The 288,209-nt window shown below is 37.3% G+C and overlaps 4 protein-coding genes, 1 non-coding gene and 1 pseudogene across 11 annotated transcripts; all 6 read right to left on the bottom strand.

Moving 5' to 3' along the window:
* Window positions 1–47,211: 47,211 nt before the first annotated feature.
* Window positions 47,212–101,715, bottom strand: LOC138319422 (protein phosphatase 1 regulatory subunit 36-like). Of its 5 annotated transcripts, none has more exons than XM_069262567.1 (19): window positions 101,406–101,715; window positions 101,164–101,231; window positions 100,688–100,756; window positions 98,675–98,802; window positions 97,291–97,360; window positions 96,716–96,817; window positions 96,357–96,497; window positions 95,484–95,526; window positions 90,088–90,170; window positions 89,761–89,825; window positions 89,367–89,393; window positions 89,007–89,157; window positions 62,965–62,994; window positions 62,595–62,684; window positions 59,690–59,791; window positions 58,620–58,727; window positions 57,817–57,839; window positions 54,190–54,210; window positions 47,212–47,330 (listed from the first exon to the last, which is right to left on the bottom strand). In XM_069262567.1, the coding sequence occupies exons 1-19, from the start codon at window positions 101,433–101,435 to the stop codon at window positions 47,254–47,256; spliced, it is 1,428 nt and encodes a 475-aa protein (XP_069118668.1). In that variant the 5' UTR covers window positions 101,436–101,715; the 3' UTR covers window positions 47,212–47,253. The 5 variants fall into 5 exon arrangements, with proteins under 5 accessions (XP_069118668.1, XP_069118669.1, XP_069118670.1 ...); XM_069262568.1 differs by lacking the exon at window positions 57,817–57,839 and adding an exon at window positions 57,233–57,255; XM_069262569.1 differs by lacking the exon at window positions 57,817–57,839 and adding an exon at window positions 56,941–56,963.
* Window positions 79,524–83,881, bottom strand: LOC138320164 (uncharacterized; annotated as a pseudogene).
* Window positions 101,040–101,112, bottom strand: Trnav-uac (transfer RNA valine (anticodon UAC)). Its single transcript has one exon. It is a non-coding gene; the product is annotated as a tRNA-Val (tRNA).
* An 11,885-nt stretch (window positions 101,716–113,600) lies between the features above and the next one.
* On the bottom strand, window positions 113,601–196,515 carry LOC138319420 (isoleucine--tRNA ligase, mitochondrial-like). 2 transcript variants are annotated; one of them, XM_069262562.1, is made up of 15 exons: window positions 196,455–196,515; window positions 193,831–193,997; window positions 187,857–187,947; window positions 154,646–154,747; window positions 144,489–144,579; window positions 143,789–143,897; window positions 136,010–136,112; window positions 124,151–124,276; window positions 122,747–122,875; window positions 121,292–121,398; window positions 120,253–120,395; window positions 118,951–119,138; window positions 116,157–116,301; window positions 114,424–115,517; window positions 113,601–114,055 (listed from the first exon to the last, which is right to left on the bottom strand). In XM_069262562.1, exons 4-14 carry the CDS (start codon window positions 154,655–154,657, stop codon window positions 115,372–115,374), a joined length of 1,299 nt encoding a protein of 432 aa, XP_069118663.1. In that variant the 5' UTR covers window positions 154,658–154,747; window positions 187,857–187,947; window positions 193,831–193,997; window positions 196,455–196,515; the 3' UTR covers window positions 113,601–114,055; window positions 114,424–115,371. The 2 variants fall into 2 exon arrangements, with proteins under 2 accessions (XP_069118663.1, XP_069118664.1); XM_069262563.1 differs by lacking the exons at window positions 113,601–114,055; window positions 154,646–154,747; window positions 187,857–187,947; window positions 193,831–193,997; window positions 196,455–196,515 and adding an exon at window positions 149,166–149,219 and having other exon boundaries at window positions 114,861–115,517.
* Window positions 196,516–196,519: 4 nt separating this feature from the next.
* Window positions 196,520–215,085, bottom strand: LOC138319421 (uncharacterized). Its single transcript, XM_069262564.1, has 4 exons — window positions 214,937–215,085; window positions 213,178–214,799; window positions 212,764–212,848; window positions 196,520–196,571 (listed from the first exon to the last, which is right to left on the bottom strand). The coding sequence occupies exons 1-2, from the start codon at window positions 215,012–215,014 to the stop codon at window positions 214,548–214,550; spliced, it is 330 nt and encodes a 109-aa protein (XP_069118665.1). The 5' UTR covers window positions 215,015–215,085; the 3' UTR covers window positions 196,520–196,571; window positions 212,764–212,848; window positions 213,178–214,547.
* A 2,243-nt stretch (window positions 215,086–217,328) lies between these two features.
* Window positions 217,329–224,662, bottom strand: LOC138319418 (uncharacterized). Of its 2 annotated transcripts, XM_069262561.1 has the most exons (3): window positions 224,070–224,662; window positions 222,302–222,593; window positions 217,329–220,051 (listed from the first exon to the last, which is right to left on the bottom strand). In XM_069262561.1, the coding sequence occupies exons 2-3, from the start codon at window positions 222,582–222,584 to the stop codon at window positions 219,066–219,068; spliced, it is 1,269 nt and encodes a 422-aa protein (XP_069118662.1). In that variant the 5' UTR covers window positions 222,585–222,593; window positions 224,070–224,662; the 3' UTR covers window positions 217,329–219,065. The 2 variants fall into 2 exon arrangements, with proteins under 2 accessions (XP_069118662.1, XP_069118661.1); XM_069262560.1 differs by lacking the exon at window positions 224,070–224,662 and having other exon boundaries at window positions 222,302–223,276.
* Between the last annotated feature and the right edge of the window lie 63,547 nt (window positions 224,663–288,209).

Raw genomic sequence — 288,209 nt, 5'->3', positions numbered from 1 at the left:
TTCCACCTTGATTTATATTAGAAGAAAGTGCATTAGAGTGCAAACTTTTATCCAATTACAAATATCAGGACCAAATTAAAACAAGAGGCCAGAGGGCCTGTATCGCTCACCTGGTTTGTAAAATGCCAAGTTAATGTTCTGATTACAGGTTCAGTGTTTACTTTTCTGAAGGAATTTGAATATTTACCTCTAATCCATATTGGGCCCCACCCCTCCTGCCCCCAGGGGATCAGAGCAATATATCTATACAAGAGTTCTGTTCCGTACTTTCCTCCAATGGATGTTTGTGGTCAAAATTGGTCACAATCAATGCAGAACTCTAGGACAAGTAGCGATTTTATAGGGATTAACCTCTATTTTCTCCCTTTCCTTCCCCAAAGGACGTTTGTTAGCTAAATTTGGTTACAATCCATGCAGAACTCTATGACTAGTAGCGATTTAAAGGATTAACCTCTATTTCCCCTATTGGGCCCCACCCATCCTGCCCCTACGGTCAAGCCTAAATTTATACAATCTGTTCCCTTCCCCCAAGGATGTGTTTGGCCAAATTTGGTTATAATTTCTTTGCAGGAACTCTATATGTCAAGTAGCGTATTTATAGGATTTTACCTTTAATTTCCCCTATTGAGGCCCAGCCCCTCCTGCCCCCCCGGGGGGGGATGATGACCAAAATTTATACAAGTTCTGTTCATACCTCTATCCGCACAAGATGTTAGTGTGCCATATTTGGGTAGCATCTAGGCACAAACTCTATGACCTAGTGAGCGGATTTAAAGAATTTAACACTCTATTTCCCTATTGGGCCCCGCCCCTCCTGCCCCTGGTGGGTTCAGAGACCCTAAATTTTTTACAAAGTACTGTTTCCCCTTCACCCAAAGAATGTTTGTTGGAGCAAATTTTGGTTTACAATCCCATGCCAAATTCCTAGGACTAGTAGCCGAGTTTTAAAGATTTACCTTTTTTTCCCCTATTGGGCCCACCACCTCCTGCACCAAGGGGGGTCAAAGCCAAATATGGTATTCAAGTTCTCGTCCCCCATTCTCACCATGGATCGTTCTTGTGCCAATATTTTGTTGTCACATTGTCCCTGCAGAACTCTGAGGACAAGTAGCCGTATTCTATAGGATGTACCCTGTTTTTCCCCTATTGGGGGCAGCTCCCCCTCCTGCCCTTCGGTGGGGGTCAGAGCCAAAATTTTTTGCAACAGTTCTGTTCCCGCCTTTCCCCGCTAAAGAATACGTTTGTGGCCAAATTTGGTTACAATCCATGCAAGAACTCTTCATGACAAGTAGCCGATTTGATAGGATTTACCTCTATTTCCCATTATTGGGCCCCGCCCCTCCTGCTCCCCGGGGCGGTCAGAGCCAAAATTTATATACAAGTTCTGTTCTCCCTTCCCCCTAGAATGTTTGTGGCGCTAAATTTGGTGTAGACATTCCATGCAGAACTCTATGACAAGTAGCGATTTAAAGGATTTTACCTTCTATTTCCCCTACTTGGGCCCCCTGGCCCTCCTGCCCCCGGGGGTGTCAGTAGCCAAAATTTATCACAAGTTTCTGTTCCCCTTTTCCCCCAAATGATTTTTGTGGCCAAATTTGGTGTACAATCATGCAGAACTCTAGGACAATGAGTAAGTTGATTTATAAGGATTTACCTTCTATTTTCCCCTATTGGGCCCGCGCCCCTCCTGCCCCCGGGGGAACAGAACCAAAATTTATACAAGTTTTGTTCCCCTTCCCCCAAGGATGTTTTGTGGCCTAATTTGTGGTTCTCAATGATATGATGAACTTCTATGACTAGCAGTACTGCGCCTTTATAGGATTTGTTGACCTTTTCAAATTGTTTATATGTGCCCTCCCTTGCGCTCTCCTTGTCCCTGTAGGGGGGGGTCCCGGAGCCTCAAAAGTTTACTACAAGTTCTGTGTCCCGCTTTCTCCGCTAAGGATGTTGTAGTGGCCATTGCAAATTTTGTCACAACCCATGCAGGAACTCCTAGGACACAGTGTAGGCGAATTAGTAGGGATTATTACCTTATAATTCTTTGCCCATATTAGGCGCCCCCCCCTCCTGCCCCCGGGGGAGGGTCAGAAGCCTCAAAAAATTTGTATACAAGTTTTCTGTTTCCCCTTCCCGCAAGGATGTTTGTGGACCTAGAAATTTGGTTTAACATAATCCATGCAGAACTCTCAGAGTATGGACTAGTAGCGATTTATATGCTAGTCAAGAAGAGATTTACCTCTTCTATTTCCCTGTATTGGGCTCTGGCGCCATCCTGCCTGCCCCCGGGACAGGATCATAGAGCTCAAATATTTTTTACTCAGTTCATTTCAGCCTTCTCCAAAGGATGTTTGCGATAGGCCAAATTTGGTTCCCAAGTAATCCCTGCATAACTGTGCTAGGACAAGTAAGTAGCGATTTATAGGATTTTTACTCTCTATTTCCCCTATTGGGCCCCGCCACCCTCCTGCCCCCCCGGGTAGGTTTGTCAGAGCCAAAATTTATAACAGAGTTTCTTGTTTCCCCTTCCCCAAAGGATGTTTGTGGCCAAATTTGGTTACAATCAATGGGTCCCAGAACTCTTAGATAGACATAGTAGCGGATTTTATAGGGATTTACCTCTATTTCCCATATTGGGCCCGCCCACCCTCCTGCCCCCGGGGGGTCAGAGCCAAAAATTTATACAAGTTCTCGTTCCCCCCTTCCCCCAAGGATGTTTTGTGGCCAAATTTGGTTACAATCCATGCAGAACTCTATGACTGGAGTAGCGATTATGTATAGGATTTTACCTCTGATTTCCCCTATTGGGCCCCGCCCCCTCCTGCCCTGCCCCCGGCGCGGGTCAGAGCCAATAAAATTTATTACAAAGTTCTGTTTTCCCCTTCCTCCCACCCCAAGGATGTTTGTGGGCCAAAATTTGGTTCTTTACATATCCATCCAGAACTCTAGGACAAATGTAGCGATTTATAGGATTTTTACCTTCCTATTTCCCCATTTCTTTTAGGGCCCGCACTCTCCTGCCCCCGCGTGGTGGTTACAGAGCCACCATTATACGATCAGTGCCATATATTAGTATACTAGTTCTGGTTGATTGCGTATCTTGTCCCACAACGGTAGCTTTGTGGCAACAAAAAATTTGGTTTCCAAACCAGTTTTTTGCAGAACTCTATGACTAGTAGCGATCTTTAAGGATTTACCGCTTTATTTCCTCCTATGGGGCCCTCACGCCCCTCGCCATGCTCACGAGGGAGCGGTACAGGGGGTGTGTGCAGAGTCAAATTATTTATACAAAGCTCTATTCCCACTCTTCCCCCCAAGGATGTTGTGGCTGATTTTTGGGTTACAATCTCCATTACCCAAAGCTCTAGGACAAAGTAGCGATTTAAAGGATTTAACCTCTATTTCCCTTATTGTGCCCCTCCCCTCCTGCCCCCAGGGAGTCAGAGCCAAAATTTTATACAAGTTCTGTTCTCTTTCCCCCAAGTATGTTTGTGGCTAAAATTGGTTACATTCTATGAAGAACTCAGGACAAGTAGCGATTTTTATAGGATTAACCTCTATTTCCCCTATTGGGCCCCGCCCCTCCTGTGTCCCCGAGGGTCAGAGCCAAAATTTATACAAGTTCTGTTCCCTTCCCCCAAGGATATTTGTGGCCAAATTTGGTTACATTCCATGCAGAACTCTAGGAAAAGTAGCGATTTATAGGATTAACCTTTATTTCCCCTATTGGGCCTGCCCCTCTCTGCCCTTGGGGGTCAGAGCCAAAATTTAATACAAGTTCTGTTCCCCTTCCCCAAGGATGTTTGTGGCCAAATTTGGTTACAATCCATGCAGAACTCTAAGACAATTAGCGATTTAAAGGATTTAACCTCTATTTCCCTTATTGGGCCCACCCTCCTGTACCCCCAGGGAGTCAGAGCCAAAATTTATACAAGTTCTGTTCCCCTTCCCCCCCAAGGATGTTTGTGGCCAAATTTGGTTACATTCCATGCAGAACTCTAGGACATGTCATGTAGCGATTTATAGGATTAACCTCTATTTCCCCTATTGGGCCCGCCCCTCCTGCCCCCGGGGGTCAGAGCCAAAATTACAGAGCCAAAATTAATACTAGTTCTGTTCCCCTTCCCCCAAGGATGTTTGTGGCCAAATTTGGTTACAATCCATGCAGAACTCTAAGACAAGTAGCGATTTATAGGATTTACCTCTATTTCCCTTATTATTGTGCCCCCCCTCCCCCAAGGGAGTCAGAGCCAAAATTTATACATAGTTCTGTTCTCTTTCCCCCAAGTATATTTGTGGCTAAAATTGGTTACATTCTATACAGAACTCTATGACTAGTAGCGATTTAAAGGATTTTACCTCTATTTCCCTTATTGGGCCCCTCCCCTGCCCCCAGGGAGTCAGAGCCAAAATTTATACAAGTTCTGTTCTCTTTCCCCCAAGTATGTTTGTGGCTAAAATTGTGGTTTCAAATTCTATTTCGAGAACTACTTAGGACAAGTAGCGATTTATAGGATTAACCTTATTTCCCCTATTGGGCCCCGCCCCTCCTGTCCCCGGGGGGGTCAGAGCCAAAATTTATACAAGTTCTGTTCCCTTCCCCAAAGGATGTTTGTAGCTAATTTGGTTACAATCCATGCAGAACTCTATGACTAGTAGTTCCGGAGCGATTTAAAGGATTTAACCTCTATTTCCCAGCGTTTTTGGGCCCCACCCTCCTGCCCCTAGGGGGTCATAGCCAAATTTATACAAGTTCTGTTCAACTACGTAAACTTTCCCCCCAGGTAAGTGCATTTGTGTGGCTAAAATTGGTTACATTCTATGAAAAAAGAACTCTAGGACAAGTAGCGATTTATAGGATTAACCTCTATTTCCCCTATTGGGCCCCGCCCCTCCTGTCCCCGGGGAGTCAGAGCCAAAATTTATACAAGTTCTGTTCCCCTTCCCCAAGGATGTTTGTGGCCAAATTTGGTTAGAATCCATGTAGAACTCTCTCATGACTAGTAGCGATTTAAAGATTAACCTCTATTTCCCCTATTGGGCCCCGCCCCTCCTGCCCCCGGGGGGTCAGAGCCAAAATTTTTATACAAGTTCTTGTCTGCTTCCCCCAAGGATATTTGTGGCCAAATTTGGTTACAATCCATGCATGACAACTTTATGACTAGTAGCGATTTAAAGGAAATGTTGACGGACAGACGGACGGACGGACGGACAACGGACGCCGCGCCATGACACAAGCTCACCGGCCCTTTGGGCCAGGTGAGCTAAAAAGAGAGATTTCCAACTAACAGAATCAAAAGCCTTTTCAAAATCTATAATAAAAAGCATACCAGGTATATTAATACCTTCTGCAAATTCCATAATGTCATAGATCAATCTAGTATTTTCACATATATACCTACCTGCAATAAAACCTGTCTGATCTCTACTTATCAATTTGTTTACAAAAAATTTCAACCTACATGCAATTGAGCCAGATGCAATTTTATACACAATATTAAGCATTGAGATTGGTCTCCAGGTTTTTTAAAAACTGTCTAGGTTTATCCCCCTTTGGTATACATGTTACAATTCCCTGAAAACCATAATTAATAGACCTAACAATGAAGTGTCCTAATTTTCCCCAAAAAAACATTTATTCCCAAAAAACATAAAAATTCTGCAGTGAAGCCATCGGAACCAGGACTTTTGTCATTCTTCATTTTCTTTAAAGTATTAGCAGCTTCATCAATAGAAATAGTTCCCTCTAACAACACAGATTCTGTCTGATTTAGTTTTGGAACATCATTATCATTATTTAAAAAAAGTATCCAGATCAATATCTTCAGTATCACTGTTACAGGCATATAAATTCTCATAAAATAATCTTACTTCATCTGAAATGTCTTCTTGTTTTGAAACAATTTCTCCATTATATTTCTCTATAACTGGAATTATTTTTGAAATATAGTTCCGATTTTCTAGGTTAAAAGAATACTTGGTAGGTTTTTCACCTTCCTCAATCCATTTGGCTTTGGAACGTATGATATTACCCTTCAGTTTATGTTGCCTTATTATTTCTAACTCTTTCTTTTTTTTCCATCTAATTCTTCAAAATCATTATTGTCCTCACTTGCCTCTAAATATCTAATAGACTCTATAAGAGTATCTTCTTCAATATTTTGGGGTTTTTTTTCTTGAAGAATGAAAAAGATATTGTTTTCCCTCTAATTTCAAGTAGGAGTGTTTCTAAAAAAAGTTGTTCATTAATTTGAAACTGAATATCACTATCATTATGTTCTCAAGAGAATCAATGTTATATGCTGGAATAGCATATTGTATTTTTACTTCTAAAATAAGCTTATTTATTGTGTCTAAGTATTCTATATCATGCAAAAGCGAATTATTAAACTTCCATAAACTTTTACTCATTAAATCTAACTGATATATTTGGTGATGAATGACTGTACGGTATCCGGTTATCTATATTAGAATCTATAGTATATTGCCCCCTGTTTCTGATACCTTAAAAAAAAGTCAAGGACGTGCTTTTGTTTAAACGGGTTAGTTCTTCCTCCATGTGTATCGTTCTAGTGTCCAGGATGTTGCTGTCGGTATATAGCAATTAATCCCAGTTCTTCAAATAAGCTCAATAATTTTATCTCTAGGTACTTTTGGGTTGTTTTTGTCGTGTTTATAAACTTTGATCACTAGTCCCTAGGTCTGGGTCTAAGACTAGATTGTAGTCTCCACAAATAATATGAAACTCCCTATCTAAATTGTAAAATTACAGCATCTAAAATGTTTGTTGGTTAAAGAATCTCAGGTCAGTGTCCTGTTTTCGGCCCATAAACTGTAATTAAAGTTATTCTTTTCCCCACTAATAGTATAAGTCTGAGAGCTATGAAAATTCGCCATTCAGTATCCTTCTTTCCTTGACAACTTTAAATTCAAAATTATTATTGAATAAGATTGCTACCCCTCTCGAGTTTGACATAAAACTAAAGTGACATGTGTATCCCCATTCTGCTCTGACAAGATTTTCTATTTCTGGTGTGAAATGTGTATCTTGAATACAATAGATGTTAAACTTCTTTTTTCTTAGGAATAAAAATACATCTTTTCTTTTGTTTTTATCGCCTAGCCCCTGACAATTAGCTGATAAAATTCTTATATCTTCCATGATATCTGTATTTATTATGTGTTATCCATTTGAATAATTCGCCCTGTCAGACCAAAGTTCCATAGCCAAGAAAATAATAAGCAGAAAGAGTAGTCAGGAGAGATGAGGGAGAAAAAAGAAAGAATATAGTGTTTAGCAGAAAACAGAACTTCAAAAGTAGGAGTAAAACAAAAAATAAAAAACGCAGAGACAGAGAGAGAAAAAAACATAACATGTTTCTAGACAAAAAGTAGAAAGATGTTTTACAATATTACCCAGGTACATGTAGTTATATATATAGCAGAGCCCGACGCCCCGCCAACAATGCATTGCAAAAATATTCAAAAATTACCCTCTTAAAGTATAAATAACATCTCTATAACACAGGAGTATCAATTTAAGCTTAACTGTTATGTTACACACTCACATGCACTGTATTGTTGACAGAACGTCAAGCTCATGTAATGCACTCGTGAATTTAGGTAATATTTGCATTCATTATATCCGATTGTAACTAAAACCAGTGTTTAAACTTACATAATATCATCATGGGTATCTGTTACATTCCAGACATCCAGAAATACCAGGTATTACATAACCATCAAACCAAAGTAACGGCTAATCATATATCTATATCAGTGTGTCTTTTTTCAGATTCAGATTCTTTATTTTACAACTTATCACATCATATAACCAAATACATACATAATAATACATAAGGACATTGTTCACATTACAAAACCATATACACTTTCAATTTTTCAATTTGTTTATTTCCGTAAGCCTTGCGGCTTATAAGACACAAAGTACAATTTTAATACATATTGAATAATTTAAACATGTACAGGAGAGTGATTGTATACAATAAAACACAAACATTAGCACACAATTTACACAAGATATTTTTCAATTTGTTTTATTTCCGTATTAGCCGGTGTATTAAGCGGCTTATTGTATACAATAAAACACAAACATTAGCATATTGACAATTTTAATATACATATTACAGAGATGATTGTATACAATAAAACACAAACATTAGCTCACAATTATTATACATCAGATACTATACAGTTACGGCGTATTAAGTACAGGAGAGTGATTGTATACAATAAAACACAAACATTAGCACACAATTATTATACATCATATACTATACAGTTACGGTGTATTAAGTACAGGAGAGTGATTGTATACAATAAAACACAAACATTAGTACACAATTATTATACATCATATACTATACAGTTACGGTGTATTAAGTACAGGAGAGTGATTGTATACAATAAAACACAAACATTAGCGCACACCAATTATTATATATCAGTACTATACAGTCTTACGGCCGTATTATAGTACAGGAGGAGTGATTGTATTACAATAAAACACAAATCCATTAGTTACACAATTTATTATACATCAGATTCATACAGTTACGGTGTATTATGTAACAGGAGAGTGATTGTATTACAATAAAACACAAACATTAGCAACACAATTATTATAAATCTATTTACTATACAGTTACGGTGTATTATGTACAGGAGAGTGATTGTATACAATAAAACACAAACATTAGCACACTAATTATTTTACCATCAGATAATATTACAGTTACGGGCGTTTTAAAGTACAGGAGAGTGAATTGTATAACAATAAAACACAAACATTAGCACATCAATTATTTTTACATCATATACTGATTCAGTTTACGGTGTATTAAGTACAGGAGAGTGATTGTATATCAATAAAACACAAAAAGCATTAGCTACACAATTATTTTACATCATATACTGTTACAGGTTACGGTGTAATTAAGTACAGGAGAGTGATGTGTACACAATAAACACAAACATTAGTACACAATTAATTATACATCAGAGTGCTATACAGTTACGGTGTATTAAGTACAGGAGTGTGATTGTATACAATAAAAACACAAAAATTTAGCACACATATTATTACAATCATATACTTTACAGTTACGGTGTAGTAAGTACAGGAGAGGTGTTATGTATACTATAAAACTCAAACATTAGCAACACAATTTTTTTATTACATCAGTTGTATACAGTTACGGCGTATTAAGTACAGGAGAGTGATTGTATACAATTAAACACACTAAACATTAGCCACACCAGATTAGTTTATAATCAGATGCTATACAGTTACGGCGTATTAAGTAGAGGAGAGTGATTGTATTCAATAAAACACAAAAACATTAGTAACACCAATTATTATTACATCAGTACTTACAGTTACGGCGTATTAAGTACAGGAGGAGTGATTGTATACAATAAAAAACACAAACTTTAGTACACAATTATTTCCAATCAGATGCATACAGTTACGGTGTATTAAGTACAGGAGAGTGATTGGATCATTAAAACACAAAACATTTGCACATACCATTATTATAATTAGATTGCTATACTGTTACGGTGTATTAAGTACAGGAGTAGTGATTTGTAACAATAAAACACCAAACATTAGTACACTATTATTATAATAAGATGCTATACAGTTACAGGGGTATTAAGTTCAGGGAGAGTGATTGTATACAATAAATACACAAACGTAACAAACCAATTATTATACATTTCAGATACTATACAGGTACGGTGTAATTAGAGTACAGGAGAGTGTTTGTATACAATAAACACACAATCATTAGTACAAATTATTATACATCAGATGCTATACAGTTTACGGCGTATTAAGTTACGGAGAGTGATTGTATACAATAAAACACAAACATTTGCACACATTTATTATAACATTCATATACTATACAGTTACGGCTGTATATGTATCAGGAGAGTGATTGTATACAATAAAACACAACATTAGCACACAATTATTATTACATCATATTTTTACAGTTACGGGTGTGTATTAAGTACAGGAGAGTAGATTGTATACAATAAATAACACAACATTAGCACACAATTATTTATACCTCAGATCCTCGTACAGTTACGGCGTTATTATTTAGTACAGGCGGGAGTGATAGTAATTACAATAAACACAAACATTTGCAACACTCAATTATTATACTCAGAAGCTATTACAGTTTCGGCGTATTAAGTACAGGGAGAGTGATTGTATACAATAAAAACAGACAAATCATTAGCACTACAATTATTATACTTCATATAACTTATACAGTTACGGTGTATTAAGTACAGAGAGTGATTGTGAGTGTAACATAAAACACATACATTAGTTACACCAATTATTTATACATCAGATACTATCAGTTACGGTTGGCCGTATTAAGTACTGGAGGAGTGACATTGTATACAATAAAACACAAACATATAGCACACAATTATTGCATACATCAGATACTATGACTGTTTTCGGCCGGAGCGTATTTAAGTATTATTAAGCTACAGGGCAGTGATGGTATACTTTACAAAAACACAAAACTTTTATGCACACAATTATTATACAATCAGATATACTATACAGTTTACGGTTGGTAATTAAGTACAGGAGAGTGATTGTATAAAATAATTACATACAAAACACTTAGCACATCAATTTATTAGACATCAGATACTATACAGTTACGGCGTATCTAAGTACAGTGAGAGACTGATTGTTGTACATAAAACACAAACATTAGTACACAATTATTATAATCAGATTACTTACAGTTACGGTATGTTATTTAGTACAGGAGAGTGATTGTATACAATAAAAAACACAAACATTAGTACACAATATTATACATCATATTACTATACAGTTACGGTGTATTAAGTACAGGAGAGTGATTGTATACAATAAAACACAAAACATTAGTACAACAATTATTATACTCAGTTACTATTACAGTTACGGCCGTATTATGTACAGGAGAGTGATTGTATACAATAAAACTCAAACCATTAGTACACAATTTTATACATCATGATTATATACAGTTACGGCGTATTTAAGTACAGGAGAGTGATTGTATACAATAAAAACACAAACATTAGTACACAATTATTATACAACATCAGATACTATACGTTACGGGTATTATTGTACAGGAGAGTGATTGTATACAATATAAACACAAACATTTAGTACCACAATTATTTATACATCAGATACTATACAGTTACGGTGTATTATCGTACTAGGAGAGTGATTGTATACAATAATAACACAAACATTAGTACACAAATTATTTATACATCAGATACTATACTTGTTACGGTCGTTATTAAGTACAGGAGAGTGATTGTATACAATAAAACACAAACATTAGCACACAATTATTTATAATCAGAGGCTACTATACAGTTACGGTGTATTAAGTACAGGATGAGTGATTGTATACAATAAAACACAAACATTAGTACACAATTATTATACATCAGATACTATACAGTTACGGTGTATTAAGTACAGGAGAGTGATTGTATACAATAAAACACACAACATTAGTACACAATTATTATACATCATCGATACTATACAGTTACGGTGTATTAAGTACAGGAGAGTGATTGTATACAATAAAACACAAACATTAGTACACAATTATTATACATCATATACTATACAGTTACGGTGTATTAAGTACAGGAGAGTGATTGTATACAATAAAACACAAACATTAGCTCACAATTATTATACATCATATACTATACAGTTACGGTGTATTAAGAGACAGAGAATTGTTACAATAATCTTTAACATTTTTTACATCAGAATTTTAATCCCGAGTTTATAATTTTAACGTTTTATACATTATTTACACTGAGTAATTGAACAAGTTTGAACACACTTGGATGATAAAAATAATAAGGTTTTAGATATCTAAGTCGTAGTTGGGTATAAAAAGGACATTTAAGGATGAAGTGAATCATTGGTATTACAAACTGTACAGATTCACCTACCACTTTCTATATTTAACTTATGACTACTTAATCGTATACTTGTAATACTGTTGTTTTTTTTATACTTTTGATCAATGGGGTTCTTTAAATAATATTGTAAACCAAAATTGTCTACTAGATATTGATATAAAATTCCTTTTGAGGAATTCTGTATTCTGTATAAAATTTCTTGAGTACATACATCATAAATTTTTTGTTCAATTAGTTAATATACAATATTACTCTCATACGTACTATTCCACGAATACCCCAATCCTAGCTTATTCAATTCGGCTGGTACATTCACGATCCAATCATCAATATCTAATATTCTTTGCTCATAACATGCTTTTGATATACAATTATCGGTTTCTTTAAGTTTTACCCAGTATTTTCCGGATAATATGCATAGGCAATCTACCTAACTCATAGTATACAAGATCGTTTCAAGTGTTTTTACCGACGCCTAGAATTTTTTTACAAAAACTAACATGTACTTTTTCAACCTCAGGTGCTCTATGAAAACCCCATACTTCACATGCATAACCTAATACATTATTTACGTAAGTGTCAAATACTGAACATAATGTTTCGGTGTTAAAACTATGACTTGAAAGGGCTTTATATAAGTTGGAAAAACTTGTGCCCAATCCTATTGTACATATTTGATACAATAAAATATGTTAAACTAACTAAAAAAACTATGACTTTTTAATTTATTTGATAATGCAAAATATGCTTTTCTGCCGTTTCCAGCTACATGTTGTTGAGTTTTGTTAAATTTACCATTATTATTATAAAACATACCTAGATGCTAATTTTTTTATCTATACCAATGCATCATCCCAAGTCCCTTTCAGTCCCTACCCCCACTCCCCTACGTATACCCATTTGTGCCTTTCTCTCTTTTTCCTCCTCTCATTCTCTCATCTCCCTACTTGTATGTATGTGGGGATGATGTGTGTATGTATGTGAGGATGATGTGTGTATATAGTGAGGATGATGTGTGTATGTATGTGAGGATGATGTGTGTATGTACGTGAGGATGATGTGTGTATGAATGTGAGGATGATGTGTGTATGTATGTGAGGATGATGTGTGTATGTAGTGAGGATGATGTGTGTATGTATGTGAGGATGATGTGTGTATGTATGTGAGGATGATGTGTGTATGTACGTGAGGATGATGTGTGTATGTATGTGAGGATGATGTGTGTATGTATGTGAGGATGATGTGTGTATATAGTAAGGATGATGTGTGTATGTATGTGAGGATGATGTGTGTATTTATGTGAGGATGATGTGTGTATGTAGTGAGGATGATGTGTGTATGTATGTGAGGATGATGTGTGTATGTAGTGAGGATGATGTGTGTATGTATGTGAGGATGATGTGTGTATGTACGTGAGGATGATGTGTGTATGTATATGAGGATGATGTGTGTATGCATATGAGGATGATGTGTGTATATAGTAAGAATGATGTGTGTATGTATGTGAGGATGATGTGTGTATGTATGTGAGGATGATGTGTGTATGTGAGGATGATGTGTGTATGTATGTGAGGATGATGTGTGTATGTATGTGAGGATGATGTGTGTATGTAGTGAGGATGATGTGTGTATGTATGTGAGGATGATGTGTGTATGTATGTGAGGATGTGATGTGTGTATATATGTGAGGATGATGTGTGTATGTAAGTGAGGATGATGTGTGTATGTATGTGAGGATGATGTGTGTATGTATGTGAGGATGATGTGTGTATGTATGTGATGTGTGTAGGATGTGATGTGTGTGTATGTATGTGAGGAATGTGTGTGTGTATGTAGTGAGGGATGATGTGTGTGTATGTATGTGAGGATTGATGTGTGTATGTATGTGAGGATGATGTGTGTATGTATGTGAGGATGATGTGTGTATGTATGTGAGGATGATGTGTGTATGTATGTGAAGATGATGTGTGTATGTAGTGAGGATGATGGGTGTATGTATTGAGGATGATGTGTGTATGTATGTGAGGATGATGTGTGTATGTATGTGAGGATGATGTGTGTATGTATGTGAGGATGATGTGTGTATGTAGTGAGGATGATGTATGTATGTACGTGAGGATGATGTGTGTATGTATGTGAGGATGATGTGTGTATGTACGTGAGGATGATGTGTGTATGTATGTGAGGATGATGTGTGTATGTATGTGAGGATGATGTGTGTATGTATGTGAAGATGATGTGTGTATGTACGTGAGGATGATGTGTGTATGTATGTGAGGGTGATGTGTGTATGTATGTGAGGATGATGTGTGTATGTATTTGTAGGAAAGTTAGTTCTCATCCTATATAATGAGAATGTTAACATTAAAGTGAATAGTCGGGCAAAGAAAACCAGTCTAAATGCGTTCACTGGCCTTCCAAAAGTTCTCACATATTAATACGACGGCCAGGTTCTGCTTACGTTTCCCAATTCTGACTTTTAAAGTAAAGAAAAGTTGAAAGCATTGAAAGCGAGGCTGCGTGTAAATGTAACCACGGACATAGTCAGCCGGGAGGACGTTTTAGGATTCCTATACTTTAAATTCATTTCTTCGTACGCAGACAGATTTTGGCGAGAGATTTTATTTTTCTATTTCATAAGAAATTATACTGGATACATTCACACCATTTTTACCGACTTTAGCCATCCTTGCCCGACTGTTCACTTTAATATAATATTAAAAGAAGACACATTTAACTATAATAATAAGTGTGACACAATTATGACGGTGAGGGTGATTATGTGAGGTCATTTGTGTTTGATAATAAAGATGATAATGTTACATGATAGCATGCATGCATGAGATAATGTGTGTAAGCTATGGATGAAAGCGTATGTATTGTTCTTTATATAACTGTTTTATAAAATCATAAGCGATACAATTTTTTCTATACTTCCATAACTTTCAGACTGTTTGAGGTAACAGGGAAAATCAATATAACTATAGCATTAGGAAGAGGAAAGCAATAGGTTAGGTGAGGCACCCTCGTCAGCCAATAAATTGTCATAACTCTACACTGTATTCACTCACATCATAGCAGCATAATATACGGTGTATTTGAAAACTCAGAATTAAGATTTTAACAGCAAATTCCTGGTATGAATGAAGTGTGTCGAATGGATCCCCTCCTGTGAGAGGGCAAAGTTGTGTAAGCCCTATTTTGGTTTTTGGAATAAAAAAAAATAAAAAAAACATACCTAGATACATGTAGTTAAAATCATCTACCACTTCTACTTCTTTGTGGTCGTAAAACCATTTTTCTTCTTGTCTTACAATACCACCATTTCTAAAAACTACAATTTTAGTTTTTTTCTACATTAAGTGTAAGCTTCCATTTATTGTTATACAAAAGCATTGCATCCAACAAAGTTTGTAAAGCATGCGGACTTTCTGCAATAAGCACTGTATCGTCCGCGTACATAAGTAAAAACAGGGATATCATACCAATTTCAACCGGTTGACAACTTTCTTTTATAAAATTCATTTCACAATCATTCACAAAAAGACTGTATGAAATTAGTGAGAGAACTTCGCCTTGGAAGAGACCGATTTTGTTATCAAAATATTCTGATATATGACAATTGTATTTCACACATGATTTTACATTTTCATATAGAGACTTAATAATTTTTAAAAATTTTCCTTGAACTCCGTGTTTTATAAGTTTACATCAAAGTTTCCCTCTATCAATAAGATCAAATGCCTTTTTACAATCAATGAAACAACAGTGAAACAACAGTACAAACGATTCTTTTTATTAAGAGTTCTATTAATTAGTGATTGAAGGACGAATATTGCATCTACTGTTGAGTGACCAGCTTTAAAACCAAATTGAGCATCAGTTATATTTTCCTTATCCCACTTAATCAGCCTTCTGTTTAACACTGCGGTAAATAGCTTTCCCATACAGCTGACTAAAGTTATACCTCTATAATTATTGATATTATTTATATCACCTTTTTTTGTGTGTACTGGTACAATGGAGCCACGTTACCACACTTCTGGAAAGAACCCGGATTCAAAAATTCTTCTAAAGAGTTTTGATATACAAGGTATCAAAATATCTTCACAATCTAAGAAAAATTCGTTTAAAATTAGATCAGATTACGAATTGCAAAATGTATCTCCTCTTCAGAAAATGGTTCATCTAATTCATTAAAAATTGTTGAATATATAGAGGTTACACAATGAGTGGTTGTTGAATATTGAATTTATTCCACACGAGTGAGTTATTTTTTAAAAGTTACAAAAGACACGAGCTTTAGTGAGTGTCTTTTGTAACTTTTAAAAAATAACTTACGAGTGTGGAATAAATTCAATATTCAACAACCACGAGTAGTGTGACCTGTTTCTACCACAATAATGTTCGGTTTTAGCCGATAGAAATACGGCAGGGATACGGTAACATGTATTTACCGAAATATGCAAATAAGGTGTAGTAATATTTTCATCAGCAAAAAGACTCTAATTAGTATTCAAAAGTCATCGTTTGATAAAGAATCCGTCGATATCAAATTCTTCTAATTGGGAACATCTTTAGGGTCAAAAAATACTCATTTAACGTCTTATTGAGTTCAAATCTTCAAAATTGCTTCCAGAAAATAAAACTCAATGTCGGACTACATGTATACATGTAAAAGTATTCGCACGACATGGCATCGTCTATTTCCCGCCAGATAATCATCAAGCCATTACCGTCAAGATAAACGATCATAAACGTTAAACATCAGTAAAATTCTTGCCCGGCAAGATCTATAATTAGTAATAAAGGTCAATTTAACATGTATGAAAACGTCACGTATTATGACACAATGACCACGGCGCATACGCTTTCCAACAGCAGTTTTGGACGTCAAGCGGCCATCACAACATAGAATGACGTCAATTGATTATTGATGACGTTGACAATGATGACGTGACACTGGGAAAGAAGTAGTTCGGTCAAAGTTCACCGTGTCAGCCAATCAGAATGCGTACAGAGTTTATACCACGTGTGGTATAAACAAATTGTTAATCAACAGCTGCAGTGTTTATTCAATGTCATGAGAGTTGAATAACACCCCCTATTGTGGTAGAAATATCGTTATGCGACAATTCGTCACTAGTGTCATCTGTATTAATGTCACTACTAATAATACTAAAATAGTCTAAAAATTCATCCATACTAATACATTTCCATTCTACTTTCAGTTTCCCGTTTAATCTATGTTAAATCAGATGGGCAATATCTGGCTATGAACTCCAATCTGGTCAAGCGTATGAATATCTAACGTTTCCGCCGCGTCACTGACAATGTATTCAATGTATACTTACGCCTATACATAACGGTCAAATAATTTCAAAAGTGGTTTTAAAGTTGTATAATTCAATTTTGCTCGTTACGAGCATTTTCATTGGCTTAAAAATTTACTGTATCAGCCCATAAAGTAAAAAATGGCGTCGCCGTTTGTAACGTTGCTTCTGATTGGCTGAGATGACGGCGTAATGATTTCATAGACAAAAGAGTATAAAAATGAATTTTGAATATTGAAGAGATTATCTTTAGTAAATTGAATTATAAGGATTAATTTGAATAGATTTTTAATGTTATGGAGATATAACACAAAAATCTGAGTGTACTCTCATCATAAACCGCTTCGCGGTTTATTTAGAGTACACTCAGATTTTTGTGTTATATCTCCATAACATAAAAAATCTATTCAAGTTAATCCTTAAGTAGTCTATGAAATCTAATAGTATTATCGTGTTGACAAAATCACTTGTATCAAAAAAAAACCTCATCGCATAATTTTCATTTGTTCGCTTGTTTCAAACCGTTTTGTGTTGAACTATATTCAGAAGTTGATGCTATTGCTGTTCCGTCTATTGAACTTGGCGACGTCAACACTAGTGCAAGCGGGAAATTTAAAGGACATACGTGTGTAGTTTTGAATTCGAAGGATCGTAATGGAAATATAATGTTAGATAAAAACTGTTACCAGATTGGACATACAGTTGATTGAAGCCCATCCGTCCGAAAGATAAATATTCATGGCGCGTAGGGCCGCCATTCTATTTATCTTCCTTCCGGATTGGGCTTCATTCTATGATTTGTCAATCTGGTATCATTTATTGTTACTGTATGTTGGGAGCATGACCTATGTTGGAATTGATTTTTAACAATCAAGTATTTATAGATTTTCTTGTGGGTTAATTCGCTTACCTGAGAAACTATTACTTCCTCTACCATATCACCTTCTTGGTCGGTTCGGTGTCAGTTTGACTCGCCTCCATACATGTCTTATATTTTCCAAATTTTGTAGTAAGAGGTTTTGTATTTTTTATCTTATAAGTACCGCCGCGATGGATCGTCTTAGCCAAAGCGCCCGGAGTGTGCTGGTGTTACCATTATAAATTAAATATATTGCCACTCGTATCATACTCAATTTATATCTATTTTTACCATTACATCACGTAATAACCATGGTTGGTGTTGGTCATCCGCTCTTTATTCACCCGTTTTGATACTGTTGAGGATATTGACTTTCTTAGATTTCGCTCGGGTGATTTTAAGCTATTACAGTGTGGGCGGCCTTAAGGAACAATCGCAAGATGAATTTATATTGACACATGAATTTGGTTACCAATCATCCAATTTTCTTTTCTTGAGAATTTAACGAGCATCATATCACCCATTGTTTTTAAATTAAGAGGCTGTCATGAACAATTGGTTGCAGAGGCGTCCATTGCATTTATGATTTGTCTGGTCTACTTTCGTGGTCGTTGGTTTCCATCCTCTACAGTTTTTTTTTTAGTTGTTCTTGATCTGACTGCTCTACTACCACTACATCGGAAAGACATTATTGCGGTCATCTAATATTCATTCAGTGTTTACACGATGATGAAAGGGAAAAAAAGAATAACAAAACACTAACGGTGATGTGTGTGTTGGCTCAGAACAAGTAATTTTTGTCTCAGTGTTAGTATTGGAACGCTCGCGCAGTCGTAGCCTCAATTTAAAACATATTGAAATATAATATAATCACAGATCAATAATAGAGATAACATCATTGTAGGTCTCCCACTGACCGTGGTTTAGTTTTTTTTGTTTTATTAACAAACAAGGTATAAGTCGTATTTTCTTCGTCATCTATGGATCGTCCATTGTTGAACTATTCGCATACTTGTTAGATTTACACAATGTAAGTAATTTTCTACCTTATTGTATTTACCTAATGTTGTAGTCCATATTACTACGGAGGGCACGACACGCTAGGTTGTATCGTTATTTTTATAAAACATATCATCAAGACAATTCGATCATGCAAGCCCAGTTCATTTTACAATTACTAATCTGGCTTCATAGTTCCTGTTCAAGCCATTTATTATTAGTAAACGTCACGCGGCTACCTAACAAGAATCACATTTTCAGATTTGTTTTGTGTAACGGCGCTTATTTGTATTGATCTCCTTCTAGATCTCATGAGATATTATCATCATTATCTCACCAAGCTAATTATAAAAGATACTATTTTCCGAGAGGAAAGGAAAATACCAAAACACAAAAACACTAACTAATTGACTCGATTACCAGAGTAAAATTCCCTTACCCAGAAAATATACAATCATCTACAATATTTTCAAACTATGACGAAAAACATATTTTTTAAATTGTTTTTTTCTACTGCAGAAAGCACTAACTCACACCCCACTTTTCCAGTAGGTTTGGGGTAAAAAATCTACTACATATGTACAAAAGCCAGATTCAATACTCAACTACGTGTCTATTACTCTCGTTTTATCCAAGCATTACAGTCTGACATATGACATTCATATTAATATAATATTTGCTCAAAAAAATCTCTGCATGTCGGTGAGTTTACATACGTGAGCCCTTTACCAATTTTCCATGACAAGGACCCGAACAAGGTCACTCGCTCCTCCCGGTGGTACTCTGCTACCTCTGTTCCCCTACTGACTGGGAGCGTGGGGGTGTCAAGGGTATTAGACTCACGAGAGCTCATCATGATCCTCCGTTCCTCAACACGGGTTGCCCACGAGTACTAGGAGGCCACACGTTGCGCCCGGTGACTGTCCTGGCTGGGTCCGTGGGTGACTCGGACGGTTACCCCCTCGCTTACACCACTTCCCGTTCCTCAACTGGTGGCCCACGAGGGCGGGTATCTAGGAGGGCACACGTGACTCCGCGTCCTGGCTGGGCCTGGGACGTAGGTTACCCTCGCTAACCCTCCGTTTTCTCAACTGGTTGCACACACGTAGTACTACGGAGGCCACACGTGGACTGTCCCGACTGGACCTGGATCACCGAGAGTTACCCTCGCTAACCCTTCCGTTCCTTCACATCTGGTTTGCCACCAATAGTATTAGGAGGCCTACGCTGGATGTCCTGTACTCGGACCTCTGGGGACCGAGGTTACCCGCGAGCTAACCCTCCGTTCTGCAACACTGGGTTGCCCACCGCAAGTGAGTACTAGGCCTAGGACACTTGGAACAGTCCTCCTGATCTGGACCTGGACGAGGGGTTACCCTGCGATATCCCTCCGTTCCTCAAGCTGGTTGCCCACGAGTACTGAGGAGGCTCACGTGACAGTTCTGTGACTGGACCTGTAAGAGGTTATTACCGCTCTCACTAACCCTCCGGTTCACTCAAACTGGTCTGCCCACAGAGTAATTGGGGAATAGGAAAGGCCACACAGGGGACTGTCCTGCTTGCCCTGTGGACCCTGGACGTGGTAACCCTCGCTAACCCTCCGTTTCCTCAATTGGTATCTGCCCTTGAGGACTAGGAGGCAGCACGTGACTGACCTGGACATGGGACCTGGAAGAGGGTTACCCTCGCTAACTCCCTTCCGTTCCTCCATATAAAACTGGTTTTGCCCCACATAGTTATTAGGAGGCTAAACGTGTGGTCGGTTTGTTGACTGTTCCTGGAATCTGTGTCATCGGACGAGGTTTACCATCACTTTAACCCATCCGTTCCTGTCAACTGGTTGCCCACAAGTAATAGGCAGTGTCCACATGGACTGTCCCTGCCTGGGACCTGGACGAGGGGTTACCACCCTCCGCTAAACCCTCCGTTTCTCAATTGGGTTGCCCATGGACTTTTACTAGGGAGGCACATCGAGGGACTGTCCTGAGCTGGACCTGGACAAGGTTATCCCTCGCCTAACCCTACCGTTCCTAAGTACTGGTTGCCCACAAGTGAAAGAAGATAGGCACAGCGTGTACCATGTTCCTGGACTGGACTTGGACGAATGGTTACCTCTCGCCTATCCCGTCCGTTCCTCAACCCTGGTTGCCCTCAAGTACATAGTAATAGGAGGGCACTACATGGACGTGTCCTGCCTGGACCTGGTCGAGGTTTACCCTCGCTAACCATCCGTTCCTCAATTGGTTGCCAATGAGTTCTAGGGAGGGACACAAGACATTCACAACCCACCCTTATCAAGTTGGTTAAAAAAAAAACCCAAAAAAAAACCTTATATTCTATATCTATTGTAATTTCTATTAGACAGAATGAGAGATAGCCGTAGAGGAGAGGGGAAGGGAGGACGAGGCTTTTGCAGTTCTGCCAGTAAAATAACTTTTGGTTCTTATCCTGACAGCATCAGCATTTTTTTCCTTCTTTTTTTTACAGCATAAATATATATGTATTTATATTTTTTATACCGCTCACATTATTTTTAATTCCTCTTTACATTTAGTGTATTTCAATAATTGAGGTTTAACTTAAACATGCTAGGACTTTTTGACATTAATCATGGTTTTATAAATTTTAATATTAAATATTCATACACCTTACATGTTATAACGAAATGGAATTCATCTTCAATATCATCATTACAAAATGAACATATTCTCTGACTACTAGGTATATTCCTGTATCTCTTTTATTTAAATAAATCTTTACTTTAATGTCTAAAGATTTATTTAAATAAGGTTGACAAAAATAAGTTGTTTAAGGATTAACTTGAATAGATTTTTTATTTTACAAAGCGGTTTATGATGAGAGTACACTCAGATTTTTGTGTTATATCTCCATAACATAAAAAATCTATTCAAGTTAATCCTTATAATTCAATTTACTATAGATAATCTCTTCAATATTCAAAATTCATTTTCGGACTCTTTTGTCTATGAAATCATTAAGCCGTCATCTCAGCCAATCAGAAGCAACGTTACAAACGGCGACGCCATTTTTTCCTTTATGGGCTGATAAAGTAAATTTTTAAGCCAATGAAAATGCTCGTAACAAGGAAAATTGAATTATATATAATCACATTATCTCAAATGCCATTCATTACAGAAAAAATAGTAATAATTGAGCCAGTTTATCTTAATTCTGAATATATGCTATAACAATGAAGATTCAATTCGCTGTTTGACCGTCTGGCACAGTGATAGTCAACTAACGCTCGGTAATTAGGGCGACGGCGGGAAACATAATACGACTCGCGTTATGAAATCAACATTTAATTTGTTTAAACTGAATTGTTCAGACGGTAATTGACAGGTGTAGTTTTATGGGTAAGCTAATAACTTTTGCGACTCCACAGAATTATCAATCTCGTTTTACATTCAAATTAAACCTTTTCAAAAAGGTAGTGGGCCTTCAAACCAATTACATTGTACATCGCCACTCGCCTGCCAATTTCTAATTATCCAATGGAGACAATTAATACATCATCACTCACCTGTCAATCTCTTATTGGTTAATAGAGACACTTTATACATTACCTCTTGTCTGTCAATCTCTAGTTATCCAATTAACACCCTTTACAAATTGTCACTAGCCTGCCAATCTCTCATCGGTCAATAAAGACACTTTGTACATCGCCACTCGCTTGCCAATCTTTCATTATACAATTTTTTACATTTTCACTGCAGTCTCACTATGTAACCTTTCCAAGCGCAGTTGGCAGTCATATAGACTATGAACTTCAATCGCTTAACATGACGTTATTATCATTGTGACGTCACAATTGTCTGCCAAAACGGAAAACGGCTGTTCAAATGATTGTTTCATCTTTGACGATAGCGAATGATTGATTTATTATAGATGCAAAATCCCATGGTATTTCAACACAAAATTGTTGCCAAACGTAAATATAAGCATTGAACGTCTTTCAGTTGGCATTCATATAATGGAGACACTTTATACATCTTTGTACATCACCACTCGCCATTCAATCTCTCATTATCTAATGGAGACACTTTATACATCACCACTCGCCATTCAATCTCCCATTATCCAATGGAGACACTTTATACATCACCACTCGCCATTCAATCTCTCATTATCCAATGGAGACACATTGTACATCACAACTCGCCTGTCAATCTCCCATTATCTAATGGAGACACTTTGTACATCACCACTCGCCATTCAATCTCTCATTATCCAATGGAGACACATTGTACATCATCACTCGCCATTCAATCTCTCATTATCTAATGGAGACACTTTATACATCACCACTCGCCATTCAATCTCTCATTATCCAATGGAGACACATTGTACATCACCACTCGCCATTCAATCTCTCATTATCCAATGGAGACACTTTATACATCACCACTCGCCATTCAATCTCTCATTATCTAATGGAGACACTTTATACATCACCACTCGCCATTCAATCTCTCATTATCTAATGGAGACACTTTATACATCACCACTCGCCATTCAATCTCTCATTATCTAATGGAGACACTTTATACATCACCACTCGCCATTCAATCTCCCATTATCTAATGGAGACACTTTGTACATCACCACTCGCCATTCAATCTCTCATTATCTAATGGAGACACTTTATACATCACCACTCGCCATTCAATCTCTCATTATCTAATGGAGACACTTTATACATCACCACTCGCCATTCAATCTCTCATTATCTAATGGAGACACTTTATACATCACCACTCGCCATTCAATCTCCCATTATCTAATGGAGACACTTTGTACATCACAACTCGCCTGTCAATCTCCCATTATCTAATGGAGACACTTTATACATCACCACTCGCCATTCAATCTCCCATTATCTAATGGAGACACTTTGTACATCACCACTCGCCATTCAATCTCTCATTATCTAATGGAGACACTTTATACATCACCACTCGCCATTCAATCTCTCATTATCTAATGGAGACACTTTATACATCACCACTCGCCTGTCAATCTCCCATTATCTAATGGAGACACTTTATACATCACCACTCGCCATTCAATCTCTCATTATCTAATGGAGACACTTTATACATCACCACTCGCCATTCAATCTCTCATTATCTAATGGAGACACTTTATACATCACCACTCGCCATTCAATCTCTCATTATCTAATGGAGACACTTTATACATCACACTCGCCATTCAATCTCCTCATTATCTAATGGAGACACTTTTACATCACCACTCGCCATTCAATCTCTCATTATCTAATGGAGACACTTTTACATCACCACTCGCCATTCAATCTCTCATTATCTAATGGAGACACTTTATACATCACCACTCGCCATTCAATCTCTCATTATCTAATGGAGACACTTTATACATCACCACTCGCCATTCAATCTCTCATTATCTAATGGAGACACTTTATACATCACCACTCGCCATTCAATCTCTCATTATCTAATGGAGACACTTTATACATCACCACTCGCCTGTCAATCTCCCATTATCTAATGGAGACACTTTATACATCACCACTCGCCTGTCAATCTCCCATTATCTAATGGAGACACTTTATACATCACCACTCGCCATTCAATCTCTCATTATCTAATGGAGACACTTTATACATCACCACTCGCCTGTCAATCTCCCATTATCTAATGGAGACACTTTATACATCACCACTCGCCATTCAATCTCTCATTATCTAATGGAGACACTTTATACATCACCACTCGCCATTCAATCTCTCATTATCTAATGGAGACACTTTATACATCACCACTCGCCATTCAATCTCTCATTATCTAATGGAGACACTTTATACATCACCACTCGCCATTCAATCTCTCATTATCTAATGGAGACACTTTGTACATCACCACTCGCCATTCAATCTCTCATTATCTAATGGAGACACTTTAACATCATCACTCGCCATTCAATCTCTCATTATCCAATGGAGACACATTGTACATCATCACTCGCCATTCAATCTCTCATTATCTAATGGAGACACTTTATACATCACCACTCGCCATTCAATCTCTCATTATCTAATGGAGACACTTTTTACATCACCACTCGCCATTCAATCTCTCATTATCTAATGGAGACACTTTATACATCATCACTCGCCATTCAATCTCTCATTATCCAATGGAGACACATTGTACATCATCACTCGCCATTCAATCTATCATTATCTAATGGAGACACTTTATACATCACCACTCGCCATTCAATCTCTCATTATCCAATGGAGACACTTTATACATCACCACTCGCCATTCAATCTCTCATTATCTAATGGAGACACTTTGTACATCACAACTCGCCTGTCAATCTCTCATTATCCAATGGAGACACTTTATACATCACCACTCGCCATTCAATCTCTCATTATCTAATGGAGACACTTTATACATCACCACTCGCCATTCAATCTCTCATTATCTAATGGAGACACTTTATACATCACCACTCGCCTGTCAATCTCCCATTATCTAATGGAGACACTTTGTACATCACCACTCGCCATTCAATCTCTCATTATCTAATGGAGACACTATGTACATCACCACTCGCCATTCAATCTCTCATTATCTAATGGAGACACTTTATACATCACCACTCGCCTGTCAATCTCCCATTATCTAATGGAGACACTTTATACATCACCACTCGCCATTCAATCTCTCATTATCTAATGGAGACACTTTATACATCACCACTCGCCATTCAATCTCTCATTATCTAATGGAGACACTTTATACATCACCACTCGCCATTCAATCTCTCATTATCTAATGGAGACACTTTGTACATCACCACTCGCCATTCAATCTCTCATTATCTAATGGAGACACTTTATACATCACCACTCGCCATTCAATCTCTCATTATCTAATGGAGACACTTTATACATCACCACTCGCCATTCAATCTCTCATTATCTAATGGAGACACTTTATACATCACCACTCGCCATTCAATCTCTCATTATCTAATGGAGACACTTTATACATCACCACTCGCCATTCAATCTCTCATTATCTAATGGAGACACTTTTATACATCACCACTCGCCATTCAATCTCCCATTATCTAATGGAGACACTTTATACATCACCACTCGCCATTCAATCTCTCATTATCTAATGGAGACACTTTATACATCACCACCATCGCCATTCAATCTCCATTATCTAATGGAGACACTTTATACATCACCACTCGCCATTCAATCTCTCATTATCTAATGGAGACACTTTATACATCACCACTCGCCATTCAATCTCTCATTATCTAATGGAGACACTTTATACATCACCACTCGCCATTCAATCTCTCATTATCTAATGGAGACACTTTATACATCACCACTCGCCATTCAATCTCTCTCATTATCTAATGGAGACACTTTATACATCACCACTCGCCATTCAATCTCTCATTATCCAATGGAGACACATTGTACATCACAACTCGCCATTCAATCTCTCATTATCAATGGAGACACTTTATACATCACACTCGCCATTCAATCTCTCATTATCTAATGGAGACACTTTATACATCACCACTCGCCATTCAATCTCTCATTATCTAATGGAGACACTTTATACATCACCACTCGCCATTCAATCTCTCATTATCTAATGGAGACACTTTATACATCACCACTCGCCATTCAATCTCTCATTATCTAATGGAGACACTTTATACATCACACACCGCCATTCAATCTCTCATTATCCAATGGAGACACTTTATACATCACCACTCGCCATTCAATCTCTCATTATCTAATGGAGACACTTTATACATCACCACTCGCCATTCAATCTCTCATTATCTAATGGAGACACTTTATACATCACCACTCGCCATTCAATCTCTCATTATCTAATGGAGACACTTTATACATCACCACTCGCCATTCAATCTCTCATTATCTAATGGAGACACTTTTATACATCACCACTCGCCATTCAATCTCTCATTATCTAATGGAGACACTTTATACATCACCACTCGCCATTCAATCTCTCATTATCTAATGGAGACACTTTATACATCACCACTCGCCATTCAATCTCTCATTATCTAATGGAGACACTTTATACATCACCACTCGCCATTCAATCTCCCATTATCTAATGGAGACACTTTATACATCACCACTCGCCTGTCAATCTCCCATTATCTAATGGAGACACTTTATACATCACCACTCGCCATTCAATCTCTCATTATCTAATGGAGACACTTTATACATCACCACTCGCCATTCAATCTCTCATTATCTAATGGAGACACTTTATACATCACCACTCGCCATTCAATCTCTCATTATCTAATGGAGACACTTTATACATCACCACTCGCCATTCAATCTCTCATTATCTAATGGAGACACTTTATACATCACCACTCGCCATTCAATCTCTCATTATCTAATGGAGACACTTTATACATCACCACTCGCCATTCAATCTCTCATTATCTAATGGAGACACTTTATACATCACCACTCGCCATTCAATCTCTCATTATCTAATGGAGACACTTTATACATCACCACTCGCCATTCAATCTCTCATTATCTAATGGAGACACTTTATACATCACCACTCGCCATTCAATCTCTCATTATCTAATGGAGACACTTTATACATCACCACTCGCCATTCAATCTCTCATTATCTAATGGAGACACTTTATACATCACCACTCGCCATTCAATCTCTCATTATCTAATGGAGACACTTTATACATCACCACTCGCCATTCAATCCTCCATTATCTAATGGAGACACTTTACATCACCACTCGCCATTCAATCTCCATTATCTAATGGAGACACTTTACATCACATCGCCTTCAATCTCCATTATCTAATGGAGACACTTTATACATCACCACTCGCCATTCAATCTCTCATTATCTAATGGAGACACTTTATACATCACCACTCGCCATTCAATCTCTCATTATCTAATGGAGACACTTTATACATCACCACTCGCCATTCAATCTCTCATTATCTAATGGAGACACTTTTACATCACCACTCGCCATTCAATCTCTCATTATCTAATGGAGACACTTTATACATCACCACTCGCCATTCAATCTCTCATTATCTAATGGAGACACTTTACATCACCACTCGCCATTCAATCTCTCATTATCTAATGGAGACACTTTATACATCACCACTCGCCATTCAATCTCTCATTATCTAATGGAGACACTTTATACATCACCACTCGCCATTCAATCTCTCATTATCTAATGGAGACACTTTATACATCACCACTCGCCATTCAATCTCTCATTATCTAATGGAGACACTTTATACATCACCACTCGCCATTCAATCTCTCATTATCTAATGGAGACACTTTATACATCACCACTCGCCATTCAATCTCTCATTATCTAATGGAGACACTTTATACATCACCACTCGCCATTCAATCTCTCATTATCTAATGGAGACACTTTATACATCACCACTCGCCATTCAATCTCTCATTATCTAATGGAGACACTTTATACATCACCACTCGCCATTCAATCTCTCATTATCTAATGGAGACACTTTATACATCACCACTCGCCTGTCAATCTCCCATTATCTAATGGAGACACTTTATACATCACCACTCGCCATTCAATCTCCCATTATCTAATGGAGACACTTTGTACATCATCACTCGCCATTCAATCTCTCATTATCTAATGGAGACACTTTGTACATCACCAATCGCCATTCAATCTCTCATTATCTAATGGAGACACTTTATACATCACCACTCACCATTCAATCTCTCATTATCTAATGCAGACACTTTGTACATCACCACTCGCCATTCAATCTCTCATTATCTAATGGAGACACTTTATACATCACCACTCGCCATTCAATCTCTCATTATCTAATGGAGACACTTTATACATCACCACTCGCCATTCAATCTCTCATTATCTAATGGAGACACTTTATACATCACCACTCGCCATTCAATCTCTCATTATCTAATGGAGACACTTTATACATCACCACTCGCCATTCAATCTCTCATTATCTAATGGAGACACTTTATACATCACCACTCGCCATTCAATCTCTCATTATCTAATGGAGACACTTTATACATCACCACTCGCCATTCAATCTCTCATTATCTAATGGAGACACTTTATACATCACCACTCGCCATTCAATCTCTCATTATCTAATGGAGACACTTTATACATCACCACTCGCCATTCAATCTCTCATTATCTAATGGAGACACTTTATACATCACCACTCGCCATTCAATCTCTCATTATCTAATGGAGACACTTTATACATCACACACTCGCCATTCAATCTCTCATTATCTAATGGAGACACTTTATACATCACCACTCGCCATTCAATCTCTCATTATCTAATGGAGACACTTTATACATCACCACTCGCCATTCAATCTCTCATTATCTAATGGAGACACTTTATACATCACCACTCGCCATTCAATCTCCCATTATCTAATGGAGACACTTTGTACATCACCACTCGCCATTCAATCTCTCATTATCTAATGGAGACACTTTGTACATCACCACTCGCCATTCAATCTCATTATCTAATGGAGACACTTTATACATCACCACTCGCCATTCAATCTCTCATTATCTAATGGAGACACTTTATACATCACCACTCGCCATTCAATCTCTCATTATCTAATGGAGACACTTTATACATCACCACTCGCCATTCAATCTCTCATTATCTAATGGAGACACTTTTACATCACCACTCGCCATTCAATCTCTCATTATCTAATGGAGACACTTTATACATCACCACTCGCCATTCAATCTCTCATTATCTAATGGAGACACTTTATACATCACCACTCGCCATTCAATCTCTCATTATCTAATGGAGACACTTTATACATCACCACTCGCCATTCAATCTCTCATTATCCAATGGAGACACTTTATACATAACCACTCGCCATTCAATCTCTCATTATCTAATGGAGACACTTTATACATCACCACTCGCCATTCAATCTCTCATTATCTAATGGAGACACTTTATACATCACCACTCGCGCCATTCAATCTCTCATTATCTAATGGAGACACTTTATACATCACCACTCGCCATTCAATCTCTCATTATCTAATGGAGACACTTTGTACATCACCACTCGCCATTCAATCTCTCATTATCTAATGGAGACACTTTTACATCACCACTCGCCATTCAATCTCTCATTATCTAATGGAGACACTTTTACATCACCACTCGCCATTCAATCTCTCATTATCTAATGGAGACACTTTATACATCACCACTCGCCATTCAATCTCTCATTATCTAATGGAGACACTTTATACATCACCACTCGCCATTCAATCTCTCATTATCTAATGGAGACACTTTATACATCACCACTCGCCATTCAATCTCTCATTATCTAATGGAGACACTTTATACATCACCACTCGCCATTCAATCTCTCATTATCTAATGGAGACACTTTATACATCACCACTCGCCATTCAATCTCTCATTATCTAATGGAGACACTTTATACATCACCACTCGCCATTCAATCTCCCATTATCTAATGGAGACACTTTATACATCACCACTCGCCATTCAATCTCTCATTATCTAATGGAGACACTTTATACATCACCACTCGCCATTCAATCTCTCATTATCTAATGGAGACACTTTATACATCACCACTCGCCATTCAATCTCCCATTATCTAATGGAGACACTTTATACATCACCACTCGCCATTCAATCTCTCATTATCTAATGGAGACACTTTATACATCACCACTCGCCATTCAATCTCTCATTATCTAATGGAGACACTTTTACATCACCACTCGCCATTCAATCTCTCATTATCTAATGGAGACACTTTATACATCACCACTCGCCATTCAATCTCCCATTATCTAATGGAGACACATTATACATCACCACTCGCCTGTCAATCTCCCATTATCTAATGGAGACACTTTATACATCACCACTCGCCATTCAATCTCTCATTATCTAATGGAGACACTTTATACATCACCACTCGCCATTCAATCTCTCATTATCTAATGGAGACACTTTATACATCACCACTCGCCATTCAATCTCTCATTATCTAATGGAGACACTTTATACATCACCACTCGCCATTCAATCTCTCATTATCTAATGGAGACACTTTATACATCACCACTCGCCATTCAATCTCTCATTATCTAATGGAGACACTTTATACATCACCACTCGCCATTCAATCTCCATTATCTAATGGAGACACTTTATACATCACCACTCGCCATTCAATCTCTCATTATCTAATGGAGACACTTTATACATCACCACTCGCCATTCAATCTCTCATTATCTAATGGAGACACTTTATACATCACCACTCGCCATTCAATCTCTCATTATCTAATGGAGACACTTTATACATCACCACTCGCCATTCAATCTCTCATTATCTAATGGAGACACTTTATACATCACCACTCGCCATTCAATCTCTCATTATCTAATGGAGACACTTTATACATCACCACTCGCCATTCAATCTCTCATTATCTAATGGAGACACTTTATACATCACCACTCGCCATTCAATCTCTCATTATCTAATGGAGACACTTTATACATCACCACTCGCCATTCAATCTCTCATTATCTAATGGAGACACTTTATACATCACCACTCGCCATTCAATCTCTCATTATCTAATGGAGACATTTACTCACACTCACACTCGCCTTCAATCTCTCATTATCTAATGGAGACACTTTATACATCACCACTCGCCATTCAATCTCTCATTATCTAATGGAGACACTTTATACATCACCACTCGCCATTCAATCTCTCATTATCTAATGGAGACACTTTATACATCACCACTCGCCATTCAATCTCTCCATTATCTAATGGAGACACTTTATACATCACCACTCTCGCCATTCAATCTCTCATTATCTAATGGAGACACTTTATACATCACCACTCGCCTGTCAATCTCCCATTATCTAATGGAGACACTTTATACATCACCACTCGCCATTCAATCTCTCATTATCTAATGGAGACACTTTATACATCACCACTCGCCATTCAATCTCTCATTATCTAATGGAGACACTTTATACATCACCACTCGCCATTCAATCTCTCATTATCTAATGGAGACACTTTATACATCACCACTCGCCATTCAATCTCTCATTATCTAATGGAGACACTTTATCATCACCACTCGCCATTCAATCTCTCATTATCTAATGGAGACACTTTATACATCACCACTCGCCATTCAATCTCTCATTATCTAATGGAGACACTTTTACATCACCACTCGCCATTCAATCTCTCATTATCTAATGGAGACACTTTATACATCACCACTCGCCATTCAATCTCTCATTATCTAATGGAGACACTTTATACATCACCACTCGCCATTCAATCTCTCATTATCTAATGGAGACACTTTATACATCACCACTCGCCATTCAATCTCTCATTATCTAATGGAGACACTTTATACATCACCACTCGCCATTCAATCTCTCATTATCTAATGGAGACACTTTATACATCACCACTCGCCATTCAATCTCTCATTATCTAATGGAGACACTTTTATACATCACCACTCGCCATTCAATCTCTCATTATCTAATGGAGACACTTTATACATCACCACTCGCCATTCAATCTCTCATTATCTAATGGAGACACTTTATACATCACCACTCGCCATTCAATCTCTCATTATCTAATGGAGACACTTTATACATCACCACTCGCCATTCAATCTCTCATTATCTAATGGAGACACTTTATACATCACCACTCGCCATTCAATCTCTCATTATCTAATGGAGACACTTTATACATCACCACTCGCCATTCAATCTCTCATTATCTAATGGAGACACTTTATACATCACCACTCGCCATTCAATCTCTCATTATCTAATGGAGACACTTTATACATCACCACTCGCCATTCAATCTCTCATTATCTAATGGAGACACTTTATACATCACCACTCGCCATTCAATCTCCATTATCTAATGGAGACACTTTATACATCACCACTCGCCATTCAATCTCCCATTATCTAATGGAGACACTTTATACATCACCACTCGCCATTCAATCTCTCATTATCTAATGGAGACACTTTATACATCACCACTCGCCATTCAATCTCCATTATCAATGGAGACACTTTATACATCACCACTCGCCATTCAATCTCTCATTATCTAATGGAGACACTTTATACATCACCACTCGCCATTCAATCTCCCATTATCTAATGGAGACACTTTTTACATCACCACTCGCCATTCAATCTCTCATTATCTAATGGAGACACTTTATACATCACCACTCGCCATTCAATCTCTCATTATCTAATGGAGACACTTTATACATCACCACTCGCCATTCAATCTCTCATTATCTAATGGAGACACTTTATACATCACCACTCGCCATTCAATCTCTCATTATCAAATGGAGACACTTTGTACATCACCACTCGCCATTCAATCTCTCATTATCTAATGGAGACACTTTATACATCACCACTCGCCATTCAATCTCTCATTATCTAATGGAGACACTTTATACATCACCACTCGCCATTCAATCTCTCATTATCTAATGGAGACACTTTATACATCACCACTCGCCATTCAATCTCTCATTATCTAATGGAGACACTTTATACATCACCACTCGCCATTCAATCTCTCATTATCTAATGGAGACACTTTATACATCACCACTCGCCATTCAATCTCTCATTATCTAATGGAGACACTTTATACATCACCACTCGCCATTCAATCTCTCATTATCTAATGGAGACACTTTATACATCACCACTCGCCATTCAATCTCTCATTATCCAATGGAGACACTTTATACATCACCACTCGCCATTCAATCTCTCATTATCTAATGGAGACACTTTATACATCACCACTCGCCATTCAATCTCTCTCATTATCTAATGGAGACACTTTATACATCACCACTCGCCATTCAATCTCTCATTATCTAATGGAGACACTTTATACATCACCACTCGCCATTCAATCTCTCATTATCTAATGGAGACACTTTGTACATCACCACTCGCCATTCAATCTCTCATTATCTAATGGAGACACTTTATACATCACCACTCGCCATTCAATCTCTCATTATCTAATGGAGACACTTTATACATCACCACTCGCCATTCAATCTCTCATTATCTAATGGAGACACTTTATACATCACCACTCGCCATTCAATCTCTCATTATCTAATGGAGACACTTTATACATCACCACTCGCCATTCAATCTCTCATTATCTAATGGAGACACTTTATACATCACCACTCGCCATTCAATCTCTCATTATCTAATGGAGACACTTTATACATCACCACTCGCCATTCAATCTCTCATTATCTAATGGAGACACTTTATACATCACCACTCGCCATTCAATCTCTCATTATCTAATGGAGACACTTTATACATCACCACTCGCCATTCAATCTCTCATTATCTAATGGAGACACTTTATACATCACCACTCGCCATTCAATCTCTCATTATCTAATGGAGACACTTTATACATCACCACTCGCCATTCAATCTCTCATTATCTAATGGAGACACTTTATACATCACCACTCGCCATTCAATCTCTCATTATCTAATGGAGACACTTTATACATCACCACTCGCCTCAATCTCTCATTATCTAATGGAGACACTTTATACATCACCACTCGCCATTCAATCTCTCATTATCTAATGGAGACACTTTATACATCACCACTCGCCATTCAATCTCTCATTATCTAATGGAGACACTTTATACATCACCACTCGCCATTCAATCTCTCATTATCTAATGGAGACACTTTATACATCACCACTCGCCATTCAATCTCTCATTATCTAATGGAGACACTTTATACATCACCACTCGCCATTCAATCTCTCATTATCTAATGGAGACACTTTATACATCACCACTCGCCATTCAATCTCTCATTATCTAATGGAGACACTTTATACATCACCACTCGCCATTCAATCTCTCATTATCTAATGGAGACACTTTATACATCACCACTCGCCATTCAATCTCTCATTATCTAATGGAGACACTTTATACATCACCACTCGCCATTCAATCTCTCATTATCTAATGGAGACACTTTATACATCACCACTCGCCATTCAATCTCTCATTATCTAATGGAGACACTTTATACATCACCACTCGCCATTCAATCTCTCATTATCTAATGGAGACACTTTATACATCACCACTCGCCATTCAATCTCTCATTATCTAATGGAGACACTTTATACATCACCACTCGCATTCAATCTCTCATTATCAATGGAGACACTTTATACATCACCACTCGCCATTCAATCTCTCATTATCTAATGGAGACACTTTATACATCACCACTCGCCATTCAATCTCTCATTATCTAATGGAGACACTTTATACATCACCACTCGCCTTCAATCTCTCATTATCTAATGGAGACACTTTATACATCACCACTCGCCATTCAATCTCTCATTATCTAATGGAGACACTTTATACATCACCACTCGCCATTCAATCTCTCATTATCTAATGGAGACACTTTATACATCACCACTCGCCATTCAATCTCTCATTATCTAATGGAGACACTTTGTAACATCACCACTCGCCATTCAATCTCTCATTATCTAATGGAGACACTTTATACATCACCACTCGCCATTCAATCTCTCATTATCTAATGGAGACACTTTATACATCACCACTCGCCATTCAATCTCTCATTATCTAATGGAGACACTTTATACATCACCACTCGCCATTCAATCTCTCATTATCTAATGGAGACACTTTATACATCACCACTCGCCATTCAATCTCTCATTATCTAATGGAGACACTTTATACATCACCACTCGCCATTCAATCTCTCATTATCTAATGGAGACACTTTATACATCACCACTCGCCATTCAATCTCTCATTATCTAATGGAGACACTTTATACATCACCACTCGCCATTCAATCTCTCATTATCTAATGGAGACACTTTATACATCACCACTCGCCCATTCAATCTCTCATTATCTAATGGAGACACTTTATACATCACACACTCGCCATTCAATCTCTCATTATCTAATGGAGACACTTTATACATCACCACTCGCCTGTCAATCTCCCATTATCTAATGGAGACACTTTATACATCACCACTCGCCATTCAATCTCTCATTATCTAATGGAGACACTTTATACATCACCACTCGCCATTCAATCTCTCATTATCTAATGGAGACACTTTATACATCACCACTCGCCATTCAATCTCTCATTATCTAATGGAGACACTTTATACATCACCACTCGCCATTCAATCTCTCATTATCTAATGGAGACACTTTATACATCACCACTCGCCATTCAATCTCTCATTATCTAATGGAGACACTTTATACATCACCACTCTCGCCATTCAATCTCCATTATCTAATGGAGACACTTTATACATCACCACTCGCCATTCAATCTCTCATTATCTAATCAATGGAGACACTTTATACATCACCACTCGCCATTCAATCTCTCATTATCTAATGGAGACACTTTATACATCACCACTCGCCATTCAATCTCTCATTATCTAATGGAGACACTTTATACATCACCACTCGCCATTCAATCTCTCATTATCTAATGGAGACACTTATACATCACCACTCGCCATTCAATCTCTCATTATCTAATGGAGACACTTTATACATCACCACTCGCCATTCAATCTCTCATTATCTAATGGAGACACTTTATACATCACCACTCGCCATTCAATCTCTCATTATCTAATGGAGACACTTTATACATCACCACTCGCCATTCAATCTCTCATTATCTAATGGAGACACTTTATACATCACCACTCGCCATTCAATCTCTCATTATCTAATGGAGACACTTTATACATCACCACTCGCCATTCAATCTCTCATTATCTAATGGAGACACTTTATACATCACCACTCGCCATTCAATCTCTCATTATCTAATGGAGACACTTTATACATCACCACTCGCCATTCAATCTCTCATTATCTAATGGAGACACTTTGTACATCACCACTCGCCATTCAATCTCTCATTATCTAATGGAGACACTTTATACATCACACACTCGCCATTCAATCTCTCATTATCTAATGGAGACACTTTATACATCACCACTCGCCATTCAATCTCTCATTATCTAATGGAGACACTTTATACATCACCACTCGCCATTCAATCTCTCATTATCCAATGGAGACACTTTATACATCACCACTCGCCATTCAATCTCTCATTATCTAATGGAGACACTTTATACATCACCACTCGCCATTCAATCTCTCATTATCTAATGGAGACACTTTATACATCACCACTCGCCATTCAATCTCTCATTATCTAATGGAGACACTTTATACATCACCACTCGCCATTCAATCTCTCATTATCTAATGGAGACACTTTATACATCACCACTCGCCATTCAATCTCTCATTATCTAATGGAGACACTTTATACATCACCACTCGCCATTCAATCTCTCATTATCTAATGGAGACACTTTATACATCACCACTCGCCTTCAATCTCCATTATAATGGAGACACTTTTACATCACATCTTCAATCTCATTATCTAATGGAGACACTTTATACATCACCACTCGCCATTCAATCTCTCATTATCTAATGGAGACACTTTATACATCACCACTCGCCATTCAATCTCTCATTATCTAATGGAGACACTTTATACATCACCACTCGCCATTCAATCTCTCATTATCTAATGGAGACACTTTATACATCACCACTCGCCATTCAATCTCTCATTATCTAATGGAGACACTTTATACATCACCACTCGCCATTCAATCTCTCATTATCCAATGGAGACACTTTGTACATCACCACTCGCCATTCAATCTCTCATTATCTAATGGAGACACTTTGTACATCACCACTCGCCATTCAATCTCTCATTATCTAATGGAGACACTTTATACATCACCACTCGCCATTCAATCTCTCATTATCTAATGGAGACACTTTATACATCACCACTCGCATTCAATCTCTCATTATCTAATGGAGACACTTTGTACATCACCACTCGCCATTCAATCTCTCATTATCTAATGGAGACACTTTGTACATCACCACTCGCCATTCAATCTCTCATTATCTAATGGAGACACTTTATACATCACCACTCGCCATTCAATCTCTCATTATCTAATGGAGACACTTTATACATCACCACTCGCCATTCAATCTCTCATTATCAATGGAACACTTTATACATCATCACACTCGCCATTCAATCTCTCATTATCTAATGGAGACACTTTATACATCACCACTCGCCATTCAATCTCTCATTATCTAATGGAGACACTTTATACATCACCACTCGCCATTCAATCTCTCATTATCTAATGGAGACACTTTATACATCACCACTCGCCATTCAATCTCTCATTATCTAATGGAGACACTTTATACATCACCACTCGCCATTCAATCTCTCATTATCTAATGGAGACACTTTATACATCACCACTCGCCATTCAATCTCTCATTATCTAATGGAGACACTTTATACATCACCACTCGCCATTCAATCTCCCATTATCTAATGGAGACACTTTATACATCACCACTCGCCATTCAATCTCTCATTATCTAATGGAGACACTTTATACATCACCACTCGCCATTCAATCTCTCATTATCTAATGGAGACACTTTATACATCACCACTCGCCATTCAATCTCTCATTATCTAATGGAGACACTTTATACATCACCACTCGCCATTCAATCTCTCATTATCTAATGGAGACACTTTATACATCACCACTCGCCATTCAATCTCTCATTATCTAATGGAGACACTTTATACATCACCACTCGCCATTCAATCTCTCATTATCTAATGGAGACACTTTATACATCACCACTCGCCATTCAATCTCTCATTATCTAATGGAGACACTTTATACATCACCACTCGCCATTCAATCTCTCATTATCAATGGAGACACTTTATACATCACCACTCGCCATTCAATCTCTCATTATCTAATGGAGACACTTTATACATCACCACTCCCGCCATTCAATCTCTCATTATCTAATGGAGACACTTTATACATCACCACTCGCCTGTCAATCTCTCATTATCTAATGGAGACACTTTGTACATCACCACTCGCCATTCAATCTCTCATTATCTAATGGAGACACTTTGTACATCACCACTCGCCATTCAATCTCCCATTATCTAATGGAGACACTTTGTACATCACCACTCGCCATTCAATCTCTCATTATCTAATGGAGACACTTTATACATCACCACTCGCCATTCAATCTCTCATTATCCAATGGAGACACATTGTACATCACCACTCGCCATTCAATCTCTCATTATCAATGGAGACACTTTATACATCACCACTCGCCATTCAATCTCTCATTATCTAATGGAGACACTTTATACATCACCACTCGCCATTCAATCTCTCATTATCTAATGGAGACACTTTATACATCACCACTCGCCATTCAATCTCTCATTATCTAATGGAGACACTTTATACATCACCACTCGCCATTCAATCTCTCATTATCTAATGGAGACATTTACACATCACCACTCGCCATTCAATCTCTCATTATCTAATGGAGACACTTTATACATCACCACTCGCCATTCAATCTCCCATTATCTAATGGAGACCTTTATACATCACCACTCGCCATTCAATCTCTCATTATCTAATGGAGACACTTTATACATCACCACTCGCCATTCAATCTCTCATTATCTAATGGAGACACTTTATACATCACCACTCGCCATTCAATCTCTCATTATCTAATGGAGACACTTTATACATCACCACTCGCCATTCAATCTCTCATTATCTAATGGAGACACTTTATACATCACCACTCGCCATTCAATCTCTCATTATCTAATGGAGACACTTTATACATCACCACTCGCCATTCAATCTCTCATTATCTAATGGAGACACTTTATACATCACCACTCGCCATTCAATCTCTCATTATCTAATGGAGACACTTTATACATCACCACTCGCCATTCAATCTCCATTATCTAATGGAGACACTTTATACATCACCACTCGCCATTCAATCTCTCATTATCTAATGGAGACACTTTATACATCACCACTCGCCATTCAATCTCTCATTATCTAATGGAGACACTTTATACATCACCACTCGCCATTCAATCTCCCATTATCTAATGGAGACACTTTGTACATCCACCACTCGCCATTCAATCTCTCATTATCTAATGGAGACACTTTATACATCACCACTCGCCATTCAATCTCTCATTATCTAATGGAGACACTTTATACATCACCACTCGCCATTCAATCTCTCATTATCTAATGGAGACACTTTATACATCACCACTCGCCATTCAATCTCTCATTATCTAATGGAGACACTTTGTACATCACCACTCGCCATTCAATCTCTCATTATCTAATGGAGACACTTTATTACATCACCACTCGCCATTCAATCTCTCATTATCTAATGGAGACACTTTATACATCACCACTCGCCATTCAATCTCTCATTATCTAATGGAGACACTTTATACATCACCACTCGCCATTCAATCTCTCATTATCTAATGGAGACACTTTATACATCACCACTCGCCATTCAATCTCTCATTATCTAATGGAGACACTTTATACATCACCACTCGCCATTCAATCTCTCATTATCTAATGGAGACACTTTGTACATCACCACTCGCCATTCAATCTCTCATTATCTAATGGAGACACTTTATACATCACCACTCGCCATTCAATCTCTCATTATCTAATGGAGACACTTTATACATCACCACTCGCCTTCAATCTCTCCATTATCTAATGGAGACACTTTTACATCACCACTCGCCATTCAATCATTCTCACCTTTCATCATCTCCTCATTATCTAATGGAGACACTTTATACATCACCACTCGCCATTCAATCTCTCATTATCTAATGGAGACACTTTATACATCACCACTCGCCATTCAATCTCTCATTATCTAATGGAGACACTTTATACATCACCACTCGCCATTCAATCTCTCATTATCTAATGGAGACACTTTGTACATCACCACTCGCCTGTCAATCTCTCATTATCTAATGGAGACACTTTGTACATCACCACTCGCCATTCAATCTCTCATTATCTAATGGAGACACTTTATACATCACCACTCGCCATTCAATCTCTCATTATCTAATGGAGACACTTTATACATCACCACTCGCCATTCAATCTCTCATTATCTAATGGAGACACTTTTACATCACACACTCCGCCATTCAATCTCTCATTATCTAATGGAGACACTTTATTGACATCACCACTCGCCATTCAATCTCTCATTATCTAATGGAGACACTTTATACATCACCACTCGCCATTCAATCTCTCATTATCTAATGGAGACACTTTGTACATCACCACTCGCCATTCAATCTCTCATTATCTAATGGAGACACTTTATACATCACCACTCGCCATTCAATCTCTCATTATCTAATGGAGACACTTTATACATCACCACTCGCCATTCAATCTCTCATTATCTAATGGAGACACTTTATACATCACCACTCGCCATTCAATCTCTCATTATCTAATGGAGACACTTTATACATCACCACTCGCCTCAATCTCCATTATCTAATGGAGACACTTTGTACATCACCACTCGCCATTCAATCTCTCATTATCTAATGGAGACACTTTATACATCACCACTCGCCATTCAATCTCTCATTATCTAATGGAGACACTTTATACATCACCACTCGCCATTCAATCTCTCATTATCTAATGGAGACACTTTATACATCACCACTCGCCATTCAATCTCTCATTATCTAATGGAGACACTTTATACATCACCACTCGCCATTCAATCTCTCATTATCTAATGGAGACACTTTATACATCACCACTCGCCATTCAATCTCTCATTATCTAATGGAGACACTTTATACATCACCACTCGCCATTCAATCTCCCATTATCTAATGGAGACACTTTATACATCACCACTCGCCATTCAATCTCTCATTATCTAATGGAGACACTTTATACATCACCACTCGCCATTCAATCTCTCATTATCTAATGGAGACACTTTATACATCACCACTCGCCATTCAATCTCTCATTATCTAATGGAGACACTTTATACATCACCACTCGCCATTCAATCTCTCATTATCTAATGCAGACACTTTATACATCACCACTCGCCATTCAATCTCTCATTATCTAATGGAGACACTTTATACATCACCACTCGCCATTCAATCTCTCATTATCTAATGGAGACACTTTATACATCACCACTCGCCATTCAATCTCTCATTATCTAATGGAGACACTTTATACATCACCACTCGCCATTCAATCTCTCATTATCTAATGGAGACACTTTATACATCACACTCACTCGCCATTCAATCTCTCATTATCTAATGGAGACACTTTATACATCACCACTCGCCATTCAATCTCTCATTATCTAATGGAGACACTTTATACATCACCACTCGCCATTCAATCTCTCATTATCTAATGGAGACACTTTATACATCACCACTCGCCATTCAATCTCTCATTATCTAATGGAGACACTTTATACATCACCACTCGCCATTCAATCTCTCATTATCTAATGGAGACACTTTGTACATCACCACTCGCCATTCAATCTCTCATTATCTAATGGAGACACTTTATACATCACCACTCGCCATTCAATCTCTCATTATCTAATGGAGACACTTTATACATCACCACTCGCCATTCAATCTCTCATTATCTAATGGAGACACTTTGTACATCACAACTCGCCATTCAATCTCTCATTATCCAATGGAGACACTTTATACATCACCACTCGCCATTCAATCTCTCATTATCTAATGGAGACACTTTATACATCACCACTCGCCATTCAATCTCTCATTATCTAATGGAGACACTTTATACATCACCACTCGCCATTCAATCTCTCATTATCTAATGGAGACACTTTATACATCACCACTCGCCATTCAATCTCTCATTATCTAATGGAGACACTTTATACATCACCACTCGCCATTCAATCTCTCATTATCTAATGGAGACACTTTATACATCACCACTCGCCATTCAATCTCTCATTATCTAATGGAGACACTTTATACATCACCACTCGCCATTCAATCTCTCATTATCATGGAGACACTTTATACATCACCACTCGCCATTCAATCTCTCATTATCTAATGGAGACACTTTATACATCACCACTCGCCTTCAATCTGACATCATCCATTATCTAATGGAGACACTTTATACATCACCACTCGCCATTCAATCTCTCATTATCTAATGGAGACACTTTATACATCACCACTCGCCATTCAATCTCCCATTATCTAATGGAGACACTTTATACATCACCACTCGCCTGTCAATCTCCCATTATCTAATGGAGACACTTTATACATCACCACTCGCCATTCAATCTCTCATTATCTAATGGAGACACTTTATACATCACCACTCGCCATTCAATCTCTCATTATCTAATGGAGACACTTTATACATCACCACTCGCCATTCAATCTCTCATTATCTAATGGAGACACTTTATACATCACCACTCGCCATTCAATCTCTCATTATCTAATGGAGACACTTTATACATCACCACTCGCCATTCAATCTCTCATTATCTAATGGAGACACTTTATACATCACCACTCGCCATTCAATCTCTCATTATCTAATGGAGACACTTTATACATCACCACTCGCCATTCAATCTCTCATTATCTAATGGAGACACTTTATACATCACCACTCGCCATTCAATCTCTCATTATCTAATGGAGACACTTTATACATCACCACTCGCCATTCAATCTCTCATTATCTAATGGAGACACTTTATACATCACCACTCGCCATTCAATCTCTCATTATCTAATGGAGACACTTTATACATCACCACTCGCCATTCAATCTCTCATTATCTAATGGAGACACTTTATACATCACCACTCGCCATTCAATCTCTCATTATCTAATGGAGACACTTTATACATCACCACTCGCCATTCAATCTCTCATTATCTAATGGAGACACTTTATACATCACCACTCGCCATTCAATCTCTCATTATCCAATGGAGACACTTTGTACATCACCACTCGCCATTCAATCTCTCATTATCTAATGGAGACACTTTGTACATCATCACTCGCCATTCAATCTCCCATTATCTAATGGAGACACTTTGTACATCACCACTCGCCATTCAATCTCTCATTATCTAATGGAGACACTTTATACATCACCACTCGCCATTCAATCTCTCATTATCTAATGGAGACACTTTATACATCACCACTCGCCATTCAATCTCTCATTATCCAATGGAGACACTTTATACATCACCACTCGCCATTCAATCTCCATTATTATCTAATGGAGACACTTTATACATCACCACTCGCCATTCAATCTCTCATTATCCAATGGAGACACTTTATACATCACCACTCGCCATTCAATCTCTCATTATCTAATGGAGACACTTTATACATCACCACTCGCCATTCAATCTCTCATTATCTAATGGAGACACTTTATACATCACCACTCGCCATTCAATCTCTCATTATCTAATGGAGACACTTTATACATCACCACTCGCCATTCAATCTCTCATTATCTAATGGAGACACTTTATACATCACCACTCGCCATTCAATCTCTCATTATCTAATGGAGACACTTTATACATCACCACTCGCCATTCAATCTCTCATTATCTAATGGAGACACTTTGTACATCACCACTCGCCATTCAATCTCTCATTATCTAATGGAGACACTTTGTACATCACAACTCGCCATTCAATCTCTCATTATCTAATGGAGACACTTTATACATCACCACTCGCCATTCAATCTCTCATTATCTAATGGAGACACTTTATACATCACCACTCGCCATTCAATCTCTCATTATCTAATGGAGACACTTTATACATCACCACTCGCCATTCAATCTCTCATTATCTAATGGAGACACTTTATACATCACCACTCGCCATTCAATCTCTCATTATCTAATGGAGACACTTTATACATCACCACTCGCCATTCAATCTCTCATTATCTAATGGAGACACTTTATACATCACCACTCGCCATTCAATCTCTCATTATCTAATGGAGACACTTTATACATCACCACTCGCCATTCAATCTCTCATTATCTAATGGAGACACTTTATACATCACCACTCGCCATTCAATCTCTCATTATCTAATGGAGACACTTTATACATCACCACTCGCCATTCAATCTCTCATTATCTAATGGAGACACTTTATACATCACCACTCGCCATTCAATCTCTCATTATCTAATGGAGACACTTTATACATCACCACTCGCCATTCAATCTCTCATTATCTAATGGAGACACTTTATACATCACCACTCGCCATTCAATCTCTCATTATCTAATGGAGACACTTTATACATCACCACTCGCCATTCAATCTCCCATTATCCAATGGAGACACTTTGTACATCACCACTCGCCATTCAATCTCTCATTATCCAATGGAGACACTTTGTACATCACCACTCGCCATTCAATCTCTCATTATCTAATGGAGACACTTTATACATCACCACTCGCCATTCAATCTCTCATTATCTAATGGAGACACTTTATACATCACCACTCGCCATTCAATCTCTCATTATCTAATGGAGACACTTTGTACATCACCACTCGCCATTCAATCTCTCATTATCTAATGGAGACACTTTATACATCACCACTCGCCATTCAATCTCTCATTATCTAATGGAGACACTTTATACATCACCACTCGCCATTCAATCTCTCATTATCTAATGGAGACACTTTATACATCACCACTCGCCATGTCAATCTCTCATTATCTAATGGAGACACTTTATACATCACCACTCGCCATTCAATCTCTCATTATCTAATGGAGACACTTTATACATCACCACTCGCCATTCAATCTCCCATTATCTAATGGAGACACTTTTATACATCACCACTCGCCTGTCAATCTCCCATTATCTAATGGAGACACTTTATACATCACCACTCGCCATTCAATCTCCCATTATCTAATGGAGACACTTTATACATCACCACTCGCCATTCAATCTCTCATTATCTAATGGAGACACTTTGTACATCACCACTCGCCATTCAATCTCTCATTATCTAATGGAGACACTTTATACATCACCACTCGCCATTCAATCTCTCATTATCTAATGGAGACACTTTATACATCACCACTCGCCATTCAATCTCTCATTATCTAATGGAGACACTTTATACATCACCACTCGCCATTCAATCTCTCATTATCTAATGGAGACACTTTATACATCACCACTCGCCATTCAATCTCTCATTATCTAATGGAGACACTTTATACATCACCACTCGCCATTCAATCTCTCATTATCTAATGGAGACACTTTATACATCACCACTCGCCATTCAATCTCTCATTATCTAATGGAGACACTTTATACATCACCACTCGCCATTCAATCTCTCATTATCTAATGGAGACACTTTATACATCACCACTCGCCATTCAATCTCTCATTATCTAATGGTACGTTTAAAGCTAATAACGTCAAGCCTCCTAAGGTGTTACAAGTTCAATCCTCTTCATCAACAAATGCAGCATCAGTTGTTCCAGTGGATATGGCCGTCTGCTGGCGACTCAATCTTTGTTCTACAAAACATCACACAGATACCATAATACTGTGGCGACTCAATCATTGTTTTTCTGACCTCCCCCCTTTTTTTTCCAGTCCTGACTACTTTTTTTAATTAAGAAGTTATCATAATAATCTGTCTCTTTTACTGAAAATAGAAATCAAATTCAAATCAAAAGATCAAGGCTCGATTTCTCGAAACAAACATAAGTTATAAATGTAATATAAGTTACATAAGTAGAAAAACTAAAGTTTTGATTAAGTCTGCACTTTTGTTTCAAGAAATCTGGGCCAGGTTAACAGGTGCAATCTCTACACAACTAATCAAATCTGCATGCTCCTCATTTTTTAAGAAATGTTGGTTGTTTACATTGATCATGATTAATCTACACACTTTTTAACACACTTAAAATATCAGGCTTTATGTTTAACACAAGCAAATCAAATTGTTTTTGAGTTCAACGCCATGCATCGTTAGGTGACAGCTCAGCAACATTCAGCAAAACAGCTTTCTTCACAATAGTAACCTAACTATTAACGTAAATAAGCTGATCTTGTCCCCACAACATTAACTTGAGTATTCATATAAATAAGCTGATCTTGTCCCCACAACATTAACTTGAGTATTACATAAATAAGCTGATCTTGTCCCCACAACATTAACTTGAGTATTAATGTAAATAAGCTATTTTTGTCCCCACAACATTAACTTGAGTATTAATATAAATAAGCTGATCTTGTCCCCACAACATTAACTTGAGTATTACATAAATAAGCTGATCTTGTCCCCACAACATTAACTTGAGTATTACATAAATAAGCTGTTCTTGTCCCCACAACATTAACTTGAGTATTACATAAATAAGCTGATCTTGTCCCCACAACATTAACTTGAGTATTACATAAATAAGCTGTTCTTGTCCCCACAACATTAACTTGAGTATTAATATAAATAAGCTGTTCTTGTCCCCACAACATTAACTTGAGTATTACATAAATAAGCTGATCTTGTCCCCACAACATTAACTTGAGTATTACATAAATAAGCTGATCTTGTCCCCACAACATTAACCTGAGTATTAATGTAAATAAGCTGATCTTGTCCCCACAACATTAACTTGAGTATTACATAAATAACCGGATCTTTTCCCCACAACATTAACTTGAGTATTACATAAATAAGCTGATCTTGTCCCCACAACATTAACTTGAGTATTAATGTAAATCAGCTATTTTTGTCCCCACAACATTAACTTGAGTATTACATAAATAAGCTGATCTTGTCCCCACAACATTAACTTGAGTATTACATAAATAAGCTGATCTTGTCCCCACAACATTAACTTGAGTATTAATATAAATAAGCTGATATTGTCCCCACATCATTAACTTGAGTATTAATATAAATAAGCTGATCTTGTCCCCACAACATTAACTTGAGTATTAATGTAAATAAGCTGTTCTTGTCCCCACAACATTAACTTGAGTATTAATATAAATAAGCTGATCTTGTCCCCACAACATTAACTTGAGTATTACATAAATAAGCTGATCTTGTCCCCACAACATTAACTTGAGTATTAATGTAAATAAGCTATTTTTGTCCCCACAACATTAACTTGAGTATTACATAAATAAGCTGATATTGTCTCCACAACATTAACCTGAGTATTAACGTAAATAAGCTGATCTTGTCCCCACAACATTAACTTGAGTATTAATGTAAATAAGCTGATCTTGTCCCCACAACATTAACCTGAGTATTAATGTAAATAAGCTGTTCTTGTCCCCACATCATTAACTTGAATATTAATATAAATAAGCTGATCTTGTCCCCACAACATTAACTTGAGTATTAATATAAATAAGCTGTTCTTGTCCCCACAACATTAACTTGAGTATTAATGTAAATAAGCTGTTCTTGTCCCCACAACATTAACCTGAGTATTAATGTAAATAAGCTGTTCTTGTCCCCACAACATTAACTTGAGTATTAATATAAATAAGCTGATCTTGTCCCCACAACATTAACCTGAGTTTTAATGTAAATAAGCTGATCTTGTCCCCACAACATTAACTTGAGTATTAATATAAATAAGCTGTTCTTGTCCCCACAACATTAACTTGAGTATTAACGTAAATAAGCTGATCTTGTCCCCACAACATTAACTTGAGTATTACATAAATAAGCTGATCTTGTCCCCACAACATTAACTTGAGTATTACATAAATAAGCTGATCTTGTCCCCACAACATTAACCTGAGTATTACATAAATAAGCTGATCTTGTCCCCACAACATTAACCTGAGTATTAACGTAAATAAGCTGATCTTGTCCCCACAACATTAACTTGAGTATTACATAAATAAGCTGATCTTGTCCCCACAACATTAACTTGAGTATTACATAAATAAGCTGATCTTGTCCCCACAACAATAACCTGAGTATTAACGTAAATAAGCTGATCTTGTCCCCACAACATTAACTTGAGTATTAACGTAAATAAGCTGTTCTTGTCCCCACAACATTAACTTGAGTATTAATATAAATAAGCTGATCTTGTCCCCACAACATTAACCTGAGTATTAACGTAAATATGCTGATCTTGTTCCCACATCATTAACTTGAGTATTAATATAAATAAGCTGATCTTGTCCCCACAACATTAACTTGAGTATTAACGTAAATAAGCTGATCTTGTCCCCACATCATAAACTTGAGTATTAATGTAAATAAGATGATATTGTCCCCACAACATTAACTTGAGTATTAATATAAATAAGCTGATCTTGTCCCCACAACATTAACTTGAGTATTAATATAAATAAGCTGATCTTGTCCCCACAACATTAACCTGAGTATTAATGTAAATAAGCTGATCTTGTCCCCACATCATTAACCTGAGTATTAATATAAATAAGCTGATCTTGTCCCCACAACATTAACCTGAGTATTAATGTAAATAAGCTGATCTTGTCCCCACAATATTAACCTGAGTATTAATGTAAATAAGCTGTTCTTGTCCCCACATCATTAACCTAAGTATTAATATAAATAAGCTGATCTTGTCCCCACAACATTAACTTGAGTATTACATAAATAAGCTGATCTTGTCCCCACAACATTAACCTGAGTATTACATAAATAAGCTGATATTGTCCCCACAGCATTTACTTGAGTATTAATGTAAATAAGCTGATCTTGATCCCACAACATTAACTTGAGTATTACATAAATAAGCTGTTCTTGTCCCCACAACATTAACCTGAGTATTAACGTAAATAACCGGATCTTGTCCCCACAACATTAACCTGAGTATTAACGTAAATAACCGGATCTTTTCCCCACAACATTAACTTGAGTATTACATAAATAAGCTGATCTTGTCCCCACAACATTAACTTGAGTATTAATGTAAATAAGCTGATCTTGTCCCCACAGCATTAACTTGAGTATTAACGTAAATAAGCTGATATTGTCCCCACAACATTAACTTGAGTATTAATGTAAATAAGCTGATCTTGTCCCCACAACATTAACTTGAGTATTACATAAATAAGCTGTTCTTGTCCCCCACAACATTAACTTGAGTATTAATATAAATAAGCTGATCTTGTCCCCACAACATTAACTTGAGTATTAACGTAAATAAGCTGATCTTGTCCCCACAACATTAACTTGAGCATTAATATAAATAAGCTGATCTTGTCCCCACAACATTAACCTGAGTATTAATGTAAATAAGCTGTTTTTGTCCCCACAACATTAACTTGAGTATTAATATAAATAAGCTGATCTTGTCCCCACAACATTAACCTGAGTATTAACGTAAATAAGCTGATCTTGTCCCCACAACATTAACTTGAGTATTACATAAATAAGCTCTTCTTGTCCCCACAACATTAACCTGAGTATTAATGTAAATAAGCTGTTCTTGTCCCCACAACATTAACTTGAGTATTAATGTAAATACGCTATTTTTGTCCCCACATCATAAACTTGAGTATTAATATAAATAAGCTGATCTTGTCCCCACAATATTAACCTGAGTATTAACGTAAATAAGCTGATCTTGTTCCCACAACATTAACCTGAGTATTACATAAATAAGCTGATATTGTCCCCACAACATTAACCTGAGTATTACATAAATAAGCTGTTCTTGTCCCCACAACATTAACTTGAGTATTAATGTAAATAAGCTGATCTTGTCCCCACAACATTAACTTGAGTATTACATAAATAAGCTGATCTTGTCCCCACAACATTAACTTGAGTATTACATAAATAAGCTGTTCTTGTCCCCACAACATTAACTTGAGTATTAACGTAAATAAGCTGATATTGTCCCCACAACATTAACCTGAGTATTAATGTAAATAAGCTGTTCTTGTCCCCACAACATTAACCTGAGTATTAATGTAAATAAGCTGTTCTTGTCCCCACAACATTAACTTGAGTATTAATATAAATAAGCTGATCTTGTCCCCACAACATTAACTTGAGTATTAATATAAATAAGCTGATCTTGTCCCCACAACATTAACTTGAGTATTAATGTAAATAAGGTGATCTTGTCCACACAACATTTACCTGAGTATTATCGTAAATAAGCTGATCTTGTCCCCACAACATTAACCTGAGTATTAACGTAAATAAGCTGTTCTTGTCCCCACAACATTAACTTGAGTATTAATATAAATAAGCTGATCTTGTCCCCACAACATTAACTTGAGTATTAATGTAAATAAGCTGATCTTGTCCCCACAACATTAACTTGAGTATTAACGTAAATAACCGGATCTTGTCCCCACATCATTAACTTGAGTATTAATGTAAATAAGCTGATCTTGTCCCCACAACATTAACTTGAGCATTAATATAAATAAGCTGATCTTGTCCCCACAACATTAACTTGAGTATTAATGTAAATAAGCTGTTCTTGTCCCCACAACATTAACTTGAGTATTAATGTAAATAAGCTGTTCTTGTCCCCACAACATTAACCTGAGTATTCATGTAAATAAGCTGTTCTTGTCCCCACATCATTAACTTGAGTATTAATGTAAATAAGCTATTTTTATCCCCACAACATTAACTTGAGTATTAATATAAATAAGCTGATCTTGTCCCCACAATATTAACTTGAGTATTAATGTAAATAAGCTGATCTTGTCCCCACAATATTAACTTGAGTATTAATATAAATAAGCTGATCTCACATTACAGATTCTAGTCTTAAAATGATCTTGTCAGTAAATAAGCTGGTCGTATCTGCTATTAATTTTATCTCTTGGTCAATAAGCTGGACACACTGCTTATTCTAGTCTATGACTAGATTGCGTTGGAACAGAAATCTCAGGAAGCATGTTAGTCTGTCAGAACCCTTATCAGCGGTCTTCTCACAACATTTTCTGGTATATAAAGAAATGAAGGGATTTCCAAAATACATGCAGAGTTTTTAAAAAGTGTTTAGATATTGATTGTGTAGACCACATGACAGCTAATGACTTCACACTTCCTATCACACAGAGTCAAACTACTTACTATTCATCTGGAAGACACAAATAAAACAGGGAGTATAATTTCATACTATATTGAGGAAAATAACCCAAGAAAATTAAAAGTATCAATCGTAACATATTGACATGTATTGCTTAAAGATCTGCAACAACTGTTCAAGTAAGACAGGTTTTAATGTGTTCCTCAAACTGTTGATCTGGTCCTCTACTGTTTGAGTTAGAGGGGTTTTAATGTATTCCTCAAACTGTTGATCTGGTCCTCTACTGTTTGAGTTAGAGGGGTTTTAATGTATTCCTCAAACTGTTGATCTGGTCCCCTGCTGTTGAGTTATGGGGGTTTTACTGTATTCCTAGAACTATTGATCTGGTCCTCTACTGTTTGAGTTAGAGGGGTTTTAATGTATTCCTCAAACTGTTGATCTGGTGCCCTGCTGTTTGAGTTATGGGGGTTTTACTGTATTCCTAGAACTATTGATCTGGTCCCCTGCTGTTTGAGTTATGGGGGTTTTAATGTATTCCTAGAACTATTGATCTGGTCCCCTACTGTTTGAGTTATTGGGGTTTTACTGTATTCCTAGAACTATTGATCTGGTCCCCTACTGTTTGAGTTATGGGGGTTTTACTGTATTCCTAGAACTATTGATCTGCTCCCCTGCTGTTGAGTTATGGGGGTTTTACTGTATTCCTAGAACTATTGATCTGGTCCTCTACTGTTTGAGTTATGGGGGTTTTAATGTATTCCTCAAACTGTTGATCTGGTTCTCTACTGTTTGATTAGAGGGGTTTTAATGTATTCCTCAAACTGTTGATCTGGTCCTCTACTGTTTGAGTTAGAGGGGTTTTAATGTATTCCTCAAACTGTTGATCTGGTTCTCTACTGTTTGAGTAAGAGGGGTTTTAATGTATTCCTCAAACTGTTGATCTGGTTCTCTACTGTTTGAGTTAGAGGGGTTTTAATGTATTCCTCAAACTGTTGATCTGGTCCTCTACTGTTTGAGTTAAAGGGGTTTTAATGTATTCCTCAAACTGTTGATCTGGTCCCCTGCTGTTGAGTTATGGGGGTTTTAATGTATTCCTCAAACTGTTGATCTGGTCCTCTACTGTTTGAGTTAGAGGGGTTTTAATGTATTCCTCAAACTGTTGATCTGGTCCTCTACTGTTTGAGTAAGAGGGGTTTTAATGTATTCCTCGAACTGTTGATCTGGTCCTCTACTGTTTGAGTTAGAGGGGTTTTAATGTATTCCTCAAACTGTTGATCTGGTCCTCTACTGTTTGAGTTAGAGGGGTCAAACTGTATTTCCATGATTCAAATTTATACTTTTATTGAGATATCAAATGAAATATTGTCCATACCTGGAGGTGGAGTTTTATCCTTGTGTGTTCCTTCCTCCGGAGGGGCTCTACAAGGTAGAAAGTACATATAAAATTATAAACCATTACAATGTAATAGGTGTTCCGTCCTCCGAAGGGGCTCTACAAGGTTGAAAGTACATATAAAATTATAAACTATTACAATGTAATAGGTGTTCTGTCCTCCAGAGGGGCTCTACAAGGTAGAAAGTACATACAAGAGGCCCATGGGCCTTAACAGTCATCTGACTCATGGCACAAAACAACAAAGTCACAGTATAAAGTATTGGTTAACGATTAATATAAACAATACAAGGAACTCCTTAGTTGAATATGTAAGTTTCTGAAAAAGGTAAATGTCATTTGTTGAACAAACTTGGTAGCCCTTCATCCAAATATGGTCGAAACCAATTCAAGGATTAATATGAGGAGTCAGATTTTAAAGCAAAATTTCAGCAAAGCTATTTTGGACCGCGGTCATACTATCCCCATGGGTCTTACCTCGGTCCTTTATAAAATATGATTGTCCTTACCTAAAGTTCCCCCTTCTGAATGAATTAAAACCACTATAGACCAATTTTCATTGAGATCGGAGACTGAAACCTTAAAACAGGAAGTGGCACAACGGCCATCTTGGAATACCAAAATCTTTACAAAAATGTTTGCATGTTGTTCGGCATCAATTAAAACCCCTATAGACCAATTTTCATCGAGATCGGAGACTGAAACCTTAAAACAGGATGTGGGCCAGCGGCCATCTTGGACTACCAAAATCTTTACGAAAATGTTTGCATGTTGTTCGGCGTCAATTAAAACCCCTATAGACCAATTTTCATTGAGATCGGAGACTGAAACCTTAAAACAGGAAGTGAGCCAACGGCCATCTTGGAATACCAAAATCTTTACGAATATGTTTGCATGTTGTTCGGCATCAATTAAATCCCCTATAGACCAATTTTCATTGAGATCGGAGACTGAAACCTTAAAACAGGAAGTGGGCCAGCTAAAATTAAGAAAATTTGCCCTTTTGGGGCCCCACCCCTCAGTTCCTAGGGTTCAGACCAGACTCATTTATATAAAATATAATTATCCTTTCCCCAATGATGTTTCACACCAAATATGGATAAAATTCATCTAAGGATAATGGAGGAGTAGGATTTTAAAGCTAAAATTAAGAAAATTTACCCATTTGGGGCCCCACCCCTCAGCCCCTAGGGGTCGGACCAGGCTCATTTATAATATAATTGTCCTTCCCCAATAATGTTTCACACCAAATATGGATGAAATCCATCCAAGGATGAAGGAGGAGAAGGATTTTAAAGCTAAAATTAAGAAAATTTCCCCATTTGGGGCCCCACCTCTCAGCCCCGAGGGGTTGGACCAGGCTCGTTTATATAAAATATGATTGTCCGTCCCCAATGATGTTTCACATCAAATATGGATGAAATCCATCCAAGGATGAAGGAGGAGTTGGATTTTAAAGCTAAAATTAAGAAAATTTGCACATTTGGGGCCCCACCCCTCAGCCCCTAGGGGTTGGATCACGCTCATTTACTTCAAATATGATTATCCTTCCCCAATAATGTTTTACACTAAATATAGATGAAATCCATCCAAGGATGAAGGAGGAGTAGGATTTTAAAGCTAAAATTAAGAAAATTTGCCCTTTCGGGGGCCCATACTCCTCAGCCCCTAGGGGTTGGACCACGCTCATTTATATATAATATGATTGTCCGTCCCCAATAATGTTTCACACCAAATATGGATGAAATCCATCCAAGGATGAAGGAGGAGTAGGTTTTAAAAGCTAAAATTAAGAAAATTTGCCCTTTTGGGCCCCACCCCTCAGCCCCTAGGGGTTGGACCACGCTAATTTATATAAAATATGATTGTCCGTCCCCAATGATGTTTCACACCAAATATGGATGAAATCCATCCAAGGATGAAGGAGGAGTAAGTTTTTAAAGCTAAAATTAAGAAAATTTGCCCTTTTGGGGCCCCACCCCTCAGCCCCTAGGGGTCGTACCAAGCTCATTTATAAAAATATGGTTGCCCGTCCCCAATGATGTTTCACACCAAATATGGATGAAATCCATCTAAGGATGAAGGAGGAGTAAGTTTTTAAAGCTAAAATTAAAAAAATTTGCCCTTTTGGGGCCCCACCCTTCAGCCCCTAGGGATCGTACCAAGCTCATTTATATAAAATATGATTGTCCCTCCCCAATAATGTTTCACACCAAATATGGATGAAATCCATCTAAGGATGAAGGAGGAGTAAGTTTTTAAAGCTAAAAATTAAGAAAATTTGCCCTTTTGGGGCCCCACCCCTCAGCCCCTAGGGGTCGTACCAAGCTCATTTATATAAAATATGATTGTCCCTCCCCAATAATGTTTCACACCAAATATGGATGAAATCCATCCAAGGATGAAGGAGGAGTAGGATTTTAAAGCTTAAAATAAGAAAATTTGCCCTTTTGGGGTCCCACCCCTCAACCCCTAGGGGTCGGACCAAGCTCATTTATATAAAATATGATTTTGCTTCCCCAATAATGTTTCACACCAAATATGGATGAGACATCCGCCTAGCAGTTAAGGAGGAGTAGCGTTTTAAAGGAAAAAGTTTACGCACGACGGACGGCGGACAGCGGAACGGCGGATGGCCGACGACGACGGACAAATCACAATGACTATAGGTCATCCTGACCCTTCGTGTCAGATGACCTAATAAAAATATAAACCATTACAATATAATAGGTGTTCCTTCCTCTGGAGGGGCTCTACAAGGTAGAAAATACATATAAAATTATAAACCATTACAATGTAATAGGTGTTCCTTCCTCTGGAGGGGCTCTACAAGGTAGAAAATACATATAAAATTATAAACCATTACAATGTTATAGGTGTTCCTTCCTCCGGAGGGGCTCTACAAGGTAGAAAATACATATAAAATTATAAACCATTACAATGTAATAGGTGTTCCTTCCTCCGGAGGGGCTCTACAAGGTAGAAAGTACATATAATAGTTTAAACCATTACAATGTAATATGTGTTCCTTCCTCCGGAGGGGCTCTACAAGGTAGAAAATACATATAAAATTATAAACCATTACAATGTAATAGGTGTTCCTTCCTCCAGAGGGGCTCTACAAGGTATAAAGTACATATAATATTATAAACCATTACAATGTAATATGTGTTCCTTCCTCCGGAGAGGCTCTACAAGGTAGAAAGTACATATAAAATTATAAACCATTACAATGTAATAGGTGTTCCTTCCTCCGGAAGGGCTCTACAAGGTAGAAAGTACATATAAAATTATAAACCATTACAATGTAATAGGTGTTCCTTCCTCCGGAGGGGCTCTACAAGGTAGAAAGTACATATAAAATTATAAACCATTACAATGTAATAGGTGTTCCTTCCTCCGGAGGGGCTCTACAAGGTAGAAAGTACATATAAAATTATAAACCATTACAATGTAATAGGTGTTCCTTCCTCCGGAGGGGCTCTACAAGGTAGAAAGTACATATAAAATTATAAACCATTACAATGTAATAGGTGTTCCTTCCTCCGGAGGGGCTCTACAATGTAGAAAATACATATAAAATTATAAACCATTACAATGTAATAGGTGTTCCTTCCTCCGGAGGGGCTCTACAAGGTAGAAAATACAAAAAATATAACTGGTATTGAATTACAATGTAATATGTTCTCTGCTCCTAATTGTCAACCAATTTAGTAATTGATACTGAAGGCGAAATAAAAGTGATCTTTCCAAATAATTTCATATGTTCTTTTGTGGCTTTTGACTGAACTGACCTCAACGTAAAAATGTTCAATTTCTCTGAGCCAAGAAATACAAGTCTGTTATAGAAAAGGACTTAATACCCAGTGCAGATTTTTCTATTAAAGCCAGATATTGCTGAAAATTGATTAAATTGCTATGTTAAATGGTATGGTATTACCCAGGTACTCCCATTTCTATATATCAGAGGTGGCTTAGCTCTTAGACTTTGTCACAATCAAATGTAGCATTGACATTGTTGCCACTATTGCCTTCAGAAAAAAACCAATTGCTACCTCAAAAACTACTGTTTACAGTTTGACTTGACACATGATATAATTAAACTTTATTTATTTTACATTGATTATGAAACAAGTTATACAACTTATATAAATCACTCTCGATGACTCTGATGTAAGCGTGCGAGGGATCTTAGTGTGGAAGGAAACCGGAGTGTCCGAAGAAAACCCACGTGATTGGGCAGGTGACCCCTAACCTTTTCACGTCTGTGCCGGGGATCGAACCATGGCTGGCTAGGTGAAAGGCGAGTGGCTTAACCACTACACCACCCAATCACCCGGGTGATCACATAATAATGATATACATTAATATGTAAACATTTAGGAAACTGCCTGAAGTATTGTACTCACTGTTTCTTCCCCTCTTCTGCTTCCTCCCCCTCCTCCTCATCGTTTGCCCCTAAGGGGGTTAGAGTCTTCTCATTAAACAGGTTCAGTGCTTCACCAATGATTCCAATTCTGTAAAATATCAGCAGGGATTTAAGCTTTTAAATATAAACCAAAAGATATATTCTCACAATCTGATAAACCAAAAGATACATTCTCACTATCTGATAAACCAAAAGATACATTCTCACAATCTGATAAACCAAAAGATACATTTTCACAATCTGATAAACCAAAAAATACATTCTCACAATCTGATAAACCAAAAAATACATTCTCACAATCTGATAAATCAAAAGATACATTCTCACAATCTGATAAACCAAAAAATACATTCTCACAATCTGATAAATCAAAAGATACATTTTCACAATCTGATAAACCAAAAGATACATTTTCACAATCTGATAAATCAAAAGATACATTTTCACAATCTGATAAACCAAAAGATACATTCTCACAATCTGATAAATCAAAAGATACATTCTCACAATCTGATAAACCAAAAAATACATTCTCACAATCTGATAAATCAAAAGATACATTCTCACAATCTGATAAACCAAAAAATACATTCTCACAATCTGATAAATCAAAAGATACATTTTCACAATCTGATAAACCAAAAGATACATTCTCACTATCTGATAAACCAAAAGATACATTCTCACAATCTGATAAACCAAAAGATACATTTTCACAATCTGATAAACCAAAAGATACATTCTCACAATCTGATAAACCAAAAAATACATTCTCACAATCTGATAAATCAAAAGATACATTCTCACAATCTGATAAACCAAAAAATACATTCTCACAATCTGATAAACCAAAAGAAACAATTCAATAACAATCTTATTACCACAATCTAATGGAATCTCACTTTACTTTAAAAACACATTTTGTACATCATCACATTTATCATACAACTTATCTTTTTGATGTGATACTTGTATATAACTCTCCAGTATTTAATTATCAGCATCACAGTAATTAATGTCATTAAATAATGCTATGATAAGAGTTCTTACTTGAAAGTTTTTTTGTCTAAGAAGAATTCATCTTCCAACAATTGGCCGTCCTCCTCCTCAGCTTCCTCCGTGTCAGGCTCGCGACCCATCTTAGCCAAGGAGCTACAACAAAGTAAGGATGATGTATCAATAACAGTAAAAAACCAAATTTATCACAGGAATTACTACAGATCTACTATCAAATTAATCTTAACCTAGGACAATCTTTATAAAATAATTAGGCAGTATGACAAAAAAAATTGCAATTATTTCCATTTTAATGTCAGAGTCTAATTTTTGCTTTTTTGTTCAAAGAGAATTTGACAGTTTAAAGTGAACAGTCGGGCAAGGATGGCTAAAGTCGGTAAAAATGGTGTGAATGTATCCAGTATAATTTCTTATGAAATGGAAAAATAAAACTCTTGTCAAAATCTGTCTGCGTACGAAGAAATTAATCTAAAGTATGGAAATTCTAAAACGTCCTCCCGGCTCACTATGTCCTTGGTTACATTTCCACACAGCCTCGCTTTCGATGCTTTCAACTATTCTTTACTTAAATGATCAGAACTGGGAAATTAAGCAGAACTTGACCGTTGTATTAATATGTGAGAACTTTTGGAAGGCCAATGAACGCATTTAGACTGGTTTTCTTTGCCCGACTATTCACTTGAAGTTTACCTAATAAACATATACATATATATGTATATCTGATCATCAGACAATAAACATTTACATATATATGTAGATCTAATCATCAGACAATAAACATTTACATATATATGTAGATCTGATCATCAGACATATATATGTAGATCTGATCATCAGACAATAAACATTTACATATATATGTAGATCTGATCATCAGACAATAAACATTTACATATATATGTAGATCTGATCATCAGACAATAAACATTTACATATATATGTAGATCTGATCATCAGACAATAAACATTTACATATATATGTAGATCTGATCATCAGACAATAAACATTTACATATATATGTAGATCTGATCATCAGACAATAAACATTTACATATATATGTAGATCTGATCATCAGACAATAAACATTTACATATATATGTAGATCTGATCATCAGACAATAAACATTTACATATATATGTAGATCTGATCATCAGACAATAAACATTTACATATATATGTAGATCTGATCATCAGGCAATAAACATTTACATATATATGTAGATCTGATCATCAGGCAATAAACATTTACATATATATGTAGATCTGATCATCAGACATTAAACATTTACATATATATGTAGATCTGATCATCAGACAATAAACATTTACATATATATGTAGATCTGATCATCAGGCAATAAACATTTACATATATATGTAGATCTGATCATCAGGCAATAAACATTTACATATATATGTAGATCTGATCATCAGACATTAAACATTTACATATATATGTAGATCTGATCATCAGACAATAAACATTTACATATATATGTAGATCTGATCATCAGGCAATAAACATTTACATATATATGTAGATCTGATCATCAGACAATAAACATTTATATATATATGTAGATCTGATCATCAGGCATATTGAAAGGAAGAATTATTTACTTTTTGTGTTGTTTTACATACAGTAAAACCCCTATAACTCGAACAGCAGGGGACAAGATCAATAATTCGAAGAATACAGGGTATTCGACTCATCCGAGGTTGGTCATGATCGATCGTTGACAGTCAAAATGTCTGGTTTCTCTACGACAAACAATGCATTGCAATTACATTTTAATTACCCTAATTTCAGCATTTTGGATTTTTTATGAAAGTGTTTTTTGATAGCAATATGAAGTTGAAAAAAATATGTATTACATAAAATGAGGGTTTGAAAATACTGACGGCAAAGTAAATCAAATGTAAACGATCGTCAAACGTGGTACAAAATACCATACTGGTTCAAACAGACAATGTGTACAATTTCGATGATTTAATTATCAAAAATCATTTAACACATTTACAAAATAAATACACACTATAAAGTTATTAACCAGCATAGTTACGAACAAACAACGATACCTATGTCTACCTTGTAAAAGCGTTAGGTTACACGTGTTCACGAGGAAAGTTACGAAAATACAATATGCGGGAAAAGATACGGAACACACTGATAAAAACGAACATGGGTCAATGTGATTTGTACTTAGCACTATCAAATTTTGGTATCGTTTATATCTTTTGAAAAAAACCAACAACACTGAATTAAAAAAAATTGAACTTATATAGGAGTCGGACGTCAGCGATTTCTTCCGACTCTTTTGTTATTTCACAATGCGTACTTTCTATTAACACGAATCAACATCTTCCGTATTTTCGTATTTAAGCGATTACGAGAGAGACATCGATTATTTAATGCCTTTTCTTAAATAAAGTTTGCATCAAACAACGACTGGCGATCGTGTACGTAGGTAATACTGACACCGTTAATCCCTTAATTACCGAAAGGCTTCATACGACACCTGTATAAGCACAGGTCGTGAGCTATTATCCGTGACGGTCAGTGCAGTCAGGTGTGACACAGGTAAAAAAATATCAAGGGCCGAACACCTGTTCGACGAATACATGGGTAGATACTATGTATTTGCTGAAACGGGGATATATTTCTGTTCGAGGAATAAGGGGTATTCGAGGAATAGCTATTCGAGCTATCCGGGTTTTGTTACATAGATTATATAGGGACACGGTCGGGACCGTATGACCAGTTCGACGAATAAGGGGTATTCGAGGAATCCGGGTTCGAGTTAGAGGGGTTTTACTGTAATTTGGTGACAGAGTGGTCAGTGTTGATCAATGTCAAATTTCCTATTTACGGATACAAATGGTAAAATTAGCGAGTGTCCAAAACCCCGTTATATGGGATTTCTGATATACTGACTTAGGTGATAGGGCTCCTCTCCGTCTAAACAGCCAGTTGGCCTCCTCTTTAGGGGACGGCAAAATGGCGACTATGGCAGGAGATCTCTGACTGTACATAAAAATGACACACTGTAAATATCAAATCCATGACTTGTGGAGATCACTGTTCAATAAGCAACAATTCCCTGACTTGTGGAGATCAATGTTCAATATGGTAAGTTTGTAGCAACAATATGGATTCATTAGAGAATACTGTTTGAGAGTGATAAAGATAGAATTACATAGCCTGATTTATAGAGAAACTCTTTTGTGTTTAACAAACTTAACCGATTTGTACTTTGATTTACCTTCTTAAAATTGCACTGAGAGAGTACAATAATATCACTTACTTGATGATTGTTTTGATGGCTGGTCTTTTCCTACAAAAGAAATCACACCATTCAATGTTTTAATGTCTTCAACTTCAATCTGCCATGCTTGATTGTAGTGTTTGGAAAATAAAGGTTTAGATTCGTAATCAAAGTACTGAAAGTACTGAGAGCTTAAGGCGTGTGATAAAAGTTAATTTCAGGCATTCAGACAGTAAGTCATAATATAAACAATGAAATTCACTGACACCTACAACTTGAAAAATGTTTTCCTAGATCCAAAAAGTCTCCCCAGAGAGAAGTAAAAGTGAAGTTATCATTATTTGATAATAGATCTTGCAACAAAGGGAACAAACTAACATTTCCTTAAAGCGACATGAACTCAAAATAAGTTGTTTTGTATGTTAAATATGACTTTCAGATGTTTTTTTGGTGTTTTTAATACAAAAATTGGTTATCTATACCAACCGGAAATTTAAAAAACAAGAGGCCCAAAGGGCCTTAATGGTCATCTGACTACCTTGGCAATAGTAAAATTAATTTCATATGGTGTCACTTTGTCAGGACCATGTCAGGATCATTTTCCATTTCCTTCAATAAATTTTATTTCAAACCAGAGGCCCAAGGGCCTTAACATGTAGAAAATTAATTAGATATAGTGTCATAGTAGCCTTCTTCAATTTGGGATCAACCAGAGATGTAACAATACTTTGGCGAACCATGTCAGGATCATCTCATGCAAGTTTCAGCCAAATCACATAGGTAGAACTTGAGAAGAAGTTCAAAATGTGTTTTCAAGATGGCGGCTGTGGCGGCCATCTTGGATTTCGGATCGACCCGAAAAATAACAACACTTTGTCGGGACCCTGTCAGTATCATTTCATGCAAGTTTCAGCCAAATCGCACTGGTAGATCTTGAGAAGAAGTTCAAAATGTGTTTTCAAGATGGCGGCTGTGGCGGCCATCTTGGATTTCGGATTGACCCGAAAAATAACAAAAATTTGTCCAGACCATGTCAGGATCATTTCAAGCAAGTTTCAGCCAAAATGCACTGGAAGAACTTGAGAAGAAGTTCAAAATGTGTTTTCAAAATGGCAGCTGTGGTGGCCATCTTGGATTTCGGATGGACCCGAAAAATAACAACACTCATCGTGTCATCGTGAAAAATAACAACACTTTGTCGGGACCATGTCAGGATCATTTCATGCAAGTTTCAGCCAAATTGCACCGGTAGAACTTGAGAAGAAGTTCAAAATGTGTCTTCAAGATGGCGGCTGTGGCGGCCATCTTGGATTTTGGATCAACCCGAAAAATAACAACACTTTGTCAGGACCATCTCAGGATCATTTCAGGTAAGTTTCAGCCAAATCGCACTGGTAGAACTTGAGAAGAAGTTCAAAATGTGTTTTCAAGATGGCAGCTGTGGCGGCCATCTTGGATTTTGGATCGACCCGAAAAATAACAACACTTTGTCGGGACCATCTCAGGATCATTTCAGGTAAGTTTCAGCTCAATCCCACTGGTCAAACTTGAGAAGAAGTTCAAAATGTGAAAAAGTTAACGCACGACGACGGACGAAACATGATGACTATCATAGGTCATAGACTGACCCTTCGGGGTCAGATGACCTAAAAAATACACAAAAAACTGTAAAGGTTTGCAATAACTTCGTCTTATTAGCACCTTTTCATTTTTTTAAACGCCCTGGGCGTTTATTGGGTCGAATACGGTATTTTGTCATATTTTCCCAATCTTACGCAACATGTGGCACATCATTAATATGTATTTTATTCAAACTTACTCAATTTTAATGGGGTTTACTTAAGTTCATGTCCCTTTAGGGCTTATATTACTGATAGATCTAAATAAATAATCATGGGTCAGACTGTGGTACTATAGACTTACGGCTGAAGTCTGTGGTACTCCGATGGTAGACTTACGGCTGAAGTCTGCGGTACTCCGATAGAGTTATCTTACTGATAGATCTAAATACATTATCATGGGTCAGACTGTGGTACTATAGACTTACGGCTGAAGTCTGTGGTACTCCGATGGTAGACTTACGGCTGAAGTCTGCGGTACTCCGCTGGAGTTATCTTACTGATAGATCTAAATACATTATCATGGCTGAGACTGTGGTACTATAGACTTACGGCTGAAGTCTGCGGTACTCCGATGGAGTCATCTTACTGATAGATCTAAATACATTATCATGGCTGAGACTGTGGTACTATAGACTTACGGCTGAAGTCTGTGGTACTCCGATGGTAGACTTACGGCTGAAGTCTGTGGTACTCCGCTGGAGTTATCTTACTGATAGATCTAAATACATTATCATGGCTGAGACTGTGGTACTATAGACTTACGGCTGAAGTCTGTGGTACTCGTGGAGACTTACGGAAATGAAGTACAGTGGTACTCCGATGGAGTTACCTTACTGATAGATCTAAATACATTATCTGGCTGAGACTGTGGTACTTATAGACTTACGGCTGAAGTCTGCGGTACTCCGATAGAGTCATCTTACTGATAGATCTAAATACATTATCATGGCTGAGACTGTGGTACTATAGACTTACGGCTGAAGTCTGTGGTACTCCGATGGTAGACTTACGGCTGAAGTCTGCGGTACTCCGATAGAGTTATCTTACTGATAGATCTAAATACATTATCATGGCTGAGACTGTGGTACTATATTAGACTGTGCGGTACGGCTGAAGTCTGCGGTACTTACGGCTGAAGTCTGCGGTACTCTGCTGGAGTTATCTTACTGATAGATCTAAATAAATTATCATGGCTGAGACTGTGGTACTATAGACTTACGGCTGAAGTCTGTGGTACTCCGATGGTAGACTTACGGCTGAAGACTGTGGTACTCCGATGCTGAAGTCTGCTTACTGATAGGAGTCTAACTTGATCCATGGCTGAGACTGAGTCTGTGGTACTCCGATGGTAGACTTACGGCTGAAGTCTGCGGTACTCCGCTGGAGTTATCTTACTGATAGATCTAAATACATTATCATGGCTGAGACTGTGGTATCTATAGACTTACGGCTGAAGTCTGCGGTACTCCGATAGAGTCATCTTACTGATAGATCTAAATACATTATCATGGCTGAGACTGTGGTACTATAGACTTACGGCTGAAGTCTGTGGTACTCCGATGGTAGACTTACGGCTGAAGTCTGTGGTACTCCGCTAGAGTCATCTTACTGATAGATCTAAATACATTATCATGGCTGAGACTGTGGTACTATAGACTTACGGCTGAAGTCTGTGGTACTCCGATGGTAGACTTACGGCTGAAGTCTGTGGTACTCCGCTGGAGTCATCTTACTGATAGATCTAAATACATTATCATGGCTGAGACTGTGGTACTATAGACTTACGGCTGAAGTCTGCGGTACTCCGCTGGAGTCATCTTACTGATAGATCTAAATACATTATCATGGCTGAGACTGTGGTACTATAGACTTACGGCTGAAGTCTGTGGTACTCCGCTGGAGTCATCTTACTGATAGATCTAAATACATTATCATGGCTGAGACTGTGGTACTATAGACTTACGGCTGAAGTCTGTGGTACTCCGATGGTAGACTTACGGCTGAAGTCTGAGGTACTCCGATGGAGTCATCTTACTGATAGATCTAAATACATTATCATGGCTGAGACTGTGGTACTATAGACTTACGGCTGAAGTCTGTGGTACTCCGATGGTAGACTTACGGCTGAAGTCTGTGGTACTCCGCTGGAGTCATCTTACTGATAGATCTAAATACATTATCATGGCTGAGACTGTGGTACTATAGACTTACGGCTGAAGTCTGTGGTACTCCGATGGTAGACTTACGGCTGAAGTCTGCGGTACTCCTCGCTGGAGTTATCTTACTGATAGATCTAAATAAATTATCATGGCTGAGACTGTGGTACTATAGACTTACGGCTGAAGTCTGTGGTACTCCGATGGTAGACTTACGGCTGAAGTCTGTGGTACTCGCTGGAGTTATACTTACTGATAGATCTAAATACATTTATCATGGCTGAGACTGTGGTACTATAGACTTACGGCTGAAGTCTGCGGTACTCCGATGGAGTCATCTTACTGATAGATCTAAATACATTATCATGGCTGAGACTGTGGTACTATAGACTTACGGCTGAAGTCTGTGGTACTCCGATGGTAGACTTACGGCTGAAGTCTGCGGTACTCTGCTGGAGTTATCTTACTGATAGATCTAAATAAATTATCATTGGCTGAGACTGTGGTACTATAGACTTACGGCTGAAGTCTGTGGTACTCCGATGGTAGACTTACGGCTGAAGTCTGCGGTACTCCGATAGAGTTATCTTACTGATAGATCTAAATACATTATCATGGCTGAGACTGTGGTACTATAGACTTACGGCTGAAGTCTGCGGTACTCCGGAGTCATCTTACTGATAGATCTAAATACTTATCTGCTGTACTGTTACTATAGACTTACGGCTGAAGTCTGTGGTACTCGATGGTAGACTTACGGCTGAAGTCTGGGTACTCCGTGGTAGACTTACGGCTGAAGTCTGTGGTACTCCGATGGTAGACTTACGGCTGAAGTCTGTGGTACTCCGATAGAGTCATCTTACTGATAGATCTAAATACATTATCATGGCTGAGACTGTGGTACTATAGACTTACGGCTGAAGTCTGCGGTACTCCGATAGAGTCATCTTACTGATAGATCTAAATACATTATCATGGCTGAGACTGTGGTACTATAGACTTACGGCTGAAGTCTGTGGTACTCCGATGGTAGACTTAACGGCTGAAGTCTGTGGTACTCCGATGGTAGACTTACTGCTGAAGTCTGTGGTACTCCGATGGTAGACTTACGTGGTACTCCGATGAGAGTCTGTGGTACTCCGATGGTAGACTTACGGCTGAAGTCTGTGGTACTCCGCTGGAGTCATCTTACTGATAGATCTAAATACATTATCATGGCTGAGACTGTGGTACTATAGACTTACGGCTGAAGTCTGTGGTACTCCGATGGTAGACTTACGGCTGAAGTCTGCGGTACTCCGCTGGAGTCATCTTACTGATAGATCTAAATACATTATCATGGCTGAGACTGTGGTACTATAGACTTACGGCTGAAGTCTGTGGTACTCCGATGGTAGACTTACGGCTGAAGTCTGCGGTACTCCGATAGAGTTATCTTACTGATAGATCTAAATACATTATCATGGCTGAGACTGTGGTACTATAGACTTACGGCTGAAGTCTGTGGTACTCTGATGGTAGACTTACGGCTGAAGTCTGCGGTACTCTGCTGGAGTTATCTTACTGATAGATCTAAATACTTATCATGGCTGAGACTGTGGTACTATAGACTTACGGCTGAAGTCTGTGGTCTCCGATGCGGTACTCCGCTGGAGTCATCTTACTGATAGATCTAAATACATTATCATGGCTGAGACTGTGGTACTATAGACTTACGGCTGAAGTCTGTGGTACTCCGCTGGAGTCATCTTACTGATAGATCTAAATACATTATCATGGCTGAGACTGTGGTACTATAGACTTACGGCTGAAGTCTGTGGTACTCCGATGGTAGACTTACGGCTGAAGTCTGCGGTACTCCGCTGGAGTTATCTTACTGATAGATCTAAATACATTATCATGGCTGAGACTGTGGTACTATAGACTTACGGCTGAAGTCTGCGGTACTCCGCTGGAGTCATCTTACTGATAGATCTAAATACATTATCATGGCTGAGACTGTGGTACTATAGACTTACGGCTGAAGTCTGTGGTACTCCGATGGTAGACTTACGGCTGAAGTCTGCGGTACTCCGATGGACTTACATTACGGCTGAAGGTTACTCCGTGGGTAGACTTACGGCTGAGACTGTGGTACTATAGACTTACGGCTGAAGTCTGTGGTACTCCGATAGAGTCATCTTACTGATAGATCTAAATACATTATCATGGCTGAGACTGGGTACTATAGACTTACGGCTGAAGTCTGCGGTACTCCGATAGAGTCATCTTACTGATAGATCTAAATACATTATCATGGGTCAGACTGTGGTACTATAGACTTACGCTGAAGTCTGTGGTACTCCGATGGTAGACTTACGGCTGAAGTCTGTGGTACTCCGATGGTAGACTTACGGCTGAAGTCTGTGGTACTCCGATGGTAGACTTACGGCTGAAGTCTGTGGTACTCCGATGGTAGACTTACGGCTGAAGTCTGCGGTACTCTGCTGGAGTTATCTTACTGATAGATCTAAATAAATTATCATGGCTGAGACTGTGGTACTATAGACTTACGGCTGAAGTCTGTGGTACTCCGATGGTAGACTTACGGCTGAAGTCTGTGGTACTCCGCTGGAGTCATCTTACTGATAGATCTAAATACATTATCATGGCTGAGACTGTGGTACTATAGACTTACGGCTGAAGTCTGCGGTACTCCGCTGGAGTTCATCTTACTGATAGATCTAAATACATTATCATGGGTCAGACTGTGGTACTATAGACTTACGGCTGAAGTCTGTGGTACTTCCGCTGGAGTCATCTTACTGATAGATCTAAATACATTATCATGGCTGAGACTGTGGTACTATAGACTTACGGCTGAAGTCTGTGGTACTCCGATGGTAGACTTACGGCTGAAGTCTGCGGTACTCCGATAGAGTTATCTTACTGATAGATCTAAATACATTATCATGGCTGAGACTGTGGTACTATAGACTTACGGCTGAAGTCTGCGGTACTCCACTGGAGTCATCTTACTGATAGATCTAAATACATTATCATGGCTGAGACTGTGGTACTATAGACTTACGGCTGAAGTCTGTGGTACTCCGATGGTAGACTTACGGCTGAAGTCTGTGGTACTCCGCTGGAGTCATCTTACTGATAGATCTAAATACATTATCATGGCTGAGACTGTGGTACTATAGACTTACGGCTGAAGTCTGCGGTACTCCGATGGAGTCATCTTACTGATAGATCTAAATACATTATCATGGCTGAGACTGTGGTACTATAGACTTACGGCTGAAGTCTGTGGTACTCCGATGGTAGACTTACGGCTGAAGTCTGCGGTACTCCGCTGGAGTCATCTTACTGATAGATCTAAATACATTATCATGGCTGAGACTGTGGTACTATAGACTTACGGCTGAAGTCTGTGGTACTCCGATGGTTAGACTTACGGCTGAAGTCTGTGGTACTCCGCTGGAGTCATCTTACTGATAGATCTAAATACATTATCATGGCTGAGACTGTGGTACTACAGACTTACGGCTGAAGTCTGTGGTACTCCGATGGTAGACTTACGGCTGAAGTCTGCGGTACTCTCTGCTGGAGTTATCTTACTGATAGATCTAAATAAATTATCATGGCTGAGACTGTGGTACTATAGACTTACGGCTGAAGTCTGTGGTACTCCGATGGTAGACTTACGGCTGAAGTCTGTGGTACTCCGCTGGAGTCATCTTACTGATAGATCTAAATACATTATCATGGCTGAGACTGTGGTACTATAGACTTACGGCTGAAGTCTGCGGTACTCCGCTGGAGGAGTCATCTTACTGATAGATCTAAATACATTATCATGGGTCAGACTGTGGTACTATAGACTTACGGCTGAAGTCTGTGGTATTCCGCTGGAGTCATCTTACTGATAGATATAAATACATTATCATGGCTGAGACTGTGGTACTATAGACTTACGGCTGAAGTCTGTGGTACTCCCGATGGTAGACTTACGGCTGAAGTCTGCGGTACTCCGATAGATTATCTTACTGATAGATCTAAATACATTATCATGGCTGAGACTGTGGTACTATAGACTTACGGCTGAAGTCTGTGGTACTCCGATGGTAGACTTACGGCTGAAGTCTGCGGTACTCCGATGGAGTTATCTTACTGATAGATCTAAATACATTATCATGGCTGAGACTGTGGTACTATAGACTTACGGCTGAAGTCTGTGGTACTCCGATGGTAGACTTACTTGAAGGTCACTGATAATCTAAATACATTTATCATGGCTGAGACTGTGGTACTATAGACTTACGGCTGAAGTCGATGGGTAGACTTACGGCTGAAGTCTGCGGTACTCGATGGTAGACTTACGGCTGAAGTCTGTGGTACTCCGATGGTAGACTTACGGCTGAAGTCTGTGGTACTCCGCTGGAGTTATCTTACTGATAGATCTAAATACATTATCATGGCTGAGACTGGGTACTATAGACTTACGGCTGAAGTCTGCGGTACTCCGATAGAGTCATCTTACTGATAGATCTAAATACATTATCATGGGTCAGACTGTGGTACTATAGACTTACGGCTGAAGTCTGTGGTACTCCGATGGTAGACTTACGGCTGAAGTCTGTGGTACTCCGATGGTAGACTTACGGCTGAAGTCTGTGGTACTCCGATGGTAGACTTACGGCTGAAGTCTGTGGTACTCCGATGGTAGACTTACGGCTGAAGTCTGTGGTACTCCGATGGTAGACTTACTGCTGAAGTCTGCGGTACTCCGATAGAGTCATCTTACTGATAGATCTAAATACATTATCATGGCTGAGACTGTGGTACTATAGACTTACGGCTGAAGTCTGTGGTACTCCGATGGTAGACTTACGGCTGAAGTCTGCGGTACTCCACTGGAGTCATCTTACTGATAGATCTAAATACATTATCATGGCTGAGACTGTGGTACTATAGACTTACGGCTGAAGTCTGCGGTACTCCGATAGAGTTATCTTACTGATAGATCTAAATACATTATCATGGCTGAGACTGTGGTACTATAGACTTACGGCTGAAGTCTGTGGTACTCCGATGGTAGACTTACGGCTGAAGTCTGCGGTACTCCGCTGGAGTTATCTTACTGATAGATCTAAATACATTATCATGGCTGAGACTGTGGTACTATAGACTTACGGCTGAAGTCTGTGGTACTCCGATAGAGTCATCTTACTGATAGATCTAAATACATTATCATGGCTGAGACTGTGGTACTATAGACTTACGGCTGAAGTCTGCGGTACTCCGATAGAGTCATCTTACTGATAGATCTAAATACATTATCATGGCTGAGACTGTGGTACTATAGACTTACGGCTGAAGTCTGTGGTACTCCGATGGTAGACTTACGGCTGAAGTCTGCGGTACTCCGCTGGAGTCATCTTACTGATAGATCTAAATACATTATCATGGCTGAGACTGTGGTACTATAGACTTACGGCTGAAGTCTGTGGTACTCCGATGGTAGACTTACGGCTGAAGTCTGTGGTACTCCGCTGGAGTCATCTTACTGATAGATCTAAATACATTATCATGGCTGAGACTGTGGTACTACAGACTTACGGCTGAAGTCTGTGGTACTCCGATGGTAGACTTACGGCTGAAGTCTGTGGTACTCCGCTGGAGTCATCTTACTGATAGATCTAAATAAATTATCATGGGTCAGACTGTGGTACTATAGACTTACGGCTGAAGTCTGTGGTACTCCGATGGTAGACTTACGGCTGAAGTCTGTGGTACTCCGATGGTAGACTTACGGCTGAAGTCTGCGGTACTCCGATAGAGTTATCTTACTGATAGATCTAAATACATTATCATGGCTGAGACTGTGGTACTATAGACTTACGGCTGAAGTCTGTGGTACTCCGATGGTAGACTTACGGCTGAAGTCTGCGGTACTCCGATGGTAGACTTACGGCTGAAGTCTGTGGTACTCCGATGGTAGACTTACGGCTGAAGTCTGTGGTACTCCGCTGGAGTTATCTTACTGATAGATCTAAATACATTATCATGGCTGAGACTGGGTACTATAGACTTACGGCTGAAGTCTGCGGTACTCCGATAGAGTCATCTTACTGATAGATCTAAATACATTATCATGGGTCAGACTGTGGTACTATAGACTTACGGCTGAAGTCTGTGGTACTCCGATGGTAGACTTACGGCTGAAGTCTGTGGTACTCCGATGGTAGACTTACGGCTGAAGTCTGTGGTACTCCGATGGTAGACTTACGGCTGAAGTCTGTGGTACTCCGATGGTAGACTTACGGCTGAAGTCTGTGGTACTCCGATGGTAGACTTACGGCTGAAGTCTGTGGTACTCCGATGGTAGACTTACGGCTGAAGTCTGCGGTACTCCGCTGGAGTCATCTTACTGATAGATCTAAATACATTATCATGGCTGAGACTGTGGTACTATAGACTTACGGCTGAAGTCTGCGGTACTCCGATAGAGTCATCTTACTGATAGATCTAAATACATTATCATGGGTCAGACTGTGGTACTATAGACTTACGGCTGAAGTCTGTGGTACTCCGATGGTAGACTTACGGCTGAAGTCTGCGGTACTCCGCTGGAGTTATCTTACTGATAGATCTAAATACATTATCATGGCTGAGACTGTGGTACTATAGACTTACGGCTGAAGTCTGTGGTACTCCGATAGAGTCATCTTACTGATAGATCTAAATACATTATCATGGCTGAGACTGTGGTACTATAGACTTACGGCTGAAGTCTGCGGTACTCCGATAGAGTCATCTTACTGATAGATCTAAATACATTATCATGGCTGAGACTGTGGTACTATAGACTTACGGCTGAAGTCTGTGGTACTCCGATGGTAGACTTACGGCTGAAGTCTGCGGTACTCCGCTGGAGTCATCTTACTGATAGATCTAAATACATTATCATGGCTGAGACTGTGGTACTATAGACTTACGGCTGAAGTCTGTGGTACTCCGATGGTAGACTTACGGCTGAAGTCTGTGGTACTCCGCTGGAGTCATCTTACTGATAGATCTAAATAAATTATCATGGGTCAGACTGTGGTACTATAGACTTACGGCTGAAGTCTGTGGTACTCCGATGGTAGACTTACGGCTGAAGTCTGTGGTACTCCGATGGTAGACTTACGGCTGAAGTCTGCGGTACTCCGATAGAGTTATCTTACTGATAGATCTAAAGACATTATCATGGCTGAGACTGTGGTACTATAGACTTACGGCTGAAGTCTGCGGTACTCCGATGGTAGACTTACGGCTGAAGTCTGCGGTACTCTGCTGGAGTTATCTTACTGATAGATCTAAATAAATTATCATGGCTGAGACTGTGGTACTATAGACTTACGGCTGAAGTCTGCGGTACTCCGATGGAGTCATCTTACTGATAGATCTAAATACATTATCATGGCTGAGACTGTGGTACTATAGACTTACGGCTGAAGTCTGCGGTACTCCGATGGTAGACTTACGGCTGAAGTCTGCGGTACTCTGCTTGAGTTATCTTACTGATAGATCTAAATAAATTATCATGGCTGAGACTGTGGTACTATAGACTTACGGCTGAAGTCTGTGGTACTCCGATGGTAGACTTACGGCTGAAGTCTGCGGTACTCCGCTAGAGTTATCTTACTGATAGATCTAAATACATTATCATGGCTGAGACTGTGGTACTATAGACTTACGGCTGAAGTCTGCGGTACTCCGATGGAAGAGTCTTATCTTACTGAAGTCTGTGGTACATAATCATCGATGGTCAGACTTACGGTACTATAGACTTACGACTGAAGTCTGTGGTATTCCGCTGGAGTCATCTTACTGATAGATCTAAATACATTATCATGGCTGAGACTGTGGTACTATAGACTTACGGCTGAAGTCTGTGGTACTCCGATGGTAGACTTACGGCTGAAGTCTGCGGTACTCCGATAGAGTTATCTTACTGATAGATCTAAATACATTATCATGGCTGAGACTGTGGTACTATAGACTTACGGCTGAAGTCTGCGGTACTCCACTGGAGTCATCTTACTGATAGATCTAAATACATTATCATGGCTGAGACTGTGGTACTATAGACTTACGGCTGAAGTCTGTGGTACTCCGATGGTAGACTTACGGCTGAAGTCTGCGGTACTCCGATGGTAGACTTACGGCTGAAGTCTGTGGTACTCCGATGGTAGACTTACGGCTGAAGTCTGTGGTACTCTGCTGGAGTTATCTTACTGATAGATCTAAATACATTATCATGGCTGAGACTGTGGTACTATAGACTTACGGCTGAAGTCTGTGGTACTCCGATGGTAGACTTACGGCTGAAGTCTGTGGTACTCCGATGGTAGACTTACGGCTGAAGTCTGTGGTACTCCGATGGTAGACTTACGGCTGAAGTCTGTGGTACTCCGATGGTAGACTTACGGCTGAAGTCTGCGGTACTCCGATAGAGTCATCTTACTGATAGATCTAAATACATTATCATGGGTCAGACTGTGGTACTATAGACTTACGGCTGAAGTCTGTGGTACTCCGATGGTAGACTTACGGCTGAAGTCTGCGGTACTCCGCTGGAGTTATCTTACTGATAGATCTAAATACATTATCATGGCTGAGACTGTGGTACTATAGACTTACGGCCTGAAGTCTGCGGTACTCCACTGGAGTCATCTTACTGATAGATCTAAATACATTATCATGGGTCAGACTGTGGTACTATAGACTTACGGCTGAAGTCTGTGGTACTCCGATGGTAGACTTACGGCTGAAGTGTGCGGTACTCCGATGGTAGACTTACGGCTGAAGTCTGCGGTACTCCACTGGAGTCATCTTACTGATAGATCTAAATACATAAGGATTGAAAAGCGTTTTTATTGTTTTTACGGTGGTATGAATGCAATGTGGATACAGTCATATTTAATGTAGCGCGTTAGCACTACATGTATAATATGACTGTATCCACATTGCATTCATACCACCGTAAACACAATTAAAACGCTTTTCAATCCTTATATTTACATTTTTTGCCCTCTAAAGTAGCTATTTTAATGGTTTTGAAACAATATATTGATTGCTAAGTTGAGTAGCTACGGTAGTCTATGCAGCTACTGGAACTAGGTAAATATAATCCCTGGGTTTTTGTTACGATTTACGTAAAATTTTTATTTCATTCGAGTTTTAAATAATAACAAGAGGCCCATGGGCCTTAACTGTCACCTGAGTTAGAATATATAATGAAACAAATAATGAAACAAATTAAAGACATAAAAACACCATATGCTGGGCCTTGAAGTTGGTCAGTGATTTATAAATTTGACTTTTTAGACTATGAAGAGTATTTGCTTCCATCAAACCTGTGAATTTAGAGGTATTTTTTGAAATTTTAATCATTTTGACCCTGTTTGGTCCTGCCCCTCTGGTCCCCCAGGGGGTCATCGAGGACGGATATGGATGTTAAAATGCTATATCTTAGGCTAATAATTCTAATCAAGTATGACTCATTTCCTACAAAAATTGGGCAAATAATGTTCACAAATATGTTTTTCCTATATAAACTATGTAAACTTGACCGCTCTCCAGGGGGTAAAGTGAGACCCCAAGGTCATATAATTCACAATTTTTATAAAACATCTTCTATAATTATTTGATTCTACTATATCCAGAATTTTAGAAGATTTTTGAAGTTTTAGCCTATTTGACCCTTTTTTAGCCTCGCCCCTCTGCCCCCAGGGGGTCGGCCAGGGGGAAACTAGAGACCCCAGGGTCATATAATTTACAATTTTTATAAACAAACTTTAAGACCTTTTCATCTATAAAGTGTATTTGTTTATACCATTTCCAGAATTTTATAAGAATATTTTTGAAGTTTTAGCCTATTTGACATTTTTTGGCCCCGCCTCTCTGCCCCCAGGGGGCCTGGACAAATATGGATATGATATTAAATTGCTATCTCAGGCTAATAATTCTAACCAAGTTTGACTCGTTTCCAATGAAAATTGAGTAAAATATGCTCATAAATGTGTTTTCCCTATATAAACTATAGTAAACTTGACCCCCTCCCCAGGGAGGAAACGTGAGACCCCAGGGTCATATAATTCACAATTTTTGTAAAAGACCTTAAGACCTTTCGATTTATGAAGAGTATTTGATTCTACCATTTCCAGAATTTCAGAAGAAGATTTTTGAAGTTTTAGCCTATTTGACCCATTTTGACCCCGCCCCTAAGGCCCCTGGGGGTCAGTCATTGAAAATTTGTTATACTGATAATTCTGACAACATTTGACTCATTTCCTATTACAAATGACCAAATAATGCGCAAAAATGTGTTTTCCCAATATAAACTATAGTAAACTTAACCCCCTACCCAGGGGGAAACTAGAGACCCCAGGGTCATATAATTCACAATTTTTGTAAAGGACCTTAAGACCTTTCTATCTATGAAGAGTATTTGATTCTACCACATCTGTGAGTAGAGAAGAAGATTTTTGAAATTTTACTCAATTTTACCCCTTTTGGCCCCTCCCACAGCCCCCTGTGGGCTGGGGACCATATAATTCACAATTTTGATTCGCCTTATACCTTAGAAGGTTTGTGCAAAATTTCATTGAAATTGCTTCAGCAGTTTTGGAGAAAGTGGAAAACGTAAATTGTTCATGGACATACGACGCACGAAGGACGACGCACGACGACGGATAAAAGGCGATTAGAATAGGTCACTTGAGACTTTGTCTCAGGTGACCTAAAATTTCGACACAATTTGTTTTTCTTCAAACATTTAATCGTTTCCAAAAGTGAATTAAAAGCCTTTTAATACGTCGCTGTGTTATCATTTTCAAACCTGTCTGCAAGTCCGCGCATTGATAACACTGTTACTGTGAAGCGGCGTCAGACACTGCAGACACGCCATTTGTAAAACGAGCTGGATTCGTCAGTTGGAAAAGTTAAATGTGCATCGGTGGAGTACGGAGTTAGTTAGCATCCCCGTGGAAGTATAATTAGACATAACGGACGAGGTTTTTTTTTCATCCAAGGCACCGACATTCGGCATCAGGTTAATACTAGACCTAACTTCGTCAAGATTAGGTGTGACTGTGTGGGAAGGTTGTAACACACGTGGTCGTGGGACGATTTTCAAATTTGAAACTGAATTTTGTGGAGTTTCGCCAGATGCCAAGCAAGACAGTGTATTTGACAACGACTTATTTTGTTGATCAGAACATGTTCGATTGTAGGATCGTATAGCAGCTTCTGACCTGTGTCCAGACATGAACATGATACAAGATACTACTTCCGGTGTCAAGGGAGACGGACATAATTGTCTGACGCTCCCGCGATGTGCACATTAAAGTGATAATTTATCGATGTCTGAAGCAAAAGTTTCGGCAAAAATTGTATGTACATATCGGTAAGACACATTTGGACACAAAGAAAAAGTTTTTTCCAACATAATCAACCGTTGGTATCAACGGCGAAGAAGATAAGGACATGGCTGGTAAAACAAAGGGAAACAAAGATGGCGGCGGCGTCCTTGACGATGCGTCAAAGAAGCCGAGGAAATCGAGGTCAAAATCTCAACAGAAGAGCGTCTTGAAAACGGATCCCAACTTCGTGCTAAATTTCGATATACCAGGAGATTCAAATGAAGAGGACGAAGCATGGAAATGCATTGAATGCAATTTCGTTTTCGCTGGCGATAAACAATAAAGTCCTGGAGTGTGAACGATGTCAGTCACACCATTGCATAAAATGCCTCGGGAAATCAGATAAGGAGTATAAATGGCTGCAAGAGTCGGACTCTATATGGTTCTGCTCAAACTGCAGACTGATAGTGAAGAAGCACATCATTACAGATCTGAAGATTGAGGAGAAATGCCGAGCGATAATGGAGAAGTGTGAAGTGTCACTGCGGGTGATTCAGGAGAAGAGACTAAACAAACAAAAACTCCTCCATGTGTTACAGCCAACATTATGTCGGAAATTAAAGACAGGAAGGCCAGGGAATGCAATATAGTGATATACCGGATCGGAGAATCCAACTCCGAAATAAAGGATGACAGAATGGCACATGATTATGTTCAAAAGTCAGTGAGTTGGTACTATTATGCAAGGCAGTTTCTGAAGCAGATCAGGGTTTTACTAAACCTGTAAGGTTGAGTAAATTCCAGAAAGATCTTCCAGAGGAAGAAAGAAAGAACAGGCCACTTTTGGTACCACTGACAGATCTAGATGTAAAGAAAGCCTTATTTAGGAACATAAAGAATACGGGACAGAGTGAGGATTATCAAAAGATATCAATATGTAATGACCTAACAAAGGCCGAGAGAAACCCAGAAAAGCTTCTAAGGAAAGAAGCAGCTAAGAAAAAGCAGGAAAATTCATCGGGGGGAATACACCTACAAAGTCAGAGGACCGCCGTGGGCTAGAAAAGTAATGAAGATTCGGACAACGAAAACAGGAAACTAATCAGCCAAAGATATAGTTCAAAAACTGGGAATATAAGAAACAATTCAGCAAATTCAAACACACAAACGAGGAAAACGGATATTCATTGCATATATACTGATGCAGACAGTCCTCTGAATAAACATGATGAACTGAAGGCACGAGTATTTCAATCCAGCACGGAAATCGACATCATCGGGGTAACTGATGTATATCCAAAAAATAAACGATTTCTGCCAAACAAGGCAGAGCTTGGTATTGAAGGGTATGATATCTTTATTAATGAAAATAATCATCACAGAGGAGTAGCAATTTATGTTAAAAAAAATCTTAAAGCTGTGGAGGTGTAACTGGATCTTCATTTAAAGAAAGTATTTGGGTCAAAATTAAACTCACAGAATATGATTCATTATTAATTGGTTGTATATATAAGAGTCCAAATACGGACACAAGAAATATGGAGGAACTATATGATTTACTGAATTCAGTCACAGCAACGAACGAATATTTTCACATACTTATAATGGGAGACTTCAATTTCCCAAAGATTAATTGGGACCGTTCAACCTCCGTAAATGACCAAAATGGAGAGCAGTTCATAGAATGTTTGAGAGATAATTACCTAACTCAACACGTCAGGCAGTATACAAGAGGAAGAATTGGGAGCGAACCAAGCATACTTGATCTGGTGATGACCAACAAAGAAGAAATGATCAGGGAAATCATCCATGAAAGTCCCATTGGGCACAGCGACCGCTTGGTACTAAAGTTCAAATTTACATGCTTCCGTCAACAGTCCAATGTAACTCTTAGCCGCGGAAACTATAATAAGGGGAATTATGCTGGCATGCGCACAGATCTAGACATATCATGGGAGGAAATATTAAAAGGAGATGCGGACAGTATGTACGAACAATTCATCGAAATATTGAATAGATGTATAGACAAACATATCCCTATGATAAAAGGCAACAAGCACAACGCAAATAATAAACCATACCTTCCACTGAACGAGAACATTAGAAAGAAAATCAACAAAAAACATAGGGCATGGCAGCGATATTTAGAAGTGAGAACAGAGTCGAAATACAGAGAATATACTAAAATCAGAAATCATGTAAAGGGTGCATTGAGGAAGGCGAGACAAGATATGGAGAAAGACATTGCAGGAAATGTCAAAAGGAACCCGAAACGTTTCTGGAAATACATCAACTCGAAAAGAAAGGTAAAAACAGGGATTTCAGAACTGAAGGGTCTAGACGGAGATGATTCAAAAATTGCTGTGTTAGATGGGGACAAAGCAGAAGTACTTGCACAATTTTTCAGTGGTGTTTATACAGAGGAACCTAGAGGAGATATGCCAACTTTGGATAATAAACCAATCATACATGACTCTAATGAACTTTTATGTACCGAGGAATTAATAATGAAATTGCTGGGGAACTTAGACAGCAACAAATCACAGGGTCATGTCATTTTCAGGTATTACTTCTGGTCCAGACCAGATACACCCAAGATTACTAAAGGAACTAAAATTAATTCTATGTAAACCACTTCGTATAATTTTCAACAAATCATTACATGGAGGTATAGTACCTAAGGCGTGGAAGAAAGCCAGCATAACGGCTATATTCAAAAAGGGTGCAAAATCAGATGCAGGAAATTACAGACCGGTGAGCCTAACAAGTGTAGTTGGAAAGACCATGGAGAAGATAATCAGAGATGCAATAGTCAACCACATGGACCTAAATAATCTATTCAGTGCTAAACAGTTTGGATTCATAGCAAAAAGGTCAACAGTTCTACAACTACTTATGGTACTAGGAGATTGGACTGATATTCTGGACCATGGAGGAGAAATAGACGTTGTCTACATGGACTTTATGAAGGCTTTTGACAAAGTGCCTCATAAGAGATTAATCACCAAACTCCGAAGTTATAGAATAAACGCGAAAATAGTTAAGTGGGTGGAAAACTTTCTTAGTCAACGAAAGCAACGCGTAATAGTGAATGGGAAATCATCAAAGGACTATCCAGTATTCCCCAAGGCAGTGTCTTGGGACCGATCTTATTTGTGATTTATATAAATGATTTACCGGAACATACCACATCAAATACTTTCCTATTCGCCGATGACACCAAAATCTACAGGGAAATTAGAATTGAAGATGATAAAAAGGCTTTACAATCGGATTTGGACAAACTGCAAGAATGGTCAAATACATGGCTACTGAAATTCCACCCGCTGAAATGTAAGGTTCTAACCATAAAAGGAAAAAGCAATGAAAGACGGAAGTACAACATGACAGATGCAGGAGGTAATAAAATTAATGTTGAGAACATATCATCGGAAAAAGACATAGGAGTTCATGTGGACAATGATCTAAATTTCTCTATACACATTCAACAAGCAGTCAATAAAGCCAATAGTATTCTTGGACTAATAAGAAGATCATTTGTATACACAGATGAAATATCATTTAAACAACTTTTCAAAGCATTAGTAAGACCACATTTAGAATACGCTGCAAGCGTCTGGAATCCATACAGAACAAAGGACATCGAATCCATAGAAAAAGTACAGCGGAGGGCAACTAAACTAATCCCAGGGCTTAGAGATCTACCCTACAGCGAGAGATTAAAGCAACTAGGTTTACCTTCACTATCCTACCGGAGACTGAGGGGAGACATCATAAATGTATACAAGATAATGAACAATTTCCATGACGAAAGGGCTACCATTGGAATATTTGAGCATGATACCGCATCCCGGACGAGAGGTCATTCGCAAAAATTAAAGAAAAAACATTGCAAGTTAGATATACGGAAATATTCCTTTGGATTTAGAACTATCGATATATGGAACAGTTTACCAGAAAATATCATAAACTCAACAACAATAAGAGATTTCGAGATAAGTCTAGACAAGCACTGGGCTAATTTGGAACTTAAATATAACCACTTGGGGAGCTATAAAATGGATTACGGACGTGCCAATTAACTAACTTCATTTAATAATTGATATCACTTAATTACTAATTGTACATCATGGATATTATTTCATTGTATTTCATTGTATGAGATATGGACATAGAGGCATGTTACTTGCCCGCGTCCATAAAATATCTTATTAAATCTTATTAAATCTTATTAAATGATATGCCGAGCTTCAAAGCCCGAGTCGTTCATGGCTGTAATAGCTGTCGCGCGGAGGCAGTATGCAGTCTATTTCTTTACACCGCTGTGTTTGCAAATTTCTGGCATGAAACCGACGAATGTTCTTGGAGCAAGTGGTTTCTTAGTGTACCAAATTGCATTTGGAAGAGCATTCTTAAGAAATTGACTGAACAACATTTATGCTGATGGGTCAGTTTTATCTATCAGTAATTTCAACAATGACACGGGACAAAACTGGCCAGCAGACGGGACAGCATACATTTTTTGTGTGTTTTCATCCTCAGATTTTGAAATACCTCCAGTGTGATTTTTTTGGTGAGTTAAGTGCCTGAGGGTCACAAAATTACGTTTTCGTCCTCGGAAAACGCAAATGAATCTAACCGCAGTTGCTTGTGGAATTCAAGCCCACGAGAAACGAAATGTAACGCCAAATTAAACCAAACCACCTGTCGGAGGATGTAAGGAGAATTAAGGGACCCTTGCAGGTAAGTGCTGGTTTTTTTCATGTCATTTTCAGGTATTACTTCTGTGTTTTGTTGCTCTGGATGCCCCTGTTGTCATTCGGACTTTTAATAGGCCATCAAGGGTTTTATTTGCGGGTTTAAACTGTTTGTCTCTAACAATATCAATATCTCTTTTCAAGTCTTGTAAATGACGGTTGATGGCGGCTCTAATGTTTATCATGGTGTTCTTATGGTAGACTTCTTCAGCTTGTTTTTCTGTCAAATTTTGGTTTCGTTTTTGTACATTTCTAGGCGTAGCTTCACAGCAGATTTTTTTTTAGTTTGGTTGCCAGGTTTTCTGCAGTGATGTCATGCATATCTGTGGTATGCCTATATACCTCGTTACTCCAGTCTGCAGGGAAAAAAAACAAAAAACAAAGTTTATATTACTTTTCTCCTGTGTAATCGGTATTACTTGATGATTGCGATATAATTGAAGATGCAATTACTTGTAATTTCCGAAGCTGTTCCGGCGTTTTACACGGGTTAAATTTTAACAACACCGAGAGAGAACTATCAGCTGGATACCAGGTTTCTGCGATTTTTTTTTTTAATTTTATAACTCCTTATTTATTTATTGCAGATTTTACACCTTTGATCAAAGCTAACCTTGGAATATTTTCATTCCCCACAAAGTGTTATTTTGAGTACTTTTCGCTTGAGCGGATATGGTAAACTCTTCAATTTCTTCTTCTGAGAAACTTTTAAATCTTAGCTTAGGCACCGGCATAGCAGGTAATCCTGGCTGGGGAATCTGGATGTATTCACTCTGTCTCAAATCTCTCAACATTTTCTCAATTTCTATGTTCGAAGCATTATCGGATGCCTCAATAACAATGTTACTTGAAAACAACTCATCAAAGGAATCTTCATCACTAAAACTGAGCCCATCCGGCAAAGGGACATTGAACTGACCAATGTCCATGTCTTTAAGACTCTCATCAGTGTCCGACATATTTTGCTCCATGATCATCGTGATTGTTGAGCAGACGATTCTTTTTATGTTGATGATGGGCATGTGTCGGAAAAATGTTATTTTTTTTTAAAGGTTTATATTATTTATAGAACCTTTTGTGTGTTGTGGTACATATGGTTTGTGTTTGTTATGAAAGGGGAGCTCATAGTACATGTGTTTTTGTTTTGATGAAATCTCGGAGTGTGAAGTAAACAAAGAAGTAGCCAGGGGCCATTTTGATTGTAATATTCATCCGCCTAACTATGCTTGTCATTGCTATGTTACCTGACCCGACTTACAGTGATATGAATACAGACTCGTTTTACTATGCCAAAGAAGACCACTATAGACTTACGGCTGAAGTCTGCGGTACTCCGATAGAGTCATCTTACTGATAGATCTAAATACATTATCATGGCTGAGACTGTGGTACTATAGACTTACGGCTGAAGTCTGTGGTACTCCGATAGAGTCATCTTACTGATAGATCTAAATACATTATCATGGCTGAGACTGTGGTACTATAAACTTACGTCTGAAGTCTGCGGTACTCCGATGGTAGACTTACGGCTGAAGTCTGCGGTACTCCGATAGAGTCATCTTACTGATAGATCTAAATACATTATCATGGCTGAGACTGTGGTACTATAGACTTACGGCTGAAGTCTGCGGTACTCCGATGGTAGACTTACGGCTGAAGTCTGCGGTACTCCGCTGGAGTCATCTTACTGATAGATCTAAATACATTATCATGGCTGAGACTGTGGTACTATAGACTTAGGCTGAAGTCTGCGGTACTCCGATGGTAGACTTACGGCTGAAGTCTGCGGTACTCCGCTGGAGTCATCTTACTGATAGATCTAAATACATTATCATGGGTCAGACTGTGGTACTATAGACTTACGGCTGAAGTCTGTGGTACTCCGATGGTAGACTTACGGCTGAAGTCTGCGGTACTCCGATAGAGTTATCTTACTGATAGATCTAAATACATTATCATGGCTGAGACTGTGGTACTATAGACTTACGGCTGAAGTCTGTGGTACTCCGATGGTAGACTTACGGCTGAAGTCTGTGGTACTCCGCTGGAGTTATCTTACTCATAGATCTAAATACATTATCATGGCTGGGACTGTGGTACTATAGACTTACGGCTGAAGTCTGCGGTACTCCGCTGGAGTTATCTTACAGATAGATCTAAATACATTATCATGGGTCAGACTGTGGTACTATAGACTTACGGCTGAAGTCTGTGGTACTCCGATGGTAGACTTACGGCTGAAGTCTGCGGTACTCCGATGGTAGACTTACGGCTGAAGTCTGCGGTACTCTGCTGGAGTCATCTTACTGATAGATCTAAATAAATTATCATGGCTGAGACTGTGGTACTATAGACTTACGGCTGAAGTCTGTGGTACTCCGATGGTAGACTTACGGCTGAAGTCTGCGGTACTCCGATAGAGTTATCTTACTGATAGATCTAAATACATTATCATGGCTGAGACTGTGGTACTATAGACTTACAGCTGAAGTCTGCGGTACTCCGATGGTAGACTTACGGCTGAAGTCTGCGGTACTCCGATAGAGTTATCTTACTGATAGATCTAAATACATTATCATGGCTGAGACTGTGGTACTATAGACTTACGGCTGAAGTCTGTGGTACTCCGATGGTAGACTTACGGCTGAAGTCTGCGGTACTCCGATGGTAGACTTACGGCTGAAGTCTGTGGTACTCCGATAGAGTCATCTTACTGATAGATCTAAATACATTATCATGGCTGAGACTGTGGTACTATAGACTTACGGCTGAAGTCTGCGGTACTCCGCTGGAGTCATCTTACTGATAGATCTAAATACATTATCATGGGTCAGACTGTGGTACTATAGACTTACGGCTGAAGTCTGTGGTACTCCGATGGTAGACTTACGGCTGAAGTCTGTGGTACTCCGATGGTAGACTTACGGCTGAAGTCTGCGGTACTCCACTGGAGTCATCTTACTGATAGATCTAAATACATTATCATGGCTGAGACTGTGGTACTATAGACTTACGGCTGAAGTCTGTGGTACTCCGATGGTAGACTTACGGCTGAAGTCTGTGGTACTCCGATAGAGTTATCTTACTGACAGATCTAAATACATTATCATGGCTGAGACTGTGGTACTATAGACTTACGGCTGAAGTCTGTGGTACTCCGATGGTAGACTTACGGCTGAAGTCTGCGGTACTCTGATAGAGTTATCTTACTGATAGATCTAAATACATTATCATGGCTGAGACTGTGGTACTATAGACTTACGGCTGAAGTCTGTGGTACTCCGATGGTAGACTTACGGCTGAAGTCTGCGGTACTCCGATAGAGTTATCTTACTGATAGATCTAAATACATTATCATGGCTGAGACTGTGGTACTATAGACTTACGGCTGAAGTCTGTGGTACTCCGATGGTAGACTTACGGCTGAAGTCTGTGGTACTCCGATGGTAGACTTACGGCTGAAGTCTGTGGTATTCCGCTGGAGTCATCTTACTGATAGATCTAAATACATTATCATGGCTGAGACTGTGGTACTATAGACTTACAGCTGAAGTCTGCGGTACTCCACTGGAGTCATCTTACTGATAGATCTAAATACATTATCATGGCTGAGACTGTGGTACTATAGACTTACGGCTGAAGTCTGCGGTACTCCGCTGGAGTCATCTTACTGATAGATCTAAATACATTATCATGGCTGAGACTGTGGTACTATAGACTTACAGCTGAAGTCTGTGGTACTCCGATGGTAGACTTACGGCTGAAGTCTGCGGTACTCCGATAGAGTTATCTTACTGATAGATCTAAATACATTATCATGGCTGAGACTGTGGTACTATAGACTTACGGCTGAAGTCTGTGGTACTCCGATGGTAGACTTACGGCTGAAGTCTGCGGTACTCCGATAGAGTTATCTTACTGATAGATCTAAATACATTATCATGGCTGAGACTGTGGTACTATAGACTTACGGCTGAAGTCTGTGGTACTCCGATGGTAGACTTACGGCTGAAGTCTGTGGTACTCCGATGGTAGACTTACGGCTGAAGTCTGTGGTACTCCGCTGGAGTTATCTTACTGATAGATCTAAATACATTATCATGGCTGAGACTGTGGTACTATAGACTTACGGCTGAAGTCTGTGGTATCCGATGGTAGACTTACGGCTGAAGTCTGCGGTACTCCGATGGTAGACTTACGGCTGAAGTCTGTGGTACTCCGATGGTAGACTTACGGCTGAAGTCTGTGGTACTCCGATGGTAGACTTACGGCTGAAGTCTGTGGTACTCCGATGGTAGACTTACGGCTGAAGTCTGCGGTACTCCGCTGGAGTTATCTTACTGATAGATCTAAATACATTATCATGGCTGAGACTGTGGTACTATAGACTTACGGCTGAAGTCTGCGGTACTCCGCTGGAGTCATCTTACTGATAGATCTAAATACATTATCATGGCTGAGACTGTGGTACTATAGACTTACGGCTGAAGTCTGTGGTACTCCGATGGTAGACTTACGGCTGAAGTCTGCGGTACTCCGCTGGAGTTATCTTACTGATAGATCTAAATACATTATCATGGCTGAGACTGTGGTACTATAGACTTACGGCTGAAGTCTGCGGTACTCCGATGGTAGACTTACGGCTGAAGTCTGCGGTACTCCGCTGGAGTCATCTTACTGATAGATCTAAATACATTATCATGGCTGAGACTGTGGTACTATAGACTTACGGCTGAAGTCTGTGGTACTCCGCTGGAGTTATCTTACTGATAGATCTAAATACATTATCATGGCTGAGACTGTGGTACTATAGACTTACGGCTGAAGTCTGCGGTACTCCGATGGTAGACTTACGGCTGAGTCTGCGGTACTCCGCTGGAGTTATCTTACTGATAGATCTAAATACATTATCATGGCTGAGACTGTGGTACTATAGACTTACAGCTGAAGTCTGCGGTACTCTGATGGTAGACTTATGGCTGAAGTCTGTGGTACTCCGATGGTAGACTTACGGCTGAAGTCTGCGGTACTCCGCTGGAGTTATCTTACTGATAGATCTAAATACATTATCATGGCTGAGACTGTGGTACTATATACTTACGGCTGAAGTCTGCGGTACTCCGATGGTAGACTTACGGCTGAAGTCTGCGGTACTCCACTGGAGTCATCTTACTGATAGATCTAAATACATTATCATGGCTGAGACTGTGGTACTATAGACTTACGGCTGAAGTCTGTGGTACTCCGATGGTAGACTTACGGCTGAAGTCTGCGGTACTCCGATGGTAGACTTACGGCTGAAGTCTGTGGTACTCCGCTGGAGTTATCTTACTGATAGATCTAAATACATTATCATGGCTGAGACTGTGGTACTATAGACTTACGGCTGAAGTCTGTGGTACTCCGATGGTAGACTTACGGCTGAAGTCTGTGGTACTCCGCTGGAGTCATCTTACTGATAGATCTAAATACATTATCATGGCTGAGACTGTGGTACTATAGACTTACGGCTGAAGTCTGCGGTACTCCGCTGGAGTCATCTTACTGATAGATCTAAATACATTATCATGGCTGAGACTGTGGTACTATAGACTTACGGCTGAAGTCTGTGGTACTCCGATGGAGTCATCTTACTGATAGATCTAAATAAATTATCATGGCTGAGACTGTGGTACTATAGACTTACGGCTGAAGTCTGCGGTACTCCGATGGTAGACTTACGGCTGAAGTCTGCGGTACTCTGCTCGAGTTATCTTACTGATAGATCTAAATAAATTATCATGGCTGAGACTGTGGTACTATAGACTTACGGCTGAAGTCTGTGGTACTCCGATGGTAGACTTACGGCTGAAGTCTGCGGTACTCCGCTGGAGTCATCTTACTGATAGATCTAAATACATTATCATGGCTGAGACTGTGGTACTATAGACTTACGGCTGAAGTCTGTGGTACTCCGATGGTAGACTTACGGCTGAAGTCTGCGGTACTCTGCTGGAGTTATCTTACTGATAGATCTAAATAAATTATCATGGCTGAGACTGTGGTACTATAGACTTACGGCTGAAGTCTGCGGTACTCCGATGGAGTCATCTTACTGATAGATCTAAATACATTATCATGGCTGAGACTGTGGTACTATAGACTTACGGCTGAAGTCTGCGGTACTCCGCTGGAGTCATCTTACTGATAGATCCTGTCGGCTGTTCTTCCTTTGTTTCAGTACTTTCATCTTTCTCATCTCTGTTTATAAACTGCTTTCTGAACCTTCTAAACTTCTTATTCTTAGCATCACGTAAAGCTACAATAAAAGTATTGGTTTTTAGTGTAAATGTCTGAAAGCTGAAAAATATATATTTTAATATAATGAAGTGTTTCAAATGTGGATGGAAAAGAAAGCTCTACTCAACGGAAAGTGGTATTGAAGTGTATCTTTAATATTAAATTTAAAAATCGTATAACACCAAGAAAATGTAGCCAATTGTCCAGACTAAACAAAGGAACACTCACCTGCAGCGATTTTATGGTAACTGACAGCTGAAAGAGAGAATCATTGGAGAGTGAAATAAGACTTAAAATCTTTAATGATAGGGAATGACCTGCGGCTGACCAAATGATAGGGAATGACCTGTGGCTGACCAAATGATAGGGAATGACCTGTGGCTGACCAAATGATAGGGAATGACCTGTGGCTCACCAAATGATAGGGAATGACCTGTGGCTCACCAAATAAATACAGATGATCCAGTACAATGCCATTTTGCTGTATTACATCACTGATTATTGATGATAATGTTATGTATTTTACTGACACCTTATTTAACAAGTGTTTGAAGATGGTAGTCTGATGAAGGTAAACAATGTGACCAAGGTCCTAGATCTAACAAACATATTGTGGTCATACCTTGTCTTCCTTCAGGTAACTTCTTTACTTGCTTTGCAGGATTGAAAGTGTCAGACCGCAAGATTCTAAAAATGAAATACAAGTGTACTCAATACTTATAATACAAATGTAGGTTTCCAATTCAAAATGAATACATTGTACTAGACAAGATTAATAACATTCACAAGTGTTTGTGATTTTGTATAACTCTACATATGGAGGAGGATATTAAATCAATTTATATCTCTGATAGACATTCTATAAAAGTTGAGGAACGTTGTAGATAAGTCAGCACCTACTGAACTACTGAAGATTTCTACCAATAAATCTGCATAGGATGACACTCACCGTCCAATCTCCTTTTTGATAACTGTGAAGTCTTTCCTCCTAAATGATATGTGGACAGCATAGGCGCAGAAAGAGTAAAGGGTCTAAAATATAATCAATAAAATATATAATACATAATGTATACAACCAATAAAATGTATAATGTATACAACCAATAAAATACATAATGTATACAACCAATAAAATGTATAATGTGTAAAACCAATAAAATACATAATGTATACAACCAATAAAATGTATAATGTATACAACCAATAAAATGTATAATGTATACAACCAATAAAATACATAATGTATACAACCAATAAAATGTATAATGTGTAAAACCAATAAAATACATAATGTATACAACCAATAAAATATATAATGTATACAACCAATAAAATGTATAATGTATACATCCAATAAAATACATAAGGCCAAAAAAAATTAATTAGTTGGTTCTCAGGCCCGCGCGCATATCATTTTTAAGCCCCGCATTGCCGATTTTATTGTAAAAGTAAAAAAAAAAAAAAAAGATTGTATGCGTGGACCAAAATTCCGGAAAAAAATGTCCGCATCCGTGTTTTTATACGATTTTAGACATCACATCTTAAAAACGCTTGTCTGCATTCACACTACGAGTATTCCAAGCGCCAACGTGATTTTGATTGGCAAACGCACGAGGTTGCTCTCGTAAAAAAGTGTCCGTCTCCGGCAGTTTTAGCGGCACATCTCTTAAACGTTTGTCTGCAATACTAGTGAATGAATGTTCCAAGCGCCAAAGTGATATGCAAAACGTAATGTCGCTGGTATCTGTCCACATTCAGCACGGTTCCACGGTCGTACTGCCATGGAACATTATCGGTGGATTCTCCGATGCTTGTACTTTGACCGAACTCTTCAAATCATTGAAGGAGGGCACATAAGGACCCTAAGATTGGACTTTTCCCGAGAAACTGATGCTGAACAAAATGACGGCGTCAATCGGTCAGAGCAAAGTGTCTGGATTCGATCAAGTAATGATGAAGGTTGGGGAGACTGTCACAGCATTCCGCCGTTACATCCGATATGACATTATTGATGGTGCATGCACCCTAACAAAACCTGAATACCGTGATCATGACGAAACGGGTGATAGTGGGAACCGTAAACGAAATGCTTTTGATGTGCTTTTCGCGGCCGCTCGGAAACTGTCATTACCGGAGCCCTACCCCGAGGATACCACCGTTGTCAACAACAAACGTGTTGTATTTAACAAGGTATTGATAATTTGCTGTTACAAAATCCTTTTGAATTGAAACTTTCGTGAATTTTACCTCCTATTGTGTTGGGAAATTAAAAAAAAAAAAAAAAAAAATCCCTCGTCTCTTTTTTCTACAATAAAAAAGAAAAAAAAAAAGCCCTCCCTCCCTCATCTAATTTGAAAAAAAGTGGCCTGAGAACCAACTAATTAATTTTGTTTGGCCTAATGTATACAACCAATAAAATGTATAATGTGTAAAACCAATAAAATACATAGTGTATACAACCAATATAATATATAATGTAAACAACCAATAAAATACATAATGTATACAACTAATAAAATATATAATGTACACAACCAATAAAATGTATAATGTATACAACCAATAAAATACATAATGTATACAACCAATAAAATGTATAATGTATACAACCAATAAAATATATAATGTATACAACCAATAAAATACATAATGTACACAACCAATAAAATATATAATGTATACAACCAATAAAATGTATAATGTATACAACCAATAAAATATATAATGTATACAACCAATAAAATACATAATGTATACAACCAATAAAATATATAATGTACACAACCAATAAAATATATAATGTATACAACCAATAAAATACATAATGTATACAACCAACAAGAGGCCCAGGGGCCTTAACGGTCATCTGATTACCTTGGCAATAATCATATAGGAAATTAATTAGATATCGTGAAATGGTAACCATCTTCGATTTGGGATCAACCAGAGATGTAACAACACTTTGTCAGGACCATGTCAGGATCATTTCATGCGAGTTTCAGCCAAATCGCACCTGTATATCTTGAGAAGAAGTTCAAGATATGTTTTCAAGATGGCGGCTGTGGTGGCCATCTTTGATTTTAATTCAACCTGAAAAATAACAACACTTTGTCCGAACCATGTCAGGATCATTTCATGCAAGTTTCAGCCAAATCGCACCGTTAGAACTTGAGAAGAAGTTCAAAATGTGTTTTCAAGATGGCGGCTGTGGCGGCCATCTTGGATTTTGGATCGACCCGAAAAATAACAACACTTTTTCAGGACCATGTCAGGATCATTTCATGCAAGTTTCAGCCAAATCACACAGGTAGAACTTGAGAAGAAGTTCAAAATGTGTTTTCAAGATGGCGGCTGGGCGGCGATCTTGGATTTCGGATGGACCCGAAAAATAACAACACTTTTTCAGGACCATGTCAGGATCATTTCATGCAAGTTTCAGCCAAATCGCACCGGTAGAACTTGAGAAGAAGTTCAAAATATGTTTTCAAGATGGCGGCTGTGGTGGCCATCTTGGATTTTGGATCGATCTAAAAAATAAGAACACTTTGTCGGGACCATGTCAGGATCATTTCATGCAAGTTTCAGCCAAATCGCACCTGTAGAACTTGAGAAGAAGTTCAAAATGTGTTTTCAAGATGGCGGCCATCTTGGATTTCAGATCGACCCGAAAAATAACAACACTTTGTCAGGACCATGTCAGGATCATTTTATGCAAGTTTCAGCCAAATCGCACCTGTAGAACTTGAGAAGAAGTTAAAATTGTGAAAAGTTAAAGCACACCGCACGGCGGACGACGACGGACGAAACATGATGACTATAGGTCATCCTGACCCTAATAAAATATATAATGTAAACAACCAATAAAATACATAGTGTATACAACCAATAAAATACATAATGTATACAACCAATAAAATACATAAAGTACACAACCAATAAAATATATTATAATGTACACAACCAATAAAATGTATAATGTATACAACCAATAAAATACATAATGTATACAACCAATAAAATACATAATGTATACAACCAATTAAATACATAATGTATACAACCAATAAAATACATAATGTATACAACCAATAAAATATATAATGTACACAACCAATAAAATGTATAAGGTATACAGCCAATAAAATATATAATGTATACAACCAATAAAATATATAATGTGTACAACCATATTAGGATAGCATAGGTGCAGAAGAGCAAAGGGTCTACAATGTAACCAATAAATATTTCATTGAATTGAAATTGAGTCAAAGGTCAAAATATAGGTCCCAGTGACCTGGTTTTGGTTTGTGACATACCGTCTCATCTAAGTTGACCAACATACCAAGTATAAAGACTGGACAAGCTTTTTGTTGAACTGAGGTCAAAAGTCAGGTCCTGGTTTTGGTATACTGTAAATTGGGATATTTTGGCATCTGGAAATTTGGCGTTTTAGTATCAAAATAGGGTGGTTGAATTTTGGTGTGTTTAAATTTGGCGTTTTCCCATGTTCTGTAATTGGAGCAAAACTCTTATCTGAATGAAAGATAAAAATCTGTGAAGATTTACTTGTTTCATCGGTCCTTTTGTCACATGTTGACAGAACACACCTTTAAAGTATGCTTACATCATGTGATTGAGTAACTTACCCGTGGCTACTTGTTCACATAAGTGATAAATAGCATGTAGATGTATTGATCTTAATTGATATACAAATAAACAAGAGGCCCAAGGGCCTTAACGGTCATCTGACTCATGGCACAAAACAACAGTCACAGTATAATGGAGTGGTTAACAATTAATATAAGCAATACAAGGAACTTTTTTTTGAATATGTAAGTTTCTGAAATAGGTAAAGGTCATTTGTTGAACAAACTTGGTAGCCCTTCATCCATATATGGTATTAACCCATTCAAGGATGAAGGAGGATTCGGATTTCAAAGCTTAAATTAAGAAAATTTGCTCTTTTGGGGCCCTGCCCCTCTGACCCTAGGGGTCGGACCAAGCTCATTTATATACAATATGACTGTCCTTCCCTAATGATGTTTCACACTAAATATGGATGAAATCAACCCAAGGATGAAGGAGGAGTAGGATTTTATAGCTTAAAATAAGAAAATTTGCCCTTTTGGGGCCCCACCACTCAGCCCCTAGGGGTCGGACCAAGCTCATTTATAAAAAAATATGATTGTCTTTTCCCAATAATGTTTCACACCAAATATGGATGAAATCCATCCAAGGATGAAAGAGGAGTAGGATTTTAAAGCTAAAATTAAGAAAATTTGCCCTTTTTGGGGCCCCACCCCTCAGCCCCTAGGGGTCGGACCAGGCTCATTTATATAAAATATGACTCCTAGGGGTCGGACCAGGCTCATTTATATAAAATATGACTATCCTTCCCTAATGATGTTTCACACCAAATATGGATGAAATCAACCCAAGGATGAAGGAGGAGTAGGATTTTAAAGCTTAAAATAAGAAAATTTGCCCTTTTGGGGCCCCACCCCTCAGCCCCTAGGGGTCGGACCAAGCTCATTTATATAAAATATGATTGTCTTTCCCCAATAATGTTTCACACCAAATATGGATGAAATCCATCCAAGGATGAAGGAGGAGTAGGATTTTAAAGCTAAAATTAAGAAAATTTGCCCTTTTTGGGGCCCCACCCCTCAGCCCCTCGGGGTCGGACCAGGCTCATTTATATAAAATATGACTATCCTTCCCTAATGATGTTTCACACCAAATATGGATGAAATCAACCCAAGGATGAAGGAAGAGTAGGATTTTAAAGCTTAAAATAAGAAAATTTGCCCTTTTGGGGCCCCACCCCTCAGCCCCTAGGGGTTGGACCAAGCTCATTTATATAGAATATGATTGTCCTTCCCCAATAATGCTTCACACCAAATATAGATGAAATCCCCTAAGTGGTTAAGGAGGAGTAGCGTTTTAAAGGAAAAAGTTTACACACGACGGACGGCGCATGGCTCACGGCGGACGACGACGGACGAATCACGATGACTTTATTATATGACCTAATAAATAAATACTAAGTAATTGTGGTGTGTTAAATTTTAGCACTTTCATACCCAAGCCAAAGAAGCCAAAATATGACACCATCCAAAATATCCAAATTTACGGTATGGCACACAGTGTTTCCTAGCTGGACCACACACCATGTTTACCATTAGATTATAGTATAGGAAATAGAGCCCAGACAAGGTCAGATGGATGGACAGACGGACACAGTGCAAACTATTTTCCGGAAGGAGATGAATAACTGCTATTTCTCAAAGGCAGATAACTATAATCAATGTCTAGGGATACCGATAGTCAGCTACACTAACTTACCTCAAACATCCCTCTGTCTTTTAGGGTAGAAGACACTCGAGATCTTAAAACAAAACCAATAAAAAAACAGTTATTTCATATTGATTTCTTAACCAACAGACATATTGAGTGTGAAATCATTTAAATTGGGGACAAACATATTGAGTGTGTGTTTACTTATCAACCAGACACTTGTGCACTTATGGTACATTGACCCAGTAATGAGCCCATTTTGATATTTTCATTTTTAGATACAACAACATGAATGTCAGTCTATAGATAGCTGCTTGTTGATTATTGTAAATTATTTGATAAAACTTGTTACTGAGTTTGAGAAACAAATCTGCTCACATTTGTTGCAGTTATTGCATGGATAATGGCACTGAATGTGTGACAGACAGACACAAGGCTATAAATCTAGAGATGTCAATCTTACTTACTTACTTTCCACAGGTGATATTTCTGTGAAAGTTAGAGATGTCAATCTTACGTACTTTCCACAGGCAATATTTATGTGAAAGTTAGAGATGTCAATCTTACTTACTTTCCACAGGCAATATTTATGTGAAAGTTAGAGATGTCAATCTTACGTACTTTCCACAGGCAATATTTATGTGAAAGTTAGAGATGTCAATCCTACTTACTTTCCACAGGCAATATTTATGTGAAAGTTAGAGATGTCAATCCTACTTACTTTCCACAGGCAATATTTATGTGAAAGTTAGAGATGTCAATCCTACTTACTTTCCACAGGCAATATTTCTGTTAAAGTTAGAGATGTCAATCCTACTTACTTTCCACAGGCAATATTTCTGTTAAAGTTAGAGATGTCAATCCTACTTACTTTCCACAGGCAATATTTCTGTTAAAGTTAGAGGTGTCAATCCTACTTACTTTCCACAGGCCATGTGGTGGTGATCCTCCAAACCTAAGCCTAACTCCAGCACACAATAGGCCTGGCCCAGTAATTTCTCAGTTTTCTCTATCTTCACAAGCGATTCCTCAAACGCTTTCTTCTCGGACAAGCTAGGTTCACTGAATTACAGATTGTCAAACACAATATATTGTATTGTAGTAAACATCGATTATACAAGATTTTTAATATAAGTCTTCAGAAGTTTAGGAATTGCACCATTTTATTTCTATCAAAATTGAAATGTAAAATATAAAGATCTGTTCTGATGTAAAGTGTGTATTGGTAAAAGAACTGTTTTAATGAGTAGTTACAGAAGTTAAATATAAGTGTATCTTACATGTAGGTTGTGGTGTTGATTTTGTGTTCCTGCAGCAACTTGTCAAAAAAGCAGTGGAAGTAGTTGAGTAAATGCATCAGGAACAGGTCAAATTCATCAGTACTGAAAAACACAAAGGTCAAATTCATCAGTACTGAAAAACACAAAGGTGAAATTCATCAGTACTGAAAAACACAAAGGTCAAATTCATCAGTACTGAAAAACATTACAGGTCACATTAATTGAAATTAATAAATTCAAAGGTAAATTTAATACATTGTTACAAGTAAACATAAATGACAACTTAATTGAATACTGGAAAGACAAAGGTCAAGGTCATTGGTACTGGAAACAAGTAGATCAAGTTAATTCAAATTGAATGCTGATTAACACATTGGTTAAAACGATTGGTATTGATAGACACAAAGGTCAAGGTCATTAGTACTGATAAACACGAAGGTCAATGTTGTACTAAAATACATTAGAATTTAATTTCATTGCTTGACAAACATAGATTTTCAAACTCATCTGTGTATTATGATTAGAGTTGATAATTTCTAACAACATTTTGTTAAAATGTTACGGCTAATACTTACTTGAGTATACCTTCAAATGTTTCAGGAATACCTTCACTGGCTTGAACAGACAACATACCAAGGGCTACAGCTGAAAAAAAATATAATTATACTATATTGGTTAAAAAAGGTGTTTCTTAAGCCATTATATGTTGTCATTTCTTTACAAAATAACCATGACCAGATAATTTGGTGTACCAATTAAACAGTGATTATTTGATAAGGATGACAGTCAATAGGTCTTTTATACCATTCTGTGGCTAGAGCAAGATTAGCTGTGCTTAAACATATATTTGACCTACTTTTGACATAGTTCAATGAAACTTGTTTGACTTACTTTTGACATAGTCCATTGTAACTGTTGTTTGACTTACTTTTGACATAGTCCATTGTAACTGTTGTTTGACTTACTTTTGACATAGACCATTGTAACTTTGACGTACCTTTCACAAAGTCTAGAACGAATATACGTACCCGGCCTACTATATCTTACGGCCGGGTACGAATTGGTCCCTATGTGTCGTAGTGGAGCACTGCCTCCGAAAATCACTCGGGCACAGTTTTCTATACTTTTTTGTAGATTTCCAATTATATTAAGCGTATACATGCATTTACATATTATTTCTGTCTAAAACAAACATAACTACCATTCTTAATATATACCGTACCGCTCACAAGACGTCAAATTCACAACTTGTGGACTTGCCGTATAAATTTCCGTCAGAAAGACCTTCATATGTTTTATGTAAAAACAATAATGAATGATAAGAATTGGATATTTTATATAGTTCAGTTTTATTCCCTAGTAGGTAAGCGATATAAAAAAAAGTATGTTAAAATGCAAAGAAACGTTTTATAATGGTTTGTATAATCATTATTTTGCTCCATTAGCAGTAATAGGCACCAATTGTAGCTCTAAAGACGACACCATTTTCTGTCTAAAAGTCTTTTGAGCTACAATATTGCAGCTAACAAAGTCCAATGTAACTGTTGTTTGGATTACTTTTGACATAGTCCATTGTAACTGTTGATTGACTTGCTTTTGACATAGTCCATTGTAACTATTGTTTGACCTACTTTTGACAAAGTCCATTGTAACTTTGAACTGCTTTTGACAAAGTCCATTGTAACTGTGTTTTGATTTACTTTTGACATAGTCCATTGTAACTGTTGATTGACTTACTTTTGACATAGTCCATTGTAACTGTTGTTTGACCTACTTTTGACAAGGTCCATTGTAACTGTTGTTTGGATTACTTTTGACATAGTCCATTGTAACTGTTGTTTGACCTACTTTTGACAAAGTCCAATGTAACTGTTGTTTGACCTACTTTTGACAAAGTCCATTGTAACTGTGTTTTGACTTACTTTTTACATAGTCCAATGTAACTGTCGTTTGACTTACTTTTGACATAGTCCATTGTAACTGTTGTTTGATTGTTTTTCTGTTTTAAAGCTGGGTGAGGAGATTTAGCCTGGTTGCCTTTCTGGTTGCGACCTCTCATTCCTGGTTTACCAACACTTGAAGCCACTCTGGTTCAGATAAGAAATTGTTAGTATAACACTATAACAGTATCAATACATATTACAGTCCTTTAACAGGAGAAGACAACTGTTACAGTTGTCACAATGTTTTACCATTCCATGACATTTCTACTTATTTGCCATCAAGGATATATGAGTGAGAAGGATTTGTCACTGTATCTTTACACTACTTAACACCACCCGAGACGCCTATGAACCAGAAATAAAAAAAACATTTTTCTTAACAAATACTTGTCTTATCGTGTCAAAATAAACACCAATGTAAAGTTTATTAAATTTCATATTGTTTAGAACTTGCTTTAAGAATGGAAGATTTAGAAGATTTAGATTTTAAATGTCTTAAATTTCCATTTAAAATAATATGACAGCTCATGAATTGACAGCCCGCTTCTGAAAGTAAGACGGTAAGTCTGGCACCCGCAAGCTACATTAAAGGTTCCCCCAGCGGATATCAAAGGAAAATCAGTCGTCACCCAGTGTCATGTTCAGTGCACAAACACAAAAGCTCTTGCGACATATTCGTCCAAAACCCAGAGTGATAAATCCTTCTCACTTATAAATCCTTGTTTGCAGCATTCAAAATTAATGCCTGTCCGTCTGCCCGTGACCGGCAACTTTATATCTTTATCTTTATAATTTTTGCCATGCAACTGGTCCTTTGACCGGTAACTTTTTGGTCCAGTTCTGATAGACTACTAAAGATAAAACAAAAATAACAGTAGCATTTTGGAAAGGTTGAAGATCAAACTGTACAAAACAAATTATTTGTGATATTCTGGTTTTCAGTCAACTTTATTGAGAGCGCACGATGCTAAAACAGATATGTGGATATTTTTGTTAGTAAAACTGTATTCCAAATTTGCATATTACAAATATTATTTTGAGTTATCTGCACTTGCAGGTAGGTATTGATTGTGACGTCATGTGTTTGCGAGTCTAACATCATACGTTTCAGAGAAAACACGTGAATCTTGGCTTGTGGTGTCACTTTCACTCACGTCTGTGTATTACGTAAACTGAAGTCAAGCAGCCGATTGGCCGCCTAGAAAACAATCAGCTGGCCTTTCAATAATTTTTATGACTACAGCTAGTGAGCATTACAACAAAACAAATACTGCTTACAACTGTGAATGATTTACTCACGTTTTTAATGTTAAATAGGCCTATCTGTATTTGATGGATGTCACAAACTTTGCAATCGTAATGGCCGCCATTTTGGGTAATTGTAATAGATGATCCGGATTTTATAGAATTTCCGGATTTCCTAATAACCACGTTTTTAAAAATGGAAAAAGTATTATTTTTTTAGAATTTCTGTGTGAATTTATTTTTAGAAAAAAATATATTAATAATAAAAAATAATCAGTAGTAACTGAATTTAAATGAATAAAATTAAAAAGAAATTTACTTTTTTTTCTCTCTCAGATTAAATTACATTTTGAATACTACTGTAACGATTCTGGTTTTTTTCCAGTAAAATTCAATATGAATGCAGAATTTCATCATAAAAAAGTAGATATTTAATTTATTCATATATGTCGCGCGTATACCTCCCTCTTTTGAGACCAAAATCCCTTAAAATGGTCAACAATCTCCCTCTCCACCCCTAGAAAAATATGGCATGTATGTGAATGGCTCTCACAAAATAATGATATAACAATAACTCTGTAATATGCAAAGACGGAATATTTTTTTTAATTTGCTAGTATATAAAACTACAAGGATGAATTGTAACTTTTGTAAGGACCAGTAACTTTCAGTCGATCAGGACCAGTAACTTTTAGGGTCAGCCAGTCCTTAGGACCAGCTGGAAAATATCCTTTAGGGAGAACACTGCTTGTTTGCCATTAAGCATTTATCCACAGTTCCTTACCTGTCCATCTTTTTATTTCCCTCTTTTGCTCGCCGCCGTTTATCTTGTCTGTCAGCATTAGGATTATTACTGCAAAATATGTAAAGGTCACAAATCACCTAAACCATTTACACATAAAATCAAAGCAAGAAAGGTACACAATTATAAAATAAATTTTTAACAAAGAAAATGATTTTAATGAATTCAGAATCTAGTTTGGTTAAGATTTCTTTGATTTTATCCATTTCATGAATGCCTTTTTCATTTTCTATTTGAAACTTCTATTTGGAAAAGAATGTTTAACTTCTTTTTATTATTTCAATGTACTATTTTTTTCACCAAATCGTACTTAAAATTACTAAAACATAAGCCAAGGTTCTGGCGAGGTTCGAACTCGCGACCTTCTGCGTGTAAAGCAGACGTGATAACCACTACACCACAGAACCTCAGATGCCAGCAAAATGATTAAATAATGAGAATATGATTTAGTCCATTACCTAATGAATTCCAAAGAGTTAGTGTCATCTTTCCAGGTCCAAGTTCCCGATGAAGGAATACTTTTTACCTACAATATAAAAATTGTATTACAAAAAAGTAATTATAAACAAAAGATAAACGTGCGCAAATTGGTCTAACGTCATAAATGAAAACTGTCAACTGACGTCTTTCCCATACAGGTACTAGTTTGTAACGATCAGGGTCATATTAATGAACAAGACGCATTATTCTTAACACTTACAGAATCCATTGCCATCGTTACTTTCGCCATCTTTAGTGATCGAACGGTGAAAACAATGAAACGTACTCAAGGAAAATCCACTTCCGGTTGATATTATCGTCGCAAAATAGAAAATAAATTCACTTTTTGCAACGACGATAATGTTAAAAAAGCATGCATACACAATATTATTCTAAGGAAACACAATAAGTATGTTATATTGAGTTTAAATATATCACAACATCCCTCAACATGTCTGAAGTGATCGAGAGAACGAAGACTAGGACGCCATTTCTAAATTCCATGCCATAGCAACATCAAGCAAAGGGGAGGTAATTCTAGTTAGAACATCCCTATGGCTTTTAAGGTGGCAGTGTACACAATCTGATTAAAACCAGCTCTTCAGTAGATTTGAAAAATTCACCAAATTAAGTGCAGGCTTTAATTATGTACACACAGCTTTTTAACCTTAAATGACATCTATATCAAAGTATATATATTTTTAATCTACACAACATTTGCAATTGTTATGCAGAGTTCATTTTTGGACAAGTCTGCTTTTTGTGGTGTTGTGAGCCTGTAAAAACCATGGTAACCAAATTTGTTTTTTTTTTTGAAAAATGCTAAAAATAGGGATTTTCAACCCAAAATTACACCCCCTCTGGGAGATTTTATTTTCTTGAACACAGTTTAAAACCAAGCATCACTGCCGTGATAGCGGAACTGAGCCTATTTCGACATAGGTATATCATTTAGCCCGAGATACTCTGGTCCTGACACCAGACTTAGACATTATAACAGATAGATGTCTGGCGTAGGGCCAGAGCGCAGTAGTACTCGAAAACCTAGAATAAGCCGATACCGTTTTGTATCGGGCCAGGTCATCTCCGATTCAGACTTCTTACAGAATATTACCACCGAGAATCGCCATTTACCTTGGTCTTTTCAACAAATGAATAATTTATCTACTCATAGTCATCAATTTCATCACATATGCACGTTCTATAGTGTCAACACAGTAGTTTCTTTTCCGCAACTTTAAATTTCCCTCGTCGTCATCGCCATTTTCTTGAAGTATGCAAATCACCTTTAATCTCGACGAATTGCTTTATTGGGGTAGATATAATATTCATTTGTTTAATAGACTAAGGTTAGTGATGCTTCTCGGTGGTCAGTCTGAATCGGAGATGACCTGACCCGATACCAAACGGTGTCGGCTTATTCCAGGTTTTCGAGTACTACTGCGCTCTGGCCCTACGCCAGACATCTATCTGTTATGATGTCTAAGTCTGGTGTCAGGGCCAGAGTATCTCGGGCTAGTATATCATTAAACTTTTGTGCAATCTTACCTCGTACCCTGGCTATCAATTTCTGCTGCTACAGTATTGAGTTTTTCCATCTTAGACGCACATTGGGATATCCTCTAAACCATTAATCTCGAACCCATTTTGGGGAATTTCTTTATGCAAATGTGAAGCTTGCATATAATTCTCTAGATTGAATTCACCAATTTTAGGACATATACATTTTTGAATTTTTTATGCATATAATAAAACAGGGGCTTTCTGCTTAATAAAAATGGCCATTCGGTCTTACTGTACACTGCTACCTTTAAATATTAAGTGGTTCGACCCTCACCTCGTTCAGTAAAAAAATAAAGTTGTAACTATTAATTGTATACTTTATTATTATAAGGTACATATTTTGTTTTGGCATTTGAAATTTATTATAATAAATAAAACACAATTAAGTTACATATTTTTGTTAAGACAATAGATTTGAAAAATTCAGCAAAATAATGTGCAGGCTTTAATTATGTACCCACAGCTTTTTAACCTTAAATAACACCTATATAAAAGTACATATGTTTTCAATATACATATTTGCAATTGTTATTCAAATTTCAATTTTGGACAGGTGTGATTTTTTAAAACTTAAACATCACTGCTGTGATAGCCGAAATGAGCCTATTTGGACATAGGTATAACATTAAACTATTGAGCAATCTAACCTGGTACCGCAGCTATCAATTTCTGCTGCTACAGTATTGATCGAGTTTTTCCATTTTATACGCACATTGCGATACCCTCTAAACCATTAATCTCGAACCCATTTTCTTGAATTTCTTTATGTTAATGGGAAGCCTGCATACAAGTCTCTAGATTAAATTCACCAATTTTCACACATATACATTTTTTTTATGCATATAATAAAACAGGGGCTTTCTACTTAATAAAAATCTCACCCATAGTAATTCGGTCTAACTGGTTACTGCTACCTTAAACAGTGATTTTCTTTTTTTTTCTTTTCGGAATTTAAGTGTTTTCCATTGTTTGACTCTTGAAAAGCACTGCACCATAAGGGTATAGAATTAGAGTTTTTAAATATAGCGACAAGAACTTGATTGTTTATACATGTATTATATGTAGGTTTTCACACCTCTTGGACTACATGTATTATACTGTATGTACATGTATTATAATGTATTATACTGTATGTACATGCATTATACTGTATGTACATGTATTATACTGTATGTACATGTATTATACTGTATGTACATGCATTATACTGTATGTATATATGCTGATTATAGCACCTAAATAATAATGAATGTGACTTGTACACAGAATTAAATATGCCCTGTCACTTGATTCCTGGCTGAGGCGCTCCACAGGAATGTGTATGTGACTGGTACACAGAATTAAATACGCCCTGTCACTTGATTCCTGGCTGAGGAGCTCCACAGGAATGTGTATGTGACTGGTACACAGAATTAAATAAGCACTGTCACTTGATTCCTGGCTGAGGCACTCCTGAAGAATGTGTATTTTCTCCTGTTCTTCTACATTGGTGCCCAACTATCAACTATAATCCATGGAAGGTGGTTTGAGAGTCTCGGGTTGATATTTAGGAATTCTCAAGAAACAAGGGGAGTAGAATAAAAGGAGCAGTTCGGTGTAGTTTGAACATAGTACGGTCTCTGTCATGTCAGCTGACAGAGCATGCTTCTTTGGTTTAGATGGTACAGCCTTTTTATCAAATCAAAGACCTGGGTTTGATTTCAGGTTGAAGCACTCAACAGGAATTAATATATAAATACTACCTGCATTAGAGGGTGACAGTGCCTAGTGTCAACCCCAGGATATTACTGTCACCCTCGACTTCGCCTTGGGTGACAGTGATAATCCGAGGTGTGACACTAGGCACTGTCACCTTCTAATGCAGATAAAATTTATTTTATCATACCAAAAGTCTAGACACAAAATTAGTTTCAAGTATTTGCAATCTATTGAAACATTTTAATTTATTGATATTTTAGCAAGAGTCGAACACTCACCGTTGGTAGTAAAATAGCATATCAGCTTCTACTCAGTAGCGCTTATTATCATTGCATTATAAAAAGAATACTCATAATAAACATTCAGTGAAATATTCTTCTTGTCTTGTCTTCTGCATTTGTTAAAATCTTCACGTTTTTATAAATCTCAATGAAATTTGGTTTCGTCCCATCGTCTTTTTACAACATAAGCAACGTCACAAAGACGCTTGAAATCACATGTCTCCTGTTCACCTAATTACCAACGACTTGATAATAACCAACATATAACGCTTGGATGGTAAGCGAAAAGGCGTAAACGGAAAGCTCCGTCCTTAATTAAAAAAAATAAAAATTGTTAAACAGACTTATTTGGCAAAACTATTACTAATCAGCTCCAGATAAATTTTGAAGCGTTGCTTCAAAAAACAAAGATGGCATCAAAAAAGAAACGAGTGCTCATCTTTTTTGGTTTTTGGGCGGTTAATATTTTGTACTGTCAAAGATACACTATCACCCATTGCTAGGGGGTTGCTACGAACATGACTATTGTCTCCTATTGTTCTAATGCTAACTGCTGTGTGATAGTGTAAACTACTGTCACGAGAGTGATAGTATGTGGGTTGGTTCACGAATATATAAATATAATCCAACAGCTATAAACAGTTGAAAGTTTATTTACACAAAAACGGAGACAGATAACCCTGAAATAAAAAGAACAATACCTGACAATATATAGGGACACATAAATGAACCGACTACTATATCTTCTATATTTATACTGTAAGGTATAAAATATAAACAGGTATCTATTTAATATATTATAATATTAAATTGTATTTTAATTTCCGAGTTACATATATTTACAAATAACATTTAATTTACAGTCACTTGACTCTATGCATTGCCCTAACCTCACCGACCACGTGCGGTCCTTTGTTATACATAATATAAAGCTTTATGGACAAGTTATTTAAAGAAGTTTTGATTATATAAAGTATATTAATTATATTGCATAGTGAAGAATAAGTTAATTACTTTATTTCTAGTTATACATTAAATAAACATACCTTTTAGTACTGTGGCCGTAAAGCACACATGTACAGTCCAGTGTCTATTTCCACGTAATGTGCGGACACGCTTCCTCAAGGGTGGGCGTGCACGTGCAAGGACAGGGTCATGCAGGGTCAATGTGACACACTCAACCAATCCATTCACTCGCCTCTCATACGTCATCATAACAACTTACACACACAGATTTACATGTACAGGACATTACATGACACAGGGACATGTAAATTCAGACAGACACAGGGACATGTAAATTAAGACAATACACAGCGCATGTAGTTAAAACACCATATATAATACATATTATATATATATGGTGAATTTAAACACCGCGACATTCTCCCCTGCAAAGGAAAATGACTCCTGGCATTTAAATCACCAAATGGTAAACATCACAGTTAAAATATTCATAGGAAAATCAATGAGCAGTACAGTATCCAGTATCCAAGTGATTGGGGCAATCCCTACCTACAAGGATTAAAGGATCACTGCTCACTGAACAGAATTTTTTTTTACCAATATTAGAAATCAATATTTACAAAATTTATCACCTTGGCCAGTGTCCCAAGGTAATATCCAGCATCTATAGCTTAATTCGAATTTCTCCTCTGCCAAGTGAAACAAAACATTCCTGATGCGAATATAATCTAACATTTATTATAATTGAATGTAAATTGCAATTATGCTACAATTCTACTTAATAAATGGTAAACCATAAGGTAATACACATTAGTAGCTGTAGAGATTAAATATAATTTTCACAATCAGGAGTGGTCTTGCTCACTATGACATTCTCCCACTGCTCTAAATGTCTAAACGTAGACCTCAGACCCAGAATTTGATGGCACCAAGGTTTCCATGAGCCATTCTCCATACAACTTAGGAGGTTTACAGGCTCGTCTGGACCTTGTAGCTGGAACTGAGTCTTGTGTCTGACCAACACTGCGCATGCCTGCAGCGTTAGAATTTCGACACACACCCCTGGTACCCTGTTTCGGAGAATTCCCTGTACCAAAGGTATTTGGTTGCACTGGTCGTTGCGCGCCAGCGACAGTGCGCCTGGGTCTCCTCGCAGGAATGACGTACCTGGGTGATTGACTTCCATCATCATCTGAGCTATCAGAGTCAGTAGTGGAGGAGGAACTCTCGTCAAACTGTATCCCGGGATTCTGATTCCGAGTTGTCTCCCTTGGTTCATCAGCACCCTGTGTTCTAGGTAGCCACATGAAAGGGAGGAGCAGGTTCCTATGCACAGTTTTAATAGGTCCCTGTCCTGACTCTTTCCGGATCTTATATACGGGCATATCAGCATTAGGTATACTAAGGATAATGTAGGGATCCTTAGCCCATTTATCAGCTAATTTCTGTTTGCCACATATACCTACGTTCCTCATCAGAACCCGGTCACCTACTTCTAGAGTAGCTTCCCTAACTCCCCTATCATACCTATCTTTGTACCTCTTACCCTTCCTATCGCTTTCAGCTGAGGCAGCTTTGTAGGCAAAGTCTAACCGACGCTTAAGCTTTTGGGCATAATTCTGGCGACTCCCTACAGTCTCAGAATCTGTATCGATGCCTAAAAATGCATCTACACTAAGTCTTGGGTGCCAACCAAACATTAGGTAATGAGGGGAATATCCAGTGGTCTCATGTTTTGTAGCATTATATGCGTGAACAAGAGGAGCCACGTAAGATTTCCAATTGGATTTTTGTTCTTCCTCCATTGTACCTAACATTTTTAGCAAAGTTTGGTTGAACCGTTCGACCATGCCATTGCCCATAGGATGGTAAGGGGTAGTTCTCGTTTTATCCACTCCAGCTATCTTGCAAAGTTCCTTAATAACTTTGCTTTCAAAATTCCTACCCTGGTCACTGTGGATTCGGGCAGGAAAGCTGTAGTGGACAATGAACTGTTCGTACAACACCCTGGCGGTGGTACTCGCTAATTGGTTCCTGGTTGGAATTGCCTGGGCATAGCGGGTGAAATGGTCAGTGATAACCAGCACATTTTCGTAGCCCCCCTTTGACCTTTCCAAGGTCAAATAGTCAATGCAGAGTAGTTCCATTGGTCGAGAACTTTGGATGTTAACCAACTCTGCTTTTGGGACAGTAGGGGTTTTTCTACGAATACACCTACCACAGCTTTCGACCCATCTATTTACCTCGGCATCAAAGCCAGGCCAAAAAAACCGACGCTTTGCCAACCAATTTGTACGGTCACGTCCCTGATGACCGACATCTTCATGCACTCCCCTGAGGACCTTCTCTCTATATGCCTCAGGAATGACTAGCTGCTGAATAGGGTCATTTTCAATGGTGGTGTTTCTATACAACACGCCCTTTCGCAGTTCAAACAGCCGCCACTCCCGCATATACTGCCGCACTTCCTCAGGTTCGTGTCTCAGAACACTCTTATCAGGTCGAACCCCCTCCCTGACAAAATGTATAACCCTCCTGAGATGTTTATCTAAGGACTGTTGTTTTTCCCAATCCACACCAGAGAGTTTTACATTACCCATATCTAGAGTGTCATTCTCTGTATCATTCTCTGGTTCTAGGGATGATGTGTTTGAGAGTACCACAGTTTCAGCTAATGGCAATTCCTCTCTCGTAGTCAAACAAGCACAGGAAACTGCTCTCACAACATCTGGGAAAACTTCCTCTAGCTGATATGGTCGCCTTGATAACCCATCAGCGTCCCCATTAAGACGGCCCGCTCTATAGACTAATTTAAAGTTATAGTTTGAGAGTGAGGCTAACCACCTATGGCTTGCTGCGTCCAGCTTTGCAGTGGTCGTCACATAGGTTAGAGGGTTGTTATCTGTACGTACCTCAAAAGTGTTGCCATATAGGTAATCATGGAACTTGTCAGTGAGGGCCCATTTGAGACAAAGAAATTCCAACTTATGAGCTGGGTAGTTCCTCTCGCTGGGACGTAATCCTCGACTAGCATACGCTATTACCCGTTCATGGCCCCCTTGATTCTGGTACAGTACAGCACCTAAACCTTCTATTGAGGCATCCGTGTTAACAATGAAAGGCTTAGTAAAGTCTGCATATGCTAACACTGGTGGAGATGATAAAAGACCAACAATGGTATCAAAAGCCTTCTGTTGACAACCCCCCCATACCCAGGGAATCTTTTTCTTTGGCCCCTTAACATTTTTGTGGGTACAGTGTCCAACAAGGAGATCGTTTAAAGGTTTTATGACTTTAGCATAATCCTTAATGAACCTCCTGTAGTACCCTGTAAAACCTAGAAAAGAACGCAAGGTTTTGACATTGACTGGTTCCGGCCATGTCTTTAATGCTGAAAGTTTCTCTGGGTCAGTTTGAATTCCTTTCTCAGAAACTATGTGGCCCAGGTAGCGCACATGAGTTTTAAAGAACTCGCACTTAGACCCTTTCAGCTTTAAGCCGTGTTTCTCAAGCCTTTCAAACACACCTTCCAGTCTTTTGAGGTGTTCCTCAAAGGTGTCTGAAAATATGAGAATATCATCTAAGAAAATTAAACATTCCTTAAGATGACTCTCACCCATACAGGCTTGCATTAATCTCTGAAATGTCGCAGGCGCATTAGTTAGACCAAACGCCATGCGGTTACATTCAAAGAAACCGAGTGGTCCGACAGAAAAAGCTGTCTTAGCCTTGTCCTCCTCTTTGATTTCGACCTGCCAGTAACCAGATCTCAAGTCCAGTTTACTGAAGTATCGCGAACCAATAAGGGAGTCCATGGTTTCCTCCACCCTAGGTAGGGTGTAAGCATCCTTAATGGTTTTCCCATTGAGTTTACGCAAATCAATGCAAAATCTCAGGGACCCATCTTTCTTTCGAACGAGGACCACATTCGAACAGTAGGGACTGTGAGACTCTCTGATAGCGTCAGAATCTAACATCTCTTTAAGATGTTGTCTCACTTCCTCATACATTCCTGGTGGAATACGACGATACGGTTCCTTAAATGGAACATCGTCTGAGAGTTTAATCTCGTGCTGCACCAGGTCTGTCTTCCCTAAATCCTTTGGGGATGTGGAGAAAATATGTTGCCACTTACCCAGTACCTGATATGCTCTCTCCAACTGCTCAGGAGTGAGATTATCCCTATTAATAGAGACCCCCAGTTTGTCCCACCATTCCCCCTCAGTCTTAGAGGATTCAGTATCCTTACTAGAGGGTTCTGGGGACCACCTGTCCATTACCTTCACATCTGTGAGATTACAGAGAGGCGATTTTGGTGATATAGTAATCGACTCCGTAGACAGATTACAGATCCGGACTGGTACTCGTTTAAGTCTTCCAGGTGCACATTCAAGTGACACTACCCTTGGACATACAACAAGGTTTCCGGATTGCAGAGAACTGCCCTGTTCTGTTACAGCCGTACGAAAATCACCATGCTTACGTACCAAGCCATGGACAGTCTTTACCTGGTTTGGACCTATGGACACTGGGTATGTATTGGCAGATTTCACCACCATGGGATTGTTAACACACACAAACTATCAACAGCAGACTGCCAGGCATCTGGAAATGTAGAATCAGAGCCAGTCTGTTGTATATCCCTACACATACGAATTATATTTGTGCCAACAATCACAGGAACTTGTCTGTTATAGTTGGTCATTGGTGTTACCAGAATAGGTACACAAAATTCACAATCAGACAGAAATGGAATAGTGATATCTGCCTAATATATCCTAAGTATGGTAACTTAGACCCACCTGCTCCAAATACTTTAAGATCAAAATCTTTGATATCCATCAGAACAGGCTTAGGATTCAGAGATTTGTAACATTTCTCTGAGACACAAGTGATCATAGAGCCACTATCAATGAGAGCAGAATATTTCTTCCCCCCTAGTATGATATGGTCAACATTAGAACCACCAACCATTCTATCATACAGAGTACTGTCTGTACTATTAGTGTTATCCGGGCTTGTCCTAACTACACCATCCCCCCATCTGCCCTACAACAGGGGAGGTTACTCTTTTGGCTCAGACTTTCCTGCTGAGGGTTTCTGGGCATTACCTTTATTCTGTTTCTGGTACCCATCGCTGCGTCCAGCCTTCCCTTTATTTTGGTTTGCCCCAGACTTACCATTACCCTCAAGCTTCTTTTCGAGGACCTTGATTTTGCTCATTAAGGCACTTACCTGGTTAGTGAGCTTGTCAAGTTTCGTGTCACTCTCTGAAACTTGTACAGGGTTATGCTGAGCTTTAGCCTTTTTTAGACTTATTGGTTGCCTTCTGAGCTGGGTTAAGCTCCAGGTCTACCGCTCTGACTTCCCTTAACAGCAAGTCATATGACTTAATGGAGTCATACTTGTGACGCGTCTGGCCTTTCAATTTGTCACAGCGTAAGCCAGTCCAAAATTTGGATCGGAGCATGTCGTCTCTGGCTGCAGAGTTTACATGTCCACTGTTAATGGCGAGCTGTAACAGTGCCTCGAGTCTGCACCCATAAGCGGTGACAGACTCCCCTTCTTTCTGTGTAGCAGAGTAAAACTGCTGTAACACAACTTCATTAGAAGCTACGTTTCCAAAGAAGGTGTCTAGTTTCCTTAAAATCTCAGACAAAGTTGCCCTAGGACCTAATGGTATAAGTGTCTGACGAGCAATACCCCTGAGTGACTTCCTGATGGCTTGGAGAATCAACTCTTCTGACAGGGTGCTGTCAGATGCTAAACACCTTACCTCATACCGCCAACCCTCATATGTGGTTTCACCACGCTGAGGTGATTCATCTCCAGAGAATGTGGAGATTTTCGGAACTTGAGGTAAAAGGTGTGTATCCCTTCTTTGAGGTGGTGGAGTGAGTGGAACTCCATATCCTCCCCCCAGCCCTGAAAATGGAGAATCACTAGAGTCATTACCCTTTGGAGGTAAAGGAGTACTAGTATTCACTCCCTCCCCACGTCCTACAAAATCAAATTTATAACCTGGGGAACCTACCATACCTTTGTCACTATTTGACTTTACCTGTGCAGGCAATACTGAGGCTGCAGGAGTCTTGACAGAACCAGGATCGTTTTGGCTCAACATACTGTCATACTCCACCTTGGTAAACAGGACATAGTCGTCATTCTGGCGCAAAAGGCTAGCCATGAGATCATAGTCTGCCTGATCCAAGTTGGATGATCCTGCGTTTGGCTTTGACATTGCCATGTTGTACAAAATACAAATTGAAATACAAAGTAAAAGTTAATAAGACAATGAATATAAACGATGAAATAAGTAGTACAATATCTAGTATCCAAGTGATTGGGGCAATCCCTACCTACGAGGAATACAAGATAACCACTTAATCATACAAATACAAACTTAAGGCAGAAATTTAAACACAATATGTACAAATAGAAACAACAAGTCTTTTCATCCAACACCTAGCTAGTAGTGGAGTAGGGTGGATTCCGTCCTTATACAAACTAAAATTCAGTGAAACCCTGGATTTATCCTGGTGTTTCGCCTTCCTGTACCTTACCAAGTCCAACCTGAGATGAGGTGAGCTGACACAAAGTTTATTATTGACTTGCGTAAGGAAACTATTCAATTCCAACACCCTGTCATTAAGGATGTCATCTTGATGTTGGAATGAATCAGGATTTGGATGTCCCTTGGATTTGTTCCACTCTTGAATAGAGTATGAAGGGATCTCCAAAAATACAAGTTGTACAGTAGGGAAATTGGAAACAATGGAAACAAACTTGTTGATAATAGAATGCAAATCAGAATTTGCAAATTCAGAAGTCTGGTGTCTTAGACTAATAAATTTCCCTTGTTTGACAGTAAGGTCGCATGTACCTAGCCAAACATATAACACAATATGTGGATAAGAAATGACTTTGACTGGAAGTTCAGTCTCTAGCCAACGAAGAAAATGTGTAAAACGACCACCTGGTTGACAATTAAATTCAATATTACAACATAAATTTTGCAATAAATCCAAATGACGTTTCAGGTAAAATCCCTTACTACTTGTAAGAACAATAGGTTTCTTCCTTATCACCACATGTGGTATAGGTTTATCAATAAATTTTTGTAGTTTACTACAACTCATAACCTACAGAGTATTGAAATGGGTATATGATATATACTAATAATATAGATTTAAACCTGTATACTCTAAGATAATATACAAAATGTACCCAGCAAAGTATATTACCTATACATAAACAGATTCAACAGAATATGTAGAAGTATCGATTACATATATATATATATATATATATCATACAATGCGCTGACATAAAACACATAGGACAAATACAACATTTACAAACCAATCTTCAGCAGCAGTTTCACTCAGCTCTTGATCTTCTGACACAATCCTCAAATTCCGCTACAGTGCAGTGCAGTGTGTGCAGTGTTAGTAGGTTGGGATTGTTAGCTGGGAAGCAAGCATGCAATATATGTAAATATAAGATAGTTTGAAATGTAAAGAAATATAAAAGTTTATCACATTTTACAGATTTAAATTTGTAGATGAATATCTATAAATTTTATAAAATGTTTACGATAATGTTGTTATTTATCTATTTATATAGTTAATTTAGTAATATTAGATATGATTTAGAGTATTTTATGTAGTATAATTAGATTCAAATGTAACCTACACTAGCATTTATATGTTTAAATCTAAGTGAACATTTGAAATTTAGTTATGTTTACTACGCTATGAGAATATGAGAATAGCCTACAGCATAAATACACATGAAACATCAAACAAATCAATAACAAATGCAATGAATAATATCAATAGTGAATACAATTGACAATGAAAACAAAAATATGTAAATATTTAAAGTCAAAGATAAACACGCGAACGATAAATGTCAACACTTGGAACGGCTCTCCACTGGACGATACAGAATGACAATCAGTTACAATCCAACGACGACAGCAGGAACTCCAAAGTAAACAGGATGACGACGACACAATCACGAATCCATGATGACAAGACGAAAATAAAGACGATGACAATCACAGGTAAACAGAAGACATCACAACCGGAAGCACATGTTGAATCGATGAGGTATCAAGTATAGAGTGATCTCCCCCTGACCATGCTTTCCGGTCCTCTAGGCTCGTATCACGTGATCACCCACGTGGTAAACTATGGGTGTTACGTTGTACGCCGGGCACTGCCTCCGTCGAACTATTACGTTGGGCGCCAATGTCACGAGAGTGATAGTATGTGGGTTGGTTCACGAATATATAAATATAATCCAACAGCTATAAACAGTTGAAAGTTTATTTACACAAAAACGGAGACAGATAACCCTGAAATAAAAAGAACAATACCTGACAATATATAGGGACACATAAATGAACCGACTACTATATCTTCTATATTTATACTGTAAGGTATAAAATATAAACAGGTATCTATTTAATATATTATAATATTAAATTGTATTTTAATTTCCGAGTTACATATATTTACAAATAACATTTAATTTACAGTCACTTGACTCTATGCATTGCCCTAACCTCACCGACCACGTGCGGTCCTTTGTTATACATAATATAAAGCTTTATGGACAAGTTATATTTAAAGAAGTTTTGATTATATAAAGTATATTAATTATATTGCATAGTGAAGAATAAGTTAATTACTTTATTTCTAGTTATACATTAAATAAACATACCTTTTAGTACTGTGGCCGTAAAGCACACATGTACAGTCCAGTGTCTATTTCCACGTAATGTGCGGACACGCTTCCTCAAGGGTGGGCGTGCACGTGCAAGGACAGGGTCATGCAGGGTCAATGTGACACCCTCAACCAATCCATTCACTCGCCTCTCATACGTCATCATAACAACTTACACACACAGATTTACATGTACAGGACATTACATGACACAGGGACATGTAAATTCAGACAGACACAGGGACATGTAAATTAAGACAATACACAGCGCATGTAGTTAAAACACCATATATAATACATATTATATATATGGTGAATTTAAACACCGCGACACTACCAAATATCTCTCGACCAATCAGAATGCAGGATTCTCACTTGAGGTATAATAATGTGTATTATCCCTTATATCTACAAATATATGGCAGTGGTTAGATTAAATAGTGGGTATAGCAGTATATCTGATTCAAGATAAAAGTACTGACAGAATGTTTAAGGCTAATATTGTTGTCTCATTTCTTTATTGCAATAAATTTTCCTGTCTAGGACAAGAGGAAGACATTTTCCTGTCTGGGACAGAAAGAAGATGTCATTTTCTTATCACACCCGTAAGTATCCATCCAGTTATACAGTCATCCTTCAGATCTGTAGCAGACACATCCTTCAGATCTGTTACAGACACATCCTTCAGATCTGACACATCCTTCAGATCTGTAGCAGACACATCCTTCAGATCTGTTACAGACACATCCTTCAGATCTGACACATCCTTCAGATCTGTAGCAGACACATCCTTCAGATCTGTTACAGACACATCCTTCAGATCTGTAGCAGACACATCCTTCAGATCTGTTACAGACACATCCTTCAGATCTGTAGCAGACACATCCTTCAGATCTGTTACAGACACATCCTTCAGATCTGTAGCAGACACATCCTTCAGTAGTTTCACTCCCAACCATTAGATAACACTGACAAGCACCGTTCACAAGGTGATCTCCGTTTGTCGGCAGTAAAACGACGACATCGATCACAGATATATTTCCTGGCTGGAGTCAGCAAAAGTACATATTCCTCTGGCATCTTTACTCCTTCTGGTAAAACAACAGTAACACAAAACAGCCAATCAGAATTACATCAGTAACACAAAACAGCCAATCAGAATTACATCAGTAACACAAAACAGCCAATCAGAATTACATCAGTAACACAAAACAGCCAATCAGAATTACATCAGTAACACAAAACAGCCAATCAGAATTACATCAGTAACACAAAACAGCCAATCAGAATTACATCAGAATTACATCAGTAACACAAAACAGCCAATCAGAATTACATCAGTAACACAAAACAGCCAATCAGAATTACATCAGTAACACAAAACAGCCAATCAGAATTACATCAGTAACACAAAACAGCCAATCAGAATTACATCAGTAACACAAAACAGCCAATCAGAATTACATCAGTAACACAAAACAGCCAATCAGAATTACATCAGTAACACAAAACAGCCAATCAGAATTACATCAGTAACACAACATAAATCAGAGTTTTATCCCTTACACAAAATAATGAATCAGAGATTCGGCATTATAAAACATATAGAGTCCAAGAACTAGTTTTCTCACTCAAATATTTTACAGTAACAGTTTTAAGATGACACATCTAAACGTAAAAATGTCAAAAAAACAACGTTGGTTAAGAGGGAATATGCTTCAGGTACTCACCTATAACAGAAACTTTACTGGCTCCATTGAGAACAATACAATCATCAGGGACAGTGTCAGGGGCGACCGTTGTTAGGTGTGTGTACGATGTCTGTAAAATTTCTGTCAGCGAGGAAGTAGCAGACGACACTTCAGATTGGAATTCCTACAGATATACAGAGTTACTGACAATATTTCAGTGAGGAAGCAGCTAACTTCAAACAAGAACTCTTACAGAAACAAAAAGATTTACAGTGAAAATTTTAGCAGAGAATTGGCAGACAACACTTCAGACAAGATTAACCGAAACAATTTAGTAGAGGATGACACCTTCCTGCAACAAGAGGCCCATGGGCCTAAACGGTCATCTGACTCATGGCACAAAACAACAAAGTCACAGTATAAAGTAATGGTTAAAGATTAATATTAACAATACAAGGAACTCCTTAATTGAATATGTAAGTTTCTGAAATAGGTAAATGTCATTTGTTGAACAAACTTTGTAGCCCTTCATCCATATATGGTTGTAACCCATTCAAGGATTAATATGAGGAGTCGTCAGATTTTAAAGCCAAATTTCAACAAAGCTCCCATTTTGGACCTCCGCCGTACTATCCCCATGGGTCTTAGCTCGGTCCTTTATAAAATATGATTGTCCTCACCTAAAGTTCCCCCTTCTGAATCAATTAAAACCCCTATAGACCAATTTTCATTGAGATCAGAGACTGAAACCTGAAAACAGGAAGTGGGCCAGTGGCCATCTTGGAATACCAAAATCTTTACGAAAATGTTTTCATGTTGTTCGGCATCAATTAAAACCCCTATAGACCAATTTTAATTGAGATCGGAGACTGAAACCTTAAAACAGGAAGTAGGCCAGCGGCCATCTTGGAATACCAAAATCCTATAAGAAAATGTTGTATGTTGTTCGGCATCAATTAAAACCCCTATAGACAAATTTTTCATTGAGATCGGAGACCGAAACCTGAAAACAGGAATTGGGACAGCTAAAATTAAGAAAATTTGCCATTTTGGGGCCCCACCCCTCAGCCCCTAGGGGTCAGACCAGACTCATTTATATAAAATATGATTGTCCTTCCCCAATGATGTTTCACACCAAATATGGATGAAATTCATCCAAGGATGAAGGAGGAGTAGGATTTTAAATCTAAAATTAAGAAAATTTGCCCTTTTGGGGCCCCATCCCTAAGCCCCTAGGGCTCAACAAGGCTCATTTATATAAAATATGATTGTCCTTCCCCAATGACGTTTCACACCAAATATGGATGAAATCCATCCAAGGATGAAGGAGGAGTAGGATTTTAAAGCTAAAATTAAGAAAATTTGCCCTTTTGGGGCCCCACCCCTCAGCCCCTAGGAGTCGGACCAGGCTCATTTAAACAAAATCTGATTGTCCATCCACAATGATGTTTCACAACAAATATGGATGAAATCCTTCAAAGGATGAAGGAGGAGTAGGATTTTAAAGCTAAAATTAAGAAAATTTGCCCTTTTGGGGCCCCATCCCTCAGCCCCTAGCCCTAGGGGTTGGACCAGGCTCATTTATACAAAATATGATTGTCCGTCCCCAATGATGTTTCACACCAAATATGGATGAAATCCATCCAAGGATGAAGGAGGAGTAGGATTTAAAAGCTAAAATTAAGAAAATTTGCCCTTTTGGGGCCCCACCCCTCAGCCCCTAGGTGTCGGACCAAGCTCATTTATATAAAATATGATTGTCCTTCCCCAATGACGTTTCACACCAAATATGGATGAAATCCATCCAAGGATGAAGGAGGAGTAGGATTTTAAAGCTAAAATTAAAAAAATTTGCCCTTTTGGGGCCCCACCCCTTAGCCCCTAGGAGTCGGACCAGGCTCATTTAAACAAAATCTGATTGTCCATCCACAATAATGTTTCACAACAAATATGGATGAAATCCATCCAAGGATGAAGGAGGAGTAGGATTTAAAAGCTAAAATTAAGAAAATTTGCCCTTTTGGGGCCCCACCCCTCAGCCCCTAGGTGTCGGACTAAGCTCATTTATATAAAATATGATTGTCCTTCCCCAATGATGTTTCACACCAAATATGGATGAAATCCATTCAAGGATGAAGGAGGAGTAGGATTTTAAAGCTAAAATTAAGAAAATTTGTCCTTTTTGGGCCCCACCCCTCAGCCCCTAGGGGTTGGACCAGGCTCATTTATATAAAATATGATTGTCCGTCCCAAATGATGTTTCACACCAAATATGGATGAAATCAATCCAAGGATGAAGGAGGAGTAGGATTTAAAAGCTAAAATTAAGAAAATTTGCCCTTTTGGGGCCCGCCCCTCTGCCCCTAGGGGTCGGACCAGGCTCATTTATATAAAATATGACTATCCTTCCCTAATGATGTTCACACCAAATATGGATGAAATCCATCCAAGGATGAAGGAGGAGTAGGATTTTAAAGCTAAAATTAAGAAAATTTGCCCTTTTTGGGGCCCCACCCCTCAGCCCCTCGGGGTCGGACCTATCTCATTTATATAAAATATGATTGTCCTTCCCCAAGGATGTTTCACACCAAATATGGATGTAATTCACTCAAGGGTTTAGGAGGAGTAGGCTTTTGTATAAATAGTTTTACTCACGGCGCACGACGACGGACGAAACACGATGACAATAGGTCATCCTGACCTTCGGTCAGATGACCTAAAAATGTAAATAGTGTTCTCAGTGAGATTGTGTACTACCATATATACATTAACTAAACTGGAGGTAGAGAATCCATATTATAGAGGATTTGTACACAGACACCGCTCCACTCACCTGAAGTATATTATGGAGGTTATGACTACAGTACAGGGTAAGGTCATATTTCACAGGTCTATCTATATCTGTACATCCATCTATGTCCTCCTTTATACTTAGAGCTGGCTGCATGAAGTTCAGAATGGCATGGTTGTCCCAGGCCGGGTCTATGGTGAACCAGCCTGACTTGAACACACTGGACTCCTCTGGAAAAAGGAAATGTTACAGGCTACAGACAGCTTACAATCAAATGGATTTATAAAATACAAGTAATTTCAAGAGAATTACTCAGTGAAGTTGAGCATATCCATTAATTTGATCTGTAGATGTAGGTTTTATCTCCTGGTCCATCAGCCTTCAGCTAGACAACAAACTAAGGTTACATGGATACCAACCTGATGTTATCTCCTGGTCCATCAGCCTTCCGCTAGACAACAAACTAGGGTTACATGGATACCAACCTGATGTTATCTCCTGGTCCATCAGCCTTCAGCTAGACAACAAACTAGGGTTACATGGATACCAACCTGATGTTATCTCCTGGTCCATCAGCCTTCAGCTAGACAACAAACTAGGGTTACATGGATACCAACCTGATGTTATCTCCTGGTCCATCAGCCTTCCGCTAGACAACAAACTAGGGTTACATGGATACCAACCTGATGTTATCTCCTGGTCCATCAGCCTTCCGCTAGACAACAAACTAGGGTTACATGGATACCAACCTGATGTTATCTCCTGGTCCATCAGCCTTCAGCTAGACAACAAACTAGGGTTACATGGATACCAACCTGATGTTATCTCCTGGTCCATCAGCCTTCCGCTAGACAACAAACTAGGGTTACATGGATACCAACCTGATGTTATTCTCCTGGTCCATCAGCCTTCCGCTAGACAACAAACTAGGGTTACATGGATACCAACCTGATGTTATCTCCTGGTCCATCAGCCTTCCGCTAGACAACAAACTAGGGTTACATGGATACCAACCTGATGTTATCTCCTGGTCCATCAGCCTTCAGCTAGACAACAAAATAGGGTTACATGGATACCAACCTGATGTTATCTCCTGGTCCATCAGCCTTCCGCTAGACAACAAACTAGGGTTACATGGATACCAACCTGATGTTATCTCCTGGTCCATCAGCCTTCAGCTAGACAACAAACTAGGGTTACATGGATACCAACCTGATGTTATCTCCTGGTCCATCAGCCTTCAGCTAGACAACAAACTAGGGTTACATGGATACCAACCTGATGTTATCTCCTGGTCCATCAGCCTTCCGCTAGACAACAAACTAGGGTTACATGGATACCAACCTGATGAAGACACATGCTGATGTATCTCCTCGGCGAAGTGTGGAATTATTGGAGCGAGGGACTTCATAAAGACATTGGTCACATGATAAAGTACTGTCTGGGCTGCCCTACGGGTCCTGTCCTTAGCTGATGTGCAGTAGAGTCTGTGGTAAAGACACACAAGTAAATATATATAAACCAAGACAAACAATTCAGTATCAGCTGGTTCCAGGTCATTATGCTAGTCAAATCTTTTTCCAACTTTAGTTAGAATCAGGCAAAAATATGTATCATATACTTGTTCCTGAAATCAAGCCAATGATACAACAAGAGGCCCAAAGGGCCTTAACAGTCATCTGAAGGGTCAGATGACATAACAAGAGGCCCATGGGCCTTAACAGTCATCTGAAGGGTCAGATGACATAACAAGAGGCCCATGGGCCTTAACAGTCATCTGAAGGGTCAGATGACATAACAAGAGGCCCAAAGGGCCTTAACAGTCATCTGAAGGGTCAGATGACATAACAAGAGGCCCAAAGGGCCTTAACAGTCATCTGAAGGGTCAGATGACATAACAAGAGGCCCATGGGCCTTAACAGTCATCTGAAGGGTCAGATGACATAACAAGAGGCCCATGGGCCTTAACAGTCATCTGAAGGGTCAGATGACATAACAAGAGGCCCATGGGCCTTAACAGTCATCTGAAGGGTCAGATGACATAACAAGAGGCCCATGGGCCTTAACAGTCATCTGAAGGGTCAGATGACATAACAAGAGGCCCATGGGCCTTAACAGTCATCTGAAGGGTCAGATGACATAACAAGAGGCCCATTGGCCTTAACAGTCATCTGAAGGGTCAGATGACATAACAAGAGGCCCATTGGCCTTAACAGTCATCTGAAGGGTCAGATGACATAAAAATGTAGTTGTTTTGTAATACTGTTTATTCATTACCTTTATATATTGTAAAAGTAAATAAATACTTGTCCTTGATGTTACTTCAGTATAGAGAAATATCTAATACCTGTCCTTGATGTCAGTATAGAGAAATATTGCATACCTGTCCTTGATAACACTACAGTAGAAACTTGACAGATCTGCAGTAGTGAATTTTTCCAAACGACCCAGAACGTTTCCATAGCGAAAAATGTCATAAGATTGTGTTACCTAGAAAACAAAAAATATTTAGTCTGAAGTCTTAAATTCCTAATACCACAAGAAATATTTAGTTAAAGTATCGAATTCCTAATACCACAAGAAATATTTAGTCTAAAGTCTAAAATGCCTAATACCACAAGAAATATTTAGTTTGAAGTCTTAAATTCTTAATACCATAAGAAATATTTAGTCTAAAGTCTAAAATACCTAATACCACAAAAAATATTTAGTTTGAAGTCTGAAATTCCTAATACCACAAAAAATATTTAGTTTGAAGTCTTAAATTCCTAATACCACAAGAGAAGAAAAACAAAAACTTATTTCACTTCCTGTATACTTTTCATTTGGCAACAGAATTTTGTGCACCTAAGGATTATATATGGTGTGGGCCCTTTTGGCTTCCAAATCTGTTAAATTTTCAAAACGGTATTTAGTGTTTAAATTGATGGATTCGATATATTTAATACGTCCCTATTAGGTGTAATGATAGTTTTCTAATTTTGCAGCTTCAGTAACCATGGTATATAACCACTCGGGAAATGCATAAATTATGAAAATGTGGAAATTTTGACAATTTTGGCCATTTTTTGCTAAGTTTTTGTTTTAGAAACCATATAGTGCATCCATGAACAAACTATATATTTCTCCTTAAGATGTATTGGAAGTACATATATATTCTCAATAAATATTAAGTTTGTTCAAGGATGTAATCTGTGGTTTAATTAATAAACAAAAATTTAGCAAAAAATGGCCAAAATTGTCCAAATTTCCACATTTTCATAATGTATACATATTTTTGATGGTTACCATGGCAACTACAGCAGCAAAATTAGAAAACAGTCATTATATCTGAATCAGGGATGTACTAAATGTTTAAAATATAACAAATTATTCACTAAATAACAGTTTTGAAAATTTCATGGATTTGGGGGCCAAAAAGGGCCAAAACCATACATAGTCCTTTAGATATAAGTTTAACATAATTACAAAATTAACATGCCTTTTACTGGGGAAGGGAAAGCCGACTCACATATGCTAGATGATGACCTGACGTCATCAATACATGCGGCAACTATTGATGACAACATCATTAATTTTGATGCATTGCGACGTCCCTGTGAAGATGCAGCTTTAAAAATGTTTCTAAACTACTGAATTTTCACAATCTTTCATTAAATTTTGGGAGAAAAAGAATCAAATATGGCTCTGTCAGGTGGAGAGATATCTCATTCGTGAAAGATTTTGGCAAGCCTTGGGTTGATCAGCCAAAATCCTTCACTCGGTATGAGATATCCTTGTCCACTTGACTAAGATTCTAATACCTCTGGACTAGGTTAATAGTTACAACGGTGATTACCTCTTCTGCTAAGTGGTAGAGTTGGTAGAGCATGTATTTGTCCTGTGGCCAGAGGTCCTCATAGGGTAGCAGCAATTCTGAATCAAAATCATGGATATTTCCTAGCACAAACTTCATAACCTTTCTGATCTACAATAAATAAACAGATTTCCAATGAACCAATTGTTTTACCCAAACTATTCCTACTAGGGTAAGAGAGAGTGATACAGGAAACAAGCTGAGACTATACCACATTGATAACATACAATGCTGTTATTGTTTAATGTTTACCCTGAAGAGATCTTCATTATACCTCTGAAGTACAGACTGACCGATGTTGTTAATGTTTACCTTATATAAATCTTCATTACACCTCTGAAGTACAGACTGACCGATGTTGTTAATGTTTACCCTGAATAGATCTTCATTACACCTCCGAAGTACAGACTGACCAATGTTGTTAATGTTTACCTTGATAAATCTTCATTTCACCTCTGAAGTACAGACTGACCGATGTTGTTAATGTTTACCCTGAATAGATCTTCATTACACCTCCGAAGTACAGACTGACCAATGTTGTTAATGTTTACCTTGATAAATCTTCATTACACCTCTGAAGTACAGACTGACCAATGTTGTTAATGTTTACCCTGAATAGATCTTCATTACACCTCCGAAGTACAGACTGACCAATGTTGTTAATGTTTACCTTGATAAATCTTCATTTCACCTCTGAAGTACAGACTGACCGATGTTGTTAATATTCAAATTATATCAATCTTCATTACACCTCTAAAGTACAGACTGATCAATGTTGTTAATGTTTACCCTGAATAGATCTTCATTACACCTCCGAAGTACAGACTGACCAATGTTGTTAATGTTTACCTTGATAAATCTTCATTTCACCTCTGAAGTACAGACTGACCGATGTTGTTAATATTTACCTTGTATAAATCTTCATTACACCTCTACAGTACAGACTGACCAATGTTGTTAATGTTTACCTTGATAAATCTTCATTACACCTCTGAAGTACAGACTGACCGATGTTGTTAATATTTACCTTGTATAAATCTTCATTACACCTCTGAAGTACAGACTGACCAATGTTGTTAATATTTACCTTGTATAAATCTTCATTACACCTCCGAAGTACAGACTGACCAATGTTGTTAATGTTTACCTTGATAAATCTTCATTACACCTCTGAAGTACAGACTGACCAATGTTGTTAATGTTTACCCTGAATAGATTTTCATTACATCTCTGAAGTACAGACTGACCAATGTTGTTAATGTTTACCCTGAATAGATCTTCATTACACCTCTAAAGTACAGAATGACCAATGTTGTTAATGTTTACCTGGAATAGATCTTCGTTACATCTCTGAAGTACAGACTGACCGATGTTGGTAATATTTACCTTGAATAAATCTTCGTTACACCTCTGAAGTACAGACTGACCGATGTTGACCATGGGTTGTAGTTGGGCCTGAGCAGTCCACCATCTCAACACATCCACACCATAGGACGGCTCCTTGTCCTGGTTCTAATGGAATACAAGATTCTATCATCATATACCATAGGACGGCTCCTTGTCCTGGTTCTAATGGGATACAAGATTCTATCATCATATACCATAGGACGGCTCCTTGTCCTGGTTCTAATGGGATACAAGATTCTATCATCATATACCATAGGACGGCTCCTTGTCCTGGTTCTAATGGGATACAAGATTCTATCATCATATACCATAGGACGGCTCCTTGTCCTGGTTCTAATGGGATACAAGATTCTATCATCAATACCATAGGACGGCTCCTTGTCCTGGTTCTAATGGGATACAAGATTCTATCATCATATACCATAGGACGGCTCCTTATTCTGGTTCTAATGGGATACAAGATTCTATCATCAATACCATAGGACGGCTCCTTGTTCTGGTTCTAATGGGATACAAGATTCTATCATCATATACCATAGGACGGCTCCTTGTCCTGGTTCTAATGGGATACAAGATTCTATCATCATATACCATAGGACGGCTCCTTGTCCTGGTTCTAATGGGATACAAGATTCTATCATCATATACCATAGGACGGCTCCTTGTCCTGGTTCTAATGGGATACAAGATTCTATCATCATATACCATAGGACGGCTCCTTGTCCTGGTTCTAATGGGATACAAGATTCTATCATCAATACCATAGGACGGCTCCTTGTCCTGGTTCTAATGGGATACAAGATTCTATCATCATATACCATAGGACGGCTCCTTATTCTGGTTCTAATGGGATACAAGATTCTATCATCATATACCATAGGACGGCTCCTTGTCCTAGTTCTAATGGGATACAAGATTCTATCATCAATACCATAGGACGGCTCCTTGTCCTGGTTCTAATGGGATACAAGATTCTATCATCATATACCATAGGATGGCTCCCTGTTTTGGTTCTAATGGGATACAATATTCTATCATCATATACCATAGGACGGCTCCCTGTTTTGGTTCTAATGGAATACAAGATTCTATCATCAATACCATAGGACGGCTCCTTGTTCTGGTTCTAATGGGATACAAGATTCTATCATCAATACCATAGGACGGCTCCTTGTTCTGGTTCTAATGGGATACAATATTCTATCATCATATACCATAGGATGGCTCCCTGTTTTGGTTCTAATGGGATACAATATTCTATCATCATATACCATAGGACGGCTACCTGTTTTGGTTCTAATGGGATACAAGATTCTATCATCATATACCATAGGACGGCTCCTTGTCCTGGTTCTAATGGGATACAATATTCTATCATCATATACCATAGGACGGCTCCTTGTCCTGGTTCTAATGGGATACAAGATTCTATTGTCATATACCATAGGACGGCTCCTTATTCTGGTTCTAATGGGATACAAGATTCTATCATCATATACCATAGGACGGCTCCTTGATCTGGTTCTAATGGGATACAAGATTCTATCATCATATACCATAGGACGGCTCCCTGTTTTGGTTCTAATGGGATACAATATTCTATCATCATATACCATGACGGACGCTCCTTGTCCTGGTTCTAATGGGATACAATATTCTTTCACATATACCATAGGACGGCTCCTGTTTTGGTTCTAATGGGATGCAAGATTCTATCATCATATACCATAGGACGGCTCCTTTTTGGTTCTAATGGATCAAATTCTATCACATATACCATAGGACGGCTCCCTGTTTTGGTTCTAATGGGATGCAAGATTCTATCATCATATACCATAGGACGGCTCCTTGTTTTGGTTCTAATGGAATACAAGATTCTATCATCATATACCATAGGACGGCTCCTTGATCTGGTTTTAATGGGATACAAGATTCTATCATCATATACCATAGGACGGCTCCTTGTTCTGGTTCTAATGGGATACAAGATTCTATCATCATATACCATAGGACGGCTCCTTGTTCTGGTTCTAATGGGATACAAGATTCTATCATCATATACCATAGGACGGCTCCTTGTCCTGGTTCTAATGGGATACAAGATTCTATCATCATATACCATAGGACGGCTCCTTGTCCTGGTTCTAATGGGATACAAGATTCTATCATCATATACCATAGGACGGCTCCTTGTCCTGGTTCTAATGGGATACAAGATTCTATCATCATATACCATAGGACGGCTCCTTGTCCTGGTTCTAATGGGATACAAGATTCTATCATCATATACCATAGGACGGCTCCTTGTCCTGGTTCTAATGGGATACAAGATTCTATCATCATATACCATAGGACGGCTCCTTGTTCTGGTTCTAATGGGATACAATATTCTATCATCATATACCATAGGACGGCTCCTTGTCCTGGTTCTAATGGGATACAATATTCTATCATCATATACCATAGGACGGCTCCCTGTTTTGGTTCTAATGGGATACAAGATTCTATCATCATATACCATAGGACGGCTCCTTGTTTTGGTTCTAATGGGATACAAGATTCTATCATCATATACCATAGGACGGCTCCTTGATCTGGTTCTAATGGGATACAAGATTCTATCATCATATACCATAGGACGGCTCCTTGTTCTGGTTCTAATGGGATACAAGATTCTATCATCATATACCATAGGACGGCTCCTTGTCCTGGTTCTAATGGGATACAAGATTCTATCATCATATACCATAGGACGGCTCCTTGTCCTGGTTCTAATGGGATACAAGATTCTATCATCATATACCATAGGACGGCTCCTTGTCCTGGTTCTAATGGGATACAAGATTCTATCATCATATACCATAGGACGGCTCCTTGTTCTGGTTCTAATGGGATACAAGATTCTATCATCATATACCATAGGACGGCTCCTTGTCCTGGTTCTAATGGGATACAAGATTCTATCATCATATACCATAGGACGGCTCCTTGTTCTGGTTCTAATGGGATACAAGATTCTATCATCATATACCATAGGACGGCTCCTTGTCCTGGTTCTAATGGGATACAAGATTCTATCATCATATACCATAGGACGGCTCCTTGTTCTGGTTCTAATGGGATACAAGATTCTATCATCATATACCATAGGACGGCTCCTTGTTCTGGTTCTAATGGGATACAAGATTCTATCATCATATACCATAGGACGGCTCCTTGTCCTGGTTCTAATGGGATACAAGATTCTATCATCATATACCATAGGACGGCTCCTTGTTCTGGTTCTAATGGGATACAAGATTCTATCATCATCATATACCATAGGACGGCTCCTTGTTCCTGGTTCTAATGGGATACAAGATTCTATCATCATATACCATAGGACGGCTCCTTGTTCTGGTTCTAATGGGATACAAGATTCTATCATCATATACCATAGGACGGCTCCTTGTTCTGGTTCTAATGGGATACAAGATTCTATCATCATATACCATAGGACGGCTCCTTGTCCTGGTTCTAATGGGATACAAGATTCTATCATCATATACCATAGGACGGCTCCTTGTCCTGGTTCTAATGGGATACAAGATTCTATCATCATATACCATAGGACGGCTCCTTGTCCTGGTTCTAATGGGATACAAGATTCTATCATCATATACCATAGGACGGCTCCTTGTCCTGGTTCTAATGGGATACAAGATTCTATCATCATATACCATAGGACGGCTCCTTGTCCTGGTTCTAATGGGATACAAGATTCTATCATCATATACCATAGGACGGCTCCTTGTCCTGGTTCTAATGGGATACAAGATTCTATCATCATATACCATAGGACGGCTCCTTGTTCTGGTTCTAATGGGATACAAGATTCTATCATCATATACACCATAGGACGGCTCCTTGTTCTGGTTCTAATGGGATACAAGATTCTATCATCATATACCATAGGACGGCTCCTTGTTCTGGTTCTAATGGGATACAAGATTCTATCATCATATACCATAGGACGGCTCCTTGTTTTGGTTTTAATGGGATACAAGATTCTATCATCAATACCATAGGACGGCTCCTTGTCCTGGTTCTAATGGGATACAAGATTCTATCATCATATACCATAGGACGGCTCCTTGTTCTGGTTCTAATGGGATACAAGATTCTATCATCATATACCATAGGACGGCTCCTTGTCCTGGTTCTAATGGGATACAAGATTCTATCATCATATACCATAGGACGGCTCCTTGTCCTGGTTCTAATGGGATACAAGATTCTATCATCAATACCATAGGACGGCTCCTTGTCCTGGTTCTAATGGGATACAAGATTCTATCATCATATACCATAGGACGGCTCCTTGTTCTGGTTCTAATGGGATACAAGATTCTATCATCAATACCATAGGACGGCTCCTTGTTCTGGTTCTAATGGGATACAAGATTCTATCATCATATACCATAGGACGGCTCCTTGTCCTGGTTCTAATGGGATACAAGATTCTATCATCATATACCATAGGACGGCTCCTTGTCCTGGTTCTAATGGGATACAAGATTCTATCATCATATACCATAGGACGGCTCCCTGTTTTGGTTCTAATGGGATACAAGATTCTATCATCATATACCATAGGACGGCTCCTTGTTTTGGTTCTAATGGGATACAAGATTCTATCATCATATACCATAGGACGGCTCCTTGATCTGGTTTTAATGGGATACAAGATTCTATCATCAATACCATAGGACGGCTCCTTGTTCTGGTTCTAATGGGATACAAGATTCTATCATCATATACCATAGGACGGCTCCTTGTTCTGGTTCTAATGGGATACAAGATTCTATCATCATATACCATAGGACGGCTCCTTGTTTGGTTCTAATGGGATACAAGATTCTATCATCATATACCATAGGACGGCTCCTTGTTCTGGTTCTAATGGGATACAAGATTCTATCATCATATACCATAGGACGGCTCCTTGTCCTGGTTCTAATGGGATACAAGATTCTATCATCATATACCATAGGACGGCCCTTGTCCTGGTTCTAATGGGATACAAGATTCTATCATCATATACCATAGGACGGCTCCTTTTCCTGGTTCTAATGGGATACAAGATTCTATCATCATATACCATAGGACGGCTCCTTGTCCTGGTTCTAATGGGATACAAGATTCTATCATCAATACCATAGGACGGCTCCTTGTCCTGGTTCTAATGGGATACAAGATTCTATCATCATATACCATAGGACGGCTCCTTATTCTGGTTCTAATGGGATACAAGATTCTATCATCATATACCATAGGACGGCTCCTTGTTCTGGTTCTAATGGGATACAAGATTCTATCATCATATACCATAGGACGGCTCCTTGTCCTGGTTCTAATGGGATACAAGATTCTATCATCATATACCATAGGACGGCTCCTTGTCCTGGTTCTAATGGGATACAAGATTCTATCATCATATACCATAGGACGGCTCCTTGTCCTGGTTCTAATGGGATACAAGATTCTATCATCATATACCATAGGACGGCTCCTTATTCTGGTTCTAATGGGATACAAGATTCTATCATCAATACCATAGGACGGCTCCTTGTTCTGGTTCTAATGGGATACAAGATTCTATCATCATATACCATAGGACGGCTCCTTGTCCTAGTTCTAATGGGATACAAGATTCTATCATCAATACCATAGGAATGCTCCTTGTCCTGGTTCTAATGGGATACAAGATTCTATCATCATATACCATAGGATGGCTCCCTGTTTTGGTTCTAATGGGATACAATATTCTATCATCATATACCATAGGACGGCTCCCTGTTTTGGTTCTAATGGAATACAAGATTCTATCATCAATACCATAGGACGGCTCCTTGTTCTGGTTCTAATGGGATACAAGATTCTATCATCAATACCATAGGACGGCTCCTTGTTCTGGTTCTAATGGGATACAATATTCTATCATCATATACCATAGGATGGCTCCCTGTTTTGGTTCTAATAAGATACAATATTCTATCATCATATACCATAGGACGGCTACCTGTTTTGGTTCTAATGGGATACAAGATTCTATCATCATATACCATAGGACGGCTCCTTGTCCTGGTTCTAATGGGATACAATATTCTATCATCATATACCATAGGACGGCTCCTTGTCCTGGTTCTAATGGGATACAAGATTCTATTGTCATATACCATAGGACGGCTCCTTATTCTGGTTCTAATGGGATACAAGATTCTATCATCATATACCATAGGACGGCTCCTTGTCCTGGTTCTAATGGGATAGAATATTCTTTCATCATATACCATAGGACGGCTCCCTGTTTTGGTTCATATGGGATGCAAGATTCTATCATCATATACCATAGGACGGCTCCTTGTTTTGGTTCTAATGGGATACAAGATTCTATCATCATATACCATAGGACGGCTCCTTGATCTGGTTCTAATGGGATACAAGATTCTATCATCAATACCATAGGACGGCTCCTTGTTCTGGTTCTAATGGGATACAAGATTCTATCATCATATACCATAGGACGGCTCCTTGTTCTGGTTCTAATGGGATACAAGATTCTATCATCATATACCATAGGACGGCTCCTTGTCCTGGTTCTAATGGGATACAAGATTCTATCATCATATACCATAGGACGGCTCCTTGTCCTGGTTCTAATGGGATACAAAATTCTATCATCATATACCATAGGACGGCTCCTTGTCCTGGTTCTAATGGGATACAAGATTCTATCATCATATACCATAGGACGGCTCCTTGTCCTGGTTCTAATGGGATACAAGATTCTATCATCATATACCATAGGACGGCTCCTTGTCCTGGTTCTAATGGGATACAAGATTCTATCATCATATACCATAGGACGGCTCCTTATTCTGGTTCTAATGGGATACAAGATTCTATCATCATATACCATAGGACAGCTCCTTGTCCTGGTTCTAATGGGATACAATATTCTATCATCCTATACCATAGGACGGCTCCTTGTCCTGGTTCTAATGGGATACAAGATTCTATCATCAATACCATAGGACGGCTCCTTGTCCTGGTTCTAATGGGATACAAGATTCTATCATCATATACCATAGGACGGCTCCTTGTTCTGGTTCTAATGGGATACAAGATTCTATCATCATAAAGCATAGGACAGCTCCTTGTCCTGGTTCTAATGGGATACAAGATTCTATCATCATATACCATAGGACGGCTCATATACCATAGGACAGCTCCTTGTTCTGGTTCTAATGGGATACAAGATTCTATCATCATATACCATAGGACGGCTCCTTGTTCTGGTTCTAATGGGATACAAGATTCTATCATCATATACCATAGGACGGTCCCTGTTTTGGTTCTAATGGGATACAAGATTCTATCATCATATACCATAGGACGGCTCCTTGTCCTGGTTCTAATGGGATACAATATTCTATCATCATATACCATAGGACGGCTCCTTGTCCTGGTTCTAATGGGATACAAGATTCTATCATCATATACCATAGGACGGCTCCTTGTCCTAGTTCTAATGGGATACAAGATTCTATCATCAATACCATAGGACGGCTCCTTGTCCTGGTTCTAATGGGATACAAGATTCTATCATCATATACCATAGGATGGCTCCCTGTTTTGGTTCTAATGGGATACAATATTCTATCATCATATACCATAGGACGGCTCCCTGTTTTGGTTCTAATGGAATACAAGATTCTATCATCAATACCATAGGACGGCTCCTTGTTCTGGTTCTAATGGGATACAAAATTCTATCATCATATACCATAGGATGGCTCCTTGTTCTGGTTCTAATGGGATACAAGATTCTATCATCAATACCATAGGACAGCTCCTTGTTCTGGTTCTAATGGGATACAAGATTCTATCATCAATACCATAGGACGGCTCCTTGTTCTGGTTCTAATGGGATACAAAATTCTATCATCATATACCATAAGACGGCTCCTTGTCCTGGTTCTAATGGGATACAAGATTCTATCATCAATACCATAGGACAGCTCCTTGTTCTGGTTCTAATGGGATACAAGATTCTATCATCAATACCATAGGACGGCTCATATACCATAGGACGGCTCCCTGTTTTGGTTCTAATGGGATACAATATTCTATCATCATATACCATAGGACGGCTCCCTGTTTTGGTTCTAATGGGATACAAAATTCTATCATCATATACCATAGGATGGCTCCCTGTTTTGGTTCTAATGGGATACAAGATTCTATCATCATATACCATAGGACAGCTCCTTGTCCTGGTTCTAATGGGATACAATATTCTATCATCATATACCATAGGACGGCTCCCTGTTTTGGTTCTAATGGGATACAAGATTCTATCATCAATACCATAGGACGGCTCCTTGTTCTGGTTCTAATGGGATACAAGATTCTATCATCATATACCATAGGACGGCTCCTTGTTCTGGTTCTAATGGGATACAAGATTCTATCATCATATACCATAGGACGGCTCCTTGTTCTGGTTCTAATGGGATACAAGATTCTATCATCATATACCATAGGACGGCTCCTTGTTCTGGTTCTAATGGGATACAAGATTCTATCATCAATACCATAGGACAGCTCCTTGTTCTGGTTCTAATGGGATACAAGATTCTATCATCAATACCATAGGACGGCTCCTTGTTCTGGTTCTAATGGGATACAAGATTCTATCATCATATACCATAGGATGGCTCCTTGTTCTGGTTCTAATGGGATACAAGATTCTATCATCATATACCATAGGACGGCTCCTTGTTCTGGTTCTAATGGGATACAAGATTCTATCATCATATACCATAGGACGGCTCATATACCATAGGACGGCTCCTTGTTCTGGTTCTAATGGGATACAAGATTCTATCATCATATACCATAGGACGGCTCCCTGTTTTGGTTCTAATGGGATACAAGATTCTATCATCAATACCATAGGACGGCTCCTTGTTCTGGTTCTAATGGGATACAAGATTCTATCATCATATACCATAGGACGGCTCCTTGTTCTGGTTCTAATGGGATACAAGATTCTATCATCATATACCATAGGACGGCTCCTCGTTCTGGTTCTAATGGGATACAAGATTCTATCATCATATACCATAGGACGGCTCCTTGTCCTGGTTCTAATGGGATACAAGATTCTATCATCATATACCATAGGACGGCTCCCTGTTTTGGTTTTAATGGGATACAAGATTCTATCATCATATACCATAGGACGGCTCCTTGTTCTGGTTCTAATGGGATACAAGATTCTATCATCATATACCATAGGACGGCTCCCTGTTTTGGTTTTAATGGGATACAAGATTCTATCATCAATACCATAGGACGGCTCCTTGTCCTGGTTCTAATGGGATACAAGATTCTATCATCATATACCATAGGACGGCTCCTTGTCCTGGTTCTAATGGGATACAAGATTCTATCATCATATACCATAGGACGGCTCCTTGTCCTGGTTCTAATGGGATAAAAGATTCTATCATCAATACCATAGGACGGCTCCTTGTCCTGGTTCTAATGGGATACAAGATTCTATCATCATATACCATAGGACGGCTCCTTGTCCTGGTTCTAATGGGATACAAGATTCTATCATCATATACCATAGGACGGCTCCTTGTCCTGGTTCTAATGGGATACAAGATTCTATCATCATATACCATAGGACGGCTCCCTGTTTTGGTTTTAATGGGTTACAAGATTCTATCATCATATACCATAGGACGGCTCCTTGTTCTGGTTCTAATGGGATACAAGATTCTATCATCATATACCATAGGACGGCTCCTTGTTCTGGTTCTAATGGGATACAAGATTCTATCATCATTTACCATAGGACGGCTCCTTGTCCTGGTTCTAATGGGATACAAGATTCTATCATCATATACCATAGGACGGCTCCCTGTTTTGGTTCTAATGGGATACAAGATTCTATCATCTATACGATAGGACGGCTCCCTGTTTTGGTTCTAATGGGATACAAGATTCTATCATCATATACCATAGGACGGCTCATATACCATAGGACGGCTCCTTGTCCTGGTTCCAATGGGATACAAGATTCTATCATCATATACCATAGGACGGCTCCTTGTCCTGGTTCTAATGGGATACAAGATTCTATCATCATATACCATAGGACGGCTCCTTGTTCTGGTTCTAATGGGATACAAGATTCTATCATCATATACCATAGGACGTCTCCTTGTCCTGGTTCCAATGGGATACAAGATTCTATCAACATATACCATAGGACGGCTCCTTGTCCTGGTTCTAATGGGATACAAGATTCTATCATCATATACCATAGGACGGCTCCTTGTTCTGGTTCTAATGGGATACAAGATTCTATCATCATATACCATAGGACGGCTCCTTGTTCTGGTTCTAATGGGATACAAGATTCTATCATCATATACCATAGGACGGCTCCTTGTCCTGGTTCTAATGGGATACAAGATTCTATCATCATATACCATAGGACGGCTCATATACCATAGGACGGCTCCTTGTCCTGGTTCTAATGGGATACAAGATTCTATCATCATATACCATAGGACGGCTACCTGTTTTGGTTCAAATGGGATACAAGATTCTATCATCTATACGATAGGACGGCTCCTTGTTCTGGTTCTAATGGGATACAAGATTCTATCATCATATACCATAGGACGGCTACTTGTTCTGGTTCTAATGGGATACAAGATTCTATCATCATATACCATAGGACGGCTCCTCGTTCTGGTTCTAATGGGATACAAGATTCTATCATCATATACCATAGGACGGCTCCTCGTTCTGGTTCTAATGGGATACAAGATTCTATCATCATATACCATAGGACGGCTCCTTGTTCTGGTTCTAATGGGATACAAGATTCTATCATCATATACCATAGGACGGCTCCCTGTTTTGGTTTTAATGGGATACAAGATTCTATCATCATATACCATAGGACTGCTCCCTGTTTTGGTTCTAATGGGATACAAGATTCTATCATCATATACCATAGGACGGCTCCTTGTTCTGGTTCTACTGGGATACAATCATCATACATCATTATACACATATAACCAAATTAGATTTACACAATAGGAACCAGTTGTGTAGTGACTTTTGAGTAGGCTGGTAGTAATGGGACTAATTAATGTACCAAGCGATACAGGATAACGTTTGTGTGGGACTAGTATCTCCAGTGTTGATGGAACATAACCGTAACTCTTTGTAATTTTTACTGCTGATATCATCGCTTAGCTTAATTCCACCACCAATTGAAACAATAGTCCTGTGCAAACGTTATCAGGTGTCACGTGATATGTGAATAAGTCCCATTGATAAATTTGTAATTTTACTAGCTGGTAATTTTCTTACTCTCTTACTTCTTCTCTTAATGCTCTTTAAGATAACTATCATTCCCTGTGGACTAGCAGATTACCTTTGTGTACCAGTGGTACAGCAGATTACTTTTGTGTACCACTGGACTAGCAGATTACCTTTGTGTACCACTGGACTAGCAGTTTACCTTTGTTTACCAGTGGACTAGCAGATTACCTTTATTGTTTGTCAAGATTGAAATCATTTTGTTTAAATTGAATGTAACTATGGCAACAGAAATACCTATACTTAACAATTATTTTCCAATAGGCTAAATGTTATTATGACAATAGAATGTCTTACTTTCCAACCATACATCAATTAGATCTACTAGATTCCCAAAGGATCAGGTAACTATAACAACCAAATGACCATCAAGCTACTTACTCTCCCACCATAAATAACAGTGTCAGGATCTACCACATTCCCAATGGACTTTGACATTTTCTTGCCTTTTTCATCAACAGCGAATCCATGTACAACAAGCTGCCTGAAAACAAAAAAGAAGTATCTCCATAGTAGAACTGAAAAAAGGATTTTTAATATTCAGCCTTATCATATCTCTTTGGCTGGATTACCCCAAAAAAGGCCCAATGGGCTGGGGTTGGGGCCATATACTATAAAGGTACTTGTTTTGATGCAATCCAATTTAATGGAAAAAACAAGCTTGAACAAGTTATTGTAATGACGAATATGCACTATCCTCATTATTTATGGCTATTTAAATGATTTTAGTGCAGCATAGCTCAATGGCACTTAAAAAGGAATACTGCTAAATATGCATGTTTACAACAAATCATCAATCTGATTGGCTTTTAGCTGTGAAAAAAAAATCAAATTCCTCAAATAACCTTAACAGTCAACATTTAAAACAAGAGCTGTTGGAGAACAGCAAAACTCGCCTATTCAGAAGAAGTTGATGTTCAAGTATTTACTATTTAAACATGAAAATATGACAAATTAACAGACTCAAAAACACCCTAAAGGGCCCTAAATTGGTTCTATTATCACGTTCAGCATCCATACATATTAGGAAAATGAAATCATAAACATTTATGATGACTTATGCTTAAACAATTGACAAAATAGAAACTTACTCAAAAACTTTAACATGGAAATATGACAAATAAACAGACTCAAAACCCCCCTAAAGGGCCCCAAATTGGTTGTATTATCACGTTCAGCATCCATACACATTAGGAAAATAAAATCATAAACATTTATGATGACTTAAGCTTAAACAATAGACAAAATAGAAACTTGCTCAAAAACTTAAACATGGAAATATGACAAATTAACAGACTCAAACAAGAGATCCCAGAGGGATCTTGGCGCCCACCAAAGAAAGATCTATGTCTGACAATGGAAAGAGGGATCTTTTCCCTGCTTTTCAAACTTTTTCAAACACATGACATATAAAATTTGAGACAGATCGCTATAGTACTTTCTAAGAAATAGTGGTAACAAACTTCAACAATGAAATCTAAGATGGCGGCCGGTTGGCCATCTTGTTTACCGATCAGTCCCGAAAGGCATTATGCATCAGTCCTAAAAGGTACTATGCACAACTAGGGTACAAGGGGAACCTACACATAAAATTTGAGAAAGATCCCTTCAGTACTTTCTGAGAAATAGCGGTAACAAACTTTAACAATCAAAATCCAATATGGCCGTCGGTCGGCCATCTTGTTTACCGATCGGTCCCAATTAACAATATGCACAACTAGGGTCCTTGGGGAACCTTCATATGAAATTTGTAAACGATACCTTCAGTACTTTTTGAGAAATAGCGGTAACAAACTTTAACTATCAAAATCCAAGCCATCTTGTTGACTGATCGGTTCCAAAATGCAATATGCACAACTAGGGCCCTAGGGAAACCTATATATGAAATTTGAGAAAGATCCCTTCAGTACTTTTTGAGTAATAGCGGTAACAAACTTTAACTATCAAAATCCAAGATGGCCACCTGTCGCCCATCTTGTTGACCGATCGGTCCCAAAATGCAATATGCACAACAAGGGTCCTAGGGGGACCTACATATGAAATTTGAGAAAGATCCCTTCAGTACTTTCTGAGAAATAGCGGTAACAAACTTTAACTATCAAAATCCAAGATGGCCGCCTGTCGGCCATCTTGTTGACCGATCGGTCCCAAAATGCAATATGCACAACTAGGGCCCTAGGGGAACCTATATATGAAATTTGAGAAAGATCCCTGCAGCACTTTTTGAGAAATAGCGGTAACAAACTTTAACTATCAAAATCCAAAATGGCTGCCAGTCGGCCATCTTGTTGACAGATCAGTCCCAAAATGCAATATGCACAACTATGGCCCTAGGGGAACCTATATGTGACGGCGACTGACAAAATGGGCCCAGATGCGGCGATTATGACGTCGGAATAAATGACGTTATAAAGTTACGCACATTTTTTACCGACGTCACCACGTGTATTTGCGGAAACTCTCAATAAACGACGGTTCATTAAGCCCGCATTTGATGTGTAAATTTAACTACCTGTACCATATCAATACATAATATGAAGAGTAGACTGGTGAGTGTCAGGTGATCAGTATATACATGTAGGTACTTTCTAGCAAAATATAAATAAAATAAATAAATATAGCTGTGAATAGACATTAGAAAAAAAAATATTGAGATTGTTTTTCTCTTCTTTAGTAGAGATGACAATCAAAGAACAAAGATAAGAGTGAAAAAAACCTGATATATCTCAATCAGTAGTTAATGCTTTTATTCGACTGAAACTGTAATATGCAACAAATTATGGGATCCAGACACTATATTTATAAATAAATTTAAGACAGTTCAACATTTTTTGATCGTATCTAGCAATATTGTTTCTCCACGGATATTCTGAAAATTTCACAGGCTTTGCTCTTTCATAAGTTAATAATATTTTGCAATATTTCGTAATATATTTAAAATAAAAGATCGAAAATAAAAGCCGTAAAAGTCACTGAAATTATACCGAATACATTGATATACATGTAGCAAAAATATCACGAGTGCGGAAACTTAAAATGCAACAAACGGGATGTTGTTTAAAAGCAGAATAAAGGCAAGAAAATTGTGTTAGACGTATTCCTTCAGAGGACAAGGATGCAGATTTCATCATCCGATAATACAGGTGTTTAGCTCTATAAATATTCTTTTCCTTGCATGTATACATATGTAATTCTAGTAGAGAGAGAGAGAGAGAGAGAGAGAGGGGGGGGGGAGAGAGAGAGAGAGAGAGAGAGAGAGAGAGAGAGAGAGAGAGAGAGAGAGAGAGAGAGAGAGAGAGAGAGATTCTATAAGTTAAGTTTCTGATCAGTGTAGAAAGAAGATGTCTATTTTCTTGTAGAACTTTGCGACGATGATAATAAGGATCCGGTTAACATCTAGAAACGATTCATGTGACAGTAATACAGTATTTATAGTGGACGTCCGTATAGTTCAGTACTTATACTTTGGTCATAACCCCTTCCGATAAAACTTAAGATGTACTCCCAGCATGGATTTTAGCCATTTTTGCTTGGCCTCCGGCCGGGCAACAGCGGGCCGGTGGTCGGGGCTCTCAGACACACAGCATCACAGACGTACCCGAAGAGACATCGGGGACGTACCCGAAGAGAGTCGAAGTTAAAATCTCTCTGGTGTCCCGTAGAATTTCATAATCGGCCACATATCCTTCACATATTCGTTTAAGCATCGTCCGATATCCGGCCAGGCCTGGTACAACTATCCTTCGTTGTCCGTAAGATACTCGGGTAATGATAATTGGCCCATTAGCAGTATATATTTCAATTCAATTCAATTCAATTCAATTTTATTGCTTCTTACATCCACATAAAATGGATCGATAGCAAAACATACATGTATATAACACACAGTAGATCAAAGCAACAACTTATCAAGCCAGCTTTCCTAAGTTCAAATGACTTTGAAAGAAAGAGGCCTAAATCCTGTAGAAGTTTTAGATCATTAGAAGACAAGAGTCGTATAAAATTTTCAAAATCTGTTAGATGGTGGTTAATTATATCTTTATGACTATTAAAGAAAATTGTTCTCATAGTAGAGTTAACGGAACACTTAAAAATGAAGTGAATGTTTGGTCCAATAGACCTCTATAGTGATTTATTGGAAACTGTGGTGTGTGTTTAAATTGATATAAACTGTTACTAATTCTCAGACCCCTCTGTTTGAAACATGTTTTGCGTCTTTTTCTTTTCAATCGTGCTTATTGCAATATCTAGAGACCCTGTCTACATCTTATTTGCTTTTTACATATATATAAAATAAACATAAAGTAGAACTCTAATAACTAGGTTTCATTCTTGAGTTGTCTAGCAGATATATAGCAAGGAAACGGTCTGAAATGTAAATGCGATCAATAGTTTTTGAAATTCGATCCCTCCATCCACAGGTTTTTGTTTTAAGTGCCATAATGGGTCAGTATTACTAAATTCAGTAGCATGTATATATGAATAGATGTGTCTGTCTATCTACATGATATAAAACAAAAAAATTCTGGTTCACAATTTTAAGGCCCACTACCTTTGTGAAACAAAAATAAAAGTTTCTTAAAAACAATAATACTATTCGAAAAGGTATATAAATGGTCTAAGAGGATGTTATAACACCGATCAAATGCAAGATTCCCTGCGTAAACTATGTTAACAGTGAAGATTCATGTCGCTGTTTTGCCGTCTGGCGCAGTGATAATCAACCGACGCGCGGTAATTAGGACGACGGCGGGAAACATCAAACGACCCGCGTTATGAAAATAAGCATTTGATTTATTTCAATAAATTGTTAAGAATGTGATAGTAAGTGTATTATTAACGGTAAGTTAATAACTTTTGTGACACTATAAAATTATCAATTTCGTTTTGCATTCCCAATAAAAGATGTTTCGGAAATGTAGTGGCCCTTTAAGAACTTGTTAGTATTCGACTCAAAAAACACGTTCAACAGAAACAAAATAGTTAAAGACATACATCGTTTTAGTTTTAAATGTTGACACAATAATTATCTAAATCTGTTCATGTATAGGATAGTATTTGACTTCTTCGTTACATATACATGTATATCTCGTCGGTCGCACCATTATTCGTATACCAACATTCTAGTTAAAAGAATCTGAAAGCATATACACTTTAATCCAATGCACAGATCTTCGCTTTTCGTGAAATTTTGAATACGAAAATACAAATGAATATCATTGCATGAAATTTCCTCATGAAGTTGTTCTTTTGGCGGTTGCTGTGGACCATGAATATAAAAAACAACTTATCATATTTGATGTATTAATGGTAGGGTAGTACATTGTATCATTGACGAACCATAAATATCTCTACACATGAAAACATTTGAAAGTTCCAACCACGAACCTAAAGTACACACGAATATTTTTTGTTACACACAACACGCAGTGTGTCACCCCGTCAAATCGTCGAATTATATTGTTACATAAACGTGTCACAGATTAACTTGTATTTTGATAAAATGGACAATAACGTAGCTACATGTAACACTGATCGAGCTAAAGCTTAACTTTGTTAAAGGCCCATTACCTTTCTGGAGCAAAATATAAAGGTTTCTTAAAAAACCATTAATAACATCAGAAAATGCGTACCGATGACCTAAAATAAGGTTACGACACCAAACATATGCAAGATTTCCTGTGTAATGTATGAAAACAGTGGAGAGTCAATTCACTGTTTTGTCGTCTGGCGCAGTGATAGTCAACTACCGCCCGGTATTTAGGACGACGGCGGGAAACATAATACGACCCGCGTTATGAAAATAAACATTTTATTTATTTTAATCAAATCGTTCAGAAGGTGATGATAAATATAGTTTTAACGGTAAGTTAATAATTTTGCGGCTCTACAAAATTATCGATCTTGTTTTACATTCCCATTTTTAAAAATTTAAAGCCGTTTCGGAACGGTAGTGGGCCTTTAATATATTACAAGTATTAAAGACCAGTCCAAAGCATAGATATGTGCAAACGTGTATGTTTTATGTAACATCTTTGACAGCCTTGTAACATGACGTCAATGTTCATGACGTGATGATTTGACGTCGCTAATTTTGTCAGAAAAGAAAGTAAATGTTGCCTCATTCAAAGTCGGATATCTCTGAAATGCTTTATCCTTCGGCTTTAATATTTTGTGAACCTGATCTACACACCATAAAGTAAATAAAAATGTGAAAAAATGAAAATGTAATTTTTCCTCATCTGGGCCCATTTTGTCAGTCGCCGTCACATATATGAAATTTGAGAAAGATCCCTGCAGTACTTTTTGAGAAATAGCGGTAACAAACTTTAACTATCAAAATCCAAGATGGCCGCCTGTCGGCCATCTTGTTGACCGATCGGTCCCAAAATGCAATATGCACAACTAGAGTCCTAGGGAAACCTACATATGAAATTTGAGAAAGATCCCTTCAGCACTTTCTGAGAATTAGTGGTAACAAGAATTGTTAACGGACGGACGGAAGGACGGACGGACGGACGGAAGGACGGACGGACCACGGACGAAAGGCGATTTGAATAGCCCACCATCTGATGATGGTGAGCTAAAAACCCCTAAAGGGCCCTAAATTGGTTGTATTATCACGTTCAGCATCCATACACATTAGGAAAATAAAGTCATAAACATTTATGATGACTTAAGCTTAAACAATTGACGAAAGAGAAACTTGCTCAAAAACTTTAACGTGAAATGGGACGCCAACGCTGACGCCGACGCCGGGGTGACAACATTAGCTCCCCCTATTCTTCGAATAGGCGAGCTACAAAAAATTAATCAATATTCAAAGAGTTAGTTTGACTATGAAATGTGACTGGTCATCTCCACAACTTACCTGTATGGAGGGAGGTCATTTGAGGCAATACCAGTAAGTAGTGCACAACTAGGGCCCTAGGGAAACCTATATATGAAATTTGAGAAAGATCCCTTCAGTACTTTTTGAGTAATAGCGGTAACAAACTTTAACTGTCAAAATCCAAGATGGCCACCTGTCGGCCATCTTGTTCACCGATCGGTCCCAAAATGTAATATGCACAACTAGGGTCCTAGGGGAACCTGTATATGAAATTTGAGAAAGATCCCTTCAGTACTTTTTGAGAAATAGCGGTAACAAACTTTAACTATCAAAATCCAAGATGGCCACCTGTCGCCCATCTTGTTGACCGATCGGTCCCAAAATGCAATATGCACAACAAGGGTCCTAGGGGGACCTACATATGAAATTTGAGAAAGATCCCTTCAGTACTTTCTGAGAAATAGCGGTAACAAACTTTAACTATCAAAATCCAAGATGGCCGTCTGTCGGCCATCTTGTTGACCGATCGGTCCCAAAATGCAATATGCACAACTAGGGCCCTAGGGGAACCTATATATGAAATTTGAGAAAGATCCCTGCAGCACTTTTTGAGAAATAGCGGTAACAAACTTTAACTATCAAAATCCAAGATGGCTGCCTGTCGGCCATCTTGTTGACCGATCAGTCCCAAAATGCAATATGCACAACTAGGGCCCTAGGGGAACCTATATATGAAATTTGAGAAAGATCCCTTCAGCACTTCTTGAGAAATAGCGGTAACAAACTTTAACTATCAAAATCCAAGATGGCCGCCTGTCGGCCATCTTGTTGACCGATCGGTCCCAAAATGCAATATGCACAACTAGAGTCCTAGGGAAACCTACATATGAAATTTGAGAAAGATCCCTTCAGCACTTTCTGAGAATTAGCGGTAACAAGAATTGTTAACGGACGGACGGAAGGACGGACGGACGGACGGAAGGACGGACGGACCACGGACGAAAGGCGATTTGAATAGCCCACCATCTGATGATGGTGGGCTAAAAACCCCTAAAGGGCCCTAAATTGGTTGTATTATCACGTTCAGCATCCATACACATTAGGAAAATAAAGTCATAAACATTTATGATGACTTAAGCTTAAACAATTGACGAAAGAGAAACTTGCTCAAAAACTTTAACGTGAAATGGGACGCCAACGCTGACGCCGACGCCGGGGTGACAACATTAGCTCCCCCTATTCTTCGAATAGGCGAGCTACAAAAAATTAATCAATATTCAAAGATTTAGTTTGACTATGAAATGTGACTGGTCATCTCCACAACTTACCTGTATGGAGGGAGGTCATTTGAGGCAATACCGGTAAGTAGTGAGGACTGGAACCAACCTCCAAACTGGTCTGACCCCTCCAGGTAAAGGTCAGCTCTCTCTATACCATCTGCCAAAGAAACAAGATTATTCTGTTATATTTCAAACTGGTCTGACCCCTACAGGTAAAGGTCAGCTCTCTCTATACCACCTATCAAAGAAACAAGATTATTCTGTTATACTCCAAAATGATCTGACCCCTCCAGGTCAAGGTAAGATCTCTGACCCCTCCAGGTAAAGGTCTACTATCTGAACCCTCAAGGTAAAAGTCAGTACTCTGATCCCTCCATATAAAGGTTTGCCCTCTGACCCTCCAGGTAAAGGTCAACCATTTACCTTAACTCTATATAGTACTGACCATGACCTTAGTACTGACCTTGACCTTACCTCTATTTAGTAGTGACCTTGACCTAACCTCTATTTATTACTGACCTTGATCTTACCTCTATGTAGTACTGACCTTGACATTACCTGTATTTAGTAGTGACCTTACCTCTATTTAGTACTGACCTTGACCTTACCTCTATTTAGTACTGACCTTGACCTTACCTCTTTGTAGTACTGACCTTGACCTTACCTCTATTTAGTACTGACCTTGACCTTACCTCTTTGTAGTACTGACCTTGACCTTACCTCTATTTAGTACTGACCTTGACCTTACCTCTATGTATTACTGACCAGGACGATCCGCTGTCGAACCAGATGTCCAGGATATCTTCCCCTTTGTTATAGTCTGACCAGCTAGCTCCCATCTACAGATCATACATCAAACCTTCACAACTGTCTTTTGTCTTAAAAGCTGATTCAGCACAATAAAATTACTATAATTGATTAGACACAATAAAATTATTCTATGAAATTATCTCAGTCTCATTTATTTCATTTCTCAAAACAAAGCAAAAATCACCGATATCTCACTATCAGAACTCACAGCTTGCAAATAAGCCCTTGGCCAGATTATCTGGTCAAGCATGACCTCAAACAAGGCTATTTGTCAAGCACAATCATTGCCTGATCAAGCTTATGACTTAAGATATCAGTTAAGCTCTTCTACTTATGTAAGTATAATGAGCCATAATATCTGAAAGTCTGACCTCTCTCCCCTCCTCTTTCTCTCTCTCTCTCTCTCTCTTCCCCGTCTCTCTCTCATTGTGTGTGTCTTTTATATGTGTGTGTTTTGTATAGGTGTGTGTCACTGTAGTGCAACTAGTACGGCAACGATGTTTTGATCCGTTTCCGGTATCGCTTCGATATACGAGTACCGAGTAGGTAGGTTCCAACTTGTAGAGTTTAAAGACATTGTGCATGGTGTTACAGACCAATATTCAGCTCAAGTGTTAATTAGATATCCTACCCTGTATTAAGATCGTGATTTCACGCAAGGTACTCCTATTTATCATACAATTGTGACACTTACATACAGCTTAATGCGAGTTCCTAGCAAAAACTTTAAGTTTTCATCTGAATCTTGCTTATTATTCAAGATATTCACAAAATATGACTGAGAAACAAATTATTAGGTTCATATGTATCAATCTGATATGCACTTTGCTAAATTTGATGAAGAATAAAGAGTGTTTGACCCATTGTTTACATTGTTGTGTCAGTCTTTGCGCAACGGTTTTGATCGATGATATTGCGAAAAAGTGTACGGTTTGGAGTTTGAGATTGCAACGGTTTGGTATTATTTATATGATGGCATCTCCATGCGTAATAGAATCTAACCGTAACGTATTAACCATTAGTTACAGTTTATATAATTATAGACCCACCAGAGTGCCCATAGACCATTTTTAGACGTTTTAGTGACCTAGATAAAACATCAGTAAAAATCCTATTCTACATTAAACACGCGTAGTACAATAATGTAGAATAGGATGTTTACCGATTTTTTTTATCTAGACCCCTAAAACATCTAATATGGTCTATGGGTACTCTTTTGGGTTCACGATTACATTATAATTAATATACACATAGATATATAAACAGTAAATAATTATCAGATCCCTAGCTGTGACATTAATTACATTTGTCCAGTTCACCTTTCAAATGATAGTTTGCCGCTGTCCACTCGGTCACACTGACCAATGCATATATACTATTACTAATTAGGCACATTTTCATTATACGAGTGAGATGTGTGCACATGCATCTGATATGTACATGATTTCATATACCGTTTTTATGCCCATCATTACAAAGCCTATAGGTCTCTCCAATCCTTTGATGTTGGATTAAGGAGTTTTTACTTTTGAAAACTTTTGAATTTATGAAACATTTTATCGCATACCTACAAAAACTATTTTGGGAGAATTTTAACGGCAAAATTTGTTGTAAATATGCAATAGAGTCGGACATCTTGTCCCGCCGTCCTCGAATCCTGGCGTAACCACAAGGATCTGAGAATAAGCTACAGTTCATTTCAATATGGACCAATCAAAGAGCCCATAGACCATGTTCACACGTTTAAGGGGTCTAGATAAAAATCGTTTAACTCACATTCCACAAAGTATGTATATATTGCGAAAGGTTGAAAGCTCCCCGACACACACAACAAGAGGCCCAGAGGGCCTGTATCGCTCACCTGGTTTGTAATGCCAAGTAATGTTCTGAATACAGGTTCATTGTTTCTTTTCTGAAGGAATTTTAATATTAACCTCTAAATCCCCTATTGGGCCCCACCCCTCCTTCCCCAGGGGGTCAGAGCCAAAATTTATACAAGTTCTGTTCCCCTTCCCCCAAGGATGTTAATGGCCAAATTTGGTCACAATCCAAGCAAAACTCTAGGACAAGTAGCGATTTATAGGATTTACCTTTATTTCCCCTATTGGGCCCCACCCGTTCTGCCCCCGGGGGGCCAGAGCCAAAATTTATACAAGTTCTGTTTCCCTTCCAAAAAGGATTATTTATGGCCAAATTTGGTTACATTCCATGCAGAACTCTATGACTAGTAGCGATTTAAAGGATTTACCTTTATTTCCCCTATTGGGCGCCCCCCCCCCCCTCTCCTGCCCCCGGAGGGTCAGAGCCAAAATTTATACAAGTTCTGTTCTCCTACCCCCAAGGATGTTTATGGCCAAATTTGGTTACAATCCATGCAGAACTCTAGGACAAGTACCGATTTTTAGGATTTACTTATAATTCCCCTATTGGGCCCCGCCCTTCTGCCCCCCGGGACCAGAGCCAAAATTTATACAAACTCAGTTCATATTCTCCCAAGGATATTTCTGGCCAAATTTGGTTACATTCCATGCAGAACTCTGACTAGTAGCGATTTAAAGGATTTACCTCTATTTCCCCTATTGGGCCCCGCCCCTCTTGCCCTTGGGGGATCAGAGCCAAAATTTATACAAGTTCTGTTCCCTTTCCCCCAAGGATGTTTGTGGCTAATTTTGGTTACAATCCATGCAGAACTCTAGGACAAGTAGGGTTTTAAAGGATTTACCTCTATTTCCCCTATTGGACCCTGCCCCTCCTACCCCCGGGGGGTCAGAGCCAAAATTTATACAAGTTCTGTTCCCCCTCCCCCAAGGATGTTTGTGGCCAAATTTGGTTACAATCCATGCAGAACTCTAGGACAAGTAGCGATTTATAGGATTTTCTTTATTTCCCCTATTGGGCCCCACCCCTCCTGCCCCCGGGGGGTCAGAGCCAAAATTTATACAAGTTCTTTTACCCCTCCCCCAAGGATGCTTGTGGCCAAATTTGGTTACAATCCATGCAAAACTCTATGACTAGTAGCGATTTAAAGGAAATGTTGACGGACGGACGGACGACGGACGCCGCGCCATGACATAAGCTCACCGGCCCTTCGGGCCAGGTGAGCTAAAAAAAACAAGAAAAATCTACCACGCCTACGTTTTAGCGGCCAAAAATCATTGTTCAAGGAAGTCTTAAGAAACAGATTACTACCGTTGGAAAGAGCGATGCTATTTCTGTTTAAAATCGTATGAAATAGTCCATGGGCACTGTGTTTGGTGTACATTATTGATACAAACTTTAGCTAATTATGATACTCTTGTGGGCGTAACGTCGTATTGTTTTCTTGATGTCTCTTCATCGTTTTTGAACTTACGTCATATTGAATTTCGTGCCCGTTAATAAGCGATATTTATATTGTCACTGTACACATGTACAGTACCTATGTCTGGCTAATAAACCATATGTATGATAATTCTCAATATTAACATTGGCAGTTACATGTAGATTTTGGTGTACTAATTTCTTCAGAGCTCAAGAGGTCACAAAAAACTGAGTTTAAGTCAATGTTAGAATTCGTTGAATAACGTTAAAGTATTCTTAAAACTGAAAAAGTAAATATATCTTTGTATATTTGGTTTATCGGTAGTCAAATACTGTCATTGTTTAATCGGTTGCTCATGACAACACACAAGAAGAAATCTAACCAAGTTTTTCCCCCAAAATCATCAACTGTTTATCAAATAATATTCTTACTTATAAAGACGTATCCGAACGCGCTTTGTTATTAAACTTTATGTTTTTTTCTTTATAACTGGAACGACTAGTGATTTTGCCCGTGTATCTCTAGTGCAATTAAGCATTCGTTGTCATATTTTGACATGCATTGGTGTGTGACATAGATTGGTTGTTCTAGCATATCTATCATGGTGCGGATATATGTTAAACCACAGTCACATGATATATATTTCTATTAACTAGAGTATCTGTAATTATATCTTAAGTCCTTTCGCGTGCTATTTGATATGCTTTTTTGAATTACAATAGCCGATGTACAACTGTACAATGTATGCAAAAATGTTACTGTATATCAAGCGCATTACGGGATAAATTAGTATACCCATTTCTAGTCTACTACAAAATTAAGATAGCATTACCAGTATTTGAAACTTACTTTACTTGAAGCTTTCCTAAGTCGTCTCACAGCATACACGTTAAATATTATGTCTTATGAATTTAATTCTAAAAATAGTACACAAATTGGTCCATTTTTCATGTCATTTTCTGAAAGAAAGAAATCCAAACCGTACACTCACTTTTGTTTTTAACTTGTGTCTCAACCGTTGCGACACTTGTCTGATATCGAACACAAATTGTTGAATTTCATAAGTATTTTCAACATTATTGTAAACAAATTATATACCAATGGAAACGGGAAAGTCTAAAGATTTCCAATATTGAATCACAGTAAAACTATACCTCAATATAAGTCGGCAAATCGAAGCTGAACGAAAAATTTAGCTGTGTTTTCTGTCATGTGTGATATTCAAATGCGTTTTTTGAAATATAAGAAAACAGATAATAATATATTTTTTGGTTTGGTTGAAACTTATCATACTCTTCAGCAATCACTACATACCATGGTATCATCCGCAACACCAGCAAATTAGTGATACAAAGCACGGTACCGTGGTCTTCATGTCGCCGAAGCGATACCGGAAACGGATCAAAACATCGTTGCCGTACTAGTTGCACTACAGTGTGTGTGTGTGTGTGTGTGTATGTGTCTCAAGTATGTCCACTTGCCAGTGTTATGTAAGTATGTTTCGATGTGTCAGAGACTTATTTTTTTATTTTTTGATCACATTTAAAAGTATGATAATGATTAGGGCATGCTAATAATGAAAATATATATTGAAGTCATGTTGAAATGTAATGTTATGGTAGTATGCTTGTAGGGTGATAGAAGATAAGAATGAATAATGTAATTGTGTTGATAAGTATAGAAATGATACAGTGATTTTATGATGAATAATGTAATTGTGTTGATGATAAGTACAGAAATGATACAGTGATTTTATGATGAAGGATGATGTGTTTGTTGACCAGGATGATAATCTTATTGATATCATATTGAATGATGATGTAAGTGTATATGATGATTATAAATGTTATAAGGATGATGACTTATGATGATAATATTATATTCATGTCATGTTGAATGAGGATGTGAGTGGGTCGATTGTGTATGATTATCTTGGACGAGTTAATAATATATTGGTATGCTTAATTAATGACGATGTGAGTATGAATGATGATCTTTGATGAGGCTGTGGGATGTGAATGTGATGGTCAATTTTTTGAGGATGATTATAATACATGAAGATGGCAATATATTGAAATGATGCTGAATATGATGTGAGGAGGTGTGTATGGTGTGAGTGAGATAACCATGTATCTGTATATGTAAAATCTTCAAAAATAATATAAATATAAAAAAAAGCTTATGACTTAAGAACAAGAGGTCCAAGGGACTGAATAGTCATCTGACTATTGGTAAATACAACAAAATATAATTATACAGTAGAATAGTGGAAAACAATAGGTCCATGGGACTGAACAGTCATCTGACCATTGGTACATACAACACAGTATAATTATACAGTAGAAATAGTGGAAAACAAGAGGTCCATGGGACTGAACAGTCATCTGACTATTGGTACATACCACACAGTATAATTATACAGTAGAATAGTGGAAAACAAGAGGTCCATGGGACTGAACAGTCATCTGACTATTGGTACATACAACACAGTATAATTATACAGTAGAATAGTGGAAAACAAGAGGTCCATGGGACTGAACAGTCATCTGACTATTGGTACATAAAACACAGTATAATTATACAGTAGAAATAGTGGAAAACAAGAGGTCCATGGAACTGAACAGTCATCTGACTATTGGTACATACAACACAGTATAATTATACAGTAGAATAGTGGAAAACAAGAGGCCCATGGGACTGAACAGTCATCTGACTATTGGTACATACAACACAGTATAATTATACAGTAGAAATAGTGGAAAACAAGAGGTCCATGGAACTGAACAGTCACCTGACTATTGGTACATACCACGCAGTATAATTGTACAGTAGAATAGTGGAAAACAAGAGGTCCATGGAACTGAACAGTCATCTGACTATTGGTACATACAACACAGTATAATTATACAGTAGAATAGTGGAAAACAAGAGGTCCATGGGACTGAACAGTCATCTGACTATTGGTACATACAACACAGTATAATTATACAGTAGAATAGTGGAAAACAAGAGGTCCATGGAACTGAACAGTCATCTGACTATTGGTACATACAACACAGTATAATTGTACAGTAGAATAGTGGAAAACAAGAGGTCCATGGAACTGAACAGTCATCTGACTATTGGTACATACAACACAGTATAATTATACAGTAGAATAGTGGAAAACAAGAGGTCCATGGGACTGAACAGTCATCTGACTATTGGTACATACAACACAGTATAATTATACAGTAGAATAGTGGAAAACAAGAGGTCCATGGAACTGAACAGTCATCTGACTATTGGTACATACAACACAGTATAATTATACAGTAGAATAGTGGAAAACAAGAGGTCCATGGAACTGAACAGTCATCTGACTATTGGTACATACAACACAGTATAATTATACAGTAGAAATAGTGGAAAACAAGAGGTCCATGGAACTGAACAGTCATCTGACTATTGGTACATACAACACAGTATAATTATACAGTAGAAATAGTGGTAAACAAGAGGTCCATGGGACTGAACAGTCATCTGACTATTGGTACATACCACACAGTATAATTATACAGTAGAATAGTGGAAAACAAGAGGTCCATGGGACTGAACAGTCATCTGACTATTGGTACATACAACACAGTATAATTATACAGTAGAATAGTGGAAAACAAGAGGTCCATGGGACTGAACAGTCATCTGACTATTGGTACATACAACACAGTATAATTATACAGTAGAATAGTGGAAAAATAAGAGGTCCATGGAACTGAACAGTCATCTGACTATTGGAACATACAACACAGTATAATTATACAGTAGAATAGTGGAAAACAAGAGGTCCATGGGACTGAACAGTCATCTGACTATTGGTACATACAACACAGTATAATTATACAGTAGAAATAGTGGAAAACAAGAGGTCCATGGAACTGAACAGTCATCTGACTATTGGTACATACAACACAGTATAATTATACAGTAGAATAGTGGAAAACAAGAGGTCCATGGGACTGAACAGTCATCTGACTATTGGTACATACAACACAGTATAATTATACAGTAGAAATAGTGGAAAACAATAGGTCCATGGGACTGAACAGTCATCTGACTATTGGTATATACATACAACACAGTATAATTATACAGTAGAATAGTGGAAAACAAGAGGTCCATGGGACTGAACAGTCATCTGACTATTGGTACATACAACACAGTATAATTATACAGTAGAATAGTGGAAAACAAGAGGTCCATGGGACTGAACAGTCATCTGACTATTGGTATATACATACAACACAGTATAATTATACAGTAGAATAGTGGAAAACAAGAGGTCCATGGGACTGAACAGTCATCTGACTATTGGTACATACAACACAGTATAATTATACAGTAGAATAGTGGAAAACAAGAGGTCCATGGAACTGAACAGTCATCTGACTATTGGTACATACAACACAGTATAATTATACAGTAGAATAGTGGAAAACAAGAGGCCCATGGGACTGAACAGTCATCTGACTATTGGTACATACCACACAGTATAATTATACAGTAGAATAGTGGAAAACAAGAGGTCCATGGAACTGAACAGTCATCTGACTATTGGTACATACAACACTGTATAATTATACAGTAGAATAATGGAAAACAAGAGGTCCATGGAACTGAACAGTCATCTGACTATTGGTACATACAACACAGTATAATTATACAGTAGAAAAGTGGAACACAAGAGGTCCATGGAACTGAACAGTCATCTGACTATTGGTACATACCACACAGTATAATTATACAGTAGAGTAATGGAAAACAAGAGGTCCATGGAACTGAACAGTCATCTGACTATTGGTACATACAACACAGTATAATTATACAGTAGAATAGTGGAAAACAAGAGGCCATGGGACTGAACAGTCATCTGGACATATTGGAATACATGTCATAAACAGTATATATACAGTAGAATAGTGGAAAACAAGAGGTCCATGGACTGAACAGTCATCTGACTATTGGTACATACCACACAGTATAATTATACAGTAGAATAGTGGAAAACAAGAGGTCCATGGGAACAGAACAGTCATCTGACTATTGGTACATACCACACAGTATAATTATACAGTAGAATAGTGGAAAACAAGAGGTCCATGGGACTGAACAGTCATCTGACTATTGGTACATACCACACAGTATAATTATACAGTAGAATAGTGGAAAACAAGAGGTCCATGGAACTGAACAGTCATCTGACTATTGGTACATACCACACAGTATAATTATACAGTAGAATAGTGGAAAACAAGAGGTCCATGGGACTGAACAGTCATCTGACTATTGGTACATACCACACAGTATAATCATACAGTAGAATAGTGGAAAACAAGAGGTCCATGGAACTGAACAGTCATCTGACTATTGGTACATACAACACAGTTTAATTATACAGTAGAATAGTGGGAAATAAGAGGCCCATGGGACTGAACAGTCATCTGACTATTGGTACATACCACACAGTATAATTATACAGTAGAATAGTGGGAAATAAGAGGCCCATGGACTGAACAGTCATCTGACTATTGGTACATACCACACAGTATAATTATACAGTAGAATAGTGGAAAACAAGAGGCCCATGGAACTGAACAGTCATCTGACTATTGGTACATACAACACAGTATAATTATACAGTAGAATAGTGGGAAATAAGAGGCCCATGGGACTGAACAGTCATCTGACTATTGGTACATACAACACAGTATAATTATACAGTAGAAATAGTGGAAAACAAGAGGTCCATGGAACTGAACAGTCATCTGACTATTGGTACATACAACACAGTATAATTATACAGTAGAAATAGTGGAAAACAAGAGGTCCATGGAACTGAACAGTCATCTGACTATTGGTACATACAACACAGTATAATTATACAGTAGAAATAGTGGAAAACAAGAGGTCCATGGGACTGAACAGTCATCTGACTATTGGTACATACAACACAGTATAATTATACAGTAGAATAGTGGAAAACAAGAGGTCCATGGAACTGAACAGTCATTCTGACTATTGGTACATACAACACAGTATAATTATACAGTAGAATAGTGGAAAACAAGAGGTCCATGGGACTGAACAGTCATCTGACTATTGGTACATACCACACAGTATAATTATACAGTAGAATAGTGGAAAACAAGAGGTCCATGGGGCAGACCAGTCATCTGACTATTGGTACATACCACACAGTATAATCATACAGTAGAATAGTGGAAAACAAGAGGTCCATGGAACTGAACAGTCATCTGACTATTGGTACATACAACACAGTATAATTATACAGTAGAATAGTGGGAAATAAGAGGCCCATGGGACTGAACAGTCTTCTGACTATTGGTACATACCACACAGTATAATTATACAGTAGAATAATGGAAAACAAGAGGTCCATGGGACTGAACAGTCATCTGACTATTGGTACATACCACACAGTATAATCATACAGTAAAAATTGTGGAAAAATGATTTCAAAATGGTCACCTTTTCTAAAGCTTACAATCAAGACATTGTTTACTGAGAATCTTCATTAGAAGTTTTCGTGTTTGGCCCCTGTGACCTACATGGTCAAGCATGACCTAGGACAAATCTTACTTGGTCAAGCATGACCTTGGACAAATTTTACTTGGTCAAGCATGACCTTGGACAAATCTCACTTGGTCAAGTATGACCTAGGACAAATCTTACTTGGTCAAGCATGTCCTAGAACGAATCTTACTAGGTCAAGCATGAATAAGGACAAAACTTACTTGGTCAAGCATGTCCTTGGGGAGAAGTTGTTCCTCTGAATTGACCACCAGCAGTCAGTACCATGTTCTGTAAACAATGCCTTCAGATGATCTATAGTTTGACTGTAAAATAGGTAAACTCTGTAAATGATACAAATTGTTCTGATGAAGTAACATATAGTAATCACAGATATCTTCATCATCAGAGAGCCCAGTAAAATATGTTTAGTAATCACAGCTATCTCCTAATCATCAGATTGCCTAACATCTAGTAATCACAGCTATCTCCTCATCATCAGAGTGCCTAACATCTAGTAATCACAGCTATCTCCTCATCATCAGAGTCCTAACATCTAGTAATCACAGCTATCTCCTCATCATCAGAGAGCCTAACATCTAGTAATCACAGCTATCTCCTCATCATCAGAGTGCCTAACATCTAGTAATCACAGCTATCTCCTCATCATCAGAGAGCCTAACATCTAGTAATCACAGCTATCTCCTCATCATCAGAGAGCCTAACATCTAGTAATCACAGCTATCTCCTCATCATCAGAGAGCCTAACATCTAGTAATCACAGCTATCTCCTCATCATCAGAGAGCCTAACATCTAGTAATCACAGCTATCTCCTCATCATCAGAGAGCCTAACATCTAGTAATCACAGCTATCTCCTCATCATCAGAGAGCCTAACATCTAGTAATCACAGCTATCTCCTCATCATCAGAGAGCCTAACATCTAGTAATCACAGCTATCTCCTATCATCAGAGAGCCTAACATCTAGTAATCACAGCTATCTCCTCATCATCAGAGAGCCTAACATCTAGTAATCACAGCTATCTCCTCATCATCAGAGTGCCTAACATCTAGTAATCACAGCTATCTCCTCATCATCAGAGAGCCTAACATCTAGTAATCACAGCTATCTCCTCATCATCAGAGAGCCTAACATCTAGTAATCACAGCTATCTCCTCATCATCAGAGTGCCTAACATCTAGTAATCACAGCTATCTCCTCATCATCAGAGAGCCTAACATCTAGTAATCACAGCTATCTCCTCATCATCAGAGTGCCTAACATCTAGTAATCACAGCTATCTCCTCATCATCAGAGAGCCTAACATCTAGTAATCACAGCTATCTCCTCATCATCAGAGAGCCTAACATCTAGTAATCACAGCTATCTCCTCATCATCAGAGAGTGCCTAACATCTAGTAATCACAGCTATCTCCTCATCATCAGAGAGCCTAACATCTAGTAATCACAGCTATCTCCTCATCATCAGAGTGCCTAACATCTAGTAATCACAGCTATCTCCTCATCATCAGAGAGCCTAACATCTAGTAATCACAGCTATCTCCTCATCATCAGAGTGCCTAACATCTAGTAATCACAGCTATCTCCTCATCATCAGAGAGCCTAACATCTAGTAATCACAGCTATCTCCTCATCATCAGAGAGCCTAACATCTAGTAATCACAGCTATCTCCTCATCATCAGAGAGCCTAACATCTAGTAATCACAGCTATCTCCTCATCATCAGAGAGTGCCTAACATCTAGTAATCACAGCTATCTCCTCATCATCAGAGAGCCTAACATCTAGTAATCACAGCTATCTCCTCATCATCAGAGTGCCTAACATCTAGTAATCACAGCTATCTCCTCATCATCAGAGAGCCTAACATCTAGTAATCACAGCTATCTCCTCATCATCAGAGAGCCTAACATCTAGTAATCACAGCTATCTCCTCATCATCAGAGAGCCTAACATCTAGTAATCACAGCTATCTCCTCATCATCAGAGAGCCTAACATCTAGTAATCACAGCTATCTCCTCATCATCAGAGAGCCTAACATCTAGTAATCACAGCTATCTCCTCATCATCAGAGAGCCTAACATCTAGTAATCACAGCTATCTCCTCATCATATCAGAGAGCCTAACATCTAGTAATCACAGCTATCTCCTCATCATCAAGAGAGCCTAACATCTAGTAATCACAGCTATCTCCTCATCATCAGAGAGCCTAACATCTAGTAATCACAGCTATCTCCTCATCATCAGAGAGCCTAACATCTAGTAATCACAGCTATCTCCTCATCATCAGAGAGCCTAACATCTAGTAATCACAGCTATCTCCTCATCATCAGAGTGCCTAACATCTAGTAATCACAGCTATCTCCTCATCATCAGAGAGCCTAACATCTAGTAATCACAGCTATCTCCTCATCATCAGAGAGCCTAACATCTAGTAATCACAGCTATCTCCTCATCATCAGAGAGCCTAACATCTAGTAATCACAGCTATCTCCTCATCATCAGAGAGCCTAACATCTAGTAATCACAGCTATCTCCTCATCATCAGAGAGCCTAACATCTAGTAATCACAGCTATCTCCTCATCATCAGAGAGCCTAACATCTAGTAATCACAGCTATCTCCTCATCATCAGAGAGCCTAACATCTAGTAATCACAGCTATCTCCTCATCATCAGAGAGGCCTAACATCTAGTAATCACAGCTATCTCCTCATCATCAGAGAGCCTAACATCTAGTAATCACAGCTATCTCCTCATCATCAGAGAGCCTAACATCTAGTAATCACAGCTATCTCCTCATCATCAGAGAGCCTAACATCTAGTAATCACAGCTATCTCCTCATCATCAGAGAGCCTAACATCTAGTAATCACAGCTATCTCCTCATCATCAGAGTGCCTAACATCTAGTAATCACAGCTATCTCCTCATCATCAGAGAGCCTAACATCTAGTAATCACAGCTATCTCCTCATCATCAGAGAGCCTAACATCTAGTAATCACAGCTATCTCCTCATCATCAGAGAGCCTAACATCTAGTAATCACAGCTATCTCCTCATCATCAGAGAGCCTAACATCTAGTAATCACAGCTATCTCCTCATCATCAGAGTGCCTAACATCTAGTAATCACAGCTATCTCCTCATCAGTAATCACAGCTATCTCCTCATCTCAGAGAGCCTAACATCTAGTAATCACAGCTATCTCCTCATCATCAGAGAGCCTAACATCTAGTAATCACAGCTATCTCCTCATCATCAGAGAGCCTAACATCTAGTAATCACAGCTATCTCCTCATCATCAGAGAGCCTAACATCTAGTAATCACAGCTATCTCCTCATCATCAGAGAGCCTAACATCTAGTAATCACAGCTATCTCCTCATCATCAGAGAGCCTAACATCTAGTAATCACAGCTATCTCCTCATCATCAGAGAGCCTAACATCTAGTAATCACAGCTATCTCCTCATCATCAGAGAGCCTAACATCTAGTAATCACAGCTATCTCCTCATCATCAGAGAGCCTAACATCTAGTAATCACAGCTATCTCCTCATCATCAGAGAGCCTAACATCTAGTAATCACAGCTATCTCCTCATCATCAGAGAGCCTAACATCTAGTAATCACAGCTATCTCCTCATCATCAGAGAGCCTAACATCTAGTAATCACAGCTATCTCCTCATCATCAGAGAGCCTAACATCTAGTAATCACAGCTATCTCCTCATCATCAGAGAGCCTAACATCTAGTAATCACAGCTATCTCCTCATCATCAGAGAGCCTAACATCTAGTAATCACAGCTATCTCTCTACATCATCAGAGAGCCTAACATCTAGTAATCACAGCTATCTCCTCATCATCAGAGAGCCTAACATCTAGTAATCACAGCTATCTCCTCATCATCAGAGTGCCTAACATCTAGTAATCACAGCTATCTTCTCTACATCATCAGAGAGCCTAACATCTAGTAATCACAGCTATCTCCTCATCATCAGAGAGCCTAACATCTAGTAATCACAGCTATCTCCTCATCATCAGAGAGCCTAACATCTAGTAATCACAGCTATCTCCTCATCATCAGAGAGCCTAACATCTAGTAATCACAGCTATCTCCTCATCATCAGAGTGCCTAACATCTAGTAATCACAGCTATCTCCTCATCATCAGAGAGCCTAACATCTAGTAATCACAGCTATCTCCTCATCATCAGAGAGCCTAACATCTAATCACAGCTATCTCCTCATCATCAGAGAGCCTAACATCTAGTAATCACAGCTATCTCCTCATCATCAGAGAGCCTAACATCTAGTAATCACAGCTATCTCCTCATCATCAGAGAGCCTAACATCTAGTAATCACAGCTATCTCCTCATCATCAGAGAGCCTAACATCTAGTAATCACAGCTATCTCCTCATCATCAGAGAGCCTAACATCTAGTAATCACAGCTATCTCCTCATCATCAGAGAGCCTAACATCTAGTAATCACAGCTATCTCCTCATCATCAGAGAGCCTAACATCTAGTAATCACAGCTATCTCCTCATCATCAGAGAGCCTAACATCTAGTAATCACAGCTATCTCCTCATCATCAGAGAGCCTAACATCTAGTAATCACAGCTATCTCCTCATCATCAGAGAGCCTAACATCTAGTAATCACAGCTATCTCCTCATCATCAGAGAGCCTAACATCTAGTAATCACAGCTATCTCCTCATCATCATCAGAGAGCCTAACATCTAGTAATCACAGCTATCTCCTCATCATCAGAGAGCCTAACATCTAGTAATCACAGCTATCTCCTCATCATCAGAGAGCCTAACATCTAGTAATCACAGCTATCTCCTCATCATCAGAGAGCCTAACATCTAGTAATCACAGCTATCTCCTCATCATCAGAGAGCCTAACATCTAGTAATCACAGCTATCTCCTCATCATCAGAGAGCCTAACATCTAGTAATCACAGCTATCTCCTCATCATCAGAGAGCCTAACATCTAGTAATCACAGCTATCTCCTCATCATCAGAGAGCCTAACATCTAGTAATCACAGCTATCTCCTCATCATCAGAGAGCCTAACATCTAGTAATCACAGCTATCTCCTCATCATCAGAGAGCCTAACATCTAGTAATCACAGCTATCTCTACATCATCAGAGAGCCCTAACATCTAGTAATCACAGCTATCTCCTCATCATCAGAGAGCCTAACATCTAGTAATCACAGCTATCTCCTCATCATCAGAGTGCCTAACATCTAGTAATCACAGCTATCTCCTCATCATCAGAGAGCCTAACATCTAGTAATCACAGCTATCTCCTCATCATCAGAGAGCCTAACATCTAGTAATCACAGCTATCTCCTCATCATCAGAGTGCCTAACATCTAGTAATCACAGCTATCTCCTCATCATCAGAGAGCCTAACATCTAGTAATCACAGCTATCTCCTCATCATCAGAGAGCCTAACATCTAGTAATCACAGCTATCTCCTCATCATCAGAGAGCCTAACATCTAGTAATCACAGCTATCTCCTCATCATCAGAGAGAGACTAACATCTAGTAATCACAGCTATCTCCTCATCATCAGAGTGCCTAACATCTAGTAATCACAGCTATCTCCTCATCATCAGAGAGCCTAACATCTAGTAATCACAGCTATCTCCTCATCATCAGAGAGCTAACATCTAGTAATCACAGCATCTCCTAATCATCGCTACATCTAGTAATCACAGCTATCTCCTCATCATCAGAGAGCCTAACATCTAGTAATCACAGCTATCTCCTCATCATCAGAGAGCCTAACATCTAGTAATCACAGCTATCTCCTCATCATCAGAGAGCCTAACATCTAGTAATCACAGCTATCTCCTCATCATCAGAGAGCCTAACATCTAGTAATCACAGCTATCTCCTCATCATCAGAGAGCCTAACATCTAGTAATCACAGCTATCTCCTCATCATCAGAGAGCCTAACATCTAGTAATCACAGCTATCTCCTCATCATCAGAGAGCCTAACATCTAGTAATCACAGCTATCTCCTCATCATCAGAGAGCCTAACATCTAGTAATCACAGCTATCTCCTCATCATCAGAGAGCCTAACATCTAGTAATCACAGCTATCTCCTCATCATCAGAGAGCCTAACATCTAGTAATCACAGCTATCTCCTCATCATCAGAGAGCCTAACATCTAGTAATCACAGCTATCTCCTCATCATCAGAGAGCCTAACATCTAGTAATCACAGCTATCTCCTCATCATCAGAGAGCCTAACATCTAGTAATCACAGCTATCTCCTCATCATCAGAGAGCCTAACATCTAGTAATCACAGCTATCTCCTCATCATCAGAGAGCCTAACATCTAGTAATCACAGCTATCTCCTCATCATCAGAGAGCCTAACATCTAGTAATCACAGCTATCTCCTCATCATCAGAGAGCCTAACATCTAGTAATCACAGCTATCTCCTCATCATCAGAGAGCCTAACATCTAGTAATCACAGCTATCTCCTCATCATCAGAGAGCCTAACATCTAGTAATCACAGCTATCTCCTCATCATCAGAGAGCCTAACATCTAGTAATCACAGCTATCTCCTCATCATCAGAGAGCCTAACATCTAGTAATCACAGCTATCTCCTCATCATCAGAGTGCCTAACATCTAGTAATCACAGCTATCTCCTCATCATCAGAGAGCCTAACATCTAGTAATCACAGCTATCTCCTCATCATCAGAGAGCCTAACATCTAGTAATCACAGCTATCTCCTCATCATCAGAGAGCCTAACATCTAGTAATCACAGCTATCTCCTCATCATCATCAGAGAGCCTAACATCTAGTAATCACAGCTATCTCCTCATCATCAGAGTGCCTAACATCTAGTAATCACAGCTATCTCCTCATCATCAGAGAGCCTAACATCTAGTAATCACAGCTATCTCTCCTCATCATCAGAGAGCCTAACATCTAGTAATCACAGCTATCTCCTCATCATCAGAGAGCCTAACATCTAGTAATCACAGCTATCTCCTCATCATCAGAGAGCCTAACATCTAGTAATCACAGCTATCTCCTCATCATCAGAGTGCCTAACATCTAGTAATCACAGCTATCTCCTCATCATCAGAGAGCCTAACATCTAGTAATCACAGCTATCTCCTCATCATCAGAGAGCCTAACATCTAGTAATCACAGCTATCTCCTCATCATCAGAGAGCCTAACATCTAGTAATCACAGCTATCTCCTCATCATCAGAGAGCCTAACATCTAGTAATCACAGCTATCTCCTCATCATCAGAGAGCCTAACATCTAGTAATCACAGCTATCTCCTCATCATCAGAGAGCCTAACATCTAGTAATCACAGCTATCTCCTCATCATCAGAGAGCCTAACATCTAGTAATCACAGCTATCTCCTCATCATCAGAGAGCCTAACATCTAGTAATCACAGCTATCTCCTCATCATCAGAGAGCCTAACATCTAGTAATCACAGCTATCTCCTCATCATCAGAGAGCCTAACATCTAGTAATCACAGCTATCTCCTCATCATCAGAGAGCCTAACATCTAGTAATCACAGCTATCTCCTCATCATCAGAGAGCCTAACATCTAGTAATCACAGCTATCTCCTCCTCATCATCAGAGAGCCTAACATCTAGTAATCACAGCTATCTCCTCATCATCAGAGAGCCTAACATCTAGTAATCACAGCTATCTCCTCATCATCAGAGAAGCCTAACATCTAGTAATCACAGCTATCTCCTCATCATCAGAGTGCCTAACATCTAGTAATCACAGCTATCTCCTCATCATCAGAGAGCCTAACATCTAGTAATCACAGCTATCTCCTCATCATCAGAGAGCCCTAACATCTAGTAATCACAGCTATCTCCTCATCATCAGAGAGCCTAACATCTAGTAATCACAGCTATCTCCTCATCATCAGAGAGCCTAACATCTAGTAATCACAGCTATCTCCTCATCATCAGAGAGCCTAACATCTAGTAATCACAGCTATCTCCTCATCATCAGAGAGCCTAACATCTAGTAATCACGATCTTATCCTCCTCATCATCAGAGAGCCTAACATCTAGTAATCACAGCTATCTCCTCATCATCAGAGTGCCTAACATCTAGTAATCACAGCTATCTCCTCATCATCAGAGAGCCTAACATCTAGTAATCACAGCTATCTCCTCATCATCAGAGAGCCTAACATCTAGTAATCACAGCTATCTCCTCATCATCAGAGAGCCTAACATCTAGTAATCACAGCTATCTCCTCATCATCAGAGAGCCTAACATCTAGTAATCACAGCTATCTCCTCATCATCAGAGAGCCTAACATCTAGTAATCACAGCTATCTCCTCATCATCAGAGAGCCTAACATCTAGTAATCACAGCTATCTCCTCATCATCAGAGTGCCTAACATCTAGTAATCACAGCTATCTCCTCATCATCAGAGAGCCTAACATCTAGTAATCACAGCTATCTCCTCATCATCATCAGAGAGCCTAACATCTAGTAATCACAGCTATCTCCTCATCATCAGAGAGCCTAACATCTAGTAATCACAGCTATCTCCTCATCATCAGAGAGCCTAACATCTAGTAATCACAGCTATCTCCTCATCATCAGAGAGCCTAACATCTAGTAATCACAGCTATCTCCTCATCATCAGAGTGCCTAACATCTAGTAATCACAGCTATCTCCTCATCATCAGAGAGCCTAACATCTAGTAATCACAGCTATCTCCTCATCATCAGAGAGCCTAACATCTAGTAAGTCTCATCACAGCTATCTCCCTATCATCAGAGGCCTAACATCTAGTAATCACAGCTATCTCCTCATCATCAGAGAGCCTAACATCTAGTAATCACAGCTATCTCCTCATCATCAGAGAGCCTAACATCTAGTAATCACAGCTATCTCCTCATCATCAGAGAGCCTAACATCTAGTAATCACAGCTATCTCCTCATCATCAGAGAGCCTAACATCTAGTAATCACAGCTATCTCCTCATCATCAGAGAGCCTAACATCTAGTAATCACAGCTATCTCCTCATCATCAGAGAGCCTAACATCTAGTAATCACAGCTATCTCCTCATCATCAGAGAGCCTAACATCTAGTAATCACAGCTATCTCCTCATCATCAGAGAGCCTAACATCTAGTAATCACAGCTATCTCCTCATCATCAGAGAGCCTAACATCTAGTAATCACAGCTATCTCCTCATCATCAGAGAGCCTAACATCTAGTAATCACAGCTATCTCCTCATCATCAGAGAGCCTAACATCTAGTAATCACAGCTATCTCCTCATCATCAGAGAGCCTAACATCTAGTAATCACAGCTATCTCCTCATCATCAGAGAGCCTAACATCTAGTAATCACAGCTATCTCCTCATCATCAGAGAGCCTAACATCTAGTAATCACAGCTATCTCCTCATCATCAGAGAGCCTAACATCTAGTAATCACAGCTATCTCCTCATCATCAGAGAGCCTAACATCTAGTAATCACAGCTATCTCCTCATCATCAGAGAGCCTAACATCTAGTAATCACAGCTATCTCCTCATCATCAGAGAGCCTAACATCTAGTAATCACAGCTATCTCCTCATCATCAGAGAGCCTAACATCTAGTAATCACAGCTATCTCCTCATCATCAGAGAGCCTAACATCTAGTAATCACAGCTATCTCCTCATCATCAAGAGCCTAACATCTAGTAATCACAGCTATCTCCTCATCATCAGAGAGCCTAACATCTAGTAATCACAGCTATCTCCTCATCATCAGAGAGCCTAACATCTAGTAATCACAGCTATCTCCTCATCATCAGAGAGCCTAACATCTAGTAATCACAGCTATCTCCTCATCATCAGAGAGCCTAACATCTAGTAATCACAGCTATCTCCTCATCATCAGAGAGCCTAACATCTAGTAATCACAGCTATCTCCTCATCATCAGAGAGCCTAACATCTAGTAATCACAGCTATCTCCTCATCATCAGAGTGCCTAACATCTAGTAATCACAGCTATCTCCTCATCATCAGAGAGCCTAACATCTAGTAATCACAGCTATCTCCTCATCATCAGAGAGCCTAACATCTAGTAATCACAGCTATCTCCTCATCATCAGAGAGCCTAACATCTAGTAATCACAGCTATCTCCTCATCATCAGAGAGCCTAACATCTAGTAATCACAGCTATCTCCTCATCATCAGAGAGCCTAACATCTAGTAATCACAGCTATCTCCTCATCATCAGAGAGCCTAACATCTAGTAATCACAGCTATCTCCTCATCATCAGAGAGCCTAACATCTAGTAATCACAGCTCTCTCTCCTTATCATCAGAGAGCCTAACATCTAGTAATCACAGCTATCTCCTCATCATCAGAGAGCCTAACATCTAGTAATCACAGCTATCTCCTCATCATCAGAGAGCCTAACATCTAGTAATCACAGCTATCTCCTCATCATCAGAGAGCCTAACATCTAGTAATCACAGCTATCTCCTCATCATCAGAGAGCCTAACATCTAGTAATCACAGCTATCTCCTCATCATCAGAGTGCCTAACATCTAGTAATCACAGCTATCTCCTCATCATCAGAGAGCCTAACATCTAGTAATCACAGCTATCTCCTCATCATCAGAGAGCCTAACATCTAGTAATCACAGCTATCTCTACATCATCAGAGAGCCTAACATCTAGTAATCACAGCTATCTCCTCATCATCAGAGAGCCTAACATCTAGTAATCACAGCTATCTCCTCATCATCAGAGAGCCTAACATCTAGTAATCACAGCTATCTCCTCATCATCAGAGAGCCTAACATCTAGTAATCACAGCTATCTCCTCATCATCAGAGAGCCTAACATCTAGTAATCACAGCTATCTCCTCATCATCAGAGAGCCTAACATCTAGTAATCACAGCTATCTCCTCATCATCAGAGAGCCTAACATCTAGTAATCACAGCTATCTCCTCATCATCAGAGAGCCTAACATCTAGTAATCACAGCTATCTCCTCATCATCAGAGAGCCTAACATCTAGTAATCACAGCTATCTCCTCATCATCAGAGAGCCTAACATCTAGTAATCACAGCTATCTCCTCATCATCAGAGAGCCTAACATCTAGTAATCACAGCTATCTCCTCATCATCAGAGAGCCTAACATCTAGTAATCACAGCTATCTCCTCATCATCAGAGAGCCTAACATCTAGTAATCACAGCTATCTCCTCATCATCAGAGAGCCTAACATCATCTAGTAATCACAGCTATCTCCTCATCATCAGAGAGCCTAACATCTAGTAATCACAGCTATCTCCTCATCATCAGAGAGCCTAACATCTAGTAATCACAGCTATCTCCTCATCATCAGAGAGCCTAACATCTAGTAATCACAGCTATCTCCTCATCATCAGAGAGCCTAACATCTAGTAATCACAGCTATCTCCTCATCATCAGAGAGCCTAACATCTAGTAATCACAGCTATCTCCTCATCATCAGAGAGCCTAACATCTAGTAATCACAGCTATCTCCTCATCATCAGAGAGCCTAACATCTAGTAATCACAGCTATCTCCTCATCATCAGAGAGCCTAACATCTAGTAATCACAGCTATCTCCTCATCATCAGAGAGCCTAACATCTAGTAATCACAGCTATCTCCTCATCATCAGAGAGCCTAACATCTAGTAATCACAGCTATCTCCTCATCATCAGAGAGCCTAACATCTAGTAATCACAGCTATCTCCTCATCATCAGAGAGCCTAACATCTAGTAATCACAGCTATCTCCTCATCATCAGAGAGCCTAACATCTAGTAATCACAGCTATCTCCTCATCATCAGAGAGCCTAACATCTAGTAATCACAGCTATCTCCTCATCATCAGAGAAGCCTAACATCTAGTAATCACAGCTATCTCCTCATCATCAGAGAGCCTAACATCTAGTAATCACAGCTATCTCCTCATCATCAGAGAGCCTAACATCTAGTAATCACAGCTATCTCATCATCATCAGAGAGCCTAACATCTAGTAATCACAGCTATCTCCTCATCATCAGAGAGCCTAACATCTAGTAATCACAGCTATCTCCTCATCATCAGAGAGCCTAACATCTAGTAATCACAGCTATCTCCTCATCATCAGAGAGCCTAACATCTAGTAATCACAGCTATCTCCTCATCATCAGAGAGCCTAACATCTAGTAATCACAGCTATCTCCTCATCATCAGAGAGCCTAACATCTAGTAATCACAGCTATCTCCTCATCATCAGAGAGCCTAACATCTAGTAATCACAGCTATCTCCTCATCATCAGAGAGCCTAACATCTAGTAATCACAGCTATCTCCTCATCATCAGAGAGCCTAACATCTAGTAATCACAGCTATCTCCTCATCATCAGAGAGCCTAACATCTAGTAATCACAGCTATCTCCTCATCATCAGAGAGCCTAACATCTAGTAATCACAGCTATCTCCTCATCATCAGAGAGCCTAACATCTAGTAATCACAGCTATCTCCTCATCATCAGAGAGCCTAACATCTAGTAATCACAGCTATCTCCTCATCATCAGAGAGCCTAACATCTAGTAATCACAGCTATCTCCTCATCATCAGAGAGCCTAACATCTAGTAATCACAGCTATCTCCTCATCATCAGAGAGCCTAACATCTAGTAATCACAGCTATCTCCTCATCATCAGAGTGCCTAACATCTAGTAATCACAGCTATCTCCTCATCATCAGAGAGCCTAACATCTAGTAATCACAGCTATCTCCTCATCATCAGAGAGCCTAACATCTAGTAATCACAGCTATCTCCTCATATCATCAGAGAGCCTAACATCTAGTAATCACAGCTATCTCCTCATCATCAGAGAGCCTAACATCTAGTAATCACAGCTATCTCCTCATCATCAGAGAGCCTAACATCTAGTAATCACAGCTATCTCCTCATCATCAGAGAGCCTAACATCTAGTAATCACAGCTATCTCCTCATCATCAGAGAGCCTAACATCTAGTAATCACAGCTATCTCCTCATCATCAGAGAGCCTAACATCTAGTAATCACAGCTATCTCCTCATCATCAGAGAGCCTAACATCTAGTAATCACAGCTATCTCCTCATCATCAGAGAGCCTAACATCTAGTAATCACAGCTATCTCCTCATCATCAGAGAGCCTAACATCTAGTAATCACAGCTATCTCCTCATCATCAGAGAGCCTAACATCTAGTAATCACAGCTATCTCCTCATCATCATCAGAGTGCCTAACATCTAGTAATCACAGCTATCTCCTCATCATCAGAGAGCCTAACATCTAGTAATCACAGCTATCTCCTCATCATCAGAGAGCCTAACATCTAGTAATCACAGCTATCTCCTCATCATCAGAGAGCCTAACATCTAGTAATCACAGCTATCTCCTCATCATCAGAGAGCCTAACATCTAGTAATCACAGCTATCTCCTCATCATCAGAGAGCCTAACATCTAGTAATCACAGCTATCTCCTCATCATCAGAGAGCCTAACATCTAGTAATCACAGCTATCTCCTCATCATCAGAGAGCCTAACATCTAGTAATCACAGCTATCTCCTCATCATCAGAGAGCCTAACATCTAGTAATCACAGCTATCTCCTCATCATCAGAGAGCCTAACATCTAGTAATCACAGCTATCTCCTCATCATCAGAGAGCCTAACATCTAGTAATCACAGCTATCTCCTCATCATCAGAGAGCCTAACATCTAGTAATCACAGCTATCTCCTCATCATCAGAGAGCCTAACATCTAGTAATCACAGCTATCTCCTCATCATCAGAGAGCCTAACATCTAGTAATCACAGCTATCTCCTCATCATCAGAGAGCCTAACATCTAGTAATCACAGCTATCTCCTCATCATCAGAGAGCCTAACATCTAGTAATCACAGCTATCTCCTCATCATCAGAGAGCCTAACATCTAGTAATCACAGCTATCTCCTCATCATCAGAGAGCCTAACATCTAGTAATCACAGCTATCTCCTCATCATCAGAGAGCCTAACATCTAGTAATCACAGCTATCTCCTCATCATCAGAGAGCCTAACATCTAGTAATCACAGCTATCTCCTCATCATCAGAGAGCCTAACATCTAGTAATCACAGCTATCTCCTCATCATCAGAGAGCCTAACATCTAGTAATCACAGCTATCTCCTCATCATCAGAGAGCCTAACATCTAGTAATCACAGCTATCTCCTCATCATCAGAGAGCCTAACATCTAGTAATCACAGCTATCTCCTCATCATCAGAGAGCCTAACATCTAGTAATCACAGCTATCTCCTCATCATCAGAGAGCCTAACATCTAGTAATCACAGCTATCTCCTCATCATCAGAGAGCCTAACATCTAGTAATCACAGCTATCTCCTCATCATCAGAGAGCCTAACATCTAGTAATCACAGCTATCTCTCATCATCAGAGAGCCTAACATCTAGTAATCACAGCTATCTCCTCATCATCAGAGAGCAACATCTAGTATCACAGCTATCTCCTCATCATAGAGTGCCTAACATCTAGTAATCACAGCTATCTCCTCATCATCAGAGAGCCTAACATCTAGTAATCACAGCTATCTCCTCATCATCAGAGAGCCTAACATCTAGTAATCACAGCTATCTCCTCATCATCAGAGAGCCTAACATCTAGTAATCACAGCTATCTCCTCATCATCAGAGAGCCTAACATCTAGTAATCACAGCTATCTCCTCATCATCAGAGAGCCTAACATCTAGTAATCACAGCTATCTCCTCATCATCAGAGTGCCTAACATCTAGTAATCACAGCTATCTCCTCATCATCAGAGAGCCTAACATCTAGTAATCACAGCTATCTCCTCATCATCAGAGAGCCTAACATCTAGTAATCACAGCTATCTCCTCATCATCAGAGAGCCTAACATCTAGTAATCACAGCTATCTCCTCATCATCAGAGAGCCTAACATCTAGTAATCACAGCTATCTCCTCATCATCAGAGTGCCTAACATCTAGTAATCACAGCTATCTCCTCATCATCAGAGTGCCTAACATCTAGTAATCACAGCTATCTCCTCATCATCAGAGAGCCTAACATCTAGTAATCACAGCTATCTCCTCATCATCAGAGAGCCTAACATCTAGTAATCACAGCTATCTCCTCATCATCAGAGAGCCTAACATCTAGTAATCACAGCTATCTCCTCATCATCAGAGTGCCTAACATCTAGTAATCACAGCTATCTCCTCATCATCAGAGAGCCTAACATCTAGTAATCACAGCTATCTCCTCATCATCAGAGAGCCTAACATCTAGTAATCACAGCTATCTCCTCATCATCAGAGAGCCTAACATCTAGTAATCACAGCTATCTCCTCATCATCAGAGAGCCTAACATCTAGTAATCACAGCTATCTCCTCATCATCAGAGAGCCTAACAACTGATTTGCATTACCAAAAATATATTTTATTCATATCAGTTTATAGGACAAGATCTGTTGTATTATAGAGGCAAGAACAGTGTATCCATATAGCTCAGATACAGTATAGGTCAATGACATTTATATTAGCGTGTCATAGATCAACGACATTTAAATTTTGTTGAAAGGTTACTGGATGCAATCCCTTAGACTCAAACCATACAAAGTACAGCTTATTTAAATCAGAAATAAGGAATGAAATTGTTGACCACAATTTGACATCATAGTCTGACCGTATGTACTTGTTTCACTTCACTATATAGATGTACATGTAAATGTAATATTTGCAGTACTGCCACAAATAATGATATAATTCAAAAAGATTTTTAGTTTCAAGTTATGTTGATTATGTGACATTATCATACACCATTTTGTTTTTACAATTATTATTATTATAGAGAAAAAAATTAATAATTTCCTCATGATTATATGACTCATTCATTATAAAACATTAAGCTGTTAGGCAGATTTCCATTCCCCAGAAAACAGATACTGTGTGTCATAGAAAATCAAACTTAATTCAAAGGTTTGTGTATCTATCAGCAGTCAAATGTCTTGTGACCAAATTTGATATCAATTATTTCAAGAATATTCAACTGATTACGGAAAAACCATATATGTATTGTTTGACATTCTTCTGAACTAGAATTTCAATGAAAAAAAAAAAAGATTTCAAAATAAAGAAAGCAAAAGTCTTATATTCATTAAAAAAAAGTTTTAATCCCACACTCTTATTTTTACAATCTGTAGTTTCCAGCCCATAAAGATACTACTACCTGTCAAATTTGATAAATTTTGATCATCGACCATGAAGAAAAAGTCAACTGTCTACTGATGGTTGTGTCTATAAACCACTGTTTATTTGTCCCTTACTAGGACTACATGAGGAGACTTACCATAGCTCGGTCCTTGATTTTATTGGTGTCTATAAACCATTGATTAATTGTTCCTTACTACACACTAGGACTACATGAAGGAGACTTACCACAGCTCGGCCCTTGATTTTATTGGTGTCTATAAACCACTGTTTATTTGTCCCTTACTAGGACTACATGAGGAGACTTACCATAGCTCGGTCCTTGATTTTATTGGTGTCTATAAACCATTGATTAATTGTTCCTTACTACACACTAGGACTACATGAAGGAGACTTACCATAGCTTGGTCCTTGATTTTATTGGTGTCTATAAACCACTGTTTATTTGTCCCTTACTAGGACTACATGAGGAGACTTACCATAGCTCGGTCCTTGATTTTATTGGTGTCTATAAACCACTGATTAATTGTCCCTTACTACACACTAGGACTACATGAAGGAGACTTACCACAGCTCGGCCCTTGATTTTATTGGTGTCTATAAACCACTGTTTATTTGTCCCTTACTAGGACTACATGAAGGAGACTTACCACAGCTCGGTCCTTGATTTTATTGGTGTCTATAAACCACTGTTTATTTGTCCCTTACTAGGACTACATGAAGGAGACTTACCATAGCTCGGTCCTTGATTTTATTGGTGTCTATAAACCACTGTTTATTTGTCCCTTACTAGGACTACATGAAGGAGACTTACCACAGCTCGGTCCTTGATTTTATTGGTGTCTATAAACCACTGTTTATTTGTCCCTTACTAGGACTACATGAAGGAGACTTACCACAGCTCGGCCCTTGATTTTATTGGTGTCTATAAACCACTGTTTATTTGTCCCTTACTAGGACTACATGAAGGAGACTTACCATAGCTCGGTCCTTGATTTTATTGGTGTCTATAAACCACTGTTTATTTGTCCCTTACTAGGACTACATGAAGGAGACTTACCATAGCTCGGTCCTTGATTTTATTGGTGTCTATAAACCACTGTTTATTTGTCCCTTACTACACACAGGACTACATGAAGGAGACTTACCATAGCTCGGTCCTTGATTTTATTGGTGTCTATAAACCACTGTTTATTTGTCCCTTACTAGGACTACATGAAGGAGACTTACCACAGCTCGGTCCTTGATTTTATTGGTGTCTATAAACCACTGTTTATTTGTCCCTTACTAGGACTACATGAAGGAGACTTACCATAGCTCGGTCCTTGATTTTATTGGTGTCTATAAACCACTGTTTATTTGTCCCTTACTACACACTAGGACTACATGAAGGAGACTTACCATAGCTCGGTCCTTGATTTTATTGGTGTCTATAAACCACTGTTTATTTGTCCCTTACTAGGACTACATGAAGGAGACTTACCATAGCTCGGTCCTTGATTTTATTGGTGTCTATAAACCACTGTTTATTTGTCCCTTACTAGGACTACATGAAGGAGACTTACCACAGCTCGGTCCTTGATTTTATTGGTGTCTATAAACCACTGTTTATTTGTCCCTTACTACAACTAGGACTACATGAAGGAGACTTACCATAGCTCGGTCCTTGATTTTATTGGTGTCTATAAACCACTGTTTATTTGTCCCTTACTACACACTAGGACTACATGAAGGAGACTTACCATAGCTCGGTCCTTGATTTTATTGGTGTCTATAAACCACTGTTTATTTGTCCCTTACTAGGACTACATGAAGGAGACTTACCATAGCTCGGTCCTTGATTTTATTGGTGTCTATAAACCACTGTTTATTTGTCCCTTACTGACTACATGAAGGAGACTTACCATAGCTCGGTCCTTGATTTTATTGGTGTCTATAAACCACTGTTTATTTGTCCCTTACTACACACTAGGACTACATGAAGGAGACTTACCATAGCTCGGTCCTTGATTTTATTGGTGTCTATAAACCACTGTTTATTTGTCCCTTACTAGGACTACATGAAGGAGACTTACCACAGCTCGGTCCTTGATTTTATTGGTGTCTATAAACCACTGTTTATTTGTCCCTTACTACACACTAGGACTACATGAAGGAGACTTACCATAGCTCGGTCCTTGATTTTATTGGTGTCTATAAACCACTGTTTATTTGTCCCTTACTACACACTAGGACTACATGAAGGAGACTTACCATAGCTCGGTCCTTGATTTTATTGGTGTCTATAAACCACTGTTTATTTGTCCCTTACTAGGACTACATGAGGAGACTTACCATAGCTCGGTCCTTGATTTTATTGGTGTCTATAAACCACTGTTTATTTGTCCCTTACTAGGACTACATGAAGGAGACTTACCATAGCTCGGTCCTTGATTTTATTGGTGTCTATAAACCACTGTTTATTTGTCCCTTACTAGGACTACATGAAGGAGACTTACCATAGCTCGGTCCTTGATTTTATTGGTGTCTATAAACCACTGTTTATTTGTCCCTTACTAGGACTACATGAAGGAGACTTACCACAGCTCGGTCCTTGATTTTATTGGTGTCTATAAACCACTGTTTATTTGTCCCTTACTACTAGGACTACATGAAGGAGACTTACCATAGCTCGGTCCTTGATTTTATTGGTGTCTATAAACCACTGTTTATTTGTCCCTTACTACACACTAGGACTACATGAAGGAGACTTACCATAGCTCGGTCCTTGATTTTATTGGTGTCTATAAACCACTGTTTATTTGTCCCTTACTAGGACTACATGAAGGAGACTTACCACAGCTCGGTCCTTGATTTTATTGGTGTCTATAAACCACTGTTTATTTGTCCCTTACTACACACTAGGACTACATGAAGGAGACTTACCATAGCTCGGTCCTTGATTTTATTGGTGTCTATAAACCACTGTTTATTTGTCCCTTACTAGGACTAGGCTACATGAAGGAGACTTACCATAGCTCGGTCCTTGATTTTATTGGTGTCTATAAACCACTGTTTATTTGTCCCTTACTAGGACTACATGAAGGAGACTTACCATAGCTCGGTCCTTGATTTTATTGGTGTCTATAAACCACTGTTTATTTGTCCCTTACTAGGACTACATGATGAGACTTACCATAGCTCGGTCCTTGATTTTATTGGTGTCTATAAACCACTGTTTATTTGTCCCTTACTAGGACTACATGAAGGAGACTTACCATAGCTCGGTCCTTGATTTTATTGGTGTCTATAAACCACTGTTTATTTGTCCCTTACTACACACTAGGACTACATGAAGGAGACTTACCACAGCTCGGTCCTTGATTTTATTGGTGTCTATAAACCACTGTTTATTTGTCCCTTACTACACACTAGGACTACATGAAGGAGACTTACCACAGCTCGGTCCTTGATTTTATTGGTGTCTATAAACCACTGTTTATTTGTCCCTTACTAGGACTACATGAAGGAGACTTACCATAGCTCGGTCCTTGATTTTATTGGTGTCTATAAACCACTGTTTATTTGTCCCTTACTAGGACTACATGAAGGAGACTTACCACAGCTCGGTCCTTGATTTTATTGGTGTCTATAAACCACTGTTTATTTGTCCCTTACTAGGACTACATGAAGGAGACTTACCACAGCTCGGTCCTTGATTTTATTGGTGTCTATAAACCACTGTTTATTTGTCCCTTACTAGGACTACATGAAGGAGACTTACCATAGCTCGGTCCTTGATTTTATTGGTGTCTATAAACCACTGTTTATTTGTCCCTTACTACACACTAGGACTACATGAAGGAGACTTACCATAGCTCGGTCCTTGATTTTATTGGTGTCTATAAACCACTGTTTATTTGTCCCTTACTAGGACTACATGAAGGAGACTTACCATAGCTCGGTCCTTGATTTTATTGGTGTCTATAAACCACTGTTTATTTGTCCCTTACTAGGACTACATGAAGGAGACTTACCATAGCTCGGTCCTTGATTTTATTGGTGTCTATAAACCACTGTTTATTTGTCCCTTACTAGGACTACATGAAGGAGACTTACCACAGCTCGGTCCTTGATTTTATTGGTGTCTATAAACCACTGTTTATTTGTCCCTTACTAGGACTACATGAAGGAGACTTACCATAGCTCGGTCCTTGATTTTATTGGTGTCTATAAACCACTGTTTATTTGTCCCTTACTAGGACTACATGAAGGAGACTTACCATAGCTCGGTCCTTGATTTTATTGGTGTCTATAAACCACTGTTTATTTGTCCCTTACTAGGACTACATGAAGGAGACTTACCACAGCTCGGTCCTTGATTTTATTGGTGTCTATAAACCACTGTTTATTTGTCCCTTACTAGGACTACATGAAGAGACTTACCAAGCTCGGTCCTTGATTTTATTGGTGTCTATAAACCACTGTTTATTTGTCCCTTACTAGGACTACATGAAGGAGACTTACCAAGCTCGGTCCTTGATTTTATTGGTGTCTATAAACCACTGTTTATTTGTCCCTTACTAGGACTACATGAAGGAGACTTACCATAGCTCGGTCCTTGATTTTATTGGTGTCTATAAACCACTGTTTATTTGTCCCTTACTAGGACTACATGAAGGAGACTTACCATAGCTCGGTCCTTGATTTTATTGGTGTCTATAAACCACTGTTTATTTGTCCCTTACTAGGACTACATGAAGGAGACTTACCATAGCTCGGTCCTTGATTTTATTGGTGTCTATAAACCACTGTTTATTTGTCCCTTACTAGGACTACATGAAGGAGACTTACCACAGCTCGGTCCTTGATTTTATTGGTGTCTATAAACCACTGTTTATTTGTCCCTTACTAGGACTACATGAAGGAGACTTACCATAGCTCGGTCCTTGATTTTATTGGTGTCTATAAACCACTGTTTATTTGTCCCTTACTAGGACTACTAGGACTACATGAAGATGAGACTTACCATAGCTCGGTCCTTGATTTTATTGGTGTCTATAAACCACTGTTTATTTGTCCCTTACTACACACTAGGACTACATGAGGAGACTTACCATAGCTCGGTCCTTGATTTTATTGGTGTCTATAAACCACTGTTTATTTGTCCCTTACTAGGACTACATGAAGGAGACTTACCATAGCTCGGTCCTTGATTTTATTGGTGTCTATAAACCACTGTTTATTTGTCCCTTACTAGGACTACATGAAGGAGACTTACCACAGCTCGGTCCTTGATTTTATTGGTGTCTATAAACCACTGTTTATTTGTCCCTTACTAGGACTACATGAAGGAGACTTACCATAGCTCGGTCCTTGATTTTATTGGTGTCTATAAACCACTGTTTATTTGTCCCTTACTACACACTACTACATGAGAGACTTACCATAGCTCGGTCCTTGATTTTATTGGTGTCTATAAACCACTGTTTATTTGTCCTATAACTAGGACTACATGAGAGACTTACCAAGCTCGGTCCTTGATTTTATTGGTGTCTATAAACCACTGTTTATTTGTCCCTACTAGGACTACATGAGGAGACTTACCATAGCTCGGTCCTTGATTTTATTGGTGTCTATAAACCACTGTTTATTTGTCCCTTACTACACACTAGGACTACATGAAGGAGACTTACCACAGCTCGGTCCTTGATTTTATTGGTGTCTATAAACCACTGTTTATTTGTCCCTTACTACACACTAGGACTACATGAAGGAGACTTACCATAGCTCGGTCCTTGATTTTATTGGTGTCTATAAACCACTGTTTATTTGTCCCTTACTAGGACTACATGAAGGAGACTTACCATAGCTCGGTCCTTGATTTTATTGGTGTCTATAAACCACTGTTTATTTGTCCCTTACTAGGACTACATGAAGGAGACTTACCATAGCTCGGTCCTTGATTTTATTGGTGTCTATAAACCACTGTTTATTTGTCCCTTACTAGGACTACATGAGGAGACTTACCACAGCTCGGTCCTTGATTTTATTGGTGTCTATAAACCACTGTTTATTTGTCCCTTACTACACACTAGGACTACATGAAGGAGACTTACCATAGCTCGGTCCTTGATTTTATTGGTGTCTATAAACCACTGTTTATTTGTCCCTTACTACACACTAGGACTACATGAAGGAGACTTACCATAGCTCGGTCCTTGATTTTATTGGTGTCTATAAACCACTGTTTATTTGTCCCTTACTAGGACTACATGAAGGAGACTTACCATAGCTCGGTCCTTGATTTTATTGGTGTCTATAAACCACTGTTTATTTGTCCCTTACTAGGACTACATGAAGGAGACTTACCATAGCTCGGTCCTTGATTTTATTGGTGTCTATAAACCACTGTTTATTTGTCCCTTACTACACACTAGGACTACATGAGGAGACTTACCACAGCTCGGTCCTTGATTTTATTGGTGTCTATAAACCACTGTTTATTTGTCCCTTACTACACACTAGGACTACATGAAGGAGACTTACCATAGCTCGGTCCTTGATTTTATTGGTGTCTATAAACCACTGTTTATTTGTCCCTTACTACACACTAGGACTACATGAAGGAGACTTACCATAGCTCGGTCCTTGATTTTATTGGTGTCTATAAACCACTGTTTATTTGTCCCTTACTAGGACTACATGAAGGAGACTTACCATAGCTCGGTCCTTGATTTTATTGGTGTCTATAAACCACTGTTTATTTGTCCCTTACTACACACTAGGACTACATGAAGGAGACTTACCACAGCTCGGTCCTTGATTTTATTGGTGTCTATAAACCACTGTTTATTTGTCCCTTACTACACACTAGGACTACATGAAGGAGACTTACCATAGCTCGGTCCTTGATTTTATTGGTGTCTATAAACCACTGTTTATTTGTCCCTTACTACACACTAGGACTACATGAAGGAGACTTACCATAGCTCGGTCCTTGATTTTATTGGTGTCTATAAACCACTGATTTATTTGTCCCTTACTACACACTAGGACTACATGAAGGAGACTTACCACAGCTCGGTCCTTGATTTTATTGGTGTCTATAAACCACTGTTTATTTGTCCCTTACTAGACTTACTAGGACTACATGAGGAGACTTACCATAGCTCGGTCCTTGATTTTATTGGTGTCTATAAACCACTGTTTATTTGTCCCTTACTACACACTAGGACTACATGAGGAGACTTACCATAGCTCGGTCCTTGATTTTATTGGTGTCTATAAACCACTGTTTATTTGTCCCTTACTACACACTAGGACTACATGAAGGAGACTTACCATAGCTCGGTCCTTGATTTTATTGGTGTCTATAAACCACTGTTTATTTGTCCCTTACTAGGACTAGGACTACATGAAGGAGACTTACCACAGCTCGGTCCTTGATTTTATTGGTGTCTATAAACCACTGTTTATTTGTCCCTTACTAGGACTACATGAAGGAGACTTACCACAGCTCGGTCCTTGATTTTATTGGTGTCTATAAACCACTGTTTATTTGTCCCTTACTACACACTAGGACTACATGAAGGAGACTTACCACAGCTCGGTCCTTGATTTTATTGGTGTCTATAAACCACTGTTTATTTGTCCCTTACTAGGACTACATGAAGGAGACTTACCATAGCTCGGTCCTTGATTTTATTGGTGTCTATAAACCACTGTTTATTTGTCCCTTACTAGGACTACATGAAGGAGACTTACCATAGCTCGGTCCTTGATTTTATTGGTGTCTATAAACCACTGTTTATTTGTCCCTTACTACACACTAGGACTACATGAAGGAGACTTACCACAGCTCGGTCCTTGATTTTATTGGTGTCTATAAACCACTGTTTATTTGTCCCTTACTACACACTAGGACTACATGAAGGAGACTTACCATAGCTCGGTCCTTGATTTTATTGGTGTCTATAAACCACTGTTTATTTGTCCCTTACTACACACTAGGACTACATGAAGGAGACTTACCACAGCTCGGTCCTTGATTTTATTGGTGTCTATAAACCACTGTTTATTTGTCCCTTACTAGGACTACATGAAGGAGACTTACCAAGCTCGGTCCTTGATTTTATTGGTGTCTATAAACCACTGTTTATTTGTCCCTTACTAGGACTACATGAAGGAGACTTACCATAGCTCGGTCCTTGATTTTATTGGTGTCTATAAACCACTGTTTATTTGTCCCTTACTACACACTAGGACTACATGAAGGAGACTTACCATAGCTCGGTCCTTGATTTTATTGGTGTCTATAAACCACTGTTTATTTGTCCCTTACTACACACTAGGACTACATGAAGGAGACTTACCACAGCTCGGTCCTTGATTTTATTGGTGTCTATAAACCACTGTTTATTTGTCCCTTACTAGGACTACATGAAGGAGACTTACCATAGCTCGGTCCTTGATTTTATTGGTGTCTATAAACCACTGTTTATTTGTCCCTTACTAGGACTACATGAAGGAGACTTACCATAGCTCGGTCCTTGATTTTATTGGTGTCTATAAACCACTGTTTATTTGTCCCTTACTACACACTAGGACTACATGAAGGAGACTTACCACAGCTTGGTCCTTGATTTTTATTGGTGTCTATAAACCACTGTTTATTTGTCCCTTACTAGGACTACATGAAGGAGACTTACCACAGCTCGGCCCTTGATTTTATTGGTGTCTATAAACCACTGTTTATTTGTCCCTTACTAGGACTACATGAAGGAGACTTACCACAGCTCGGTCCTTGATTTTATTGGTGTCTATAAACCACTGTTTATTTGTCCCTTACTACACACTAGGACTACATGAAGGAGACTTACCATAGCTCAGTCTTGATCTTATTGTTGTCTATAAACCACTGTTTATTTGTCCCTTACTAGGACTACATGAAGGAGACTTACCATAGCTCGGTCCTTGATTTTATTGGTGTCTATAAACCACTGTTTATTTGTCCCTTACTAGGACTACATGAAGGAGACTTACCACAGCTCGGTCCTTGATTTTATTGGTGTCTATAAACCACTGTTTATTTGTCCCTTACTAGGACTACATGAAGGAGACTTACCACAGCTCGGCCCTTGATTTTATTGGTGTCTATAAACCACTGTTTATTTGTCCCTTACTACACACTAGGACTACATGAAGGAGACTTACCATAGCTCGGTCCTTGATTTTATTGTTGTCTATAAACCATTGTTTAATTGTCCCTTACTACACACTAGGACTACATGAGGAGACTTACCATAGCTCGGTCCTTGATTTTATTGGTGTCTATAAACCACTGTTTATTTGTCCCTTACTACACACAAGGACTACATGAGGAGACTTACCATAGCTCGGTCCTTGATTTTATTGGTGTCTATAAACCATTGTTTATTTGTCCCTTACTAGGACTACATGAAGGAGACTTACCATAGCTCGGTCCTTGATTTTATTGGTGTCTATAAACCACTGTTTATTTGTCCCTTACTAGGACTACATGAAGGAGACTTACCATAGCTCGGTCCTTGATTTTATTGGTGTCTATAAACCACTGTTTATTTGTCCCTTACTAGGACTACATGAAGGAGACTTACCACAGCTCGGTCCTTGATTTTATTGGTGTCTATAAACCACTGTTTATTTGTCCCTTACTACACACTAGGACTACATGAGGAGACTTACCATAGCTCGGTCCTTGATTTTATTGGTGTCTATAAACCACTGTTTATTTGTCCCTTACTACACACTAGGACTACATGAGGAGACTTACCATAGCTCGGTCCTTGATTTTATTGGTGTCTATAAACCACTGTTTATTTGTCCCTTACTACACACTAGGACTACATGAGGAGACTTACCATAGCTCGGTCCTTGATTTTATTGGTGTCTATAAACCACTGTTTATTTGTCCCTTACTAGGACTACATGAAGGAGACTTACCATAGCTCGGTCCTTGATTTTATTGGTGTCTATAAACCACTGTTTATTTGTCCCTTACTAGGACTACATGAAGGAGACTTACCATAGCTTGGTCCTTGATTTTATTGGTGTCTATAAACCACTGTTTATTTGTCCCTTACTAGGACTACATGAAGGAGACTTACCATAGCTTGGTCCTTGATTTTATTGGTGTCTATAAACCACTGTTTATTTGTCCCTTACTAGGACTACATGAAGGAGACTTACCATAGCTCGGTCCTTGATCTTATTGGTGTCTATAAACCACTGTTTATTTGTCCCTTACTACACACTAGGACTACATGAGTAGACTTACCATAGCTCGTAGCTCGGTCCTTGATTTTATTGGTGTCTATAAACCACTGTTTATTTGTCCCTTACTAGGACTACATGAGGAGACTTACCATAGCTCGGTCCTTGATTTTATTGGTGTCTATAAACCACTGTTTATTTGTCCCTTACTACACACTAGGACTACATGAAGGAGACTTACCACAGCTCGGTCCTTGATTTTATTGGTGTCTACAAACTACTGTTTATTTGTCCCTTACTAGGACTACATGAAGGAGACTTACCACAGCTCGGCCCTTGATTTTATTGGTGTCTATAAACCACTGTTTATTTGTCCCTTACTAGGACTACATGAAGGAGACTTACCATAGCTCGGTCCTTGATTTTATTGGTGTCTATAAACCACTGTTTATTTGTCCCTTACTACACACTAGGACTACATGAGGAGACTTACCACAGCTCGGTCCTTGATTTTATTGGTGTCTATAAACCACTGATTAATTGTTCCTTACTACACACTAGGACTACATGAAGGAGACTTACCATAGCTCGGTCCTTGATTTTATTGGTGTCTATAAACCACTGTTTATTTGTCCCTTACTAGGGCTACATGAGGAGACTTACCATAGCTCAGTCCTTGATCTTATTGGTGTCTATAAACCACTGTTTATTTGTCCCTTACTAGGACTACATGAGGAGACTTACCATAGCTCAGTCCTTGATTTTATTGGTGTCTATAAACCACTGTTTACTTGTCCCTTACTAGGACTACATGAAGGAGACTTACCACAGCTCGGTCCTTGATTTTATTGGTGTCTATAAACCACTGTTTATTTGTCCCTTACTAGGACTACATGAGGAGACTTACCATAGCTCGGTCCTTGATTTTATTGGTGTCTATAAACCACTGTTTATTTGTCCCTTACTAGGACTACATGAAGGAGACTTACCATAGCTCGGTCCTTGATTTTATTGGTGTCTATAAACCACTGTTTACTTGCCCTGATTATCACAGGGAGCTTGGTTCGCCAATCATACGGGTAGCTGTGCTGGTAGGAGGACTGATGGATAATGTTCTGCTTCATGAGCTCAATCACTAAATAACAAACATAACATTGGAATGGCCTAATGACATCTCAAAAACTGAACAACAAACAAAACATTGGTATGGTCTAATGATATCTCAACAACTGTACAACAAACAAAACATTGGAATGGCCTAATGACATCTCAACAACTGTACAACAAACAAAACATTGGAATGGCCTTATGACATCTCAACAACTGTACAACAAACAAAATATTGGTATGGTCTAATAATATCTCTACAACTGTAAAACAAATATTGTATTGGTGTGGCCTCATGATATCTCAACAACTGTAAAACAAACATATAATTGGTGTGGCCTCATGAAATCTCAACAATTGTAAAACAAACATAACATTGGTATGGCCTCGTGACATCTTAATCACTGTAAAACAAAAAAAAAACATTGGTATGGCTTAATGACATCTCAACAACTGTAAAACAAACATAACATTGGAATGGCCTAATGACATCTCAACAACTGTACAACAAACAAAACATTGGTATGGTCTAATGATATTTCAACAACTGTAAAACAAATATTGTATTGGTGTGGCCTCATGATATCTCATCAACTGTAAAACATACATAACATTGGTGTGGCCTCATGACATCTCAACAATTGTTAAGCAAACATAACATTGGTATGGCCTCATGACATCTCAATCACTGTAAAACAAAGAAAACATTGGTATGGCCTAATGACATCTCAAAAACTGTTAAACAAACAAAACATTGGAATGGCCTCATGATATCTCAACAACTGTACAACAAACAAAACATTGGTGTGGCCTCATGACATCTCAACCATTATAAAACAAACATAACATTGGTTTAGCCTCATGACATCTCAATCACTGTAAAACAAACATAACATTGGTATGGTCTCATGACATCTCAATCACTGTAAAACAAACATAACATTGATATGGCCTCATGACATACCGGAATCCGGGGAGGTTGTTTTGAATTCCAGAATGGTTTCTGATACTCTGCGACATTACACTTGAACATTTTTTTCAATAGGTGAAAATCGTCTACATACAATATTGAATGTTTAGAATCATTATATAAATATCTCTGAAGTTTTTGTAGTCCTTGTCGTAAATGGGAATGGATTTTCAAAAATCAGAAGTAATGTTCGCCACAAAAAATGATAAAAGGTTACCCGTCCAGACTGAAATTCCGGAATTCTGAAAAAATTGCATACCGATTTCCATAAAACACAAAATTTGGAGAAAATCATAAAAACAAACAGTCATTAACCAGATATAATATCACAAAAACATATGAACTGATGTGGAATGTTTTTTTGCAGCATGATTTTAAAAAAAATTGTCAAATATTACCTATCTTAGTACTGGATGAACAGGGAGAAGGGTTGCGAGTTACAAACTTCAAGCTTACAAAATTGTGAAAATTCCTTCGAGGACCCCATGTTTTTATATGATATTTGAAAAATACAATTTACAATTTCTGTTTCATTTTCAGCCTATTAATTGATTTTTTAGAGGAATATATGGCAAAACATGACAAGAGGCCCAGAGGGCCTGTATCGCTCACCTGGTTTTTTGTTAGTAATTATCACAAGACTCTGACAATTAGAACAAGAGATCCCAGAGGGATCTTGGTGCCCACCAAAGAATGATCAACGTCTGACAATAGAAAGAGGGATCTTTTCTCTGCTTTCAAATTTTTACTACATATTACTACATATGAAATTTGCGAAAGATCTTTTCAGTACTTTCTGAGATATATAACACTAACAAACTTTAATTGTCAAAAACCTGTTGGCCATCTTGTTGACCGATCGGTCCCAAAATGCAATATGCAGGTCCTAGGAGAACCTACATATAAAATTTGAGACAGATCACTTTAGTACTTTCTGAGAAATAGCTTTAACAAACTTCAATTATCAAAATTCAAAATGGTGGCCTGTCGGCCATCTTGTTGACCGATCGGTCCCAAAATGTAACATGCATAACTAGGGACCAAAGGGAACCTGCACATGAAATTTGAAACATATCCCTTCAGTATTTTCTGAGAAATAGCGGTAACAAACTTACACTATCAAAATCCAAGATGGCGGCCTGGTGGCCATCTTGTTGACCGATCCGTCCCAAAATGCAATATGCACAACTAGGGCCCTAGGGGAATCTACATGTGAAATTTGAGAGAGATCCCTTCAGTACTTTCTGAGAAATAGCGGTAACAAACTTTAAATATCAAAATCCAAGATGGCGGCCTGGCGGCCATCTTGTTGATCGTTCGGTCCCAAAATGCAATATGCACAACTAGGGCCCTAGGGAAACGTACATGTGAAATTTGAGAGAGATCCCTTCAGTACTTTCTGAGAAATAGCAGTTGCAGAGAAGAAGTCATTTATATGGAAAAAGCCAAATTGACCCCTTTTGACCCCCCCCCCCCCCCCCAAGCCCCCCCGGGGGGGGGGGGGGGGGGGGGGGGGGGGTCAGCCCTATCATTTGCACACTTTTGAATCACCACCCTATAAGGATGCTGCCATTGCATTATGGGTGCTATACCATGCTTAATTTCAGAGAAGAAGTCGTTTATATGGAAATAGCCAAATTGACCCCTTTTGACCCCGCCCCTCAGGCCCCCGGGGGGTCAGACCCATCATTTGCACAATTTGGAATCCCCACCCTTTAAGGATGCTACCATTGCATTATGGGTGCTATACCACGCTTAGTTGCAGAGAAGAAGTCATTTATATGGAAAAAGCCAAATTGACCCCTTTGACCCCCCCCTCAAGCCCCCCGGGTATCCCATAATTCACAAATTGACCCCTTTTGGCCCCACCCCTCAGGCCCCCGGGGGATCAGTCCCATCCTTTGTACAATTTTCAGTTAGTAGCCCATAAATAAGGATGCTACCAGTCAAGTTTTGTTGAAATCCGACCAGCGGTTATGGAGAAGAAGTCGATTGTTGACGGACGACGGACGCCGGACACCGGACGACGGACGCTGCGGTATCCCATAAGCTCACCTCGGTCCTTCGGACCAGGTGAGCTAATAATTACGTATAGAAACGGTCCTGGGAAATAACGAAAATTAGTTAGCATTTGTAAAAATACAAGAGTTTTGTATATTGGTTTATCATTAGAAATTTAGGACCAAAAATCAACAGGATCGAGACTACATTCACCTTAATATTACAGAAAACATGATTTATGAAGTTTTCTATTTTCAGTCAGCAAATTTGCATGCATGGTGTATTTCAAGCTCACACAAAATAGTTCGAGAACACCCATTTTTCTTTACAGATTTGAAATGTAAATGAAAAATGCAAGGAAATAAGACTTGTTAGAAAACAAGAGGCCCATGGGCCTTAACGGTCACCTGAGTTCAGATACAAAATGAAACAAAGACATGCATATAAACACTATATATTGGCCCATCAGGCCCTTGAAGTCAGTCAGTGATTTTATAAATTTGACTTTTTAATCTATGAAGATTATTTGGTTACATCAAATCTGTGAATTCAGAAGAAAGATTTTTGAAATGTTATCCATTTTGACCCCTTTTGGCCCCACCCCTCTGGCCCCTGGGGGTCGGCCAGGACCAATATGGATATGAATAAAGTTCCTAAATGTGTTTTTCATATATAAACTATAGTAAATTTGACCCCCTCCCCAGGGGAAAATCTGAGATCCCAGGGCCATGAAATTCACAAATTTTTGTAAAGGGCCTTAAGACCTTCCAATCTATCAAGAGTATCTGGTTCCATTAAATCTGTGAATTCAAAAAGAAGATTTTTGAAATTACCATTTTGACCCCTTCTGGCTCCGCCCCTCTGGCCCCTGGGGGTCGGCCATGACCAATATGGATATGATGTTAAAATGCTATTTCAGACTAATAATTCTAACCCAGTTTGACTAATTTCCTATGAAAAATAGGCAAATAATGTTCATAAATGTGTTTTTCTTATATAAACTAAAGTAAAATTGACCCCCCTCCCCAGAGGGAAACATGAGACCCCCGGGTCATATCATTCACAATTTTTGTAAAAGGACTTAAGACCTTTCCATCTATGCAGAGTATTTGATTCTACCAGTTCAAGATTTTTTGAAGTTTTAGCCTATTTGATCCGTTTTGGCCCCGCCCCTAAGGCCCCTGGGGATCAGTCATGGAAAATTTGGTAATAAGATTCAATGACCATCACATAGGGATATTTCTGACTACAATTGACTAATTTCCTATTATAATGACTAAATAATGCTCAAAAATGTGTTTTCCCTATATAAACTACAGTAAACTTAACCCCCTCCCCAGGGGGAAACCAGAGACCCAAGGGTCATATAATTCACAATTTTCATAAAACATCTTAAGACCTGTCCATCTATGACGAGTATTTGATTCTACCATTTCCAGTATTTAAGAAGAAGATTTTTAAAGTTTTAGCCTATTTGCCTCTTTTGGCCCCGCCCCTCTGCCCCGAGGGGGTTGACCAGGACCAATATAGATATGAAATTAAAATGTTATCTCAGGCTTATAATTCTAAACAAGTTTGACTCATTTCCTATGAAAATTGAGCAAAAATTGCTCATAAATGTGTTTTCCCTATATAAACTATAGTAAACTTGACCCCCTCCCCAGGGGGAAACGCGACACCCCAGGGTCATATAATTCACAATTTTCATCAAACACCTTAAGAGCTGTCCATCTATGAAGAGTATTTGATTCTACCATTTCCAGTATTTAAGAAGAAGATTTTTAAAGTTTTAGCCTATTTGCCCCTTTTGGCCCCGCCCCTCTGCCCCGAGGGGGTTGACCAGGACCAATATAGATATGATATTAAAATGTTATCTCAGGCTAATAATTCTAAACAAGTTTGATTCATTTCCTATGAAAATTGAGCAAAAAATGCTCATAAATGTGTTTTCCCTATATAAACTATAGTAAACTTGACCCCCTCCCCAGGGGGAAACGTGAGACCCCAGGGTCATATAATTCACAAGTTTTGTAAAGGACCTTAAGACCTTTCCATCTATGAAGAGTATGTGATCTACCATTTCCAGAATTTCAGAAGAAGATTTTTGAAGTTATAGCCTCTTTGACCCCTTTTGACCCTGCCCCTAAGGCCCCTGGGGGTCAGTCATGGAAAATTGGTTAATAGGATTCAATGGCCATCTCATACTGATAATTCTGACAATATTTGACTCATTTCCTATTACAAATGATCAAATAATACTCAAAAATGTGTTTTCCCCATATAAACTATAGTAAACTTAACCCCCTCCCCAGGGGGAAACCTGAGACCCCAGGGTCATATAATTCACATTTTTTGTAAAGGACCTTAGGACCTTTCTATCTATGAAGAGTATTTAATTCCATCACATCTGTGAGTGGAGAAGAAGATTTTTGAAATTTTAGTCAATTTTACCCCTTTTGGCCCCTCCCATAGCTCCCTGGGGGGTGGGGACCATATAATTCACAATTTTGACTGGCCTTATGCCTTAGAAGGTTTTTGCAAAATTTCATTGAAATTGCTTCAGCAGTTTTGGAGAAGAAGTCGAAAATGTAAATTGTTTACGGACATACGACGCACGACGCACGATGGACGACGGACGACGACGGACAAAAGGCGATTAGAATAGGTCACTTGAGACTTCGTCTCAGGTGGAAGTCTCAGGTGACCTAAAAAAATGACATTGGTTTCCCAACAGTATGGAGCTACCTTAAACAAATATTACATTGGTGTGTCCTTAGTGAACATTACTAAACCTACCCGTACTGTCAGCGTCCTCGCCCACTATTTTCCCCTGTAGACTGGGACCAGCATCTTCAGTATATTTTCCTTCATCGTCAATGATACCTTTCTGGAAGTGTTGAAACAGATTATGTGGGTTGAATAAAAAGATATCTTCATGTGCAACTAATTTCATAGCTTCTATCTCTCAAACTTCTTCATGAGTTAATTTGTTCCCAGTTAAGTCTGGTGTTCAACTATAATTGATACAAGAGGCCCATGGGCCTTAACGGTCATCTGACTAATAGTACAATACAACATAGTCGTTTAAAGATCTTAGCCTATTTGACCCCTATGACCTTGAATGAAGATCAAGGTCATTCATTTGAACAAAATTGGTAGCCCTTCATCCCAGCATGCGACAGGCCTAATATCAGGTCTCTAGGCCTCTTAGTTATTCACAAGAACTTGTTTAAAGGATTTTAGCCTATTTGACCCCTGTGACCTTGAATGAAGGTCATAGGTCATTTATTTGAACAGACTTGGTAGCCCTTCATCCATGCATCCTGCAGGCCCAATATCAGTACCCTAGGCCTTCTGGTTCTTGAGAAGAAATCGTTTAAAGATCTTAGCCTATTTGACCCCTATGACCTTGAATGAAGATCAAGGTCATTCATTTGAACAAAATTGGTAGCCCTTCATCCCAGCATGCGACAGGCCTAATATCAGGTCTCTAGGCCTCTTAGTTATTCACAAGAACTTGTTTAAAGGATTTTAGCCTATTTGACCCCTGTGACCTTGAATGAAGGTCATAGGTCATTTATTTGAACAGACTTGGTAGCCCTTCATCCATGCATCCTGCAGGCCCAATATCAGTACCCTAGGCCTTCTGGTTCTTGAGAAGAAATCGTTTAAAGATTTTAGCCTATTTGACCCCTATGACCTTGAAAGAAGGTCAAGGTCATTTATTTGAACAAACTTGGTAGCCCTTCATCCCAGCATTCTACAGGCCTAATATCAGGTCTCTAGGCCTCTTAGTTATTCACAAGAACTTGTTTAAAGGATTTTAGCCTATTTGACCCCTGTGACCTTGAATGAAGGTCATAGGTCATTTATTTGAACAGACTTGGTAGCCCTTCATCCATGCATCCTGCAGGCCCAATATCAGTACCCTAGGCCTTCTGGTTCTTGAGAAGAAATCGTTTAAAGATTTTAGCCTATTTGACCCCTATGACCTTGAAAGAAGGTCAAGGTCATTTATTTGAACAAACTTGGTAGCCCTTCATCCCAGCATTCTACAGGCCTAATATCAGGTCTCTAGGCCTCTTAGTTATTCACAAGAAGTTGTTTAAAGGATTTTAGCCTATTTGACCCCTTTGACCTTGAATGAAGGTCAAGGTCATTCATTTGAACAAACTTGGTAGCCCTTCATCCCAGCATGTCACAGGCCCAATATCAGTACCCTGGGCCTTCTGGTTCTTGAGAAGAAGTCGTTTAAAGATTTTAGCCTTTTTGACCCCTTTGACCCTGAATGAACGTCAAGGTCATTTATTTGAACAAACTTGGTAGCCCTTCATCCATGCATCCTACAGGCCCAATATCAGTACCCTGGGCCTTCTGGTTCTTGAGAAGAAGTCGTTTAAAGATTTTAGCCTTTTTGACCCCTTTGACCCCTTTGACCTTGAATGAAGGTCAAGGTCATTCATTTGAACAAACTTGGTAGCCCTTCATCCCAGCATGTCACAGGCCCAATATCAGTACCCTGGGCCTTCTGGTTCTCGAGAAGAAGTCGTTTAAAGATTTTAGCCTATTTGACCCCTTTGACCTTGAATGAAGGTCAAGGTCATTCATTTGAACAAACTTGGTAGCCCTTCATCCCAGCATGCCACAGGCCTAATATCAGGTCTCTAGGCCTCTTAGTTATTCACAAGAAGTTGTTTAAAGGATTTTAGCCTATTTGACCCCTGTGACCTTGAATGAAGGTCAAGGTCATTTATTTGAACAAACTTGGTAGCCCTTCATCCCAGCATCCTACAGGCCCAATATCAGTACCCTAGGCCTTCTGGTTCTTGAGAAGAAATCGTTTAAAGATTTTAGCCTATTTGACCCCTATGACCTTGAAAGAAGGTCAAGGTCATTTATTTGAACAAACTTGGTAGCCCTTCATCCCAGCATTCTACAGGCCTAATATCAGGTCTCTAGGCCTCTTAGTTATTCACAAGAAGTTGTTTAAAGGATTTTAGCCTATTTGACCCCTTTGACCTTGAATGAAGGTCAAGGTCATTCATTTGAACAAACTTGGTAGCCCTTCATCCCAGCATGCCACAGGCCTAATATCAGGTCTCTAGGCCTCTTAGTTATTCACAAGAAGTTGTTTAAAGGATTTTAGCCTATTTGACCCCTGTGACCTTGAATGAAGGTCAAGGTCATTTATTTGAACAAACTTGGTAGCCCTTCATCCCAGCATGTCACAGGCCCAATATCAGTACCCTGGGCCTTCTGGTTCTCGAGAAGAAGTCGTTTAAAGATTTTAGCCTATTTGACCCCTTTGACCTTGAATGAAGGTCAAGGTCATTCATTTGAACAAACTTGGTAGCCCTTCATCCCAGCATGCCACAGGCCTAATATCAGGTCTCTAGGCCTCTTAGTTATTCACAAGAAGTTGTTTAAAGGATTTTAGCCTATTTGACCCCTGTGACCTTGAATGAAGGTCAAGGTCATTTATTTGAACAAACTTGGTAGCCCTTCATCCCAGCATCCTACAGGCCCAATATCAGTACCCTAGGCCTTCTGGTTCTTGAGAAGAAATCGTTTAAAGATTTTAGCCTATTTGACCCCTATGACCTTGAAAGAAGGTCAAGGTCATTTATTTGAACAAACTTGGTAGCCCTTCATCCCAGCATTCTACAGGCCTAATATCAGGTCTCTAGGCCTCTTAGTTATTCACAAGAAGTTGTTTAAAGGATTTTAGCCTATTTGACCCCTTTGACCTTGAATGAAGGTCAAGGTCATTCATTTGAACAAACTTGGTAGCCCTTCATCCCAGCATGTCACAGGCCCAATATCAGTACCCTGGGCCTTCTGGTTCTTGAGAAGAAGTCGTTTAAAGATTTTAGCCTTTTTGACCCCTTTGACCCTGAATGAACGTCAAGGTCATTTATTTGAACAAACTTGGTAGCCCTTCATCCATGCATCCTACAGGCCCAATATCAGTACCCTGGGCCTTCTGGTTCTTGAGAAGAAGTCGTTTAAAGATTTTAGCCTTTTTGACCCCTTTGACCTTGAATGAAGGTCAAGGTCATCCATTTGAACAAACTTGGTAGCCCTTCATCCCAGCATGTCACAGGCCCAATATCAGTACCCTGGGCCTTCTGGTTCTCGAGAAGAAGTCGTTTAAAGATTTTAGCCTATTTGACCCCTTTGACCTTGAATGAAGGTCAAGGTCATTCATTTGAACAAACTTGGTAGCCCTTCATTCCAGCATGCCACAGGCCTAATATCAGGTCTCTAGGCCTCTTAGTTATTCACAAGAAGTTGTTTAAAGGATTTTAGCCTATTTGACCCCTGTGACCTTGAATGAAGGTCAAGGTCATTTATTTGAACAAACTTGGTAGCCCTTCATCCCAGCATCCTACAGGCCCAATATCAGTACCCTGGGCCTTCTGGTTCTTGAGAAGAAGTTGTTTAAAGGATTTTAGCCTATTTGACCCTGTGACCTTAAATGAAGGTCAAGGTCATTTATTTGAACAAACTTGGTAGCCCTTCATCCCAGCATGCCACAGGCCTAATATCAGGTCTCTAGGCCTCTTAGTTATTCACAAGAAGTTGTTTAAAGGATTTTAGCCTATTTGACCCCTGTGACCTTGAATGAAGGTCAAGGTCATTTATTTGAACAAACTTGGTAGTCCTTCATCCCAGCATCCTACAGGCCCAATATCAGTACCCTAGGCCTTCTGGTTCTTGAGAAGAAATCGTTTAAAGATTTTAGCCTATTTGACCCCTTGACCTTGAAAGAAGGTCAAGGTCATTTATTTGAACAAACTTGGTAGCCCTTCATCCCAGCATTCTACAGGCCTAATATCAGGTCTCTAGGCCTCTTAGTTATTCACAAGAAGTTGTTTAAAGGATTTTAGCCTATTTGACCCCTTTGACCTTGAATGAAGGTCAAGGTCATTCATTTGAACAAACTTGGTAGCCCTTCATCCTAGCATGTCACAGGCCTAATATCAGGTCTCTAGGCCTCTTAGTTATTCACAAGAAGTTGTTTAAAGGATTTTAGCCTATTTGACCCCTGTGACCTTGAATGAAGGTCAAGGTCATTAATTTGAACAAACTTGGTAGCCCTTCATCCCAGCATGTCACAGGCCCAATATCAGTACCCTGGGCTTTCTGGTTCTCGAGAAGAAGTCGTTTAAAGATTTTAGCCTATTTGACCCCTTTGACCTTGAATGAAGGTCAAGGTCATTCATTTGAACAAACTTGGTAGCCCTTCATCCCAGCATGCCACAGGCCTAATATCAGGTCTCTAGGCCTCTTAGTTATTCACAAGAAGTTGTTTAAAGGATTTTAGCCTATTTGACCCCTGTGACCTTGAATGAAGGTCAAGGTCATTTATTTGAACAAACTTGGTAGCCCTTCATCCCAGCATCCTACAGGCCCAATATCAGTACCCTAGGCCTTCTGGTTCTTGAGAAGAAATCGTTTAAAGATTTTAGCCTATTTGACCCCTATGACCTTGAAAGAAGGTCAAGGTCATTTATTTGAACAAACTTGGTAGCCCTTCATCCCAGCATTCTACAGGCCTAATATCAGGTCTCTAGGCCTCTTAGTTATTCACAAGAAGTTGTTTAAAGGATTTTAGCCTATTTGACCCCTTTGACCTTGAATGAAGGTCAAGGTCATTCATTTGAACAAACTTGGTAGCCCTTCATCCCAGCATGTCACAGGCCCAATATCAGTACCCTGGGCCTTCTGGTTCTTGAGAAGAAGTCGTTTAAAGATTTTAGCCTTTTTGACCCCTTTGACCCTGAATGAACGTCAAGGTCATTTATTTGAACAAACTTGGTAGCCCTTCATCCATGCATCCTACAGGCCCAATATCAGTACCCTGGGCCTTCTGGTTCTTGAGAAGAAGTCGTTTAAAGATTTTAGCCTTTTTGACCCCTTTGACCTTGAATGAAGGTCAAGGTCATCCATTTGAACAAACTTGGTAGCCCTTCATCCCAGCATGTCACAGGCCCAATATCAGTACCCTGGGCCTTCTGGTTCTCGAGAAGAAGTCGTTTAAAGATTTTAGCCTATTTGACCCCTTTGACCTTGAATGAAGGTCAAGGTCATTCATTTGAACAAACTTGGTAGCCCTTCATTCCAGCATGCCACAGGCCTAATATCAGGTCTCTAGGCCTCTTAGTTATTCACAAGAAGTTGTTTAAAGGATTTTAGCCTATTTGACCCCTGTGACCTTGAATGAAGGTCAAGGTCATTTATTTGAACAAACTTGGTAGCCCTTCATCCCAGCATCCTACAGGCCCAAAATCAGTACCCTAGGCCTTCTGGTTCTTGAGAAGAAGTTGTTTAAAGGATTTTAGCCTATTTGACCCTGTGACCTTAAATGAAGGTCAAGGTCATTTATTTGAACAAACTTGGTAGCCCTTCATCCCAGCATCCTACAGGCCGAATATCAGTACCCTGGGCCTTCTGGTTTTTGAGAAGAAGTCGTTTAAAGATTTTAGCCTATTTGACCCCTGTGACCTTGAATGAAGGTCAAGGTCATTCATTTGAACAAACTTGGTAGCCCTTCATCCCAGCAACCTACAGGCCAAATATGAGTACCCTGGGCCTTCCGGTTATTGAGAAGAAGTCGTTTGAATGAAAAGTTTACGGACGGCGGACGGCGCACGACAACGGACGGTGCATGATGACAATAGGTCATCCTGACCCTTTGGGTCAGATGACCTAAAAATTTAAAGGTGGAGTATAGAAAACTGTTGACATGATTCCATATCGATCTTACAATTTTGATATTGTTGTTGATGGCGACTTTGAAGTCATCATGGCCATGACAGGGGGCAGTGTGGACAAAGCCAGTTCCTATTCCGGATACAATGTGATTGGCTGGCAGGAATGGCAGGACTTCACTGGTAAGTGGGTGGGTGTACTGGGCTTCGGCCAACTCATTTCCTATCAATATCATCAATTAAATATCTTATTTTGACTATTTATTAAACATTCACCTTCAATATGCTATGAAATATTGAATGTTAACTTTGTTGACATTGACCTTTACCATTACATGACCTTACCATAACATGACCTACCCTATTCATCATATGACTTAACCTTAACATCACATGACCTACTCTATCCATCACATGACCTACCCTATCCATCACATGACTTAACCTTACCATAAGATGACCTACCCTATCCATCACATGACTTAACCTTAACATCACATGACCTACCCTATCAATCACATGACCTACCCTTTACATCACATGACCTGCACTTAACATCACATGACCTATCTTTAACATCACATGACCTACCCTTTATATCACATGACCTGCCCTTAACATCACATGACCTATCCTTAACATCACATGACCTACCCTTTACATCACATGACCTGCCCTTAACATCACATGACCTACCCTTAACATCACATGACCTATCCTTAACATTACATGACCTATCCTTAACATCACATGACCTACCCTTTACATCACATGACCTATCCTTAACATCACATGACCTACCCTTTACATCACATGACCTATCCTTAACATCACATGACCTATCCTTAACATCACATGACCTATCCTTAACATCACATGACCTACCCTTTACATCACATGACCTATCCTTAACATCACATGACCTACCCTTTACATCACATGACCTATCCTTAACATCACATGACCTACCCTTTACATCACATGACCTATCCTTAACATCACATGACCTACCCTTAACATCACATGACCTGCCCTTTACATCACATGACCTATCCTTAACATTACATGACCTATCCTTAACATCACATGACCTATCCTTAACATCACATGACCTACCCTAGGCTTTACATCACATGACCTATCCTTAACATCACATGACCTACCCTTAACATTACATGACCTATCCTTAACATCACATGACCTATCCTTTACATCACATGACCTATCCTTAACATCACATGACCTACCCTATCCACCACATGACCTACCCTATCCATCACATGACTTAACCTTAACATCACATGACCTACCCTTAACATCACATGACCTACCCTTTACATCACATGACCTGCCCTTAACATCACATGACCTATCCTTAACATCACATGACCTACCCTTTACATCACATGACCTGCCCTTAACATCACATGACCTGCCCTTAACATCACATGACCTACCCTTTACATCACATGACCTATCCTTAACATAACATGACCTATCCTTAACATTACATGACATATCCTTAACATCACATGACCTACCCTAGGCTTTACATCCCATGACCTATCCTTAACATTACATGACCTACCCGTAACATCACATGACCTACCCTTAACATCCCATAACCTATCCTTAACATCACATGACCTATCCTTTACATCAAATGACTTAACCTAAACATCACATGACCTACCCTATCCATCACATGACTTAACCTTACCATAACATGACCTACCCTATCCATCACATGACTTATTCTTAACATCACATGACCTACCCTATCCATCACATGACCTACCTTTTACATCACATGACCTGCCCTTAACATCACATGACCTATCCTTAACATCACATGACCTATCCTTAACATCACATGACCTACCCTTTACATCACATGACCTGCCCTTAACATCACATGACCTACCCTTAACATCACATGACCTATCCTTAACATCACATGACCTACCCTTTACATCACATGACCTATCCTTAACATTACATGACCTACCCGTAACATCACATGACCTACCCTTTACATCACATGACCTATCCTTAACATCACATGACCTACCCTATCCACCACATGACCTACCCTTTACATCACATGACCTGCCCTTAACATTACATGACCTATCCTTAACATCACATGACCTACCCTTTACATCACATGACCTGCCCTTAACATCACATGACCTATCCTTAACATCACATGACCTATCCTTAACATTAAATGACCTACCTGTAACATCGCATGACCTACCCTTAACATCACATGACCTGCCCTTAACATCACATGACCTGCCCTTAACATCACATGACATACCCTTAAAATTACATAATCTACCCGTAACATCACATGACCTACCCTTAACATCACATGTCCTACCCTTAGCATCACATGACCTACCCTCAACATCACATGACTTAACCTTAACATCACATGACCTACCCTTTACATCACATGACCTGCACTTAACATCACATGACCTATCTTTAACATCACATGACCTACCCTTTACATCACATGACCTGCCCTTAACATCACATGACCTGCCCTTAACATCACATGACCTACCCTTTACATCACATGACCTATCCTTAACATCACATGACCTACCCATTTCATCACATGACCTATCTTTAACATCAAATGACCTACCCTTAGCATCACATGACCTACCTGTCATCTGACATATCACAGTCAGTGGTTTACACAGCATATTGGCAAAAACATCCACAAAACTTTCTCACACAAATATACACATCAGCTGAGCTGCGATCCTCTAGTAGACAGTACCTATCAGACTGACAAAACACTGCTGTTATGTACACACAATAAAGATCTAAAGTAAAACTCCATATTTTATAGTATTACCAGACAATCTGATTGACTAGACAAGTAACAGAAAGACATACTCACATCAACTGTCACAGTAATAGACATACTCACATCAGACTGTCACAGTAACAGACATACTCACATCAGACTGTCACAGTAACAGACATACTCACATCAGACTGTCACAGTAACAGACATACTCACATCAACTGTCACAGTAACAGAATACTCACATCAGACTGTCACAGTAACAGACATACTCACATCAGACTGTCACAGTAACAGAATACTCACATCAGACTGTCACAGTAACAGACATACTCACATCAGACTGTCACAGTAACAGAATACTCACATCAGACTGTCACAGTAACAGATACTCACATCAGACTGTCACAGTAACAGACATACTCACATCAGACTGTCACAGTAACAGATATACTCACATCAGACTGTCACAGTAACAGACACACTCACATCAGACTGTCACAGTAACAGATATACTCACATCAGACTGTCACAGTAACAGACATACTCACATCAGACTGTCACAGTAACAGATATACTCACATCAGACTGTCACAGTAACAGACATACTCACATCAGACTGTCACAGTAACAGACATACTCACATCAGACTGTCACAGTAACAGACATACTCACATCAGACTGTCACAGTAACAGACATACTCACATCAGACTGTCACAGTAACAGACATACTCACATCAGACTGTCACAGTAACAGATATACTCACATCAGACTGTCACAGTAACAGATATACTCACATCAGACTGTCACAGTAACAGATATACTCACATCAGACTGTCACAGTAACAGTCACAGTCACAGTAACATATATACTCACATCAGACTGTCACAGTAACAGACATACTCACATCAGACTGTCACAGTAACAGACATACTCACATCAGACTGTCACAGTAACAGATATACTCACATCAGACTGTCACAGTAACAGATATACTCACATCAGACTGTCACAGTAACAGATATACTCACATCAGACTGTCACAGTAACAGATATACTCACATCAGACTGTCACAGTAACAGATATACTCACATCAGACTGTCACAGTAACAGATATACTCACATCAGACTGTCACAGTAACAGACACACTCACATCAGACTGTCACAGTAACAGATATACTCACATCACACTGTCACAATAACAGACACACTCACACCAGACTGTCACAGTAACAGATATACTCACATCAGACTGTCACAGTAACAGATATACTCACATCAGACTGTCACAGTAACAGATATACTCACATCAGACTGTCACAGTAACAGATATACTCACATCAGACTGTCACAGTAACAGATATACTCACATCAGACTGTCACAGTAACAGACATACTCACATCAGACTGTCACAGTAACAGATATACTCACATCAGACTGTCACAGTAACAGATATACTCACATCAGACTGTCACAGTAACAGACACACTCACATCAGACTGTCACAGTAACAGACATACATCAGACTGTCACAGTAACAGACATACTCACATCAGACTGTCACAGTAACAGACATACTCACATCAGACTGTCACAGTAACAGATATACTCACATCAGACTGTCACAGTAACAGATATACTCACATCAGACTGTCACAGTAACAGATATACTCACATCAGACTGTCACAGTAACAGATATACTCACATCAGACTGTCACAGTAACAGATATACTCACATCAGACTGTCACAGTAACAGATATACTCACATCAGACTGTCACAGTAACAGATATACTCACATCAGACTGTCACTGTCACAGTAACAGATATACTCACATCACACTGTCACAGTAACAGACACACTCACATCAGACTGTCACAGTAACAGATATACTCACATCAGACTGTCACAGTAACAGATATACTCACATCAGACTGTCACAGTAACAGATATACTCACATCAGACTGTCACAGTAACAGATATACTCACATCAGACTGTCACTGTCACAGTAACAGACACACTCACACCAGACTGTCACAGTAACAGACACACTCACATCAGACTGTCACAGTAACAGATATACTCACATCAGACTGTCACAGTAACAGATATACTCACATCAGACTGTCACAGTAACAGACACACTCACATCAGACTGTCACAGTAACAGATATACTCACATCAGACTGTCACAGTAACAGATATACTCACATCAGACTGTCACTGTCACAGTAACAGATATACTCACATCACACTGTCACAGTAACAGACATACTCACATCAGACTGTCACAGTAACAGATATACTCACATCAGACTGTCACTGTCACAGTAACAGATATACTCACATCAGACTGTCACAGTAACAGATATACTCACATCAGACTGTCACAGTAACAGATATACTCACATCAGACTGTCACAGTAACAGACACACTCACATCAGACTGTCACAGTAACAGATATACTCACATCAGACTGTCACAGTAACAGACATACTCACATCAGACTGTCACAGTAACAGATATACTCACATCAGACTGTCACAGTAACAGATATACTCACATCAGACTGTCACAGTAACAGATATACTCACATCAGCTGTCACAGTAACAGACATATATCACATCACTACTGTCACAGTAACAGATATACTCACATCAGACTGTCACAGTAACAGATATACTCACATCAGACTGTCACAGTAACAGATATACTCACATCAGCCTGTCACAGTAACAGATATACTCACATCAGACTGTCACAGTAACAGATATACTCACATCAGACTGTCACAGTAACAGATATACTCACATCAGAGCACTGTCACAGTAACAGACATACTCACATCAGACTGTCACAGTAACAGATATACTCACATCAGACTGTCACAGTAACAGACATACTCACATCAGACTGTCACTGTCACAGTAACAGATATACTCACATCAGACTGTCACAGTAACAGATATACTCACATCAGACTGTCACAGTAACAGATATACTCACATCAGACTGTCACAGTAACAGATATACTCACATCAGACTGTCACAGTAACAGATATACTCACATCAGACTGTCACAGTAACAGACATACTCACATCAGACTGTCACAGTAACAGATATACTCACATCAGACTGTCACAGTAACAGATATACTCACATCACAGACTGTCACAGTAACAGATATACTCACATCAGACTGTCACAGTAACAGATATACTCACATCAGACTGTCACAGTAACAGATATACTCACATCAGACTGTCACAGTAACAGATATACTCACATCACACTGTCACAGTAACAGATATACTCACATCAGACTGTCACAGTAACAGATACACTCACATCAGACTGTCACAGTAACAGACACACTCACATCAGACTGTCACAGTAACAGATATACTCACATCAGACTGTCACAGTAACAGACATACTCACATCAGACTGTCACAGTAACAGATATACTCACATCAGACTGTCACAGTAACAGACATACTCACATCAGACTGTCACAGTAACAGACATACTCACATCAGACTGTCACAGTAACAGACACACTCACATCAGACTGTCACAGTAACAGATATACTCACATCAGACTGTCACAGTAACAGACATACTCACATCAGACTGTCACAGTAACAGACACACTCACATCAGACTGTCACAGTAACAGATATACTCACATCAGACTGTCACTGTCACAGTAACAGACATACTCACATCAGACTGTCACAGTAACAGATATACTCACATCAGACTGTCACAGTAACAGACACACTCACATCAGACTGTCACAGTAACAGACATACTCACATCAGACTGTCACAGTAACAGATATACTCACATCAGACTGTCACAGTAACAGATATACTCACATCAGACTGTCACAGTAACAGATATACTCACATCAGACTGTCACAGTAACAGATATACTCACATCAGACTGTCACAGTAACAGATATACTCACATCAGACTGTCACAGTAACAGATATACTCACATCAGACTGTCACAGTAACAGATATACTCACATCAGACTGTCACAGTAACAGATATACTCACATCAGACTGTCACAGTAACAGATATACTCACATCAGACTGTCACAGTAACAGATATACTCACATCAGACTGTCACAGTAAACAGACATACTCACATCAGACTGTCACAGTAACAGACACACTCACATCAGACTGTCACAGTAACAGACATACTCACATCAGACTGTCACAGTAACAGATATACTCACATCAGACTGTCACAGTAACAGACATACTCACATCAGACTGTCACAGTAACAGATATACTCACATCAGACTGTCACAGTAACAGACATACTCACATCAGACTGTCACAGTAACAGACATACTCACATCAGACTGTCACAGTAACAGACATACTCACATCAGACTGTCACAGTAAACAGAATACACATAGACTCACATCAGACTGTCACAGTAACAGATATACTCACATCAGACTGTCACAGTAACACAGACATACTCACATCAGACTGTCACAGTAACAGATATACTCACATCAGACTGTCACAGTAACAGACATATTCACATCAGACTGTCACAGTAACAGACATACTCACATCAGACTGTCACAGTAACAGATATACTCACATCAGACTGTCACAGTAACAGATATACTCACATCAGACTGTCACAGTAACAGATATACTCACATCAGACTGTCACAGTAACAGAATACTCACATCAGACTGTCACAGTAACAGACATACTCACATCAGACTGTCACAGTAACAGATATACTCACATCAGACTGTCACAGTAACAGACATACTCACATCAGACTGTCACAGTAACAGACATACTCACATCAGACTGTCACAGTAACAGACATACTCACATCAGACTGTCACAGTAACAGATATACTCACATCAGACTGTACGTCACAGTAACAGAATACTCACATCACTGTCACAGTAACAGACATACTCACATCAGACTGTCACAGTAACAGACATACTCACATCAGACTGTCACAGTAACAGACATACTCACATCAGACTGTCACAGTAACAGACATACTCACATCAGACTGTCACAGTAACAGATATACTCACATCAGACTGTCACAGTAACAGATATACTCACATCAGACTGTCACAGTAACAGACACACTCACATCAGACTGTCACAGTAACAGACATACTCACATCACACTGTCACAGTAACAGACATACTCACATCAGACTGTCACAGTAACAGATATACTCACATCAGACTGTCACAGTAACAGATATACTCACATCAGACTGTCACAGTAACAGACATACTCACATCAGACTGTCACAGTAACAGACATACTCACATCAGACTGTCACAGTAACAGACATACTCACATCAGACTGTCACAGTAACAGACACTCACATCAGACTGTCACATCAGACTGTCACAGTAACAGATATACTCACATCAGACTGTCACAGTAACAGATATACTCACATCAGACTGTCACAGTAACAGATATACTCACATCAGACTGTCACAGTAACAGATATACTCACATCAGACTGTCACTGTCACAGTAACAGATATACTCACATCAGACTGTCACAGTAACAGATATACTCACATCAGACTGTCACTGTCACAGTAACAGATATACTCACATCACACTGTCACAGTAACAGACACACTCACATCAGACTGTCACAGTAACAGATATACTCACATCAGACTGTCACTGTCACAGTAACAGATATACTCACATCAGACTGTCACAGATAACAGACATCAGACTGTCACAGTAACAGACATACTCACATCAGACTGTCACAGTAACAGACATACTCACATCAGACTGTCACAGTAACAGATATACTCACATCAGACTGTCACAGTAACAGACATACTCACATCAGACTGTCACAGTAACAGACATACTCACATCAGACTGTCACAGTAACAGACATACTCACATCAGACTGTCACAGTAACAGACATACTCACATCAGACTGTCACAGTAACAGATATACTCACATCAGACTGTCACTGTCACAGTAACAGATATACTCACATCACACTGTCACAGTAACAGACACACTCACATCAGACTGTCACAGTAACAGATATACTCACATCAGACTGTCACAGTAACAGATATACTCACATCAGACTGTCACAGTAACAGACATACACTCACATCAGACTGTCACAGTAACAGACACACTCACATCAGACTGTCACAGTAACAGATATACTCACATCAGACTGTCACAGTAACAGATATACTCACATCAGACTGTCACTGTCACAGTAACAGATATACTCACATCAGACTGTCACAGTAACAGACACACTCACATCAGACTGTCACAGTAACAGATATACTCACATCAGACTGTCACTGTCACAGTAACAGATATACTCACATCACACTGTCACAGTAACAGATATACATCACATCAGACTGTCACAGTAACAGATATACTCACATCAGACTGTCACAGTAACAGATATACTCACATCAGACTGTCACAGTAACAGACATACTCACATCAGACTGTCACAGTAACAGATATACTCACATCAGACTGTCACAGTAACAGACATACTCACATCAGACTGTCACAGTAACAGACATACTCACATCAGACTGTCACAGTAACAGATATACTCCATCAGACTGTCACAGTAACAGATATACTCACATCAGACTGTCACTGTCACAGTAACAGATATACTCACATCAGACTGTCACAGTAACAGATATACTCACATCAGACTGTCACAGTAACAGACATACTCACATCAGACTGTCACAGTAACAGACATACTCACATCAGACTGTCACAGTAACAGATATACTCACATCAGACTGTCACAGTAACACACTACACGACTGTACACAGATATACTCACATCAGACTGTCACAGTAACAGAACATATTCACATCAGACTGTCACAGTAACAGATATACTCACATCAGACTGTCACAGTAACAGACATACTCACATCAGACTGTCACAGTAACAGATATACTCACATCAGACTGTCACAGTAACAGATATACTCACATCAGACTGTCACAGTAACAGATATACTCACATCAGACTGTCACTGTCACAGTAACAGATATACTCACATCACACTGTCACAGTAACAGACATACTCACATCAGACTGTCACAGTAACAGATATACTCACATCAGACTGTCACAGTAACAGACATACTCACATCAGACTGTCACAGTAACAGATATACTCACATCAGACTGTCACAGTAACAGATATACTCACATCAGACTGTCACAGTAACAGATATACTCACATCAGACTGTCACAGTAACAGATATACTCACATCAGACTGTCACAGTAACAGATATACTCACATCAGACTGTCACAGTAACAGACATACTCACATCAGACTGTCACAGTAACAGACATACTCACATCAGACTGTCACAGTAACAGACATACTCACATCAGACTGTCACAGTAACAGATATACTCACATCAGACTGTCACAGTAACAGATACACTCACATCAGACTGTCACAGTAACAGACATACTCACATCAGACTGTCACAGTAACAGATATACTCACATCAGACTGTCACAGTAACAGATATACTCACATCAGACTGTCACAGTAACAGATATACTCACATCAGACTGTCACAGTAACAGACACACTCACATCAGACTGTCACAGTAACAGACATACTCACATCAGACTGTCACAGTAACAGACATACTCACATCAGACTGTCACAGTAACAGACATACTCACATCAGACTGTCACAGTAACAGATATACTCACATCAGACTGTCACAGTAACAGACATACTCACATCAGACTGTCACAGTAACAGAGCATATCTACTCACATCAGACTGTCACAGTAACAGATATACTCACATCAGACTGTCACAGTAACAGATATACTCACATCAGACTGTCACAGTAACAGATATACTCACATCAGACTGTCACAGTAACAGACATACTCACATCAGACTGTCACAGTAACAGATATACTCACATCAGACTGTCACTGTCACAGTAACAGATATACTCACATCAGACTGTCACAGTAACAGATATACTCACATCAGACTGTCACAGTAACAGACACTACTCACATCAGACTGTCACAGTAACAGATATACTCACATCAGACTGTCACAGTAACAGACATACTCACATCAGACTGTCACAGTAACAGATATACTCACATCAGACTGTCACAGTAACAGATATACACATCAGACTGTCACAGTAACAGACACACTCACATCAGACTGTCACAGTAACAGACATACTCACACATCAGACTGTCACAGTAACAGATATACTCACATCAGACTGTCACAGTAACAGACATACTCACATCAGACTGTCACAGTAACAGATATACTCACATCAGACTGTCACAGTAACAGATATACTCACATCAGACTGTCACAGTAACAGACATACTCACATCAGACTGTCACAGTAACAGACACACTCACATCAGACTGTCACAGTAACAGATATACTCACATCAGACTGTCACAGTAACAGATATACTCACATCAGACTGTCACAGTAACAGACATACTCACATCAGACTGTCACAGTAACAGATATACTCACATCAGACTGTCACAGTAACAGATATACTCACATCAGACTGTCACAGTAACAGATATACTCACATCAGACTGTCACAGTAACAGACATACTCACATCAGACTGTCACAGTAACAGACATACTCACATCAGACTGTCACAGTAACAGATATACTCACATCAGACTGTCACAGTAACAGATATACTCACATCAGACTGTCACTGTCACAGTAACAGATATACTCACATCACACTGTCACAGTAACAGACATACTCACATCAGACTGTCACAGTAACAGATATACTCACATCAGACTGTCACAGTAACAGATATACTCACATCAGACTGTCACAGTAACAGACATACTCACATCAGACTGTCACAGTAACAGACATACTCACATCAGACTGTCACAGTAACACATATATCACATCAGACTGTCACACCAGACTGTCACAGTAACAGATATACTCACATCAGACTGTCACTGTCACAGTAACAGATATACTCACATCAGACTGTCACAGTAACAGATATACTCACATCAGACTGTCACAGTAACAGATATACTCACATCAGACTGTCACAGTAACAGACACACTCACATCAGACTGTCACAGTAACAGACATACTCACATCAGACTGTCACAGTAACAGATATACTCACATCAGACTGTCACAGTAACAGATATACTCACATCAGACTGTCACAGTAACAGATATACTCACATCAGACTGTCACAGTAACAGATATACTCACATCAGACTGTCACAGTAACAGACATACTCACATCAGACTGTCACAGTAACAGACATACTCACATCAGACTGTCACAGTAACAGATATACTCACATCAGACTGTCACAGTAACAGATATACTCACATCAGACTGTCACAGTAACAGATATACTCACATCAGACTGTCACAGTAACAGACTACTCACATCAGACTGTCACAGTAACAGACATACTCACATCAGACTGTCACAGTAACAGATATACTCACATCAGACTGTCACAGTAACAGACATACTCACATCAGACTGTCACAGTAACAGATATACTCACATCAGACTGTCACAGTAACAGATATACTCACATCAGACTGTCACAGTAACAGACATACTCACATCAGACTGTCACAGTAACAGACACACTCACATCAGACTGTCACAGTAACAGATATACTCACATCAGACTGTCACAGTAACAGACATACATCAGACTGTCACAGTAATAGACATACTCACATCAGACTGTCACAGAAACAGATATACTCATATCTGCCTGTCACAGTAACAGATATACTCACATCAGACTGTCACAGTAACAGATATACTCACATCAGACTGTCACAGTAACAGACATACTCACATCAGACTGTCACAGTAACAGACATACTCACATCAGACTGTCACACAGTAACAGATATACTCACATCAGACTGTCACAGTAACAGATATACTCACATCAGACTGTCACAGTAACAGATATACTCACATCAGACTGTCACAGTAACAGACATACTCACATCAGACTGTCACAGTAACAGATATACTCACATCAGACTGTCACAGTAACAGACATACTCACATCAGACTGTCACAGTAACAGACATACTCACACATCAGACTGTCACAGTAACAGACATACTCACATCAGACTGTCACAGTAACAGATATACTCACATCAGACTGTCACAGTAACAGATATACTCACATCAGACTGTCACAGTAACAGATATACTCACATCAGACTGTCACAGTAACAGATATACTCACATCAGACTGTCACAGTAACAGATATACTCACATCAGACTGTCACAGTAACAGATATACTCACATCAGACTGTCACTGTCACAGTAACAGATATACTCACATCACACTGTCACAGTAACAGACACACTCACATCAGACTGTCACAGTAACAGATATACTCACATCAGACTGTCACAGTAACAGATATACTCACACATCACACTGTCACAGTAACAGACATACTCACATCAGACTGTCACTGTCACAGTAACAGACACACTCACATCAGACTGTCACAGTAACAGACATACTCACATCAGACTGTCACAGTAACAGACATACTCACATCAGACTGTCACAGTAACAGATATACTCACATCAGACTGTCACAGTAACAGATATACTCACATCAGACTGTCACAGTAACAGATATACTCACATCAGACTGTCACAGTAACAGATATACTCACATCAGACTGTCACAGTAACAGATATACTCACATCAGACTGTCACAGTAACAGACACACTCACATCAGACTGTCACAGTAACAGACACACTCACATCAGACTGTCACAGTAACAGATATACTCACATCAGACTGTCACAGTAACAGATATACTCACATCAGACTGTCACAGTAACAGTAACAGATCGGACTGTCACAGTAATAAACACACTCACATCAGACTGTCACAGTAACAGACATACTCACATCAGACTGTCACAGTAACAGACATACTCACATCAGACTGTCACAGTAACAGACATACTCACATCAGACTGTCACAGTAACAGACACACTCACATCAGACTGTCACAGTAACAGACATACTCACATCAGACTGTCACAGTAACAGATATACTCACATCAGACTGTCACAGTAACAGATATACTCACATCAGACTGTCACAGTAACAGATATACTCACATCACATCAGACTGTCACAGTAACAGACACACTCACATCAGACTGTCACAGTAACAGACATACTCACATCAGACTGTCACAGTAACAGACATACTCACATCAGACTGTCACAGTAACAGATATACTCACATCAGACTGTCACAGTAACAGATATACTCACATCAGACTGTCACAGTAACAGACATACAGTAACAGACACACTCACATCAGACTGTCACAGTAACAGACATACTCACATCAGACTGTCACAGTAACAGACACACTCACATCAGACTGTCACAGTAACAGACATACTCACATCAGACTGTCACAGTAACAGATATACTCACATCAGACTGTCACAGTAACAGATATACTCACATCAGACTGTCACAGTAACAGACATACTCACATCAGACTGTCACAGTAACAGACATACTCACATCAGACTGTCACAGTAACAGATATACTCACATCAGACTGTCACAGTAACAGATATACTCACATCAGACTGTCACAGTAACAGATATACTCACATCAGACTGTCACAGTAACAGATATACTCACATCAGACTGTCACAGTAACAGACATACTCACATCAGACTGTCACAGTAACAGATATACTCACATCAGACTGTCACAGTAACAGATATACTCACATCAGACTGTCACAGTAACAGATATACTCACATCAGACTGTCACAGTAACAGAACACTCTCACATCAGACTGTCACAGTAACAGACACACTCACATCAGACTGTCACAGTAACAGACATACTCACATCAGACTGTCACAGTAACAGACATACTCACATCAGACTGTCACAGTAACAGACATACTCACATCACATCAGACTGTCACAGTAACAGATATACTCACATCAGACTGTCACAGTAACAGATATACTCACATCAGACTGTCACAGTAACAGATATACTCACATCAGACTGTCACTGTCACAGTAACAGATATACTCACATCACACTGTCACAGTAACAGACATACTCACATCAGACTGTCACAGTAACAGACATACTCACATCAGACTGTCACAGTAACAGATATACTCACATCAGACTGTCACAGTAACAGAACAGATACTCACATCAGACTGTCACAGTAACAGATATACTCACATCAGACTGTCACAGTAACAGATATACTCACATCAGACTGTCACAGTACAGTAAACAGATATACTCACATCAGACTGTCACAGTAACAGAATACTCACATCAGACTGTCACAGTAACAGACACACTCACATCAGACTGTCACAGTAACAGAAACTCACATCACACAGTAACAGACTGTCAGACTGTCACAGTAACAGAATACTCACATCAGACTGTCACAGTAACAGATATACTCACATCAGACTGTCACAGTAACAGATATACTCACATCAGACTGTCACAGTAACAGACATACTCACATCAGACTGTCACAGTAACAGACACACTCACATCAGACTGTCACAGTAACAGACACACTCACATCAGACTGTCACAGTAACAGATATACTCACATCAGACTGTCACAGTAACAGATATACTCACATCAGACTGTCACTGTCACAGTAACAGATATACTCACATCACACTGTCACAGTAACAGACATACTCACATCAGACTGTCACAGTAACAGATATACTCACATCAGACTGTCACAGTAACAGACACACTCACATCAGACAGTAACAGACATACTCACATCAGACTGTCACAGTAACAGATATACTCACATCAGACTGTCACAGTAACAGATATACTCACATCAGACTGTCACAGTAACAGACACACTCACATCAGACTGTCACAGTAACAGACATACTCACATCAGACTGTCACAGTAACAGACACACTCACATCAGACTGTCACAGTAACAGATATACTCACATCAGACTGTCACAGTAACAGATATACTCACATCAGACTGTCACAGTAACAGATACACTCACATCAGACTGTCACAGTAACAGACACACTCACATCAGACTGTCACAGTAACAGACATACTCACATCAGACTGTCACAGTAACAGACATACTCACATCAGACTGTCACAGTAACAGACATACTCACATCAGACTGTCACAGTAACAGACATACTCACATCAGACTGTCACAGTAACAGATATACTCACATCAGACTGTCACAGTAACAGACACACTCACATCAGACTGTCACAGTAACAGACATACTCACATCAGACTGTCACAGTAACAGACACACTCACATCAGACTGTCACAGTAACAGACATACTCACATCAGACTGTCACAGTAACAGACATACTCACATCAGACTGTCACAGTAACAGATATACTCACATCAGACTGTCACAGTAACAGATATACTCACATCAGACTGTCACAGTAACAGACACACTCACATCAGACTGTCACAGTAACAGACATACTCACATCAGACTGTCACAGTAAACAGATAATACTCACATCAGACTGTCACAGTAACAGATATACTCACATCAGACTGTCACAGTAACAGACACACTCACATCAGACTGTCACAGTAACAGACACACTCACATCAGACTGTCACAGTAACAGATATACTCACATCAGACTGTCACAGTAACAGACATACTCACATCAGACTGTCACAGTAACAGACACACTCACATCAGACTGTCACAGTAACAGACATACTCACATCAGACTGTCACAGTAACAGATATACTCACATCAGACTGTCACAGTAACAGATATACTCACATCAGACTGTCACAGTAACAGACATACTCACATCAGACTGTCACAGTAACAGACATACTCACATCAGACTGTCACAGTAACAGATATACTCACATCAGACTGTCACAGTAACAGATATACTCACATCAGACTGTCACAGTAACAGATATACTCACATCAGACTGTCACAGTAACAGACATACTCACATCAGACTGTCACAGTAACAGATATACTCACATCAGACTGTCACAGTAACAGACATACTCACATCAGACTGTCACAGTAACAGTCACAGTAACATACTCACATCAGACTGTCACAGTAACAGATATACTCACATCAGACTGTCACAGTAACAGACATACTCACATCAGACTGTCACAGTAACAGACATACTCACATCAGACTGTCACAGTAACAGACATACTCACATCAGACTGTCACAGTAACAGATATACTCACATCAGACTGTCACAGTAACAGACACACTCACATCAGACTGTCACAGTAACAGACATACTCACATCAGACTGTCACAGTAACAGATATATCACATCAGACTGTCACAGTAACAGATATACTCACATCAGACTGTCACAGTAACAGACATACTCACATCAGACTGTCACAGTAACAAAGATATACTCACATCAGACTGTCACAGTAACAGACATACTCACATCAGACTGTCACAGTAACAGATATACTCACATCAGACTGTCACAGTAACAGATATACTCACATCAGACTGTCACAGTAACAGATATACTCACATCAGACTGTCACAGTAACAGATATACTCACATCAGACTGTCACAGTAACAGATATACTCACATCAGACTGTCACAGTAACAGATATACTCACATCAGACTGTCACAGTAACAGATATACTCACATCAGACTGTGTCACAGTAACAGACACACACACATCAGACTGTCACAGTAACAGACATACTCACATCAGACTGTCACAGTAACAGACACACTCACATCAGACTGTCACAGTAACAGACATACATCAGACTGTCACAGTAACAGACATACTCACATCAGACTGTCACAGTAACAGACACACTCACATCAGACTGTCACAGTAACAGACATACTCACATCAGACTGTCACAGTAACAGATATACTCACATCAGACTGTCACAGTAACAGATATACTCACATCAGACTGTCACAGTAACAGATATACTCACATCAGACTGTCACAGTAACAGATATACTCACATCAGCCTGTCACAGTAACAGACACACTCACATCAGACTGTCACAGTAACAGACATACTCACATCAGACTGTCACAGTAACAGACATACTCACATCAGACTGTCACAGTAACAGATATACTCACATCAGACTGTCACAGTAACAGATATACTCACATCAGACTGTCACAGTAACAGATATACTCACATCAGACTGTCACAGTAACAGATATACTCACATCACATCAGACTGTCACAGTAACACACACACTTACATCAGACTGTCACAGTAACAGAAACACTCACATCAGACTGTCACAGTAATAGACACACTCACATCAGACTGTCACAGTAACAGATATACTCACATCAGACTGTCACAGTAACAGATATACTCACATCAGACTGTCACAGTAACAGACACACTCACATCAGACTGTCACAGTAACAGACACACTCACATCAGACTGTCACAGTAACAGACACACTCACATCAGACTGTCACAGTAACAGACACACTCACATCAGACTGTCACAGTAACAGACACACTCACATCAGACTGTCACAGTAACAGACACACTCACATCAGACTGTCACAGTAACAGACACACTCACATCAGACTGTCACAGTAACAGACATACTCACATCAGACTGTCACAGTAACAGATATACTCACATCAGACTGTCACAGTAACAGACATACTCACATCAGACTGTCACAGTAACAGATATACTCACATCAGACTGTCACAGTAACAGACATACTCACATCAGACTGTCACTGTCACTGTAACAGTAACAGATATACTCACATCAGACTGTCACAGTAACAGATATACTCACATCAGACTGTCACAGTAACAGATATACTCACATCAGACTGTCACAGTAACAGAGATACTCACATCAGACTGTCACAGTAACAGATATACTCACATCAGACTGTCACAGTAACAGATAGCCTGATTGGCAGGCAGAGTCCAAGGCGTAGTTGTCCATATCACAACATATATGTTCTTATCTGTAAATAGTAACACACTCAAATTTTATCACATTTACAAAGATTGGATTCAATATTCCTGTGTTGTGTGGTAATTCTTTATATATACAAACTCACAATTTCAACATTAACGTAAAAAGCTATTCAAGATAGATTTGCATCCATAATTTCATTTTATTACTATCAATTAGAAGTTAAGAAATGTTAAGTGTGTATTGTTGTATCAGCCCATTACAGAAATAGTGATTATCTAGACAGGCCAGGTTTAGGGCAAACAGTGAGTCACAGAAAGCTGACAAGCTGATAATTACACATTCTCTCATAGCCAGCAGGATAAGAAGGAAACTTACATTGGCTGGTGTCGAGAGGCGCCAGAGAAGAAGGGATGACTGGGAACGTGACGTATACAGCCTGACTAACATGGTCAGGATTATACTCTAATTCAGACTCGGCTAGAGCAGTCCTGTCAATAAAATAATCTCTCATAGGAAACATTCTGATATAGCAAACATATATATATGTGACAACTACACATTTAGTTTAACTTTAGAGAACGGTTCCAATAAACCGCAGTGCTATCATATGCAATAGAATAACGACCAATAGATGGCTGTGTTACATATATAGAGGATGGGGACCAATAGATGACTGTGTTACATATATATATAGGATGGGAACCATTAGATGACTGTGTTACATATATAGAGGATGGGGACCAATAGATGGCTGTGTTACATATATAGAGGATGGAGACCAATAGATGACTGTGTTACATATATAGAGGATGGGGACCAATAGATGACTGTGTTACATATATAGAGGATGGGGACCAATAGATGACTGTGTTACATATATAGAGGATGGGGACCAATAGATGACTGTGTTACATATATAGAGGATGGGGACCAATATATGGCTGTGTTACATATATAGAGGATGGAGACCAATAGATGACTGTGTTACATATATAGAGGATGGGGACCAACAGATGTCTGTGCTATATATATAGAGGATGGGAACCAATAGATGACTTTGTTATATATATAGAGGATGGGAACCAATAGATGACTGTGTTACATATATAGAGGATGGGGACCAATAGATGACTGTGTTACATATATAGAGGATGGGGACCAATAGATGACTGTGTTACATATATAGAGGATGGGGACCAATATATGGCTGTGTTACATATATATAGAGGATGGGGACCAATAGATGGCTGTGTTACATATATAGAGGATGGGGACAAATAGATGGCTGTGTTACATATAGGGTAAAACCGGGATATCTCAGACAGGTTTCCGTAGCGTCCCACTTTCAGCTGTTGTTACGTTTAGGCGAGTTCGTTTGGGAATTCTATAACCCGTACGGTTAAGTGCGGCTATTTATAGATGTCAGCAAAACTACTCATTTCATTGGTTGAAGTTACGGAAATCAAAATAAAGTAAACCATATGACGGGAGTCTCGATTGCGGAAAAGTCGGAAATACCTTTTATATCTCGACCAGGTGTAGTGGAAATCTCGGACACGGCAAACAAAGTTTTATCAAGGACACTTTTTGTGTTCTCAAATAGCATTATGCAAGCAATATAAATATTTTCTTGACATTTTATGAATAGAGAATAAATAGAAGGATTAAAAAACACTTGTAATTTGCTGTTAATTATGTTTAATTAGTTATCTTTATGCATTAGACTTTATTAATTTTGCTTTCTTTCAAAGCTCGGCCTTCAGCTCTTTTTCTTCCTTCTTCCTTTGTTTCTCCCTCTTCTCGTCCAACACAGCTTCACACGTCAAAAGCCTATGCGACGTTTTCCTATTAGAGCTTTCTTTAGGTTCTGGCTTAGATGTTGGTGTTAGCGAAAGGAAAATGTCCGATATGGCAGTGTTCCACACATTGTCAATGTCGTTCGTGAAAAGTGGTATCAAACAACCAAGGTCGGTGTCCGCTGCATCTTCAGCAACTTCCTATAAAATAAAGTATTGGTGTTGTATTATATATTAGCACCCTTATACATGTATAGTTATTACCATCCGTGCAGCTACAAACATTTGATCATAATACTAAAGCTAGCACTTAAGACTAATTGTATGCTATAACATACCTGCAAACAAACTTGCGAAGCTGATTCCATACCAATGGACTGAAGGAACTGAGAGCTATCTTCAGACAGAACCAACATAGAATCATTCTTCTAAAAACGCAATTATTAGAATATTGTTTTCATTAAATGTTGTATACAACATAAGAAGTAAAAATAATTGATTGATTTATGGATTGTAATTTACAATATAATATACATGTTACATGAGTTATTGTCTGTATTATATTGTATACATGTTACATGAGTTATTGTCTGTATTATATTGTATACATGTTACATGAGTTATTGTCTGTATTATATTGTATACATGTTACATGAGTTATTGTCTGTATTATATTGTATACATGTTACATGAGTTATTGTCTGTATTATATTGTATACATGTTACATGAGTTATTGTCTGTATTATATTGTATACATGTTACATGAGTTATTGTCTGTATTATATTGTATACATGTTACATGAGTTATTGTATGTATTATATTGTATACATGTTACATGAGTTATTGTCTGTATTATATTGTATACATGTTACATGAGTTATTGTATTGTTTGTATTATATTGTATACATGTTACATGAGTTATTGTCTGTATTATATTGTATACATGTTACATGAGTTATTGTATGTATTATATTGTATACATGTTACATGAGTTATTGTATGTATTATATTGTATACATGTTACATGAGTTATTGTCTGTATTATATTGTATACATGTTACATGAGTTATTGTATTGTTTGTATTATATTGTATACATGTTACATGAGTTATTGTCTGTATTATATTGTATACATGTTACATGAGTTATTGTATTGTTTGTATTATATTGTATACATGTTACATGAGTTATGATTTATTGTATGTATTATATTATATACATGTTACATGAGTTATTGTATGTTATTATATTGTATACATGTTACATGAGTTATTGTCTGTATTATATTGTATACATGTTACATGAGTTATTGTATGTATTATATTATATACATGTTACATGAGTTATTGTCTGTATTATATTGTATACATGTTACATGAGTTATTGTATGTATTATATTGTATACATGTTACATGAGTTATTGTATGTATTATATTGTATACATGTTACATGAGTTATTGTATGTATTATATTGTATACATGTTACATGAGTTATTGTCTGTATTATATTGTATACATGTTACATGAGTTATTGTCTGTATTATATTGTATACATGTTACATGAGTTATTGTCTGTATTATATTGTATATACATGTTACATGAGTTATTGTCTGTATTATATTGTATACATGTTACATGAGTTATTGTTGTATTATATTGTATACATGTACATGAGTTATGTTGTATTATATTGTATACATGTTACATGAGTTATTGTCTGTATTATATTGTATACATGTTACATGAGTTATTGTCTGTATTATATTGTATACATGTTACATGAGTTATTGTCTGTATTATATTTGTATACATGTTACATGAGTTATTGTCTGTATTATATTGTATACATGTTACATGAGTTATTGTCTGTATTATATTGTATACATGATACATGAGTTATTGTCTGTATTATATTTATTATATACATGTTACATGAGTTATTGTATGTATTATATTGTATAACATGTTACCTGAGTTATTGTATGTATTATATTGTATACATGTTACATGAGTTATTGTATTGTATGTATTATATTGTATACATGTTACATGAGTTATTGTCTGTATTATATTGTATACATGTTACATGAGTTATTGTCTGTATTATATTGTATACATGTTACATGAGTTATTGTATTGTTTGTATTATATTGTATACATGTTACATGAGTTATTGTATTGTTTGTATTATATTGTATACATGTTACATGAGTTATTGTATGTATTATATTGTATACATGTTACATGAGTTATTGTCTGTATTATATTGTATACATGTTACATGAGTTATTGTATTGTTTGTATTATATTGTATACATGTTACATGTTACATGAGTTATTGTCTGTATTATATTGTATACATGTTACATGAGTTATTGTCTGTATTATATTGTATACATGTTACATGAGTTATTGTCTGTATTATATTGTATACATGTTACATGAGTTATTGTATTGTTTGTATTATATTGTATACATGTTACATGAGTTATTGTTTGTATTATATTGTATACATGTTACATGAGTTATTGTCTGTATTATATTGTATACATGTTACATGAGTTATTGTATGTATTATATTGTATACATGTTACATGAGTTATTGTCTGTATTATATTGTATACATGTTACATGAGTTATTGTATGTATTATATTGTATACATGTTACATGAGTTATTGTCTGTATTATATTTTATGCTTGCTCCACATAAGACTCAAAGACAATATGAATTGAAATGGCCATCTTATAAAGATGACATTTTATTATAAAGAACAATATTATTATATTCTTCAAAATTTACCATGTGGAAATACAACTTTTGCACAATATATAACAACAGTTTACATCCTGTGGTGGGGATTCCACAGAATTACGCCGAATTACAAAATTCTACAGAATTAAACACTCTGGTAAATACACCAGGATATACTTATTATGCCATAAACAAAAAGATAACAAATTGGGTGGATTGAGGGTGGGCTTAAAATTGTCTTTGAAATCGCCAAGTTTAAATTAAATGATGCACAAAGCTGCGGGACAAAATGGCGCTGCTGAAAAATTTTTTCTCGCATAGACTGGCTAAAAATAACCAGCCAATCAGAGAGCAGCTAAACTGGCTACTGAAGGGGCCCCCAACAGGATATGGAGGCCCCATAAAGGGATACGAGAAAAATATATAAAATTATTAAAATAGTTGTGTCGCAGCATAAAATAAGCTATGCATATAGCTTGCATTTATGCTTGCTCCACATAAGACTCAAAGACAATATGAATTGAAATGGCCATCTTATAAAGATGACATTTTATTATAAAGAACCATATTATTATATTCTTCAAAATTTACCATGTGGAAATACAACTTTTGCACAATATATAACAACAGTTTACATCCTGTGGTGGGGATTCCACAGAATTACGCCACACAGCGAGCTAGATGAAAACAAGTTCGCTGCCCCACCAAAAGGAGGGATAGAAGTAGGTAGAAAAACAAATTTCAGTGTATAAAAATTATAAAGCATATATATAAACATATATGCGAAGCGATACCGTGGACTGCAAATACTTCCTATGAAAAATTCAGCATATATATAAACATATATGCACCGCATGAAATGAGCATAAAATATATATATACATATATACACAAACAACACAAGTTACGTATATGAATGTAGAAATTTAAACTGACCAGCTGAAGCAAGTCAGTCTATATAATTATATTGAATGTCAGTTACATTGTAGTACACAGATTTGAGTCTATGATTTCTTGCAAAGCGATAAGTATTCACAGATAAAATGGAATCCATGGAAACACATAAGCAACATTTGCTGTGTACATGTATGGCAAGTCTTTTGCACTGTTGCGTGTGTCAAATTGTGGTCCGTAATTAACAATGTAAAGAGAGACGCAGTATCCATTATTCAGTCCAAGAATGTCACACTTAAACTGCGTCCCTACGATTCCACACGCATATCTGGTTAGCAGTACATAGTAATGGAGACAGGTGCCTTTCAGAAATCATGGAATGAAAATTTCAAATCCTAACAAAATTAATATAAACAATAATTATTATATTTAATACATCTATAATAAGTAAAACATGTTTAATATATAACTCAAACCTTACAAAATATAACCTATCATAGCTGAGACCGGCTCAAGCAGGCCACTGCAAACAGGTTAAGTAATTTAGACAAGAAAAATTAAAATAATAGAAAAAAGATACAAACTTTTAACATTAAATGGTGTATGTACATGTAGGGAACCTATCAAAAAGCTAGGACCAGCTCAAGCAGGCCAAGCAGACAGGCAAAGCAAAGCTGAATTTCGACATTAAGTACACAAATAAAAAGAAATTTCTCTAAAATTTCAAACATTAGCAAAATAGTGAACATTGCTATGACAAGTATATTGAAAGAAAACCGGCTAGTGCACGTTTATCATAACATGTACCAAAACAGTTTAAGCAACAGTGTTAGCTCTAATATACTTTCTAAACGCTGAAGATTTCCAGCGCCCCAAGGCACATATCTTAGCATCTGAATACCCTTGTTCTGCAGCTAAGGAAGCTGCCCCAATTCTAAAGCTATGTCCTTTATAGCGAGTGCTATCAAGTTTACAAAATTTCAAACAAGCATGCAGCTGAGTATCGAACTGGGATCGAGTGACCGGAGAATTATCACTGTTGACAAATAATGGACCTGAACCCTTTCCTCTAACTTGAAGGTACTCTTCTAAACTCTGTGATGCAGATATACGAGTAGGACCATGACCAAACATAATTCTATGTCTAGAACAATTGGTATTATGTTTGAAACTTTGAAACGTTACATGAACTTCCTTATGGGATTTATCTCCTTCAACTGCAATATCGGAAAGCTGCAGGTTGTTTTCTGGTGATGCTGCAAGGGTTATCTCACCTATTCTAGCAAAAGCATTAAAGGCAAATAGAAACATAGCATGAAACATGATCTTACAATAAACCGAATTTGCTGTTAATTTAACTGCCTGCACAATGTTATTAAGAACACCAACAGTGATTGGTAGACGAATATCAGAGGTTGGGTTCAGACGACGAGCCCCAGCAATCAACTTTTTCACTAAAAAGTTGTTTGTGGGATCACTGTTGTGTAACAGTTTGTGGACATACCCAATTGCAGATAAGTAAGTGGATATGGTCGAATGAGAGAGCTCTTGGTGAAACAAATAAGCTATGAAAAGAGCTATGTGTCCATTTTTCACATTGGTACCGAACGGGTCAAAGCTATACAGTGTTGCAAAAGTATGAAACACATCTAGAGCTTTATCATAAACCACCCTTGTTGATGGAGCCAAAGAAGACTTCAGCAACTGTCCAATGACTGGAAAAAGTTGGTGGGTGTCAAATGACCTGGAATCGCTGTTGGCATGGGGACTGCTCCCGGAGCTAGGGCCCGGAATCTGCCAATCTGCAATCGAGAAAGGGAATCAGCCATAGTATTATGATGGCCTGGTATATGCCTAGCTTTAAAGTGTAAATTGATCTCTAAGCATTTAAGAACTAAACAACGTACCATCTTGAGAAGCATATTATCTTTACTTGTCTGTTTGTTAATGACCGAGACAATGGCCTCATTATCTGTGTAAAATAGCACAGCATGATTGGCCCAGAGATGGCCCCATATAAACACTGCCAACAGAATTGGATAAAATTCTAATATGGCAATATTATAATGTTGATATACTGCCGGAAATTCCCCAAAAACCCATCTATTTTTGAACACTGCTCCAAAACCCACAGTTGTAGAAGCATCTGTGTAAAGTTGTAAAACATCACTAGACATAAATGTCTCGGAAAGGAAAATGGTAATACCGTTAAAACTAGACAGGAACCTGAGCCAAAGTGACAAATCTGCCTTAACTTCAGCTGAAAGTCGGATATGATGGTACGACTCAGTAACACCTAAAGTTAAATTAATAAGACGTCGAAGAAAAGGACGACCTGGTTTAACCACAGAACAAGCAAAATTTAAAATTCCAATTAAAGATTGAAGTTCTCGTAAGGTACACTTTGTTCTATTTAGAAATGTCTCAATGACTTCTGTAGCCTTTTTTACTTTGTCTTGAGGAAGGGAAGCTGTAGAAGTGACACTATTTAACTCTATTCCTACAAAAGACATTTGTTTACTAGGCAAGAAAGTCTTCTCCTCTGCTAAAGGTACTCCTATGCTATGGCACATAGCTCTGAAAGAATTCAAAGAATGTTGAGCAGCTTCAAAAGTTTTCTCGATGAAGAAAAAATCATCTAAAATATGAATCACATGATTGCAACCAAGTTTTTCTCTAGCTATCCATTCGAGTGCGGTACTGAATGTCTCAAATATTTTGCATGAGGAAGAGCATCCCATGGGTAGACAAGTATCAAAATAATAAAAATCTTGGAAAGAAAACCCAAGAAGGCTATGATCTGCTTCATTTATAGGAATAATCCTAAAAGCTGATTTAATATCAGTTTTTGCCATAAATGACCCTGTACCGCATAGTTTTAACTGGGAAATTGCATCTTCAATGCCAGCATATCGAACTGTAGAAAATTCTTCAGAAATACCATCATTAACTGAACTATTGCCATCTCGTGGATAGGATAAATGATGTATTAAACGGAATTCCCCAGGTAACTTTTTTGGGACAAGACCCAAGGGGGATAATTTCAAGTTAGGCATGGGTATGGATTGATAAGGGCCTTTTATTCTCCCCAATTCAATTTCCTTGGCAAGTTTATGCTGTACAATAGTAGGGTTATCAAGCGCTGATTTTAGATTAGGGCTAACCTGAGAGTCTCTTTCACCTTCATATTGTAAGAAAAATCCTTTAGAAAAGCCATCTACTAAATATTGTTTAATGCCTTTATCATAGCCATTTAGGTACATTTCTAATTTCCTACAATTGACCGGAGTATTAGCTATAGAATGGAATTCAACTGGGGGTGAAATATTGCCTTTACTTTGTGGTAGATTTGGATTGTTTGGGGTCAGAGAATTTGGTTTGTTGGCGATCGAAGCATTTGAACACAGGGTGTTTGCCCCCACATTTAGAGCAGACATTGGGGTATTTACAACCCTCGCAGTGGTTTCCCTTGTTGTATTTGTAACAGTGGCCTGTTTGGGGACGAAAATTGTTGTTTGGGTTCGACGAGTGAAACCTATTAGTGGAGTTAGATTTCCTATGTGGAGCCATGGCCATACAATATAATTCCTGCTCCAGGGCCCCCCATTCTAAATCAGATGCTGTTTGTTTTAAGCGACGGAAATTGCAATCGTAAGTGTACCAGTTACCTCCACTACGAGCAATATTGCGAATAACATGCTGGTAAGTTGCTAAACCCTCTGTACATTCAGGGTATTTTTGTCTATACACAGATGAAAAAATACTAAAAGCATCTGTCCAACTTTCAATTGTTAAAAACTTCTTATTAGAAGCTTGAGTCAAACCAACACCACCGCCCTGCTCTAAATGGAGTGTATATTTAGTATCTGAAGGATCATCCAAAATTTGGGACAGTTCTACGAACTCCCCATTCCAAATTTTCTGTCGCAATTTTGGCTAGACTTTTTGATAAAGAGGTCGACAGGACAGTTGTGGTGGTTTGACTGGTGGATATGTCTCAGATCTAGATAAATCTATTGCATCAGAATTTGTATGTATTAAATTCAAGGCACCTGTCTCCCTAATCATGACACTGTCTCTGTCTGTCTGAAGTGGTTCTGTTTCCTGAACTTCAGAATCTGCAGCAGCAGTCGAGGAAGGAATGACAGGTACAGAGCTAGCTGTACTGTCAGAGGCGGCAGGTGCAGTTGGCCGTCTTAGTTCCTGTAAGACAGCAGCAGTAACATCCTTTGTAATTTGCTGGGTCACAGCAGCCAGACTAGATGTAGGGATTTCCTCTACTGATACAGCTGCAGCTGGTGCTTTTCTCTTTCTTGATATTCTTTTAGAGGCCATGTTTGCTGACTGAAATTAAACGTAAATTAACTTATAAACCAAGTTGTTCTAGTAACATAATGAGAAAAGAGGTACCTCAACATAAATATATAGCTGACATAAAATTCAATAGTTGAACTGCCAACAAATCTGTCTTGATGACATAAGTATCCTTTCAATAGTTGAACTGCCAACAAATCTGTCTTGATGACATAAGTATCCTTTGGAAACTTTTTTTTTTTTTTTTTTTACAAAATATAACAAACATAGACATGAAAACTTGTGAATATAACAGGGTTATATGTATAATTATGTAGTCTAAGGGAGACAACCATAATAAATGAAGTAGACTAATATAAAGGGAGACAACCACGATAAATGAAACAGGCTAAGGGAGACAACTGTAATAATTGAAACAAGCTAAGGGAGACAACCTACCAGACACTCCACATGTTGAAAATTGTGTGGAGTGATTTTTTTTTTTTATATATATTATAATAGGACTGAAGCCCATATAAACAGGTTATTCCAATTGACTGATTAATAATTAAGCAACACTGAAATCAAACACACATATATAGGTTATTAGAGCTAAATGTTCAAATATCAGATGGGGCTAAAACCCTATACATAGGTTCCCCTAACAGCTTACAACTGAATTTCAATATCACATGGGGCTAAAAACCTATACATAGGTTCCCCTAACAGCTTACAGCTGAATTTTAATATCACATGGCATGGGGCTAAAAACCTATACATAGGTTCCCCTAACAGCTTACAGCTGAAATTTTAATATCACATATACCTGGGGCTAAAAACCTATACATAGGTTCCCCTAACAGCTTACAGCTTAATTTATAATATCACATGGGGCTAAAGACCTATACATATAGGTTCCCCTAACAGCTTACAGCTTAATTTTAATATGACATGGGGCTAAAATCCTACACATGTTCCCCTAACAGCTTACAACTGAATTTCAATATCACATGGGGCTAAAAACCTATACATAGGTTCCCCTAACAGCTTACAACTGAATTTTAATATCACATGGGGCTAAAGACCTATACATATAGGTTCCCCTAACAGCTTACAGCTTAATTTTAATATGACATGGGGCTAAAAACCTAGACATAGGTTCCCCTAACAGCTTACAGCTGAATTTCAATATCACATGAGGCTAAAACCTATACATAGGTTCCTCTAACAGCTGACAGTTGAATTTCAATATCACATATGCATGGGGCTAAAAAACCTATACATAGGTTCCCCTAACAGCTTACAGCTGAATTTTAATATCACACGGGGCTAAAATCCTACACATGTTCCCGAACAGCTTACAGCTGAAATTTAATATCACATAGGGCTAAAAACCTATACACATAGGTTCCCCTATCAGCTTATAGCATGTTTTTTATTTTTTTTATTTTTTTTTTTTTTTTTATATATTGATATATATAAGAAAAAGCAAGGTTTGAATTACACGTCAATTAAAAACAAACAAACCTAATGTCGAGTACTGGGTACATGCGTGTTTGAGGGCAAGACGAACACTCCTGTAAAATTTCCTCGTGCCGTCGGTGTTAAGGTGACAATTGTCTGGTAAAAATAACTGTTTAGGACTATCATGCAACCGTCTGTGACCCCAAAATTCAAGACCTTCTTGCTGAGGAACCTGCACCCGTAAAAAAGCATTGGCTTCCGCCCGTCGACAAGCGTACACACTTGGGGATATTCCCCGGGGCTTAGGTCGCTTAAAAATGTCGCACACAAAAACCATCACAACTCCAAAACGACGACGGAGCCAACATGCAAAATCCAATATATCGCTAGCCACATCAGATGAGGAACGACGTTCGGAACATAAGTCATTACCACCTACTTGGAGAATAACAATATGAGGTTGCCAATTGTCTAATCGTGAAGTCAAATCCTGACATGCCCTTAATTTTGGAATGGTACCTCCTGGGTACCCAAACATCTTTACAACGCACTGTTTTCTAAATCGAATGAAGGAGAAAGTGTCGGGTCCCTGTGAGTGTCTTGATGCAGACGCCTAATAAAACTGTGTCCAATAATATAACAGCGGGGCGGGGATAACGCCATAGCAAAGCTGTACAGTACATAAGGTATAACATTTCAAGAATTGTCTAAGATTGTTGTATTATATTGTATACATGTTACATGAGTTATTGTCTGTATTATATTGTATACATGTTACATGAGTTATTGTTATAATTGTCTGTTACATGAGTTATTGTTGTATTATATTGTAACACATGTTACATGAATTTTATTGTCTGTATTATATTGTATACATGTTACATGAGTTATTGTCTGTATTATATTGTATACATGTTACATGAGTTATTGTATGTATTATATTGTATACATGTTACATGAGTTATTGTATGTTTATTATATTGTATACATGTTACATGAGTTATTGTCTGTATTATATTGTATACATGTTACATGAGTTATTGTATGTATTATATTGTATACATGTTACATGATTTATTGTACATGTATTGTTGATTATATGTATACATGTTACATGAGTTATTGTATGTATTATATTGTATACATGTTACATGAGTTATTGTCTGTATTATATATTGTATACATGTTACATGAGTTATTGTCTGTATTATATTGTATACATGTTACATGAGTTATTGTCTGTATTATATTGTATACATGTTACATGAGTTATTGTCTGTATTATATTGTATACATGTTACATGAGTTATTGTCTGTATTATATTGTATACATGTTACATGAGTTATTGTCTGTATTATATTGTATACATGTTACATGAGTTATTGTCTGTATTATATTGTATACATGTTACATGAGTTATTGTCTGTATTATATTGTATACATGTTACATGAGTTATTGTCTGTATTATATTGTATACATGTTACATGAGTTATTGTATGTATTATATTGTATACATGTTACATGAGTTATTGTCTGTATTATATTGTATACATGTTACATGAGTTATTGTATGTATTATATTGTATACATGTTACATGAGTTATTGTCTGTATTATATTGTATACATGTTACATGAGTTATTGTATTGTTTGTATTATATTGTATACATGTTACATGAGTTATTGTATGTATTATATTGTATACATGTTACATGAGTTATTGTCTGTATTATATTGTATACATGTTACATGAGTTATTGTTGTTATATGTATACTGTTATGGTTTTGTATGTATATTGTATACATGTTACATGAGTTATTGTCTGTATTATATTGTATACATGTTACATGAGTTATTGTTTGTATTATATTGTATACATGTTACATGAGTTATTGTCTGTATTATATTGTATACATGTTACATGAGTTATTGTTGTATTATATTGTATACATGTTACATGAGTTATTGTATGTATTATATTGTATACATGTTACATGAGTTATTGTCTGTATTATATTGTATACATGTTACATGAGTTATTGTATGTATTATATTGTATACATGTTACATGAGTTATTGTATGTATTATATTGTATACATGTTACATGAGTTATTGTATGTATTATATTGTATACATGTTACATGAGTTATTGTATGTATTATATTGTATACATGTTACATGAGTTATTGTATGTATTATATTGTATACATGTTACATGAGTTATTGTCTGTATTATATTGTATACATGTTACATGAGTTATTGTATGTTTATATTGTATATATTTACATGTTATTGTGTATTATATGTTACATGTTACATGAGTTATTGTTGTATTATATTGTATACATGTTACATGAGTTATTGTCTGTATTATATTGTATACATGTTACATGAGTTATTGTCTGTATTATATTGTATACATGTTACATGAGTTATTGTATGTATTATATTGTTACATGTTACATGAGTTATTGTATGTATTATATTGTATACATGTTACATGAGTTATTGTATGTATTATATTGTATACATGTTACATGAGTTATTGTCTGTATTATATTGTATACATGTTACATGAGTTATTGTCTGTATTATATTGTATACATGTTACATGAGTTATTGTATGTATTATATTGTATACATGTTACATGAGTTATTGTCTGTATTATATTGTATACATGTTACATGAGTTATTGTCTGTATTATATTGTATACATGTTACATGAGTTATTGTCTGTATTATATTGTATACATGTTACATGAGTTATTGTCTGTATTATATTGTATACATGTTACATGTTATTGTGTATTATTGTATACATGTTACATGAGTTATTGTATGTATTATATTGTATACATGTTACATGAGTTATTGTCTGTATTATATTGTATACATGTTACATGAGTTATTGTCTGTATTATATTGTATACATGTTACATGAGTTATTGTCTGTATTATATTGTATACATGTTACATGAGTTATTGTCTGTATTATATTGTATACATGTTACATGAGTTATTGTCTGTATTATATTGTATACATGTTACATGAGTTATTGTCTGTATTATATTGTATACATGTTACATGAGTTATTGTATTGTTTGTATTATATTGTATACATGTTACATGAGTTATTGTCTGTATTATATTGTATACATGTTACATGAGTTATTGTCTGTATTATATTGTATACATGTTACATGAGTTATTGTCTGTATTATATTGTATACATGTTACATGAGTTATTGTCTGTATTATATTGTATACATGTTACATGAGTTATTGTATTGTATGTATTATTATATTGTATACATGTTACATGAGTTATTGTATGTATTATATTGTATACATGTTACATGAGTTATTGTCTGTATTATATTGTATACATGTTACATGAGTTATTGTCTGTATTATATTGTATACATGTTACATGAGTTATTGTCTGTATTATATTGTATACATGTTACATGAAATGTTATTGCGCGTTGTTACAATTATATTTTGAAAATATATGTACAGGAAATTAATGGCTTAAATTGTATATAAAAATCATAATACATGTAGCTTAAATAAAGTACTGCGCAGGTACTAGCAGTGCAGTCAACGTGTAATCGGTTGCTCGATTCTCAGCAGGGGTCCGGTTTGAGAAATTGACGATTGTGGTGAAAATGCTGAATAGTTGGTATCTAAACATAATCAAATCTTTTAAAAATCAATTGCGATTGTTATGGAATGTACCTGAATGTTGTATTTCGTCTGGTAATTGTTTGTAGCTGGCAGTTAATATGTTTATTAACTAAACATGTTGTGAAATCCAACCCCTGTGTCTATGGTATGCGATGCGGTCAAGAACCATGCTTCAGGGGCTCACATAAAACGTGTTAAAATGTGGGGATTTAGTCGCAGATCACTGGAAGACTTGTGTGTTATTCTTGAAAATGTGATAACTTCTCTGTCAAACTGAAGTTTTAGGATTAAAATTCTGTATAATGTAAGTAGAGAAACATTTATTTGAAATGTTGGTGGTTTCCAACGACCCTCGAATGCCGTGGGTTTTGACACTCGCAGAATCGTTTCGTTAGGCTTATGTCACTGAAATCAGCCTGTTGGTATTTGAGCGTATTTTTATGGAATCTATCGTTTCTAATCTTACATGTATGTCACCGTTTCACATATAGATCTATATATTGTACATATTATCCTAACTATTTGCGTTCGATTATGCCTACTTCGATGAGTGATGAACATCGCTGCGCCCAGTAGCCTATGTTCAGCATTTTCCGGGGCTTGAGCTTAAGTCATCGTTTCTTCAAAATACGTGTAAAATATCTGTAATATCATATTACCAACAATTTCTAATATCACTTTATCAATCATTTCTGTCTGTGTTTCTAAATGTACAGCGATAGGCCACATCCCAGAAAGTTCATTCAAAACTGAAGCGGCGTAAAAACTTCTCATGTAACATGTATACAATATAATACATACAATAACTCATGTAACATGTATACAATATAATACATACAATAACTCATGTAACATGTATACAATATAATACAGACAATAACTCATGTAACATGTATACAATATAATACATACAATAACTCATGTAACATGTATACAATATAATACAGACAATAACTCATGTAACATGTATACAATATAATACAGACAATAACTCATGTAACATGTATACAATATAATACAGACAATAACTCATGTAACATGTATACAATATAATACAGACAATAACTCATGTAACATGTATACAATATAATACAACAATAACTCATGTAACATGTATACAATATAATACAGACAATAACTCATTGTAACATGTATACAATATAATACATACAATAACTCATGTAACATGTATACAATATAATACAGACAATAACTCATGTAACATGTATACAATATAATACAGACAATAACTCATGTAACATGTATAATATAATACAACAATAACTATGAACATATACAATATAATACAGACAATAACTCATGTAACATGTATACAATATAATACAGACAATAACTCATGTAACATGTATACAATATAATACAACATAACTCATGTACATGTATACAATAAATACATGATAACTCATGTAACATGTATACAATATAATACAGACAATAACTCATGTAACATGTATACAATATAATACATACAATAACTCATGTAACATGTATACAATATAATACATACAATAACTCATGTAACATGTATACAATATAATACAGACAATAACTCATGTAACATGTATACAATATAATACAGACAATAACTCATGTAACATGTATACAATATAATACAGACAATAACTCATGTAACATGTATACAATATAATACAGACAATAACTCATGTAACATGTATACAATATAATACAGACAATAACTCATGTAACATGTATACAATATAATACAGACAATAACTCATGTAACATGTATACAATATAATACAACATACAATAACTCATGTAACATGTATACAATATAATACATACAATAACTCATGTAACATGTATACAATATAATACATACAATAACTCATGTAACATGTATACAATATAATACAGACAATAACTCATGTAACATGTATACAATATAATACAGACAATAACTCATGTAACATGTATACAATATAATACAGACAATAACTCATGTAACATGTATACAATATAATACAGACAATAACTCATGTAACATGTATACAATATAATACATACAATAACTCATGTAACATGTATACAATATAATACAGACAATAACTCATGTAACATGTATACAATATAATACATACAATAACTCATGTAACATGTATACAATATAATACAGACAATAACTCATGTAACATGTATACAATATAATACAGACAATAACTCATGTAACATGTATACAATATAATACAGACAATAACTCATGTAACATGTATACAATATAATACAGACAATAACTCATGTAACATGTATACAATATAATACAGACAATAACTCATGTAACATGTATACAATATAATACAGACAATAACTCATGTAACATGTATACAATATAATACAGACAATAACTCATGTAACATGTATACAATATAATACAGACAATAACTCATGTAACATGTATACAATATAATACAGACAATAACTCATGTAACATGTATACAATATAAAACAGACAATAACTCATGTAACATGTATACAATATAATACAGACAATAACTCATGTAACACATGTATACAATATAATACAGACAATAACTCATGTAACATGTATACAATATAATACAGACAATAACTCATGTAACATGTATACAATATAATACAGACAATAACTCATGTAACATGTATACAATATAATACAAACAATACAATAACTCATGTAACATGTATACAATATAATACAGACAATAACTCATGTAACATGTATACAATATAATACAAACAATACAATAACTCATGTAACATGTATACAATATAATACAAACAATACAATAACTCATGTAACATGTATACAATATAATACAAACAATACAATAACTCATGTAACATGTATACAATATAATACAAACAATACAATAACTCATGTAACATGTATACAATATAATACATACAATAACTCATGTAACATGTATACAATATAATACAGACAATAACTCATGTAACATGTATACAATATAATACATACAATAACTCATGTAACATGTATACAATATAATACAGACAATAACTCATGTAACATGTATACAATATAATACAGACAATAACTCATGTAACATGTATACAATATAATACAACAATAACTCATGTAACATGTATACAATATAATACAGACAATAACTCATGTAACATGTATACAATATAATACAGACAATAACTCATGTAACATGTATACAATATAATACAGACAATAACTCATGTAACATGTATACAATATAATACAGACAATAACTCATGTAACATGTATACAATATAATACATACAATAACTCATGTAACATGTATACAATATAATACAGCAATAACTCATGTAACATGTATACAATATAATACAGACAATAACTCATGTAACATGTATACAATATAATACAGACAATAACTCATGTAACATGTATACAATATAATACATACAATAACTCATGTAACATGTATACAATATAATACAGACAATAACTCATGTAACATGTATACAATATAATACAGACAATAACTCATGTAACATGTATACAATATAATACAGACAATAACTCATGTAACATGTATACAATATAATACAGACAATAACTCATGTAACATGTATACAATATAATACATAACTCATGTAACATGTATACAATATAATACAGACAATAACTCATGTAACATGTATACAATATAATACAGACAATAACTCATGTAACATGTATACAATATAATACATACAATAACTCATGTAACATGTATACAATATAATACAGACAATAACTCATGTAACATGTATACAATATAATACATACAATAACTCATGTAACATGTATACAATATAATACAGACAATAACTCATGTAACATGTATACAATATAATACAGACAATAACTCATGTAACATGTATACAATATAATACAAACAATAACTCATGTAACATGTATACAATATAATACATACAATAACTCATGTAACATGTATACAATATAATACATACAATAACTCATGTAACATGTATACAATATAATACAGACAATAACTCATGTAACATGTATACAATATAATACATACAATAACTCATGTAACATGTATACAATATAATACATACAATAACTCATGTAACATGTATACAATATAATACAGACAATAACTCATGTAACATGTATACAATATAATACAGACAATAACTCATGTAACATGTATACAATATAATACATACAATAACTCATGTAACATGTATACAATATAATACAATACAATAACTCATGTAACATGTATACAATATAATACAGACAATAACTCATGTAACATGTATACAATATAATACAGACAATAACTCATGTAACATGTATACAATATAATACAAACAATACAATAACTCATGTAACATGTATACAATATAATACATACAATAACTCATGTAACATGTATACAATATAATACAGACAATAACTCATGTAACATGTATACAATATAATACATACAATAACTCATGTAACATGTATACAATATAATACATACAATAACTCATGTAACATGTATACAATAATAATACAATAACTCATGTAACATGTATACAATATAATACAACAATAACTCATGTAACATGTATACAATATAATACAGACAATAACTCATGTAACATGTATACAATATAATACATACAATAACTCATGTAACATGTATACAATATAATACAGACAATAACTCATGTAACATGTATACAATATAATACAGACAATAACTCATGTAACATGTATACAATATAATACAGACAATAACTCATGTAACATGTATACAATATAATACATACAATAACTCATGTAACATGTATACAATATAATACAACAATAACTCATGTAACATGTATACAATATAATACAGACAATAACTCATGTAACATGTATACAATCACAATAACTCATGTAACATAATATAACAATAACTCATGTAACATGTATACAATATAATACAGACAATAAACATAAATCATGTAACATGTATACAATATAATACAGACAATAACTCATGTAACATGTATACAATATAATACAGACAATAACTCATGTAACATGTATACAATATAATACATACAATAACTCATGTAACATGTATACAATATAATACAACAATAACTCATGTAACATGTATACAATATAATACAGACAATAACTCATGTAACATGTATACAATATAATACAGACAATAACTCATGTAACATGTATACAATATAATACAGACAATAACTCATGTAACATGTATACAATATAATACAAACAATAACTCATGTAACATGTATACAAAATAATACAGACAATAACTCATGTAACATGTATACAATATAATACAGACAATAACTCATGTAACATGTATACAATATAATACAGACAATAACTCATGTAACATGTATACAATATAATACAGACAATAACTCATGTAACATGTATACAATATAATACAGACAATAACTCATTGTAACATGTATACAATATAATACAGACAATAACTCATGTAACATGTATACAATATAATACAGACAATAACTCATGTAACATGTATACAATATAATACAGACAATAACTCATGTAACATGTATACAATATAATACAATACAATACAATAACTCATGTAACATGTATACAATATAATACAGACAATAACTCATGTAACATGTATACAATATAATACATACAATAACTCATGTAACATGTATACAATATAATACAGACAATAACTCATGTAACATGTAACATGTATACAATATAATACATACAATAACTCATGTAACATGTATACAATATAATACAGACAATAACTCATGTAACATGTATACAATATAATACAGACAATAACTCATGTAACATGTATACAATATAATACAGACAATAACTCATGTAACATGTATACAATATAAACTACAGACAATAACTCATGTAACATGTATACAATATAATACTGCCTGGATGATCGCCCATAGGGTGAAGTTTGGAGCGGACATTGGAGCTTCAGCTTAGACAACGATTCGCCAAGTTGAAACTAAGTATACAATTCTTATTGTTTACCTATGTACTGTACAGCTTTGCTATGGCGTTATCCCCGCCCCGCTGTTATATTATTGGACACAGTTTTATTAGGAGTCTGCATCAAGACACTCACAGGGACCCGACACTTTCTCCTTCATTCGATTTAGAACAGTGCGTTGTAAAGATGTTTGGGTACCCAGGAGGTACCATTCCAAAATTAAGGGCATGTCAGGATTTGACTTCACGATTAGACAATTGGCAACCTCATATTGTTATTCTCCAAGTAGGTGGTAATGACTTATGTTCCGAACGTCGTTCCTCATCTGATGTGGCTAGCGATATATTGGATTTTGAATGTTGTCTCCGTCGTCGATTTGGAGTTGTGATGGTTTTTGTGTGCGACATTTTTAAGCGACCTAAGCCCCGGGGAATATCCCCAAGTGTGTACGCTTGTCGACGGGCGGAAGCCAATGCTTTTTTACGGGTGCAGGTTCCTCAGCAAGAAGGTCTTGAATTTTGGGGTCACAGACGGTTGCATGATAGTCCTAAACAGTTATTTTTACCAGACAATTGTCACCTTAACACCGACGGCACGAGGAAATTTTACAGGAGTGTTCGTCTTGCCCTCAAACACGCATGTACCCAGTACTCGACATTAGGTTTGTTTGTTTTTAATTGACGTGTAATTCAAACCTTGCTTTTTCTTATATATATCAATATATAAAAAAAAAAAAAAAAATAAAAAAAATAAAAAACATGCTATAAGCTGATAGGGGAACCTATGTGTATAGGTTTTTAGCCCTATGTGATATTAAATTTCAGCTGTAAGCTGTTCGGGGAACATGTGTAGGATTTTAGCCCCGTGTGATATTAAAATTCAGCTGTAAGCTGTTAGGGGAACCTATGTATAGGTTTTTAGCCCCATGCATATGTGATATTGAAATTCAACTGTCAGCTGTTAGGGGAACCTATGTATAGGTTTTAGCCTCATGTGATATTGAAATTCAGCTGTAAGCTGTTAGGGGAACCTATGTCTAGGTTTTTAGCCCCATGTCATATTAAAATTAAGCTGTAAGCTGTTAGGGGAACCTATATGTATAGGTCTTTAGCCCCATGTGATATTAAAATTCAGTTGTAAGCTGTTAGGGGAACCTATGTATAGGTTTTTAGCCCCATGTGATATTGAAATTCAGTTGTAAGCTGTTAGGGGAACCTATGTGTAGGATTTTAGCCCCATGTCATATTAAAATTAAGCTGTAAGCTGTTAGGGGAACCTATATGTATAGGTCTTTAGCCCCATGTGATATTAAAATTAAGCTGTAAGCTGTTAGGGGAACCTATGTATAGGTTTTTAGCCCCAGGTATATGTGATATTAAAATTCAGCTGTAAGTATTAAAATTCAGCTGTAAGCTGTTAGGGGAACCTATGTATAGGTTTTTAGCCCCATGTGATATTGAAATTCAGTTGTAAGCTGTTAGGGGAACCTATGTATAGGTTTTTAGCCCCATGTGATATTGAAATTCAGTTGTAAGCTGTTAGGGGAACCTATGTATAGGGTTTTAGCCCCATCTGATATTCGAACATTTAGCTCTAATAACCTATATATGTGTGTTTGATTTCAGTGTTGCTTAATTATTAATCAGTCAATTGGAATAACCTGTTTATATGGGCTTCAGTCCTATTATAATATATATAAAAAAAAAAAATCACTCCACACAATTTTCAACATGTGGAGTGTCTGGTTGTCTCCCTTAGCTTGTTTCAATTATTACAGTTGTCTCCCTTAGCCTGTTTCATTTATCGTTGTTGTCTCCCTTTATATTAGTCTACTTCATTTATTATGGTTGTCTCCCTTAGACTACATAATTATATATATAACACTGTTATATTCACAAGTTTTTCATGTCTATGTTTGTTATATTTTGTGGGGAAAAAAAAAAAAAAAAAAGTTTCCAAAGGATACTTATGTCATCAAGACATATCAAAGGATACTTATGTCATCAAGACAGATTTGTTGGCAGTTCAACTGTTGAATTTTATGCCAGCTATATATATTCATGATGAGGTACCTCTTTTCTTATTATATTACTATAGAACAACTTGGTTTATAAGTTAATTTACATTTAATTTCAGTCAGAAAACATGGCCTCTAAAAGAGTACCCAGAAAGAGGAAAGCACCATGGCAAGCTGCAGCTGTATCAGTTGAAGAAATCCCTAAATCCAATCTGGCTGCTGTGACCCAGCAAATTACAAAGGATGTTACTGCTGCTGTCTTACAGGAACTAAGACGGCCAACTGCACCTGCCGCCTCTGACAGTACAGCTAGCTCTATACCTGTCATTCCTTCCTCAACTGCTGCTGCAGGTTCTGAAGCTCAGGAAACAGAACCACTTCAGACAAACAGAGACAGTGTCATGATTAGGGAGACAGGTGCCTTGAATTTAATACATACAAATTCTGATGCAATAGATTTATCTAGATCTGAGACATATCCACCAGTCAAACCACCACAACTGTCCTGTCGACCTCTTTATCAAAAAGTCTCGCCAAAATTGCGACAGAAAATTTGGAATGGGGAGTTCGTGGAACTGTCCCAAATTTTGGATGATCCTTCTGATACTAAATATACACTCCATATAGAGCAGGGCGGTGGTGTTGGTTTGACTCAAGCTTCTAATAAGAAGTTTTTAACAATTGAAAGTTGGACAGATGCTTTTAGTATTTTTTCATCTGTGTATAGACAAAAATACCCTGAATGTACAGAGGGTTTGGCAACTTACCAGCATGTTATTCGCAATATTGCTCGTAGTGGAGGTAACTGGTACACTTACGATTGCAATTTCCGTCGCTTAAAACAAACAGCATCTGATTTAGAATGGGGGGCCCTGGAGCAGGAATTATATTGTATGGCCATGGCTCCACATAGGAAATCTAACTCCACTAATAGGTTTCACTCGTCGAAATCAAACAACAATTTTCGTCCCCAAACAGGCTACTGTTACAAATACAACAAGGGAAACCACTGCGATGGTTGTAAATACCCCCACGTCTGCTCCAAATGTGGGGGCAAACACCCTGTGTTTAAATGCTTCGATCGCCAACAAACCAAATTCTCTGACCCCAAACAATTCAAATCTACCACAAAGTAAAGGCAATATTTCACCCCCACTTGAATTCCATTCTATAGCTAACACTCCGGTCAATTGTAGGAAATTAGAAAAGTACCTAAATGGCTATGATAAAGGCATTAAACAATATTTAGTAGATGGTTTTTCTAAAGGGTTTTTCTTACAATATGAAGGTGAAAGAGTCTCTCAGGTTAGCCCTAATCTAAAATCAGCACTTGATAACCCTACTATTGTACAGCATAAACTTGCCAAGGAAATTGAATTGGGGAGAATAAAAGGCCCTTATCAATCAATACCCATATGCCTAATTTAAAATTATCCCCCTTGGGTCTTGTCCCAAAAAAGTCACCTGGGTAATTCCGTTTAATACATCATTTATCCTATCCACGAGATGGCAATAGTTCAGTTTATGATGGTATTTCTGAAGAATTTTCTACAGTTCAATATGCTGGCATTGAAGATGCAGTTTCCCAGTTAAAACTATGCGGTACAGGGTCATTTATGGCAACAACTGATATCAAATCAGCTTTTAGGATTATTCCTATAAATGAAGCAGATCATAGCCTTCTTGGGTTTTCTTTCCAAGATTTTTATTATTTTGATACTTGTCTACCCATGGGATGCTCTTCCTCATGCAAAATATTTGAGACATTCAGTACCGCACTCGAATGGACAGCTAGAGAAAAACTTGGTTGCAATCATGTGATTCATATTTTAGATAATTTTTTCTTCATCGAGAAAACTTTTGAAGCTGCTCAACATTCTTTGAATTCTTTCAGAGCTATGTACCATAGCATAGGAGTACCTTTAGCAGAGGAGAAGACTTTCTTGCCTAGTAAAACAAATGTCTTTTGTAGGAATAGAGTTAAATAGTGTCACTTCTACAGCTTCCCTTCCTCAAGACAAAGTAAAAAAGGCTACAGAGGTCATTGAGACATTTCTAAACAGAACAAAGTGTACCTTACGAGAACTTCAATCTTTAATTGGAATTTTAAATTTTGCTTGTTCTGTGGTTAAACCAGGTCGTCCTTTTCTTCGACGTCTTATTAATTTAACTTTAGGTGTTACTCCACTTTCAGCTGAAGTTAAGGCAGATTTGTCACTTTGGCTCAGGTTCCTGTCTAATTTTAACGGTATTACCATTTTCCTTTCCGAGACATTTATGTCTAGTGATGTTTTTACAACTTTACACAGATGCTTATACAACTGTGGGTTTTGGAGCAATGTTCAAAAATAGATGTTTTTTGGGGGAATTTCCGGTAGAATATCAACATTATAATATTGCCATATTAGAATTTTATCCAATTCTGTTGGCAGTGTTTATATGGGGCCATCTCTGGGCCAATCATGCTGTGCTCTTTTACACTGATAATGAGGCCATTGTCTCGGTCATTAACAAACAGACAAGTAAAGATAATATGCTTCTCAAGATGGTACCTTGTTTAGTTCTTAAATGCTTAGAGATCAATTTACACTTTAAAGCTAGGCATATACCAGGCCATCATAATACTATGGCTGATTCCCTTTCTCGATTGCAGATTGGCAGATTCCGGGCCCTAGCTCCGGGAGCAGACCACATGCCAACAGCGATTCCAGGTCATTTGACACCCACCAACTTTTTCCAGTCATTGGACAGTTGCTGAAGTCTTCTTTGGCTCCATCAACAAGGGTGGTTTATGATAAAGCTCTAGATGTGTTTCATACTTTTGCAACACTGTATAGCTTTGACCCGTTTGGTACCAATGTGAACAATGGACACATAGCTCTTTTCATAGCTTATTTGTTTCACCAAGAGCTCGCTCATTCGACCATATCCACTTAATTATCTGCAATTGGGTATGTCCACAAACTGTTACACAACAGTGATCCCACGAACAACTTTTTAGTGAAAAAGTTGATTGATGGGGCTCGTCGTCTGAACCCAACCTCTGATATTCGTCTACCAATCACTGTTGGTGTTCTTAATAACATTGTGCAGGCCGTTAATTTAACAGCAAATTCGGTTTATTGTAAGATCATGTTTCAGACTATGTTTCTGTTTGCCTTTAATGCTTTTGCTAGAATAGGCGAGATAACCCTTGCTGCATCACCAGAAAACAACCTGTAGCTTTCTGATATTGCAGTTGAAGGAGATAAATCCCATAAGGAAGTTCATGTTACGTTTCAACGTTTCAAACATAATACCAATTGTTCTAGACAAAGAATTATGTTTGGTCATGGTCCTACTCGTATATCTGCATCACAGAGTTTAGAAGAGTACCTTAAAGTTAGGGGAAATGGTTCAGGTCCATTATTTGTCAACAGTGATAATTCTCTGGTCACTCGATCCCAGTTCGATACTCAGCTGCATGCTTGTTTGAAATTTTGTAAACTTGATAGCTCTCGCTATAAAGGACATAGTTTTAGAATTGGGGCAGCTTCCTTAGCTGCAGAACAAGGGTATTCAGATGCTAAGATATGTGCCATGGGGCGCTGGAAATCTTCAGCATTTAGAAAATACATTAGAGCTAACACTGTTGCTTAAACTGTTTTGGTACATGTTATGATAAACGTGCACTAGCCGGTTTTCTTTCAATATGCTTGTCATAGCAATTTTCACTATTTTGCTAATGGGTGAAATTTTAGAGAGATTTATTTTTATTTGTGTACTTAATATCGATATTCAGCTTAGCTTTGCCTGTCTGCTTGGCCTGCTTGAGCTGGTCCTAGCTTTTTGATAGGTTCCCTACATGTACATACACCATTTAATGTTTAAAGTTTGTATCTTTTTTCTATTATTTTATTTTTTCATGTCTAAATTACTTAACCTGTTTGCAGTGGCCTGCTTGAGCCGGTCTCAGCTATGATAGGTTATATTTTGTAAGATTTGAATTATATATTAAACATGTTTTACTTATTATAGATGTACAGTCGAGACTGTCTGAGCGACCCCCTGTATGTAGCGACTCCCTGTCTTATGTGACCTTACTTGAGACCCCCCAACGTATTTTGCTATATAATGGGTCTGTTTTCAGCGACTCCCTGTCTTACGTGACAAGCGACCATGTTTTTACAACCCAAACATCATAAAAAGTCTGTCTTGAGCGACTTTCCATTCGCCTGAGGCCATAATTATGATAGATAAAGAGGTGTGAACATCGAACTAAACATCGACTGTTGACTACGATAAGAGTACATTACTGTGTAACCAGTTTTGACGGATCATGAAAGATCGTTTTTTCCACAAAAAATTTGCCTTAAACTATTAAAAAGGCTAGATATCATTCAGATATCTCCTACTAAACAATGGTAAACATTGACAATTAATAACGGAACACATTAAATAAATCGGCATGTTTTATTTCGCCTACCGTATCATCCTATGGCTTGGCGTGGGTGACTCTCTTCTTGTTTTGTACATGGCATTTACGACCAAACATAATTTCGTTCTTTGATATGATTAAACAGTCATTATAACTGTCATCTCATAGTCAGAAACTCTATATTTTCTTCAAAAAGTTTCTCATAACACCAAAAAGTCTTGTAAAAGCAAATGCACATGACTTGGGCTTCTGTAATGGCCGCCATTTGGTAGCAATGTACAGTAGATTTGTAAAATTCAGCAAAATAAAGCCCAGGTTTTTAAAATGGTACCTCTACTGTACAGTAGTAATGTTTTTAATTTACACAACATCTGCAATTGTTTTGCATTAGTTGTTTTCTGACAAGTGTGATTTTTGTATTTTTTTTTCAAGCCTGAAAAACCATGACACACAAATAATTTTTTAATTGCAAAAAAATGAGATTTTTAACCCAAAATTGCACCCCCTCCAGATAGAATTTTTTCTTGAACAAAGTTTAAAACCAAGCATCAATGTATGTCTGCTTGTATTTTATAACTAGATCTAAATGATTTTTAATTAAAAAAAAAATTAAATAATTTTTTCATTTTTTTTTTTAAATTATTATTTTTGATTTATTTTTTAAAAAAATCAGGTAATTGATATATTTATAATGAAGAATTTTACAGACAATTAAAGACAGATTTTTGTACAGTGATGTTGCGGATGATCTTGGACTGCCTTAAGTGACTCCCTGTCTTATGTGACTTTTTTTTGATGGTCCCTTGGAAAGTCACATAAGACAGTCTCGACTGTATCAAGTATAACAACTTATTGTATATCTTAATTTTGTTTGGATTTGAAATTTTCATTCCATGATTTCTGAAAGGCACCTGTCTCCATTACTATGTACTGCTAACCGGATATGCGTGTAGAATCATAGGGACACAGTTTCAGTGTGACATTCTTGGACTGAATAATGGATTCTGTGTCTCTCTTTTACATTGTTAATTACGGACCAAAATTTGACACACACAACAGTGCAAAAGACTTGCCATACACAGCAGACGTTGCTTATGTGTTTCCATGGATTCCATTTTATCTGTGAATACTTATCGCTTTGCAAGAAATCATAGACTCGAATCTGTGTACTACAATGTAACTGACATTCAATATAATTATATAGACTGACTTGCTTGAGCTGGTCAGTTTAAATTTCTACATTCATATATGTAACTTGTGTTGTTTGTGTATGTATGTATATATATATATATTTTATGCTCATTTCATGCGGTGCATATATGTTTATATATATGCTGAATTTTTCTTAGGGAGTATTTGCAATCCACGGTACCACTTTGCATATATGTTTATATATATGTATGCTTTATAATTTTTATAAACTGAAATTTGTTTTTCTACCTACTTCTATCCCTCCTTTTGGTGGGGCAGCGAACTTGTTTTCATCTAGCTCGCTGTGTGGCGTAATTCTGTGGAATCCCCACCACAGGATGTAAACTGTTGTAATATATTGTGCAAAAGTTGTATTTCCACATGATAAATTTTGAAGAATATAATAACATGGTTCTTCATAATAATAAATTGTCATCTTTATAAGATGGCCATTTCTATTCATATAGGGATTGGATTGCGCTTTTATGTTAACCATGCTTGTATGGAGCAATTCCTCTAAGAATATATTCTATGGGGCGCGTTAGCGCCCCATATTGAATATATTCTTAGAGGAATTGCTCCATACAAGCATGGTTAACATAAAAACGAAATCCAATCCCTATATTTCCACTCACACGACTTTTTATTTATATTTTATGCAAAAAAAAAATCGTCATTTGAAAGTGACGTAATTATTCAATAAAAGTCGTTCAAAAGTGGGAGGAGCTTACTCAATTGAACAGCGAATGATGACGCTTCACGTAAGGTAGAATTATTCATCCGCGACGACAAAAAAGTTCAATATTTTAGTGTAAAATAAACATGACAAACAAAGTAAATTTCAGAGATAATTTTATTTAATCAGATCAGAACTTTAAATGTATATTCAATTTTGCTAAAAGTTAATATATAGCGTAATAACATAAAGAATTTGTACACGGGCCACATGTGTTTTTTATGACCGTTATTGTGCAGCGACGGCGACAGCTGACGCACGTTTACAAACTTTAGTTTTCTGAAGTGGTCAAATAACAACCGATTTTCAAGTAGCTCAATGTGTTTGTGATCGTCGTTCTGAATTGACGATATTACATCCTGGGATGAATCCATGTGAATATTATAATCAAGCTTTGATCTCCAAATTCAATTGTGTTCGATGGATACAATGTATTTGTGGTGACGCGCGGAACTGTCAACACGTGGATTATTATGCGTGTGGCTTGTTTTTATATTTTACACTTGATTGATTACTCTCCAAAGAAACCAAAGACAAGAAGGATAAGTTTTATATACTGCCCATCTCATCAGAGGGTCTCACTCCAAGATCCACCCCAAAGGCTCGATCGTAGACGAACATAGGCACAGAGGGTAATGTATTACATTTGACACCCATCATTTTTAACAAAAATGAAAGCACGTCGCCCCGGTCGGGATATTTTTCCGTTTCTTTTACCATTGTTAATTTAAAAATTGTTTGAATCATATATAAATATAAAAACATGTATTTATTGTTTATCATTTTTTCCAAAATTCTTTTACGTTGCACCTAGAACATTTTCCTTACGCAAGTTCAAAGTTCAATGTTACCATGCAGTTATGGTAAACAAAATCGGCTAGTATTAGCGTATAGTGACCAAAGCCTAGCATGTGTAAATTATATTGTCTTTGATCGCGTGAGTCTTATGTGGAGCAAGCATAAATGCAAGCTATATGCATATAGCTTATTTTATGCTGCGACACAACTATTTTAATAATTTTATTTATTTTTCCTGTAGCCCTTTATGGGGCCTCCATATTCTGTTGGGGGCCCCTTCAGTAGCCAGTCAAGCTGCTCTCTGATTGGCTGGTTATTTTTAGCCAGTCAATGCGAGAAAAAATTTTCAGCAGCGCCAATTTGTCCCGCAGCTTTGGCTGCATCATTTAATTTTAAAACTTTGCGATTTCATAGTCAATTTTAAGCCCACCCTCAATCCACCCTTTTGTTTTTTTTGTATCTTTTTGTCATTTATTGCATAATAAGTATATCTTGATGTATTTACCAGAGTGTTTTTAATCTGTAGAATTTTGTTATTTAAATTTCTATATGCAATATTGGCGGCACGTAAAATTCTGTGGAATCCCCACCACAGGATGTAAACTGTTGTAATATATTTGTGCGCAAAAGTTAGTATTTCCCAACATGTAATAACTTTGAAGATTATAATAACATGGTTCTGTCGTTATATTAATATATTGTAATCGTTATTAATGTTGTGGCTCACATTTCAGACATTCTTATCGTTCTTTGAGTCTTATGCTGAGCAATGCATTAAATATAATATATATGAAATGGTAAGACCCGTGCATACGCATCCAAACTACAATTCCGCAGAACATCTCGGAGTATTTTCCGATGAATCTTCTGGAAAAATATATCACCTCGAGTGCATTGCATTGGAGGGGGCACTGTGGTTCATGTTCACGTGGGTATGTACAAGTCTCAGCTGTCTCCGCGTCGGCTTATCTCTCAAGCGGGGACATTCGCCGGTGAACATGTTAACACATGAATCGTCTCCGAGAATCTTCAAAGCTCGGCGTCTACGCGACCCATCCGTGTTACTCGGTGATCCGGCCTGGTCACCATGTGATCCGCGGCGATCGTTTCATCGCGGATCTTCAAAGCGGGCGGTCCTCCGCGGATCGCGGTAGCACAGTCCCTGAGTGTCACGGTCTCAGTGTTTACGCTGGCAAAGATTACACTGAGATATGTGTTCCGTCGGCAGACGGGTGAAACGTTGAGTCATATCGAAAATATAGAACAGTTCATTGTAGAATACGATATGAAATATAAATAATTGATAATCTTTTTTCATATTTTAATGTGATCGTAAGATACGTTTTCAATCAGAAATTTCCAAGTTTTTAAAGCTTTTGTTTTTCTCTAACACAAGTGACCGATAACTTGGACGAGCTTGTTCATTGGTGGGCAAATTTTATGAATATTTAATCCAGCAAAACTTGCAATATTTATTTAGCAGAACCTGTAACGGTAAATAACTTCTGTCATCTAAAAAGATTCCCCGTCTTCTGGCATATTTTGTAACGACGACATTGAGAATGAAACCAACTTCTTTTTAAGCGAAACGTTAACTTTACAGCGAGAAAAATTCTTTTAAAATTTGGAACGACTTTTGTCTTCTAATGATCTACAATTTCTACAGGATTTTGGCCTCTTTATTAAAAACTCTGAGGAAAGCGGCCTTGATAATTGTTTAACTTGTTGTTTAAATATACTGTGTGTTCTGTATGTTTTTCACTGCCCTTTTGTATGAATGGTTAAGGGTTAACCTAATCCTAACCCTAACCCTAGAAAATAATAAAGCTGTTTTTATGTCCCACACTGATCGGTGACACTCAGTGGAAAACATTTTTTTTTATGATTGGCTGACCAAAGCAAATCCTCTGTCGATAGAAAGCGTTGCTGTAACATGGAATATATGTTTTTCAAAATCTCTTTTTTATTAATCATGTATTCAAGAGTCATAAAAAACGTATTCATATACGTATAAAAAAGACAATCGTACAAGTATTTGCTGTGTCTCATGAAATACATACATGTTTAGAGTATTTAAGGTGAATAATCGACTTTCTACATTTGTATGTTACCGTACTGCATAGCTGTCCTAATTCGAATACAGCGTTGATAAAATAACTACCGCATTGTTTACATTAAAGTTTTTTTTTTACTTAGCGATGGGTTTAATTTCAATGTGGCTTATCTGAATGATCTTGAATTTTATAAGAAACCGAGGATAAGAGATATGAAGCTTCAGATAAATGTGTTATAGATGTAAAATTGTAGTATTTAGCCGCTAATGCTTCATATAGTTAGCGATGCATATGCCGTAAATCTCTAAATATTTATTATAAATATTTTCAGGCAAAATGGATATATAATAATTCAGGATTGTAAGATTTTCATGATATAAGATGTGGGAAATTAAGTTACGTATATTTTTGGTATAATAGATATGCATGTTGATAATGTGATTTTGAAAAGAAAATGTAATAAAAAAGTCAGAAGAGTACTAATGTTCTTGCTGTGACTTTATCGCACAGGTGTTTCACTGGTAAATCGTTTTCTAAAAGAGACTATAACTTACCTGTAATTAGCCCCTATTGTTCTCTATTCGTCCTTATTAAAATAGGATATAGCTCGTCATTTACCTGTACAACATCGATCACCATGGGATGTGTTAATTACACGCGTCCTAACACCCCTTCCTCCTCCCGACAGAAATAATAAATGTATTAATTATCAAAACTACAAAACTTAATGTGATTTTCACTGTTTTATTTTTGTCATAAATTTTGGGATTTAGTTTATAACATACAAATGAGTCAGTTTGTAGGTTCATTATATCATATTTTTAAACAAAACTTTGAGTATTTAGGATTCTCGAAGCCGTGCGCAATGTATCCTGGTCGGCATTTAACACCGTACAGTACTACGATCTATAATTTATATCAATTTAAATGAAGTCTACCTAATATGTATTCAAATTATATAAAATTAATACCATTTCAATTGGAGACTTAACACAGCAGTCCATGGCATAAAAGCGGCTGAAAATGAAATATCAAAAATGAAATATGCAGCATGAAAACTGAACGATTTCACCATATATTATTTTTCGAGATCGGCAGCCATACGTGTACGTGTAACACAGTAGTTAATACAAGGGCATTCCATTAAAACAACATGTACATATTAAATAACGAAATATATATATATCTTAAACACGTACCTTTTGAGATAAAAGTGTTGGTAATTATTCATATGATTTATTTCCCCAACAATGCTTTGGCCTGCGGTGATCTACCAGCGATGAAGCCATACCCGAGCAGCCGTGGTCTGGTCAGGTGGTTCACGTTTTGTTTATATCATATCGTGTTGTGAACAGCATTTTCATTTTTAACAGAAACATGATACATTGAAATAAATCATTTATTCATAAACACTTTTTCATAACCTCAATTTATACGTATGAACAAAAATCGGGTACGTGTGATGGCCCGGCAGCGCTTCGATAGGTGGCTTCGACACTAAATCTACACTTGTTATATTTAGCAATAAACAAATGAAAATATAAAAATGTTAACATCCGTAACCAGTGAAACAATAAGAAACCATTTCAAAATCAGAATTTGCAAGTATGAAAGTGTAAACTTTTGTCAAAGTATCGATTATGAAGCAGGGATGTACGTATCTGTTATTGTTTTTATCAGTCGCCATACTGTGTTTGTACCTTTGAGGACCCGGATGTAAACTTTCTGTGACGTCACGCCATCTTTTCTGAAATCTCCTATATAAAACTCAGAATAAATTAACCGAGAAAATCACACATGTGTTCACTGCTTCCTGTCATGTTACCGGGGACGCCATCATGGCTTCTGCTGTTGATATCACGGCATATATTTGTAATTGTAAGTGCGATGTCACGATATTTAAATATCACAGGCCTAAAAGGATACAATATGACAATGATTTAGACGATGTTTTATTCAATTTGACCAAACGAAAATCTGACGTTCATGAAGAACGGCGTGGTCCCGTACTATCGCCATTACCTGACGCCGTGTTGGTCCTTGAATGGCTGGCGAGTTTACAGCCGTGAGTGTTGATAATTTTGTTAAAAACTTATCAAAACTTCAATAAACCTTTAATATACTTCATTTAAAGTTGATAAGATTATTTTCGTGCATTTTTCAACGACAAATAATGTACTAACATCCTACAATAAACACACTACTCGGAACGATAGAAAGTGAAAGAAGCGGTTAACGGGCGGTGAACGAACCGGCACGGACAAAGCAGAAATAACAGTGTTTTACAGAACAAATATATTGATGGAGCCACGATACAGACGTTAATTAGTTTGTTTACGATATTTCAGGTAATTTGTGCATATATTATTTTTTAAGTTATAAAAAATAGGCAATATTTTGAGTATTTCCGACCGAGAAAATCGCCCATTTTCTGACATGTAAAACGTTTTTACTAATTTTTGAAGTCCTCATGTCGAATAATATTTGGAAATGATAGCATCACTATGTAGTTTGATTCATTCTGAAGCAACATTTTTCACAAAACATTTCTCAAAAATAAACATAAAAGTAAATAAATCCAACTTTAAAAAAAGTATTATCAATCCAGACTGAAAACTTCACAAAGTGCCATTGAGATGGTGCATACACTTGACAGATGTTGCAACAATGTTCGATTTGAACATTGTATACTTTCCTCATGGAAGCATGATGATGCAGTCTACTAGTTTGCATGTGGTAAAGGGTTATCTGCTATGTGTTCACTGGAGAGTTGATGTAGATACATGGTATGCTTGAATGTCATATGATTAGTTACAAGCTTATCCGACTTGAGTCACTTGACCTGTAAATATGTGAAGACAATCACTTGTTTAACTGCAGTTGTGTTCACTTGATAGTTGATGTAGATACCTGGTATTACTTGAATATTATATGATAAGTTAAAAATTTTATCTGTCTAAAAGAGTCACTTGATCTGTTAAAACTGTGAAGACAATATCTTGTTTATTTGCAGATGTTGTATATCCTATACAAAGGGATATTCCGTTAAGATATTAATATTCCAATCCAGTTTTAACTTCTGTAAATTAAAATCAGGGGTATCAATGTTTATACCTAATATCCTGAGTTGGGTTAGATGTTTTAATGGAATATCCCCTGAGAGAAAATTGTTGGACATTGATTTCAACTTAACCTTACACTGTTAACATTGACAGATTGGATTTGGCAATATTTGATTGTTGGGTTCATTAATGGCATGGACGGCCTCCAATGTATGATGTGTGTAACATGCACAGACTGTGCTGTATTTGTTGGGTCTTCTTGTATAGTGGAACTCTTACCCTTTCATTGTGCTACATGTATAATGATATCACTGGAACATGCCGCTGAAGACACCAAACACACCTGGTCACATTAAACTGACAATGAGTCAGCCAGTCGTTCTACTGCCAGTATATGCTGAGCTCAGCAGGACCATAACTACCACTTTCATACACTTTGCCCAGATGGTAGAAAGCTCAAACCATGATTGAAATTTAAAACATTTAAAAACCAACACAAACTTTCAAAAGGAATATACATTAGTCTTGCATCATTTTTATTCTATATATCATTATTCATTGTTCATATTTATTTCTCATACAATATTTTCAAGTTCTTTGGAGCATTTATTTTTAACAACCTTATAAGATTAAACATTTCTATTATTTGACCAATTTGCAAATATTTTATCCACATTATCCTATAATAAACAACAGCCATTCTGCGAAAGCACGGAATTTTCAATCTGTTATTTCAATCAATATTGATTGAAAATAACATGAACATGTACTATTACCTCTATTATGATCTATCTTTAATATTTCAATATATCATTACCCTGTCTAGAATCTGAGCTACGCCTCCTTCAGTACTTTCAGTACTTTGATTTTTACTTAGCGATGGGTTTAATTTCAATGTGGCTTATCTGAATGATCTTGAATTTTATAAGAAACCGAGGATAAGAGATATGAAGCTTCAGATAAATGTGTTATAGATGTAAAATTGTAGTATTTAGCCGCTAATGCTTCATATAGTTAGCGATGCATATGCCGTAAATCTCTAAATATTTATTATAAATATTTCAGGCAAAATGGATATATAATAATTCAGGATTGTAAGATTTTCATGATATAAGATGTGGGAAATTAAGTTACGTATATTTTTGGTATAATAGATATGCATGTTGATAATGTGATTTTGAAAAGAAAATGTAATAAAAAAAAGTCAGAAGAGTACTAATGTTCTTGCTGTGACTTTATCGCACAGGTGTTTCACTGGTAAATCGTTTTCTAAAAGAGACTATAACTTACCTGTAATTAGCCCCTATTGTTCTCTATTCGTCCTTATTAAAATAGGATATAGCTCGTCATTTACCTGTACAACATCGATCACCATGGGATGTGTTAATTACACGCGTCCTAACACCCCTTCCTCCTCGCGACAGAAATAATAAAATGTATTAATTATCAAAACTACAAAACTTAATGTGATTTTCACTTTTTTATTATTATTATCAGAAGCATATATCATAAATGTATATATGTTTCTGTTGTTATTATTTCTGCGAAAGCAATTCAAATATTAACGAAACTGTCTTACAGAACATTAATGTCCAAAGCAATTTTTTAGAAAAAATCCACGACAATTGAAAGATTACTCTCACGAAAATAGCTAAAACAGATAATAAAGATATAAAAACGATATTACAGACACGCTGGGTAATATTGTTCTCGTTATGTTGAAAATTATCAACGTACGAAGAACGCAACTCGGGAGATTTGTAAATAAATTCGTGAAGTTTAAACATCATTAACATGACGAGTTTGAACACGGAAAGAGGTGAGATTTGGCATCTACATGTAAATATTTTTTAAACGCAATTATTTATATATTAGTACTTGTATTTATATGAAAATGGAAAAGGGAATAAAAAGATGTAAACGTTTGCATTTCTTCAGATACAAGAATGTCCGTAATGTACGAGTATACCTACATCTACATGTAGAACACGTGTTCAGAATTCGAACTGAGCAGGTACGTTATATTGTAAGCCTAGGCCTTCACACGTACTGTACGCGTGTCAAATCAGACACGGATATACGTTTTTGTTCATATCAATAAAAAAAACCTGGACAATTAACTTCTCACACGTGTTCGTTGTTATTTGTACCTTGAATCTCTCTCAATTCCCAGCGTGACGCGCACGGGTATTTTACCTGTACAGGTATAAAGGTCACGACAGGTGTTACCTTTGTTTCGACCCTCTGTCGCTGGCCACGGGCGGAGTTCACCTGTAATTAACACCTTCTTGGGAGGGAGATTAACTCTATACCCAACTTACCTGTGCCCCGTACAATGTGACAGTACATTTCACGTACTGTCGTATTTCAAAGTTTTGATGTTTACAATATGCTTTCTTATATATTACGTTGGAATGAATTAGCTTATCACACTTATACATTGTATGAATAATTATTTGTTTGTAACTGTAAATTGCAGAGTTGCTTGATGTGATATGTGATCAAATAACTTTGTTTCTTACACCGGTTACAAATATACGTAGAAAATTGTCGCAATGCAATTTTACAGTAATCTTCAGTGTACATCTGCATCACTATCTTCATCGTTGTTGTCATCATTGATTTTGCATAATTGACTTAATTTGAATATAGATAACTGGAAGGGGAATATTTTCATTCTTTATATCTTGACTATATGCATGAACTATATATTGAGAGAACTGCAAATGGCGAAATACGAATTCAAATGTTTAATCTTTATTACAGTAGCTGTACAGGAGATTTCAGAAAAGATGGCGTGACGTCACAGAAAATTTACATCCGGGTCCTCAAAGGTACAAACACTGTATGTCGACTAATGAAAACAATAACAGATACGTACAGCCCTGCTACACAATCGATACTGTGGCAAAAGTATACACTTTCATACTTGCAAATTCTGATTTTAAAATGGTTTCTTATTGTTTAAGAGGCTACAGACATTTATATTTTGATATTTACAATTGTTTATTGCTAAATATATTTCTGTAGATTTAGTGTTGAAGCCAGCTTGCGAAGCGGTGCCGGGTCGTCACATCACACGAACCCGTTTTTTGTTCACACGTAGAAATCCATGTTGTGAAAAAGTTATGAATAGATAATTGATTTTATTGTCATGTTTCTGTTGTACATGAAAAAGCTGCTCACAACACTATATAACATAACGAAAGGTGGACCATATCTGGCTAGACCACGGCCGCTCGTGCATGGCTTCGTCGCTGGTAGATCACCGCAGGCCACAGCATTGTTTGGAAAATAAATCATATTGATAATTACCAACACTTTTATCTCAATAAGGACTTGTTTAAGATATATATTTTGTTATTTAATATGTACATGTTGTTTTAATGGAATGCTCTTGTATCGTAACAAAATGACGAATAGTAATTAAACTACTGTGTTACACGTACACGTATGGCTGCCGATCTCGAAAAATAAAATGGTGAAATCGTTCAGTTTTAATGCTGCAGATTTCATTTTTAATATTTCATTTTCAGCCGCTTTTATCCCATAGACTGCTATGTTAAGTCTCAAATTGAAGTGATATTACTTTTAGAAAATTTGAAAACATATTAGTTAGACTTCATTTAAATTGATATAAATTACAGATCGTAGTACTGTAAATGCCGGCCAGGATACATTGCGCACGGCTTCGAGAATCATAAATACTCTAGTTTTGTTTATAAATGTGATAAAATGAACCTACAAACTGACTCATTTGTATGTTATAAACTAATTCCCAAAATTGTTGAAAAAATTTTTTACCAGAATACATATTTTTTTGACACTGAAAATGGACGAAATTCGGGTTCTCGGCTGTACTGTAATGGCTGCCGTGGGCTTGGGGTAATATACGAAAGCAAATGTTTAATTTTGCACTTATCATACATTGTAAGGTATTTTATCAAGTAACACTTCGAAAACAGTAATAACTTATAATAATATTTTGGGGGACTTTGAATTTAATTTGTAATTTCAAGTTGATATTTGCAATATGTCTGTCAATGTTATATGTAATGGCGACCGTGTTTTCTCGTAGCGGTCGAAAATGGAGTATAAACAGAGTAAAATATATGAATACCATATGTTTAAATTAGTGCATTATTGTAAAATATTTTTTATTTACACTTTTTTAAATTAAAATAACGCAATAATTCTCGGTTTGTCGTACTATTTATTACAATAAAATGTAAACAAACATCGCAAGCGGCTGTGTTCCCACCATGTTAATGTGTACAGATATACGGAGTTGTACCTTTGAGCGCCCGGATGTACCTTTGTGTGACGTCATCGCCATCTTTTCTGAAATCTCCTACTGTGGCGTACATGTATGTACATGTAGTACGTACATTTTTAAATGTACATGTGTGATCCTAAAATCGATGCCTAGTCAATTGTAAGCAATGAACTTTTATGTACACATATACTGTATATCTATAATTATAAATGCACACCCTAGTAATACAATGTATAATCCTTTATGAAAAATATTCCGAGAATACGTTTTCCATGGTAAGCGGAAGAGCCTTTCGACAATCTGAAAAATAAAACAAACGTAAACTTGTGATTGATGCGGGAAACACTATAAAATGTTACTTATTACAATTGTTGAGTTATGAAATATCGATAATAGAAATCAAGCATATAGATGGAAATTTGATGTACTAATAATGCATTTTAAATGTGTTTGTGTGAAAATCGTTTATTCGTAATTTCGACACCATGATACTATTTAAAGTACCGGTATACGCCTGATCGCTTCACTAAAATTATGACATTGTGACGATAATATTATCAATAAAGTGTTGTTGTAACAATTTGTTTGTTATTTCTTAAAATATCGGATAAATATGACCCTTGCAATAATACAATTCTCTCTTAATACATACGGTTGTACACGTAATTTGTAAACGTACACATGTACGTGTAAAGTGGAAACTTCATATCGAGTTCAGTCGTTTTTTACTTCATTGTGTTATTATCAGTAAAGAGATGTTGTAATAATTTGTTATTCTTAAAATATCGGGTGAATGAGACACTTTAGAATAATACCATTCTTTCTTAATACATACAGTTGCACATGTAATTCATTTTGTAAACGTACATTTTGTACCTGTAAAGTGGAAACTTCGTATTGAGTGCTGTCGTCTTTGACCTCATCGTGTCCATATAGTTTTCATAGGCAAATGTTTATATGGTATACAGAAATTTTAATCCTAAACATACTCCCGTTTTTTATACTTTCGTTTGTATTTCAGAACGTCAAGATCCGTAATTTATTTACCGTCAAGCCATTTCCGTGATTATAACAATGGTATTTCCGGTCTATGCTTGCCGATCGTTTAGCGTTTTGCGTAAATCGTTATTGCGTTAATCGTTGATCGTTAATCGTTAGCAATCGTTAGCGTTAGCTAACGGACGGATTTTTTGAGTTACGTTTGCGTTAGGCTGGGAACGTTAAACGGTTCAGGTACTGTAACTATCTATGCAGAAATGTCAGCAAAACTTGGAAGACAGCATTGGAAAGGGAATAATCCAATCTCCATTTTGTTGTATGACATTTAGGATCGGTCGGTAAATAAAGAAGAAATCGTGAATTAAAAACTTTTTACTTTACGATTGCGCTTCTCAATTTTATAAGTTATTATTTTAAAATGAATCTTTCCGTCCTTTTGTATGGGCGCTGCTTAAGCATTCCGTGTAAAATGGAATATTTCATACTACTGATTTTGATTGATACATAACTCTATTTTCCATATACGTATCGTATAGATTATAGATACCATATATCACCATGGGATGTGTTAATTACACGTGTGTCCTAACACCCCTTCCTCCTTCCGCGGTGAGTTATGTACCTGTATACTTCACAGCTGGTTGCATGTGTGGAGAGTAGAGCCATATAGTGAGTAAAATACAGGTAAGTTGATAACTATCGATACAGAAATGTCAGCAAAAATTGGAAGACAGCATTGGAAAGGGAATAATCCAATCTCAATGTTGGTGTATGATATTTAGGAAAGATCGGGAAATAAAGAAGAAATCGTGAATTAAAAACTTTTTACTTTACGAATGCGCTTCTCAATTTTATAAGTTATTATTTTAAAATGAATCTTTCCGTCCTTTTGTATGGGTGCTGCTTAAGCATTCCGTATAAAATGGAATATTTCATAGTATTGATTTTGATTGATACATAACTATATTTACCATATACGTATCGTATAGATACCATATATGTACCTCACAAATTACGCAGTGTTTGTGTGAGCATATACACTTAAACACAATACAAAGTACTATTTTTTTTCTTCGATTTGGTCTTATATTTATGGAAAATTGATCTAATAATTCTGAACAAAATTGTCTAGAAATACATGCCATAGTTCGTGTACTAATTCCCAAACCCCCTATTTTTTGATGACATCAGTCTATATAGAGACCGTCTTATTAAAGACTTCGTGTCTAATTTGGTGACCGAGTCGAATATTGCAGCGGTGATCTAATTTTCAGTGGCGGGTCTAATTTTGATGACCCAAGCCTAATTTTATAGTGGTGGTCTAAGTTTCAGTGACGAGTCTAATTTTTAGCGACTGGGTCAAATTGTGATGGCTCAGTCTAATATTACAGCAATTATCTAATTTTAACGACCGGGTCGAATTTTGATGACCTCAGTCTAATTTTATAGTGGTGGCCAAATTTCAGCGACCGGGACTAATGTTGGTGACATCAGTCAAATATCATAGAGACGGCCTTGGGTCAAATATTGAAGGTTCAAAGGAGTTCACTGACATGTCCTTATTTTGTGTTTTAAAGTTTCTCTACTAGTTTGAATTTTGACACCATTTTCTAAAAAAAAAACATCACTTATTATCTATGTCTTAAATTTATTCGACGGCCGAATTACGACGACCTTATCTAAACTTGCCATCACTAGCTAGTATAGTCTATTTCATCGTGCACCTGTCTTAAATTATAGCCAGGTCTAAAGAAAATGTTTGAGGTCGATAACTAATAGAACGGTCTTGTGTATGTATAGTGTATCGTCTCTAATGTAGCTTACGACCGCTTTATAGCTATACCAATATACTTCCAAGAATTCATGTTTACAAGGATTGATGTTTACAATAAGAACTTAAAATAAAATCGGTTTCTAAATATAAATTTCATACACATTGTGAAATGAAGATGACTTTTATTTTAAGATAAATGTGTGCAACCCTCATCCGCAGACTACACTCTTCAGCCTCCCGCTGTGATAGACAGATTTACCTGTGTCCGGCCAGCTAACTGGTCATCGGAAGCAAGGATGAATAAATCCATGTCGGAAGATTATCCAGAAGCCGTCAGTATCATCTGTCTCTGGCGTTAAGTTATACGTAATGTTGTTCATTAATAAAATTATCCGGACGAATTTTACGTAGGTATGTCGTCACGTGCCGAAAAATGTCCAAATATAACCACTACAGCTTGACACGTATGTGTTGTCATAGCGACGGCTGCCCCAGATCATAGCCACGGGCGTTTATAATTACCTGTAGACTTTTTTTTCAAAATGTAGGGTGTGCAGTCAGTTATGGTTTTTGATTATCGATAGACATCATGTCTGTGAACATTTAGCAGCACCATTGAAATTTCGATGATGAGTTTTATTTATATATTCGTCCTTGATATATTATTATATATCGTGAAGTATTATTTCGTATTATTTACAATAATAAAATTAACCAACCTTGTATACAGGCGGAGGAAACTTTCAAGCTGTGACAATGATTTTATTTTCATACATGTAAACATACCGTTGTGTAAATATTACGAACTAATATTTCTGCTACCGATCTTGGTAATTAAGGGAAAAGTCAATTGTTTTCTGTAATCAAAAGTGATTATTATTTCTTTGGTAAAATTCCAATATTCCCAGTGACTACACATACACATGAATACATGTATCATATCAAGGACTGATACGTCCTTCATTATGTTATCCAAGACCCGACCCGGGTAAGCTGATGTCTCCTAGTTCTTTCATGATATATGGCATGATTCTAAACCGAACGTTTTGTATACAAGTAATTATGTCTAACAATATATCTTGAGAGCAGATTTAATTCATTTTCGTGAATTGGCGGCTTTAATTATACATATAAAGTTTTGAGAACCGCCATAACACAAATACATATATGTATCATTTAGTGGAGTGATATATATCGATCCATTTTTTCTGACAAAAAAAAAACATTCAGCTTTCATACTGTACATGACTTGTTCATATTTTGCTGAAATTCATTCATTAATTAGTGTCTTTATTTATAAAACAGATCATGCACGGATGTGAAGAAAAAACGGAGACTAGAGACTTCTTAGCTGATGTCACGCTGTGTTGTAATCTTTAACTGTATACTTCGCTGGTCAACATCGTCTCAATACGGTCTCATGAGAGGGGCCAGATTACGTAAGAAAGAGAAACTATCCACGGGAGTGAGCAAATTGACCATCATGTAATTTCAATTCACACTGTACACAGGTCTTGGCCCAATTTGTACATTACATATAGCAAGTGTATCATGTGTATGTATTTTTCAATCAGATTGATGTATTTATACTAGAAACAGTAATATTATTTACAATGGCATATCGAAAAAAGAACTATTCAAAAGCAAGGATTTATAAGTGAAAACTAATAATTCCTTATCAAAAGTAATGCATAATGTCAGAAATGATATTTCTGATAATTGCTAGATTTCGGATATTCAATTCTTTGTGAGTTTTGGTCAATATCGATCATTATTTGATATACATATGATAATAATGATAATTCATATGACCAATAAACGTACTGCATCACTCTGTAGATGATTGCTTAAAACAGATATTTAGAATATTTTGATATACTATCCAAATCTTTGCTTTAAAGAAAGAAAATCACGTATATTGAACAGAACATATTCAAATGAATATCAGGATTACGAGCCGCACACATCTAATACGTATACAAGGTGATCCCTTTAGACTATTATTTTAGCATTAGTACTTTCGTAATATATTCATATAATCATATCATCATCCTAATTGGTCAAGAAGCTTATAGCTTAATCATACCGAGGATCAGGTATAATTGTGTGTGTGTATATATATAGTTGTAAATTATCATAGCCCCATATCAGACATACATTATTTGTACTTTACACTACAAAACAGCCCACTGCCGGTAATGACGTCACAAGTTCGGTTATTCCCCCAAATCAGCAGTCGCATGAGTCGTTATACAGGTACAAAATGAGCAATTTTGAGGGAGGTATCTCGGTATAGCGGCCGATTTTTATGCGGTTTTGATATCATTGTCAGGAAATTTAACAGAATAAAATATCAAAATATAATTTTCCTTTCCGTGTACAACATAAGCGAGTCAACATGAGCCATATGAGCGAGGTACTTCGACAGCGGTATCGTTGCCAAGACCAAGGACGTATATGAGACTTATAAATCCTTGCCCAGACGATTTTTCTTGAGATGTGCATAAGGCCATGCGATTTTTACGTTTTTTTTCTTAATTAATTTAAACGGGGCTTTGATTTCAGCTAAATTTAAGTGTCCGAATGAGAACCAGAGAGACAGCGATTGGCGATATCTGACTGTTAATTAACTAAATCTGCCGATATATTTGAAATCTTCTGATCCATAGTACGTGTTTAGTGAATAAAAGGATAACATTAATTTATTAATTTTTAATTCATATATATCTAGAGATTCTGCACTATATGTGCACTACCTGTGATGTCAAATACCAGTACATGGTTTCGCTGGTAGATCGTCGTGTGACCAAGACAAGGGTCATACCTCTTAGCACAGGGAAAATACCTACCGTGATCCAAGATGTCAAGAGTTTTTACACTTGGATACAATTGTAAGTGTAACAAGAAGTGAAATTATTGAACCTGGAATATTAAGCATGACATGATGGATGATTAAAAATACCTTTACCATACATATTGTTGTTGAACACCAAAATGTGCTATTCTAACAATTTAAACTAGATCATTTAAATAAGTAGAGATAATCACTCACCGTAGTCCACAACAGTATTACAAATCAAATTCTATACAGAGACATCATCTTGTAAATCCTTGAGACATAAATAATTTAATTACTATTTAATGTATATTTTTTTATAATATGATCATGTCCTAGCTATTATGTACGGTGTATTACTATTACTACTTACCAGAATACATCGTCTAATTGTGAACCGATATAAAATTATTTCAAGGATGTATATACATAGAACTCATCATAATCCACATGTACAATCTTTAATTGTGAACGAAAAGTTGTATCCGTAAATTGAAATCATAAATGTTTTTCATGAGCGGTCGTATCTGTAAGACATTTCATTCGTACAAGTTATAAGCTTGTAAAATTTATTTACTTTACATTGTTTCGTTTGACTCGAGACAAGTGGAGCTTTTTATTCCGATTCATAAGCGTCTGGATAATACAGACACAATCCTGTACAATAACCGTACTAAAGTTTGATCTTCTATCGAAAACCAATGTACCATAACTGACTGCACACGCTACATTTTGAAAAAAGTCTACAGGTAAACGCCTGTGGCTATGATCTGGGGCAGCCGTCGCTATGACAACACATACGTGTCAAGCTGCAGTGGTTATATTTGGACATTTTTCGGCACGTGGCGACATACATTTGTACGTCCTTGCTTCCGATGACCAGTTAGCCGGCCGGACACAGGTAAATCTGTCTATCACAGCGGGAGGCTGAAGAGTGTAGTCTGCGGATGAGGGTTGCACACATTTATCTTAAAATAAAGGTCATCTTCATTACACAATGAGTATTGAGAAACCGATTAAGTTCTTGTTGTTCACATATAGCACCATAATTAGAGTATTCAGCGAAAGGAGTTACCTAAATTACTAAAACAACATGTCCCAACCTCTGACACTGGCACGTCATTAACGCACCGATTACATAAAAGGAATTTGTGGTAATTGAAACTTATTAATGGCCAGTGTCAAGCTATCTTTTTTATCGCTATTATGAATAAACACTTAGATGTCAATTGATTTCGTGAGAATTTAGGAGGGTAATTATTGGTCACAAATCTAAATGATAATTTATCTTATTTCGTAATTTACAAAATTAATCTAAAAGGTTTTCAATAGTTACAAAGAATTGTAAAGCATTCTACCCTTAGATTATGTACACTAGTACAAATACATGTACTTTAACTTAGTAGATACTGTGTTTCAATCGAGTTTGTAATAGCCAAAGAATATCTTCTCACTGGCGAATGTGGGTGTGAAATCATCTCTTTTGTAATATAAAGTATATTTGAAATGTTGTAATTTGCACTTATGGACCGTAAGGTCCACGGAATAAATTGAATTAAATAGGAGAATTGAAAAGGGTGAAATTAGTGCTTATTAGTGGTCGTTGGGACGATGTTCGATATTTTCGGTAACATTACGCCAATATAAAATAAGATACAATGCAAAATATTTTCAGATTTTCTTTTACTCCGAGACATTACGATAGCAATATTTAGTGCACTCAATCCAGTGACAAAGCGGGGAAACCCATTTCGATCGTAAACAATCGTTAAGCAAGATGAATAACTTATAATCTTTTGAAATTCTCTGTAATGTGCACAACTTTTATGACATACATGTTAATACAGAAACAAGGCCCGAGTGTGCTTGTATTACAATGGAACACATTTTGTCAACATCGCTTATAAATGTATAAATGTACAGTTAATATTTGAAATTAAGAAATACATTACACTTATAGTTATAATAATATGCATATTCAGTACATGTATTTAGAACCATGCATACCGGTAAATATTTTGTCCAATCTACTATACATTTGTGGGGCCGCGGTGGCCGAGTGGTTAAGATGTCCCGACATATTACCACAAGCCCTCCACCTCTGGGATGCGGGTTCGAATCCCATGTGGGGCAGTTGCCAGGTACTGACCGCTGGCCGGTGGTTTTTCTCCGGGTACTCCGGCTTTCCTCCACCAACAAACCTGGCACGTCCTTACATGACCCTGGCTGTTAATAGGACGTAAAACTAAACAAACCAAACCAAACTATACATTTTGTGGATTTAACTCGGTATATTCATTTGTTCACAGCACGTTTCTATGTCATCATCTGTAAATATTTTACGATGATTGGATAAGACGTCATAAGTTGTAATATCTTGTGCCTAATCCCTTTGTATTTATCAAGGTAATACAAAATATGTAATTCCTCTGTACACCAGAGCGAAATTCACAAATAATTACAAATGTATTCATCTTTCAGTTTCTTATAATTAAAGTATCATTTTGTTGGCTGCTACTGTATAGGATGCCGAATTTACGGCAGTGTCTAACTGAAAATCGAAAATCAAATAATAGATTTAAAAACAATATACCGTATTTCTGTATTATCTGTTACCTAGTAAATGGACAAAAACGAACGATCAGTAAGAAAATGTCAGTACAGATTCAGCTCAGGGAGGTTGACACGTGCAGTAAAAACTTATTTCTGCCATTATAACACACATACACACACACATATATATATATACATTAATAATTTATTTAGGTCAGTCAACAAACATTTTTGACAGAAATTATAACAAACAGTATCTCAAATGAATCAATACCTTGCCAAAACAACAAAAAACAGTTACAACTCAGCGAGCATACGACCGCTGCCGACAACCAACTTTACAGGTAAATTTTAGCCATTCGCCATGATCCCTGCTGACACTCGGTGACCGATCGTGCTACGATCGCGGGGGATCGCGGAGGTCATCGCAACACGCGATGGTCACGAGGATACTCGGTGACGGAACCTCGGTGATACATCGGCCCATCGCGGGGGATCATCGCAACCCTTTGATGGTGACGACGCGTCGCGCCAGATCACCGTGATGGGAGGATAATCAATTATTTTAATGGACCGATCTGTACGTCATATTCCAAAATGGCTGCGCCCATGAATTGGTATGAAATCAACACGAAGGAAAGCACTACGTTTTTGTTTGATGTGTTCTAGCACAACAAAGCGTCCGTATAATGTACTGAACCAGAAATACAAATCTGTTTAGAGGTTGGTGATAAAACTAGAGATTGGACATGCAGTTCCTAAGACCTCACGCGAAACAGGTGAATATATGAGGATCTTGTTTGATTTTAAAAAACTGAAGAATGAAGTATAATGCAGTTCGTGTACACTATATAGTATATACCAGATATGTTTATGCTTTTATTAGTTAATAGTGACTTGTAATTTATCTATGTATTCAATGTACAGTGATTGAACAAGACATATATAAATTGATATTGCATGGTTGATGTTTGTTTGGGGTTTTTTCAGGAGAGAATTGATTTCACACAATCACAAAGGACGGCATTGAAATGAGATCGTATATTCCTTGGGTGATCCAGTGCATCCATATGCACTTAACAGAGGAATAACATTTATGGCGCACACAGATAGAGTACCAGTTAGATCTACCACTTCCTATATATGATTATGTAAATTTTAAATCAATGGTATTATATGTTATTGCATTAATGCACTAGGATAATATTATCATTCTTGTTTTGATCTACAAATATTTATGTGAAATGAGATTATAAGCGAAGAAGAGTAGAGCCCATGACAGAGTTATACAATTATGTTGTAACCTGGAAGATAAAATATATTCTAGTTATATATATTGTATGTGTAATATATTCATTGTAGATTCAATTATAATTACTGCATCATAGATTTCCTAAGAGTAAAGTTAGCTTACTGCAATTGCAATACTGAACAAAACATATAGTGCAACAGGGGTCTTGACTTAGATTCGAATAATCATACTCCCCTGCCTCCTACTGTCCCATCTGTCAGAAATCTCTCCGTCCGTCGTGCACGAGCTACGTCTTTGCAGATAGGGTTTGACATTCGGCCATAATAATATATACCATGGTATATATATATATATTACTGCCAATTGTATAATATTTATTGCCGTGCATGTTTGGAACATTTATATAGTTCACATTTATTTTTTTATTCCAATCTTCAAGTCTAATTACTGTTTTGATATCATGGATCATAGACAAATTGTTATCATTACTGTAGGTACAATTATGTTTCAAAATATCTGCTGATCTGGGTATTTGTGTTTTGCAGGCCTATAAAGATTGGACCAATATGGATGAAGGCCATTACTTATCAACTTCAAAATATGGGATGTCAAAGATGCACCATGTATGCAGTCATCAAAACTAATAGTGGAGACATTACCTTCTCTCAAAGTGAAAACATGAATTCACAGCATAACGGAGGAGATTCTGAATGTACATGAATGCCTATATTGATGTGCATGTATATATTGTCTCTTGAAAAGGTGTCCGCAAATCTTTCGATTACATATTATTTTCTTAACAAAGCATTTGATATGATCTGAGCCTCTGAGGAAAGTTAAGTGATTAAAATGTCTGGTTTAGGTTTTAAAGACTAAGTCAGAATTATTTTGAATTGTCATAATAAGATCACTTGCTTGATCAAGAACAGCTATAGTTTTCCCCAAGTTTGTCTATTTTGTAGATATTTGCTTCCATTATATATTACAATACTACTTAATTCTGAAAAAAAACATGACGATTCTTTGTGATGAAGAAGTGTAAGGTGCAATGCAACAGTAAAATATACAGCTTGAAATTATTTATGCTTTTACTGATCAATAGTTTACAGTATTTGATTTTCTCTTTCCAGGAAAAGTTATCAAAAGATACCACTGAATGCCATTGAGAGCAGTTTGTTTGCGATGTGTGACATGCGCATAGCATAAGATAAAATGGAAAAGACACAAGTTTAGGCTATCTGGATTCCCTTGTCATCGCAACAACTTTTTAATACACCTATGTGTGTCCCAATTCGAAAAAGTGGCCCTACCATTCTTGGATTATTTGTAAAATAAACTGTTCACTAAAATCATTACCAGTTCATCAGACTTTTTAGTAAACTAATTGACTTTGAGGATTTTCGACTATTGAATAGGAACATCATTGCCTAACTTGATAAGTTAAATAAAATGAAAAAAAGATATTAAAATCACAAGATTTTCTGATTTCTTTTAAGTGTAATTTAGCAATACAGGGGTACAACCTTCTTAATAATATATGGAAAATCAGAAAATAGTTACTTTTCTTGTCCAAGTGTTTTCATTTGATAATATGTACAGTATATATAGTTTCCCTTCAAGCCAAGTACTGGTATACATGTAAAAAAGACAGACATTAAAATTATGTACTTAGTAATAAATAGCTGTGGTATTATGTGATTTACGGTAAATACTTATTACCCGGTACTCCTGTTTATTCTTTAGAGAAAAAAACCCAACAAACTACAAGCATTCTATTGGAGCTGCAGTGCATGTGACTGGGTGCATGGTTAAGATATGACAAATTACAACAAGACACTCAATGTCAGAGTTTGAATTCGAATCCCATTTGTGGCAGTTTTCCTGTATTAATGCTGTTTTTTTTTTTCTCTAGGTACTCCAGATTTCTTCGATCCTGGCTATTAAAATGCTAATCAAACCACACCAAGCAACAAAGTATCTGTGTTCTTTTTCACACTCACCAAAAAAACATCCTAACCAAAGACCTAGAGTCAGAATTCATTATTAAAATCAAAATAGTTCTTTTATTCCTAATGACTTCTTACTTTTCTTGCATCAAGATACATTGGAACCCAGGTATAATGAAATCCTCACCAGAGAATGGAGTACAAATTGTAGCTAACACATGTGTATGTACATCCTGTACATGGAAATCATTCCAATATGATTTGAAACAATAAAATAGTTTAGCATCAGCATTTTCTTTCAATATTTGATATATAGATGTTTCAACATTTGAGATATAGATGTTGATTATAGTAAATTCTGCCTTAGCACAATCTCTGTATAAAGACCACCTCCTTATAATTTTAAACCACTTTTAAGTGTCTAAAATGGATGTTTATAACACAATTTGGTCTGTGTATTAAAGTGTAAAGATCTATATTATAGATAAGTTTGGACTATAGTCTATCAAAAATGCACACAAAAACACAGTACATCAGATGGTGTCCTCTAGTAAATAGATTACTTTTACATTTTAAACCATTTTGAGGCAGAGTGGTCAAGGCTGTTCCAACAGTACCACTACTCCTTCACCTCTGGGTTTCAAGTTTGAACCCTAATAGGCAAGCTACCAAATTTACTGATCAATTGGTTTATTGATTTTTCTCTGGATAATTCAGCTTCCTCCACCTAAACATGGTACAAGGTAATCTCACCAAGTTACAATTTTTAACAGGCAGTAAAGATCTTTGCAAATACTCGGGGGGGGCCATATGGGTAAGAGAAAAAAAAATCCGTTCACTCTCTTTTGGTGAGAGGAGATCTCGACCCTCTGGATAAGATTTTTATACTTTTTGTTTTCGACAACTTAAGAAAACGTTTTACTCCAAATGGTTTGTTTTCCTGTCTCAAAACCCAAAGGGGTTTTAAATGATTGTTTATTACTTATTATATCTCAACCTAGAATATTGTTTGTGTGCTATATTGGTTCTTTGGTAGTATGCATTTATGGGTAACGGTCACATCCAAAGTTACGAAAACTGTGGATAAGTCGCCAAAATACTTTTATTGAATTTATCTGATCTTGAAAGACGACTTTTTTAACCCCCTAATCAGCAAATTGGTTTCACGAGCTATTGAAATCGCTTTTCGTCTATTGCTCATCATCCGTCCGTCTTTTTTCCCAAAGCGTGGCTAATATGTCAAGTGTATTTTTTTTTTAACTTTATTGTTATTTACTGATATAAAATACCTTATATTTCAAGTAGTAGCTATCGTTCATTTTATCCGCTACAAAAGTGACATACCTGTATAAACCTAGTTGGTGGTTTGTTGTTTTTAAAAAGGATGTCGTTCACAGGGTAACGGTCACATCCAAAGATTTTTAATTGGTTTGTCGCTTCGTAAAGATTGCTGAAATATTGCAGCGTTGTTTTCCCTAACTAATCATTCAGGTAAAGAGGAAATACTACCGAGATACATGATATACATCATTAACTATTATCGTAACTATTTTTTTATTTTTATTTTTGCTGAATACTTTGGTTATTCGTACACTGTATATTGTTTCGTTTTTGTCTATACATGTATTTATACATACGCATTTTGGTTCTTGCATTGTCTTTGCGTGGAATGTTTGCTGAAGCAAAGTAGAACTGAGGCAATCCTTACCAAGCAGACAAATTACATCTCCATGGAGTACCATTGTACTATTTTGAAGTACGTTTCTGTGTTAAAAGTAATTATATACAAGAAACTACATAAAACTTAAAGATGTAAACAAAAGGAAAAGCACACTGATCTATAAGCTACAGAAATACGTGAATATGTACATGATACACAGGATCACTGAGGGTTTTTAGCTGATAGCGTTAGCACAGTTCTACATGTCAGTTCACTAATAATTTCTCCACAGACTTAACACACAATAACGATTGAAAAGGTACTTAGAATATAACTTAACAACAATAGCACAAATGATCATATGCAAACAAATTATAAAAGCAAATCAGTTGATAACATGCAAGAGGGCCAAGAGATATCGTGACGTTTACCATTGGATTTACAAATCGGTCAATTTAACATGTTGGTCCAATATCTTTAGCGCTTCATGTTGAATTAACAGATGACCAGTTGGCATTCATACTCCCCTAATTAGTCAACTGAATGCAATTTAATGGAATATATTTTCATTTGATAACACTTATATGATAACATCCCAAGATATTTGTATCTATAAAGAAAAAAATCAATATCGTCAAGGACGAAACAGCCATTTTCTGTGATCGATGGCACAAAAATTATGACATCACATAAAAATAAGCGGATAGCAGATCATGCACCCCTGAATGTCAAATGCGTGTCAAGCACCGTGGTAGTCAAATAATTTCAAGATAGCCAAATATTCATTATTTTGTAATCTTATCTGTCTCAAAAAATGAGCATTAATAAATACAATCCTATATGTTAAAAATGATTATCAAAATGTCTATATCGAACAAAGATATTTGATAATTGTATGTCTACATGGGTAACGAACTTCAAGTTGTCGACTACCGCGTTTTCCAATTGGTGCATTATACACAACAAGAGTAAAGAGAGAGATACATGTTGTACTTATAAAATTCCAGAAAGGTTCATTAAGTATGAATCTCACATGTTGAATTTGAACCACAGCAACAAGTCCATCTATTAGAATAAAGAAAGATGACTTTCTAAACATGAAATTTGAAAAAGATCCTTAATACTCTCTGGCAAATACATGTAACGGTATTGAAATAAAATCGATTTCGGATTGATTCCGAAATATGTTATACATAACTGGATCTACATATGAAACCCATCCAGTACTTTCAGAGAAATAACAGAAATAAAAGACGGACGGATGACGAGCAATGGGGAAGGCTATTTTTATAGCTCGCCAACCATTTGCTGATGGTGGGTTTAAAAGATCAATTCAATAAAAGTATTTTGACGGGGTATCCATTGGAGATGCATGAATGCGTAAGTAAAACTGTAAACATGGACATTTTTGGTACTGGACTTACTGCCAATACAGTCTTATTATATCACATTGTATGTTCCATTAAACTTCAGTACTGTCAATACAGTCTCTATTATATCACATTGTATGTTCCATTAAACTTCAGTAATACTGTAAACATGGACATTTTGGTACTGGACTTACTGTCAATACAGTCTGTATTATATCACATTGGTATGTTCCATTAAACTTCAGTACTGTCAATACAGTCTCTATTATATCACATTGTATGTTCCATTAAACTTCAGTACTGTCAATACATTCTCTATTATATCACATTGGTATGTTCCATTTTTAAACTTCAGTACTGTCAATACAGTCTGTATTATAATCACATTGTATGTTCCATTTTAACTTCAGTAATACTGTAAACATGGACATTTTTTGGTACTGGACTTACTGTCAATACAGTCTGTATTTATATCACATTGTATGTTCCATTAAACTTCAGTACTGTCAATACAGTCTGTATTATATCACATTGTATGTTCCATTAAACTTCAGTAATACTGTAAACATGGACATTTTTTGGTACTGGACTTACTGTCAATACAGTCTCTATTATATCACATTGTATCAATGGGGACAACCTATGTCACCGGAAGTGATATCAGTAACACAAAAAACAATGAAAAAAACGCCCGCTTCAAGATGAAAAAATCGGGTAAAATTATGACATAAAAGCAATGCATCTTCTAAACCTATCGTGCGTCAAAGACAGTGTATTGTTTGAGACTCTGTGAAACTATAAGATATCGTCAAACTAGCTCAGATTATGCAAACACCTCGACGCAATATTTCAGACAGCAGAGATATCGGTCACATTTTATTCACTAAAACGTTATAAAATTGCAAATAAATTAAATTTTGCTGCCACAAAAACTCTCCCGTTTACTAAAATATGTAATAAAATTGACTGTTGGAAGAAAATATTTCATTCATTATATCTGCTAGTGGAGAAATCATATACGGTGCTTAATTAGAAATTATGAAAGTGATATCGGTCACACTTAGAACTTTATGGGTAACGGTCACATCCAAAGTTACGAAAAACTGTGGATAAGTCGCCAAAATACTTTTATTGAATTTTCTATCTGATCTTGAAAGACGACCTTTTTAACCCCCTATCAGCAATTGGTTCACGAGCTATTGAAATCGCTTTTCGTCTATTGCTCATCATCCGTCCCGTCTTTTTTCTCAAAGCGTGGCTAATATGTCAAGTGTATTTTTTTTTTAACTTTATTGTTATTTACTGATATAAAATACCTTATATTTCAAGTAGTAGCTATCGTTCATTTATCCGCTACAAAAGTGACATACCTGTATAACCTAGTTGGTGGTTTGTTGTTTTTAAAAAGGATGTCGTTCACAGGGGGTAACGGTCACATCCAAAAAAAAGATTTTTTAATTGGTTTGTCGCTTCGTAAAGATTGCTGAAATTATTGCAGCGTTGTTTTCCCTAACTAATCATTCAGGTAAAGAGGAAATACTAACCGAGATACAATGATACATCATTAACTATTATCGTAACTATTTTTTATTTTTATTTTTTGCTGAATACTTTGGTTATTCGTGCCCCACACTGTATATTGTTTCGTTTTTGTCCTAACATAGTATTTATACATACGCATTATAGTTCTTGCATTGTCTTTGCGTGGAATGTTTGCTGAAGCAAAGTAGAACTGAGGCAATCCTTACCAAGCAGACAAATTACATCTCCATGGAGTACCATTGTACTATTTTGAAGTACGTTTCTGTGTTAAAGTAATTTATATACAAGAAACTACATAAAACTTAAAGATGTAAATACAAAAGGAAAAAGCACACTGATTCTATAAGCTACAGAAATACGTGAATATGTACATAGATACACAGGATCACTGAGGGTTTTTAGCTGATAGCGTTAGCACAGTTCTACATGTCAGTTCACTAATAATTTCTCCACAGACCTAAACACACAATAACGATTGAAAAGTACTTAAATAAAACTTAACAACAATAGCACAAACATGATCATCGCCAACAATCAAACAAATTATAAACAGCAAATCAGTCTTTCTGATAACATGCAAGAGGAGGCAAAGAATATCGTTGGACGTTTACCATTGGATTTACAAATCGCGCTCAATTTTAAAACATGTTCGGTCCAAATTATCCATTTAGGCGCTTCATGTATGTTATTAACAGATGACCAGTTGGCATTCATACTCCCCTAATTGTCAACTAAATTGTCAATTTAATGCCATATTTTTCTCCATTTTCATTTGATAACACTTATATGCATAACCCTCCCAAGATATTTGTATCTATAAAGAAAAAAATCAATATCGTCAAGGACGAACAGCCATTTTCTAGTTGATCGATGGCACAAAAATTATGACCATCACATAAAAATAAGCGGATAGCAGATCATTGCAACACCCTGAATGTCAAACATGCGTGGTCAACACAACCGATGGTAGTCAAAATAATTTCAACGATAGCCAAATATTCATTATTTTGTAATCGTACACATCTGTCTCAAAAAAATGAGCATTAATAAATACAATCCTATGTTAAAAATGATACTATCAAAATGTCTCTATATCGAACAAGATATTTGATTAATTGTATGTCTCTACATGTAACGAACTTCAAGTTGTCACACGACTGACCGCGGTTTTCCCAATAGGAATATGTCCTTATAACACAACAAGAGTAAAGAGAGAGATAGCAGAGTTGTAACCATATAAAATTCCCAGGGAAAGGTTCATTAAGTATGAATCTCACATGTTGAATTTGAAACCAAACCAGCACAAAGTCCATCTATTAGAATAAAGAAAGATGACTTTCTAAACATAGAAATTTTTGAAAAAGATCCTTAATACTCTCTGGCAAATACATGTAACGGGGTATTGAAATAAATCGATGATTCGGATTGATTCCCGAAATATATTATACATAACCCCTGGATCTACATATGAAAACCCCTCCAGTAACTTTCAGAGAAATAACAGAAATAACAGACGGAGCGGATGACGACAGCAATGGGGGGAAGGCTATTTTCTTATAGCTCGCCAACCATTTGCTGATTGTGGTTTAAAAGATCAATTCAATAAAGTGATTTATGACGGGCGGTATCCATTGGAGATGCCATGAATGCGTACGTAAAACTGTAAACATGACATATTTTGGTACTCTAGCGACTTACTGCCAAATACAGTCTGTATTATATCACATTATTATGTATGTTCAATACCATTAAAATTCATTAAACTTCAGTAATACTGTAAACATGGACAATGTTCAATAACTGGACCTTACTGTCAATACAGTCTGTATTATATCACATTGTAGGTCCATATAAAACTTAATACAGTCAATACATCCTCTATTATATCACATTGTTGTATCCAATAAACTACAGTACAGTCAATACGAATCTCATTATATCACATTAATGTTCCATAAAAACTTCAGTACTGTCCAATACAGTCCTCTATTAATATCACTGTGTATGTATCCATTAAACTTCAGTAATACTGTAAACAGACATTTTTGGTACTGGACTTACTGTACAATACAGTCCTTATTATAACACATTGTAAGTTCATTTAACTTCATACTGTCCCAATACAGTCTGTATTATATCACATTGTTATTTCCATTAAACTTCAGTAATACGGTAATAACATGACCTTTGGTACTGACTTACTGTCAATACAGTCTGAATTATATCATACTTTGTATGTTCCCAATCAACTTCATACTGTCAATACAGTCTCTATTATAACACATAGTATGTTCCATTAAACTTCAGTACTGTCAATACATACACTATTATATCACAAAGTATGTACCATTAAACTTATCAGTACTGTCAATACACGTCTGAAATAAATATTCAACATTGTATGTGCCATTTAAAACTTCAGTAATACTGTAAACATTGGACATTTTGGGGTACTGGGACTTACTGAGCAATGACATCGTAATATATCACATTTGTAGTGTTCCATTAATCGCTCATACTGTCAATACAGTCTGTATTATATCACATGTTATTTCCATGTAAACTTCATAATACTGTAAACATGGACATTTTTGGTACTGGACTTACTGTACAATACAGTCTAGTATTATATCACATTGTATGATTCCATTAAACTTCGAGTACTGTCAATCCAGTCCTCTATTATATCACAATTGTATGTTTTCCATTAAACTTCAGTACTGTCAATACATTCTCTAGAAACACATTGTTATGTTCCATTAAACTTTCAGTACTGTCATACAGTCAGTATTATATCACATTGTATGTTCCATTAAACCTCAGTAATACGGTAAACATGGACATTTTTGGTACTGGACTTACTGTCAATACATCTGTATTATAGTCACATTGTATGTTCCCAGTAAACTGTTTCCATACGGTCAATACAGTCTGTATTATATCACATTTATGTCCATTAAACTTCAGTAATACTTGTAAACATGGACATTTTATGGTACTTGGACTTACTGTCAATACAAGTCTCTATTATATCACATTGTATCCAATGGGGAACAACCTATGACACCGGAGTGATATCAGTAATCCACAAAAACAATGAAAAAACGCGCCCGCTTCAAGATGATAAATCGGTTAAAATTATGACATAAAAGCAATGCATCTTCTAAACCTATCGTGCGTCAAAAGACAGTGTATATGTTTGAGACTCTGTAGAACCTATAATATATCGTCAAACTATCTCAGATTCATGCAAACAATCCTCGACTCAAAATTATCAGACAGCAGAGATTTATCGGTTCACAATTTTTATCACTAAAACGTTATAAAAATTGCAAAATAAAATAAATTTTGCTGCCCACAAAACCTTCACCGTTTACTAATGATGTATTAAATGACCTGTTTGAAGAAAAATATTTCATTTTCATTAATATCTGCGAGTGGAGAATCATATACGGTGCTTAATTAGAAATTATGAAAGTGATATTCGGTCACAACATAGAACTTTAAGGGTAACGGTCACAATCGCCAAAAGTTACGGAAAACTGTGGATAAGTCGCCAAAATACCTTTAGTGAATTTATCTGATCTTGAAAGACGTACTTTATATATAGCCCCTAATCAGCAATTGGTTCACGAGCTATTGAATCGCTTTTCGTCTATTGCTCATCATCCCGTCCCGTCTTTTTTCCCAATCGCGTGGCTTAATAAGTCAAGTGTATATTTTTTTTAACTTTATTGTTATTTACTAGATAGAAAATACCTTATATTTCCAGTAGTAGCTATCGTTCATTTTATCCGTCTACAAAAGTGACATACCTGTATAACCTAGTTGGTAGTTTGTTTTGTTGTTTTTAAAAAGATGTACGTCACAGCAGTGTAACGGTCAACATCCAAAGATTTATTTAAATTGGTTTGTCGCTTCGTAAAGATTGCTGAAATATTGCAGCGTATTGTTTTCCCTAACTAATCCATTCAGGTAAAGAGGAAATACTACCGAGATACATGATTCATTCATTAACTATTATCGTAACTATTTTTTTTATTTTTTATTTTTGCTGAATACTTTGTGTTATTCGTACACATGTATAATGTGTTCGTTTTTGTCTATAAATGTATTTATACATACGCATTTGTTTCTTTGCATTGAGTCTTTGCGTGGAATGGTTTTCTGAAGCAAAGTAGAAAAAAAACATGAGGCAAATCCTTACTCAAGCAGACGAATTTACATGCTCCATGGAAGTAACCATTGTAGCTATTTTGAAGTAACGTTTCTGTGTTAAAGTAATTAATATACAAGAGAAACAACATAAAACTTAACGATGTAAACATAAGGAAAACATCAACCTAGCCCTGGTGAATGGCTATAAGTCTACAGAAAAACGTGAATATTTACATGATACACAGGATCACTGATGGTTTTTTAGCTGATAGCGGTATCACAGGTCTACACCTTGTGCAGTTATTCACTAATAATTTCTCGCACAGACTTTAACACACAATAACGATATGAAAAGGTAGCTATAGACATATAACTTAACAACTATAGCACAAATGATCATATGCAAACAAATTAATAATAAGCACATCAGTTGATAAACATGCAAGAGGTCCAAGAGATATCGTGACGTTTACCATTGGATTATGCAAATCGGTCAATTTATCATGTTTGGTCCCAATAATCTTTAAGCGTTTTTTCCTTAATGTTGAAATTACCTAATTGACCAGTTGGCATTACATAAACAACCCCTAATTGTCAACTGAAATGCAATTTTTAATGAATATATTTTCATTTGATAACACTTATAGATCATAACAACCCAAGAATATTTTTGTATCTAAATAAAGAAAAAAATCAATATGCCTCAAGACGATAACAGAGCCATTTTCAGTTGATCGATGGCAACAAACAATTATGAGCCTCACATATAATAATAAGCGGTATATGAGAGATCCATAGCATCCCCTGAAAGTCAAATGCCGTGTCATGCACCGTTGTAAGTCCAATAATTTCAAGATAGCCAAATATTCATTATTTATAGCTAATCTCTACTCTGTCTCAAAAAATGAGCATTAATAAATACAATCCTATGTTAAAAAATGATTATCAAAATGTCTATATCGAACAAGGATAATTGATAATTGTATGTCATACATGGTAACGAACTTACAAGTTGTCGTCAACCGCCGTTTTCCCAATTGGAGGTGCATTATACACAAACAAGAAGTACAGAGAGAGATACATGTTGTACTTATAAAATTTCCAGAAAGGTTCATTAAGTATGAATCTCACATGTTGAATTTGAACCACAGCAACAAGTCCATCTATTAGAATAAAGAAAGAAGACTTATTCTAAACATGAAATTTGAAAAAAGATCCTTAATACTCTCTGGCAAATACATGTAACGGTATTGAAATAAATCGAATTTCCCGGATTGATTCCGAAATATATTATATACATACCTGGGATTCTACATAAAAACCCCTCCAGTACTTTCAGAGAAATAACAATAAAAAAACAGACGACCGGATGACGAGCAATGGGGGGAAGGCTATTTTTAATAGCTTCGCCAACCCAATTTGCTGATGGTGGGTTTAAAAGATCAATTCCAATAAAAGTATTTTAGAGACGGGATATCCATTGGGAGATGCATGAATGCGTAAGTAAAACCTGTTAAACATGGACATTTTTGGTACTGGACATACTGCCAATACAGTCTGTATTAATATCACATTGTATTGTTCCATTAAACTTCAGTACTGTCAATACAGTCTCTATTATATCACATTGTATGGTTCCATTAAACATCAGTAATACTGTAACATGGACATTTTTTTGGTATCTGGACTTACTGTCATACAGTCTGAAGAATATCACAATTGTATTATATCCATTGAACTACAGTACTTCCATTAAACTTCAAACTTGTACTGTCAATACAGTCTCTATTATATCACATTGGTATGTTTCCATTAAACTCTCAGTACTGTCAATACAATTTTTTTCTCTATTATATCACATTGGTATGTTCCATTAAACTTCAGTACGGTCAATACAGTCTGTATTATATCACATTGTATGTTATCCATTAAACTATCAGTAGATACTGTACACCTGACATATTTGTGGTACTGGAAGACTTACTGTCAATACAGTCTGTATTATATCACATGTAATGTTCCATAAAACTTCCTGTACTGTCATACAGTCTGTATTATATCACATTGTATGTTCCAATAAACTCAGTAATATTGTAAACATGACATTTTTGGTACTGGACTTACTGTCACTACAGTCCCTTATTATATCACATTGGTATCAATGGGGACAACCTATGTCAACCGGAAGTGATATCATAACACAAATAACAATGAAAAAAACGGCCCGCTTCAAGGATAATTGAAAATCGGGTAAAATTATGACATAAAAGCCATGCAATCTTTCTAAACCTATCGTGCGTCCAAAGACAGTGGTAGTGTTTGATGACCTCTGTGAAAACTATAAGATATCGTCAAACTGTGCTCAGATTATTGCAAACACCTCGACGCAATATTTTCAGACAGCAGAGATATCGGTCACCACCTTTTATTCACTAAAACGTTATAAATGTGCAAATTAAAATAAATTTTGCTGCCACAAAAACTCTCCCGTTTACTAATATGTAATTAAAGACTGGTTGGAAAAAATATTTCATTCATTATATCTCTAGTGGAGAATCATAATACGGTGCTTACTTAGAAATATATGAGAAAAGAGGGAATCGGTCACACATAGAATTAAGGGTAACGGTCACATCCAAAGTTACGAAAACTGTGGATAAGTCCGCCAAAATACTTTTAATGAATATTTATCTGATCTTGAAAGACGAACTTTTTAACACACCCTACCCGCAATTGTTCACGAGTCTATTGAAATCTGCTTTTTCCTGTCGATTGCTCATCATCGTCCGTCTATTTTTTCTTATTTCCAAAGCGTGGCTAATATGTCAATGTATTTGTTTTTTTTAACTTTATTGTATATTTACTGAGATATAAAAAACCTTATAATATCCAATGTAGTAGCTATCGTTCCATTTATATCCCGCTACAAACGTTAACATACCTGTATAACCTAGTTTGGAGGTATTGTTGTTTTTTAAAAGGATGTCGTTCACAGGGTAACGGTCACATACCAAAGAATTTTTAAAAAATTGGTTTGTCGCTTCGTAAAGATTGCTGAAATAATTGCAGCGTTGTTTTCCCATAACTAATCATTCAGGTAAAGAGGAAATACTACCGCGATACATGAAACACATCATTAAACTATTATCGTAACTAATTTATTTATTTTTATTTTTTGCTGAAATACTTTGGTTATTCGTACACTGTATATTGTTTCGTTTGTGTCTATACATTATTTATACATACTGCATTTGTTCTTGCATTGTCTTTGCGTGGAATTGTTTGCTGAAATCAAAGTAGATACTTGAGGCAATCCTTACCAATGCATACAAAATACATCTACCATGGAGTAATCCATTGTACTATTTTGAAGTACCGTTTTTCTGTGTTAAAGTAATTATATACAATTTTAACATGTTGGTCCAATATCTTTAGCGCTTCATGTTGAATTTAAACAGATGACCAGTTGGCATTCATACTCCCCTAATTGTCAACTGAATGCAATTTAATGAATATATTTTCATTTGATAACACTTATATGATAACATCCCAAGATATTTGTATCTATAAAGAAAAAAATCAATATCGTCAAGGACGAAACAGCCATTTTCTGTGATCGATGGCACAAAAATTATGACATCACATAAAAATAAGCGGATAGCAGATCATGCACCCCTGAATGTCAAATGCGTGTCAAGCACCGTGGTAGTCAAATAATTTCAAGATAGCCAAATATTCATTATTTTGTAATCTTATCTGTCTCAAAAAATGAGCATTAATAAATACAATCCTATGTTAAAAATGATTATCAAAATGTCTATATCGAACAAGATATTTGATAATTGTATGTCTACATGGTAACGAACTTCAAGTTGTCGACTACCGCGTTTTCCAATTGGTGCATTATACACAACAAGAGTAAAGAGAGAGATACATGTTGTACTTATAAAAATTCCAGAAAGGTTCATTAAGTATGAATCTCACATGTTGAATTTGAACCACAGCAACAAGTCCATCTATTAGAATAAAGAAAGATGACTTTCTAAACATGAAATTTGAAAAAGATCCTTAATACTCTCTGGCAAATACATGTAACGGTATTGAAATAAATCGATTTCGGATTGATTCCGAAATATATTATACATAACTGGATCTACATATGAAACCCCTCCAGTACTTTCAGAGAAATAACAGAAATAACAGACGGACGGATGACGAGCAATGGGGGGAAGGCTATTTTTATAGCTCGCCAACCATTTGCTGATGGTGGGTTTAAAAGATCAATTCAATAAAAGTATTTTGACGGGGTATCCATTGGAGATGCATGAATGCGTAAGTAAAACTGTAAACATGGACATTTTTGGTACTGGACTTACTGCCAATACAGTCTGTATTATATCACATTGTATGTTCCATTAAACTTCAGTACTGTCAATACAGTCTCTATTATATCACATTGTATGTTCCATTAAACTTCAGTAATACTGTAAACATGGACATTTTTGGTACTGGACTTACTGTCAATACAGTCTGTATTATATCACATTGTATGTTCCATTAAACTTCAGTACTGTCAATACAGTCTCTATTATATCACATTGTATGTTCCATTAAACTTCAGTACTGTCAATACAGTCTCTATTATATCACATTGTATGTTCTATTAAACTTCAGTACTGTCAATACAGTCTGTATTATATATCACATTGTATGTTCCATTAAACTTCAGTAATACTGTAAACATGGACATTTTTGGTACTGGACTTACTGTCAATACAGTCTGTATTATATCACATTGTATGTTCCATTAAACTTCAGTACTGTCAATACAGTCTCTATTATATCACATTGTATGTTCCATTAAACTTCAGTAATACTGTAAACATGGACATTTTTGGTACTGGACTTACTGTCAATACAGTCTGTATTATATCACATTGTATGTTCCATTAAACTTCAGTAATACTGTAAACAGGGACATTTTTGGTACTGGACTTACTGTCAATACAGTCTGTATTATATCACATTGTATTTTCATTAAACTTCAGTACTGTCAATACAGTCTGTATTATATCGCAATGTATGTTCCATTAAAGATGCTCCACCGCCGACAGAGCATGAATGATATTCATCATTTGAACAATAATTGGTGTTCAATCGTGTGTATATATGTCTAATTAACACAAAAATAATATATATATTTTTCATTTTGCCTTTGGTGCATGCGCAATCAGTACTTCATTTCATATAGGATATAGTGCGTCGGAATTTTTTCGGGATGCAATTAATTATTTTTCATATTTTTAACTTGACATAGAATTAAAAGCTCAAACTTGTCAATGGTGGTAATGGTGTAAAGTAAGTAATTTTTGTAACTGAAGAAAAATACTAAATCGTCTCCTCCTGTTTTTGATAGTGAAAGAATACTTTTTGTCAGCGGTGGAGCATCTTTAAACTTCAGTAATACTGTAAACAGGGACATTTTTGGTACTGGACTTACTGTCAATACAGTCTGTATCTGTATTATATCACATTGTATGTTCCATTAAACTTCAGTACTGTCAATACAGTCTGTATTATATCACATTGTATGTTCCATTAAACTTCAGTACTGTCAATACAGTCTGTATTATATCACATTGTATGTTCCATTAAACCTCAGTACTGTCAATACAGTCTCTATTATATCACATTGTATGTTCCATTAAACTTCAGTAACACTGTAAACAGGGACATATTTGGTACTGGACTTACTGTCAATACAACATTGTAAAATACAGTCTGTATTATATCACATTGTATGTTCCATTAAACTTCAGTACTGTCAATACAGTCTCTATTATATCACATTGTATGTTCCATTAAACTTCAGTAATACTGTAAATATGGACATTTTTGGTACTGGACTTACTGTCAATACAGTCTGTATTATATCACATTGTATGTTCCATTAAACTTCAGTACTGTCAATACAGTCTGTATTATATCACATTGTATGTTCCATTAAACTTCAGTACTGTCAATACAGTCTGTATTATATCACATTGTATGTTCCATTAAACTTCAGTACTGTCAATACAGTCTCTATTATATCACATTGTATGTTCCATTAAACTTCAGTAATACTGTAAACATGGACATTTTTGGTACTGGACTTACTGTCAATACAGTCTGTATTATATCACATTGTATGTTCCATTAAACTTCAGTACTGTCAATACAGTCTGTATTATATCACATTGTATGTTCCATTAAACTTCAGTAATACTGTAAACATGGACATTTTTGGTACTGGACTTACTGTCAATACAGTCTCTATTATATCACATTGTATCAATGGGGACAACCTATGTCACCGGAAGTGATATCAGTAACACAAAAACAATGAAAAAAAACGCCCGCTTCAAGATGAAAATCGGGTAAAATTATGACATAAAAGCAATGCATCTTCTAAACCTATCGTGCGTCAAAGACAGTGTATTGTTTGAGACTCTGTGAAACTATAAGATATCGTCAAACTAGCTCAGATTATGCAAACACCTCGACGCAATATTTTCAGACAGCAGAGATATCGGTCACATTTTATTCACTAAAACGTTATAAATTGCAAATAAATAAATGTTGCTGCCACAAAACTCTCCCGTTTACTAATATGTAATAAATGACTGTTGGAAGAAAATATTTCATTCATTATATCTGCTAGTGGAGAATCATATACGGTGCTTGATTAGAAATTATGAAAGTGATATCGGTCACACTTAGAACTTTATGGGTAACGGTCACATCCAAAGTTACGAAAACTGTGGATAAGTCGCCAAAATACTTTTATTGAATTTATCTGATCTTGAAAGACGACTTTTTAACCCCCCTATCAGCAATTGGTTCACTAGCTATTGAAATCGCTTTTCGTCTATTGCTCATCATCCGTCCGTCTTTTTTCCCAAAGCGTGGCTAATATGTCAAGTGTATTTTTTTTTTTAACTTTATTGTTATTTACTGATATAAAATACCTTATATTTCAAGTAGTAGCTATCGTTCATTTTATCCGCTACAAAAGTGACATACCTGTATAACCTAGTTGGTGGTTTGTTGTTTTTAAAAAGGATGTCGTTCACAGGGTAACGGTCACATCCAAAGATTTTTAATTGGTTTGTCGCTTCGTAAAGATTGCTGAAATATTGCAGCGTTGTTTTCCCTAACTAATCATTCAGGTAAAGAGGAAATACTACCGAGATACATGATACATCATTAACTATTATCGTAACTATTTTTTTATTTTTATTTTTGCTGAATACTTTGGTTATTCGTACACTGTATATTGTTTCGTTTTTGTCTATACATGTATTTGTACATACCCATTTGTTCTTGCATTGTCTTTACGTGGAATGTTTGCTGAAGCAAAGTAGAACTGAGGCAATCCTTACCAAGCAGACAAATTACATCTCCATGGAGTACCATTGTACTATTTTGAAGTACGTTTCTGTGTTAAAGTAATTATATACAAGAAACTACATAAAACTTAAAGATGTAAACAAAAGGAAAAGCACACTGATCTATAAGCTACAGAAATACGTGAATATGTACATGATACACAGGATCACTGAGGGTTTTTAGCTGATAGCGTTAGCACAGTTCTACATGTCAGTTCACTAATAATTTCTCCACAGACTTAACACACAATAACGATTGAAAAGGTACTTAGAATATAACTTAACAACAATAGCACAAATGATCATATGCAAACAAATTATAAAAGCAAATCAGTTGATAACATGCAAGAGGGCCAAGAGATATCGTGACGTTTACCATTGGATTTACAAATCGGTCAATTTAACATGTTGGTCCAATATCTTTAGCGCTTCATGTTGAATTAACAGATGTCCAGTTGGCATTCATACTCCCCTAATTGTCAACTGAATGCAATTTAATGAATATATTTTCATTTGATAACACTTATATGATAACATCCCAAGATATTTGTATCTATAAAGAAAAAAATCAATATCGTCAAGGACGAAACAGCCATTTTCTGTGATCGATGGCACAAAAATTATGACATCACATAAAAATAAGCGGATAGCAGATCATGCACCCCTGAATGTCAAATGCGTGTCAAGCACCGTGGTAGTCAAATAATTTCAAGATAGCCAAATATTCATTATTTTGTAATCTTATCTGTCTCAAAAAATGAGCATTAATAAATACAATCCTATGTTAAAAATGATTATCAAAATGTCTATATCGAACAAGATATTTGATAATTGTATGTCTACATGGTAACGAACTTCAAGTTGTCGACTACCGCGTTTTCCAATTGGTGCATTATACACAACAAGAGTAAAGAGAGAGATACATGTTGTACTTATAAAATTCCAGAAAGGTTCATTAAGTATGAATCTCACATGTTGAATTTGAACCACAGCAACAAGTCCATCTATTAGAATAAAGAAAGATGACTTTCTAAACATGAAATTTGAAAAAGATCCTTAATACTCTCTGGCAAATACATGTAACGGTATTGAAATAAATCGATTTCGGATTGATTCCGAAATATATTATACATAACTGGATCTACATATGAAACCCCTCCAGTACTTTCAGAGAAATAACAGAAATAACAGACGGACGGATGACGAGCAATGGGGGGAAGGCTATTTTTATAGCTCGCCAACCATTTGCTGATGGTGGGTTTAAAAGATCAATTCAATAAAAGTATTTTGACGGGGTATCCATTGGAGATGCATGAATGCGTAAGTAAAACTGTAAACATGGACATTTTTGGTACTGGACTTACTGCCAATACAGTCTGTATTATATCACATTGTATGTTCCATTAAACTTCAGTACTGTCAATACAGTCTCTATTATATCACATTGTATGTTCCATTAAACTTCAGTAATACTGTAAACATGGACATTTTTGGAACTGGACTTACTGTCAATACAGTCTGTATTATATCACATTGTATTTTCCATTAAACTTCAGTACTGTCAATACAGTCTGTATTATATCACATTGTATGTTCCATTAAACTTCAGTAATACTGTAAACTGGACATTTTTGGACTGGACTTACATGATGAATACAGTCTGTTGAATATACATTGTATGTTCCATTAAACTTCGTGTGTATAATGTCAATTAACACAAAAATATTATATATTTTCATTTGCCTTTGGTGCATGCGCAATCAGTACTTCATTTCATATAGGATATCATTCGTCGGAATTTTTCGGATGCAATTATTATTTCATATTTTTAACTTACATAGAATTAAAAGCTCAAACTTGTCAATGTGGTAAAGTAATTGTGAAGTAATAATTTTTGTAACTGAAGAAAAATACTAAATGTCTCCTCCTGTTTTGATAGTGAAAGAATACTTTTTGTCAGCGGTGGAGCATCTTTAAACTTCAGTAATACTGTAAACAGGGACATTTTTGGTACTGGACTTACTGTCAATACAGTCTGTATCTGTATTATATCACATTGTATGTTCCATTAAACTTCAGTACTGTCAATACAGTCTGTATTATATCACATTGTATGTTCCATTAAACTTCAGTACTGTCAATACAGTCTGTATTATATCACATTGTATGTTCCATTAAACCTCAGTACTGTCAATACAGTCTCTATTATATCACATTGTATGTTCCATTAAACTTCAGTAACACTGTAAACAGGGACATTTTTGGTACTGGACTTACTGTCAATACAGTCTGTATTATATCACATTGTAAAATACAGTCTGTATTATATCACATTGTATGTTCCATTAAACTTCAGTACTGTCAATACAGTCTCTATTATATCACATTGTATGTTCCATTAAACTTCAGTAATACTGTAAATATGGACATTTTTGGTACTGGACTTACTGTCAATACAGTCTGTATTATATCACATTGTATGTTCCATTAAACTTCAGTACTGTCAATACAGTCTCTATTATATCACATTGTATGTTCCATTAAACTTCAGTAATACTGTAAACATGGACATTTTTGGTACTGGACTTACTGTCAATACAGTCTCTATTATATCACATTGTATCAATGGGGACAACCTATGTCACCGGAAGTGATATCAGTAACACAAAAACAATGAAAAAAAACGCCCGCTTCAAGATGAAAATCGGGTAAAATTATGACATAAAAGCAATGCATCTTCTAAACCTATCGTGCGTCAAAGACAGTGTATTGTTTGAGACTCTGTGAAACTATAAGATATCGTCAAACTAGCTCAGATTATGCAAACACCTCGACGCAATATTTTCAGACAGCAGAGATATCGGTCACATTTTATTCACTAAAACGTTATAAATTGCAAATAAATAAATTTTGCTGCCACAAAACTCTCCCGTTTACTAATATGTAATAAATGACTGTTGGAAGAAAATATTTCATTCATTATATCTGCTAGTAGAGAATCATATACGGTGCTTCATTAGAAATAATGAAAGTGATATCGGTCACACTTAGAACTTTAGGGGTAACGGTCACATCCAAAGTTACGAAAAACTGTGGATAAGACGCCAAAATACTTTTATTGAATTTATCTGATCTTGAAAGACGACTTTTTAACCCCCTATCAGCAATTGGTTCACGAGCTATTGAAATCGCTTTTCGTCTATTGCTCATCATCCGTCCGTCTTTTTTCCCAAAGCGTGGCTAATATGTCAAGTGTATTTTTTTTAACTTTATTGTTATTTACTGATATAAAATACCTTATATTTCAAGTAGTAGCTATCGTTCATTTTATCCGCTACAAAAGTGACATACCTGTATAACCTAGTTGGTGGTTTGTTGTTTTTAAAAAGGATGTCGTTCACAGGGTAACGGTCACATCCAAAGATTTTTAATTGGTTTGTCGCTTCGTAAAGATTGCTGAAATATTGCAGCGTTGTTTTCCCTAACTAATCATTCAAGTAAAGAGGAAATACTACCGAGATACATGATACATCATTAACTATTATCGTAACTATTTTTTTATTTTTATTTTTGCTGAATACTTTGGTTATTCGTACACTGTATATTGTTTCGTTTTTGTCTATACATGTATTTATACATACGCATTTGTTCTTGCATTGTCTTTGCGTGGAATGTTTGCTGAAGCAAAGTAGAACTGAGGCAATCCTTACCAAGCAGACAAATTACATCTCCATGGAGTACCATTGTACTATTTTGAAGTACGTTTCTGTGTTAAAGTAATTATATACAAGAAACTACATAAAACTTAAAGATGTAAACAAAAGGAAAAGCACACTGATCTATAAGCTACAGAAATACGTGAATATGTACATGATACACAGGATCACTGAGGGTTTTTAGCTGATAGCGTTAGCACAGTTCTACATGTCAGTTCACTAATAATTTCTCCACAGACTTAACACACAATAACGATTGAAAAGGTACTTAGAATATAACTTAACAACAATAGCACAAATGATCATATGCAAACAAATTATAAAAGCAAATCAGTTGATAACATGCAAGAGGGCCAAGAGATATCGTGACGTTTACCATTGGATTTACAAATCGGTCAATTTAACATGTTGGTCCAATATCTTTAGCGCTTCATGTTGAATTAACAGATGACCAGTTGGCATTCATACTCCCCTAATTGTCAACTGAATGCAATTTAATGAATATATTTTCATTTGATAACACTTATATGATAACATCCCAAGATATTTGTATCTATAAAGAAAAAAATCAATATCGTCAAGGACGAAACAGCCATTTTCTGTGATCGATGGCACAAAAATTATGACATCACATAAAAATAAGCGGATAGCAGATCATGCACCCCTGAATGTCAAATGCGTGTCAAGCACCGTGGTAGTCAAATAATTTCAAGATAGCCAAATATTCATTATTTTGTAATCTTATCTGTCTCAAAAAATGAGCATTAATAAATACAATCCTATGTTAAAAATGATTATCAAAATGTCTATATCGAACAAGATATTTGATAATTGTATGTCTACATGGTAACGAACTTCAAGTTGTCGACTACCGCGTTTTCCAATTGGTGCATTATACACAACAAGAGTAAAGAGAGAGATACATGTTGTACTTATAAAATTCCAGAAAGGTTCATTAAGTATTAAGCTCACATGTTGAATTTGAACCACAGCAACAAGTCCATCTATTAGAATCAAGAAAGATGACTTTCTAAACATGAAATTTGAAAAAGATCCTTAATACTCTCTGGCAAATACATGTAACGGTATTGAAATAAATCGATTTCGGATTGATTCCGAAATATATTATACATAACTGGATCTACATATGAAACCCCTCCAGTACTTTCAGAGAAATAACAGAAATAAAAGACGGACGGATGACGAGCAATGGGGGGGAAGGCTATTTTTATAGCTCGCCAACCATTTGCTGATGATGGGTTTAAAAGATCAATTCAATAAAAGTATTTTGACGGGGTATCCATTGGAGATGCATGAATGCGTAAGTAAAACTGTAAACATGGACATTTTTGGTACTGGACTTACTGCCAATACAGTCTGTATTATATCACATTGTATGTTCCATTAAACTTCAGTACTGTCAATACAGTCTCTATTATATCACATTGTATGTTCCATTAAACTTCAGTAATACTGTAAACATGGACATTTTTGGTACTGGACTTACTGTCAATACAGTCTGTATTATATCACATTGTATGTTCCATTAAACTTCAGTACTGTCAATACAGTCTCTATTATATCACATTGTATGTTCCATTAAACTTCAGTACTGTCAATACAGTCTCTATTATATCACATTGTATGTTCTATTAAACTTCAGTACTGTCAATACAGTCTGTATTATATCACATTGTATGTTCCATTAAACTTCAGTAATACTGTAAACATGGACATTTTTGGTACTGGACTTACTGTCAATACAGTCTGTATTATATCACATTGTATGTTCCATTAAACTTCAGTACTGTCAATACAGTCTCTATTATATCACATTGTATGTTCCATTAAACTTCAGTAATACTGTAAACATGGACATTTTTGGTACTGGACTTACTGTCAATACAGTCTGTATTATATCACATTGTATGTTCCATTAAACTTCAGTAATACTGTAAACAGGGACATTTTTGGTACTGGACTTACTGTCAATACAGTCTGTATTATATCACATTGTATTTTCCATTAAACTTCAGTACTGTCAATACAGTCTGTATTATATCGCAATGTATGTTCCATTAAAGATGCTCCACCGCCGACAGAGCATGAATGATATTCATCATTTGAACAATAATTGGTGTTCAATCGTGTGTATATATGTCTAATTAACACAAAAATAATATATATATTTTCATTTTGCCTTTGGTGCATGCGCAATCAGTACTTCATTTCATATAGGATATAGTGCGTCGGAATTTTTTCGGGATGCAATTAATTATTTTTCATATTTTTAACTTGACATAGAATTAAAAGCTCAAACTTGTCAATGGTGGTAATGGTGTAAAGTAAGTAATTTTTGTAACTGAAGAAAAATACTAAATCGTCTCCTCCTGTTTTTGATAGTGAAAGAATACTTTTTGTCAGCGGTGGAGCATCTTTAAACTTCAGTAATACTGTAAACAGGGACATTTTTGGTACTGGACTTACTGTCAATACAGTCTGTATCTGTATTATATCACATTGTATGTTCCATTAAACTTCAGTACTGTCAATACAGTCTGTATTATATCACATTGTATGTTCCATTAAACTTCAGTACTGTCAATACAGTCTGTATTATATCACATTGTATGTTCCATTAAACCTCAGTACTGTCAATACAGTCTCTATTATATCACATTGTATGTTCCATTAAACTTCAGTAACACTGTAAACAGGGACATATTTGGTACTGGACTTACTGTCAATACAGTCTGTATTATATCACATTGTATGTTCCATTAAACTTCAGTACTGTCAATACAGTCTCTATTATATCACATTGTATGTTCCATTAAACTTCAGTAATACTGTAAACATGGACATTTTTGGTACTGGACTTACTGTCAATACAGTCTGTATTATATCACATTGTATGTTCCATTAAACTTCAGTACTGTCAATACAGTCTCTATTATATCACATTGTATGTTCCATTAAACTTCAGTACTGTCAATACATTCTCTATTATATCACATTGTATGTTCCATTAAACTTCAGTACTGTCAATACAGTCTGTATTATATCACATTGTATGTTCCATTAAACTTCAGTAATACTGTAAACATGGACATTTTTGGTACTGGACTTACTGTCAATACAGTCTGTATTATATCACATTGTATGTTCCATTAAACTTCAGTACTGTCAATACAGTCTGTATTATATCACATTGTATGTTCCATTAAACTTCAGTAATACTGTAAACATGGACATTTTTGGTACTGGACTTACTGTCAATACAGTCTCTATTATATCACATTGTATCAATGGGGACAACCTATGTCACCGGAAGTGATATCAGTAACACAAAAACAATGAAAAAAACGCCCGCTTCAAGATGAAAATCGGGTAAAATTATGACATAAAAGCAATGCATCTTCTAAACCTATCGTGCGTCAAAGACAGTGTATTGTTTGAGACTCTGTGAAACTATAAGATATCGTCAAACTAGCTCAGATTATGCAAACACCTCGACGCAATATTTTCAGACAGCAGAGATATCGGTCACATTTTATTCACTAAAACGTTATAAATTGCAAATAAATAAATGTTGCTGCCACAAAACTCTCCCGTTTACTAATATGTAATAAATGACTGTTGGAAGAAAATATTTCATTCATTATATCTGCTAGTGGAGAATCATATACGGTGCTTGATTAGAAATTATGAAAGTGATATCGGTCACACTTAGAACTTTATGGGTAACGGTCACATCCAAAGTTACGAAAACTGTGGATAAGTCGCCAAAATACTTTTATTGAATTTATCTGATCTTGAAAGACGACTTTTTAACCCCCTATCAGCAATTGGTTCACTAGCTATTGAAATCGCTTTTCGTCTATTGCTCATCATCCGTCCGTCTTTTTTCCCAAAGCGTGGCTAATATGTCAAGTGTATTTTTTTTTTAACTTTATTGTTATTTACTGATATAAAATACCTTATATTTCAAGTAGTAGCTATCGTTCATTTTATCCGCTACAAAAGTGACATACCTGTATAACCTAGTTGGTGGTTTGTTGTTTTTAAAAAGGATGTCGTTCACAGGGTAACGGTCACATCCAAAGATTTTTAATTGGTTTGTCGCTTCGTAAAGATTGCTGAAATATTGCAGCGTTGTTTTCCCTAACTAATCATTCAGGTAAAGAGGAAATACTACCGAGATACATGATACATCATTAACTATTATCGTAACTATTTTTTTTTTTTTTTGCAGAATACTTTGGTTATTCGTACACTGTATATTGTTTCGTTTTTGTCTATACATGTATTTATACATACGCATTTGTTCTTGCATTGTCTTTGCGTGGAATGTTTGCTGAAGCAAAGTAGAACTGAGGCAATCCTTACCAAGCAGACAAATTACATCTCCATGGAGTACCATTGTACTATTTTGAAGTACGTTTCTGTGTTAAAGTAATTATATACAAGAAACTACATAAAACTTAAAGATGTAAACAAAAGGAAAAGCACACTGATCTATAAGCTACAGAAATACGTGAATATGTACATGATACACAGGATCACTGAGGGTTTTTAGCTGATAGCGTTAGCACAGTTCTACATGTCAGTTCACTAATAATTTCTCCACAGACTTAACACACAATAACGATTGAAAAGGTACTTAGAATATAACTTAACAACAATAGCACAAATGATCATATGCA

This window comes from Argopecten irradians, chromosome 3 (assembly GCF_041381155.1).
Source record: "Argopecten irradians isolate NY chromosome 3, Ai_NY, whole genome shotgun sequence".
Taxonomy (NCBI): Eukaryota; Metazoa; Mollusca; class Bivalvia; order Pectinida; family Pectinidae; genus Argopecten; species Argopecten irradians.
Note: the sequence above shows the minus strand (reverse complement) of the source record. Positions and strands in the feature narration are given on the sequence as shown.

Coding starts and splice junctions, on each gene's coding strand:
- LOC138319418 (XM_069262561.1), bottom strand. CDS start 222,584: ATGGCCTCTAAAAGAATATCAAGAAAGAGAAAAGCACCAGCTGCAGCT. Junction 220,052..222,301: donor TGTCATGATTAGGGAGACAG/GTGCCTTGAATT, acceptor TCTCGATTGCAG/ATTGGCAGATTCCGGGCCCT.
- LOC138319420 (XM_069262562.1), bottom strand. Junction 120,396..121,291: donor TGTAGTGTTATCAAGGACAG/GTATGCAATATT, acceptor TCTTTACCACAG/ACTCTACTGCACATCAGCTA. Junction 119,139..120,252: donor TCAGCATGTGTCTTCATCAG/GTTGGTATCCAT, acceptor TCCTTTTTCCAG/AGGAGTCCAGTGTGTTCAAG.
- LOC138319422 (XM_069262566.1), bottom strand. CDS start 101,435: ATGGCGAAAGTAACGATGGCAATGGATTCT. Junction 89,394..89,760: donor GTTACCTGAAGGAAGACAAG/GTATGACCACAA, acceptor TCTCTCTTTCAG/CTGTCAGTTACCATAAAATC. Junction 59,792..62,594: donor AGAGGAGCCCTATCACCTAA/GTCAGTATATCA, acceptor ACTTTGTTGTAG/CTCCTTGGCTAAGATGGGTC.
- LOC138319421 (XM_069262564.1), bottom strand. CDS start 215,014: ATGTTGGTTCTGTCTGAAGATAGCTCTCAGTTCCTTCAGTCCATTGGT. Junction 214,800..214,936: donor CTTCGCAAGTTTGTTTGCAG/GTATGTTATAGC, acceptor TTTATTTTATAG/GAAGTTGCTGAAGATGCAGC.